The following is a 288358-nucleotide window of genomic DNA, read 5'->3' on the forward strand; positions in this document are numbered from 1 at the left end:
GGTCACAGAACAGAACACCCTGATATCAACTGAAATAGGGAAATCACAAAAACAAATTAAGATTAATTAAAAAAAAATGCTCAGAACAGGGAATCATGGAAGTCAATATGTAAAAGATCACAATAATCAAAAAGAGGGACTAAATACAGGTGGCATAGAACTGCAGTATGGAACTCTTATACACTGCTGGTGGGAATGTCAAATGGTACAACCACTTTGGAAATCTATCTGGCGTTATCTTAAACAGTTAGAAATAGAACTACCATACAACCCAGACATCCCACTCCTCAGAATATACCCTAGAGAAATAAGAGCCTTCACACAAACACATATATGCACACCCATGTTTATTGCAGCTCTGTTTACAATAGCAAAAAGCTGGAAGCAAACAAGATGTCCATCAACGGATGAATGGTTAAATAAATTGTGGTATATTCACACTATGGAATACTATGCATCGATAAAGAACAGTGACGAATCTGTGAAACATTTCATAACATGGAGGAACCTCGAAGGCATTATGCTGAGTGAAATTAGTCAGAGGCAAAAGGACAAATATTGTATAAGACCACTATTATAAGATCTTGAGAAATAGTATAAACTGAGAAGAACACATACTTTTGTGGTTACGAGGTTGGGAGGGAGGGTGGGAAAGGGTTTTTTACTGATTAGTTAGTAGATAAGAACTGCTTTAGGTGAAGGGAAGGACAATACTCAATACAGGGAAGGTCAGCTCAACTGGACTGGACCAAAAGCAAAGAAGTTTCTGGGATAAGCTGAATGCTTCAAAGGTCAGCGGAGCAAGGGTCGGGGTTTGGGGACCATGGTTTAAGGGGCCTTCTAAGTCAATTGGCAAAATAATTCTATTATGAAAACATTCTGCATCCCACTTTGAAATGTGGCGTCTGGGGTCTTAAATGCTAACAAGCGGCCATCTAGGATGCATCAATTGGTCTCAACCCACCTGGAGCAAAGGAGAATGAAGAACACCAAAGTCACACGACAACTAAGAGCCCAAGAGACAGAAAGGGCCACATGAACCAGAGACCTACATTATCCTGAGACCAGAAGAACTAGTTGGTGCCTGGCCACAATCGATGACTTCCCTGACAGGGAGCACAACAGAGAACCCCTGAAGGAGCGGGAGAACAGTGGGATGGAGACCCCAAATTCTCATAAAAAGACAAGACTTAATGGTCTAACTGAGACTAGAGGAATCCCGGCAGTCATGGTCCCCAAACCTTCTGTTGGCACAGGACAGGAACCATCCCCGAAGACAACTCATCAGATATGAAAGGGACTGGACAGTGGGTAGGTGAGAGATGCTGATGAAGAGTGAGCTAATTATATCAAGTGGTCACTTGAGACTGTGTTGGCATCTCCTGTCTGGAGGGGGGATGGGAGGATAGAGAGAGTTGGAAGCTGGCAAAATTGTCACGAAAGGAGAGACTGGAAGGGCTGACTCATTGGGGGAGAGCAAGTGGGAGTACGGAGTAAGGTGTATATAAAGTTATATGTGACAGTCTGACTTGATTTGTAAACGTTCACTTGAAGCTCAATAAAAGTTAATAAAAAAAATGAGTCAAGCAGAATGGTGGTGGGAGTATCTCTAATACAGGGCTTAGCTGCTACCAGTTAGGAAAGCAGACAGAAGTATATGATCTACAAGGAAAAATGGCAGGTTATTTCTGACTCCTACCCCAGCCCTCACCCTCACCTCCCACTTTGGCCTGCCTAGTGAGCAATAAACATAAGAAAAGGGGCTAGACATCTTTGGTCATCATGCAAACACAAATGCAAATATAAAGTGACAATATTATACTACCCCATACCAAACAGGATGGGTAAAATGAAAAAGATACTAAATCCCAAATTTTGAGTAGAATGGAGGAACTGGAACTCTAATCTACTGCAGGGGAGAGTATAAACTGGTACAACCATTTTAAACAATTATTTGAAACTATCTATAATTTATAATTCAGCAAATTTACTTCTAGACAAATACCCATCAAAAATGAAAATATATGTTCACCAAAATACATATACTTGTAAATAACCTCCAAGGCATGAATATATTCCATATAAATGCCTATGGCTTAGGGTGTTACTCCCTGTGGATAGTAAAGTTGATATACAGATTTATCTTCATATGGACAAAAATTCTAGAGCCCTTTGTAGAACAAAATAGCAAATCCCAGAGAAGCATGTTCTCATGGCTTAAGACATCCTTGTGGCTTCTATTTACACCTCTCCTGCTTTGAGGCTGGAACACACAGACCCAGTTATGAAATCAACCTTGCTTGTTAATTTTGCAAAATTCCGCACACCTCAAAATTTTTGTGAGTTTAATAGAGAAAAGATCACAGATGGATAAATGAAAAAAAGAGAAGGGGTATATTTTGCACCAAAGCAATATATTTAAAATGAAATGGTGAGAATGGTGGGCTTCCTTTTTCTGAAAATGCTTTTCAATTTGTTTGATGGTGGGGAGCAGAGGAACGAGATGTTTTATTCAAGAACTAGTTTTCTGGGCAATTTGGTAACTACCTAAACAATAACCTCTAAAAATAAATATTTTGATCCATTGACTTGCTGCTTACACCTAGTTATTTCCAGTTAGATCACATATTTAAATTTAAAATACAAAAAATAAAAAGTTTTTAAGAAATATGGCATTTTTGCTTAATTTTTTAATTGTTAAAGAGGAAGTGCATTCTAAAATACTCAAAGGCATAAAATAGAAAGGTGATAAGTTATGTGTAAGAAAAGATAACCAAATAGAGAAGTAGTAACTTTGGCGAAGGATAAAAGAGTACAAAATACTGGGGAAACCAGCAGAACTGTATAACTCAGGGTCATGATAGCTCCATAAACACATCCAAACTCCCTGAGGGACCAAATTACTGGTCTGAGGGACCTGGGGACCATGGTCTCAGGGAACATCCAGCTCAACTGGCATAACATAGCTTATAAAGAAAATATTCTACATTCTACTTTGGTGAGTATCATCTGGGGTCTTAAAAGCCTGTGAACAGCCATCTAAGATACTCCACTGGTCTCACCCCTCAGGAGCAAGGGAGAATGAAGAAAACCAAAGACACGAGGGGAAGATTGGTCCAAGGGACTAATGGATCACAACTACTATGGTCTCCACCAGACTGAGTCCAGCACAACTAGATGGTGCCAGGCTACCACCACTGACTGCTCTGACAGGGATCACAATAGAGGGCCCCAGACAGAGCTGGAGAAAAATGTAGGAAAAAATTCTAACTCACGAAAAAAGACCAGACTTACTGGCCTGACAGAGACTGGAGAAACTGCAAGAGTATGGTCCCCAGGCATCCTTTTAGTTCAGTAATGAAGTCACTCCTGAGGTGCGCCCTTCAGCCAGAGATTAGAGACTATGGCCCACAGACACTTGCTAACCCAGAACTGAAGATACTCCCAAAGTCTACCTTTCAGCCAAAGATTAGACAGGCTTATAAAACAAACAATAACACACGTGAAGAACATGCTTCTTAATTCAATCAAGTGTATGACACCAAATGGGCATCACCTGTTCAGGTCAACTGGAGGAATGGACACGGGAAACCTGAGGTGTAAAGGGAAAGTGGGAGCATGCTAATAGATAGTGGGGATTGAAACCAATGGCAACAAAACAATTTGTGTATAAATTTTTGAATGAGAAACTAATTTGTGCTGTAAACTTTCACCTAAAGTAAAATAAAAATGTATCACTCATAAAGGCAAACTTAAAGTTAAATAAACAGAAGCTATATATTTTTTTATACCTCAATCGGGGTTACTATAAAATCCCCAATTAATAAATGGGCAAGGTCAATGATTCCACTTTAAGACAGAAGATTGAATACACATACTTACCTCCTTTAATTCCTTAAAGTCCACTAAAATAGCCATAGAAAAATCATTTTTTAAAGGAATTAATATGCAAGTATAAGACTGGGAGAGGCAACCAAGAACATTGATTCCTGAGCTGTCAGTAGGGCATGAGACCTGATTTGTAGTGTAATTACTCAAAAAGGCTCAGCAAATAATGACACCTCATCCTACTTTTGAAGTGACAGTGAATGTGATGCGAAAAACAATATAGTTGAAAAAACTTAATGTAATGGCAAATGGCAGAGTAGAAAGCACCAAGTATTGGTCTTTCCAGCAAAACAGCATTAAGCTTGAAAAAAAAAGTCAGAATCATCCTTTTCAGTGGTCTGCAACCTAATCAGATACTTAGGGCAACCAGAGAACTACTCGATGAAGAGAATGGCTGCTGAGCTTTAGTAAGAGAGCAACATGGGGGAACCAGCTAACACCACCCATTCCTCAGCATGACCACAGACATGTGGGCAGTAGCTTTTATTCTTGGAGTGGCTAACTGATGCCACCATGGACTATAAGAACCTTGTCCTCCAAAAATTTGGAGTTGTACATTTTGGTGGGTCAGGGGGTTACCTGAGGGAACACTGAGGATGTTTTTGCCCTGTTTTAGCCCCTTCAGGATCCAGTGGCTGAAAGAGATATAAACAAAAAAACAAACATGCTGCCATAGAGTCATTTCCAACCAACAGCAACCCTATAGGACAGAGTAGAACTGCCTCATAAGATTTCCAAGGAGCAGCTGTTGCATTTGAACTGCCAACCTTTTGATTAGCAGCCGAGCTCTTAACCACGGTGCTAACAGGGCTTCTAAAGAGATATACACACCTTAAAAAAAAATCTCCATATTTAAGGAAATATCTGTAAGGTCACAAACTGACCACAGAGATAATGGAACAGATGCTTGACTGACCACTCACAGGTGAAATATAGACTTTACATACATAATTTAAAAATCCACTTTGCAAATGGATGGCTCAAGCCCTCAACAAGCAACAGCAGTAACCATGATGAGGGAGAGAATATAATTTCCAGAACTGCCACATTTTAATAGTCAAAATTTCCATTTCTCAACAAAAAATTCCAGAGCATACAAAAAAACAGAAAAATATGGCTCCTATAAAGTAAAGAAAAATATCTGACAGAAACAATCCCTGAGGGAGCCTAGACATTGGAATTACTGGTCAAAGACATTAAATCAAATATCTTAAATATACTCAATGAAATAAAGAAAGCCATGAATAAAGAGGTAAATCACAAGAACAATGTATGAACAAACAGAAAATGTCCACAATGGTATAAATCAAACCGGTTGCCATTCAGTTGAACCTGACTCATTGTGACCCTATAGGACAGAGGAGAACTGCCCCATATGGTGTCCAAGGAGAAGCTGGTGGATTCCAGCTGCCAAACTCTTAACCACTGCACCAGCAGGGCTCTAATAAAGATATAGAATTTTTTTTTCAGCTGTTGTGCTTTTCATCTTCATGATTTCCATTTGGTTCATTTTTATAGTTTCTATGATATAGTCTCACTCATGATGACATAGTTTCTATAATAAAGGAATAGAAACTATAAAAATGAACCAAATGGAAATTATGAAGCTGAAAACACAACGGCTGAAATAAAAATTCACTAGAGTGGCTCAATGACAGATTTGAACAGGCAGAACACAGAGTCATCAAATTTGAAGACAAGGCATTTGGAATTATCCAGTCTGAAGGGGGAAAAAAGAATAAGAAAAATGAACAGAACCTGAGGTTCCCGTGGGACATCAAACACACCAATAAACATATCACACCAAAACCAAACCCATTGCCGTTGAGTCGATCCCAACTCATAGCAACCTTGTAGGACAAAGTAGAACCACCCTCATAGGGTTTCCAAGGCTGTAAATCTTTATGGGAGCAAGCTGCCACATTTTTCTCCCAGAAACACATCATGGTCATCCCAAAAATAGAGGAGAGAGAGAAAGGTGCAGAAGCAAAAATAACAGCCGGACACTATCCAAATTTGATGAAAGACGTAAATCACTGGCCTTGGCTCAAACCCATGAGTTTCCAGGGTTTTAAGAGCAGCTATAGGGCAAGCCCCAAAGCCCAAGTCCTTTCAGTTCTCTTCTTCTATCAGGTTTGGTATTGGCCAATGGCCAAAGGTGTCATGAGTTCAGTTGCAATTCAAGAGGTTAACAGACTTCTGCTTTTGATGAAAGCAGCTTCCAGGTCATTTTCCAAAGGCATGGAAAACAAACAGGAAAAATATGTGGCCATACTGTATTCAGGTACAATAAAGAAAAGCGCTTGAGTGTTTTCTGAACTATGGCAAGGAATTTCTTGAGTACAAGAATCTCCCAGAGTAGGACGTAGTTCTGTTGTACATAGGGTCGCTATGAGTCGGAATCGACTCAATGGCACCTAAAGACAACAGCAACAGGGAGTAGGATATTCTACCAGGAATAGTGTCAAGAAAGGCTTCAACCAAGAAGTGATGCTTGAAACATTAAAAGGGCACAGGTACAGAGGCAGCAAGAATGAGTGGCCACTTTTACAATCAATCACAAGAAGCAAATAAAATCAAGTGTGTTCTGAGCTATGGCAAATTGTTTCTAAAACACAATGGAGTACACAGCAGGAAGTGAGGAGTTATACCAGTAGTAGGGTCAGAAAAGAGTTTACCAGGAAGTGATGCTGAACCAAATGTGGAAATATCAGTAGTTAAAAAGTAGGAAATGGCCCAATATATTCAGGAAACCCCAAGTATTCTCCTGAGGCCGCAGTGCAAGGTGATGGGTATCATGAACATAAAAATTCTGAGGAGACAGGGTGAAGCTATTGGGGCATTTTTGCTGCATTTCTGAGCAAGAAACATCTTCTTTTGTCCTTTTGTGTTTAGAGATGCTTGTCCCGGTTCTACCCTTTGCAGTCACACAAAACAATCCCCCTCTCTTCCTCATCTGAGAGCTTTCGTTTTCCTCCAAGTTATCAGATTCGCTTCTGTTCACCAACAAAACTTTCTAAAACCCCTTCTCAAATGGTTTCAACAATTTTACTGGTTACTTTTCTAAATAGCCCTCTAGAACAAAATCAAATGTGCAGCAAAGCAGAGAACAGTGGGCTTTTTCCTGAGGGCTCTGCTAGGCCTCCCACGTAGGTTGACCATGGAGGTCCTTATACTCATTGCTTTTCTGTGAGGCCATAATGCTAACCCTTTTCCAGAAGGCCCAAGAGAAAGCATGGGAAGGGGGTAAGTGTACCATATTCTGGGTCTCAGAGCCAGGAAGGTCAATGAATTTGGGTCAACAGCCTACCCATGAGTGATGGTGCCTTTAGGCACCACATCAAAGAGTTCTATTCTGCACTGATTTTCTGTAAAGGATGGGTCTTTTGGGGGACTCATCATTCATTGATCCAACTAATATATGTCAAGTATCTACTACATGTCAGATACTATCCTACTTTCTGGGACTACACATATAAGGCAGACCTTGTGTTTGCCCCTAAGTTGCTTATAATCCTTCTAAAGGAGATAGATTTTTAAATGAGGATCTCACGTGAACAGTTGAGTGGGGTGGGGAGGGGGAGTGTTATCATGTAGGGATTATAGACTGATCTGATATACTTAGAGCACGAATATCAAGTAGTTTAGGCAGACTTAGCAAGCTGTGACATGAAGTATAACAATGTTGTTGTTGTTGCTATGTTCTATCAACTCGATCCTAACTCCTACTGACCCCACGTGACAGAGTAGAACAGCCCCATGAGGTTTCCAAGGCTGTAATCTTTATGATAGCAGATAGCCAGCTCTTTCTGCTTTGAAGCCACTAATTGGGTTTGAACTGACATCCTTTTCCTTAGTAGCCAACACTTAACAATTGCACCACCAGGCCTTCTCTAACAGTGAGCATTCACACAATCTTAGTCTGTGGCAGTCATTGTTGTTAAAGGTGACATCCTCTCAACAACGGTATAAGAAAGATAGAGTTCTCTTAATCTGACAGGTGATGGGAGTGAGGCATAGAGAGGTTAAATGCCTCATCCAAGGTCATATGGCAGGTATATGGAGACACTGGGACTCAAGCCCAGGAGTTTGGTTGGGGTCTGCTGTCTTCACCATCATGGTTCACCACGGAGAAGAAGGGAGGGGAGAGAACATCTTCCATTCAAAGAGAACAGCCTATGTGAAGCCTCAGCTGCAAAGGAGGCCTGCGAGGGCTTCAGAGTGGACATGTGTTTCTAGGACTGGAGCAAAGTGGTTCAAACAGTGTCAGAGGAGTGGCTTGGGGAACAACGGCCGTTATACTGTTATCATTCCCTGGACTCTCAAGTCACCCCAATGGATATCAACCTGTTTAAGGGCAGGGGAAAGGTTCAATTCATTCTTTCTATATTATTTCCCTTAAAATAACTTCCTAACCCCTGCCAGAAGAGTTGCCACATTTTTCTTGTTGCCGTGTATGGATTCACAATGGGCCCTTGGAACTGAGAGATGTCAACAATGATGTCACACAGGAGTTACTGGAAGCCATGGTGTTCACTCAGATCCCAACGGCTCTTTGGAGAGGTTGTTGATCTGAGGTCTTCTGTGGGAGAGCGACTTAAGCTACCAGTTGCCAGACAGTGTTTCCTAAATCAAAGTCGTCCAGCTAGTGAGAGTTTGGGACATCTTCTCTAACTGGGAGGAGGGAGAAACCTCCTTCAGAAAACCATCCTTTTTGGCTCATCTTTACCCAGGGATGGAGCGGCGGGATGCAACGAAGAGGCCTTTCTCTAAGAATTGAGGTGGGAGGAAAATTCTTCCCAATCAATTAGAGCTGGCCGTGAGGGGTTGTATTTCCCCGAAAAAGAAGGCCACAAGGAGAGAAGATGAAGCCTTTGATGTAGGATGACAGGGTCACTAAGGTTTTTGTTGAGAAAGTACTTCCTGCCATTTAGTAGACAATTAAGCAAAGTCGGTAATGTGAAGGAATAAATTCGTTAATCATAAAATTCTACTGTAACCTGAGGGTTTTTCAGAGTAGGGAGGAGAAGACACTCAATATTTTAGGCCTATGGTATTCCTGCTTCTATCTCTGGGATTGAAGGAGGCAAGTGGTCACCTAGGGCAGTGGGTGAAGGGCCAGGAAGAACGGTGGTTATGGAGACTTGTACTTATTTTTAATATGTTCTAATGAGACCGAATTGATAAGTCATGTGATGAACTAAAAGAATTAAAGGTATTTGAGGAGTTTTGGGAGTGGGTGGTGTGAGAGAACACAGTACCCCACGCTGACCCAGAGTTCCCGGTCGCTGTGAGCCCCAACAGTTCCCAGCCTGGACTCAGGCAGCAGAAGGTCTGGGCATGACTTGCTGCCTGAGCTTCAGGGACTTGCCCTTTTCCTCCAAGTTCTAAAGTTCTATTTAGACTTGAAGTTTTAAAATTTTACCACACTGAACTTGAGCTTATGCTGTAAATCCTGGTGGCGCACCCTGATACTATAACCTCTTCCACCACCCACCCCTTTTTCTTCTCTGCTTTTCTCCTGTGCTTCCCTACAGTGGCTGAGCCCTGCTTTCTTCTCCCTCTTTGGTCTCTGTATCTCTCTAACATACTCCTGGGAGGTCCCTCCTCTCTATCCTGTGTCTCACCTTGGAGTTTTCTGTCCGTCCAACTCACACAACCTACCTCCATCTCTTTCTTCTCTCTGAGCTCTCCAGTCCTTCCCTCAGATACAGAAAAACCTACAGACCTTTAAGCTGACATGGACAACCCACCCAGACACACCCAGGTGAGGTAGTTGTATTTGACCACTGACATCTGTGGAATCAAGACTCTCAGATACGTAGTCATCTGTTTTCTGCCTGAGGACCTTGAAAGAGTTCATCTAAGATGGACCTGTAGAGGGGACGTCTGTTTACAGAAAGATTAGTTTAACCCTCTGTTGCTTGCTTAGGAAGGGTAGAAGGAAGAGGTATACATGTAAAACTTTTAACAAAGTATACAAATTTTCTTTCTCTTTAGGTACGGCACCTCTATAAAAAGTCGTCCCTTCAAAGAGAGTTAAAAGAGATGAGCATTTCTCCTGTTTGAAAGTTGACTTGTTAAATATGGTAAGAAAATCACCGGCGTAGAAGAAATCTTTAGGAGAAGTTTCAGACTGTTAAAAAGGTTCAGGGAAATGAGGACATTTACATGTTCCAAAGGAGGAAATTCACTTGGCATTCAACATATCAATGCCACGAAAAAATTAACTTGAAGATTCTTTGTTTACAAATATGAAACCCCACAATACTATTTTCAAAGGGCATGAACTTTTGTTACAAGGCACTACTATCACTAGGAGGGGACCTTTGGTGGCACAAACCGTTTGCTCTCTACAGATAAATGAAGGGTTAGTGGTTCCAACTCACACAGGTGCGTCCTGAAAGAGAGGCCTTGCTTCTGCTTTCATAATGATTACAGCCAAGAATACTCTATGGAGTGCAGCTTTCCTCTGTAACACATGGTGTAGCCATGAGTCAGAATCCACTGCTTGGAAATGGCTATTATCATTGGTACCATTTTGCAGAGATTTTATTGCTCACAGCAATGCCCCCAAAAATATGGTAGCTTCTGTGGAAAGAGAGAAGGGACGAGGTCTGCAGAGGTGGGGCATGCTGGTGATGGAGAGGCCTCCAGGGATTCCTGAGACCAGAGCCTTCGGCTCCTATCTGAAGATCAGGGCCATGAGAGCTCATATAAATTAACTATTCTCAGAGGTCTCTATCCAAAAGGAAAATGCCCAAGAATCCACAACATCTCAAGCAAAAAAACCCAAGCTCTAGGGCCGGGAAGACTCCACTACCATCAGAGAGGCCTTTTCCCTCAGCTTCCGCTGAGCAGACATCTCATTCATCCAGCTAAGGGGCTACCCCAGAGAAGCGATGGGTAAGGTGTGCATATTTCACCCAGGTGCGCACGGTCAAGTGGGTGGCTGTGGCCTGGCAGACCAAAACCTCCTTTGCCCCCGTGGAACAGATGCCCCAAGTCTTTGAGGCCGAGCTCTCTGAGTAGAGCACCGTCGCCGTGCCCCCAGTCTGGCCAACACTGAGTCCCTGGTAAGCACCCTGGGGCCTTGGAAGGAGGGGCCCCAGGCCCGCACCACCGAGCCCAGCGTCTGAGGAGAGGAGCATGGGGAAAGCCCCCACGCAGCCACCCCGGAGTGGCTAGTGACCCATGAGCACAGCTTCCGCTGCTTGGCCTGCTGCCTTGTGTTCAAGTCCCAGGAGGCCCTGGTGGCTCACGTGGAGCATGGAGTGCGCCAGGACTTCAGCTGCCAGGTCCTGTGTGAAGAGCTGCTGGAAAAGGAACTGCCACCCTCACCCCCACGCGAGCCCAGAGGCGGCCACCAGCTGGCCAAGGCCACTTGATGGCCTCCAAGAAGAGGAAGGTGTGGGAGAGGAGTGCCATCTGCAGGAGTTGGAGGGGCAGCTGGAGAAGCAGAGAGAGCAGCTGAGGAGGTTGAGGCACCAGCTGGTGAGGTTGCAGAGGGAGGAGGCCAGGCTACAGAGGGTGGGGGCACAGCAGAAGAGGAAGAGCCTGAAGACCTGCTAGCAACTTGGGACTGGGAGGAGCAGGGCATTTGTGCCGGGAAATGTGGGTTGTCTCATCAGCTGCTACCCAAAAGATATGTGGCCCACGGAAGAAAGGCCTGGCAATCTACTTCTGTACTATCACAGTCGTTGAAAACTCTGTGCAGTGCAGTTCTACTCTGAAACACCTGGGTTCACCATGCATTGAAATCAACAAGACAGTAGGTTTTTGTTCTGTTAAGGCCTCTGTTCAGGCTCCTTTAACCCACCTGCCCTGTAAGAACCTCTCCTCCCAGCCTGTGCCCCAACCCAACTACTCCAAGTGCATGGAGAGCTGCAATCCTAGGGGGACCTGGATGGAAGGAGCCCCAGGACACCTGACTGCAGACACCAGGTCTGCTCAGAGGTTCCCCTAGCCTAGGAGAGGAGAGGACAGGCCTGATCTGGATGGTGAGGTCTCAGAACCCTGAGAATGAGCACAGCATAAGGAGGGGGAGGAGAAATGGGATTTCAGTGGGACTTGGGAGGCTGAGGGGGACCCTGGAAAGACAGCTCCAAGGGAAGTGTGCTGGTGAACGGGGTGTCACTGAGTTTTTTGCATAGAAGGAACCAGAGAGACAGTAGGCTGTGGGGAGACCTGCCTGTAGGTGAGCAGTGGGCATAAGGCCCTAATCAAGGACTCTGGGTCACTTCTCATCATCCTCCAAGCATAGAAAGGAAGAGGTCCTGGTTGGGCAAAGAGGAGGAGGTGGTGAAATAAAGAGCTCACCGCATTCAAGTCTACTGCCCTCGCTGGGGGGATTTGGGTTTATTGCTGTGATTTAGTGTTGCCTCTTTGGAGGAAACCCTCATGGTGTATTGGTTAAGTGCCAGGGCTGCTAACCAAAGCGTCGGCAGTTCGAATCCACCAGGTACTCATTGGAAACTCTATGGGGCAGTTCTACTCTGTCCTGTAGGGTCACTATGAGTCGGAATCGACTTGGCGGCACTGGGTACTGGGCCTCTTTGGACTGGACTGGGAGATGGTTTAGAAAAACTCTCCTGGGTGTCACCCTTTTCTGCGTAACAGTTGATCTAGTAGTGTCTGCATAACTCATGCAAAGGATGAGTTCCTAGGATGTAAGGGAACTTTTTTTTTTCTTTTAAAAAAGATTTTTCTGTTTGATTTTGCACATATCAATGACACTAGCTTGTTCTTTCTTTTTTTCTGTGGTATAATTTGGCCAATCCTGAGGTCAGAGAACCGGAAGAAAAAGACTGGGCTGGAAGTATAGGAACAAAGGCAGACGAGGCCTCTTAACCCTGGGAGAACACAGATGGTTAGAGGTGAGGCCAGCAAGGGGCAGATTCAGGCCCAGACTGTATAATGAACAAAAAAGCCCAAGTCTTAGACACATCATCATGTCCCACGCCCTGGGAAGCCCTGCAGGTGCCAGGGGCATGTTGACCCTCCTGGGAGATAAGACCCCAAATGGCACAGGGAAGCCTTCAGGAGCAAGGAAGGGAGGGCAGGGCCTCCAGGACGGGCATCTCCATCCACAGGCTGCCCTGTGTATATTTCTCAGTGACAGTAATGGCTCCTGCGAGGGACGGGGTCAGAGGCAGACAGAAGCGAGAGCTTTGAGACAGGATTAATTCTGCCAGTACCAGAGGATGAAAAAGGAAAGCCTACGGTTCTCAGAGGTACAGAACTGCCAGGGGCCTGATGTTTACAAGGTGGGCAGAGGTGTCTGAAGAGGTCCACCTGTCTAAAGACTTATGGCCATAGTCTTCATTATCCTAAAGCAGCAATTTCCCAGTTAACTTCCTCTAAGTTTAAACCAAAGCCAAACCCATTGCCACTGAGTCCTGATAAAAGGCCTGGAGTGCTCAAGGGTGGGTTTTCCAGTAGAGCAATGAGGGGAGGAAGATGGTAATAGCATACCTGACAAGAAGACTCTTCTTTGTGCCTTGCGTTACCTACTCAATTGCACATGGTATTCAGCCCTCATCTTTGCGTATACATGTCTACATGCATTAAGAGTTACTGTATTGAGCCTCGCAGAATTCTTTTTGGTCCTTTCTAGGGATAGAGATCAGAAGAGGTCACTGGCTCCATATACCAAACATGAAATCTGCAGAGTCTGACTTTTGTACAGTCTGTGTTTGTGTTCTCTATCCAGGGATTAAAATCTCTGATCTGACATTAAAGATTGTTTTTTTTCCTACAAGAAAAAGAGGAAGACCCTCAACAAGATGGATTAACACAGTGGCTGCAACAATGGGATCAAACAGCAACAGGTGTGAGGATGGTGCAGGATGGGCTAGTATTTCCTACTGTTGTACATAAGGTCATTATGAGTCGGAACCAACTTGATGGCACCTAACAACAACAACAACATAAAAAAATAGTTTTAAAAACATATATGTCATATTTTACGACTTGCAAATATCTTATAATCTTATTATGACATACGTAACAGTACAAATTTGTAAAGAAGTTATAATACAAGCCATCCCTACATATGTATGATGCTCCTGCTCTCCCAAGGTGTCCAGTGTTCAAAGACACATGTGTGTCCTTCCTTACATTTCTCTTTTCTGGGACACATGTTACAGTTGTACGTATCCATGTAGATCTATTTGCATGTTTGCTGTTACAGAACCTTCAACACAGTCTACCCACATTGCTCCTTGCCCCTTTTTTCACTTGACATTTGATCATGGCTCCCCTGTAAGTCAGTAGATATGGAACTAATGCTGTTTGGTTCTTCTAATTTTTTAACTCGTATTTATACACAAAGAATGTAAATAAATGGGAACAATGACAATGTGCAACCTATACACTTTCATATAACTCTACAGAAATGAAAACACATAGCAGCTATGATCTTTAAAAAAATCTGCTGCCATTGAGTCGATTAAGCATAGTCTTTTCAGTATGTTCTAGCTCCCCACCCCTTGTCCCTTCCCATAACTGAATCTAAGATAGTTCATATCAACAATCAGGTAAGTGTTCTATCTTATTATTCTTGCTTAACTATCATACTCATACATGCAAATAACCACATCTACTCATTTATGGACATATATATATATACATATAAAAAAATTTTTTTATATGCTTATATAAATACATTTGGTTATTTGTTATTGTTTTACCCATAGGGGCTCACTTTATATATATACTTCTCTCTGTCTTGCTTTTTTTTCTTCAATGATACTTCACAGTGATTTCACTTACTAATCTTCTATAGCTCTGTTTCATTCTAATGACTACCATATATTATTATATGATATGGTTATTATATTATTATTCTAATATTACTGGAATATTTGAATATTATGTATTAAAATTTTATCATAATATCACATCATCAATGGGCAATAATTTTATTTTTCCTTTTTTGTCTTTAACAATAACCATCCTTTGCATATACTACATGGAGCCTTGGTGGCACAGTGGTTAAGAGCCCAGCTGCTAACCAAAAGGTTGGCAGTTCAAATCCACCAGCTGCTCCCTGGAAACTGTATGAGGCAGTTCTACTGTGTCCTGTAGGGTTACTATATACTCTAGGATTGTATCTGTGGGGTAGATTCTAATGAGTGACATTTCCAGTTCAAAGAATGTTTTAAAAAGTATAGAGCCATGTCTATGTCTTTCCCCTATGAGCCTGTAGTAACGCACCTGTCTTTGTCATCTAGTGCTGCTTTAACAAAAATACCACAAGTGGATAGCTTTAACAAAGAGAAATTTATTCTCTCACTGTCTAGTAGGCTGCAAATCCAAATGCAGGGTGCCTTTCTATCTCTGCTAGCTCTGGAGAAAGGTCCTTGTCATCACTCTTTCCTTGGTCTGGGAGCTTCTCAGTGTGGGAATCTCAGGTCAATTGCTTCCCTTTCCTTTTATCTCTTGTAAGGTAAAAGGTGGAGCAGGCCACACCCCAGGGAAACTCCATTTACACTGGATCATAGTAAGGGTGTTAAAATCCCACCCTAATCCTCTTTAACGTAAAATTACAATCAAAAGTGGAGGACAATTACACAATACTGGGAATCATGGCCCAGACAAATTGATATATACCTTTTGGAGGGGACATAATTCCATCCATGACAGCACCTTTCCAGCCATGTCTGAGGGCATCCTTCTTCCCACAGCCCACCCAGCCATAAGTGGTGTTGATTTTTAAATTGTGCCAGTTTCACTGGGATTTTGATTGACATTTTCTTAACTATCAGTGTTTTTGAAACTTTGATTATTTTTATTGGGGATTTGGATATTTTCTGAATGGTCGGTAATTGCTCATTACCAACAGTTCTGATGAGGGCCACGATACATAGATGCTGAAAAAGTGGGAGAAAAATGAAGAACAGAACTCAGGTTATTAAAAAGTCCAGACTTACTGGACCAGTTGAGACTAGAGGACTCCCTGAGATTATCACCCTGAGATACTCTTTAAACCTTGTACTGAAACTATTCCCTGAGTTCATCTTTTAGCGAAATAGCAGACTGGCACACAAAATAAAGGGTATTATCCATCAGTACGGCACTCCATTAAAAAGCCATTATATGCAGCCAAAATGTCAACCATTACTCTAAAGCAAAGACGAGATGATAAGGGGGCAGAGAAACTAGAGTACTGGAAATGGAACAACCAGAACACAATTAAAGACACTGTTGACACGCTGTGAAAGATCTGAATGATTTTTGTAGAAATTGTCAGACAGGAACCTAATTTGCTGCGTAAAGTTTCACCAAAAACATAATAAAATATTATTAAAAAAAAATCATTGCTCATTTTCCAAATGCCAAATTTTTGTGTCTCCTTCATCTAAAGTAGGAATAGTTATTAGTCCTTTGTCATCTACGTTTCAAATTTTTAAATCTTTTGCTTGTTTATCTTTTCTTTTTTCTTTTTTTTTTGCGAGTGATATTTTCCTCTCTTCAATAATTGAAATGTTTTATGCTCAATTACATCTACCTTTTCTCTTAGAATTTCTGGATTTCCTATATAGGTTAAGAAAATCTTACATGTAACTTCGTAATTTTCTGTTAGGATTGTTGTTGATTTATACATTAAATTTGTAAATCCATGTGGTATTTTGGCACACTTTTCTATAAGGACAATCAGTTGAGTCAGCACCATTTATTATGTAAATCATAATTTTGCCTAGTTGAAATATCAACTCTGTCTTCGTGGTTATTAGGATCTCCTTATGAATTTTCTATTTTGTTCCATTGGTGTATTTCTCAGTTCCTAGTATAAACCCTGGTGGCGCAGTGGTTAAGAGCTATGGCTGCTAACCAAAAAGTTGGCAGTTCAAGTCCACCAGGCGCTCCTTGGAAACTATGGGGCAGTTCTACCCTGTCCTATAGGGTCACTATGAGTCAGAATCGACTCGACAGCATGGGTTTGGTTTTTTGGTTTATTATAATGTATTAATATGTTCTATTATTCAATGAAACAAGGCTGCACTTACTATCCTTTTTCATATTTCAATTGTCTGTTCTTTGGTATAAGGAGCCCTGGCGGTGCAATGGTTAAGCACTTGGCTGCTAACCGAGAGGTTGGCGGGTCGAACGCACCCAGCAGCTCTACAGGAGAAAGACCTGGGAATCTGCTTCTGGAAAAATTACAGCCCCCTTCCTTCCCCCTCAGAAAAAAACCCTAAGTGGCAGTTCTACTCTGTATTCAGTTCAACAGACAACTATTTTGATATTCTAATGGGAATCACATTATATATATATCTTAGTTTTGAAACACTTGACTTATTTTACAAGTCTTCACGTTTGGGAGAACAGGCATATTTTTTTGCGTTCATTCGGGTTTTGTTTTATTTACTTCAGTAGATTATTTTCTTCATATAGGTTCCTTACCGTTTCTATCAAAACATTTCCCTAAGTATCTTATTGTTTTTGACACTATTTGGTACAATCAAATAGCAGAGAAAAAAGAATGGTCTATCCTTCCCATTTCCATTTTTTCGCGTGCTTATTTCTGGTCGAAAATATAGCATTGATTTTGGTATATATGTCCTATATCCTGCCACTTTATCAGCAATTTTATATTCGTCCTCTAGGTTTGCAATTATATCAGCATTAAAAAAGTTTTAAAATCTTTTAATAGTTACCCTCGTTATTTAAAATTTCTGGCTTATTCATTCACCGTCAAAACTATATTCTGGGATAGAAGTAATTATAGCTATCTTTGTTTAGTTGTGAATTTTATCAAAATGAATGGACTGTTTTGTAGTCTATCCCACATCTGTTAAGTTTTGGGATAATTCGTTGCGCACCAGTAGATAACAAACACATTGACCTTGCCGACCATGATTGCATTTAGCTTCGTGGGCAAGTTGGGGAGAGTTTCATCTTCATCTATTCTTTGATGGATCCTGTCTAAGACCAAAATTAACTGTTTGCATGCTTCATGAAATCTGAGAGCCAACCAGGCCTGTAATTTTCTTTGCAGAAAGATTTTTAACTCTAATCCATTTTCGACTCAACGGCAAGTAGCGACAACAACAATCCATTTTGCTTCATGGAATCTTCTGGCAATAATTTATTAGAGAAGTTTCCAATGTGTGCTCTAGGCTGCTAGAAACCCATCTTTAAAGATTATGTGGATATTCACTCTTTTCAGCCTTATCCAAACCCATTGATCAATCCCAGATTCTCCCCATTTCCACAAAGGTCCTTTCCTGCATCCACTCCTGGTACCAGTTCCCTCCTCTCAGACTTTGTATTTTCTGAAAAGAAATGAACAGTGTGCCACCCAAGCAGTGTCGTGCCCACAGGCTCCTGAGTCCAAAATAGGGAGGATACTGTCTTCAAATATTCTTTTATTTTCTATTTTTGTCTTTACTTAATTTCTTTTTCATACCGTATCGTAATTGTTTTAAAGTTGTGCTTTTATGTCTGGGTCTGAAACCCAGCTGAGATTCCCTTTGTGTGTGGTATGTTGTGGTGTCCAGCTGCATGTGGGCATCAAAAGGACACATTTTTCAGGAGGGTGGGGATGGGGAGGGTGCTGACACATTGCCGGGATTGCAACCAATGTCAGGGAACAATTTGTGTATGAATTGCTGAATGGCAAACTAATTTACTATGTAAATTTTCACCTAAAACACAAAAATGTTATACACACACACACACACACACACACACGCACATTGTGAAACTAAAAGGCAGGGAGAGGCAGTTGGGGCGGTTGGGCCAACCACAGTGGGTGCTGCGCGCGGGGAGAGGAGCACTCCAGGGCGTCACGGAGTCCTGCGCCCAGCAGGGCTGGCAGAGGACCTGAGCCTGGGTCCGGTGCCTCTGGCGAAGGGCCAGCTCCTCTCATACCTGCCTGCCAGCCAGGCTTCAGCCCCTGCCCTCATCCCTCTGGGTCTCCCCCACCAGTCTCCTCATTGCTACCACTAAAATTTAGGGGGAGGCCAATGCCACGGAGGGGGTGGCCCAGAACCTGGACTTCAGGAGCTCCGCGTGCACCGCCGGGCCCGCAGCACTTCCGCTGCGAATCAGTCAGCTGTTGGGTATCCCTAGGACGCTAGGCACGGGTGAGTGAGTTGCGATCACACATGGGCTTCTAAATCCATCCATAGGAAACCCCGGGGGGTGCACTTCCAGGAGGAAAAGGCCAGGCCAAAGAGGCCACACTGTCAGGTGGACCCTCTCTCCAGTCAGGACTCACCACCTGCACCGCACTGGGAAGAGTCCTCCCAAGGGATCACCCCTAGATTGAAGGCCACGATCAGACTGTGGGGATCCCCAGGCTCCCAGAGCTGCAGCACCGCACGGGGAGGGTGAAGTGGTGCTTACAGGCCAAGCCCTGGCAGCAGTTCCTCTTGCATGTGACCCCTTTGTCAGCCTGAATTTCTTGCACTGTTTTTCCACCAGCCTGGCATTCCGCAACAGAAGCTGCAGGGAGAGTTGCCTCATGAAGCTGCTTTGCACTGAGGTCCTGAGCCTGTGCACTCCCAGGACGAGGTCCCATGATTTTAGTTGGGTGGTTTCTTTCCAATGACATGTTTTCCTAGATTTTCTTCTCAGCCCTATCTAGTTCTTTCTTCTTTTCCTCCCACCTCCATTTTGTTGGCTCCTGTGACATCTATCAGTTCTTTTGCCCCCACCCTCCCATGACTCTGCCACTGTAGACCCCACCCTGGAAGACCCCCATGGAAGGTGCTAGAGAGTGGTTCATGGGCCCCTAGCTGCTCAGCAATTTGGGGAGGGGGTATCTAGGGATCTACACTTCTAAGAAGCTCTTCAGGCAATTCTGGTCCTGATACAATGGAAGGCTTTATTTTAGAGGTCAGCTGTGAGCAGGCCCCTACTGAGAATGGCTGTGGCAGGTTTCCCGCACACCCCTCTGCTTTGCTCAGTCTAGGGGAGACAGAAGAAGATAGCAGAGCTAAGCTGCAAGGATTTCCTGCAGCAAAGCCTGCCCTGGAGTGGGCTAGGGTATTTGTTTCCCCCATTCTCATCACTAGCTGTGAGCAGACTGTTCTCTGCTCAGACAGAGTTAACAAAATGAGCTCGAAACAATAAATGCCTGTTTGGAGCCCTAGTTGCTAAAAAAAAGGCGGGAGGGGGGGAATGAAACAAGAATCCAAAGGACGTGAAATGAGCCTCCTCTTTTGACACTCTGCCTGGTCCCTAACTTTCTCATCTTCCACCTCCCAAGACTGTACAAACTGAGTTCAGATCCTGGAATAAAGATCCCCAGGAATATTGCTGCTTTCGTCGCCCCGTGAGGGTTTCCCCAGTGCTGGCCAGAATAAGGTCTGAGAATCCTCCAGGGACTGCCCAGGCCTGTGTACTAGACATTCAACACACTGAGGTTCAGAACCACTTCAGTTTTCCAACACTCGGGCTTGATCCCAGGGACCTGACCCTGAGGAAGCTGAGATTTTCTGAAGTCAATACTCCCACCCACTCCTCGGGTTCTCCCCATCTGAGCCTCAGGATCAGTCAGGCCTCATGTCCTCTCAGCAGTGTTTCTGCTAAAGGACAACAAAGGGTACTGTAAGGAGCCCTGGTGGCACAGTGGTTAAAGTGCTCAGCGGCTAGCCAAAAGTTTGGTGGTTCAAACCTGCCAGCCACTCCACAGGAGAAGAGGTGGCAGTCTGCTTCTGTGAAGATTTACAGCCTTGGAAACCCTGTGGGGCAGTTCTACTGTGTTGTACAGGGTCTCTATGAGTTGGAATCGACTTGATGGCAGTAGGTTTGGGTTTTGAAGGACACTGTGGGTTTGTGCTCTATACCCTGAGCACCTGCCCACTCTGAAAGGTGCAAGGAGCTACTGAAAGGACACCATCATAACTGGCAGAAGCCACCGCCCATGGTGCTGAGGGAAAGCTGGGAGGGAGAGAGAGGTGGATGAGTTAGAAAGGCCCGGTTCTGCAGGCAGCCAGGGGCCAGGGTGACCTGAAGCCAGAAAGCTGACTGAAGACGAAAAGCTTCAAACCTGCCCCTCCTGAGTCCGTTTCTTCTTTCAAAGTCTTTTCAAAGTCTTTCGCTGCTCTTATTGGCTAGGCCTGAAAGGCCTTTGCTTTAACACGAAGGAGCCTCCAAAGCCTCTTGGGGCAAAGAATAGCCCAGGAGGCCCTGTCAACCACACTCCGTCCTTCCCGCAAGTCCGAGGGCCAGTAGTTTCAGCCTTCCAGCTCCTCCACCGATCTAATGACTTGAAACAGGGTTTCACTGAAGCTCAAACATGACATAGACTGGAAATACTCCTGGGTTCTCTTCTCACAGCAGCTGATCGCTTGGTTCCTAGTTTTATTAGAAAACTTAGATACGGGACGAGAAGAGGAGATTGTGGAATGCCTGACATCTTAGCGCCAGTTTTTTTTTTTTTCTTGAGGAGAAAAGAAGGCGGCATTTACTGTGTCCTTTTCCGTGAGTCTCACGAAATTCTCACAAAGACCCTCTCAGTTAAGGACTGGTGGGAAGTGCCTTGCTTTTCTTTTAAACTTTGTCCTGAGGTGCTTTGATTATGGAGCACATATGAAGAATTTTCCCCTCAGGGAAGCATTCTAATTCTTACCTAGACTGTAAGCAGAATGATGACATTTTAAGCACTAAGCTTGGTACATAAGTGAGTGGGGACCCCTCAAAGCAGGCCTGTGGAGAGGTTCATTCACGATTCCCTGGGAGGCACACCCGTTGCTCCAGACATCTTTGAAATGCCTCCCTGGGGAAGGCCTTCAGGCCTGGTTCCTGGCCACATGGGAATTCAGTCCCGTTTTTCTGTTAACACTGCTCATTTGGGGTCCAGAATGATATTGCCCAATGTCTCATTGCCAAGGCCTCTGCTGTGAGTGTGACTAAGAGACAATATGGGAATTCTTAGAAAATCCTGCAAGAAAGGCACTTTTTAAATTCAGTATTTTTCAAACCAATGAAGTTTTCATTCTTACTGAAAAAGGGGAAAAAATGCCACAAACTCGGGGGGGGGGTGGGTGGGGATATTTGCAATGAACATAACTACCTAAGGATAGGCATTCAGAATATGTTAAGATCTCTCTCAGTGAATAGAGAAAAAGCAAAAACCCAATGGAGAAGAGTCACCAGAAGGCAGATTATAGCAGAGGCACCTAAAATGGCCTATAAACCCGAGCTCCTCAGAAGTAATCAGGGATCATCACAGAGACCACACAGAATAGTCCTTCCCACACAGGGAGCAGTCCAGGGCCAGGCCCCTGAATGAACGTGTTATGAAGCTATCACTGAGAAAAGAGGATCAGTCCGTCTATACCACCACTGGGGCCCACTCGGCATCCTACATGCCTTTGACCAGAATACCTAGGTTCTGCTTCTGGTTAAGTAAAAAAACCAGGTGACCTTATAGAGGGGTTTGGAGAGCATTTCCCTTAGCCCAGCTTCTCAAAACGGGTGTCTGCTGCCCAAGAGGAGAAAATCAGAGGGAAAACCCATGCAGTGCGCAGATGGGGAGATGACCTATTTTCCTGGGGCCAGCCCTGAAATCCTATAGCCTATTTCAAGGTGGCACAGCATAGCCATATCGAGAGGGAAATCTCCATGGTTCCCTGAGATGAGCTCACAGCTCTGCCCATGTCCTGGCCCATTCCAGCACCACCTCTGGCCCCCAGAATCTAGGATTTAGATGTGACTAATTAGCTCACCATTTAAAATTCATTGCTCAAAATCCATTTCCTCATTAAGGGTTACCCTGACCACCCATTTAAAATTGCAACCAGGGAAACTCTTCCCTCCCATTCACACTCACATGCTCCCTAGCCCTGCCCTTTTTTATTACTAGCACTTATCACCTTTAACTGTCTTAGTCATCTAGTGCTGCTGTAACAGAAATACCACAAGCTGATGGCTTTAACAAAGAGAAATTTATTTTCTCATACCCTAGTAGGCTAAAAGTCCAAAATCAGAGCACCAGCTCCAGTGGAAGTCTTTCTCTCTCTGTCATCTCTGGAGGAAGGTCCTTGTTACCAATCTACCCCTGGACTAGGAGCTTCTCTGTGCAGGAACCCCAGCACTGCTTTCTTGGTGTTATGAGATCTCCAACTCTCTGCTTACTTCTCTTTCATTTTATCTCTTGAAAAGAAAAGGTGGTGTAGGCCATACCCCGGAGAAACTCCCTTTACATTGGATCAGGGATGTGACCTTAGTAAGGGGGTTACAATCCCACCCTAATCCTCTTTAACATAAAATTACAATCACAAAATGAAGGGCAAGCACACAATACTAGGAATTATGGCCTAACCAAGTTGACTCATATTTTGGGAAGACACAGTTTGATCCATGACATTCCACCCTTTGCCCCCCAACCAAATTCATGTCCTTGCTACATGTAAGATGTATTTACCCCATCATATGACAGCAAAAGTCTTAAATCAACTCCTAGTCTAAAATCCAAACATTCCTCTTCATCTGTGAAATCTAGAATATAAGTTTTCTGTTTTCAAATGCAGTGGCAGGACAAGTGCAAGCTGTACGTTTCCATTACAAATGGAGAAACTAGAAGAATAGAAGGGATAACAAGCACCAAGCAAGTTAACAGAACACATTACATTATCCCTAAAGGCTTTGCAAATAATCCTCTGTTCTCTGAGACCATTTACACAATGGCCCAGCCCTCTAGACTCTAGGTATTGGCCACACTCTCCAGATTCTGAGCGGAGGCCCCAGAGCCCTGGGGTTCAGCTCTGCCTTCCTGACCCACTTTGATGGCAACTCTGCTCCCTCGACTTTAGTCATACCATTCTCCTGGTCCATCTGAGTGGCGACTCCACCCTTAGAAACACCAGAAGTCATGGCTCCACTTTGAAATCCCAGAGGTCAAGGCTATACCTTTTGAGACTAAGGCAGCTCAGCTTACAGTGTTCCTTGTCTCTTTTAACCTCTGCTTTTTGGCTTCTTGGCCCTCTGGCCTTATGCCCACATCTGTCCTATTGGGGCAAGTGTTCCAAAGCTCAGTAGCTCCCCCGATAAGTGCCTGGAGGCACTCCACTCTGCCAGGAATCCTCCAGCACACAGGCACTCAGCTCTCTCGCTTCTTGGGTTGACTTCAGCACTGCCTGGCCCTGGTTTCCTGGGTGTGCTGCTCCTGGCTCCCTGCTGCTGCTGGTCCTCTGCTGCTGTTTCTCACCATCGGTACCTTCTCCGGTGTTACCAGTTCTCCTCACTTCCTTCTGAGTCTGTCCATTTACAGTTTCAAAACCACTTCCACATTTTAAGTATCTGTTAGAGCAGCACCCCATTCTCTCGGTACCAAATTCTGTCTTAGTCATCTAGTGCTGCTACAACAGAAATACCACAAGAGGATGGCTTTAACAAAGACAAATTTATTTTCTCACAGTCTAATAGGCTGGTGATCCAAATTCACGATGTCAGCTCCAGGGGAAGGCTTTCTCTATCAGTTTTGGAGGAAGTCTTTGTCACCTTCACTAATTGTGCCCTATTTTATTACTAGCACTTATCACCTCTAACATAATAAATATTTCCTAGTTTATTACATTTATTATCTATTGCCTCTCCACTGGACTATAAGCTTAGTGAGGACAGGAATTTTTGTGTGCTTTATGCATTGATATATCCCCCGATCATAGATAGAACACTTCCTAGTGTAGTATGTTTTAGGTAGTTCAATATTTGTGGAATGGATGCATGAATCCAAAGAAAGACAGCTCGAATAGGGAAACTCTCTGCTATCTCTTCTCCCAATAATGGAGGCACAACTGTCATATCTCTGGTGATTCCAGGGCTTTCCATGCCTCTCATTTGCAGCCAAAGCTGTAGACTGGGATTTCCTAACTACTCTTTATGCTGGAGACATGCACGTGAAATGCTCCATGTCCCCCTCCCACCACTGAGATTCAAGTTGACACCCCTCACCCAGGCCCAACCAACATCCCCTCTTTTTTGCTCTTTTGGGCACTCGCTGCATCTGATCTTGCGATGTCAGCAAGGGTCAGAAAGCCCCATGGAAAGAAAGAAAGGCCCCCCCGTGTCAAATCTGCGCCCCAAAACAGACACCAACCCCATCAGAAAATCCCAAGGCCACAGATCTTCTCATCAAGTTTGTCTCAGAGGTGTCTCCTATGGAAGAATTCTGAGCTGACCATAGGGTCATGGAGCCTCACCAGGTCTAGAAGGAGGGAGTCACAAGTTGGGCCTGCGTGTATTGAGGTCAACACTCACACCCGTGCTTATGATAGAAGTAGACTCGGCCACTTCTGACTTCACCAATCCGTATTACTCTCCTTTGTACCTTGGTGGGCTGAGCACAGGAAGGAGCTTTTGGGAACCCAGCCATGGCTCTGGCTACTGCTCTGATATCCCGGTTGGGTTTGGGAATGAAGGATGGTTGCTCTAGGCACTTTTGATCCCCACCCCTCTCAGAGGTATGGCCAGTTGAATTGATGTAGATGTTTCTTCTTTATTCCCTGAATCTTCTTGAATCTGAATTCTTCATTTGGATATTCTAGGACCTCTCTCCTCAGGCTGGGATCCAGGGACCAGCAGCACTGGTAGCACCTGGAACCTTGATGGAAATGTAGACTCTTGGGCCTCAACCCAGACCTCCTGACTCAGACTCATCATTTTAACACGATCCTTAGGTGATCTGGGTGCACAGTGAAGTTTGGGAAGCACCATGACTGACCTGGATCTCAGAGAAATCAAATATAATGCATGTGAGTTCTTGGGCCCATTACAAAAGGGATTGTCATCCCTGAGATCTGGTTTGGCCCCATCTTTCTGTCAGTAAGTGAGATCTCTTCGGTTCCTTCTCAGGAGATAAGCCTTCCCAGCTTCTAGTTGAGGTCTTAAAGAGAAGTACTTAGTACCAAAGGACATGAAAAATAAACTTGAAAGAAAAATGTGTTCATTTCGAGGAGAAAACCCAGTGCAAAGTGTTGCATTTATACTTGGTATATTTTCAATCTCAGAGGAATTCACAGTTTAAATAATTCTGTTAAAACATTTTTTGTTAATTGACTGCTGAATTAATGTCTACCACTGGGACATGGAAACAACACTGATTTCCTCAACCTTGATAATGTGAATTTATCGTATTATTTCAGGAAGAAAATGCACGTTTCTTCATGAACGTGTAATTTAAATAGGGAATCTGCAGAGTTTTATAACTGTTTAACGGTTTAAGCAAGGATAATGAGATAAACTTAACAGATTCTTAGTGTGAATTCCCTTGGATTCACTTGTCGGAAAAGACAGGCAGAGGAGAGTTAAAACATATAGAAACAGTATGCTTCAAAAGCATTGATGATATGTCTTTTCATTTCTGTAGAGTTGTATGTGACTGTTGACAGTGTGTACTGCCCTGGTGGCACAGTGGCTAAAAGCTCGCTTGCTAACCAAAAGATTGGTGGTTCAAATCCACCAGCCGCTCCTTAGAAATCCCATGGGCAGCTCTACTCTGTTCTATAGGGTTACTATGAGTCGGAATCAACTTGCTGGCAGTGAGTTCGGGTTTTTTGTTTTTTTGGTATGTTCCCGTTTATATATGAGTTAAAAATTAGAAGAACCAAAAAGATAGCGTTACTGCCATGGCTACTGACTTATGGGAACCAAGATAAATTGTCAAGTGAAGAATGGTGCAGAGAAACATGTGGGTAGAGTGTGACCTAATCTCCAGAAAAGCAAACAAACCATAAAGCTACGTGTGTACCTGTGACTATGCATATGTGTTCCAGCAAACAGGAATGTGTGAAGAGGTACACATGTGTCTTTGAACATGGACACCTTGGAGAAGCAGGTAAAATTTACACATGTGGGGATAGCTCTTATTATAATTCTTATAAAGATCTGTGTTGTTAAATGTGTTATAATAAGAATACAAGAGTTTTCAAAGTAAAAAAAAATCATAGAAATATATATATGTATATATTTAAAACAGTTTTATTGGCTGTTATTTTATATAGGCAAAACACTGTCATCAATACTGGATTCAGAGACTTTCACCACTGGGTGAAGAGCAAACTCAGAGATGGAACAAAGGTCTCAGCAAATTTCTTGCTTGTTCTTGGAGCTAATGACCTCTTCTGGTCTCTATACCTGGAAATGGCCAAAAAGAGTTCTGTCAGGATTAATGCAGTCATTGTTCAAACATCTACTGCATGTACATGTCTTCGGGGTAAGGAAGAATGCTGGACACCATGTGCAATTCATTAAGTAACAAGTGGACCATTAGACAGTTCTTTCTCTGATGTCCCACTACCACGTTCCTCCCCTTGTTGCTCTACTGGAAAACCCACGGTATACATTGTAGGCCTTTTTTCAGGACTCAACATAGAGGAAGTTAACTGGAAAGATACATCTTTTAAAGATAAAGAAGATTTTGTCCACAAGGTCTTTAGACAGGTGGACCTCCCAGGCAGCCTCTGCATAGGATGGGAATGCAAGACCCCTCTCACTCAGTATCTCTGAGCATTTCAGTCTTTCTGTTTCTTTATCAGGAGACTGCAGAATTTACCCACTTCAGAACCCTTGCTGCCATCAACCCCAACCAGTCCCATATAGGACCCCTCACTTCCACTCTGAGAAATAAAAGTAGGACAGCCTGCAGGTGGAGGTGCCTGACCTGGAGTCCCTGTCTATCCTTCCTTACCCCTGAGGGCTTCCCTGTGCCAACTGGGGTTTCATTTCCCAGGGTGGACATACCTCTGGCACTTCCAGGGCTTCCCAGGCCCTGGAGCTTGATATTGAGGATGGGACTTGGGCTTTTCTGGGCCTGCAGAGCCTGGGCCTCAAGCTGCCCCTTCCTACCCTCAACCTTTGGTTATCTGTACTCTGGCTGTCTTTACCAGGTTTAGGAGGCCTTGCCTTCTCTTTTGCTCCTTTCATCTCAGTCAGGCTTTTCTCTTCCAGTTCTCTGATCTCGGGGCAGTTCAGGCTAGACCATAGAAAAGAGAAAGACGAAACAAGTGTCACTGATTATGTGTGAAGACTGCTGGGAAAGGAATTGACTGTCATTGGCTTAGGGCTTTATGCCCACTGCTCACCTGCAGGCAGGTTTCCCCACAGCCTACTGTCTCATTGGCTCCTTCTGCCACAAAGAACTTGGTGATGCCCCCTTCACCATCACACTTCCCTTAGACCTGTCATTACAGAGGCTCCCTCTCAGTCTCCCAAGTCCCACTGAAATCCCATTTCACTTTCCCTACTAATGCTGTGCTCATCCTCAAGGCCTCAAGAGCTCACCATCCAGATGAGGCCTGTCCTTTCCTCTCCAAGAGAGCCTCTGAGCAGACCTGGTGTCTATGGTCAGCTGTCCTGAGGTTTCTTCCATCCAGTTCCCCCTCGGGCTGGAGCTCTCCATGCAGTTAAGGGGGTGGAGTGGGGTGGGGAGGAAGGCACATGTGAGGGTTTTACAGGTGCAGTGGGTGAAAGGAGCCTGAAAGGACGTCTTTCCAGAAGGGCCCACATTTTGAGGCCATGCCTGTACCCTCTGTAGCCAGGTCTCCCACATCTGCAGCAGCACCAGTAGGTGCTGTAGTCTCTCCAGCCCCTGTCTCTGCTCCTCTAGATGCTCCTGAAGGTGCCCGGCTCTTCTTGCCAGGACTCCAGGATGCTGACCGAGGCTTAGGTATTGTGTAGACTGGAAGCAGAGCCGATGGGGCTGTCTTTGAGAACTTGGCCTCAAGACTGGGGGCATCTTGCCTACGGAGGCAGGGGATGTTTTGGTCTGCCGGACCACGGCTACCCCCTTAACTGTACACACTTGGGTGAAGTACACATACTTGACTCATGGCTTCTCTGGAGTAGCTTGATGAGTGAGATATCTGTTCAGAGGAAGCTGAGAAAGAAGACCTCTCTGATTCTTAAGGAGTCTTCCTGGACCTGAAGCTTACGTTTTTTGCTTCCGATATTCTAGCTTGAGTGGCACTTTCCTCTTGGGTTGAGACTTCTGATAATAAAGAGTTAACTTACATGAACCCTCTGGGCACTGAGTTCTCAACTGTGACCCAAGACCCTGGTTTCAGGTGTCCCTGGGAGCCTCTCCATCATCACTGTCCTCCACCTCTGCAGGACCTGTGGTTTCTTCCTTTTTCCCTGGGGACCTTCCATCTTTGGGGAACATCACTGTGGGAGACCAAGTCTCCTCTGGGAAATCTTTTGTGATATTAGCACTTCATAACAGAAGTCTATAGTCTTTCAAAGGACTATAATACACTGATAATTTCTATTGCAAAGAGAGGGTCTCCACATTAATTTTTTTGGCATTTGTTGAATGCCAAATGAAATTGTTCCTTTGGAACTTGAAAATGACCTCATTTGCCTGATCTTTCATAATCACACATGACTTCTCTGAGAGACATTTTCTATGAAAGTGATTTTCATAACAGATTTAGAGTGTAAACAGTGAAACAGGAGAAATTGTCATCACTTTTTAAACTTTTTTCAGCCTTCTTTTAAGGGAAGGGTATTTATAGGAGGAAGCATACTTAGAAAAATTTGTATTTTATATGCATATAAAGCTTCTCCTTGTATCCTTAACCAACCCAGGGTAGAAGGTTAAAATTGCCCTTTTCTGAACAGAAGGTCCTTACCATGCTGCTATGAGAAGCACTCCTTCAGGGTGATGCAGAAACAGATGTCCATTTCTGAGAGTTTTGATGCCACAAACCTCAGGTGGGCAACATACAAGAACCTCACCTGAGTGTGTCTGGGTGTGCTGTAATGTCAGCCTAACGGTCTGTGCACATTTCTGAATATGAAGGAAGGATTGGTGAGTTAACGAAGAAATGAATGGAAGCAGTTTGGGAGGGGAGTGAAAGCTCCAGGGACAGACAGAAGATGGGATGGGGGACTTGTCAAGAGGGTGTCAGAAAACCAGGAAGGAGCAGGAAGCACGGCCAGGGGAGGGCAGCATAGGCTAGGGGGCAGCAGAGATAATGGTAGTGGGGAGAGCAACAAAACTGGCCTATGATACAGTGGGAAATTAGTAATCCTAGATGAAGCTCAGGTTAAGTCAAGTAGGAATGTAAAAAATTCTATCCTGTAGCTATCTTTGCTGTGAGGGATTTAGGTCCTTGGGGAGAGGTGGGGAGGAGACATAGGAGGAAAAGGCGCGTTCCTGGGTCTAGGGAAGGAGTGTGAAAGACCTTCTTCTGCCCTAACAGGCTGGGGCTGCATGGTTCACAATGATGTGGGCCCTGTGCTTCTTCACACCACCCACTCCTAGAACCTCCTGAAAATTTTCTTAGTTCTTCACATAGTATGTTCATTCCATTTCATTAGAAAATATAATAATGCAATACACTTTTCCCTCACCACCCTTTCCTCAGTCCTACATTCTCTGTCCCAGTTGTACACTGGCTTCCTTCCTTTCCATCAGGTTTAAAGGCCAGAACAATTGAGTATTATTTCTGCACTTATTCCAGAAATTTCTCAGAATCCTAAGTTTGATCATTGATTTATTCCTGCATTTCCCATGGACATTACAAACTTTGGTGAATTATCTACTAAATGACAGGAAATGCTTTCTTAGGTCAATCCTCCTTATGACCCTATCTGTTCACCTCAAATCCTTCATCTTCTCCTGTCATAGCTCTGATTTCTGTGGAAATCAGATCCCCTAGTTCCCTAGCTCTCACCCATCTGGGAGATTTTTCCTCTCACCCTTATTTAGAGTCTTAGAGAAAGGCCTCTTCTTTGTTTATCACTGATTCATCCTGTCTGGGTGAAGACATCCAAAAAATAATGGTACTCTGAAGGATCTCTATCCCTCCTCCCAGTTACTGATGATATCTGAATCTTTCATGACTTGGAGACTCTGATGTAGCCCTGAATTTCCTGGATTTGCTATCTAAAGACACTCTCCTGCAGGAGACCTCAGATCGACACCCTCTCCAAAGAGCAGTTGACATCTGAGCGAGCACCAAGACTTCCATAGCCCTTGTGTGACATCATTGTTGACACTGCTCGGTTCTATGGGCCCAGTTTGAAGCAAAGCTGGGCAGCAAGGAAAATATGGCAACTGTTGAAGTAGGGGCTTGGGGGCTGGGAGGAGGGAGATTATATATTAAAAATAAATTAAAACTTCTCTCTGCACTCAAAGAGGTTACCATCCCTTGGGAGGGAGAGAGAGCATACAGGGAATGAAAATAGTGTGAAGGGCAGTTGCTTCCACCAAATCCTCTCATTTAACTCAGTTTGAATCGTCTCTCCAGCCCTGGTCATACAACATCCACTCTGCACCCTTTTCAGGTCTCCTTAGCCTCTGAGGCTTCACACAGGCTCTTCACTCTGACTAGGAGATGTTGTCCCCCTTCCCATCTCCTGGCCTACTCTCCCTGGTGAAGTATGTGGTGAAGAGAACTGACCCTGTTGGAACAGGTTAGGCTTATGGCCTCACCAAAAAGCCCTAAGACTCAGGACTTTTATGCAGCCAGAATAGGAGGTTTAGGAGTTGACTTGGGAAAGCCCATGACCTCTGCTTCTTCCAGACTCTATTTTTGTTTTGGATGCCATTTAGAAAAAGATCCTGGAAATGGGGAGATCTATTATGGAAGAAATTAGGAAAGTTGGGGAGGTGACGAGAGAGGTGCTGACTTCTCGGTAGAAAATAGAAATTACAACACGAAGATGCTAGGGGCTCGTTTTGTGTGACTCCCAACTGTATAGGAGGGAGGACTGGTTGGAAAACAGAACAAAAGACGATCTGTGCCTGTTGACAAATGCTCCAGTGGCTTCACTCTGTCTCCTCAGAATGTTCTCATCAAGCCATCCCTCACCTCGTACTGAAGCCTCTAGAGAATTCTTGGGGTTTCCTGGATTCTGGGCCTTTGTCATCCCTTAACTATCCAACCATATTCCCAACTTGGTTCAGGCATCACTTCCTAGTTGAGATCTTCCCTGACCCTTTTCCTGGTAAATTTGTTCACTTCTTCCTCTGTACACCTTTGTATTTAAGATGCCCTTTACCACCACATAAAACACAATTACATTTACTTGCCACAGATGATTTTAGGAAGGTCGACACATTCTCCCTCTCTCTGTGTCCATGCCTTCTGTGAGACTCTGGAGCGCCTTTCCTCAGCAGCAGGAGTCTTTCTGCACCCTCATTTGAGGCTGACCTTACGGTTGCTTTGGCCATTAAGATAGTAGTGAACCGGATACAAGGTGAGAGTTGAAAGGACTTTGCATTGAGACTTGCCCTTTTGTTGCTCTTAAACCCTGAGAACCCATGGGAACGGACCCAGGCCAGCCTGCTGGATGGTGGGAGACCATTGGAGAGAGGATCCAGCAGTTTCACTGAGTTGATTTTAGACGAAATGGCTCCTAGCTGACCTGGAAGCGAACTGTAGACACATGAGGAAGGCCTGCTGCGAGTCACTGTGCTTGGCCCAGATAGGAAGATCCCCAAATTGACAACCAGAATAACTCTGAGCTTAGTAAGTGGTTGTTCTTTTAAGTGCTACATTTTGGGGTCATTTGTTACACAGCAATACACAACTGATACAACGGTTAACTTGGCTCTTTCTCTGATCAGGCAATGAGGGACCTTCTCTGAGTTATCTTATCATCAAGAGTACATGGCATAGGGTCTGACATGTAGTCAGTATACAGTAAATCTTTGTTGACTTAATGGATAAATGAATAATATGAATCATAAGTGTGAATCTGCATAAAATCCTGTGTGAAAAAAAGCATGATATTTCTTTAAATAAACTGAATTCCAGCTCAGAGCAGCCTGCTTACAAAATTGGGGGGCGGGGGGGGGGGACGGGGTGGTGGATTTTCACCTTACTTATTTTTAGGTTTCCTCCTCATCCAGATATGCAATAATTCCTGGGGTCTAATGAAGGACCAAGGTTTGGAGACAGGCTTCAAAACACCCATTGCCCCAGCCTACGTGGGTGATTTCTCTAGAAGTATTGGCTCTGCTCCTTCCATTCCTAGCTGGAGCAGGAGAACCTTGGCAGGGCTGCGAACACCATGATGGGGTTTGTGTACCTATGTGCCTGCATTATCCTTTGAGGTGCTGCCGTCTACCCCAGGGCACTGTCAAGAAGCAGGGCCAACCCCTTTCCTATTTCTAGGACTCTGCTATCCGACTCTCACTCCTCCCCTGGGCTTCAGTTCACGCAGTGTGATTACTCCAGTGAGCTGAGGCTTTTACAACAGGCTCTTCAGAGTCTCAAAGTTTCAGAGGTTCAACCCTGTGAGTCCAACTACCTCCTTGAAATGAGACAGGGAAGGAAGAAAAATATAGGAAAATTTTATTTTGAATTTAATGTTTCAATAAATTTTCTTGCCATGTGTTTTGAAAGCGTCCTGCCTAAAAATTCCCCCTGTTCTCTTGCAATTTGCAAGACAGTGAAAAGGGAATGTTTGATTGTGTCATAATCTGCAGAGGATGTAAAGCACACGTGGGGTCCATTCCTCCCGATGCTCACACTAGAGCACCCCACCCACTTGGAAATTTCTGCAAGTATTTCGGAGTCCCTCACACGTCCACAATGAACAGCTTTCAAATTCTCCTAAGCAGGAATTATTACTGTCACAGCCTGTGACCCAATAAGCAAGGTTATGCATGGGTCCAGTTGTGCCTTCCCACTAATCTACAGTGCACCATTTCACCTGTCAACCACCACATCAAAGACGTAGTGAAACCCATGTGAAATTGCTCGCCGTACATTGTTGCTGTTGTGTTGTTGTTGTTAGGTGGGTCTAATCAGTTCCAGCTCATACTGACCTTATGGACCACAGATGGAAACACTGCCCAGTCCTGCACCATCCTCACAGTTGTCACCATGTTGGAGACCACTGTTGCAGTCACTGTGTTAATCCATCTCATTGAGGAACTTCCTCTTTTTTGCTGAGCTTCTACTTTAACAAGCACGATGTCTTTGTCCAGGGACTGGTTCCTCCTGATAACATGTCCAAAGTACGTGAGACAGAGCCTCATCATCCTCGCTTCTAAGGAGCACTGTGGTCATACTTCTTCCAAAACAGATTTGTTTCTACTTCTGGTAACCCATGGTATATTCAATATTTTTTTGCCAACACCATAATTCGAAGGTGTCAGTACTTCTTCGGCCTTCCTTATTTATTGTCCCAGCTTTTGCATGCATGTAAAAAAAAAAAAATGCATATAAGGCGATGGAAAATACCATGGCTTGGGTCAGGCCCACCTTAGACCTCAGAGTGTCATCTTTGCTTTTGAACACTTTAAAGAACTCTTTTGCAGCTCAATCTGCCCAATACAATAAGACATTTGATTTTTTTGACAGCTGCTTTCCTGGGTGTTGATTGTGGATCCAAGCAAAATGAAATCCTCTACAACTTCAGTCTTTTCTCTGTTTATCATGATGCTGCTTATTGGTTCAGTTTTGATGATTTTTGTTTTCTCTGTTTTCACCATACTTATTCAATCTGTACGCTGACCAAGTAACCTGAGAAGCCAGACTGTATAGAAGAATTTGGCATCAGGATTAGAGGAAGACTCATTAACAACCTGTGATATGCAGATGACAAGACGATGCTTACTGAAAGTGAAGAGGACTTGAAGCACTTAGTGATAAAGATCAAAAACCACAGCCTTCATTATAGATTACACCTCAACATAAAGAGAACAGAAATCCTCACAACCAGACCACTAAGAAACGTCATGATAAAAGGAGAAAATATTGAACTTGTCAAGGATTTCATTTTACTTGGAGAGACAATCAAAGCAGCACTCAAGAAATCAAATGACGTGTTACTTTAGGCAAATCTGCTGCAAAAGACTTCCTTAAAGTGTTAAAAAGCAAAGATGTCACTTTAAGGACTACGGAGTGCCTGATCCAAGCCATGGTGTTCTCAACTGCCTTATATGTGTGTGAAAGCTGGACAAGGAGTAAGGAAGACCAAAGAAGAGTTGGTGCTTTTGAATAATGGTTTTAGTGAAGAATATTTAATGTACTGTGGACTGCCAAAAGGAGAAAAAAATCTGTCTTGGAAGAAGTACAGCAAGAATGTCCTACTGAGCAGTTACATCACTCTTATAGGGTTGCTGTAAGTTGGAATCAACTCAATAACAATGGGTTTCATTTGGTTTAAGTGGCGTTCAAGGCAAAAATGTTTTATATAAATATCGCCAAATACATTTCCTAAATATAAATTGATAATTTATATTTAGGAAATGTATAAATTTTGTTGCATTTTTGATTTTATAAGAAAATAAAATTTATAACTCTTCAGGGTTATACTTTATCTATATTAATGGGGTGCCAATTATACTTTCTGAGCATTCTTTTTAGTTTATATGATTTTTCAGTTGAGTCTAATAGTGTTTCAGGATGATTATATCATACATAAATACCATTCGTTTTTGCTAGCTTTTCAAAGGTAAGATATTTTTGGTTCCAGTGTTGATATCCAGATCTACGATTTCCAAGAAAAGTGTTGAGTATTTGATCCTTAATGTTTGATTCTAACATTGATGGAAAACATTAACAGTGTTTTATTTTCCATTTAAAATATGTATGCATTTTATCATATTACAGATTTTTTTCTGCCTCTTCTAGACTATTAAAAAAAATTAGTATGTTTGTATTTAGTGTTCTATGGGAATTTGTATTATTTTTTACCAAAAATGTTTCTCCTCCACTGATGTGATGTTGGGGTTTTTCTCTAATTTGGAGTATTCATTGACTTCTCTCTTTCTCTAACATCTTATATACAACACTTTCTGTTGGTTGTATCTTCAGAATAGATTCCATATCTGCCCACTTCTAAATTACTCCCTTGCCAACACCCTGGGCCTGGCTGCCATTACAGCTTGCTCAGACACTGTAAGGGCCTCCTAACTGCTCTCCCAACTTTCAATTTTTCCCTCTAGAGTCTAATCAGACAACAACCAGGGAGAAGTTCTTAAAACATTACTCAGGTGACATGTCTCTCTGATCAAATCTTTTCAAAGATTTTAGATAAATCCAAGTCCTTTAGGCTGCCATGATAATCTTTTGGACATATCTCTCACCTCACTACAGAGCACCCCTCTCTCCCTTGATTTCTGCTGTGCATCCTCCTTGTTTTGTTTCATTGCCTCCAGGCCTTTGTACTGGGGTTGGTTCTCTCTCCTAGTATTTTTTTTTTGTTTTTTTTTTGCATATTTTCCTGTTGGTTGTCTCTCCCCTTTCATTCAGATCTCTGCTCAGATACCACTCTTAAGAAAGGACTTTGCTGACCAACTAATTTAACCTATAAATTAACATTCTACTTCAATGCCTTGCTCATTTTGTAAGCATTAGCATTACTTTGAGTTTTACTGTATCTCTATTTGTATATGCATTTTTGTGTATTTCTACATTGGAATGTAAGTTTCTGATGGGTAGAGAATTTGTCTGATGGTTTACTTCCATTTCTATGGGACCTGAAACAGCAGTTGACAAACAATATGCACTTACTTAATATTTTTTAATGAATGGATGACTGTACTGGTCCTATTGTAGGACCATCTTAGGAATTTTGTAATTACAAATATATGTTTAAAATACAGTATCTTTTTATCTACTGATAGCACACATTTTCTGGGATTTTATTTATGGTGTTAAATAATATGCATAAGTGAGACTTGTCCAACTTTATATTTTTGTTCTCTTTGTTATCAAATGTTTCAGTGATAATGCCATAAATATTCATGATATATTGATAACAATTAAGTAGCAACTACAATATACCAAGCAGTGTTCTACACATTTTGTTTACAATAAGTCACTTAACTTTCACAGGGAGTCCCTAGTTGCACGAATTATTAAGCTCTCTTTGCTGTTAACCAAAATATTTGTGGTTTCAATCTGCCCAGAGGCACCTCAGAAGAAAGACCTAGTGATCTACCTCCAAAAGGTCACAGCAATTGAAAGCCCTACAGAGTACAGTTCTGCTCTGACACACATGGGTTTGCCATGAGATGAAATCAGTTGGATGGCAACTAGTTAATCCTCACAACGTCAAGACCTATTACTTCTATTGAATCTGTTACTGTTATTACTGCCATTGTACAGATGACAAAGTTGAGGCTCAGAGAGGTTAAGTAACTTGTTCTTGGTCATGCAACTAGAATTTGTATGATTATTATTAATCTCACGGTTTTGTTCTATTTTGTATTCTCCATTGTCTAAACAGAAGCATCGCAAAAGGGGGGCAGAGGAGGGCACGTGCGCCAGGGTCCAAGTCCAAGGGTGCAGCAGACAAGGTACAGAATGCTTTCAGGCGCCGCAAATATGAAAGCCAGACAAGAGGGGGAGACATTTCTGCTGACTCATCAACATCTATTCGTCTTGAAATTTGGGATAGGGAAAGGCTGAACTTAGAGATTGCCCCTGGAAATGCCTTACCCTCACTAGGCCCTGTGTCTGAAATATATTACAAAGTATAAGAATTGCAAGTTTCTTGATATTTTGATAAAAGTAACATAAAAATTATATGACAGTGATTTGCTTTGGATTTTACTAGTTCAGTAGCTTTCTAGTTTAGGTATTTTCTATTCAGTATTTTTTTGGTATTTTATTGATTATATTTTGTTAATGTATATCTGTGAACAGACTTACACGCGTGTATATGAACGCACACATGCATGCACACACTCCTACACTCGTGAACACACATATCCACTCAAGGATTTCATGGATAAAATTATAATATTGACATGAAGGTAGATCTCAATAATTCTTGAGATATAGAAAGTTAATGGTTAAGAAGACTAAATTCCACCAATACTGTTTATATATTCTATGCAAATCTAATAAAAATCACAACAAAATTTGTAAAGAAAATGACAAACTAATTCTAAAACTTACGTAGGTATGTAAAGGCCCAATAGTAGCTAGAGTAGTACTAAAAAATAAGTAACAGCCCCTACCAGATACCTGACATTTTGTAAGAAATGAACAGTGCTGTGTCCTTACTTAAATAAACAGACTTCTCATTTGACTAAATCTAGTTTATGTCATTGTTTAATTTCTATCTCTATGCTTACAACTACCAAATTTATATCTCCAAATAGAATCTCTTCCCTGAAATCTATGGTTGAATATCAACTTCCAAGTTAATATCTCCATGAGGATATATATTAAGTATTCAAAATTGACTTATTTGAAGTTTAAAGGTTGATTAGGCTCTCCAAGATATTTTCCTGCTCAATCTTCATCCTATCAATAAATGATGCCTTTATTCAACCAAAGCTTTAGTAGCATCCCTGACTCCACTGTTCTCTCAAAGAATGCATTATTCAGCATTTGCTCATTGTCTTCAGGATTTTGCTACTTTTGCTATTTTCCATACTTGATGGTTCAAGTCATCATACTTACTCACCTGTACTTTTGTAATATCTATCTAAATGGTCTTACTGTGCCCATCTTTGTACCATAAAGCACATGGAATAATCCATTTAAAGTATGTTAGATTTTATTAAGGTTCTATTCAATTTTACAAAAACCTGAGTTGAATGGAAAGCTTTTAAAACTAAACTCAAGGCCCAACTCCACCTGGCCTCCATTATTGTATGCTCCTCAATTCCTATTACATCACTGGGCTCTTTCATTGTATTACAGCTATATTTTGCTGAGGTTTCTTCTATTTTAGGGCTTTAGCCAGTTCATTTGCTTTGAGCAGTCTGCTTCTAGAAATGATAGAGAGACTTCATCCCTGAACCAGTTACTATCTTGTCCTTTTACCCTACTTTTTAAATTTTTCTTCAGATAGCAAGGCACCATCTAACTATATATATGTAATTATGTGTATCTATTTCTGTCTATCTACTACTAGAAAAAGAATTGATGCATGCAAACTCCAGCGTTGATGAAGAATGTTGAATATACCATAGACTCCCAATAGAATGAATGTTAACTCATTCAGTCGTAGAAGAAATACAACCAAAATGTACCTTAGAAATTAGGATGGTGTCTTAGTCATCTAATGCTGCTATATCAGAAATACCACAGGAGGATGGCTTTAACAAAGAAAAATTTATTCTGTCACTGTCTAGTAGGCTACAAGTCCAAATTCAGTCGTCAGCTCCAGGGGAAGGCTTTCTCTCTCTGTCTGCTCTGGAGGAATGCCCTTGTCATCAATCTTCCCTTGGTCTGGGAGCATCTCAGTGCAGGAATCTCAGACCCAAAGGACATGCTCTGCTCCAGCACTCCTTTCTTGGTGGTATGAGGCCCCCATGTCTCTCTTCTCACTTCTCTCTTTTGTATCTCAAAAGAGATTCACTTAAGACACTACCTGATCTTATACATTTCATCAACATAACTTCTGCTAATCCATCTTATTACATCATAGTGATAGGGTGTACAACACTTAGCGAAACCACATCAGATCGTAAAATGATAGGCAATCATAGAATCACACAAGGTAATCATGACCTAGGCAAGTTGACAGATATTTTGGGGGAGGGACACAATTCAATCCATGACAGATGGTGAGACTTCAAATTGCTTACTTTGAACATGTCATCAGGAAAAACCAATTGCTAGAAAAAGGTACCATGTTTGGTAAAGTAGAGAGCCAACCAAAATGGGGGAAACCCTCAGTGAGACGGATTAACCCAATAGCTGCAACAATGGACTCAAAATACCAAAGATCATGAAGATGTTACAGGACATGGCAATCTTTCATTTTATGATGCATAAAGTCACCGTAACTCGGAACCAACTTGATGGCAGCTAACAACAACTAGAATGCATATACTTTGACATCCTGCTTTGGTATCTGAAAAAAATATTTGTGTCCAGAAAGTATTTCTTGGATGAGTGAATGCAACTTGTGTAGATTAGATTATTAGTCACCAAATATTGACATTATTCCCCTGCTTGCCCCCCCCCCACAGACCTACACTGTCTCCATGGGAGGAGTATATTTCCTGACCCATTGACACTAGTCTTGGCCATGTTACTTGGTTAATGGAATGTGGATATGAGTGTGAGTGTGGTGTTTCCCAGCCTAGTCTGTAAGAGACTTCTCCTCTGAAAGCTTGAAGTTCTACCATGAGATGAACTTGCCTCAAGTGTCTGCCGCCCCTTCAACTTGTCCAAGGAAATTAAGAGATGCATGGAAACAACCTGAACTCAAAACCTAGCTGATCTGTAGAGTTGCATGAAATACTTTTTATTACTTGTCACTAAGATTTTGTGGTTGTCTTTTATGCATCATTATTGTAGTAAAATTCTGACTAATATCCCAACCCAGTGCCTTCGAGTCGATTCCATGACTAATATAGGAACATGATATGGAAGCCAAATACAGACCTAATGGTATATGAAGTATATGATTAATTCACTATACCTAGAAACAAGGGAAAGGGTTATCCTTGGTGCATCCTGAGTAGCGGGGTATTTCTCATCTCTTTCACGTCAGGATTTGCCATATGACTTGCTGGGCAAATGGAATATGAATGAAGTGAAAGATTCCACATTCAAACAGAAGAATTAAGTGCCATTTACCTGGTTCCATCCATATTCCTATGCATTTGCCATGATAGTGGCTAACATAAGAGCTGCTAACCAGAAATGAAATTAGAAAAGATGATAATACAGAGCAGATTTGCACTTGACTCACACCCAAGAGGTATTATAAATGAGAAATATCCCCACATTTTAAGTCAATGAAACTTGTGGATTGTCAATCAACTAGGATAGAGTTCAAGCCCAGTTCTAAGGATATAACCTAACCATTTCACCAATAACAGTAATCCCATTTGTCGTGGTTATTTCTGGAGCATGAATTAAACCAGATGTTGTCTAATTAGGTCAATTGTTTATTTATTCTAGAAGGGGTTCATGCACCTGTAATTATTATACAAGTTTGAACTCAGGTTTTTTTTTTTTTTTTTAACCCAGTTAACACAAATTTTAACTGATTTAGTGATAATGCAAAAAAAGTGCTTTTGCTGATGATAATGGTGATGATATACACCCGTCCCAACCCATATGTATTTTATATAATTAGTACTGACAGAAGCTTGGGTGAAACTTTGACTTGCTCTACAAACATGACTAGAAACCAGTGAGATATCACAGGTGTCTCCTATGAACAATAGGCATATTGGTTTTTACAGACCCTAAACCAAAGATGTCTCTATAATAGCTGACTTGAATATCATATTTTTAATACCATTAGGTGACCATTAATATATATATATTTTTATTAACTTTTATTGAGCTTCAAGTGAACGTTTACAAATCAAGTCAGTCTGTCACATATAAGTTTACATACATCTTACTCCGTACTCCCACTTGCTCTCCCCCTAATGAGTCAGTCCTTCCAGTCTCTCCTTTCGTGACAATTTTGCCAGCTTCCCTCTCTCTCTATCCTCCCATCTCCCCTCCAGACATGAGATGCCAACACAATCTCAAGTGTCCACCTGATATAATTAGCTCACTCTTCATCAGCATCTCTCTCCCCCTCACTGTCCAGTTCCTTTCATGTCTGATGAGTTGTCTTCGGGGATGGTTCCTGTCCTGTGCCAACAGAAGGTTTGGGGACCATGGCCGCCAGGATTCCTCTAGTCTCAATCAGACCATTAAGTATGGTCTTTTTATGAGAATTTGGGGTCTGCATCCCACTGATCTCCTGCTCCCTCAGGGGTTCTCTGTTGTGCTCCCTGTCAGGGCAGTCATCTATTGTGGCCGGGCACCAACTAATTCTTCTGGTCTCAGGATGATGTAGGTCTCTAGTTCATGTGGCCCTTTCTGTCTCTTGGGCTCTTAGTTGTCGTGTGACCTTGGTGTTCTTCATTTTCCTTTGCTCCAGGTGGGTTGAGACCAATTGATGCATCTTAGATGGCCGCTTGTTAGCATTTAAGTCCCCAGACGCCACATTTCAAAGTGGGATGCAGAATGTTTTCATAATAGAATTATTTTGCCTATTGACTTAGAAGTCCCCTTAAACCATGGTCCCCAAGCCCCCGCCCTTGCTCCGCTGACCTTTGAAGCATTCATTTTATCCCAGAAACTTCTTTGCTTTTGGTCCAGTCCAATTGAGCTGACCTTGCATGTATTGAGTGTTGTCATTCCCTTCACCTAAAGCAGTTCTTACCTACTAATTAATCAGTAAAAAAACACTCTCCCTCCCTCCCCCCCCCCGTGAAATATTTCATAGTTTGGAGGAATCTGGAGGGCATTATGTTGAGTGAAATTAGTCAGTTGCAAAAGGACAAATATTGTATGAGACCACTATTATAAGAACTCAAGAAATAGTTTAAACAGGGAAGAAAATATTCTTTGATGGTTATGAGGGTGGGGAGAAAGGGAGGGAGAAGGATATTCGCAAATTTAGATAGTAGACAAGAACTATTTTAGGTGAAGGGAAAGACAACATACAATAAAGGAGAGGTCAGCATAACTGGACTAAATGAAAGGCAGTTTCCTGAATAAACCAAATGCTCCAAAGGTCAGAGTAGCAGGGGCAGCAGTTGGGGGACCATGTTTTCAGAGGACATCTAGGTCAATTGACATAATAAAATCTATTAAGAAAACATTCTGCATCCCACTTTGGTGAGTGGCGTCTGCAGTCTTAAAAACACTATCAAGCGGCCATCTAAGATGCATCAATTGGTCTCAACCCACCTGGAGCAAAGGAGAATGAAGAACACCAAAGATACAAGGTAATTATGAGTCCAAAAGACAGAAATGGCCACGTAAATCCAAGACTACATCAGCCTGAGACCGGAAGAACTAGATGGTGCCCATCTACAACCGAAGACTGCCCCGACAGGGAATGAAACAGAGTATCCCTGACGGAGCACGAGAGCAGTGAGATGCAGACCTCAAAGTCCCATAAAAAAATCAGACTTAATGATCTGACTGAGACTAGAGGAACCCTGGAGGTCATGGTCCCCAGACCTTCTGTTGGCCCAAGACTGGAACCATTCCCAAAGCCAACTCTTCAGACAGGGATTGGACTGGATTATAGGATAGAAAAAATAGTGGTGAGGAGTGAGTTTCTGGTCTCAAGTGGACACATGAGACTATGTGGGCAGCTCCCGTTTGGAGGGGAGATGAGAAGGCAGAGGGGGACAGAAAGTGGCTGACTGGACACGGGGAATACAGCGTTGAGAGGAGTGTGCTGTCTCATTGGTGGGAGAGGAACTAGGAGTACATAGCAAGCTGTATACTAATTTTTGTATGAGAGACTGACTTGATTTGTAAAATTTCACTTAAAGCACACACACAAAAGATGGAAAGAATACACAGAGTCACAGTACCAAAAGAAATGGTCAATTTTCAGTCGTTTCATGAGGTGGCATATGATCAAGAACTGGTAGTAGTGAAGCAAGAAGTCCAAGCTACACTGAAGACACTGGCGAAAAACAAGGCTCCAGGAGCTGACAGAATACCCACTGAGTTGGTTCAACAAACAGATGCAGCACTGTAGATGCTCACTCCACTATGCAAAGAAATTTGGAAGCTAGCTACCTGGCCAACAGACTGCAGGAGACGCACGTTTGTGTCCATTCCAAAGAAAAGCGATCCAACAGAATGTGGAAGTTATCAAATGTAAATCATAGTATTAGTAAATATGGTAAACAAAGAAACTCTATCTATTCTACACTGAATATGACATTCTATCCCCAGGAGATCTAGTGAGTTTATGATGTTGTTGTTAGGTGCTGTTGGGTCAGTTCCAACTCATAGCAGCCCTATGTACAACAGAACGAAACAGTGCCCAGCCCTGGGCCTTTCTCATTGCTATGTCTGAGCCCACTGTTGCAGCCACCGTCTCAATCTGTCTCATTGAGGATCTTTGTCTTTTTCACTGACCCTCTACTTTACCAAGCACGATGTCTTTTTCCAGGGACTGATTCCTCCTGATAATATGTCCAGAGGACGTGAGACCAAGTCTTGCCACCCACCTTTCTAAGGAGCATTCTGGCTGTACTTCTTCCAAGACAGGTGTGTTCATTCTTCTAGCAGTCCATGGTATATTCATTATTCTTCACCAACAACATAATTCAAGTTTCAGTTCTTTTGTCTTCCTTATTCATTGTCCAGCTTTAGCATGCATATGAGGCGATTGAAAATATCATGGCTTGGTTCAGGCACACCTTAGTCCTCAAAGTGACATCTTCAATTTTTAACACTTTAAAGAGGTCTTTTGTAGCAGATTTGTCCAATAAAATATGTCATTTGATTTCTTGATGGCTGCTTCCATGGGTGTTGATTGTGGATCCAAGTAAAATGAAATCCTTGACAACTTCAGTATTTTCTGTTTATTGTTCCAGTTGTGAGGATTTTTGTTTTCTTTATGTTGAAGTGTAATCCATACTGAAGGCTGAAGTCTTTGATCCTCATCAGCAAGCGCTTCAAGTCTTCTTCATTTTCAGTAAGCAAGGTTGTGTCATCTGCATGTCTAGGCTGTTAATGAGTCTTCCTCTAATCCTGATGCCCCTTCTTCTTCATATAATCCAGCTTCTTGGACTGTATGGATTATATGTTTTTTTAAAGACACTGAGTTTTTGGTAATTTACTATGGCAGCCCTAGAAAATGAATACAGAGCCCTTCACCAAGAACAAGTCAAGTTAGCACCAAAAATGCTCCTGTAAGGGTAGCCACGTAACATGAGACATGGCAGTTTTAAAAAGTATGAAGTAAAACTCTCAGCTTTGACAGACAAAGAGCTCCTCTAAGACTAAGTTCACTGCTGTTGAGTCGATTCTATCTCATAGCGACCCTAAAGGACAGAGTAGAATTGACCCACAGGGCTTCCAAGGAGTGGCTGGTAGATTCGAACTGCTTGAATAAGTATTGTGAAAAAATACAACCCTGACACACAACTTTTCTGAGCTTAGTATTAAAACAAAACAAAACAAAGTCGCTATCGAGTGGATTCTGACTCATAGGGACCCTATAGGACAGAGTAGAGCTTCCCCACAGGGTTTCCAAGGAGCGACTGGTAGATTCAAACTGCAGACCTTTTGGTAGCACCCAAATGCATAATCATCGCACCACCAGTGGCTTTCAAATCAGCTATAGGCTGATGATCTCCAAATTCTTAGAACCTGGAAAACTACTCTACCTCAGAGTGGTATCCACAGCTGGGAACTGTTCTCCACACTTGGATGACCTCAGACATCCAAATCTAACATGTCCAGAAAAAATCTTTTGGTCATTTTCTCAAGTTTGTTCCTCCATGGTTTTCCACATGGTAGAGAATGGCTCTGGTGACCATGCTCTCATGGTAGCCTGAATTCTAGAAGTCACCTTTGATTCTCCATTCCCCTCATCCCGTACGTCTGATCCACCAGCAATTCTTGGCAGCTCAAGCTCCAAAGTACACCTCAAGCCTGCCCACTGTTCCCACCTGCACTACCACCATCACTCCTCACCCTGACCACTGCAGAAGCATCCTGACTGGTCCTCTGTATTTGCTGTCTTCAAGTTCTCCTGGGCTACAGTTAATTCCTGGGACACATTCTTTCTCAAGACCATTGAACAATAGAAGGAGAAGGGCATTTAGTTGTATGCTACCTCCTCCGCTTGAGCTGCACGCCCCTCAGAAATCACTTTTCACTGTCCACTCTATAATGTCTCTATTCCAATTTCCTGTCTTTGGCCGCACTGCTTTGATAGCGTGCATGGATGTGTGCTTCAGGGGTCATGTAGACAGCTGCTTGGAGGAATTTTTCTTAGTACAATCATGGTTGTGTGCCATCAAGAGATTCTGACTCATATCAACCCTGTACGACAGCTTAGAACTGCCTCACAAGGTTTCCTAGGTTGCAGTCTTTATGGCGCAGCCCTGGTGGCACCGTGGTTAAGAGCTCGGCTGCTAACCAAAGGGTGGGCAGTTCGAATCCACCAGTTGGTTCTTTGCAGAAAGACATGGCAGTCTGCTTCTGTAAAGACTTACAGTCTTAGAAACCCTATGGGGCAGTTCTGCTCTGCCCTATAGGGTCACTATGAGTCGGAATTGATTCAACAGCAACTGGTTTGGATTTTGTTTGGTTAGAATCTTTATGGGAGCCCATCTCCAGATCTTTTCAACTTCTGAGCTGGTGGGTTCCAACGGCCCACCTTTCAGTTAGCCAAGCACTTAACCGTTGCACCTCCAATACTTAACTCTGCGCCGGAGAGGGCCCTCTCCTGACGTCTCCTGTCTCCTCACCCCGTACACCTAGGCCTTGTCCTTGCTTCTAGACCCCACCCTCCCCTCTGGAGGCCCAACCCCCCCACGCCCGCCCCACACCCGGGCCGCTGGGCGGGGCCGGCAGCCATGTTCCTCGCCGTCCAGCCAGTTACTCCCGGAAGTGCTGGGACGGGTGGTGAGGGGCCCGGGCAGGTGGCGCGCCTTACAGCGGACGGTGTTCGTGCTGCTTTCTGTGCTGTATTTTCTGAAAGGTATGAAACTCCGGCAGCTGGGTGGAGGGACCCGCTCCCAGACTGAACAAGCCCGGCCCCTCGAAGGTGTGGAGGGAAGGCGCCAGGAGGGCGGGTCCCAGTCCCAGCAGTCCGTGGGCTCCAGAGGTTGGGGAGTCCGGACGTTGGGTTAGCAGCTGGCATCGCCCCCTCCGGGGTACCCCGTCCCGAGTGATCCCCAGGGGCGGATGCGGCGCGGGGGCGGGCGGACGCAGCCACTCTAGGGGCTGCAAGAGGGAGCCTCTGGCCCGGGAGACTCAGCTGGTCTGCGAATTTGCATCCCCGTGGATTTGCGGGGGGGGGGGTCTAGCCGCGGGATCCAGCTGCGGAGTGCCCTCGGGCCTGGGGGCTTGAAGGGCTTGGGGAGAAAGGCTGTGTCCAGGGCTGCGCCAAGGTCCCTACTCTGCCCGGGGAGGGTTTGCGGGCCAAGCTGGGGGATGGGCGCCTGTCCCCCCGCCCCCCACCTGCTCCCTGTGCCAGGGGGGAAACCAAGGCCCAGAGTTCGCCCGGGGGGGTGAGATTCCAGACTGAGGGCGGGGCACTCGCCCCCATTCGTCCTCCCACCTCCACCAGACTCCGTAGGGTGCCAGGGACAGGGGAGAGAGGGATCCCCCGCCCAAGGCCATGCTGCCCCTTATTGTTTTGGGTGCTGTGCCTGGGAGGCTGAGGCACCCCGCGCCCGCGCCCGCGCCGGCTGGTCTACTCTCCGGGCTGGGTCGTCGGCTTGGCCCCGGCCCCACCTGGAAAGGAAGGGGTCCTGGGAATCTGTGGAGCAGCGTGGGGATCCTACTCCTTGTGGATGCAGCAGCGATTCAGTGTCTGTTAACAGTGTGGATGCCGGGTCCCGCTCCCCCTCTGGGTGCCGGGGGTGGGGGTAGCAGGAAGGGGTCCTGAGCAACCAGGTCGTTTGTTAACTTAAACATTTGTGCGGCGCTGTGTACCGGTCGCTGTGGACGCGATCTCTGGTGCTGAGGGGATTTGAGGGTTCCTCACACTGGCGGGATTTGGAGCCTCTACCCTGGTGGCAGTGGGTTCAGTGGGTTACCCTGGTGGCGTAGTGGTTAAGTGCTAAGGCTGCTAGCCAAACGATTGGCAGTTCGAATCCACCAGGCGCTCCTTGGAAACTCTGTGGGGCAGTTCTACTCTGTCCTATTGGGTCGCTGTGAGTCAGAATTGACTCCACGGCAGCGTGTTTTTTTTTTTTTTTTTTTTTTTTACGTTGGAGGAGATTAGGTGTCTCTCGGGCTGACTTTTGAAGGTCTGGAGCTGGCCGTTTATGAGGGTTTATAAGGGTTTTAAGCGCTCCGGCCATGGGCACCAACCCGATCTTCCAGCCCCTGCGGACGGACTGCCCCCCCCCCGCCCCGGGGGGATTGGCTGCTCTGGGACCCCGATCCCAGAGGGCAGTGAGAAGCTGACAAACGTGAGTGATGCCCTGCAGGCTCCAGTCGGCGGGGCAGCCCTGCTCACACGGTCTCAATACGGGCAGTCGGCTTCGTGCTTGGGGGGTGGTTTCCGGATGTTCACTCGTGTCCCCCCACCCCGTGCAGGGCGACAACTCTGCTCTGGACGGGGACCTAGTAGAGGCCTGCAGGGCATCAGGGTGTGGAGGGGCAGAGCTTGGGCGGGGAGGGCGCGGCCCTGCAGGTTCCTGTACGTGACCACGGCAGGGGGATGCGGGTCCTGAAGGCTGGGCCTGGTCGAGGACCCACTAGGTCTCGCAGAAGGAGTGGGTTAGGATAATAACAGCATTAATGGGAGTATTGAGAGAGCGCCCTGGGGCGTTGGGTCCCTCGGGAAGAAAAGCTTCTGCTATCGCCACTGGAGCGGTACCCAGGTCGGTCCCGGCTTAGGTCCAGGAGGTTCCCATACTCAGAGGGCCTGGTGGGCAGAACAGAACCGGCGGTGCGCACGCCCTCTCGCGGCCTTGCACCGAATCGCTGAAGTTTAGTGACAGGCGATTCTAAGCCATGGTTTTGGAACTGAATAGTGAAGCAGAGCAAAGAAATGATGCAGTGCCTTGATGGAACCGGTGGAGACAACAAGAAGCAAAGCACAGCTCAAACTTCAAAATTCCACTGAGTGTTAGTACGATTTGGAGGGAGAAAATAGACGGAGAGTCGAGAGGCCCAGAGATGCAGAAGGGTTGGAGGATTAGGGTTAGGGGTTAGGGTTTGGTGCTAGGGGTCCAGGTTTGGGGGTTAGAGGTTTGGGAGTCAGGTTTAGGGGTATAGGTTTTAGGTGGTTGGGGGTTGGGGTTAGGGCTGGGGTTACTAGGCTAGGGCACAAGTGGTTTAGGGTTAGGGTTAGAGTGAGGCTGAGGTTGATTCCCAGTCTTGTGTACCGTCTCTTCCTTCACCAGAGTTACCACATATGTGTCGTTTAGTTGGAAACCCTGATGGCGTAGTGGTTAAGAGCCACCGGTGCTAACCAAAGGCCTGCAGTTCAAATCCACCAGGCGCTCCTTGGAAACTCTATGGGGCAGTTCTAATCTGTCCTATAGGGTCGCTATGAGCTGGAATCAACTCGACGGCGGTGGGTTTGGTTTTTTTGGTTATTGTTTAGTTGGCTTTTCTCTACCCACTCTTCGTCTCCCTAGTGAACATCAAAGATTGTTTCTGTGCGTAAATGTTTTCATGATAGTGGTCACTTACTCTATATGTCGTTTTGTGATTGACTTAGTGTGATGCGCTCCAGATTCATCCATGGTGTGAGATGTTTCGGAGATTCATCATTGGTCTTTACTGTCGTGTAGTGTTCCACTGTGTGTATGTACCGTAGTTTGTTTATCCGTTCCTCTGTGGATGAGCACTTAGGTTGTTCCCATCTTTTTGCTACTGTGAATAATGTTGCAGTGAACACGGGTGTGCATATGTCTATTCCTGTGACTGCTCATGGTAACCCTGGTGGCTAGTGGTTAAGTGCTATGGCTGCTAACAAAAAGGGTTAGGGTTTGGGCTTAGGGATGTTAGGGTTAGGGTTGTTAGAGTTAGAGTCCTTAGGGTTTGGTTTAGGGGTTGGGGTTTGGGGGTTAGAGTTTAGGGTTGGGTTTTTTGGTTAGGGTTTTTGGGTTGGGGTTAGGTGTTAGGTTTAGGGTTTGAGGTTAGAGTTTGGAGTTACAGGTTAGGTGTTAGGGGTTGCAGTTTGGGGTTTAGGGTTTTGGGGGTTTAGGGTTTTGTGGTTTAGTCATTAGGGTTTGGGTTAGGTTTTAGGGATTTAGGTTTAGGCTTGGGGTTGGGTTTGTTTGGGATTTGTGGGTTGGGGTTAGAGGGTGGGTGTTAGAGGGTTGGGGTTTAGAGTTTGGGGGTTAGAGATTGAGGGAGTCAGGGTGAGGGGTTAGAGGGTGAGGGGGTTAGAGGTTGAGAAGATTATAGAGTGAGGGAGTGAGAAGGTGAGGGTGTGAGGGGGTGAAGGTTAGGGTTTAGGGTTAGAGGGTTTAGGCTTAGGGTTCAGAGGCTTAGGGTTGGGGGTTAGGGTTTGGGGGTTCAGAGGTTGGGGTTGGTGTTGTGGTTAGGGTTAGAGGGTTAGGGTTAGAGGGTTAGGGGTATAGTTTAGAGGTTTAGGGTTACTGGTTAGGGCTAGGGTTTAGGGGTTCAGGTTTAGGGGTTTGGGATGGGTTTGGGGTAAAGTTTTAGGGTTTAGGGTTAGAGGGTTAGGTTTAGGGCTTAGGGCTTAGAGTTTAGGGTTTTAGGACTTAGGGTTTAGGGCTTAGGGCTTAGAGCCTAGGGTTTAGGCCTTAGGGTTTAGGGTTTAAGGCTTAGAGTGAGGGTTAGGGCTGGGGGCTGGGGTTAGGGTGTAGGTTTTAGGGTTTAGAGTTAGGGTATTAGGGTTAGATGACTTAGGCTTTAAGTTAGGGTTTAGGGGTTAGTGGTTGGGGTTAAGGGTGTTAGTGTTTAGGGTTTTGGCATTTAGGATGTTAGGGTTAAATGTGTTAGGGCTAAGGGTGTTAGGGTTTCGCGTGTTAGGGTTTTAAGTGTTATGGTTTAGGGTTTAGGGTTGTGTTAGGGTTAGGCTTAGGCTCATTCTTAGGTTTAGGGCTAGGGATTTGAGGTTTAGTGTTTGGGGTTGGGTTTGGGGGTTGGGGTTAGAGGGTTAGGGTTAGAGGGTTAGAGTTAGAGGGTTAGGGTTTTGGGTTAGGGTTTCAGGTTAGCATTAGAGGGTTAGGGTTCGAGGGTTAGGGCTAGAGTAGTTAGGGTTAGGGTCGTTAGGGTTAGGGTTGTTAGGGTTAGGGTGGTTAGGGTTTAGGGTTAGGTGTTAGGGTTTAGGGCTTACGGTTAGGTTTTGGGTTTCGGCTTTGGGGCTTGAGGTTTGGGTTTAGGGTTTCGGGCTTAGAGTATAGGGTTTAGTGTGTATGGTTTTTGTGTGTAGTGTTTTGGGGTGTAGGTGTTTAGATTGTAGGGTTTAGGGTATATGGTTACGGTTTGGGTTAGGGCTAGAGTTCAGGGTCTTGGTGGTTAGGACCTAAGGGCTTAGGGTCTTAGGGGCTTTGGGGCTCAGGGCTTAGGGGCTAGAGTTAGAGGGCTAAGGCCAGAGGGCCAGAGGGCCAGAGGGCCAGGGTTATGGTTTGATTCCTGGCTGGCAATTTTTTTCCTTCAATATTTTATATAAGTCATCCCATTGCCTTCTTGCCTCCATGATTTCTGCTGAGTAGTCCAAGTTTATTATTATTTACTTTCCTTTGTTGGTGACTTCTTTTATCCCTAGCCTCTCTTAAAATTCTCTTTATATTTGATTTTGGCAAGTTTGATTGTTATATGTCTTGGTCACTTTCTTTTGAGATCTACCGTATGTGGAATTCGATGAGCATCTTTCATGATATCAGGGAAGTTTTCTGCCAACAAATCTTCAACAGTTCCCTCTGTATTTTCTGTTAGCCCTCCCTGTTCTGGTACTCCAATCACTCATAGTTATTTCTCTTGATAAAGTCCCACATGATTCTTTGGATTTCTTCATTTTTTAATTTCTTTTCTCTGGTTTCTCTTCAAATATATTGGTCCCAAGTGCTTTATCTTCAATCTCAGTTATTCTGCCTTCCAGTTCTTCAATTGTGCTCTTCTTACTTTCTGCTGAGTTTTCTATCTCTGTAATTTTATTGTTTATCTTCTGAATCTCTGATTGCAGTCTCTGTATGGTTTCTTGCAGCCTATTAAATTTTTAATTATATTCTTGAGTAACCTTTTTAATTTCTTCAGCTGCTTTATCTGTGTGTTCCATGGCTTGTTCTGCATTTTGCCTCATTTCCTTCCTGATGTCTTTAAGAGTTCTGTATATTAATCTTTTGTATTCTGCATCTGGTAATTCCAGGATTGCACCTTCATCCAGAAGATTCCTTGAGTCTTTGTTCTGAGAGCTTGTTGAAGCAATCATGGGTCAGCTTTTTTTTTATTTCAATAATTTTTGTTGTGTTTTACGTGAAAGTTTACAAATCAAGCCAGTCTCTCACATGAAAACTTATACACAACTTCTTACATATTCCCAATTACTTTCCCCCCAATGGGAGAGCCCACTCCCTCCTTCCACTCTTTCTTTTTGTGGCCGTTTTGCCAGTTTCTAAGCCCCTCTATCCACCCATCTCCCTTCCAGGCAGGAGATACCAACATTGTCTCAAGTGTCCACCCAAACCAAGTAGCTCACGCCTCACCAGCATCCCTCTCCAACCCATTGTCTAGTCCAATCCATGTCTGATGAACTGGCTTTGGGGATGGTTCCCGTACTGGGTAAACGGAAGGTGTGGGGGCCATGATCACTAGAGTCCTTCCAGTCTCAGTCAGACCATTAAGTCTGGTCTTTTTATGAGAATTTGGGGTCTGCATCCCACTGTTCTCCTGGTCCCTCAAGGGATCTCTGTTATGTTCCCTGTCAGGGCAGTCATTGGTTGTGGCCCGGCACTATCTAGTTCTTCTGGTCTCAGGATGATGTAGTCTCTAGTTCATGTAGTCCTTTCTGTCTCTTGGGCTCGTTATTATCTTATGTTCTTGGTGTTCTGCATTCTCCCTTGATCCAGGTGGGTTGAGAATCATTGATGCATCTGAGATGGCCGCTTGTTAGCATTTAAGACCCGAGACGCCACATTTCAAAGTGGGATGCAGAATGTTTTCTTAGTAGATTTTATTATGCCAGTTGACTTAGATGTCCCCTGAAAACATGGTTCCCAAACATGTGCCCTTGCTTTGCTGACCTTTGAAGCGTTCAGTTTATTTAGGAAACTGCTTTGGTTTAGTCCAGTTGTGCTGACCTCCACTGTGTTGAGTGTTGTCCTTCCATTCACGCATAGTAGTTCTTGTCTATCTCTTTAGTAAATACCCCTCTCCTACTCCCCCTCCCTCCCCCCTCTCATAACAACAAAGGAATATGTTCTTCTCAGTTTAAACTATTTCTCAAGATCTTATAATAGTGGTCTTATACACTATTTGACCTTTTGCAACTAATTTCACTCAGCATAATGCCTTCCAGGTTTCTCCATGTTATGAAGTATTTCACAGATTCGTCACTGTTCTTTACCGATGTGTAGTATTCCATTGTGTGAATATACCATAATTTATTTATCCATTCATCCATTGATGGGCACCTTGGTTGGTTCCATCTTTTTGCTGTTGTAAACAGTGCTGCAGTAAACATAGATGTGCATATATCTATTTGTGTAAAGGCTCTTATTTCTCTAGGATATATTCCGAGGAGTGGGATTGCTGGGTTGTATGGTAGTTCTATTTCTAGCTTTTTAAGGAAGCACCAAATTGATTTCCAAAGTGGTTGTATACCATTTTACATTCCCACCAGCAGTGTATAAGTGTTCCAGTCTCTCCACAGCCTCTCCAACATTTATTATTTTCTGTGTTTTGGATTAATGCCAGCCTTGTTGGAGTGAGATGGAATCTCATTGTAGTTTTGATTTGCATTTCTCTAATGGCTAATGATTGAGAGCATTTCCTCATGTATCTGTTAGCTGCCTGAATGTCTTCTTTAGTGAAGTGCCTGTTCATATCCTTTGCCCATTTTTTAATTGGGTTGTTTGTCTTTTTGTGGTTGAGTTTTAGCAGAGTCATGTAGATTTTAGAGATCAGGTGCCGGGCGGAGATGTCTTAGCTGAAAACTTTTTCCCGGTCTGTAGGTGGTCTTTTTACTCTTTTGGTGAAGTCTTTAGATGAGCATAGGTGTTTGATTTTTAGGAGCTCCCAGTTATCTGGTTTCTCTTCGTCATTTTTAGTAATGTTTTGTATTCTGTTTATGCCATGTATTAGGTCTCCTAATGTTGTCCCTATTTTTTCTTCCATGATCTTTATCGTTTTAGATTTTATGTTTAGGTCTTTGATCCATTTGGAGTTAGTTTTTGTGCATGGTGTGTGGTATGGGTCCTGTTTCATTTTTTGCAGATGGATATACAGGTACGCCAGCACCTTTTGTTAAAAAGACTGTCTTCTCCCCAATTAACTGACACTGGGCCTTTGTCAAATATCAGCTGCTCATATGTGGATGGATTTATATCTGAATTCTCAATTCTGTTCCATTGGTCTATGTGTCTGTTGTTGTACCAGTATCAGGCTGTTTTGACTACTGTGGTGGTATAATTGGTTCTAATATCAGGCAGAGTGAGTCCTCTCACTTTGTTCTTTTTTAGTAATGCTTTACTTATCCACGACTTTTTTCCCTTCCATATGAAGTTGGTGATTTGTTTCTCCATCTTTTTAAAAAATGTCATTGGAATTTGGATCGGAAGTGCATTGTATCTATAGATGGCTTTTAGTAGAATGGACAATTTTACAATGTTGTCTTCCTATCCATGAGCAAGGTATGTTTTTCCAATTACGTAGGTTCCTTTTGTTTTTTTGCAGTAGTACCTTGCAGTTTTCTTGGTATAGCGGTTTTAGTTTTTGGTGAGGTTTATTCCTAAGTATTTTATCTTCTTGGGGGCTGCTCTGAATGGTATTCATTTGATGATTTCCTCTTCAATGTTCTTTTTGTTGATATAGAGGAATCAACTGATTTTGTACGTTTATACTGTAACCTGAAACTCTGCTGAACCCTTCTATTTTAATAATTTTCTTGAGGATTCCTTAGGATTTTCTGTGTATAAGATAATGTCGTTGGAAAATAGAAATAATTTTACTTTTTCCTTACCAATCTGGATGCCCTTTATTTCTTTGTCTAGCCCAGTTGCTCTGGCTAGGACCTCTAGCACAATGTTGAATAAGAGCGGTGATAAAGGGGATTCTGGTCTGTTTCCCCTTCTCAAGGGAAATGCTTTCAGGCTCTCCATTTAGGATGATGTTGGGTATTGGCTTTGTACTAATACCCTTTATTATGTTGAGGAATTTTCCTTCTATTCCTATTTTGCTGAGAGTTTTTATCATGAGTGGGTGTTGGACTTTGTCAAATGCCTTTTCTGTATCAATTGATAAAATTATTTGGTTCTTGTCTTTTTTTATGTGGTGGATTACATTAATTGTTTTTCTAATATTGAACCAACCTTGCATACCTGGTATAAATCCCACTTGGTAATGGTGGATTATTTTTTTGATACGTTGTTGAATTCTATTGGCTAGAATTTTGTTGAGGATTTTTGCATCTATGTTCATGAGGGATATAGGTCTGTAATTTTCTTTTTTTGTGTTGTCTTTAGCTGGTTTTGGTATCAGGGTTATGCTGGCTTCATAGAAGGAGTTAGGTAGTATTCCGTCCTTTTCCATGCTTTGAAATACCTTCAGTAGTAGTGGTAAGTCTTCCCTGAAAGTTTGGTAGAACTTTGCAGTGAAGCCGTCAGGTCCAGGGCTTTTTTTTGTTGGGAGTGTTTTGATTACCTTTTCAATCTCTTTTTTTGTTATGGGTCTATTTAGTTGTTCTACTTCAGTGTGTGTTAGTTTAGGTAGGCAGTGTGTTTCTAGGAATTCATCCATTTTTTCTAGGTTTTCAAATTTGTTAGAGTACAATTTTTTGTAGTAATTTGATATGATTGTTTTAATTTCAGTTGCATGTGTTGTGATATGGCCCATCCCATTTCTTATTCGGGTTATTGGTTTCTTTTCCTGTATTTCTTTAGTCAGTCTGGCCAGTGTTTTATCAATTTTGTTAATTTTTTTCAAAGAAGCAGTTTTTGGCCTTGTTAACTCTTTCAATTGTTTTTCTGTTCTCTAATTCATTTAATTTTGCTGTACTTTTTATTTTTTGCTTTCTTCTGGTGCCTGACAGTTTCTTTTGTTGCTCTCTTTCTCTTTGTTCAAGTTGTAGGAACGGTTCTTTCATTTTGGCTCTTCTTTAATATGTGTGCCTTTATTGATATAAATTGACCTCTGAGCACTGCTTTCACCGTGTCCCAAAGGTTTTCATAGGAAGCGTTTTCAGTCTCGTTGAATTCTGTGAATTTCTTTATTCCCTCCTTAAGGTCTTCCATAACCCAGTCTTTTTTGAGCAGGGTATTGTGCAGTTTCCAAGCATTTGATTTCTTTTCCCTGGTTTTTCTGTTATTGATTTTTACTTTTACGGTCTTTTGTTCAGAGAAGATGTTTTGTAATATTTCAGTGTTTTGCATTCTGCAAAGGCTTGTTTTATGACCTAATATGTGATCTATTCTAGAGAATGTTTCATGTGCACTAAAAAAAAAATTATACTTTGCAGCTGTTGGGTGGAGTGTTCTGTATAAGTCTATGAAGTGAAGTTGTTTAATTGTAACAATTAGATCTTCTGTGTCTCTATTGAGCTTCTGACTGCATTTCCTACCCTTCACCGAGAGTGTTGTGTTGAAGTCTCCTACCATAATTGTGGAGGTGTCTATCTCACTTTTTAATTCTGTTAACGTTTGTTTTATGAATGTTGCGGCTCTATCATTGGGTGCATAAATATTTAATATGGTTGTATCTTCCTGGTAAATTGTCCCTTTAATCATTACGTAGTGTCCTTCTTTATCCTTTGTGGTGGATTTAACTTTAAAGTCTGTTTTGTTGGAAATTAATATTGCCTCTCCTGCTCTTTTTTGATTGTTGTTTGCTTGATATATTTTTATCCGTCCTTTCAGTTTTAGTTTATTTGTGTCTCTAAGTCTAAGGTGTGTCTCTTTTATGCAGCATACAGACTGATCGTGTTTTTTTATCCAGTCTGCAACTTTCTGTCTCTTTATTGGTGAATTTAGTCCATTTACATTAAGTGTAATTATAGATAAGTATGAGTTTAGTGCTGTCATTTTGTTGCCTGTTTTTGACAATTTCATTTTTCCATTTACTTTTTTGTGTTGAGTTTTCTTTGTAGAATGTGTGTTACTCCCTTTTATAGTAGTTGAATTTATTTTGGTGAGTCGTTATGTTTATCTTGGTTTTTATTTTGAAGTATGGAATTGTTAGACCTCATTGTGGTTACCTTAATATTTACCCCAGTTTGACTAAGTAAAAACCTAACTTGTTTCACCCTATATCACCTTGGTTTCCTCTGCATATGTAAGATCTATGCCTCCTGTATTTAGTCCCTCTTTTTTGACTGTTGTAATCTTTTACGTAATGACATCAATGATTCCCTGTTTTGAGTAATTTTTTTTTAATTAATCTTATTTTGTTTTTGTGATTTCCCTATCTGAGTTGATATTAGGATGTTTTGTTCTGTGACCTTGTATTGGTATCTGATATTATTGATTTTCTGACCAAAGAATTTCCTTTAGTAATTCTTGCAGTTTTGGTTTGGTTTTTGCAAATTCTCTAAGCTTGCGTTTATCTGTAAATATCTTAATTTCACCTTCATGTTTTAGAGTTTTGCTGGATGTATGATTCTTGGCTGACAGTTTTTCCTCTTTGAGTGCTCTATATATGTTATCCCATTGCCTTCTTGGCTGCATGGTTTCTGCCGAGTAGTGCAAACTTATTGATTCTCCTTTGTAGGTAACTTTTCGTTTATCCTTGGGTGCTTTTAAAATTTTCTCTTTATCTTTGGCTTTGGCAGGTTTGATGATATGTCTTGGTGATTTTCTTTTGGGATCTATCTTGTATGAGGTTCGATGAGCATCTTGGGTAGATAGCTTTTCATCTTTCACGATGCCAGGGAATTTTTCTGCCATCAGATCTTCCACTATTCGCTCTGTATTTTCTGTTACCCCTCCCTGTCTGGAACTCCAGTCACACGCAAATTATTCTTGATAGAGTCCCCCGTGATTCTTAGGGTTTCTTCATAGTTTTAAATTCTATTATCTGATTTTTCTTCAACTATATTTGTGTCAATTGTCTTATCTTCCAGCTCCCCCACTCTGCATTCCAGTTCCTCGAGTCTGCTCCTCTGACTTCCTATTGAGTTGTCTGATTCTGTGACTTTATTGTTAATCTTTTGGATTTCTGAATGCTATCTCTCTATGGATTCTTACAGCTTATTAATTTTTTCACTATGTTCTTGAATGATCTTTTGGATTTCTTCAACTGCTTTATCCGTGTATACCTTGGTTTTTTTGTAGATTGCCTTATTTCATTTGTGAGGTCATTCCTGATGTCTTGAAGCATTCTGTATACAATTTTTTTTTTATTCTACATTTGGCAATTCTAGGAATGTATCTACATCCGGGAATGATTTTGATTCTTTGATTTGGGGCTTTGTAGAAGCAATCATGGTCAGCTTCTTCATGTGATTTGATGTCGACTGCTGTCTCTGAGCCATCTATAAGATTTTGTAATATTTTCTTTTATATTTGCTCACTGAGTCTTGTTGTTTTGTTTTGTTACAATACACCCACATGGGCTACTAGATTGTGGTATCGTGATTGCTGTAGCTTTTGAATCACTTACGTCCTATTACCAGCTTGCCTGAGCTGTTACCAGGTATATAAGTGTATGAGTCCATTCACTATTCTTGAATAGAATCAGCTCAGGTGTCCTGATAGCTGGTCACCTAGTGTGTGGTGTAGGCTCTCACCTATTATCTTAGAGGAGTAGTGGTGATGGTTGTATGTGCCAGTTTCTATTAGTGGCAGGGGGTCACATTTCGAGGAGGGCAGGATGCTGACAGCCTTCCTTCAAGTGTCAGTGAGGTAGGTGTGGCTCTATTCTCTAGAGTGCTCTGGTGGGTGAGCTCTGCAGCTGTATCTTAGGCACCCAATACTTGGGTAGACGTCACTATTCTCAGACCCCTCTAGCAGGTGGCTAGGTGGTGTGGGTGGAGTTTCAGCCTTCTTTTCGCTGGTGTGGACCAGTGAGGGCTCTGTTTAATAGGTACAGAGGTATCTGACCTCCAAAACTTGCCTTTCCATTGCTGAGCTAAAACAATTATGGTCAGATCTCTATCAGAATTGCCTCTGCATTATAATAGCCACCTAGTTACCTGTAGGGTGAAAGCCAAAGACTATGGGTCTCTTAATGCCTGGATGGAGCTGATTCTGTATTGTTAATTGCAGCTTAGGGAAGTCAGGGAAGGATTTTTTCTTTGATTGTTAAATGGTACTTTTCTCAGGCCAGGAGAATGGGTTAGAAAAGAAAGAAGAAAAAAAAAATCGAGCAGTGCACTTCACTCTCTGGCACAGGGAATTCCAGTCTTAATGAAGCTGGCTGGGGCAATGAGGGGTGGAATCAGATATATAGAAGAGAGTAGCCTGGCAAAATATACAAAGTTACTTATGTTGTTTGGTGAGGACTGTTTTTTCTGAGATTCCAGAGCGTTGTGTAGCTTGCGTGTGCTGGCTGTATCCCTGCTGAGACTGTCCCAGAGGGTTAGGGTTAGCGTCCATGCTCACACCATCTCAGGAAGCCACAATCAGCTCCCCTACACTTAGTCCAACACCCAGCACCAAGGTTTCCTTTCTGGGGCGCTGCACTCCAGGCTCCAAAACCAGTTGCTGCTTCCCCGTGGTTTTTCATTTCCCTGCCAGCCGCGTCTGTGTGGAGCCTGTGTGTGCTGCCTGGGTCCCCTCTGAGGTTGGTCCTGAGGTTAGGCCTACATCCGTGCTTCCCTGTCTCAGTAAGCCACAATCAGCCCCACCACTCTGACACCAGGAAACCGCGAGGGCTCAATGCTGTGGCGTGGGACTCTGGCTCCGGAAGCGGTCGCTGCTGCAGTGTGGCTTTTCACTCCCCTGTCACTCAGGTCAACTCCTTAGCTCTGTGTTTGATGGTCAGGGTTTGTAGATTGTCCTTTATGTAATTAATTCACTTGTTTTTTCAAGTCTTTGTTTCAAGAGGGATAAGCGGAAGCTTCTACCTAGTCAGCCATCTTGGTCCTGCCCCCGTGTCTGCCTCTTTATGTGATTTGATATTGACTGTTGTCTCTGAGCCATCTATAAGTTATTGTATTAGTTTGTTTTATGCTTGCTTTTTGTATCCTAGCTTCTTCCTTTGTTTAGTTTTGGTATACCCAGATAAGCTGCTTGAGTGCGTTAGGTTGATTATTTTCACCTTTGAAGCTCTAATGTACTATCACCAGATGGCTAGCACTGTTACCAGGTATAGGAGCCTAGGAGTTCATTTATTTTTCTTGTATGGATTCAACTCAGGTGCCCAGGTAGTTGGTCATAAAGTGTGTGGTACAGGCTCTGTCCTACAGTCTTAGAGGGGCAGGGGTTATTGGTGTAGGCAGAAGTATCTGGCTGCAGTAGGGGGTCAGGCTCTGATCAAGGCAGGGGTCTGACAGCTGTGCTCTGAGTGTCTGTGAGGAAAGTGCATCCCTGTTCTGTAGAGCACACGGGTGGGTTCTGCAGAAGGGCGGTGGGTACCCAATGCTTTTGGTTGTAAGTTCTGGGCGGTACTACTTACCCTTGGAGCCCTGTCACAGGTGGCCAGGTATTGTGGGTGGAGCCACCAGTCCTTAGGCCCCTGATGTGGGTAGGTGAAGACCCTGTTTAATAGGCAAAGCAGTGTCAAACATCAAACACCCATCTTTCCACCGTCCAGCTGAAACCATTGCAGTCTGGCAACAAGGGCCTATTCTCCTGAAATGGGCCCACGCAGGTCCATGCTGGGGTGAAAAATATTCAAAGCCCATGGACCGTTTGTGCCTGAACAAGAGCTACTTCTGTCCTGAGCTCCCCAGCTTAATTGAGCTGGCAGATTATCTTTCCCCCAGTTGTGAACTTATACCTTCTTCAAGGACGGAAGAATGGCTCAGAGTGCTACCGGGGCCTATCTCAGGCCCAGGGAAGTTGACGGCCACTGAAACCGGCTTGGGAGTTTGAGGAGTGGTAAAATAAACACAAGTAATTAGCTTTTGCCGAGAGTGCCATTCTTCTCTTGTTCTGGAGGTGTGAGTAGTCTGTGCAACTAGCTGTCTTTCCCTGAGTGAAGCGCCTCTGGAACGCTACTGCCAGCCTCACTGCAGTCGCTCCAGGGAATGGTGCCTGAGGGTTCCTGGCAATTCAGGTCCAGTAACTCCTCTCCCCTTCCAAATAGTCTCTCCCTCCCCCTGCCGTTGAGTCCATTTTCTAACTTTGCCTTTGATGTTCAGGGTTCCTAGCTTGTCATAAATATAATCGCTTCACTTGTTTTTTCGGGTCTTTTTTGTAAGAGGGATCACTGGCAGCATCTCCCTACTCTGCCATCTTGGCCTCGCCTCTCTAATATAATCAACAATTTTTTTTAAAAAGAAAGAAAAGAGTGAAACCTGTAGAAACAACAAATAACAGAATGAGATCCACAGAAAAACTAGATATTTGAACTATCAGACAAAGACAGTGAAATAACTCTATTATGTTCAAAGAAATAAAGGCAAGACTTAGAAATTTGGCAAAAAACTAGAAACTACGAAAAAGATCAACTTAGAAAGTCAACTGAAAACTATAGCTGAAGTTAAAATCTTAATGTATGTATATAACAGCAGATTACAAATGCTGAAGAGAGATTTAGTGAACTGGAAGACATGTTGGAAGAAAATACAGGCAAAGACAAAAGGAAAAATATATATAATATAAAAAGGAATAAGATACAGAGAATACAATGAGAATATCTAGCATAAAATACTTTAAGAAGGAAGAAAAAGAATGAGGCAGAAAAACTGAGATCATGGCTGAGAATTTTCCTCAAATGATTAAAGATATCAAGTCACAGATTCTAGAAGACTTACAAAACCCAAACCAAAAAAAAAAAAAAAAAAAAAGAACAAAGCCACTGCTGTCAAGTTGATTCTGACTCAAAGCGACCCTACAGGACAGAGTAGAACTGCCCCGTAGAGTTTCCAAGGAGCGCCTGGTGGATTCGAACTGCTGACCTTTTGCTTAGCAGCCGTAACGCTTAACCCCTACGCCACCAGGGTTTCCTCATAAGACCCATGTAGGGTAAATACAAAGAAATTCATAGTAGGACTGCTGAAGCTAAAGACAAAAAACCCCACAAAAAGCAAATAATTGAACACTACTAAAAGATTATCTTTAAAGGACAAACAAAGAAACTGACCGATGACTTCTGTACAGAAATAGTGAAAACCGTAAGACAATAAGATGGTATATTTAAATTACAGAGAGAAAATCCATGGCAACCCAGAACTCTATGCTGAGGAAAAACATCCTTCATGAACGAGCAAAGACCTTTTGTTTTCAGACAAACAAAACCTAGATAAGTTAACATCAGCATGCCCACATTAAAGAAAATTCCAAAGGTATTCTTCAAGCAGAAAGAAAATAGGGTAAAAGGCTTAAGATGCAAGAAGGAATGAAAGTTAATGAAATGGGTAAAAATAGAGGATTACTGACTGCATAACATAATAAGAATAGACTTTATTGGGTTTAAAATATGTAAGAAATTAAAATGTATGATAACGACAGCATTTTGACTTTTATGGCTTTATGGTCAGGAAACATGCTGTGTAATATTTTGATGTCTTGGATTCTGTTAATGCTTGCTTTGTGGCCTAATACGTGGTCTATTCTCAAGAATGCTCCATGAGCGTTAGAAAAGAAAGTTTACTTGACTACCGTTGGGTGAAGTGTTATGTTTAAGTCTATGAGATCAAGTTGGCTGATTGTGGTATTTAGGTCTTCCGTGTCTTTATTGAGCTTGTTTATGGATATCCTGTCTGTCATCAGAAGCGGTATGTTGAAGTCTTCGACTATTATTGTGGAGCTATTTCTCTTTTCAATGCTGTTTGAGTTTGTTTTATGTGTTTTGGAGCCCTGTCATTGGGTATGTAAGTATTTATTATGATTTTGTCTTCCTGGTATATTGACCCTTTAATCATTATATAGTGTATTTCCTTTTCCTTTGTGGCGGATTTTACTTTAAAGCCTGTTTTATCAGAGATTAATATTGCCACTCTTATTTTTTATTGTTGTCTGCTTGATATATATATATATATATATTTCCATTCTTTGAGATTTAGTTTGTTTATGTCTTTGAGTCTATGGTGTGTCTCTTGCAGTCTGCATACAGACGGATCATGTTTTTTAATCCATTCTGCTACTCTCTGTCTCCTTATTGGTGCAATTAAACCATTTACCTTTATCATAATTATTCATAGTTATGAGTTTAGTGCTGTCATTTTCTTCTTTTTTGTGAATGTCTTGTTGACATTTTCCTTATTCCACTTAATTTTCTCTGTTGAGTCATTGTTCTTTGTGCATTTTCTTTTCATCCTCTTCATTTTTGTTGCCTTTGTATTTACTGCTAATTAATTTTTTCTGTGCTGAATCGTTTTTCTTTTTAGTCTTTCATCTTTTTCCTTGTTGTTGCTTTTGTATTTGCCGAAAATTTATGTTTTCCTTGTTTTAATGTGTAGGATTGTTAGTTTCCTTTGGGTTACCTTAACATTTACCTCTGTTTTTCTAAATTTAAACCAATCTTTTATTTCTTTATATCGTCTTGACTTCCTCTCCATATGAAAGATCTATGACTACATTATTTAGTCCCTCTTTTTTCTCTTAATGTTGTCATCTTTTACAGATCGATGTCTCTGTTTCTACATTTTCAGTGTTTTAGCTTTGATTTATTTGTGACATCCCTACGTGGGTTGATATCTGGTTGTTCTGTCCCGTGTTCTAGTCTTGGGTTGTTAGCTGATGTTATTGATTTTCTAACTGGAGAACTCCCTTTATTATTTCTTGTCATATTGGTTAGGTTTTTAAAAATTCCCTAAACTTCTGCTTATCTGGAAATGTCCTAATTTTACTGTCACATTTGAGGGACAGTTTTGCTGGATATATAGTTCTTGGCAGGCAATTTTTTTTTTTTTTTCCTTCAGGGCTTTGTATATGTCCTTCTTGCCTGCATGGTTTCTGCTGAGTAGTCCGAGCTTAGTCTTACTGACCCTTCTTTATAGGTGACTTTTTGTTTATCCCTAGCTACTCTTAAAATTCTCTCTTTATATTTGGTTTTGGCAAGCAAGATTATTATATGTCCTGGTGACTTTATCTTGGCATCTACCTTGGGTGAGGTTCAGTAAGCATCTTGGATAGATATCTTCTTATCTTTCACAAGATCAGCGAAGTTTTTAGCCAAGAAGTCTTCAACAATTCTCACTGTGTTTTCTGTTATCCCTCCACCCCCTGCCCCGATTCTGGTGTTCCAATCACTCTCGATAGAATCCCGCATAATTCTTAGAGTTTCTTCAATTTAAAAAAATTACTTTATCTGATTTTTCCTCAAATAAGTTGGCATCAAGAGCTTTATCTTCAGTCTCACTAATTCTGACTTCCAGTGCCTCAATTCTGTTCCTCTCATTTTCTATTGGGTTGTCTAATTCTGAAACTTTATTGTTACTCTTTTGGATTTGCTTGCTGTCTTTCTATGGATTCTTGCAGCCTGTTACATTTGTCATTATACTCTTGTGTAACTTTCTTAAGTTCCTCTATTGTTTTATCTGTGTGTTCCTTGGCTTGTTCTTCGTTTTGCCTGATCTCCTCCTGGATCTCTTGAAGGGCTCGGTCTATTAATCTTTTAAATTCTACCTGCAGTAATTCCTGGAATTTTTTTTCATTTGGAAGTTTTCTTGATTTGTTGTTTTGGGAGCTTCCTGAATCCATCATGGTCTGCCTCTTTATGTTATTTGATATTTACACTTGTCTCTGAGCCATCAATGAGTTATTATATTCATTTATTTTATGTTTGCATACTGAGTCGGAACCTACTTGATGGCACTGGGTTTGGTTTTGTTGTTGTTGTATTGTGTCCTAGTTTCTTGTTTTATTTTAATATGCCCAAATAGGCTGCTTGGTTGAGCTAGTTTGATTATTGGCACCTTTGAAGCTCTTACATCCTGTCACCAGGTGATCAGAGCTGTTACTAGGTATGTGAGCCTAGGAGCCCTTTTACTTTTCTTGTATGGATTCAGCTCAGTTGTCCACATAGTCGGTCACCAAGTGTGTGGTTTAGGCTCTCACCTACAGTCCTGCATATAGACAGGGTTGATTGGTGTAGGTACAGGTGTCTGGCTACTATGGGGGGAATGACTGCCCCTGAGTGTCTGGGAGGAAAGCATGTCCCTGTTCCCTAGAGCACATAGGTGTGTGGGTTTTGCAGCCAGACCATGGTCACCCAATGCTGTTGGTTGTAAGGACTGGCATTCACCACTTATTCTTGGACTCCTGAATTGGGTGGCTAGGTGACGTGGGTGGAGCCACCAACCCTCAGGTCACTGATGTGGGTAGGTGAGGACCCTGTTTAATTGGCAGAACATTGTCAAATATCCCAAACCTGCCACTCCACTTTATAGCTGATACAGTTGAAAACAGGCTTCAGGTATATACCCTGTTGTAGTGTGCTAATGAGGGCTTATGCTGTTGAAATGGGCCCACACAGGTCTATGCAAGGGTGAAAGGCACTCAGAGTCTTTGGACCCCTTATGTCTGTGACTTCCCTGAGTTCCTGGCTTAGGGAAGCTGGCAGATTATTTTTTGTTGTTTGTTCCTGCTCCAGGGCATGTGATAGTTCCTACTTCTGGCCCAGGGGACCCAGAAATAGCTGAAGCTGGTCTAAGACTAAAAACAGAGAGGGAGGAAGCAGATAAATGGGAGAGATGTTCTTCCCAAAGGGGATGATTTTTGATTTGTGTGGCATTTTAAATGCATGTACTTATCTTTTGCCAACTTAGCACTGCTTTTCACTGGTTCTGGAGGCTTGTGTAGACTTTCTACCACTCGGTCTCTTCTGATGTGAAAAACATGTCCCGAGCGTCACTGCTTGCGTCACCGCACATGCTATTCAATCCAGCCTGCAGGGTGCTGGTTTCTGCCGGGTCAGATCTGTCCACCTCTCACTGCTTCTGAACCATATCCCCCTCCCCCTGCCACTAAGTCCAATTCTGTAACTTCACCTTTGATGTTCAGGGCTCCTAGATTGTCATATATAATCGATTTACTTCTCTGGGTCTTTGTTATAAGAGGGGCTACACAAAGCATCTGACTATTCTGCCATCTTGTCCCCACCCCTACAAGAGACATTTTTCATCACATTCCTGAATCTGACACTATCACAGAAACTTATCTCTGAGAAAATGAAATAGGGATGAGGCAGTAGGCAGAACAAACCTGTAGGGTTGGAGTCGATTGTGATGCATAATGACCCTATAGGTCAGAGTAGAACTGCCTCATCGGGTTTTCAAGGAGCGGCTGTTGCATTTGAACTACTGGGCCAGAGTATATTTGGAGCACTGGCAGTGCAGTGGTTAAGAACTCAGCTGCTAACCAAAAGCTTGGCAGTTTGAATACATTAGCTGCTCCATGGAAACCCTATGGGGGCAATTCTATTCTGTCCTATAGCGTTGCTATGTGCTGAAATCAATTCACCAGCAATGGGTTTGGTTTTTTGGTTTACACGCCTACATGAGTAAAATTTGTCTTGAATCTCTAAACTTAATTCTAATGTAAGAATGAAATTGTAGCACTTCTCCATAAAGCTTTATCTTAAGTCATCAGGATAAAAACCAAACCCACTGCCGTCGAGTCGATTCTGACTCATCCCGCCCCTAAAGGCAGAGTAGAACTGCCCGATAGAGTTTCCAAGGAGCGCCTGGTGGATTTGAACTGCTGTCCTCTTGGTTAGCATTCGTAGCACTTACCCACTGTGCCACCAGGGTTTCCTCGTCAGGATAAGCCTGTGCTGGTTTATTGGGTACCTTCAGGAATTCTTCATCAGTTATATTCACATTAAGAAGGAAAAAAATATCAGAAGGAACTTCATACATCTTCACCCTTCATTTCATGCAAGATTCAGGTGTGTCAGTGAGGATGGTTGTGTGAAATTGATCCCTGGCACTCAATACTTCTGGAGCATTTCTGTCATTTACTTGTTTCTTTTAATGCTTCTGCAACAATAAACTGCTTGATAATCAGTATTTGGCAGTATTTGTTTTATTGTGTTTTCAAAATATTCTCTTATGTAAATATCTTGTTAATAGCTGGTAGAGATCCATGCATGTCTATAAATTTACTTCTCAATCTTGGAGAATTGACTCATCAAATGAAAATGATGCAATATATTATTATACATAACAAACATAAATATATGGGCTGTGTTTCCATTTTGTTGGTGACGTTTTAAGCTTCTGTTCTGGTATCTCCTTTTTGTGACTGGTCTTCAGCAATATTCTCTGTGGCACCTAGAATCTGAGTGTGTGATTCCAGGATTGCACTCGTTGCTATAGCATGTGCTTCCCAGTGGGTATTAGAAAGACATTTTAATGCTGATCATTTCCTATGAAGAGGTCATCGGTGAATACAGATGGCAAAAAATTTGTAAAATATCTGAATAGAAGAAAAAATCATTTTTTTTACAAAAATCCATTGTGATACATCCTACAAAATTAAGTGAATATGCAGCACCTTGGTATGAAAATGGCATATTCATTACATTCCAGAATTTTCTGTTGCATGCCTTTATAATGCAGTGACGTAATGGCAGCATTGTCATAGGATTGGTCTCTGCACTTAGAAAAATCAATTTTGCAAACTTCACGTAATTAGTGAAACACTTGCTTTGCAATGTCTTTACCAGTATGATTTTTTAGATTTTTTAAGCTAGCAAACGTGATAAATCACCACACAGGTTTTCTATCTGTTGGAGATACGGATCTTTAAACAATACTTAGCTGGCCTGTATGAGAAGGCTCAGAAGTGGAATCCACAGACAAAATAAAATATCGAGCTATACTTATTTCACTGACAGTAGTTGATTGAACTTCATCACTTATCAAGATTATAATTTTTTTACACATTATTTTAGAATTATAGGATGGATTGCCCTTTCCTGTGTTACCATATTTTGAGATGTGACTTGCTAAAAATAGATCAAATGAGCAACAAGTTGAAGCCAACTTTAAAATTTTCCATTTCGTGGGGACCCAAAGACTTCATTTCTTTTTCACGAAGATAGTCCACATTCAGTGATTGTTAGGACAACAAAGACACATTACAAAATGGCTTTTCAATACTGATGTTCATTAATTTGTGATTCCAGTTCATAAATTAAGCCAGAACAATGTGTTTGGTTTAAATATGATAACATGATCTCTGTGAATTGAACTATTTTCATGTTTACCGATCCTATTCAATTTGCACCAATTGCTAAATTCATCTGTAACAATTCGAGAATTAAATGAGGATGAGGGGTTTGTTTGTTTGGTTAGTAGGTTTGCAAACAAAACAATACACAGAGCTGTCTGATGGAGATTGCAGTAGCCACTCCCTCTTATAATTTTCATCATTAACTTTGCACTCTAGAAAAAATTCTGGCTACAGAACTTTGTTTACCGTCCAGGAATTTTCAACACAAATTTACAAGTGGACAACTGTGATGTTGACAATCACTTGGGCCTCTTTTGATCCAGTAATTTACTTCATTGGAAGAAAATTATTCCACAAGGCAGGATCTGCATTTCTGTTATTTATGGGGTCTGCAGACGTGACAATTTAATATTCTTAGTTTCACTTTCTAGATCATTACTAATTTCTTTTTTTTTTACTACAGCAAGAAATAGTTGCAGAATTTGGAACAAATTCGGTTATATTTGTATTGCCATCGTTAATTTCAGCACTAGTGGTACTAGTAAGATGATTCCCACCCATTAAGCACGTACCTTTAATGCAAGAAGTCTCTGCTGATTTATTACATTCTAAAAACGAATTTTGGAATAGTCTTTAGGGATTCACAGATCATTTTCTTTTTATCTTCTGCAGGCTTCCTTTTTTGTACGGCACTTAGTTATTGCCGTTTCATTTTGCCTGGATTGAAAATTAATGTCACTTTTTAAATTTGATTCTGCCATAACAATAAATTTGAATAATAGAAAATAAATTTATAAAACCGGAAGTTTATAAAATAAAATTTACTTTAGAATTTAGACATAAACACAAAAAATTTATATTTGAAAATTAAATAACTCATTGCTGTGGATTAAATTTTAACTAACAGTGACCCTATTGGACAGAATAGAACTGCACAGCAGGGTTTCTAAGGAGAGGCTGGTTGAAACCTTTTAGTTTCAGCCAAGCTCTTAACCACTGTTCCACCAGGGCTACATTTGAAAATTAGTAAGTAAAAACGTTAATTTGGACCATGAGATTTTGTTCTTCAGGTCTTAGATAGTCCAAAGAAATAGTACATGATATCCTTCTCCATGGACTAATTCCTTCTGAAAACAGGTCCAAAGTACGTAGGATGTAGTCTAGCCAGCCATCTTTGCTTCTAGGCTAGGGTACATTCTGGTTATACTTCTTTCAGGATAGATTTTTTCCTTCTTTTGGCAGTTCATGGTATATTCAGAATTCTTCACCAACACAATTAAAAGGCATCAATTCTTCTACGGTCTTCCTTATTCATCAGCCAGCTTTCCCACACATACGAGGCCACTGAAAACACCTTGGCTTGGATCAGTTGCATCTTAGTTTTCAAGGTGATGTCTTTGCTTTTCAACACTTTGGAGGTCTTTTGCGCCGATTTGCCTGATGGCAGTGCATCTTTTGATTTCTTAACTGCTGTTTCCATGGGTGTCGATTGTGGATGCAAATAAAATGAAATCCTTGACAACTTCAGTCTTTTCTCCGTTGATCATGATGTTGCTCATTGGTCCAGTTGTGAGGATTTTTGTTTTCTTTATGTTGAGGTGCAATCTCTACTGAAGGCCGCGGTCTTTGATCTTCATCAGTAAGTGCTTCAAGCCCTCTTATCTTTTAGCAAGCAGGGTTGTGTCATCTGCAAAATGCAGGTTGTTAATGAGTCTTCCTCCAATCCTGATGTCGTGTTCTTGGTAAAGTCCAGCTTCTCAGATTATTTGCAGATTAAATAAGTATTGTAAAAGAATACAACCCTGACACACACCTTTCCTGACTTTAAACCACGCAGTATCACCTTTTTCTGTTTGAACATCTACCTCTTGATCAGGTTCCTTATCAGCACAATTAAGTGTTCTGGAATTCCCACTCTTCGCAATGTTATCCATAATTTGTTATTACCCAAGCAGTCAAATGCCTTTGCATAGTCAATAAAACACAGGTTTAAATATCTTTCTGGTATTCCCTGCTTTTGGCCAGAATCAATATGGCATCAGCTGTGATATCCCTCCTTCCATGTCCTCTTCTGAATCCTGCTTAAATTTCTGGCAGTTCCCTGTCAATGTACTGCTGCAGCTGCTTTTGCATGATTTTTAGCAGAATATTACTTGCATGTGATATTAATGATATTGTTTGATAATTTCCACATTTGGTTGGATCACCTTTCTTAGGAATAGGTGTAAATATGGATCCTTTCCAGTTCATAGGCCAGGTAGCTGTATTCCAAATTTCTTGGGATTAGACAAGTGAGTGATTCCAGTGCTGCATCCATTTGGTGAAACATCTCAGTTGGTATTCCGTCAATTCTCGGAGGCTTTTTTTTCTCACCAATTCCTTCAGTGCAGCATGGACTTCTTCCTTCAGTATCATCGGTTTCTGATCATATGCTACTTCCTGAAATGGTTGAAGGTCGACCAATTCTTTTTGGCATAGTGACTGTGGGTATTACTTTCATCTTCTTTTGATGCTTCCTGCGTCATTTAATATTATACCCGTAGAATCCTTCAGTATTGCAACTCAAGGGTTGAATTTTTTCTTCAGTTCTTTCAGCTTGAGAAATGCTGAGTGTGTTCTTCCGTTTTGGTTATCCATCTCCAGATCTTAACACATGTCATTATAATACTTTTTCTTCTCAAGCCACCCTTTGAAATCTTCTGTTCAGCTCTATTACTTCGTCATTTCTTCATTTCCCTTTAGCTACCCGACATTCAAGAGCAACGTTCAGAGTCTCTTCCGACATCCATTATGGTCTTTTCTTTCTTTCCTGTCTTTTAAAGGACCTCTTGCTTTCTTCATGTGTGATATCCTTGATGTCATTCCACAACTCACCTGGTCTTCAGTCATTAGTGTTTACCACATAAAATGTATTCTTGAGGTGGTCTCTAAATACAGGTGAGATATACTCAAGGTCATACTTTGGCCCTTTTTGACTTATTCTACTTTTCTTCCGTTTCAACTTGAACTCCCATATGAGCAATTGACAGTCTGTTTCACAATCGATCCCTGGCCTTGTTCTGACTGATGATATGAGTTTTCCCATCTTCTCTTTCCACAGGTGTAGTCAGTTTGATTCCCGTGTATTCCATCTGGTAAAGTCCACGTGTATAGCTGCCGTTTATGTTGTTGAAAAAAAATATTTGCAGTGGATGAGTCACTGGTCTTGCAAACTTCTGTCATGAGATTTCTGGCATCATTTCTATCAGCAATGCTGTATTTTTCAACTACTTTTCCTTCTTTGTTTCCAACTTTAACATTCTAATGACCAGTAATTATCAATGCATCTTGATTGCATGTTTGATCAATTTCAGGCTGCAGAAGTTGTTTAAAATCTTCAATTTCTTTGTCTTTGGCATTGGTGGTTGGTGCATAAATTTGAAGAGTCATATAAACTGGTCTTCCTTGTAAGTGTATGGATTTTAGCCTATCAGTGGCAACATTGTACTCCAGGCTAGATCTTGAAATGTTCTCTTTGATGATTAATGTAACGTCATTCTTTTGACTGTGGTGGAATATCCACGTTTGTAAGACTGCTCACAGACTGTTTCACCAGAGAGTTTTCTGGTACTGCAATATCTACCACTAATCTCTGTGATCCCTGTGAATTGGCAAAATAAGAATAGTGCTATAGATTTCTTCCAAATACAGAAAACATAATTATGAAAATGTTCTTGCCATTGATTATGTTCTTTACCAATCCGTTCCGATGGGATTTTTGATACTTCACTCGAAAAATGAGTCCAAGGTACTGTGATGTGATTGTTTACTTTGTGTGGCCTTCCTAGCCATGGTCTTATAACATCCACCCTGGTGCTTGGGCAGGACTGTGTGATAGGGTAATTGTGGCTCACCAAGGGGATTGTTTAGTTTTCCCTTCAAAGAGAACCAGTTCCAGAGCAAAGAGGAGGATTCAACTCCCATCAAGGAAGAACAGCCAGGAGCTGAGCATATATTATGGACCTGAGATCCCTGCACTGAGAAGCTCCTAGAAGCAGGAGACTGAGATAGAGAGAGGAAGCTGTAACCCTGAAGACGGTAAGATGCCATGGCAGGAGAGACCAAGCAACAGGGACCCGGCTATAGGAGATGCTGGCCCAGGGAGAAGGAAAGCTGAGTGCCTTTGGAGAGAGGCCCAAGGCCAGGCAGAGGCACACCTATGAGCACAGGAGGGAAGAGGCTGTCCTGATAGAAGAACTGTATCCTGAGTGTCTTTGAGCCCGAGTTATAACTGTTACTTCCCTAATAAACCCCATAATCATGAATATGGACTGTGAGCTCTGTGTGGCCGTTGCAATGAATTATTGAACCCAGCAGAGAAGTAGGGAGTGCTGTGTGAGGGACAGTTGGTGTCAGAGTTAGTGAAGATGGTGGAGAGAGGATAGTTTTTTCACCAATGCCTTCAATGCAGCTTCGATTTCTTCCTTTTATACCATCAGTTCTTGATCTTATGCTACCTCTTGAAATGGTTGAAAATTATCCAGTTCTACTGCAGTACTATATTAATATCAGACAAATTATACTTCAGAAAAAGGAGTATTATTGGGAATAGGTAGGGACATAACATAATAAAGGTTCACTTCTCCAAAAAGATACAACCATCCTAAATGTGTACATATTTAACAACAGGGCTCCAAAATACAAAAACTAATAAATCTGAAAGGGGAAATGGACAAATACGCATTTGTAATTGGTATCAGTACTTTTCTATCAATAATTAATAGAGCCCTGCTAGTCGAAGTCCAAAGCATCTGTATGAACCACTCATGGATGTCTATGTGTGTGTGTATGTATATAGTATAAAGACAAGTAATACAGAAATAAACATAGAGTCCTTGGGAGGTGCAAACGGTTAATGCATTCAGCTGCTAACCAAAATGTTGAAGGTTTGAGTCCACCCAGAGGCACTTCGGAAGAAAGGCTTGGCGATCTACTTTTGAAAAATTAGCCGTTGAACTGACACACTTGTGTGTCACTACTACTCTGACACACATGGGGCGAGGGGTCACCATGAGTCAGATCAGCTTGATAGCAATTGAATGATTTTTTTATTCATTCTGCCAGTGTTTGTCTTTTAATTGGTATCTTAGGCTGGGTTCTCTAGAGAAGCAAAACCAGTGATGTATATATATGTATGTATTTATATATAAATAGATTTATATCAAGGAAATGGCTCCCGAGGCTGTAGAGGCTGGTAAGTCTCAAGTCCATGGGTCAGCCTGGTGGCTTCTCCTGACTCACATAGATGCAGGGACTGCAGAACTGAAGATCTGCAGGTCATACAACAGGTCTGTGGCTCACAGGCTGCAAAGGCTGACAAATCTCAAGATCGGCAGGTAAGCTGGCAGCCCGTGGCTCACAGACTGCGGAGGCTGATGAATCCCAAAATTGGAAGGTAAGCTGAGAGTTCAAGTCCCAAAAACTTGAGATCAGATGAAGAGGAGCCAGCTGCAGGATTCAGAGTGAGCAAAAGCTCAAGAGCCTTGCCAGAAAGTCCACCTATATTGGATGCAGTCCACACCCCTGAGGAAACTCCCTTACATCTGATTGGCTACTCACAGCAGATCCCATCATGGAGGTAATCACGTTATATCACATCTCATCATGGAAGTGATTGCATCGTTTTACGACTGCTAAACTACATCATAACTGCCAAAGCACTGAGAATCATGGTCCAACAAAGTTAACACACAACTTTAATGATCCCAATTGTGAATTTAATCTATTTATATTTAAAGCAATTCATGATAAGGAAGGACTTATATCTTCTACTTTGTAATAGTAGGTCATATACGTATTTTGTTTCTCATTTTCTTCACTACTGTCCACTTTTGTGTTTGACTGATTTTTTTTCAAGTGTACAATTTTGATCCTCTCCTTGTTTCCTTTCCTTATATTTTTTAACTTCTTAGTGGTGAGCATGAGGATTACAATTAATATCTTATATTTATAACAATCTTCTTTTAATTAATACAAATTTAGCCTCAACAGTATACAAAATTCTGCTTTTATTCAGCTCAGTTACCTCCCCTACTTACGTTGCTGGTACAAAAATTGCATCTTTATACATTGTGTGTCCATTAAGAGAGATGTGTAAGTATTTTTATGCATTTGTGCTTTAAATCACATATGAAAAAAAGAGAGGCGTGATATAAAAATATTACTGACTTTGTTTTATCTAAGTAGTTACCTTTACGGAGTCTTTGTTTCTTTTTATGGCTTCCAGTTACTGTCTAGTGTCCTTCCATGCCAGCCAGAATGATTCCCTGTAGCATTTCTCATAAGGCAGTTCTGCTGCTAACACACTCCCTCAGGTTTTGTGTATCTGGGCATGTCTTAATTTCCCCTTCATTTTTGAAAGATAGTTTTGCTAGATACTGACATCTTGGTTCATAGTTTTGTTTCTGTATTTTTTTTCCAGTATCTTAAATACATCATCCCACTATTTTCTCATCTCAATGGTGTCTGATGAAAAATCAACAGTTAAACTTGTTGAGACTCTCTTCTTGTACATTAGGGGTCACTTATCTCTTGCTACTTTCAAGTTTCTGTCTTCGTCTTTTGACATTTTGATTATGTCTCTCTGTGGATATCTATGTATTTATTGTCCTTTGAGTTTATTGAGCTTCTTGGATATCTAGATGACATTTGGGAGACTTCCAGTCATTACGTTTTCAAATATTCTTTCTGTCCTTTCATCTTTCTTTCCTTTCTGGGACTCCTTAATGAGTATATTGGTATGCTTGATGTTGTCCCGCAGGTCCCTTAGGCTCTGTTCATTTTCTTCATTCTTTTTCCTTTACGCTCCTCAGTTAGAACAATTTCAGTTGTGCTTTTTCAAGTTTACATTTTCCTGCTTTCTTGCTCAAATCTGCTGTTGAGCTCCTCTAATGAAAATTTTATTTCAGCTATTCTACTTTTCAGCTCTATAATTTCTATTTGGTTCTTTTGTATAATATTTCTTTATTAATATTTTCTACTTGTTCATACATTCTTCTCTTGGTTTCTTTTTTTTTTTTTTTTGTCTATGGTTTCTTTAGCTCTTTGAGGAAATTTAAGACAATTGGTTTAAAATCTTTGTCTAGTAATCCCAATATCTGTGTTTCCTTAGGGATGCTTTGTGTTCATTCTCTTCTTTCTTTCTTCTTAACAAATGAACCATCCTTTTCTTTTTCCTTTTATGACTTAAAATAGTGTGTTGAAAACTGGATATCTTAAATATTATAATGTAACTCTGGAAATCAGAGTCCCTCCAGTCATTAGGGTTTGCTTTTTTTTTTTTTAATTGTTGAGGGCCAGTCATCCATTTGCTTAGTGATGTTTCCAAACTAGTTCTGCAAAGATTGTATGTCTTCTCATGTGTGGACACTGAAGTTCTGTTCTGTTATGACAGCAGTCAGTTCATGACCTGACAGTGATTTCTTTAAATGCTTGTAGCCAAAAAGAAAAAGTAACATTATCCCAGTCTTTGCAGATTGGCTCTGAACTGGGGTGTTCTTTCAGTGCTAAGCAAGAGCACCTAAAACTCTGCCTTAGCCTTCACTTCCTGCCCCCGTGGAGCCCAAAGATCAGCCAGAGGTGCAAGCCTAAAGCTTTGTCAGGATCTTTATGAGCATGTCTTCATCCTTAGGCAAGAATATTGCACTTCAGATTCTTCAGTATATGTGGTAGCCCTTCAAAGCCCTTAAACCACCAACCATTGTCCTCTCAGCCCCCTTTTTTCCAAGCTTTTGGATGTCTCTGCTGTTTTCTCTGTCCTTCATCCTTTGACCCTGGATGTAGGTTCAATTCTTATACCTTCGTACTGCTCAGTTTCCATCACATCATACATTTTTTCTTATGTGCTGTTGAGTCAATTCTGACTCATAGTGACTATAGGATGGAGTAGAACTTCTCCAAAGGGTTTCTAAGGCTGTAATATTTATGGAAGGAAACTGTCATATCTTTCTCCTGTGGAATAGTTGGTGGATCAAATCAAAAGGTTTAACAGCTGAGTGCTTAACCACTGCACTACTGGGGCTCCTTTTGACATCATGCATCATAATAGATTTTTAACACACCCCTCAGAAACATAGAAGTCCATAAATTGTCAAGGATACAGAAGATTTAACATGTATAAAAATACCAAATTGATATATGTGTATGTGTGTGCATTATCTAACCACTAAAGAATATACATTCATCTCATGCACATACATAGTGTTTATAAAAATTAACTGTATACTGTGTTATAAAGCAAGTCTCAACAAATTTCAAGAGTCTGCAATAATATAGAGGATACTGTGTAAGTACAGCATAATTAAAAAAAAAAAACCATCTTAGAAAAAGAAAATACAAAATCTCCATGTGCTTGGATATTTTAAAATACTAGGCATTAAAAAAGACATCATAATGAAAATTAGAATATATTTTGAAGTGAACAATTATGAACATAGTACATATAAAAATTGGTGCAGTACAGACAATATAATATAGGAAACTTATAGCCTTAAAAATATAATTGGAAAGAACAAATTTTGAAAAATAAGTGAGTTAAACATCCATTCAAAATGTTGGGAAAAAAACAGAAACAAACATTCATAGGAATTTTTGTTTCTATTAATGATTGGATACATGCAACAGACGATCAACGAAGACTAAAGTTAATTCTTAGAAAATGCTAGTAAAATTGACAAACTTTAGGCAAGATTGATCAAGTGAAAAAGAATGAAGGTATAAATAACGAATATCAGGAATTAGAAAGAAAATGACTGCAGATCTTGCAGAACTTAAAGATAATGTGAGAATGTTATGAACCATATTAGCTAATAAATTTGCAAATTTAGGTAAAGTAGGCAAACGTATCATACCATGTAAGTTAATAACAACGATTCAAGAAGAAACAGGAAGCAAAAGTAATTCCACAGTTGTTAATAGAATTGAATTGGAGCTCAAACTATTCTCAGAAAGAAAACTTCATGTCAGATGGCTTTTCCTGCAAATTCTGCCAAATATTCAAGAAATACTTCACAAATTCTTCAATATAAAATGAAATATATACCCAAACTCATTTTATAAAGCTTGTAGAATGAATATTGATACCACAACCTGACAAGAGCAGCACAAGATGGGAAAATTACAGGCCAATGTCACTGATGAACATAGATGCAAAATATAAAAATAAATAGGCAAAACAAATCCAGCAATACTCTAAAGAAGAATATATTATGACCAAGTTGGGTCTATCCCAAGAATTCAAGGTTAGTTTAACATTCAAAAATGAATCAGTATAATTTGCCATATGTACAGGAAAAATAAATGTGGTTATACTAATAGGTGTAATAAAATAAGTATTTGATAACCTCCAGCATCCACTCATGTTTTTTAAAAGAACATCTAGCATGCCATGAGACCAGAAGAACCAGAAGGTTCCCGGCTACTGTCGCTGAACATTTTGATCAAAGAGTCCATAGCAAAGCCCTGATCAAAAGGGGGAAAATGCAGAACAGAATTTCAGATTCTCATGAACCCTAGACTTTTTGGAGCCATTGAGGGTGAATGAACTCCTGAAACTATTGCCGTGAGATAATCTTTAAACATTACACCAAAAGCCTTCCCTTGAATCATCTTAAAACTGAAGTATAAAAAAGAAAACACCATACTGTTGCCATTGAGTTGATTCCGACTCAGAGACCCTGTAGGACAGAATAGCACTGCCGCATAGGGTTTCCAAGGTGCAGGTGGTGGATTCAAACTGCTCTTCTTTTGCTTGGCTACCGTATCACTTAACCACTGTGCCACGAGGGCTCCAGAACATTAGCTACTTAACTAATAAAAATGGTCTACCTTGAGCATATGCTCTTTTAAGAACTGTCTATATGGCATCAGATTGCCAACAGCTACTGAAAAGATTAGATAGGAACCTTAAGGAGCAGTGGGTTTATGCTAATGACAGAGGAACTACTCAGAAAAGGAGGGTAAGAATGGTTGCACAACTTGAATGTAACCGATGTCGTTAAATTGTACAGGTAGAAACTGTTGAGTTGGTGTATGTTTTGCTGCATATATTCTCAACCACAAAAAATACATTTACAGGTAATAATTAACAAAAAATGTCAAGGAGAGCTAAATATTTTGAAAATAAGACAGAGTTGCATGTGAGGGAATGAGTGGGGTGAGCTGTTTTAGATTAATAGTTAGTAAAGGCTTATGGGATCAGGATATTTGAGGAGATAACTGACCTATATCAAAGGAGAGAATAGCTGTATGAAGTTCTGGAGGGAGGATATTGCCAATAAAGGAAAGAGTTGTTTCTGAGGCCCTTTAATAACCAAGTGTTCTGGCATGTTTTGAGGAAGCTCAGGAAATAAGTCATGGCTAGTGTGGAGTGAACCGAGGGAAGACTGTTAGGAAATGAGGTTAGTATGGTGGGCAAGCCCCGCATCATGAAAGACCATGGGAAGGATTTGGGAATTTTTCCTAATTGCCATGAGAAGCCACTGAGGTGATGCTGTTATGTAGACTGTAAGAGGGAAGATCGGTGGCACGGAGTCCAGTTTTCACCAAGAGATGATGGTGGCTGTAAGGTGGAGGTAGTGAGAAGTGGATAGAGTCAGGATTTATTTTAAGGTAGCGCCAAGAGTCCAGAATATGTGTCAATGGATTGGATGCAAGATTTGAATAAAGGAGAGAAATCAAGGATGATTTCTAGGTTTTTGTCCTGAACAATCCAGAGGATAGTGAGAACATTTGCTGAGATAAGGAAGACTGGGAGGTAGATAAGACACTTGGACGAAGAATTTTATTTGAACCACATTAAGTTTCAGATGCCTAGTAGACATTCAAGGGGAGATGTGAGGTCAGCCATTGGTGAAGGAACAGGGCAGAGTATGTAAATGAGGGTATCCTAGGGCTCAGGTGGAATTGACTGCCATGAATTGGGTCAGATAACCTAGACAGTGAGAAGTGATGAGTGATGTTACTTAAACAGGGCATGGAAATCAATGAAAAAGGTGTGGGAGTGGCAGGGAGGCTAAGGTAGAGAAGTTTCTCTCTTCCTAAACCTGATTGGCTGGATTTGAAGACATCATAAGTTCCTGTATGAGAAATATCCAGCAAATTACCAGTTGATTTAATAAATTGATAACAAAGTCTACCTTTCAGCCAAAGATTGAAAAACAAACAAACCAATTGCCATCCAGTGAATTCTGACTCTTAGCAACCCTATAGGACGGAGTAGAACTACCCCATAGGATTTCTAAGGAGCAGCTGTTGGATTCAAACAGCAGACCTTTTGGTTAGCAGCTGAGCTCTTAACCACTGCACCACCAAGCTCAAACCAAGAATAACACACATGAGGAACTTACTCCTTAGTTCAATCAAGTATGTAGAAATTCAAATTTGTAATTTTGGAGATTCCCCCTCTTTTTTTTCAAAGTGGGGGGCATTGAGATGCAGGATTTTCCTATGCCCACCATCCTAAGGGATTTAATTAACCCATAGTTGAGACATTGTAAACATCTCAAGAAATTATTACCTTTGAGAAACTTGAGGGTGAGTAAGCATATCACCTGGCTCCTCTTAAACTCCTTTTAAAAACCTGACTTGAAGACTCACCTGCCTTTTTGAATAAGTGCCAGCTTGAATAGGCAGGGTTCAGGGAATTGCCAACCAAAGGTATGGTTTCTCCAGAGGCCTCCAAGGGGTGTAAAAGAAGAGCGGAGCCAGACCCCGTGCTTGGGACACACCCTTGGTAGGAAATATTTGAGTGTGTGTGTGGTGAGGGGAGCACTCGGTGTGGGAGAGTGGGGTGGGTGGGTAATAGGGAAATGCCTGTTTTTTTTTTTTTCTGGTTTTAAGAAACAGTTTTTTACTTTTTTTTTTTTTTTAATTACAACGAGCAGTTCAGTGGAGACATGTTCCTTGTCTGCAGGGGCTAGTGGAATTGCTGATAGCTGAGAATGTAGCCTGCTCCCCAAGTGCGAGTTGGCATTTTAGAGAGAAATCTTGATGTTTGGAGCACTGACTGGCCCTGCCTTTTCTAAATAATTAAGGGTGGTGGGGTGGGGGTGAGAGAAAGAGGATGGTCTGTGAACACTGACCCTGGAAAATTAACTCCCAAGTGTGTGGGTTGTGGATAGCAGGAAAAGAACATCACCCGCAAATGACAGCAGTGCCTTTATTTATTTATTTATGCTTCTTTTTAGTTCTGAGTTGTTTTTAAGCCACAAATTAATGGGGCCACCATGAGTTTTCAGAGAATGAGTTTTACAAAAATCTAAGTGTTTTAAATATTGCAAGGATTTACTTATATATGCTGTATATGAGAAAAGTCCTTACAGTTACAGGGAGGAGAAAGAAAGTATATTCAGGAATTAAATTTTCACAGTTCTCTGAATTCTTATATTTCTCTTGTTGTCCATTTTTCTTTTTTTGTCCTTCATCCACCCCTTCCACCTTTACCCACTGTCTTCATCATCTAGTGCTGCCGTAACAGAAATACCATGAGTGGATGGCTTTAACCAAGAGAAATTTAATACCTCGCATTAAAGTAGGCTAATAGTCCAAGGCATCAGCTCTAAGGGAAAGTTTTCTCTCTCTTTCGGCTCTGGAAGAAGGTCCTTGTCCTTATCCTTCCCATGGTCAAGGAGCTTCTCAGGTGCAGGGACCCTGGGTCCAGAGGACATGCTCTGCTCCTGGTGCTGCTTTCTTGATAGTCTGAGGACCCCAACTCTCCGCTTGCTTCCCTTTCCTTTTACCTCTTGCGAGATAAAAGGTGGTGCAGGCCACACCTCAGGGAAAGGTGACCTGAGTGAGGGTGGTGTTACAATCCCACCCTAATCCTCTTAAAGTAAAATTACAATCACAAAATGAAGGACAACTAGGCAATAGTGGGAATCATGGCCTAACTAAGTTGAAACACACGTTTTTTAGGGTCATAATTTAATCCAAACCAAATCAAACTTGTCACCATCAAGTTGATTCCAACCCGTACAGACCCTAGTTGATATTAACTCATAGAGACCCTATAGCATAGAGTAGAACTACCTCATAGAGTTTCCAAGGACTAGTTGGTGCATTCGAACTGCTGACCTTTTGGTTAGCAGCTGAGCTCTTAACCACTATGCCACCAGGCCTCCTCTTGATACACAGTCCACCCTAATTCACCACTGTGTTAGAAAAAGGTTTTGCTATTCTGAAATAAGAACTTTTTACTATACTTTTGTGTTCGTGGTTGCTTTGGGTATGTCTTTAAGCACTGAACAGTTAACTCATACCCATTAAAAACCCATTGCCACTGAGTCTATTCCAACTCATAGCGTCCCAATAGGGCAGAGCAGAACTGTGCCATAGACTTTCCAAGGAGCGCCTGGTGGATTTGAACTGATGACCTTTTGGTTAGCAGCCATAGCTCTTAAACACTACACCACCAGTGTGGGAGGGGTTTAATTGATAACATGATGTCTGGGCTCCAAGGGAGATGGAATGGATGTGCAGGAGAAGGGCATGCAGAGTCAGCCTGTATAGTCCCCTGAACTCTGTTCAAGATCATACCTCAGTAATCACTTGAATCTAAACATACAACTTTAACAGTTGATGTAAATGACTTTACACATGAATTTTGGAACGCAACTATTTCTCAATGGAAGTTTCTTCAACTAAGCTGTTTGTATTCCCTTGATAATTATGAAAGCTAACATTTATTGTGTTCATTCTGTGTGTAAGGCCTTTTTCTAAGTGCCTTGTGTGTTTTATTTAACCTGCGTAACAACCTTTTGAATAAGACTCATTTTAGAAATGGGAAACTGAGGCAGTGAGAGGTAAAGTAACGTTCCCAGATCAACCAGCTGATAGATTGAGTTAGGATTTAAACCCAGGCAGTTTGTTTCAGAATTTGCTTATGTAATCACTGTACATGACAGCAGTGAGCCCTAGTGGCTGTGTGGCTAAAGAACTTGGCTGCTAACTGAAAGGTCAGTGGTTCGAACCCACCAGCCTCTCTGCAGGAGACAGATGTGGCAGTCTGCTTCAGTGAAGACTTACAGCCTTGGAAACCCTATGTGGCAGTTTTACTCTGTCCTTTGGGGTCACTATGAGTTAGAATCGACTTGATGACAGTGGGTTTTGGCACATAATACTAATGTGCAGTGTATTCTGTATGCCGTGTATATGTTCAGAAACTAATTTTCCCAACATTTATGCCATATATAGATTACCAGTCCAGTTGCCGTTGAGGAGATTTTCACTCATGACGACCCCGTGAGTTTTCAGAGTAGGACTGCCCTCCATACGGTTTTCAATAGCTGTAACCATTTGGAGGTAGATTGCCAGGCCTTTCTTCCAAGGCAACTGAGTGGATTTAAACTGCCAACCTTTCAGTTAGTAGCTGAGCACTTAACTCTTTGTGCCACCTAATACATATATATACTAGGAGGTTTTCCTCCTTATTTGTACTTTAATGTTTTGTAGCCTCTTATGAATAGTTGTTCCTGGCAGTGAACTAGATGCTAAAGAACAGAATAGGCACATGTAACCCTCTCTCACCTTCTCCCTCCCCTCTTTCACAGAGATGAAATGAAAAGGAATTAATGAGGACAGATTATTGGATTAGGGCCCATACTCAGGGCTCTAACAGCATGGGGAGTTTCTCCTGTCACTTCAGTTCAGGAATTGGCACCTGCTTTTTGTGAATCACAAATACCAGTGCTTTATATCAAGCCATTTAGATTTGGGCTATGGAGCAGTGACTTAAAAAAATTAAATTTTATTTTCAGAGATTTTTTCTGTTAATTGTTTACATTTATTTTAATTGTATATTCTGAAACCGCTACAAAAAGGCATGAAATAATTGTTTAAATTTTAATTCGTATGGGTCAAAATGTATGTTAAACTACCTATTGTCGCCTTCACAGTCGTTGTTATGTTTGAGCTGGTTGTTGTGGCCACTTGTTACCAAGTATGACTTTCTTCTCCAGGGACTGATCTCTCCTGACAACATGTCCAAAATATGTGAGATGAAGCCTCGCCATTCTTGCTTCTAAGGAATATTCTGGCTGTACTTCTTTCAAGACAGATTTGTTCATTCTTTTGGCAGTCCGTGGTATATTCAATATTCTTTGCAAATACCGTAATTCAGTGCCTTCAATTTTTCTTTAGTCTTCCTTATTCATTGCCCACCTTTCGTGTGCGTATGAGGTGACTGAAAACACCATGGCTTGAGTCAGGCGCACATTAGTTTTCAAGGTGACATCTGTGCATTTGAACACTTTAAAGAGGTCTCTGGCAGCAGATTTGCCCAATGCAATGTGTCGTTTGATTTCTTGACTGCTGCTTCCGTGGGTGTTTATTGTGGATCCAAGTAAAATGAAGCCCTTAGTGATGTCAACATTTTCTCCGTTGTCATGATGTTGCTTATTGGTCCTGTTGTTAGGCTGTTGGTCTGTAGTCTTTGATTTTCTTCAGTAAATGCTTTACGGCCTCTTCACTTTCAACAAGCGAGATTGTATCATCTGCATATCTCAGGTTATTAATGAGTCTTCCTCCAATCCTGACGCCTTATTCTTCTTCAGACAGCCCAGCTTCTCGGATTATTTGCTCATCATACAGGTCAAATAGGTATGGTGAAAGGATACAATGGAGATGCACACCTGTCTTGACTTTAAACCATGCAGTATTCCTTGTTCTGTTTAGATGACTGCCTCTTTTTCTATGTACAGGTTTCTCATGAGAACAATTAAGTGTCCTGGAAATCTCATTCTTCCCCATGTTATCCATAATTTGTTATGAGCTGGAGTAGGTCTCAGAAAAAATGTGCCATTTCTTCCAGTTGGTCCTGCACGGCTGCCTACTTCCCTAGGCATGATTCTTCACACTGCTCCATCTTCTTTCCTGTGTGTGTCTCCTGCCCTCCTCAGTGGCTGGGGAAAATGATAGTAGTCCACTATGAGATTTATTCTTTTATTATACTTTATTTTATCATTTGTTTTTATAACATAGTTCCGTTAAAATCAAGGGTAATAAAAATGTTTGTGTGATGGAAGTGGATAATCCCACCCATTGTGTCCATCTAAAGTTTCATGAGAAAACTGTGCCCACAACAGAGGGCTCCCACTCCTCTGGCTCACTGTATTTTCTCCTTGTTTATTTGCTCTTCCCTCTTTCCTGATGCATGCATGGGACCACTGAGCTTCAGGACTCCACAATTCTCCTTTTCATACCAGTGTTACTGTAATCTTGGGTTCATGGGCTGCCTTGCCACAGATTTACTCATTCTGTTTCTGTTAATTATTTCATTACTTAAAAATCTCTCATGAATTTTTCCAGAAGTACATTCTATTCCTCAAAAACTTGGAAGCAATGGGAAAGTATGCAATAAATAACAAGAAAACATACGTAATGCATAGAATAAATTATTAACGTTCCGATATGTCTGTTATCTTACTTACATTGGCATGTATGCGTATTAGAGTCTCTGGTTGATGCAAATGGTTAATATCTTGAGCTGCTGACAGAAAGTTGGAGTTCAGGTCCACCCAGAATTGCTGTGAAAGAGAGGTCTGGCAGCCTACTTCCGAAAACTCAGCCATTGGAACCCCTATGGAGTACAGTTCTACTCTGGTACAGTGGTGTCATCATGAATCAGAACTGACTCAGTGGCAACTGGTTTCATGTGTGTATTAGCGCACACATTTATGTATATTAACACGGATATTATATCCTGATATTTTCATTCATCATTAGTCTTTTCTCATGATAAATTTTTTTTTTTAATGAGGGCATTAAATTACTTTATAATATTCTGTGTGCATGTAGTATATGTTTTTTAACGATTTGACTATAGTTGCAATAATAAATGTGCATGTTTCTAGTAATCTTCAACGTATACTTACATCTTTTTAACATACATCTCTGTCATTAAATCTCTTTGTTTAATTATTGTTTAACACTCTTTACGCCTAAGAGATGGTCTCAGAAGCAGCCCTGATCAGTTTTTCTCCCTCTTACTCATGAAGCCCCTTAATGTATCCCAAGGTATCAACTACGAAGGATTTTACGTACTTATCGTTTGTTTATTTTTCTTTCAGTCAGTATATTCCATGGGCCAGAAATAGTCTATGTTATGCAGATACAGTGGTGAAAGGTACACACTGTCCCTGTCGTCATGAAGGGGACAACCCAGTGCAGGTGGGAGGAGCACTGGGGAAATGCAGCTGAGAGCAAGGACAGACAACCCTCCAGGAACCACACTGGACTTCAGAGAGGCTTGTTGGCTGCTGTTCACCTGGCAGGCTTCTAGATACCCGAGTACCCTTGGGCTTGGTGCCTGCTCCTCTCTCTGTTGACACCCTCCCTCTAGGATGCCTCAGTGAGTTCACTGCTGTCTATTTGTAGCTAAGGACGTGAGGTTTATACCTCCATCCATTCAAACTCCTCCTGGGTCCAGACTCATATATTCAAATGTCAGCCTAACTCTCTGTATTGACCTCTTTATGCATTATAATGATACATTCCTCATATGGCCATCATGAAAGCAAACATGAAAGGAAAAGCACAGGAGTGCCTGGCACCAGTGTAGGTACTCAATGAACATTAGCTGTTGGTATTATCCTTGACATCTCCGTGTGGGGTGAAGTTTTATTACCTGACATCTCCATGTGAATATCTAACACCTACACCATGTTATCTAGGCTATGAAACAATTCTTGGTTCCAACCACCATTCTTTTCTTATCCATGAATTTCTCAAGGCTTTGGTGATGGGATTGTGTGTTTTTCCACACAATGGATGTGATTAGGAATGGTTGGCCAGGTCCTACACAATAAATTGCTCCAGCATTCCTTTGGGTGACCATTGAGACAAGTTTCAGCCAACAAATGTAGCAAAGAATTGGAACCACTCTCAGCTGTTCATGCGAGTACTCTCAATCCAGAATATCTGGTAAGTCGACTGTTAGGGATTGAATTGTGTCCCTCCAAAATGTATGTGGAAATCCTAACCCCTGTACCTGTAAATCTGACCTTGTTAGGAAAGAGGGGGCCTGCTTTTATTATGTGAATGAGGTCATACCAATGTAGGGTGGGTCCTAAGCCTAACTCTTCTTAGTTATAAAAGGAGCAGAATACACACAGACACAAACAGGTGAAAAGGAAGACAGACAAAGAAGACAGATGCTTCTAGAAGGCCAGGAACACAAATGATTGCTGGCATCTACTAGAAGCTGAGGTAGACAAGGAAGGACCTCCCACTACAGCCATGCCCTGAATTCGAACGACTACCTGCTAAACTGTGAGAAAATAAATTTCTGTTCTTTAAAGCCACCCAGTTGTGTTATTTTTTGTTATGGAGGGACTAGGTAGCTAACACACATACCCGTTCTTATAAGTTCAGCCCAGTGCAGAATAATTTTCTTCCCTCCTTGGTCTAGACCACCCAAACCTGCTCTTTCCCTATCAGTGTCCTTTGCTTTCACCTAAGAGCTATGACAGAGTCAGCTTGATGCTGATGCATTGAAATTTCAATTTATTTTTTATTTATGATTACTATTAATTCCATTATTTTCTACAGTTTTCAATGGAGACAGTCCTATAATCTATGAATAGCATTTATACTTTTTCTCTTTTTGTACTAGCTTACACTTCCGGTGTTCAATGTTTAATAAAAGTAATGATAGAAGCACCCTTATTTTATTGTTTATTAATTTTAAAGAGAATGTCCCACACGTCACCATGAACTATCATGCTAGTTGTAGTTTTCCACGTTCGGGAACTCCTTTTCTGTTCTATATTTGCTCCTAGTCCTTATCTCTCCGTGTGATTGGATTTTATCAACCTGCTTTGCCCCCATCTCTTGAGGTGAGCATATGTCTTCGCTTCTTTCACCTATGCATGTGGTGAGTGAAATTACTAAATCTTTAACGTTCACTCAAATTTGTATGCCTACAATAAACCGCCTTGATCATGGCATGTTACGTGGTTTATACTTTGCTGGATTTCCTTTGCTGGCATCTTACGTAGGGTTTTGCATTTCAGTTACTGAGTGTGCTTGTCCTCTAACTCTTCTTCTACCATCCTTCTCTAAAATTTGTTATCATTTTTAAACTAGGCTTAAGGATCAAGTTAGGGGAGTATCTCATGGTTTTCTAATCTCTGTTGACTATGTACAAGATTAAAATGACTGTTTCTTGCATGTTTGCTGGAACCTGACTGGAAACGATCTAGGTCTGCCATTTTCTTTGTAGGGAGATCTTGAACTACTGACCCATTTTATTTAGTGGTTAAAGGCATCTTCTGGTGCTAATTTACTTAGAAAAAATTCTGATGCATGTTCTAGGTTGCTCGAATCTCATCTTCAAATATTGATTATCAGGGCTTGTAGCCTCATGCAAGGCAATTCATCAATCCCAGATTTCCCCAAAGTCAGGCTCTGCAACTCTTCCCGGTACCAAATTCCCTCATTTAAGACTTATTTGCAAAGAGACAACAGTATGCTATCTATGCAGTTGTTTATCCGCAACCTTCTTGAGTCCATAATGTGAGGATACAGTCTTCTAATACTTTTTTTGTAATTGTTCTCTTTCTTATTTTTTTTTTCCTTTTTTCACTGCCAATACCCACCCCCCCCAGTCTAGTAGTTTTAAAGTTGTGCGTTTCAGGTTCAAGTCTGTAATCCAACTGAGCTTCTGTGTGTGCTGCATGTGTGCATCAAAAGAACGCGCTTCTAGAAGCAGAAAGCAGGCAGTGCGACTGTTGGGTGGTTGGTGGGGTAGGGGGAGGGGAGCTGCTGCCCAGAGAGGGCGCCCGAGGGAGGCAGGAGATGCCGGGCTGCCCACCGCAAGCCCACAGGCTCCAAGGAGGAGGAACCTGCGTGCGCCATGAGCCTTTTGAGACAGGCCCAAGCCCACCCAGCCGGGTGCTAACCTCGCATCCGCCAGGCTTGCAGGTTCCACCAGGACTAGGGGAAGCCTAAGGCCGAGGAGGGCAAGGTCTAGGGTCTGGACCTGAGAACTGGTTCTGCCACTTGTGATCGCAGCGCTTATGCTGGAAAGGAGGGCAGGAAGCATATCGCAACGTGTGTCCGGACGATGACCCAGAACGGGGGAGCTGTGGTCACCCACGGACTCTGGGTCTGCATATGGAGGCCCCCAGGGTGCAATTCCAGGAGCAGAAGGCAAAGCCACAGAGGCCAAAGTGCACCTCGCCGATGCTTCCCAGGGGCATTTCCCCAAATATGGGGAGCAGTCCCTCCTCTGGGCTAGGGACTTTGTTTCCTCCATTGTCATCACTGACTGTGAGCAGAATCTAGTCTATGCAGACTAATGAGGAGTTATCAAAATGAGCTCCAAACTCCGGATTTGAGTTAAGGATCATAAATTAACACAGAGAAATATGACTTTAGCAATAAGTGACTGTTTGAAGCCCAAGTTGCCTTAAAACACGGAATTTCAGTCTTTCAGCTCCTCTGCTAATCTAGTGACTAAGAACAGGATCTCACTGGAGCTCAAAGATGTGGGGCACTGGGAATACTCTGGGTCTGTCTGCTCACGGCTGATTGCCTGATCCCAGTTTTATTATACAGCTTAAATACAGACCAGAAGAGGAGTTTGGGGCTTGACACCTGACATCTTAACACCAGTTCCTGTTTCTTGAGGAAGGAAGAGGTAAAATAAATCAGCGTTTACTGTGTAGTTCTCCATCCCCAGAAGTCCTGATGAAGACCCTCTCAGGTAAGGATTGACAGGGAGTGGCTTGGTTTACTATTCAACTTTGTCCTTCAGTCACTTTGTTTATGTCCTGTATGTAAACTATTATGCATTGACAGAAGCATTCTAATTCTTATGCAGAATGACTAGACCTGCTGCAGAATGACTATATTGTGCCTCCCTTGGGCACCCCTGTCTGCGCAGCACCCCCCACCCCCAACTGCCCAACCGCCTCTCTCCTGGCATTCTGCTTCTAGAAGTATGTTCTTTTGATGCAGAGATGCAGCACACACAGAATCCCAGCTGGATTACAGACTTGAACCTGAAGACCTTATGCAGAATGACTATTTATGAACCCCTAAGCTTAGTACTAAAGCAGGTACTTACTCCTCAGAGAAGGCCCTGGGGGAGGTTGATACATGCATTCCCCAGTGCTCCTGCTGCTCTAGAAGTGCCTGAAATGCCTCTCTGGGAAAGGCCTTCAGAGTAGGCTCATGGCCCACGTGGGAATTCAGGCCTATTTTTCTGTTAGAACATCTCATTTCGCTCTGAAAATTTTATTATCCAGTTTATTCACCAGGCATGAGTACAGACATCTCATATTTTCAAAATAATCCCATTCTCTAATACTAATTTGCCACCAAGAGTATATTCCAAAGTGTTTCCAATAGGCTAGAAAGTCTTTCCAAAGAGGGGAGTCCTGCGCCATGTTGTGCAGTGACAGCAGGGTTGGCATAATATGTTTACCCAGATACCTACCACTTTTTAAAAATTTTTTATTGTGCTTTATTTGAAACTTTACAGAGCAAATTACTTTCTTGTTCAGCCATTTATACACAATTGTTTTGTGACATTGGTGGCAATATTCATGATGTGTCAGTATTCTCTTCTATGCTCCAGTTCCCCGTTTCCATCCGCCATGATTCCTGTTCCATCCTGCCCTCTTTTCTGTGCTTTTGGGCAGGTTTTGCACTTTTGGTCTCATACACACGATTGAACTAAGAAACACTTTCTTCACGTGTGTTATTGTTTGTTTTATAGACCTGTCTAATCTTTGGCTGAACGGCAAACTTCAGAAGGTACTTTCCACTTTGTTGCTTTCCATAATTCCTGAAATTCCAAGCCTGCCACCTGAAGAACTTCCTTAGTGTTTCATTTAGAACAAGTCTGGTGGCGATGAATTCTCTTAAGCGTCCTTCACCTGAGAATGTCAGTATTTTTCCTTTACTCATGAAGGAAATAACAGCCTATAGAACACTGGGTTAATGTTTCTTTTCTTTCAGTGTTGAAAAAATGTTGTTTTCACAGCCTTTTGGCCTCCATGGCTTCTGATGATGAATACAGAGTCATTCCAATTGTTTCTCCTGTGTGAGATGAGTTGTTTTCTCTCTAGCTTCTTTGAAGATATTTTCTTGGTCCTTGTTATTCCACAAATGACAGTGAGGCATTTGGGCGTAAAATTATGTGAGTTTAACTTGTTGGAGTTTGCATAGCTTGTTGAATCTGTAAGTTTATGTCTTTCAACAAATTGGGAAAGTGTTGAGCCAGTATTTCTTTAGATACTTTTTTCTACACCACATATTTTCTCTACACCTTATGGAATTCCAGTAAATAAATGTTAGATATTTTTGGATTTTTTTGAGGCTCTGTTCATTTTTTTTTTCAATATTTGTCCTCTGTTTTCAGATTGGATATTTTCAATTGAACTATTTTCATCTCATTGATCCTTTTGTCTGTCAACAGCATTCCGCTGATCAAGTGAATTTTTTATCTCTATTTTTCCTGTCTAAAATTTTCATTCGTGAATGGTTTCTATGTATTTTTCTATTTTTCTAAGGTGTGCCCGTTACTTCTTTGAGCGTGGTTAAAGTAGCTTTTTAAAGTTTTTGTCTATGATTCCAAGACTATGTCTTACTTCAATCTTACAGAAAATGTTGATGTTGTTTGTTTTAGCAATCACTTGACCCAGTTATGTTCAGGCTGCAGGTTCTTTCCCAACTTCTGGATGCTGTGGCTCAGATGTCAGTTCAGATTTTGAAGACTTTGCGATGATATTTGGTTGTAATCTATGGGAGTGTCACTCAGTCTGGGACCTTGTTGGTGTTCTAACCCATAATGCAGTTCTCAAAGGATTGATCTACTTCTTGGAGTCAGAGCAAAGCATATGCAACTATGGGAGTGGAGGGGGGTATGAAAAACAACTTTATGGTATCCCTCTCTTGAGCCACCTGGTCTCTGTCTCTCTGAGGCTCTCTGATGTCTGAGCAGCTACCTTCCTTGTCCACTGGCAAGAATGTTGGGGCTTTAATCTCTTCATTCTGCCGTGCAATTAAGTGACTGGGTCTGCCTATGAGGCCAAATATTGGTAAGATGGAGAAAATGTAACAGAGATTCCTCTATATTATTTGGTCCTTATATACTTAGGTCAGAGAGAAGGCACACTGTTTCTGGTGATACTTCCAAACAGGTGTGGAGAAAAAGGCATTAACAGGTGGATAGCTGCATACTAGGTGTTACGGATTAAACTCTGTCTTCCCAAAATGTATATATCAGCTTGACTAGGCCATGCTTCCCAGTATTGTGCGATTATCCACCATTTTGTCAGCTGGTGTGATTTTCCAATGTATTGTAAATCCTACCTCTAGGATGTTAATGAGCGAAGATTTGAAGCAGTTATGTTAAGGAGGCAGGGCTCAATCTACAAGATTAAGTTGTGTTTTAAGTCAGTCTCTTTTGAGATATAAAAGAGAAAAGAGCAGAGAGACAGGGGGACCTCAGTACCACCAAGAAAGAAGTGTCAGGAGCAGTGCATCCTTTGGACCTAGGATCCCTGTGCTGAGAACCTTCTTGTCCAGGGGAAGATTGGTGACAAAGACCTTCCCCTAGGAGTGACAGAGAGAAAGTCTTCCCCTGGAATTGGCACCCTGAATTTGGACTTATAGCCTCCTAGACTGTGAGGGAATAATTTTCTTTGTTAAAGTCATCCGTTTGTGGTATTTCTGTTACAGGAGCACTAGATATCTAAGACACTAGGTACCAGGAGATGTACATTTCCCAGCTCTTTCACTCCCAGGGCCACTATGACTAAGTAGCCATTGCCATAAATCCATGTGAGCAGACTATTCTGATTACTGCTTTGACTCTACTGTCTGTTATGGTAACCACACCCACCTTGTCTTTGTTGATTGAGTGCCACCACTTGGCTGCTACCACCACGGGGTCCAGTCAACTGCATTGTAGTTAGGTGTCTTAATTCAGTTAGGGCAGTTCTCACTGTGGACTCTTACTTACATAAAATAGCAACCACAGAAGTCTTCAATAATGCTGGGGCTTGCTGCACAAATTTGTACCTCACCGCTATGGTACAAAGAAAGCCCTCTGGGCACTCCGTGTGTGGGTCTGTGGGTCCAGCCTAATAAATCCATTCTAACCTGCCAGTTTCCCTCAGCCTTTGGTTACCTTCTCCTACAGTATACAATGGCAGATCTGCCATTTCCACTTGATTTATTGTAGGCCACCACTTAATCCATGCTTCAGTAAACCAACCAAATAAACTATGACGTCCTTTTCTAACCTCTCAAGCTGAAACACTGAATGAAGAATCTATGCTTCCTGGGTCTATATCAATAAACTCAGACTAATCCACCTTTATGTTGCTTGCACCATTATCCCACACCCATAATAGCCATTCCCACACATGTTCACCAGGTTTCTGTATGTATGTATGTATTAGAAAAATCAAGCAGTTCTTTTGGAGTTTAGCATACCTTCTCCTGGGTCACACTTCATAGTTCACCTTTTGGGGCTTGTTGGGACTGAAGTCTAGGTATAGGTCTAGAAGCAAAAATGGGCAGTGGCAGTGGGATGTTCAGCCGTGTCTTATAAGACATCTGCCTAAGGTGATGCCCCAGGCAATGCCCCAGATACCACCCCAGGAGATAACTCAAACAAGACACTTCAGGCACAGCTGAGGGTAATCTCATTAGATGGAGGTGGAAGGGATAATTGTTTTACTGGGAAGGGTGCCTTAGCAGGCAAAATTAGAGAATCTCTTCAGATGGGAGTAAGAGGTCTGGTTCTGTTAGGAAGAGCGATTCAACAGAAATTGGAGGTTCATTGTCCCCCGCTTCCTGACTGTCTGCCCATATGTCCTCATCCCAAGTTTCAGGATCCCATTTCTTCCCAATCAGTGCCCTCACTCTAACTTCAGACACCATTTGAGGCTGGATATTCAACTGGCGCTTTAATTCAGTCACTCTTATGATAAGAATCTGAGTTTATTTTTGGCAGCATTAGCCTTGTTACTATAAGAAATATGGTTTTCTTTCTGGGCACAAGTGGCAGCTTTCAGATCTTGTATGTGGTGCTTCAGCTTTGAGCCCATTTCTTTCATTCACCAGTGTGACTAGCAAAAGCAGGACTAACCAAGCAGCTTCCTTATTATTCTTATTCTGACAAAATTATAGAAAAGTATCAAATATGTAATCAGGCAGAGCCTTGTCTCTCACAAATATTTGATCCAGTGGTAGTAGTATTTTGCGTATTTCTATTGTCACCTCCCACCATGGATTAGCAATAGCCTGTTTACTACTGGAGACAGTCATCAGTGCCTTTAAGACTAGCCAGACTTGAGAATCAATTCAGAAAACTCATCCTTAAGATTTGGTTCCTCTAGAACCACAGTAGGTACCAAATGTCTTAGCTGGGATCTCTAGAGATGCAAAACTAGTGAAGAGAATATATATATATGGAAAACCTAGTCGCATAATGGTTAATAGCTATAGCTGCTAACCAAAAGGTTAGCAGTTCGAATCCACCAGGCGCTCCTTGGGAACTCTGTGGGGCAGTTCTACTTTGTCCTGTAGGGTCACTATGAGTTGGAACCGACTCGATGGCAATGGGTATATATATATACACACACACACATACACACATACATATATATATGCATACATATGTTAGTTGTGGCTGTTAGATGCCATCGATCCTGTGTAAAACAGAATGAAACACCGCCTGATCCTGAACCATCCTCACAATCATTGCTATGTTTGAGCCCATTCTTGCAGCCATTGTGTCAGTTCATGTTGTTGAGCGCCTTCCTCTTTTTTTCTGACCCTCAGCTTTTCCAAGCATGATGAGCCTCTCCTGGGACAGGTCCCTCCTGAAAATATGTCCAAGGCACGTGAGACGAAGTCTCGCCATCCTTGCTTCTAAGGTGCATTCTTGGTGTACTTCTTCCAAGATGGTTTTGTTTATTCTTCTGGCAGTCCATGGTATATTCAGTATTCTTTGCCAACACCATATTTTAAATGAATCAGTTCTTCGGTTTTCCGTATTCATTGTCTAACTTGCTCAAGCATGTGAGGTGATAGAAAATATCATGGCTTTGCTCAGGCACACCTTAGTCCTCAAAGTGACATCTTTCTTTCTCAACACTTCAAGGAGGTCTTTTGCAACAGATTTGCCCAATGCAATACATTGTTTGAATTCTTGACTGCTGCTTCTGTGGGCATTGATTATGGATTCAAGTTAAATGAAATGCTTGATGACTTCAGTATTTTCTCTGTTTATCATGGTGTTGCTTACTGGTCCAGTTGTGAGAATTTTTGTTTTCTTTATGTTGAGGTGTAATCCATACTGAAGGCTGTAGTGGTTGCTCTTCATCAGTAACTGCTTCAAGTCCTCTTTACTTTCAGCAAGCAAGGTCGTATCAGCTGCATATCATAGGTTGTTAGTGAATCTTTCTCCAAAACTAATGCCATGTTCTTGTTCTTCGAGACCAGCTTCTCAGAATGTTTGCTCAGCATACAGATTGAGTAAGTATGGTGAAAGGATACCACCATGACACATAACTTTCTGATTTTAAACCACACGGTATCCCCTTGCCCTACTCAAATGACTGCCTCTTGGTCTATGTAGATATTCCGCATGAATACAGTTAAGTGTTCTGGAATTCCCATTCTTTGCTAAGCTATCCATAATTTGTCGTGAGCCACACAGTTGAGTGTGCTTGTATAGGAAACAAAAATAGGTAAACATCTTACTGATATTCTCTACTTTCAGCCAAGATCCATCAGACATCAGAAATGATATCCCACGTTCCATGTCTTCCTCTGAATCCAGCTTGAATTTTTGGTAGTTGCCTGTCTGTGTACTGCTGCAACTGTTTTTAAATTATATTCAGCAAAATTTTTCTTGCGTGGGATGTTAATGACGTTGCTCGATAATTTCCGCATTGCGTTGGACCACCTCTCTTTGAAATGGGTACACATATAGATCTTTTCCAGTCATTTGGTCAGGTAGCTGTCTTCCAAATATATTGGAATAGTCAAGTGAGCGCCTCCAGCACTGCGTCCCTGTGTTGAAACATCTCATTTGGTACTCCATCAGTTCCTGGAGCCGTGTTTTTTGCCAATGCCTTCAGTGCAGGTTGGAGTTCTTCCTTCAGTACCATCAGCTCTTGATCCAATGCTACCTCCTGAAATGGTTGAACGTCGACCAATTCTTTTTGGCGTATTGAGTCTGTGTATTCCTTCCGTCTTCTTTTGATGTTTCCTGTGTTGTTCGATATTTTGCCCATAGAATCCTTCCTTCAGTATTGCACCTAGAGGCTTGAATATTTCCTTCAGTTCTTTCAGTTTGAGAAATGCCAGGTGTTTTCTTCCCTTTTGGTTTTCTAACTCCAGATCTGTTCACATTATTATTATCATACTTTGTCTTCTCCAGCTTCCCTTTCAGGTATTCTGTTGAGCTCTTTTACTTTATTTTTCCTTCCATTCTCTTTAGCTACTGTACATTCAAGAGCAAGATTCAGAGTCTCTTGTGACATCCTCTTTGGTCTTTGCTTTCTTTCCTGTCTTTCTAATGACTTTTTGTTTTTTTCATATATGATGTCCTTGCTATCATCCCACAACTAATCTGGTCTTCGATCATTAGTGTGCAGTGCATCAAATCTATTCTTGAGATGGTCTCTAAATTCAGGTTTGATATACTCAAGGGCATACTTTGACTCATGGACTTGTTTTAATTTTCTTCAGCTTCTACTTGAACGTGAATATGAGCAACTGATCATCTGTTCTGAAGTCAGCCCCTGGCCTGATTCTGACTCATGGTATTGACCTTCTCCATCATCACCTTCCACAAATTTGATTCCTATCTATTCTGCCTGGAATGGTTCACGAGTATAATCACCATTTATGTTCCTGACGAAAGGTATGTGCAATGAATAAGTCATTGGTCTTGCCAAATTCTATCATGTAAGCTTCATTGTCATTTCTATCATCAATACCTTATTTTCCAACTGCTGATTTGTCTGCTTTGTTTTCAACTTCGCATTCTAATTACGTAATTATCAGTACATCTTGATTGATGAATGCATCACGTTTGATCAGTTTCAAACTGCGGAACTTGGTAAAAACCTTCAACCTCTTCATCTTTCACATTCATAATTTGTGTGTAAATTTGAATAATAGTCTTATTAACTGGTCTTCCTGGTAGGCCTGTGAATATTATCCTATTGATCGTAGTGTTCTACTTCAGAAAAGATCTTGAAATGTTCTTTTTATCGATGAATATGATGCCGTTCTCTTCAGTATCTCAATCCTGGCATAGTAGAACATATCATTGTCTAGTTTAAAATGTCCAAAACCAAGCTATTTCAGCTCACTAATGCCTTGGATTACTGACCTTTATGCATTCCATTTCATTTTTGATGACTTCCAATTTCCCTAGATTCATACTTCCTTCATTTCACGTTCTGATTATTAAAGGATATTTGCATCAGTTTCTTCTCATTATGAGTTGTGCCCCATCAGGAAACGTCATTAAAGTGGGATCTACTTTGAGAAGGTAGCTCTTCCCCACTCATATTTTGAGTGCCTTCCAACCTAAGGGGTTATCCTCTGTCATTCAATCAGACAGTGTTCCAGTACTATTTGTAAGATTTCACTGGCCAGTTGTTTTTAGAAATAGGTCACTAGGTCCTTTTTCCTAGTCTGTCTAAATCCAGAGCTCCACTCAAACCAGTCTACCATGGGTGAACATGGTGGTATTTGAAATACCGGTGGCATAGCTTCTAACATCACAGCAACATGCAAGCCACCACAGTACAACAAACTGACAGAAGAGTGGTGGGAGTTAAAAATAGGAAGAACCAAAAAGAGTGCTTCTTCCATGTCTGCTGATTTAGAGGAACCATGAGAAATTGTCAAGTGAAGAGTGATTCAGAGAAAAACATGGGTAGAGTGTGACCTAATTTCCATAAAAACAAACAAATGAATGTACTTACATGTGTCCCGGCAAAAAGAAGTGTGTAAAAGGGTACATATGTATCTTTGGACACTGGACACTTTGGGGGAGCAGGTACAATATACTTATGTGGGGATGGCTCTTATTATAACTTCTGTATACAAATCTCTTGTTAAATGTGTTATAAGAATGTAAAACTTTTTAAAGTTTAATAACATCATAGGTGTATGTGTGTGTATTTGAAACCTTTTTTTTTTTTTGACTATTTGATATATGTGTTTTTTCGTTATCTAGTGTGGCTATAGCAGAGATTCCACAAGTGGATGCCTTTAACAAACAGAAACTTATTCTCTCACAGTTTAAGAAGCAAGAAGTTTGAAGTCAGGGCACCAGCTCTAGGAGAAAGCTTTCTCTCTTTGTGGCTCTGGGGGAAAGTCCTTGTCATCCATCTTCCCCTGGCCTAGGAAATTCTCAGCGCGTGGACGCTGGGTCAAAAGGACATGCTCCACTCCATGCACTTCTTCCTTGGTGGTATGAGGTCCCTCTCATTTCTGCTCACTTTTCTCTTTGTATCTCAAAAGAGACTGACTCAAGACTCACCCTTATCCTGTAGATTGTGTCCTCCCTCATTAACCTAACTGCCTCTAATCCCGCCTCATTAACATTACAGAGGTTAGAATTTACAACACATAAGTAATCACATCAGATCACAAAATGCAGGACAACCACACAATACTGGGAATCATGGCCTGGCCAGGTTGGCACACATTTTGGGGGACACTATTCAATCCATAACAATAGAGAAAACACTGTCTTCAATGCCAGATTCAGAGACTTTTATCCATCTATGAAGGGCAAACACAGAAATTGAACAAAATTCAGACCAGCGAATTATTGCTTGCTCTTGTAACTAATGACTTCTTCTGGTCTCTATGCCTCGAAATGGCCAAAAAGAATTCTGTGAGGATTAATGCAGTTATTGCTAAAACATCTACTGAATTTGCATGTCTACAGGTAAGGAAGAATACTTGATTCGTTAAGTAACACAGGGACCCTTAGACTATTGTTCTCCTTCTCTGATATGCCACTATCACCTTCTCCCCTTGTTGCTCTCCTGAAAAACCCACACTTGTATATTCTAGGCTTTTTTTCAGGATTGAATTTGCAGGAAGTTGAAGATATATCTTTGAAAGATAAAGAAGACTTTGGCCACATTGTCTTTAGACAGTCGAACTTCCCAGCCAACCTCTGTGCAGGATGGGAATTCACAATCCCTCCTACTCAGTACCTCTGAGCAGGACGGGATTTCTGTTTCATTATCAGGAGACTGTGGAATTCACCCCTCTTCAGAAAACTTACTTTCCTTTGCCTCAAACTGTCCCTCTCAGGATCTGTCACGGTCACTCTGAGAAATTCACATGGGCAGCCTGTATGGAAGTGCCCATCCTAGAGGCCCTGCCCTCCCTTCCTTGCTCCATAGGGATTCCTCTGACACTTGGGGTCACATCTCCCAGGGAGTACACACCTCTGGCACTTCCAGGGATTCCCAGGCCCTGGGATACTGTGGATGGGACTTGGAACTCAATCTGTTTCTTCCCATCCTCACCTTTGGTTATCTGTGTTCTGTCTTCACCAGATTTAGGAGGCCTTGTCTTCTCTTTGCTCGTTTCATCTCAGTCAGGCTTTTCTATTCCAACTCTCTGATCTCAGAACAGATCAGGTTAGACCACAGAAAAGAGAAAGACCAAGCAAACATCACTGATCTGTGCAGAAGCTGCTGGGAAGGGATTCGATTCTCATTGGTTTAGGGTTTTATGCCCGCTGCTCACCGGCAGGCAGGTTCCCCCCAGAGTCTGGCTTCTGTCTGGTACCTTGTACTACAAAGAACTCAGTGACCAGCCCACCTTCACAATCACACCTCCCTTAGAGCTATCTTTGCAGAGGCTCTTTCTCAGACTTCCATGTCCCACTGAAATCCCATTTCTCTTTCCTTACAAACATTATGCTCATTCTCAGGGCCCTGAGACCTCATCTGCAGGTGAGTCTTGTCCTCTTCTCTCCTTGGCGGGGGAAGCTTTTGAGTGGACCTCATGTCTTCGGACAGCTATCCTGGGGCTTCTTCCACCCTGGTGCCGTAGGGCTGCATCTCTCTTTGTACTAGAGGGGGCGTGGAAGGGGCACAAGGCTAAAAGAGGATGGATTTTCCAGGTGAGGTGGGTTTAAGAAGCCTGAATGAACTTCTTCCCTGAAGGGTGCATATTTTGCAGTCCAGACATCCTGCTTCTCTCAGTCTAAGAGTCCTAGCACGTCTTCAGGTGCTTTCTCCTTTGACCTTGAGGCCATGCCTGCAATCTCTGCAGCCAGGTCACCCACATGTGTAGCAGCACCAGTAGGTGTGGTAGCTTCTTCAGCCCCTGTCTCCTGCTCCAGATGCTCCTGGAGGTGCCTGGCTCTTCTTGCCAGGACTCCAGGATGCTGACCAGGGACTCAGTGTTGGTTAAAGGATGTCGGCCAGTGACCACGTGTCCTCATTTCCTTTGAAGGCTTAGGCTAGTTGCCTGGGCAGAAGACAGCCAAGGTCAGTCTGAGCCTAGACACCTAGTGACCGACCTGTGACACTGCAGCGAGTGATAGATGTTAATTTCCATACTCAGGTATCCGCAGGTGGCATAGAGAGATAGTATTGAGGTGAAGTGTAACTAGAGATCACACAATCATGAGGGCACGGGCCAAAGGTCAGGGAAAATAGCTGAGGTCGTGGAGCTCTAGCGGAGCCAGTCTAGGGCACAGGCCTCCCTCCTGTATGTGGCAAAGAGGCGATCCATATGCCGCCATGCGCAGACTCTGGACTGCTGGGGCCCTGGATGCCCGGATTTCGGCCTTGTCTTTGGAGAAGTGACGCGCATGCACTGTGCCACCGGGGGCTGTGCCCCAACAGAAGCAAAATCTTGACAATACGGGCTTCAGTTGACTTTGCCTGTGCTCTCCTTTGGCTGAGTGACTTCGTGTGTTTCCTAGCAGGTGAAGACATTCGTTGAGAGAGGCAATTTCCATGCGTGCAGGCAAAGTGTGTGCTGAGATGATGAGTTGCTGGAGACCAGGGTGGACTCTTCAGACCCAGAATAGGCCTCTGGCAGGTATGTGTCAATGTTTTCTGCCCATGGCACTCACCCGGGTATTTGCATAGAATGTTATCAGCGGAATTAGTAGTCTCCGGAGAGGCTGCCCCGTGTCAGCAAGCTTCACCTGGCCAGGGTCCACCCGTGATGTAGCTCCCCAATCAATGACTACTCTCTAGACCTTCCAGATAGACTAGCAGATCTTCTCTGCCCATGGGCAACCAGTAGAGCCAGAGGCCTTCTCCCTTTGCTCTTTCGTCTCTAGGCATTCTATCAGGCACTCCAAGCTGTGAAGTGCATGGGGGGAGAAAGAAGAGATTTCAGAGAATGAACACATACAGAGAGAGAGGCAAGAGATGGTGAGTGGGGATGTCTTGCATACTGATATCCTGAGGAAAGTGGGAAAATTGGACCCTGGCTTGCTCTGCCAATGCCGTGAAGCAGTCCGCACCAGGGGCTCCCTTGTGCCTGCATAGCCTTTCCCAGGGTGTGCTCAAATCCTTTGGCCACTAGGTGTCCTAGGTCACAATGGAGGACCCTGTGTCATCTGCCTGGTGGACTGGATCTCTGCCATTGGCTAAGTCTTGTCACCAGGCCCATCATAAGCTCTGCCCACTCTTCCGGTGGGGAGACTCTCTCCATGGTGATGGCAAAGAAACCTTAGTCCCGCCCACCTGGCCTTGACTTCACCTACCTGGCCTGCTGACCCTCACCCAGACCTCTGTGTGGATGAAAATGAATGTCCACCAGTGGCCCAGTGTCAGCGTCTGGTATAAAGGATTCGGGACGTTTCCTGAGGCAGAAGGCAGCCTACGTCTGCGGGTACCTGGAAGTCTAGTGACTTGTGATGCTGCTGCCAGTGAGAAATGGTGACTCCCACACTCACATATCCCCTGGTGGCAGAATGATAGTGATGGGTGGAGAAACATGGCTCCGGAGCACATGTTCAGTGGGGCACCGGCCAAATGTCAGGGCCAGGAGTGGACGTCGTGGAGCTGCATGGCGTGCCAGTGAAGGGCCCAAGGATTTCTCCAATGAGGCAAAATGCAGATCAAGCCAAGGAACACAAAGATAAAGCAGCTGAAGAAATTAAAAAGGTTACTCAAGAACATAGTTAAAAATTTAATAAGCTGCAAGAAACCATAGAGAGACTGCAATCAGAGATTCAGAAGATTAACAATAAAATTACAGAGTCAGAAAACTCAATAGAAAGTAATAAGAGCACAATTGAGGAATTGGAAGGCAGAATTACTGAGATGGAAGATCAAACTCTTGGGACTAATATATTTGAAGAGAAAGCAGATAAAAGAATTTTAAATGAAGAAATCCAAAGAATCATGTGGGACTTTATCAAGAGAAATAACTATGAGTGATTTCAGTACCAGAACAGGGAGGGCTAACAGAAAATACAGAGGGAACTGTTGAAGATTTGTTGGCAGAACTTCCCTGATATCATGAAAGATGCTCATCGAATTCCACATACGGTAGATCTCAAAAGAAAGTGACCGAGACACATAATAATCAAACTTGCCAAAATCAAATATAAAGAGAATTTTAAGAGAGGCTAGGGATAAAGGAAGTCACCAACAAAGGAGAGTAAATAATAAAAAACTTGGACTACTCAGCAGAAATCATGCAGGCAAGAAGGCAAAGGGATGACTTACACAAAATATTGAAGGAAAAAAATTGCCAGCCAGGAATCAAACCATAACCCTGGCCCTCTGGCCTTCGGGCCCTCTGGCCTTAGCCCTCTAACTCTAGCCCCTAAGCCCTGAGCCCCAAAGCCCCTAAGACCCTAAGCCCTTAGGTCCTAACCCCCAAGGCCCTAAACTCTAACCCTAACCCAAACCCTAACCCCTATTCCCTAAACTCTACAACCTAAACACCTACACCCCAAAACACTACACATCAAAACCCTACACACTAAACCCTATACTCTAAGCCTCAAACCCTAAACCCAAACCTCAAATCCCAAACCCCAAACCCTAAACCTAACCGTAAACCCTAAACCCTAACACCTAACCCTAACCCCTAACCACCCTAACCCTAATGACCCTAACCCTCGAACCCTAACCCTCTAACGCTAACATGAAACCCTAATCCGAAACCCTAACCCTCTAACTCTAACCTCTAACCCTAACCCTCTAACCCTAGCCCTAATCCTAACCCCAACCTCCAAACCTAACCCCAAACCCTAAACCTCAAATCCCTAGCCCTAAACCTAAGAATGAGCCTAAGCCTAACCCTATCACTTAACTCTAAACCCTAAACCATAACACTTAAAACCCTAACACCCTTAGCCCTAACACATTTAACCCTAACACCCTAAACGCCAAAACCCTAAACACTAACACCCTTAACTCCAACCCCTAACCCCTAAACCCTAAGCTTAAACACTAAACCGTCTAACCCTCTAACCCTAATACCCTAAACCCTAACCCCAGCCCCCAGCCTTAACGCTCACTCTAAGCCTTAAACCTTAAGCCCTAAACCCTAGGCTCTAAGCCCTAAGCCCTAAACTCTAAATCCTAAAACCCTAAACTCTAAGCCCTAAGCCTAACCCTCTAATCCTAAACCCTAAAACCTTACCCCAAACCCATCCCAAACCCCTAAACCTGAACCCCTAAGCCCTAGCCCTAACCCTAATCCTCTAAGCCTAACCCTCTAACCCTAACTCTCTAACCCTAACCACAACACCAACCCCAACCTCTGAACCCAAAAACCCTAACCCCCTAACCCCAAGCTTCTGAACCCTAAGCCTAAACCCTCTAACCCTAAATCCTAACCTTCACCCCCTCACACCCTCACCTTCTCACTCCCTCACTCTATAATCTTCTCAACTTCTAACCCCCTCACCCTCTAACCCCTCACCCTCTAACTCCCTCAATCTCTAACCCCCAACCCTCTAGACCCCAACCCTCTAACACCCACCCTCTAACCCCAAACCACATATCCCAAACAGACCCAACACCAACCCCAACCCTAAACCTAAACCCTGACCCCTAAAACCTAAACCAAACCCTAACGACTAAACCCCAAAACCCTAAACCCCAAACTGCAACCCCTAACACCTAACCTTAACTCCAAACTCTAACCTCAAACCCTAAACCTAACCCTAACACCTAACCCCAACCAAAAAACCCTAACCCTAAACTCTAACCCCAAACCCTAACGACCCTAACTCTAACAACCCTAACCTTAACATCCCTAAGCCCAAACCCTAACCCTTTTTGTTAGCAGCCATAGCACTTAACCACTAGCCACCAGGGTTTCCATGAGCAGTCACAGGAATAGACACATGCACACCCGTGTTCACTGCAACATTATTCACAGTTGCAAAAAGATGGAAACAACCTAAGTGCTCGTCCACAGAGGAATGGATAAACAAACTACGGTACATACACAGTGGAACACTACACGACAATAAAGACCAATGATGAATCTCCGAAACATCTCACACCATGGATGAATCTGGGGCGCATCACACTAAGTCAATCACAAAACGTCATATACAGTAAGAGACCACTATCATAAAAACTCATGAAAACATTTACGCACAGAAACAATCCTTGATGTTCACCAGGGAGACGAAGAGCGGGTAGAGAAAAGCCAACTAAACAATAACCAAAAAAACCAAACCCACTGCTGTCGAGTTGATTCCAGCTCATAGCGACCCTACAGGACAGATTAGAACTGCCCCCATAGAGTTTCCAAGGAGTGCTTGGTGGATTCGAACTGCAGACCTTTGGTTAGCACCGGTGGCTCTTAACCACTACGCCACCAGGGTTTCCAACCAAACAACAGATCGGTGGTAACTCTGGCGAAGGAAAGACGGTACACAAGACTGGGGAATCAATCTCAGCCTCACTCTAACCCTAACCCTAAACCACTTGTGCCCGAGCCTAGTAACCCCAGCCCTAACCCCAACCCCCAACCACCTAAAACCTGTACCCCTAAACCTAACTCCCAAACCTCTAACCCCCAAACCTGGACCCCTAACACCAAACCCTAACCCCTAACCCTAATCCTCTAACCCTTCTGCATCTCTGGGCCTCTCGACTCTCCGTCTATTTTCTTCCTCCAAATCCTACTAACACTCAGTGGAATTTTGAAGTTTGAGCTGTGCTTTGCTTCTTGTTGTCTCCACCGGTCCCATCAAGGCACTGCATCATTTGCTCTGCTTCACTATTCAGTTCCAAAACCATGGCTTAGAATCGCCTGACACTGGACTTCAGCGATTCGGTGCAAGGCCGCGAGAGGGCGCGCGCACCGCCGGTTCTGTTCTGCCCACCAGGCCCTCTGAGCATGGGAACCTCCTGGACCTAAGCCCGGACGACCTGGGTACCGCTCCAGTGGCGACAGCAGAAGCTTTTCTTCCCGAGGGACCCAACGCCCCAGGGCGCTCTCTCAATACTCCCGTTAATGCTATGATTATCCTAACCCACTCCTTCTGTGCGACCTAGTGGGTCCTCTACCAGGTCCAGCCTTCACGACCCGCACCCCCCTGCCGTGGTCATGTACAGGAACCTGCAGGGCCGCGCCCTCCCCGCCCAAGCTCTGCCCCTCCATACCCTGATGCCCTGCAGGCCTCTACTAGGTACCCGCCCAGGGGAGAGTTGTCGCCCCGCACGGGTCGGGGGACACGAGGGAACATTCGGAAACCACCCCCAGGCACGAAGCCGACTGCCGGATTGCCGGTATTGAGACCATGTGAGCAGGGCTGCCCCGCCAACTGGAGCCTGCAGGACATCACTCACGTTTGTCAGCTTCTCACCGCCCTCTGGGCTCCGGGTCCCAGAGCAGCCAATCCCCCGGGGGGGGAGGGGGGGCGGTCCGTCCGCAGGTGCTGGAAGATCGGGTTGGTGCCCATGGCCGGAGCGCTTAAAACCCTTAGAAACCCTCATAAACCGTCAGCTCCAGACTTTCAAATGTCAGCCTGAGAGACACCTAATCTCCAACCTAAAAAAAAAAAACAAAACACACCCGTTGCCATCGAGTCAATTCTGACTCATAGCGACGCTATAGGACAGAGTAGAACTGCCCCACAGTTTCCAGGGAGCGCCTGGTGGATTCAAACTGCCAACCTTTTGGCTAGCAGCCTTAGCACGTAACCACTACGCCACCAGGGTAACCCACTAAACCTACTGCCACCAGGGTAGAGGCTCCAAATCCCGCCAGTGTGAGGAACCCTCAAATCCCCTCAGCACCAGAGACCGCGTCCACAGCGACCGGTACACAGCGCCGCACAAACGTTTAAGTTAACAAACAACATGGTTGCTCAGGACCCCTTCCTGCTACCCCACCCCTGCCACGCAGAGGGGGAGCGGGACCCGGCATCCACACTGTTAACAGACACTGAATCGCTGCTGCATCCACAAGGAGTAGGATCCCCGCGCTGCTCCACAGATTCCCAGGACCCCTTCCTTTCCCGGTGGGGCCGCGCCGACGCCCCAGCCCCGAGAGTAGACCAGCCGGGCGCGGGCGCGGGCGCGGGCGCGGGCGCGGGCGCGGGCGCGGGCGCGGGCGCGGGCGCGGGCGCGGGCGCGGGCGCGGGGTGCCTCAGCCTCCCAGGCACAGTGCCCAAAACAGTAAGGGGCAGCAGAGCCTTGGGCAGGGGATCCCTCTCTCCCCTGTCCGTGGCACCCTACGGAGTCTGGTGGGGGTGGGAGGAGGAATGGGGGCGAGTGCCCCGCCCTCAGTCTGGAATCTCACCCCCCCCGGGCGAACTCTGGGCCTTGGTTTCCCCCCTGGCACAGGGAGCAGGTGGGGGGCGGGGTGGGCAGGCCCCCATCCCCCAGCTTGGCCCGCAAACCCGCCCCGGGCAGAGTAGGGACCTGGGCGCAGCCCTGGACACGGCCTTTCTCCCCAAGCCCTTCAAGCCCCCAGGCCCGAGGGCACTCCGCAGCTGGATCCCGCGGCTGGACCCCCACCCCCGCCCCCCGCAAATCCACGGGGCTGCAAATTTTGCAGACCAGCTGCGTCTCCCGGGCCAGAGGCTCCCTCTCGCAGACCCTAGAGTGGCTGCGTCCGCCCGCCCCCGTGCCGCGTCCGCCCCTGGGGATCACTCGGGACGGGGTACGCCTGAGGGGGCGATGCGAGCTGCTAACCCAACGTCCGGACTCTCCAACCTCTGGAGCCCCCGGGATGCTGGCACTGGGACCCTCCCTCCTGGCGCCTTCCCTCCACACCTTCGAGGGGCCGGGCTTGTTCAGTCTGGGAGCCGGTCCCTCCAGCCAGGTGTCGGAGTTTCATACCTTTCAGAGAACACGGCAGGGAACGCAGCATGAACAGTATCCTCTCTAAGGCGCGCCATCCGGCCCGGGCCCCTCACCACCCGTCCCAGCACTTCCGGGAGTAACTGGCTGGACGGCGAGGAACATGGCTGCCGGCCCCGCCCAGCGGCCCGGGTGTGGGGCGGGCGTGGGGGAGTTGGGTCTCCAGAGGGGAGGGTGGGGTCTAGAAGCAAGGACAAGGCCTAGGTGTACGGGGTGAGGAGACAGGAGACGTCAGGAGAGGGCCCTCTCCGGCGCAGAGTTAAGTATTGGAGGTGCAACGGTTAAGTGCTTGGCTAACTGAAAGGTGGGCCGTTGGAACCCACCAGCTCAGGGGTTGAAAAGATCTGGAGATGGGCTCCCGTAAAGATTCTAACCAAACAAAATCCAAACCAGTTGCTGTTGAATCAATTCCAACTCATAGTGACCCTATAGGGCAGAGCAGAACTGCCCCATAGGGTTTCTGAGGCTATAAGTCTTTACAGAAGCAGACTGCCATGTCTTTCCGCAAAGAACCAACTGGTGGATTCAAACTGTCCACCCTTTGGTTAGCAGCCGAGCTCTTAACCACGGTGCCACCAGGGCTGCGCCATAAAGACTGCAACCTAGGAAACCTTGTGAGGCAATTCTAAGTTGTCATACAAGGTTGATATGAGTCAGAATCTCTTGATGGCACACGACCATGATTGTACTAAGAAAAATTCCTCCAGGGCATCTGTCTACATGACCCCTGAAGCACATATGCATGCACGCTATCAAAGCAGTGCGGCCAAAGACAGGAAATTGGAATAGAGACATTATAGAGTGGACAGTGAAAAGTGATTTCTGAGGGGCATGCAGCTCAAGCGGAGGAGGTAGCATACAACTAAATGCCCTTCTCCTTCTATTGTTCAATGGTCTTGAGAAAGAATGTGTCCCAGGAATTAACTGTAGCCCAGGAGAACTTGAAGACAGCAAATACAGAGGACTGGTGAGGATGCTTCTGCAGTGGTCAGGGTGAGCAGTGATGGTGGCAGTGCAGGTGGGAACAGTGGGCAGGCTTCAGGTGAACTTTGGAGCTTGAGCTGCCAAGAATTGCTGGTGGATCAGATGTATGGGATGAGGGGAATGGAGAATCAAAGGTGACTTCTAGAATTCAGGCTACCATGAGCGCATGGTCACCAGAGCCATTCTCTACCATGTGGAAAACCATGGAGGAACAAACTTGAGAAAATGACCAAAAGATTTTTTTCCGGACAAGTTAGATTTGGATGTCTGAGGTCATCCAAGTGTGGAGAACAGTTCCCAGCTGTGGATACCACTGTGAGGTTTTCCAGGTTCTAAGAATTTGAAGATCATCAGCCTATAGCTGATTTGAAAGCCACTGGTGGTGCGATGATTATGCATTTGGCTGCTACCAAAAGGTCTGCAGTTTGAATCTACCAGTCCCTCCTTGGAAACCCTGTGGGGAGGCTCTACTCTGTCCTGTAGGGTCCCTATGAGTGAGAATCCACTCGATACCAACTTTTTTTTGTTTTGTTTTGTTTTAATACTAAGCTCAGAAAAGTTGTGTGTCAGGGTTGTATTTTTTCACAATACTTATCCAAGCAGTTCGAATCTACCAGCCACTCCTTGGAAACCCTATGGGTCAATTCTACTCTGTCCTTTAGGGTCGCTATGAGATAGAATTGACCCAACAGCAATGGACTTAGAACTTGGACTTAGAGGAGCCCTTTCTTTGTCAAAGCTGAAAGTTTTACTTCATACTTTTAAAAACTGCCATGTCTCATGCTACGTGGCTACCCTTAAAAAAAACATTTTTGGTGCTAACTTGACTTGTCCTTGGTGAAGGGCTCTGTATTCATTTTCAAGGGCTACCGTAGTAAATTACCAAAAACTCAGTGTCTTTAAAAAAACATATAATCCATACAGTCCAAGAAGCTGGACTCTATGAAGAAGAAGGGGCACCAGGATTGGAGGAAGACTCATTAACAGCCTAGACATGCAGATGACACAAACTTGCTTACTGAAAGTGAAGAGGATTTGAAGATGAGGATCAAAGACTTCAGCCTTCAGTATGGATTACACTTCAACATAAAGTAAACAAAAATCCTCACAACTGGAACAAGAAAAAAATCACGATAAACAGATAAAATACTGAAGTCGTCAAGGATTTCATTTTACTTGGATCCACAATCAATACCCATGGAAGCAGCCGTCAAGAAATCAAATGACATATTTTATTGGGCAAATCTGCTACAAAAGACCTCTTTAAAGTGTTAAAAATCGAAGATGTCCCTTTGAGGACTAAGGTGTGCCTGAACCAAGCCATCATATTTTCAGTCGCCTCATGTGCAGCTAAAGCTGGACAATGAATAAGGAAGGCAAAAGAACTGAAACTTGAATTATGTTGTTGGTGAAGAATAATGAATATGCCATGGACTGCTAGAAGAATGAACACACCTGTCTTGGAAGAAGTACAGCCAGAATGCTCCTTAGAAAGGTGGGTGGCAAGACTTGGTCTCACGTACTCTGGACATATTATCAGGAGGAATCAGCCCCTGGAAAAAGACATCGTGCTTGGTAAAGTAGAGGGTCAGTGAAAAAGACAAAGAGCCTCAATGAGACAGATTGACACTGTGGCTGCAACAGTGGGCTCAGACATAGCAATGAGAAAGGCCCAGGGCTGGGCACTGTTCCGTTCTGTTGTACACAGGGTCGCTATGAGTTGGAACTGACTCAACAGCACCTAACAAAAACATCATAAACTCACTAGATCTCCTGGGGATAGAATGTCATATTCACTGTAGAGTAGATAGAGTTTCTTTGTTTGTTTGTTTACCATATTTACTAATACTATGATTTACATTTGATAACTTCCACAATCTGTTGGATCGCTTTTCTTTGGAATGGACACAAACGTGCATCTCTTGCAGCCTGTTGGCCAGGTAGCTAGCTTCCAAATTTCTTTGCATGGTGGAGTGAGCATGTACAGTGCTGCATCTGTTTGTTGAACCAACTCAGTGGGTATTCTGTCAGCTCCTGGAGCCTTGTTTTTCACCAGTGCCTTCAGTGTAGCTTGGACTTCTTGCTTCACTACTACCAGTTCTTCATCATATGCCACCTCATGAAACGACTGAAAGTCGACCATTTCTTTTGGTACTGTGACTCTGTGTATTCTTTCCATCTTTTGTGTGTGTGTGCTTTAAGTGAAACTTTACAAATCAAGTCAGTCTCTCATACAAAAATTTGTATATGGCTTGCTATATACTCCTAGTTCCTCTCCCACTAATGAGACAGCACACTCCTTCTCTCAGCCCTGTATTCCCCGTGTCCATTCAGCCACTTTCTGTCCCCCTCTGCCTTCTCATCTCCAATCCAAACGGGAGCTGCCCACATAGTCTCATGTGTCCACTTGAGACAAGAAGGTCACTCCTCACCACTATCATTTTCTATCCTATAATCCAGTCCAATCCCTGTCTGAAGAGTTGGCTTTGGGAATGGTTCCAGTCTTGGGCCAACAGAAGGTCTGGGGACCGTGACCTCCAGGGTTCCTCTAGTCTCAGTCAGATTATTAAGTCTGATTTTTTTATGGGACTTTGAGGTCTGCAATCTCACTGCTCTCGTGCTCCATCAGGGATGCTCTGTTTCGTTCCCTGTCGGGGCAGTCTTCGGTTGTAGACGGGCATCATCTAGTTCTTCTGGTCTCAGGCTGATGTAGTCTCGGATTTACGGGGCCATTTCTGTCTTCTGGACTCATAATTACCTTGTATCTTTGGTGTTCTTCATTCTCCTTTGCTCCAGGTAGGTTGAGACCAATGGATGCATCTTAGATGGCCGCTTGATAGTGTTTTTAAGACTGCAGACGCCACTCACCAAAGTGGGATGCAGAATGTTTTCTTAATAGATTTTATTATGTCAATTGACCTAGATGTCCCCTGAAAACATGGTCCCCCAAATGCTGCCCCTGCTACTCTGGCCTTCGGAGCATTTGGTTTATTCAGGAAACTGCTTTTGATTTAGTCCAGTTATGCTGACCTCTCCTTTATTGTATGTTGTCTTTCCCTTCACCTAAAATAGTTCTTGTCTACTATCTAAATTTGCGAATATCCTTCTCCCTCCCTTTCTCCCCACCCTCGTACCCATCAAAGAATATTTTCTTCTCTGTTTAAACTATTTCTCAAGTTCTTACAATAGTGGTCTCATACAATATTCGTCCTTTTGCAACTGACTAATTTCACTCAGCCTAATGCCCTCCAGATTCCTCCAAGCTATGAAATATTTCATGGATTCATCATTGTTCTTGATCTATGTGAAGTATTCCATCGTGTGAATGTACCACAATTTATTTATCCATTCATCTGTTGATGGGCACCTTGGTTACTTCCATCTTTTTGCTATTGTAAACAGTGCTGCAGTGAACATCGTTGTGCATATATCTGTTCGTATAAAGGCTCTTATTTCTCTAAGATATATTCCAAGGAGTGGGATTGCCATATCCTATGGTAGTTCTATTTCTAGCTTTTTAAGGGAGTGCCAGATTGATTTCCAAAGTGGCTGTACCATTTTAAATTCCCACCAGTGGTGAATAAATGTTCCAGGCTCTCTACAACCTCTCCAACATTTATTATTTTGTGATTTGGGATTAATGGCAGCCTTTTTTTGCTGGAGTGACATGGTATCTCATTGTAGTTGTGATTTACATTTCTCTAATGGCATTTTTTTTTTAATGGCTAATGATTGTGAGCATTTCCTCTTGTATCTGTTACCTGCCTGAATGTCTTCTTCGTTGAAGTGCCTGTTCCTATCCTTTGCCCATTTTTAAAATGGGTTATTTGTCTTTTTGTTGTTGAGTTTTTGCATTATCATGTAGATTTTAGAGATCAGATGCTGATCGGAAATGTTATAGCTAAAAACTGTTTCCCAGTCTGTCGGTAATCAGTTTACTCTTCTGGGGAAGACTTTGGATGAGCATAAGTGTTTGATTATTAGGAGTTATCTCATTTTTCTTTGGGTGCTTGTACATTGTTAGTAATGTTTTTTGTACTGTTTATGCTATGTATTAGGGCTCCTAGTGTTGTCCCTGTTTTTTCTTCCATGATTTTTATCATTTTAGATTTCATATTTAGGTCTTTGATCCATTTCAGTTAGTTTTTGTGCATGGTGTGAGGTATGGATCTTGTTTCATTTTTTTGTGGAGGGATATCCAGTTATGCCAGCACCATTTGTTAAAGAGGCTGTCTTTCCCCCGTTTAACTGACTTTGAGCCTTTATCAAATATCAGCTAATAAGTGAATGGATTTATGTCTGGATTCTCAATTCTGTTCCATTGGTCTATGTGTCTGCTGCTGTACCGGTACCAGGCTGTTTTGACTACTATGGTGGTATAATAAGTTCTAAAATCCATAGAGAGATAGTATTCCACTTTGTTCTTCTTTTTCAGTAATGCTTCATTTATCTGGGGCCTCTTTCCCTTCCATATGAAGTTGGTGATTTGTTTCTCCATCACATTAAAAAATGTCCTTGGAATTTGGATTGGAATTGCAGCATATCTATAGATCGCTTTCAGTAGAAGAGACATTTTTACAATGTTCAGTGTTCCTATCTATGATCAAGGTATGTTTGTCCACTTACGTAAGTCTCTTTTGATTTCTTTTAGTAGTGTCTTGTAGTTTTGTTTGTATAGGTCTTTTATGTCTCTGGTTACAATATTATTCCTAGTATTTTATCTTCTTGGGGGCTACTGTAAATGGCATTGATTTGGTGATTTCTCTCTTTGATGTTCTTTTTGTTGGTGTAGAGGAATCCAACTGATTTTTGTATGTTTATCTTGTATCCTGATATTCTGCTGAACTCTTCTATTAGTTTCAGTAGTTTTCTTGAGGATTCTTTTGGGTTTTCTCTGTATAAGATCAAGTCATCTGCAAATAGAAATACTTTTATTTCTTCTTTACCAATCTGGATGCCCTTTATTTCTTTATCTGGCCCAATTGCTCTGGCTAGGAGCTCCAGCACACTGTTGAATAAGAGTCGTGATAAAGGGCATCCTTGTCTGGTTCCCCATCTCAAGGGAGTGCTTTCAGAGTCTCTCCATTTAGGGTGATGTTGGCTGTTGGCTTTATATAAATGCCCTTTATTGTGTTGAGGAATTTTCCTTCTATTCCTATTTTCTGAGAGTTTTTATCATGAATGGGTGTTGGACTTTGTCAAATGCCTTTTCTGCATCAATTGATAAGATCATGTGGTTCTTGTCCTTTGTTTTACCTATATGGTGGATTACTTCGATTGTTCTTCTAATGTTGAACCATCCCTGCATACCTAGTATGAATCCCATGTGGTCATGGTGAATTATTTTTTTGATATGTTATTGAATTCTATTGGGTAGAATTTTGTGGAGGTTTTTTGCATCTAAGTTCATGAGGAATATAGGTCTGTAATTTTGTGTGTGTGTGTGTGGTGTCTTTACCTGGTTTTGGTATCAGGGATATGCTGGCTTCATAGAATGAGTTTGGGAGTATTCCATCTTTTTCAATGCTCTAAAATACCTTTACTAGTAGTACTGTTAACTCTTCCCTGAAAGTTTGGTAGAACTCACCGGGGAAGCTGTCAGGGCCAGGGCTTTGTTGTTGTTGTTGTTGGGAGATTTTTAATTTTTTTAATTACCTTTTTCAACCTCTCCTTCTGTTATGGGTTTATTTAATTGTTCTACCTCTGTTTCTGTTAGTTTAGGTAGGCAATGTGTTTCTAGAAATTCATCCATTTCTTCTAGGTTTTCAAAGCTGTTAGAGTATGATTTTTCATACTAATCTGATATGATTCTTTTAATTTCAGTTGGGTCTGTTGTGATGTTGGGTAATTTGCTTCTTCTCCTTTTTTTCTTCTGTCAGTTTGGCCAATGTTTTAGCAATTTTGTTAATTTTTTCAAAGAACCAGCTTTTGGTCTTGTTAACTCTTTCAACTTTTTTTTCTGTTCTCTATTTCATTTAATTCTGCTCTACTTTTTATTATTTAATTTCTTCTGATGACTGAGGGTTTCTTTTGTTGCTCTCTTTTTATTTGTTCAAGTTGTAGGGATAATTCTTTGATTTTGGCCCTTTCTCCTTTTTGAATGTGTGCATGTATTGCTATAAATTGACCTCTGAGCATGCTTTACCTGTGTCTCAAAGGTTCTGGTAGGAAGTGTTTTCATTCTCATTGGATACTGTGAATTTCTTTATTCCATCCTTAATTTCTTCTATAACCCAGTCGTTTTTAAGCAAGGTATGCTCAGGTTCTGAGTGGTTGATTTCATTTCCCTGCTTTTTTTTTTTTGTTTTTGATTTCTACTTTTATAGCTTCCTGGTCAGAGAAGATGCTTTGCAATATTTTGATGTATTGGACTCTGTTAAGGTGTGCTTCATGGCCTAATATGTGGTCTCTCCCAGAGAATGTTCCATATGCATTGGAAAAGAAAGTATACTTGGCTGCTGTTGGGTGGAGTGTTCTGTATATGTATGTGAAGTCAAGTTGGTTGATTGTGGCATTTAGATTTTCCATGTCTTTACTGAGCTTCTTTCTGAATGTTCTGTTCTTCACCAAAGTGGTATGTCGAAGTCAGCTAATATTATTGTGGAGCTGTGTATCTCACTTTACAATGCTGTTAGAGTTTGTTTTATGTATCTTGAAGCCCTGTCATTGGGTGTGTATATATTTAATATGGTGATATCCTCCTGGTATGTTGTCTGTTTAATCATTATATAGTGTCCTTCCTTATCCTTTTTGGTGAATTTAACTTTAAAGTCTATTTTGTCAGAAATTGATATTGCCATTCTTGCTCTTTTTTGATTGTTGTTTGCTTGATATATATTTTTGCCATCCTTTGGTTTTAGTTTGTTTGTGTCTTTAAGGAGTGTCTCTTGTAGGCAGCATATAGATGGATCGTGTTTTTTAATCCATTCTTTCACTCTCTGTCTCTATTGGTGCATTTAGTCCATTTACATTCAGTGTAATTATGGTAGTTATGAGTTTTCTGCCATCATTTTGATATCTTTTTTTGTATGTTGTCGAGTTTCTTTTTTCTGCTTAATTTTTTGTACTGAGTAGTTATTCTTTGTATATTGTCTTTTCCTCTTATTCATTGTTGATTTTTTTTTTTTCCCGAGTTGTTATGTTTTTCTTGTATTTTATTTCGATGTGTAGGATTGTTAGTCTCCTTTTTGGTTACCTTAATATTTGCCATTATTTTTCTAAGTTTAAACCTAACTTTTACATCTTTCTATCCCCTTGACTATCTCTGTGTGTGAAAGATCTATGACTACATTTTTCACTCCCTCTTTATTATTTTAGTATTGTCATCCTTTACATAATAACATCACTGTTTCCCTGTTCTGAGCATTTTTTTATCTTGATTTATTTTTGTAATTTCCCTGCCTGGGTTGATATCTGGTTGCTCTGTCCTGCATTCTAATCTTGGGTTGATATCTGATATTGTTGATTTTCTATCAGAAAACCCTCTTTAGTACTTCTTGTAGGTTTTTTTTTTTTTTTAACAAATTCCTTAATCTTCTGTTTATCTGGAAATGTCCTAATTTCACCTTCATATTTGAGAGACGGTTTTGCTGGATATAATATGATGCTGGCTGGCAATTTTTTTCCTTCATCACTTTATATAAGTCATCCCATTGCCTTCTTCCCTGCATGGTTTCTCTCGAGTAGTCTGAGCTTATTCTTATTGAGTCTCCTTTGTAGGTGACTTTTCATTTATTCCTAGCCACTCTTAAAATTCTCTCTTTGTCTTTGGTTTTGGCAAGTTTCTTTATAATATGTCTGGGTGACTTTCTTTTGAGATCTACCTTATGTGGGGTTCAATGAGTCATCTTTCATGGTATCAAGGAAGTTTTCTGCCAACAAATCTTCAACAATTCTCTCTGTCTTTTCTGTTATCCCTCCCTAATCTGATACTTCAATCACTCATAGGTTATTTCTCTTGATAGAGCCCCACATGATTCTTAGGGTTTCTTCATGTTTTTTAAAAATAATTTTATCTGATTTTTCATCAAATATATTGGTGCCACGTTATTTATCTTCAATCTCACCAATTCTGCTTTCCATTTCGTCAATACTGTTCCTCTGTCTACTGAGTTGTCTAATTCTGTAATTTTATTGTTAATCTCCTGAATTCCTGATTGCTTTCTTTCTATGGATTGTTGCAGCCTATTAAATTTTTCTTTATGTTCTTGAGTAAACTTTTTAGTTTCTTCAGCTACTTTATCTGTGTGTTCTTTGGCTTGTTCTGCATTTTGCCTGATCTCCCTGATCTCTTGAAAGTTCTGTATATTAACCTTTTGTATTCTACATCTGGTAATTCCAGGAAAACACCTTCATCTGGAAGATTCCTTGATTCTTTGTTTTGAGAGATTGTTGAAGTGATCATGGTCTGCTTCTTTATGTGATTTGATATTGACTGCTGTCTCTGAGCCATCTATAAGTTATTTTATTTTATTTTTTTACTTTTGCCTACTGTATCCTAGCTTTTTGCTTTGTTTTGTTTTGATATGCCCAAATAGGCTGCTTGAGTGAGCTTGCTTGATCATTTGCAACTTTCAAGATTTAACATCCTGTCACCAGATGGCTCGACCTGTTACCAGGTATATGAGCCTAGGAGTCCATTCACTTTTCTTGTATAGATTCAGCTCAGGTGTCTAGGTAGTTGGTCATCAATTGTAGGTCCTCACGTCCTATAGTCTTATATGGGGAGGGGTGATTGTTGTAGACACAGGTATCTGCTTGCAGCAGGGGGTCACACTCTGAACAAAGACGGTTGCTGAGAACCATCTCCCAAGTATCTGTGAGGAAAGTGCACCTCTGTTTCTATAGTGCACAGGTAGGTGGGTTCTGCAGTCAGACCACAGGCACCCTACGCTTTTGTTTGTAAGGACTGGGAGGCACCTGTTATCCTTGGACCCCTGTTGTGGGTGTCTAGATGATGTGGGTGGAGCCACCAGTCCTCAGGCCCCCAACGTAGGTAGGTGAGGACCCTGTTTAATAGGCAGAGCAGTGTCAAACATCAAAAACACACCTCTCCACCAGAAGGTGAAACAGTTGAAGTTGGATACCCAGCACATACACCACTGCAGTAACAAGGGCCTAATCTACCGAAATGGGCCTACACAGGTCCATGCAGGGGTGAAAGGTATTCAAAGTCCATGGAGCATTTGTGCCTGGAAAGGAGCTTCTTCTGTCCTGAGCTTCCCAGCTTAGTGGAGCTGGCAGATTATCTTTTCCCCCAATTGTTAATTTATTCCTTCTCCAAGGCCAGGAGAATGGCTCAGGCTGCACAGCAACACCTATCTCAGGTGCAGGGAGATCTACAGCTACTGAAGCTGTCTTGGGGGCTGAGCGCACAGTAAAACGAATGCAAGTACTTAGCTTTTGCCAACAACACTGCTCTTCTCTGGTTCCGGAGTTGTGAGTAGACTGTGAGACTTGCTGTCTCCCCCGGAGGAAACTGCATCCTGACTGCTACTGCCAGCCCTGCCACTGTCCCTCCAGGGGACTGTGTCCAAGGGGTGCCCAAGAGACAGAAAGGGCTACATAAAGCAGAGACTCCATCAGCCTGAGACCAGAAGAACCAGATGGTGCCTGGCTACCACCAATGACTGCACTGAAAGGGAACATAGCAGAGAATCCCTGATGAAGCAGGAGGAAAGTGGGATGCAGACCTCAGATTCCAGTAAAAAGACCAGACATAACGGTCTGACTGAGATGGAGGTACCCCAGAGGTCATGACCCCCACACTGTCTGTCAAAACTAAAACCATTCTTGAAACCAACTCTTCAGACAAAGATTAGACTATAGGACATAAAATGATACTGGTGAGGAGTGTGATTCTTAGCTTAAGTAGACACATGAGACTATATGGACAGCTCCTATCTGGAGTCAAGGTGAGGAGGGAGAGGAGAACAGGAGCTGGTTCAATGGACACAGGGAACACAGGTGGAGAGAAGGAGTGTGCTGTCACATTGCAGTGAGAGCAACTAGGGTCACATAACAATGTGTACATAAGTTTTTGTATGAGAAACTGACGTGGATTGTAACTTTTCACTTAAAGCACAATAAAAAAAAATAAAAGAAAATCTAGTATATACTCACAAACAACTTTTATGACCTTCGGGAGATGATGCTTTTCTTCTAAACTTATATCCTAAGATTTGCTGAAGCAGTGCATCAGCTCCCGTTGAGGGGCTGTATTTCTTCCTTGGGTGTTCTGTGCACAATAATGCCAAAGCAAACTTTCCTGAAGTCAGGTATCATTACCTGGATCTTCTGCTCAGAAATCCATGATGAATTATCATTGCCAATTACTAGCTACACAAAGTTATTTTAATTCACATATATGTACATACATATATATCTTCAGTTTCTCTGCAATGCATTCCTTTCTACCCACTCACCCAATTTCCAAAGTTCTAGTTAACCAGCCCTTTTACTGGAGTGTCTATATGACATGGTCATTGTAGCTGCCATGACTCTCCTCAAGCTTTCCGCAAAGAAGAAGTGCATTCTGTCACTCTGGTTCCCTGATGCCTAGCTGACACAAAGTATTGCACAGTGGCACCTTCTCTTACTCATTTCTCTTTTTTTGAATTTAAAACTCAAGTTATATGGTGATTAAGTAATAGAAATGTTATAAATTTAAAAAGAAAAAGTATTGAGAGTATAAAGAGATTAAGAATGACAGCATGAGATGAGACAGTGAAAGATTTCAGACCCTTCCCGCCTCCCTGTCACAGCTGGCAACCCCCAATAATCTTCGGTTTCTATATATTTGCTTATTTCATACAAGTAAGATCATACAGTAGTTGTCCTTTTATGACTAACTTTCTTCAATCAGCATGATGTTTTCAAAGCCTAGCAAGAAAGAATTTTCAAATTCCAACTATAGCTAACCTCAGTTTCTGCTATCATTCCCAGTTCTCCATCCTTTCTCCAACTAGTGTACCACCTTTGTCTTTTCTGTTGCTGCCCCATTCTGCCCTTTGGTAGCTGAGCCCTGCTTCCTGCTCCCTCCTTGGTCTCTGTACCCCTCTAACACACTGCTGGCAGGTTCCGTTTCTGGATCTTGTCTTTGGAGCTTTCCCTCCATCCAACACACATGACCTAGCTCTATCTCTTTCTGGATCCTGAAGTCTACAGTCTTTCCCACATATTCACAAACATACACAGACCTTTAGGTTGACATAGGCAACCCACCCAGACACACCCAGTTAAGGTGGTTGTGTGCTGTCTGTCTGAGGTTTCTGGCATCAGGTTCTCAGATACGGATATCTCTTTCTGCCTCACGCTGAAGGAGTTCCTCTAATAAGGACAAGGGCTTCTATTCCGAGAAAAGCAACTTTAATCCCCTACTGTAGCTTGGTTAAGAAGGGTACAAGAAAGAGGTATACACGTAAGAGTCTTAACTAAATATACGCATTCTTCTCTTTAAGTATAACTTCTCCGTAAAACAGCCTTTCAGTAAAAGAGGTTGAAAAGAGGTGAGCATTGCTCTCCTTTGAGCGTTTACACCCCAAATTTACTAAGAAAATCACCCTCATAGAAAACTTCTTTCAATGACGTCACACATTTATTATGAAGTTTCAGGGGAATGAGGTCATTTCTAAGTTCCGAAGGAACAAATTCATTGGAATTCAATAAATGTGGAATTAAAGAAAAATAATTTCTTAAAAAATGAACTACCATAAACAGTGCCACTTTACAATGGAGACTTTGTCTTCCACAGCAGTGCCCCCAAAGGGTGGTGGGTCTCTGGGGAAGAAGAAAGAAACCATGGGGTCTGCAGAGGTGGAGGATATGGTGATGGAGAGGCCTCCAGGGGTCCCTATGACCAAAGCTTTGGGGTCACAGGTGAGGATAAGGACCCTGAAAGCTCAACTAAATCTACTATTCTCAGAGGTCTCTATCCAAGAGGAAAATGCCCAAGAATCAACAACATCCCAAGCAAAAAGCCCAAGTTCCAGGCCCAGGAAGATTCCAAAAGCATCAGAGAGCCCTTTTCCTTCATCTTCTACCGAGCAGACCTCTCACTCCTCCAGCTACAGGGCTACTTCAGAGAAACAATGGGTCAGGTGCGCATATTTCACCCAGATGCGCACAGTCAAGGGGGCGGCGGTCGCTTGGCAGACCAAAACCTCCTTTGCCCCCGTGGGCAAGATGCCCCAGGTCTTTGAGGCTGAGCTCTCTGAGGAGAGCACCATCGGCTCTGCCCCCAGTCTGGCCAACACTGAGTCCCTGGTCAGCACCCTGGAGCCCTGGCAGGAGGGGCCCCAGACCTGTACTTCGGACCCCACCGACCAAGGGGAGAAGCATGGGGAGAGCCCCCGCGCAGCCACCCCGGAGTGGCTGGTGACCCGTGAGCGCGGCTTCCGCTGCGTGGCCTGCGGCCGCCTGTTCCAGTCCCGGGAGGCCCTGGTTGCGCACGCGGCGCATGGTGTGAGCCAGAGCTTCAGCTGCCGGGTCTTCTTTCAAGAGCTGCTGGAGAGGCCGCTGCCAGGCTCAGTCCAGGGGAGGCCCCAACGCTGCCACCTGCTGGCCAGGCGTTACCTGATGGCCTCCAAGAAGAGGGAGGTGAGGGAGATGAGAGCAGTCTGCAGGCGCCTGGAGGAGCAGCTGGAGAAGCAGAGAGAAGAATTGAAGAGGCTGAGGCACCAGCTGGACAGGCTGCAGAGGCAGGCCAGGCCGCAGAAGGTGCAGCACCAAGGCCAGAGGGGGAAGGACCTAAAGACCTGCTAGCACCCTGGGACTAGGAGGAGCAGGGCCTTTGGGCTGGAAACGAGGGCCCTTCATGAGAGACCTCCATTCAGGTTCGTTTAACCCAGCTCCCCTGGAAGATCTTAGCCTCCTTCCCCTGTGACCACCAGCCTTCCACCCTAAGGGCACAAAGACCTCCAGCCCTAAGGAAGAAGCCCCAGATAGCTGAACACAGACACCAGGTCCCCTCAGAGGCTCCCCTGGCCCAGGAGAGGACAGGACAGGCCTCATCTTGATGGTGAGGTCTTGGGACCCCTAAGGATGAGCACAGAGTAAGTAGGGAAAGGGGAATGGGATTTCAGTGGGACTTGGGAGGCTAAGGGGGACCCTGGTGAGGTGTGATGGTGAAGGGGGTATCAGTGAGTTCTTTGGAGGAGAAAGAATCAGAGAGATGGCAGGGTGTCAGGAAACCTGCCTGCAGGTGAGCAGTGGGCATAAAGCCCTAAACCAAGGACTCTGGGTCCCTTCCCAGCAGCATACAGGCAGAGAAAGAGGTAAGGCTTGGCAGGAGGAGAGGAGGGCCCGGTGAAGGAAAATGAATTCACCCCAGCCATGTCTTCTGGTCTCCTAGGGTGAATTTGGGGTTCTGATTAGGATGCATTGTTGTTGCCTCATTAGGGGAATGTAAGTGGGAGGTGGTGTAGAAAAATCCCCCTGGGTGTTAACCATTTCTGGATAAGAGTTGATCCAGTGCTTACAGGGTATTTCTTGTAGAGTATGTCCTCGGGTAAGGGGTAGAGCTTTGGAACTTTTTCTTCTCCTTTAAATAAAGCTGTACATTCCAGTTCTTGACACGTCAATAAATCTCGTTAATTCCCCCCCCCCCTCCGTGGTCAAATCTGTTCTGTCCCGAGGTCAAAGAACTGGAAGAAAAAGGCCATCTGAGATGAAAGAAGCAAAAGAGAGGAGAGGGTTCTTAACCTGGGGAGAAGAGCGAGAACACAGGTATGGATGTGAAGAGGGAAATTCAGGCCCAGGCTCAACAGTGGACAAAAAAGACCAAGTCTCAGTCACAACATCAAATCCCAGGTGTGGGGAAGCCCTGGACATGACAGGGATGTATCCATCTCTCTGGGCGATGAGACCTCAGAGGGCAGAGGAAAGGAGGGCAGGACCTCTAGGATGGGCACCTCCATCCACAGTCTGTCCTGTGTGTATGCCTCAGAGTGACAGAGACAGCTCCTGTGAGGGAGAGGGCCACAGGCAGAGAAGAGCCAAGGTGTTCAGACCAGGTAAATTCTGCAGTCTCCTAAGGATCCAGAACAAAAAATCAGAGATTCTCAGAGGTATCAGGGTGGGAGGGGTTGGCATTCCCAGGCTGGGGAGAGGCTGGCTGGGGAGGTACTGCTTTCTGAAGTCTTTTGATCAACATCTTTCTTCTTAAAAGCTACTTTCCCGGTTGATGTCCTCTATGCTCTAGGCTCAGACCTGAAAAGGGCCTCGAATGCACAAAGGCGGGTTATACAGTGGGTCAAGGCAGGGAGGAGGTGGTACCAGCACATCCAGGAAAGAGAATTTTCCGGAGCCTCATGAGTTACCTAGTGAATCGCACATGGTGTCCAGCCTTCTACATTTAGCTGTAGACATGTGCTTGCAAACGTGTTTGAGGGGTAACTCTACTGACTTCCCAAAATTATTTTTGGTCATTTCCAGTTATAGAGACCAGAAGAGCTCACTGGTTCCAAGAACAAGAAGAAAGGCACTGGATCTGATTATTACTGTCTGTGGTGTGCTCTCCTTCCAGTGATTAAAATCTTTTGTCTGTCATTATAGAAAATTTTCACCTATTTAAAATATCTAACGAAACACATTAAAATATACATGTATCTATGATGTTTATCAACTTCCAAAGTTCTGAAATTGTTTTTTATTACATTTTCGAGATTACAGATTTGTATGACAAAAAAGTTATGTCAGGGTCCCACCCTCGTATGTAATTTGCTCCCACTCCCACAAGGTATCCAATGTTAATAGACACATATGTGTCCTTCCCTACACTTCTCTGCAGGGACACATATACACAGTCACAGGTACACAAGTACATCTGCTGGGATGTTTGCTTTTATGGAAACTTGGTCTCACTCTATCCACATTGCTCTTGCCCCTTCTTTCACTTGACATTCTACCTTGATTCTCTGTAAGTCATTAGATATGGCACTAACACTATATTTTTGGGTCTTTAACTTACATGAATAATTTAAATAGATGATATCAATTCAGTACACTTTATCTGGACTTGTACATGTTGTTGTTAGAAGCTATCAAGTCAGTTCTGACTCACAGTGACCCTAGGCACCACAGAACAAAACTCGGCCGGTCACTGCAATCCTAATAATCGTTGCTATATTTGAGCACACTGTTGCAGCCATTGTATCAATCTCATTGAGGGTCTTCCTCTTTTTCCCTGGACCTCTGCTTTACTAAGCATGATGTCCTTTTCCAGGGACTGGTCCCTCTTGATAAGATGTCCAAAGCCATCCTTACTTCTAAGGAATATTCTGGCTTTCTCTGCTCAAGACAGATTTATTTGTCCATACATAACACCACTAAAATGGAAACATTATCATCCATGCTTTTTAAGTCCACTCTTCCTGCATGTTCTAACTCTCCTCCCCCTGTTCTTTCCCACAAGTGAATCCAAGGTAATTCAGGTTAACAATGTGGTAAGTAGTCTCTCCTATCCTTGCTTAAACAAGCCCACACAGACTTGCATGTACCCTCGTCTTCTCATTTATACACACACATAAACATACACAGGTATTCAAGCATATTCAAACAATTGATATTGTTTAACCCAGATGTGCTCATTTTATATACACTTCTCTGCACCTTGATTGTTTCAGTAATACTTCCATAATACTTCATAGAGATTTCTCCCACTCAACTACTACAACTCTTTTTCATTCTAATGACTCCCTGTTTTATTGAGGATGTAGCTTTACCATAAGTTATCTATCATTCCACCATCAATGGACAGTCAAAGTTTCGTCATATTAATAATAACTATCCTTTGTGTACTACAGGATTTGTTTCTGTGGAATAGACTCCACAGAGTGAGATTTCCAATTCAAAGAATGTTAAAAGTACAGAGTCATGGCCATATCTTTCCCCTAGAGGCTGCCATAATGCACCTCTCCAGCCACCTCTCAGGGCATCCTTCTCCCCACAGCCCAGCCAGCTATAGGTGGTGCTGATTTTCAAATTGTGCCAGTTTCACTGGCAGTTTGATATTTTCTGAACTTGGACTATGTTTACTGGGCATGTGGATTTACTCTGAATGAACTGTTTGAATTCACTGCTCATTGTTCAAGTGCATAACTTTTATCCTTCTGTGTAAAATGGAAATTGTTATTAAGGCTTGTCATCTCCATTTCACATGATTTCCCAAATCTATGATTTGTGTATCACATTTTTGCAAGCTTTGTGCCCCAGAACGATCACTTGAGTCAGCACCATTTATTAAATAAATATAATTTTCTTGAAATACGACCTTTGTAAGTTATTGTGACTTCTTAACAGATTTTGTTTCATTGGTCGACTTGTCAGCTTCTATGCTATGTAATATCAATTTGTTCTGTTACCCGAAGAGGTAGACACCTGTCACTATCCTGCTTTTTCATGTTTTACTTTGGTAAAACCGCCCTGGTTTTGCAGCGATTAAGTGCTCAACTGCTAGTCCAAAGAAAGTGTGGCAGGTCGAACCCACCAGGTGTCCCCAAGGGAGAAAGACCTGGTGTTCTGCTCCCATAATGATTACAACCTAGAAAACCCTATGGGGCAGTCAAATGGGATGGCTTTGAGTCAAAAATTGCCTCCAAGTCTCGTAACAACAGGAATATTCTTTGTTATCTATTCTTTGTTATCTACTGTAGTATTTGTAGCATATGATTACTGTATACAGTTCAAAAACAACTATCTTAATATTCTGGCTAGAAATGCATTCCACTTATATATTAGTTTTAAGGACCTCCATTTAATCGACAAGACGTTCCATTTGAAAATATGGCATATTTTTGCATATATTCAGGTTTCATTTTATGTACTTTAATACACTGTTTTCCCTCATAGAGGTCCTTTGCTGCTCTGGTTAAAACAATGTTTTGCTAAATATTTTACAGTTTTGGACACAGTGTGGTACAGTCAAGTAGTAAGGGAAAGAGAACGGTCTGCCCTTCCCACCCTTGCCAATTTTAGACCCTTATTCTATACTGGAGAGAAACCATTGATTTTGATGCATTTGTCTTTTATGCAGGTATATAATTATATCATCATTATTTTAAATATCTCTTTTAATACTTGTACTAGTTATTTAAATTTTCTAGTTTATTCCTTCACCTAAAAACTATGTTGAGTGATAGCAAAATTTTTGTCTAGTTCCAAATTTATCGGAATGGGTTTAATATTTTTCCATTTATCTCACACCTGATAAGTTTGGGGAGAATTTGTTATGCACCAAGAGATAACTAATACTCTGAGCTACTGACCTTTATGGTAATCTACACACGACTTGTTTCTGACAGTTAAGTACTTCCACCTGGCCTCTGTTCAGCTGGGATTTACATTGCTACTAGGCAGCCCAGCTCCCACTAAAACCTGATCCTATAGAGAATTGTTCTTGTTAGCTGTCATCAAGTCATTTCTAACTCATGACAACCCCATGTGGGCATAGTACAAGTGTTCAATAGGGTTTTCAAGGCTGTGATCCTTTAAAAGCAGATCGTCAGGACTGTCTTCTGAGGTTCTTTTGGTTAGGTTCAAACCTCCAAACTTTCAGCTAGTATAGAACACTTAACTGTTTGTGGCACCCAGGGACCCCCTGCAAAGGATACATATTGGATAAGCTCCATGTTGCTGGTGCTCCCCTCATCTCCACGTTCCTTATTCTTTTGATGAAATGGGTGTCCTTCAGGACCTCCAAGAAATGCCCACATATTGGAGGCTTTTATTTCTTCTTCCAACACCCGACACAGTAGGTCTGGCATTTCGATTTCATAGAATTTGGGCCGTTGCCTTTTCCAACCTTCCAAAAGCAATCCCACAGCATATTAAACCCATTTCCAGAACCCTTGCTACGGCAATAAATCCTTGTCAACAAACTCTCCTTGACCCAACTTTATATTAAACTCCCCTTGACTCAGCACCTTCAGCACTCGTCCCTCAGCACACCCCCGTCCTGCTCACACAAGGCAGCCAGATCTTGCAGCTCCTTCAGTGTACAGTCCCTCCCCCTCAACCACAACCAGCACTTCCCCGGTGGCTATGCTGGTATCTGACAGCTAAGTATCTGGACAAATGCATGGGACTCTATCTGAGGATTCTGCAAGGGAAACTGTTGAAGGTGGATTGGGGAGGTGGCGGGAAACCAGAACAAAGAGTATGAACATTCCAGAGGTTGAAATTAAATGAGCCCAAATCCCAGAGCTGCACATCCGTTGTGGACAGAAATAGCTCCAAGAGAAGCCCTCTCTCATATAAATGGGATAGAGGGTCCATAAAGGAGAGAGACGGGCAGGTGGGCAGGTGGGCAGACACCTGAAACTCTGGCAGAGGAGAATCCTTCTCTCTGACCAGAGTATGGAAGAACCAAATATTGTAGAGAAAGCTCCATTACATTTTCTCTCTCTCTGCTGTTAACTGGCACCTAGTCAATTCTACCTCAAAGGCTGAGACTTTTCAAAAGCAGATCACCAGGCTTGTCTTTTGAGGTGCTTCTTGACAGGTTCCAACTGCCAGCCTTTTGGCTGGTTGTCCATCCAGTGCTTTGGCCCCATAGGTAGAACCAGTCACTTATGTGTACAACAGAATGAAGAGATTAAAGCCCCAGCATTCCTGCCAGTGGGCCAGGAAAGCACTCCTTCAGAACTCAGACAGCAGCAGAGAAATAAAGAGAGGAGACTGTGCAAGAAAGAGATTCTGCAGACTTGCTATGAAATCCTGGTTCACCCCCCAGATGCATCTGCATTGCCCTGACTCTAAGAAGCATTATCAAATCCTTTAAGAGGCGCCCTATGGGTTAGAACACCATCAAGGTTCCAGACTGAGTGGGGCTCACATAGATTAGATCTGAATACAGCTGCAAAGCCTTCAAAAATTGAACTTACATTTGAACCATAGAATACAGAAGATGGGACAGAACTTGGAGCCTGAACATAACTGGGTCAATAGACTGCTAAAAACAAAAAACAAAAAAGAAAAAAATTCTCATAAAATTAAGCCAGACTTGTAGTCTTGAAATCATAAGACACAGATTTTAAAATGCTATTCTAATCATTCTCCAAGAAATAACACGGACACTTTTTAAATAAATGGAAAGATAATAGGTGCTATTTGCAAAGGAAAATTTTACATGGTAAAAATACATGGTAGAAATAAAATTCATTTGATAGTTTCAAGAGCAGAATGGTGATGACTGAGAAAAAAAGATGAGTTTAAAATATTTACTCTGAAAAGAGAGAAAAAATATGGAAAAAAATGAACAGAGCCTCAAGAATTAGAGAAAAAGTCTGTTTATTTATTAGAACTCCAGAAGAAGTGGAGAAAATGTGTGCTGTAGGAAAACATATTTGATGAAATACTGGGCAAACACTTTCCAAATTTGATGAAAGACGTAAACTTACAGCTTCAGAAGGTCAGCAAACCCCAACAGGTTAATCCTAAAGAATTCTATGTGAAAATATATTTTTATGCAAATATTGTGTTACGTGTTTTTTGCAAATCACACGCTCCCCTCCCCCCAAACCGGCATATTTGCAAGTATGCTATGCTAGTTTTTTACACCAACATATAAAAAAAATAAATAAAATTAGGCACCATTCTCATAAGAGTACCCGGGAAGGGGAAGGCTCAGTTGGCAAAGAATATCTATAATGTGTGCATTATTTGCACAAAAATACAGTACATCATAATCAACTGCAGAATAACAAAGATCAACAAAATACCCAGGAAGAAGCTAGAGAGAAAACAATAGATTTCACATGGGAAAAATAATTTCACTGACTCTTTCTTCATTATCAGAAAACCACAGAGGCTGAAATGTTGTGAAAAAACATTTTTTCAACACTGAAAGATCAGAAACATTACCCCAGATTTCTATATCCAATCATTACCTTCAGGAGTAAAGAAAAAATAGTGCCATTCTTAGCGAAGGAAAACTGAGAGAATTCATCGCCACCAGACTTCTCCCAAACGAGACTCTAATGGAAGTGCTTCAGGAGGTAGACTTGGAATTTCACCCGTATTTCAGGAAAGCAGAAAACATGGGAACTATGTGGGTAAATATACTGTGTTAATACTGTAGTCACTGCACAACATGGCGCTGGACATGACTCTTTGGAAAGTTTTTCCAGTCTCTTGGAAATGCTTGGGAACATACTCTTGACAGAAAATCATTACTAGAGAATAGAATTAATTTTGACAATATCTGAAAGATGTCTGTAGTCAAGTCTGGTGAATAAAATGGAAACTAAATTTTGGGACCCAAAATAAGGTGTGGTAACAAAAAATGAGTCTCAATTCCGATGTGGCCATGAGCTGGCTCTGAAGGCCGGCCTTCCCCAGAGAGGCGTTTCAGGCACATTGGGAGCAATGGCTTGTTGTTCTTGTTGCTAGGTGCTATCGAGTGGATTTCTGAGTCATTGAGGCCCAGAGTGAAGGCAATACTGTCCCAACAGGGTTTCCTGAGTTTTAAGCTTAATGGGAGAGGATTGCCAGATGTTTACTCCTTTGAGCCTTTGGGTGGGTTCAAACCATTGACCTTTCGGTTAGCAGTCAAGCACTTAAACTTTGCACCACCAGGGCTCCTTGGAATAATGGCAGCACCGCAGAATTTGGTACAAACTTCCCCATGGGCCTTCCCTGAGAAGTAACCTCTTTGCTGAAGTACCAAGTTTAGTTTTCATACATAGTCATTCTGTACAAAGTCTACATAAGAATTAGAGTGTTTCCTTGAATAGACAACATTTTACATGCCCTCCATGAAGAAAATGCCTCAAGGGCAAATTTTAAGAGTAAACCAAGGCATTTCCCATCACTCCTTAACCTGAGAGGCTCTTCGTGAGGATTTCCTAAACACATGGAAAAGAACATAGTAGACACTGCCTTCTTTTACCTCTTCCCTCCTAAACAAACTGAAACCTTTGCTAAGATGTCAGGTGTCAAGCCCCAAACTCCTCTTCTTATCCTGTATGTAAGTTCTGTAATGAGACCAGGACCCAGGCAGTATTTCCCATCTTCCAAAGTTTCGAGGTCCAGTGAAATCCTGTTACAAGTCACTAGATCAGCCCAGGAGCTGGAAGACTGAAATTCCTGGTCCTCTGACAACTGGGAAGGGCAGGGTGGGATTGGGCAGAGCCTCCTTGACCATCACTTGCCCCAAGAGGCTCTGGAGGCTGCTTCATGTTATAAGTCAAAGGCCCTTCCAGCCCAGTCGCATAAGAGCAGGGAAAGGCTTTTGCCATTGAAAGAAGAAATGGGCTCAGGAGCAGCGGGTTTGAGGCCATTCAGCTTCTGTCAGCTTTGCGGCTTCGGACATCTTGGCCGCTGGTCGCCTTCACAACTGGGTCTTTATACCTCTCCACCTCTCTCTCCCTCCCAGTACCATGGGCTGTGGCTTCTGCTAGTTTTAATGATTTCAATGTTTCAGTAGCTCCTCGCCCCACTCAGAGGAGGCAGATTTGCAGGGTGTGAGGGACAAACCCATAGTTCTGCTTAGGTTTCCTTCAACAGAAACACTCCTGAGGTGACAAGCTGTCCTGACTGATCCTGAGACCAAGACAGAGAAACTCAGTGAGGGGGTCATTGGCTTCTGGAAGTGTCAGCACTCTCAGAGACATGTCCTGGGGTCATGCCCAATTGCAGGAAAAATGAAGTGGCTCTGAACCTCGGTGTGTTGATCGTCCAGTACACAGGACCCGGAAGCCTCTGGAGGATTCTCAGTCTTAGTCTAACCCAGCACTGGGGAAATCCTCACAGGGTGGGAGCAGTGATATTCCTGGGTATCTTTATTCTAAAAATCTCAGAGTAGTTGATACAGTCTTGGGAGGTGGGAAAAGAGAAAGATTGGGACCACAGGAGGGCGGCAAAAGAAGGAGGCTCCTATCACTCACTCCCTCTGGGATCTTGTTCAGGTTTTTTTGTTTTTTAATGCAACTTGGGCTCCAGGCAGGCACTTATTGCTAAAGTTGTATTTCTCTGTTTTAATTTATGATATCTAAGTCAAATCTGGAGTCTTGAGCTGATTTTGATAATTCGTCTTTCGTCTGTGCAGACAAGAGTCCGCTCACACCCATGATGAGAGCAAAGGAAATAAATTCCCTAGCCTAGACCAGGGCGGGCTCTCTTGCTCCTCAAACTAAGAGTACCACACATGGGGAGCTCTCCTAGGGCAGCGCAGGCGGTGAGTCCAGTCTGGGGCCCTGGGAAGGGGACAGGGTGGGTGCCAGGCAGTGTGGCCTCTGTGGCTTCACCTTCTCCTCCAGGAAGTGCATCTCGAAGGCCTCCACGTTCAGATCCTGACACTAACCACAAGTTCTCACCCTTCTGTGTCCACTGTCTGGACCCAAGTCCCCATATGCCTCCTCTGCCCTCCTATCCCATCATATGCGCTGTGATCAGGCTCAGGTATGTACCCTGGGTCTCGCCCTCTATGGCCTTAGGGTCCCCGAGTTCTGTTGGGACCTGCCAGTCTGGCCAGTCTTAGGTGTGGGTGGGGATGGGTGGGCTGGGACTGTCACAAAAGGCTCCTGAAGCCAGCTCTTTCCTGCTCCCCGCCAGCTTGTGGTAGGGCTGCCCAGGACCCCGCACCTCTCCCGGGTGCCCCTCTCTGAGCATCCCTGCCGCCCTCTCCCCTAGTTCTTGAAGCGCCTTCTCTTGATGCACAGATGCAACTGAGCACCTCACCACACTGAACCCGGAGTTGGCTCTCAGCTAGATTAAAGACCTGAACCTGAAATGCACAACCTTAAAAGCACTAGAACCAATAACTCATTGTTGTCTAATCCATTCCGACTCATAGGGACCATAAAGGACAGAGTAGAACTGCCCTATAGGGTTCCCAAGGAGCGCCCGGTGGACTTGAACTGCCAACCTTTTAGTTAGCAGCTGTAGCTTTTAACCACTACTCCACCAGGTTTCCTAAAACTGCTAGATAGGTGGGAAATGAAAAAAGAAAAAAAAGTAAATAAAAAAATTTTAAGAAAAAGAACAATTACGGAATATGTAAAAGAAAAAAAATAACAAAACAAAAAAACAACTACAAAAAAAATCACATAATATGAGACTGTAACCTCACATTATGGACTCAAGGCTGGGTTGTATCTTTCTTTGCAAATAAGTCTTAGATTAGGGAATTGGTACCAGGAGTAGATACACACTCTCACTTCAGGAAAACGGAAAATCTGGGATTAATTGACCTGGATAAGGCGGAAAACAGTGATAACCACATAATATTTAAAGATGAAATCCTAACAGCCTAAAACATGCAGTGAAAATTTTCTAAGTAAAGTAGCATCAGAAGAGGCCTTTAATCACTACACAAAATGGGTCAGTAGTTCAAGATCTCCCTACAAAGATGGAATCAACTCAATGGCCAACTGGTTTTGGGTTTGGTAGATCACTTTCAGGCAGGTTCCAGCAAACACGCAAAAAACAGATCATTTCAATCTTGTACACAGTCATTAAAGAAGAGAAAACTATGAGATGCTTCCCAACTTGTTCCCTAAGGCTACTTTAATATTTATACCAAATTAGAAAAGGAAGGTGTAAAAGGAGTTACAGGACAAGCATAGTAAGCAATTGAGATGCAAAAACCTACATAAAATGCTGGCAAAGAAATCCAGCAAGGTATAAAGCAGGTAATACGCCATGATCAAAGGGGTTTATTTAAAGGATGCAAGCTTGAGTGAACATTAAAGGTTTAACAATTTAATTCACCACATGTGTAGGTTAAGGAAGAAAAGACATAGGCTCACCTCAAGAGACGGTGAAAAGGCAGTGATAAAATCCAACCACACTGAGACATAAGAACTCTGAGCAAACATGGAACAGAAAAGGAGTTCCCGAATGTGGAAAACTACAACTAGCATGATAGTTCCTGGTGAAATATGGGACATTCTCTTTAATATTCATTAGCAATAAGGATGCTTTCTCTCATTATTTCTATTAAATATTTAACACTGGAGTACAAAAAGAAAACGTATAACTCTTATTATTCATAGATTATAGGAATGTCTCCACAGAAAAATTTAAAAACCATAGAAAATATTAGAATTAATATTAGTTAATCATAAATACAAAGTAAAAAATAAAGTTAATGTCTATGCAGCGGCATCAAGACAACTCTGTCACAGCTCTCAGTGAAAGCAGAGGACACTGACAGGGAAACAGCGGGATCCAGGTGGGTTAGACCACGGAGGGGAGAGCACTATTTTACACTGGGCTGGATTTATAAGCACAGGTATGTGTGTTAGTTACCTAGTGCTGCCGTAGGAAAAAAAAAGATAACACAGTTGGGTGGCTTTAGAGAATAAAAATTTATTTTCTCGCAGTTCAGGAGGCTACCTGCCTCAATTCAGGGTATGGCTCATGTCTACTCTAGCTTCTAGCAGCTTCCAGCCACCCTTTGTGTTCCTGGTCTTGTAGGTGCATCTGCTCCATTGTCTGTCTTCCTCTCCCACTGAGTGTGTCTGCGTCTATTCTGCTGTTTATATAACTCAGAAGGGACTAGGTTTAGGACCCACCCTACACTGGTATGGCCTCATTAATATAATTTTAAAATCCTCTATATCCAAATCAGGTCACATTTACGGGTACGGCGGTTAGGATTTCAACATACCTTTTGGGGTTATACAATTCAGTCCATAATAGTGCCCTCACCAGATATTCTGGACTGAGAATACTAGCATGAGCAGCTAGGAGTGGTTCTATTTTTTTCCCGCATTAGTTGGTTGTAACTTGTCTCAATGGCCACTCATATGAACTTTGGAGCAGCTTATTATGAAGACCCTGGCCAACCTTTCGCACCCATGTCCATTGTGTGGAAAAACACACAGACTCCCATCACTGAAGCCTTGGGAAATTCACTGATAAGTGTGGAATGGAGTTGGGACCAGAATTGTTTCGTGGCCTTGATAACATGGCATAGCTGTTAGATATCCACATGGAGATGTCAGGTAATAATACTAACAGCTAACACTTACTGAGTACATGCGCTGGTGCTGGGATTCTTGTAAGGGCTTCTCCTTTCCTAAGATATTTGTTCTGCATGATAGCCCTATGAGGAATGTACCATTATAATGCACATTTTATACATGAAGAGGCCGATACAGAGATTTAAGCTGATATTTGACTATAAGTCTGCACCCAGGAGGAGCTGAAATGGCTGGAGGTGTAAATCTAACGTCCTCAGCTACAGACCAATGGCTGTGGACACACTGAGGCATTCCAGACAGAGGGTGTCAATAGAGAGAGAGGACTAAACACCGAGCCCTAGGGCACCCTGACGCCTACAAGCTGGCCAGGTGAACCACAGCCAACAAAGCTCTCTGAAGGTCAGTGTGGTTCCTGGAAGGTGGTCTGTCCTTTCTCTAAGCCGAATTTCCCCACTGCCCCTCCCACCTGCACTGCCTTGTCCCCTTCGTAATAGCAGGGACAGTGTGTAACTTTCACCACTGCCCAAGATCCCAAGGTTACAATAACATTGGTATGGAAAGCAGAATGATGGAGTCAGGAAGCCTGGTGGTCATATGCAGCCAGTTGGAAACAGAAAAGAGCAAATAAACAAGGGGAGAAGACCATGAGTCAGAGGAGAGGGAGAAATGAATATTTCCTGAGTGCTAAGTAAGGCTGGGCGTCTGCTGGAGGCATGTAGTTCCTCATTTAAACTTCAGAGGGACACAATGGGTGGAATAGTCATTGCTGTCCACTTTCATCATGCAAACGTTTTATTTCCTTTGATTTTAACAGTAACTTCTTATAAAAACAAATGAGAAAATAGAGAAGAGTATAATAAAAGAATACATCTCATCAATTCAGTACTATCATTTTGCCTCAGCAGCTATACATTTTTGTTGTTGATGTAAATATAACACAAACCTTTGCCAAGTGAACGAGTTGTACAGGTGTACACACTATTAAAAGGAATTAATCGGTTGTGCAACCCTACCCTTAATCAGTGTGATTTTTCAATCATTGTAAACAGAAACTCAGTTTCCATATGCAATAACACCCCTTTATTCCCTCCCTCCTGCCCCTGGGAACCCTTATAAACTTTCGTCTCTATACATTTGCCTGTTTTTGTAAAAGGCATGCTTTTTAATTTGAAAGTTGATGACAAGCTACAAGGGTGAATTCATGTGGAAGCAGAAGTTATTTGCAATACATACATCCTACTACAAACTTGGTTCCAGAATATACAAAGGATGATTCATAAAGAAAAAAAAAGAAGAATTCAATAGAAAGCCAAGTAAATACTTGAACGCTCTATAAAAGATTTCTGTATGGCCAGCATACATATGGAAAGGGACTACATCAGTTATCAGAGGAATTCTAATAAAAACTCACAATGTGATCCTAACCCTGCACACCAGAATGGCTAAAATAAAAAAAAAAAAAATGGAAACACCAACTATTTGGTAGAACATGGAGCAACTGGAATTCTATTCTACTGCTAGTGAAAGTGTAATTTGGTACAACCACTTTAAAAATGCTTTGGCCATATCTACTACAGCTGTGAACATCCATATATTCTATGACCAAGCAATTCTACTTCTAGATACATACCCAGTAGAAATGGGTACATATGTTCACCAGAACACATAAGTCTAACTATTTCCTAGGGAATGAACACCCTCCTTCTGAATGCCTAACTTTTGTTTTTAACGGTTCTTTAGATGAAGGTTTACTGAGCAAAGTAGCTTCTCATTAAACAGTTAGGACATATATTGTTTTACGACATTGTTTACCAACTTCAAGATATGTCAATACCCTCTCTTCTTAAACTTGGGTTCCCTATTACCAGCTTTCCTGTCCTCTCCTGCCTTCTAGTCCTTCTTCCTGGGCTGGTATGCCCCAGGAGTCTCATTTTGTTTTATGGGCCTGTCTAATCTTTGGTTAAGGGTGAACCTCAGGAGTGACTTCATTATTGAGCTAAAAAAGGATGTCTGGGGGTCATATTCTCAGGGTTTCTCCAGTCTCTGTCAAGCTAGCAATTCTGGGTTTTGCTTTTTTTTTTTGAATTAGGATTTTGTTCTACATTTTTCTCCAGTCCTGTCCTGAATGCCTCACTTAAAAAGCACTATTCTCGTCTGTTCTAAGGTGATGGCCATATATAATGATAAGCTTATAAAGAAAAGTCTAGAGCTTTCTGTGAAATGCAGCAGCAAATCTCTAGAGGCTCATGTTCTTATAGCTTCTGTTCCCTCTGGAGCTACTGCTTCTGTCTGTCCTTCTGCTGGGCTGCACCACATGGAACCAGTTATAAAATTCAACTTCATCTTATAAATTCACAGGAGTCCTACTCACACAAAATTTTTATTGGCTATGAGAACAGCTGTGTAGAAAAGGTATCGAAGGGATTTCTATTCCAGCAAAGCAAAACCTTAAAATGAAATGGCTGGAAATGGCGGGCCTCCTTCTGTAAAAATGTTTTTCCATATGGAATATGGGAAAATGCAGTTAAGATATGGCTTATGCAAAAAGGCAAAAAGGAGTGCTTGCAGCAATTTGGTAATCATTTAGATCACCTGTAAAAATATTTTCATCCTTTTTCTCACAGCTTTCAGGAAACGAAATTCCAAAAGGATCACATATTCAAAAGTAAAATATGCCACCATAGAAATTTCAGAAGAAACTATGAGAGATTTTGTTTTGCTTTTTATTGGTAAAAGAGAAAGATTTTCTAAAAATCCCAAAGCTGTGAAGGTTAAAACTGGTAAGATACAGATATAGATGTTAGGCATATCAAAAACTATATGAAGAAAGCAAAAGTACAGGTAAAAATCTGAAGAAAAATTCATAGGCTAAGGATTTGAATAGACATTTCTCCAAAGAAGGTATAGAAATGGTCAATAATCACATGAAAAGAAGCTCAACCTCATTAGTCATTAGGGAAATGCGAATCAAAACCAAAACGCACTATTATTTCAAAACCACTAAGATGGCTCAAATCAATAGGATGGACAACACAAGTGGTGAGGATGTGGAGAAACTGGAACCCTCATACATTGCTGGTGGACATGTAACATGATCCAATCGCTTTGGAAAACAGTTAGGTACTTGCTCAGAAAGGTAAACATAGAGTTAGCATGCAAGATAGCAATCCCATTCCTAGGTATGCATCCAGGACAACTGAAGCACGTTCACATAATAACTTACAAAAGAATTTGCATAGTAGAATTATTTATAAATAGCCAAAACGTGGAGAGAATCCAAAAGTCATGAACTGATAGATAAACTGTGGTATACTCGTAAAACGGAATATTACTCAGCCATTAAAAGGCATCAGGTACTAATACATGGCACAATATGGACAGACCTTGAGAACGTTATGCTAGGTGAAAGAAGCCAAACAGAAATGACTGCGTGGTACATGATTCCATTTACATGAAATATCCAGGACAGACAAACCAACACAGACAGAATGTAGATTAGCAGTTGGTACGTCTTGAAGGAAAGGAGTAATGAGGATGACTACTAATATGCAGGGCGTTTATTTACAGGGTACTGAAAATATCCTGAAGCTAGACAGTGGTGATTGTTGCACAACTCTGTCCATATACTAGAAACCACAGAATTGTGCACATTATAAAAGGCAATGTTATGGCGGGTGAATTATATCTCAATAGAAATATTTGTGACTCCCGAAAGACTAACATTTCAATTAAATATATACAACCTATGAATCAGTAGGCGAAAACAACCCAATTTTACCACCTCTTTCTCCAGCCAAAGTGAAGGGGTACATTCTACTAATACATCTTATTTTTTTATCTCTTCATTAACAAGTTCTGTTTTCATTATACATAACTTTGAGTTATACGAGTCCTAGTCTCCATTTCCTTATGCCTGTTTTCACTATTGTAACTACATAAACAGAACTCTTCCATGGTTTTTATAAAAACCCACCCACTCATTCAATCAGACATATCATTTTTGGAAGCTTCTTAGGTGCCAGGAACCAGGATACTCTGACCAACACAGCAGAAAGGTCCTGCCTGCATGGGCCTTCTATTTTTGTGGAACAGTCAGATGATAAACCAGCCAAACAGTATGTAATGTTACCTAACATCAGGAGGGAGACGTATCATTTTGGAGGTGTCCCAAGCTGTGTCTCTCGCCTCTGAACCCAGTGGAAAGTAAACACTTTGAAGGAACTGTGAGGTCAGTAAGTGTGAAAAAGACATTTCATTTCAGTTTCATTTGGTTGGTTTTACCTGCTATGCTGTCAACATTTTTTTAAACTCTATCCTGCAGCTGACATCAACCAACCCCCCAAAAAGCAAAAACAAAACCTGATGCCATGCAGTCGATTCCGACTCACAGTGACCCTGTAGGACACAGTAGGGTCTCCAAGGAGTTCCTCGTCTTAGGACACAAATAATTCCTGCTTATGAGAATCTGAAAGTTGTTCACTGTGGATGTGTGAGGGACTCAGTAACACTTGCAGAGATTTCATGTGGGTGTGGTGCTCAAGTGTGAGCATCGGGGGGAATGGACCCCATGTGCACTTTGCATCCTGGAGATTATGACACAACAAACATTCCCTCTTCATTGTCCTGCATCTTGTAAGAGAACAGAGGGAATTGTTAGGCAGAACCATTTGAAAATGCATGGCAAGAAATTTTATTGAAACATTAAATTCAAAATAAAATCTTCCTATGTTTTTCAACCTTCCCTACCTCATTTCAAGAGGTAATTAGACACACAGTTAAAGCCCTGAAACTTCGAGACTCTGAAGAGTCTGTTGTAAGAGTCTCAGCTCATTGGAGTAATCACACTGAGTGAACTGGAACCCAGGGGAAGAGTGGGAGTCAGACAGCAGAGACCTACACATTGGGAAGGGGTGAGGCCTGCTTCTTGATAATGCCCTGGGGTAGGTGGCAGCACTTCAAAGGGTAATGCAGGCACACAAGTAGACAAACCACGTTATGGTGTTCCCAGCCCTGCCAAGGTTCTCATGCTCCATCTGAGAATGGAAGCAGCAGAGACAATGCTTCTAGAGAGATCACCCACATAGGCTGAGGCGATGGGTGTGTTAAAGATCTCCAAACCTTGGTCCTTCTTTAGACCCCGGGGTACCTAGAAAATAAACCAACACCAAATATACCCCTATAAAGAAGTAAGGTTAAAATTTTACCCCAATTTTGTAAGCCGAGAGCTCTGAGTCGGAATTCAGTTTATTTAAAGAAATATCAAGTTTTCTTGCACACATGAATTTGTGCTGATTCACTTACAATTCATATTATTCATTCATCCATGAAGTCAGCAAACATTTACACTATAACAGCTACATGTGAGACCCTATGGCAGTTGCTCTTGATGATGAAATGACTCAGAGAATTTCCCTCAATGCCTGGTGAGAGAAACAGCCAAGTTAACAGTTGTATCAGTCATGTATTGCTGTGTTACAAATGACCCCAAATTGTCGTGTCTTAAAAGAGCGACAATTTACCAGCTCACAATTTTTCAAGTTGTCAGTCTGGAGCTCTTCTGATCTGGGCCAGCCTCAGTGGCTCACAACACGGCTTCCTCATGTGTCTACAATTTGCTTCCAGGTAGCTGGGAGCCAGTTCATAACATCAAGTCAGTGAAACCGCTAGATCCTCCCTCCACTGGTCTTCCATCATCTAGCAGGCTGGCCTGAGGATGTTCCCATGAGTTCTCAGGGTTTAAGAGCAACAAAAGGGAAGTCTCAATGTAAAGTCTTCCAACTCTCTCATTTTATCAGGTTTTCTACCATCCCAATGTCCAAAACAATAATGTCAGCCCCAACTAAGGGATGGAGAAAGACTCCTACTGCTAATGAAAGGCGCTCCAGAGTCTCATAGAAGGCATGGGCACAGAGAGAGAATGAATGTGTAGACATTTCTTACATTAACCACAAAAAGTAAATGCAATTGTGTTTTATGCTGTGGTAAAGGGTTTTGCAGGTACAATGGAGTAGGGAGCAAGAAGTGAAGAAATCTACCAGGAGGATATTTAGGGAAGTGATGTCTGAACCAAGTTGAGAATATGATTGGATAGTTAAGGCGTGACAAAAGGCCCGGGTCCAGGAAGCCCCATGTCTTCTCCAGAGAGAAGTCTGAGGAGACAGGCTGAAGCCACTGAGGCATCTGAAACATTTGTGACCAGATGCAGATCATCTTTTGTTCTACTGTTTTCCAACCACTCGTCCCTATTTATAGTTTGGAGTCATACAAGAGTAGACCTTAGCATTTCCCTGTTGAAACTTTTATTTTCCTCTGAGAAGTCATCAGCACCCCAACGTTCTTAATTGCTTCCTCAAATGCTGTCTCCATTTACCAGCTCCTTTTCTAAATGGGCTCCAGAGTGAAAGCAGAGCCTGGAAGATGCAGAGGTCATGGACTTTCCCCAAGTCAACTCCTAAACCTCCCATTCTGGCTGACCACAAATTCCTGAGTCTTAGCATTTTATGGTGAGCTCATAAGCCCAATCTGTTCCAATGGGGTCAGTTCTCTTAACCACCATGCTTCACCAGAGAGTAGGCCATCAGATGGGATGGGAGAGAAAATCTAGTCATGGGGAAGAGCCTGTGTGAAGCCTCAGAGGCTAAGGAGACCTGAGAGGTGTTCAGAGCGGACATTGTATGACCAGGGCCGGAGAGACATGATTCCAAGAGAGTCAAATGAAAAGTTTTGGACAAATCAACTCCTGGTCACACTGTAACGATTCCCTGTACTCTCTCTCTCCCCACCAAGGGATAGTAACGAATGGAGTGCAGAGAAAAGTTGCAATTCCTTTTTTATATCTAAGCCCCCTTTTCCCAGTCTGGGACTGGCAGTATTCAAGCTCCTACTTGAACTGTTTCATATTTTTGTTTTTGCTGTGTTTCTATTTAAAGTGGGCTCATGGAACTGAGCAATGTCAGGAATGATGTCACACAGGGTTATGGAAGCCATGCCGTTCATGCTGATCTCACCTACTCTTTTGGAGAGGGTGTCGATCTGAGATCCTGTGGGAGAGCACCTGGAACTACTCTATCACAGAAATTCTGGACTAAACCGGGGTCCCCAAGTCATCAAACGGTCATGCATCATGAAGAACTGGGAAAAGGGATAAAGATCCTTCAGAACATCACTATGATTGGACATCTTCACCCAGAGAGGATGAAACAGTGATACACAAGGAAGAGGCCTTTCTCTAAGACTCTAGATAAGGGTGAGAGGAAAAATTGTCCCAGATTGATGTGTGTTACGGAACAAAGGGTCTGGTTTCCACCAGAAAAGAGAGCCGTGATAGGACAAGATGAAGGAATTGGGAATGGATAAGGTCATAAGGAGGAGCGCCCTGAGAAAGCATTTCCTGTCATTTGGTAGGCAATTAACCAAATTCTTATATCAATAAGAAATGTAGGAATAAGTGAGGGATCAAGCTACAGAATTCACTGGGAGTTCGAGAGCTTTCCAGGCACTCTGTTGTTTAGGCTCTGTACCTGGTGGAAAGGAAGGAAGCCAGTGGACAACTAGTGCAGAGAGTATACGATGGGGGAAAGGGTGGTTAGAGAGAAGCGTACTTATTATATTTTCTAATGACATGATATTAATGTACTATGTGAAGAATTAAGAAAATATTTCAGGAGGTTCTGGGAGTGAGAAGTTGAAGGAGCCCAGAGCCCACATCATTGAGGGCAGAAGATGGCTTGCAGACTCCTCCCCTAGATTCAGGAACTCCCCTTCTCCTCCTATGTCTTCTCCCCACATCTCCCGAAGGGCCTAAAAAACCCTCACAGCAAAGAGAGCTAAAGGATAGAATTTTTTTACATTCCTACTTTTCTTAACCTGAATTTTGTCTAGGATCTTTAATTTGCCACTCCTTTCAGGGCAGTTTTGTTGCCCTCTTCACTACCATTATTTTTGCTACCCCCCACCACTACTCTAGCGCTGCCCTCCACTGGCCCTATTTCCTTTTGCTTCCTAGGTTTCTAACTGGCCTCTAAAACCCTCTTGAGAGATCCCCTGCTGCAGCTTCTGTCACGGAGCTTGCACTCCACTCCCAAGATGCTTTCATATCTTTCTTCCTTAACTCGCCAATCCTACCTTCATACTCAGAAAAATACAGACCCTTATGTTGACATATACAACCCACACACACACACAGTTGATGTGATTGTGTCTTGGCTACTGAGATTTGTACCATCGGACTTTCAAATATGGACATCTCTTTCTGCCTCACACTGAAAGAGTATTTCTCATAATGACATGGTGAGAGCTTTCTGTTCAGGGAAAGGCAATCTTAAAGGAGAAGCTTTAAATTATACATAAATATACAAATTTTGCTCTAAGTATAATTCCTTGAATAACAGGTCTTCCCTTAATGGCCACATAAACCAGAGACGCCATCAGCCTGAAACCAGAAGAACTAGGTGGTGCGCAGCTACAGTCAATAACTGCCCTGACAGAGGATACTTGCAAGTTATAAAAATGATGGTACCCTCAAATACAGCCCTTATACTGAAAGAAAAGACCAATATGAATGTCAGAGATACTCTGAAACTTGCTCTTGAACGTAAAGTAGCTAAAGGAAATGAAAGAAATGATGAAGTAGAAGAGCTGAAGAGAAGATTTACAAAGGGCGGCTCGAGAAGACAAAGTATGATAATGACATGCGCAAAGACTTGGCGTTAGAAAAACAAAAGGGAAGAACATGCTTGGCATCTCTCAAGCTAAAGGAACTGAAGAAAAAATCCAAGCCTCGAGATGCAATAGTGAAGGATTGTACGGGCAAAATATTGAACAACACAGGAAGCATCAAAATAAGATGGAAAGAATACACAGGGTCACTGCACAGACACACACACACAAACACACACACACACACAAAAGCATGGGTCAATGTTCAACCATTTCAGGAGGTAGCATGTCATCAAGAACTGATGGTATTGAAGGAAGAAGTCCAAGCTTCACTGAAGGCATTGGCAAAAAACAAGACTCCAAGAACTGACAGGTACCAGTTGAGATGTTTCAACAAACAGATGCAGCACTGGAGGTGCTCAATCGTCTATGCCGAATAATTTAGCCATCCGATTGGACGAGATCCATGTTTGTGCACATTCCAAAGAAAGTGATTCAACAAAATTCAGAAACTATCAAACAATATCATTAATATCAAAACCCAGTAATATTTTGCTGAAGATCATTAAAAAGAAGTTGCAGTCAATTGGCAAAATAATTCTATTATGAAATCATTCTGCATCCCACTTTGAAATGTGGCGTCTGGGGTCTTAAATGCTAACAAGCGGCCATCTAAGATGCATCAGTTGGTCTCAACCCATCTGGAGCAAAGGAAAATGAAGAACACCAAGGCCACACGACAACTAAGAGCCCAAGAGACAGAAAGGGCCACATGAACCAGAGACCTACATCATCCTGAGACCAGAAGAACTAGTTGCTGCCCGGCCACAATCGATGACTGCCCTGACAGGGAGCACAGCAGAGGACCCCCGAGGGAGCAGGAGATCAGTGGGATACAGACCCCAAATTCTCATAAAAAGACCAAACTTAATGGTCTGACTGAGACTGGAGGAATCCCGGCGGCCATGCTCCCCAGACCTTCTGTTGACACAGGACAGGAACCATCCCTGAAGACAACTCATCAGAAATGAAAGGGACTGGTCAGTGGGTGGGAGAGAGACGCTGATGAAGAGTGAGCTAATTATATCAGGTGGACACTTGAGATTGTGTTGGCAACTCTTGTCTGGAGGGGGGATGGGAGGATAGAGAGAGAGGGAAGCAGGCAAAAATTGTCAAGAAAGGAGAGACTGAAAGGGCTGACTCAAGAGGGGGAGAGCAAGTGGGAGTAGGGAGTGAGATGTATGTAAACTTATATGTGACAGACTGATTGGATTTGTAAACGTTCACTTGAAGCTTAATAAAAGTTATTAAAAAAAAAAAAAGAAGTTGCAACAGAAATTCAAGTCAGATTCAGAAGAGGGTATGGAATGAGGAATATCATTGCTGATGTCTGATGGATCTGGGCTCAAAGCAGAGAATACCAGAATACCAGAAAGATGTTTCCATGTGTTTTATTGACTATGAAATGGCATTATACTGTGTGAATCATAACAAATTATGGATAACTCTTCAAAGAATGGAAATTCTAGAACACTTAAGTTTGCTCATTTGAAACCTGTACATAGACCACGAGGCAGTTTTTCAGAGAGAACAAGGGGCACTATGTGGTTTAAGATCAGGAATAGTTTGTGTCAGGGTTCTATCCTTTCATTACATTTATTCAATCTGTATGCTGAGCAAATAATCCAAAAAGCTGCACTCTATGAAGAAGAACGTGGCATTAGGCTTAGAGGAAGATTCATTAACAACCTACGATATGCAGATAACACAAACTTGGTGAAAGTGAAGAGGACCTGAAGCACTTAGTGGTGAATATCAAAGACTACAACCTTCAGTATGGGTTGCACCTCAACATAAAGAAAACAAAAATCTTCACAACTGGACCAATAAGCAACATCATGATAAATAGAGAAAAGATTGAAGTTATCAAGGATCTCATTTTATTTGGTTCCCCAGTCCACGCTCATGGAAGCAGCAATCAAGGAATCAAATGATGTATTGCAAATCTGCTGCAAAAGAACTCTTTAAGCTGGTGACAAGCACAGATGTCACTCTGAAGGCTAAGGTGTGCCTGACACAAGCCATGACATTTTCAAACGCCTCATACGCATGTGAAAGCTGGACAATGAATAAGGGAAACCGAAGAAGAAATGCTGCCTTTGAATTATGGTGTTGGTGAACAATATTGAATATACCACAGACTGCCAGAAGAACAAACAAATCTGTCTTGGAGGAAGTACAGCCAGAATATTCCTTACAAGCACAGATGGTGAGTGTTTGTCTCACACGCTTTGGACATGTTATCAGCGGTGACCAGGCCCTGGAGAAGGACATTATGCTTGATAAAGTAGACAGTGAAAAAGAGGAAGACCCTCAGTGAGATGGATTGACACAGTGGCTGCAACAATGGGCTCTAGCATAATAACAAGTGTGAGAATGGCACAAGACTGGCCAGTGTTTTGTTCTGCTGTATATAGGGTCACTATAAATTAGAACTGACCTGATGACACCTAACAACAACAATACCCTATTCGGCTTACTGCCTGTCTCTTAGTTTGCTGTACTGTGGTGGTTTGGATGTTGCTATGATGCTGGAAGCTAGGCCACCAGTATTTTAAACACCAACAGGGTTATCCATGGTGGACAGGTTTCAGTGGAGCTTCAAGACTAAGACACACTAGGAAGAAAGACCTGGAGATTTACTTCTGAAAATTAGCCAATTAAACCCTTACAGATCACAAGAGAATACTGTCCAATTCACTTGCTTTGGACATGTCATCAGGACAGATTAATCAGTCCTAGAGGAGAATATCATGGTTGGTGAAGAAGAAGGCCAACAAGGCCGTAGGAGACCCTTGGTGAGATGGACTGGCACATTAGCCATAATGATGGAATCTAAATTGCTGGCACTTGTGAGGATGACACAGGACCTGGCAAACTTTAGTTCTGTGTTACCTAAGTTCACCATTAGTCGGAGTCACCTCAATGGCAGCTAGCAAAAAATTACTGTTTGAGAGGAGAACTGAGATATGAACTTGATACAATATACCAAATATTAAAATGTTCAAAGATCTCATGTTTGCTATAAAAGAATAGGAATTGAAAATACAAGTTTCAAATCGCTAGAAGGAAAAAGAAAGTAAGAGAAATTTCACCATTCCAATAAAAAAAAAACAGGAAAGGCAGAATAATAATAATAAAAAAAAAGAACAGTGAATATGAAGTATAATATTGGAATTATGTCTAAATGTATGAGTAATAGCAAGAAAAAGGGATTAATACCTAAGGAAAAAACATGTACACTCAGCTTAGACTTGCAAATCCAGCCATATCTTATTTATAAAAGTTAAAACATAATGATAGAAACTTTTAAATTATGTAAATGAAGAAATTTCTACTGTCTAATGACCACATGAACAACCCTCTGCCAGATACTGTTGATACAGAAATGATTAAGAAAAGATTCCTTGCAGTCTGGTGAGAGAAACAGCCCAGTTAACAAATCAGTTATCAATTGCTGTATAACAAATGACCCAAAAATGAAGTGCCTTAAAAGAACAAGCAGTTACTTCACTCACAGTTTTGCAGGTTGGCAGTTTGGGGTTCTTCTGGTCTGGGGCAGACTCAGCCGCTCTCGGCTGGGCGCCCTCATGTATCTGGAATCAGCCACCATGTGAGCTGGCGGGCAGAGGGCCTGAAATCTTCTCAGCTGGATTCTCTCTCTAATGGTCTCTTGTCATTTATTAGGGTGGCCTGGGCTGTTCCCATGGGTTCTCAGTGTTTGAAGAGCAGCAAGAGGGCAAGGAGGAGCCCTGGTGGTGCAGTGGTTAAGGGCTCAGTTGCTAAAGGAAAGGTAATCAGTTTGTACCCACCAGCTGCTCTGCAGAAGAAAGACATGGCACTCTCCTTCTGTAAAGATTACAGCCTTGGAAACCCTATGGGGCAGTTCTACTCTGTCCTTCAGGGTCACTATGAGTTAGAATATACTTGAGAGTGATGGGTTTCATTTTTGGTAAGAGAGCAAGTCACGATGTGTCTAATTATATTCGGTCTCTGCTTCTATTGGTCTTTACACTGTCCCAAAGGCCAAAGGAATCATAGATCAGTCCAAATTCAAGGACTGGAGGAGGAATCTTGCTCTTCAGAAAGGGAGCTGTAGGTCATATAATATGTATGGATACATACATATTAGAACATGTGGCCATTTTTGCTATCCATCACAACATGTAAATGCAATCAAGTTTGTCCCTAGTTGTGGCACAAGCGTTTCTTAAATACAATAGAGTGTGGAGCACGGTTGGGAAATTCTACCAGGTGTAGGGTCGGAAAGGCTCCACCAGGAAGTGATGCTTGACCTAAATTTTGAAATACGAGTGGATGGTTAGGAGATTTTCTTTTTTTATATATTTCCAACCACTTGCCCACATTCTACCATCTGTCGTCACACAAAGCGAGCCCTCTGCTCCCATGTTGACATCTTTCATTTTCCTTCAAATCCTCAGGCTCTCCTCTACCTACCAAGCACAACTTCCCAAACCCTGCCTTAAAATGTTTCAACAATTTGCTTGTTCCTTTTCTAATTGCCCCCTGGACAAAAAAGGAGATCAAGCAGAGGACAGTGGACCTTTCCCCGAGGGCTCTCCTAAGCCTCCCAGGCAGGTTGACCATAGACGTCTGGAGTCTCAGTGCTTTTCTGTGATGATGTAATCCTACCCTTTTTAGTGGCTCCAAGGGAGAAGCGTGTGGACAGGCCAAGAGGCTTCACAGGGTTTAGAGTCAGGAGGTCAAGAGAGAGTGGCCTAGACACCACCACTGAGTGATGGTACCTCCAGGCAACAGACCAAAAACTCCATTGTACATGGATGGCTACGAAGGGTGAGTCTTTTGGAAGAGTTTTCTTTTATTTAATCAATAGATATATATTGGGTATCTCCTATGGGTGGGGTTCTGTCTCACTTTCTGGGACTGCCAAATATGAGGCAGACCTCATCTTTGTCCCCAAGTTATTTACAACACATTTGGAAGACACAAATTGGAAATTGAGCATCTCCTATCACTCAGTGCTATGATGGAGGATTACTAAAAGATTACTAGGTCCTCTGAATACATAAACCAGAAGCACAGACTGGGTACCTTGGAGGAGGAACCAGTCAACAGGAAGGGAGAGAACGTCTACTAGTCAGAGGGAACAGCCTGTGTGAAGCCTAAGTGGCAAAGGGGGCCTGAGAGGTGTTCAGAGTGGACATTGTGTTTCTAGGGCTGGAGAGATTTGATTCAGGGCCAGAGAAGAGGTTTGGGAGAAACAGCGACTCATTATACTCTTCTATTTCCTCAACTCACAGTTTCCTTCCTCTTAGATGTTGACTTCTTTAAGTGAACATTTCAATTCATTTTTAAGATATAATTTCCCTCCTCCCAGCCTCCTAGCCTCTCCCACAACAGTTGCCATATTTTTTCCTAGTGCGCTGTTTAGATTCAAACTGGGCCCTTGGAACTGAGCGATGTCAGCGATGATGTCACACAAGAGTTACTGGAAACCTTGGTGCTCACTCAGATCCCAACTGCTCTTTGGAGAGGTTGTGGGTCCGAGGTCTCCTGTGGGAGAGCGACTTTGGATACCAAATTACAAACGGTTCTGCCTACATCAAGGTCCCCAACTTGTGAGAGTTTGGGACATCATCTCTACGTGGGAGGAGGAGAAACATCTTGCCGGTGACCATCCTTCGTGGTTCATCTTCACCCAGCCAGAATGGAGCGGCAATACGTGAGGAAGAGGCCTTTCTCTAAGGCCCGAGGTAAGGGTGGGAGGAAAATTCAGTCTGTGCGATGGGTGCTGGGCAGCAAGGGGTTTGATTCACCCCGGAAACAAGGACCACAAGGTATCACCGAGGCTTTCACCTGAAAAAACTTCCTGTCCATTAGTAAACAGTAAGAAATTATACTGTGAATAAATAAATGAAGGAATAAATATGTGAGTGAAGTATAGAATTCTACTGTCATCTGAGGGGCTTTCCGTAACAGTAGCAGACAAGTCAGATTTGTGAACTCTCCTGCTTTGTTAGTGGAAAGAACGCAGGTGGGCAACTGGGGCAGTGGGTATAGAACCAGGGAGAAGGGTGGTTACAGAGTCTTGTACTTAATTTTTTCATGAGAATGAATTAATATATCATGCGAATTAAAAAAATATATCAAATTTATCAGGAGGTTTTGGGAGTGGGTGGTGTGATGGAGCACAGTACGACACATTCATTCAAGGTTCCCAGTCAATGTAAGCTGCCACAGTCCTCAGCCTGGACTCAGGCAGAAGAAGGTCCAGGAAGGCCCTGCCCCTCTAGCTCTAGGGATTTCCCTTCTCCAAGGTCTCCTGACCATCTTTACCTAAGGGTTTAACATTTCTTCTAGGTAAAGACAGCTATAGTATAGATCGTTTTTTTTTCTCTTGTAATTGAAAAGTTTTATTTTTTTAAATTGTCTTGAAAATATACATAAAACATAACTGAATAATTTCTAATGTATGAGTCAGTGATACTTATTACATTCTTCAAGTCATATAACCATTCTCAATATCCTTCTCCAAACTTTTCTACAACCATTAACATAACCTCAATGCCCCAGTGGAAAAACTTCCCCTTCCCCCTGCCCACACCTGGCAACGACCAATAATCCTTGCTTTCTATATATTTGCTTATTTCATGTAAGTCAGATCGTACAGTATTTGCCCTATACTTAGGGCAAATACTAACTTATTCCATTTAGCATTATATTTTCAAAGTCTAGCAGGAAAGAATTTTAAAATTCCAACTATAGCTAACCTCAGTTTCTGCTATCATTCTTAGTTATCCATTCTTTCTCCGACTAGTCTGCCCCCCCTTTGTCTTCTTGGTTGCTGCCCCATTCTGCCCTTCAGTGGCTGAGCCCTGCTTTCTGCTCCCTCCTTGATCTCTGTATCCTTCTAACACACTGCTGGCATGTTCCATCTCTGAATCTTGTCTCTCTCTCAGGCTTTCCCTCCATCCAATGCACCCGACCTAGCTCCATCTCTTTCTGCATCCTGAACTCTGCAGTCCTTCCCACAGATTCAGAAACATACACAGACCTTTAGGTTGACACAGACAACCCACTGAGACATACACAGCGGAGGAGGCTGTGTGTTCTCCATCTGAAGTTCTCGCATCAAGGTTCTCAGATATGGCCATCTCTTTCTGCCTCACTTCATCTACTAAGGACTGGGCTTCTATTCTGAGAAAAACAATTTTCATCTTCTACTGTGGCTGGTTAAGAAGGGTGCAAGGAAGAGGTATACATGTAAGAATCATAACTAAATATACACATTCTTCTCTTTACGTATAACTCCTCTATAAAAAGCCTTTCAGTAAAAAGAGGATGAAAAGAGGTGACCATTGCTCTGGAGTGTTTACCCTCCAAATTTACTAAGAATATCACCCGCATACAAAACATCAAGTCACACATTTATTTTGAAGCTTCATGGGAATGAGGTCATTTCTAAGTTCCAAAGGAACAAATTCATTGGAATTCAATAAATGTGGAATTAAAGAAAAATAACTTCTTAAAAAATGAACTACCATAAACAGTGCCACTTTACAATGCAGACTTTGTCTTCCACAGCAGTGCCCCCAAGGGTGGTGGGTCTCTGGGGAAGAAGAAAGAAACCATGGGGTCTGTAGAGGTGGAGGAGGTGGTAATGGAAAGGCCTCCAGGGGTCCCTATGACCAAAGATTTGGGGTCACAGGTGAGAATAAGGACCCTGAAAGCTCAAGTAAATTAACTCTCTATTCTCAGAGGTCTCTATCCAAGAGGAAAATGTGCAACAGTCAACAACATGCCATGAAAAAAGTCGAAGCTCCAGGCCCAGGAAGATTCCAAAACAATCTGAGAACTCTTTTCTGTCATCTTTCACCGAGCAGACCTCTCACTCCTCCAGCTACGGGGCTGCCCCAGGAAAGCGATGGGTCAGGTGTGCATATTTCACCAAGGTGCGCACGGTCAAGGGGGTGGCGGTCTCCTGGCAGACCAAAACCTCCTTTGCCCCCGTGGGCAAGATGCCCCAGGTCTTTGAAGCCGAGCTCTCTGAGGAGAGCACCATCGGCTCTGCCCCCAGTCTGGCCAGCACTGAGTCCCTGGTCAGCACCCTGGAGCCCTGGCAGGAGGGGCCCCAGACCTGTACCCAGGAGCCCACCGACCAAGGGGAGGAGCATGGGGAGAGCCCCCGCGCAACCACCCCGGAGTGGCTGGTGACCCGTGAGCGCGGCTTCCGCTGCATGGCCTGCTGCCGCGTGTTCGAGTCCGGGGAAGCCCTCGTGGCCCATGCGGAGCATGGTGTGACTCAGGGCTTCAGCTGCCGGGTCTTCTTTGAAGAGCTGCTGGAGAGGCGGCTGCCAGGCTCAGTGCAGCGCAGGCCCAGACGCTGCCACCAGCTGGCCAGGCGTTGCCTGATGGCGGCCAAGAAGAGGGAGGTGAGGGAGAAGAGAGCGGTCTGCAGACGCCTGGAGGAGCAGCTGGAGAAGCAGAGAGAAGAACTGAAGAGGCTGAGGCACTAGCTGGACAGGCTGAAGAGGCAGGAGACCAGGCTGCAGAAGGAGCAGGCACACCACCGAGGCCAGAGGGGGAAGCGCCTGAAGACGTTCTAGAACCCCAGGAATAGGAGGAGCAGGGCCTTTGGGCTGGAAACGTGGGCCCTTCAGGAGAGACCTCCATTCAGGTTCGTTTAACCCAGCCCCCCTGGAAGATCATACCCTCCTTCCACTGTGACCCCAACCCTCCCAACCTAAGTGCACAGAGGACTCCAGCCCTAAGGGGGATCTGGATGGAAGAAGCCCCAGATAGCTGACCACAGACACCAGGTCCCCTCAGAGGCTCCCCTGACCCAGGAGAGGACAGGACAGGCCTCATCTGGATGGTGAGATCTTGGGACCCTAAGGATGAGCGCAGCATAAATAGGGAAAGGGAAATGGGATTTCAGTGGGACTTGGGAGGATTGGGGGGGGCCCTGCTGAGGTGTGATGGTGAAGGGGGTGTCACTGAGTTCTTTGGAGGAGAAGGAATCAGAGAGATGTCAGGCTGGTGGGAAACATGTCTGCAGGTGAGCAGTGGACATAAAGCCCTAAACAAACAACTCTGGGTCCCTTCCCAGCAGTATAGAGGCAGAGAAAGAGGCAGGGATTGGTAGGAGGAGAGGAGGGCAGGTTGAAGGAAAATGAACTCACCCCAGCCATGTCTTCTGGTCTCCTACGGTGAATTTGGGTTTATGATTGGGATGCATCCTTTTTGCCACATTAGGGGAATGTAAGTGGGAGGTGGTGTAGAAAAATCCCCCTGGGTGTTAACCGTTTCTGGATAAGAGTTGATCCAGGGCTTGCAGGATATTTCCTGTAGAGCATGTCCTAGGGGAAGGGGTAGAGCTTTGGAACTTTTTCTTCGCCTAAATCAAGCTGTACATTCCGGTTCTTGACATGTCAAACAAACTTGCTAATTTTCTTTTTGTTTTCCTGTGGTCAAATCTGACCTGTCGCGAGGTCAAAGAACTGGAAGAAAAAGGCCCTCTGAGGTGAAAGAACCAAAAGAGAGGACAGGCTTCAAACCCAGGGAGAACAGCGAGAACACAGGTGATCAGAGGTAATGGTGGGAAGGGGCAGATTCAGGGCCAGACTCAACAGTGGACAACAAAGCCCCAGTCTCAGTCGCGACATCAAATCCCAAGTCTGGGGAAGCCCTGGACATGACAGGGGTGTATCCATCTCTCTGGGAAATGAGACCACAAGTATCACAGGGAACCCCCCAGGGGCAGAGGAATGGAGGGCAGGGCCTCTAGGATGGGCACCTCCATCCACAGTCTGTCCTGTGTGTATTCCTCAGAGTGACAGAGACGGCTCCTGCGAGGCAGAGGGTCAGAGGCAGAGAAGAACCAAGGTGTTCAGACCAGGTAAATTCTGCAGTCTCCTAAGGATCCAAAACGAAAAATCAGAGATTCTCAGAGGTATCAGGGTGGGAGGGGTTGGTATTCCCAGGCTGGGGAGAGGATGGCTGGGGAGGTGCTGCTTTCTGAAATCTTTTCATCAACATCTTTCTTCTTAAAAGCTACCTTCCCAGTTGATGTCCTCTATGATCTAGGCTCAGACCTGAATGGGGCCTAGAATGCACAAAGGCGGGTTATCCAGTGGGGCTAGGCAGGGAGGAGGTGGAAGCAGCATATCCGGGAAAGAGAATCTTCTAGAGGCGCATGAGTTACCTAGTGAATTGCACATGGCATCCAGCCTTCTGAATTTAGCTGTAGACGTGTGCTTGCAAGACGTGTTTGAGGGGTAACCCTACTGACTTCCCCAAATTATTTTTGGTCATTTCCAGTTATAGAGACCAGAAGAACTCACTGCCTCCAAGAACAACAAGAAATCCACTGGATCTGATTATTACTCTCTGTGGTGTGCTGTCCTTCCAGTGATTCAAATCTTTTGTCTGTCATTCTGGAGAATTTTCACCTATTTTAAATATCTAACAAAACACGTTAAAATATACATATATCTATGATGTTTATGAATTTCCAAAGCTCTGAAATTGCTTTTTATCACATTTGCAAGATCACAGATTTGTATGACAAAAAAATTTATGTCAGGGTCCCACCCTCATATGTAATTTGGTCCCGCTCCCACAAGGTATCCGATGGTAATAGACACACGTGTATCCTTCCCTACACCTCTCTGCAGGGACGCATACACACAGTCACAGGTACACAAGTACATCTGCTGGGGTGTTTACTTTTATGAAAGCCTGGTCACACTCCACCCACAATGCTCTCGCCCCTTATTTCACTTAATATTCTACCTTGATTCTCTTTAAGTCATTAGATATGGCACTAACACTATATTTTTTGATCTTTTAACTTACATGAATAATTTAAATAGATGATATCAATTCAGTACACTTTATCTGGACTTCTACATGTTGTTGTCAGAAGCTATCAAGTCAGTTCTGACTCACAGTGGCCCTTTGCACCACAGAACAAAACACCACCCGGTCATGTGCAATCCTAATAATCTTTGCTCTATTTGAGCACACTGTTGCAGCCACTGTATCAATCTCATTGAGGGTCTTCCTCTTTTTCACTGGACCTCTGCTTTACCAAGCATGATGTCCTTTTCCAGGGACTGGTCCCTCCCTCTTGATAACATGGCCAAAGCCATCCTTGCTTCTAAGGAACATTCTGGCTTTCTCCCTTTAAGACAGATTTGTTCATCCATACATAACACTACTAAGATGGAAACATTATCATCCATGCTTTTTAAGTCCACTCTTCCTGCGTGTTCTACCTCTCCTCCCTCTGTTCTTTCCTGCAAGTGAATCCAAGATAATTCAGGTTAACAATGTGGTAAGTACTCTCTCTTATCCTTGCTTAAACAAGCACACGGACTTATACACACTCATAAACATAAACAGGTATTCAAGCATATTCAAACAATTGATATTGTTTAACCCAGATGTGATCATTTTATATACACTTCTCTGCATGCACCTTGATTTTTTCAGTAATACTTCAATAATACTTCACAGAGATTTTTCCCACTCAACTACTACAACTCATTTATTGATGATGTAGCTTTACCATAAGTTATCTATCATTCAACTATCAATGTACAGTCAATGTTTGGTCAACACTAATAATAACTATCAGTTGTATACTACAGGATCTGTTTCTGTGGAATAGACTCCATAGAGTGAGATTTCCAGCTCAAAGTATGTTTTTAAAGTACAGAGCCATGGCCATGTCTTTCCCCTAGAGGCTGTCCTAAAGCACCTTTCCAGCCATGTCTCAGGGTATCCTTCTCCCCACAGCCCAGCCAGCCATAGATGGTGTTGATTTTTAAATTGTGCCAGTTTCACTGGGACTTTGATATTTTCTTAACTACCAGTGTTTTTGAGCAACTTGGACTATGTTTATTGGGCATGTGGATTTGCTGTGAACGATCTGTTTGAATTCACTGCTCATTTTTCAAGTGCTTAACTTTTATCCTTCTGTGTAAAATGGAAATTGTTATTAAGTCTTGTCATCTCCATTTCACATGATTTTCCAAATCTATCATTTGTGTATCACATTTTTGCAAGCTTTGTCCCCCAGAACGATCACTTGAGTCAGCACTGTTTATTAAATAAATATAATTTTCTCAAAATACCACCTTTGTATCAATGGTTATTGTGACTTCTTAGCAGATTTTGTTTCATTGGTCGACTTGTCAGTTTCTGTGCTATGTAATATCAATTTGTTCTGTTACCTGAAGAGGTAGACACCTGTCAGTATCCTGCTTTTTCATGTTTTTCTTCTCTATACCTTTTAAAGCAGCCGTAGTGTTGTAGTGATTAAGTGCTCATCTGCTAATCCAAAGAAGGTTTGGCAGGTCGAACCCACCAGGGGGCACTGAGGGGAAAGACCTGTTGTTCTGCTCCCATAATGATCACAGCCTAGAAAACCCTATGGGGCAGTGAAATGGGATCACTATGAGTCAGAAATGGACTCCAAGTCTCCTAACACCAGCAACATCCTCTGCTATCTACTGTACTATTTGTAGCATATGATTACTGTATACAATTCAAAAACAACTATCTTAATATTCCAACTGGAAATACATTCCACTTATATATTAGTTTTAGGGACCTCCATTTGATTGACAAGACTTCTCATTTGAAAATATGGCATATTTTTTGCATATATTCAGGTTTCATTTTATGTATTTTAGTACATTAGTTTTCATCATAGAAGTCCTTTGCTGCTCTGGTCAAAACAATGTTTTCCTAAATATTTTACAGTTTTGAACACAGTTTGATCCAGTCAAGTAGTAGGGGAAAGAGAACGGTCTGCCCTTCTCACCCTTGCCAATTTGAGACCCTCATGTCTATACTGGAGAGAAATCATTGATTGTGATGTATTTGTCTTTTATTCAGGTATGCAATTATATCATCATTCTTTGAAAAATCTCTTATTATACTTATACTAGTTATTTAAATTTTCTAGTTTATTCCTTCACCTTAAAACTGTGTTGAGTGATACCAAAATTTTTGTCTAGTTCCAAATTTATCAGAATGAGTTGAATATTAATTTTCCATTTATCTCACACCTGCTAAGTTTGGGGAGAATCTATTATGCCCCAATAGATAACTACTACTCTGACCTGCTGACCATTATTGGAATCACACACAACTTGTTTCTGACAGTTAAGTACTTCCACCTGGCCTCTGTTGAGCTGGGATCCCATGATTTGCATTGCTACTAGGCAGCCCAGCTCCCACTAACAACCTGAGCCTATAGACGATTGTTGCTGTTAGTTGTCATCAAGTCATTTCTGACTCATGACCACCCCATGTGGGCATAGTAGAACTAACTGTTCAAGAGTGTTTTTAAGGCTTTCATCCTTTAGTAGCAGATGGCCAGGACTGTCTTCCAAGGACCCTCTGAGTACGTTCAAACTGCCAAACTTTCGGATAACAGTCAAGCACTTAACTGTTTGTGGCATCCAGGGACTCCCTACAAAGTATACATATTGGTAAGCTCTATCTTGCTGGTGCTCCCCTCATCTCCGCATTCCTTATTCTTTTGATGAAATGGGTATCCTTCAGGACCTCCAAGAAATGGTCTTATAGAAGACTAACTCAGACATGCCCACATATTGGAGGCTTTTAATCCCTCTTCCAACATCTGACACAGCAGGTCTGGCATTTCGATTTCAGAGAATATGGGCCATTGCCTTTTCTAAGATTCCAAAAGCAATCCCACAGCATATTAAACCCATTTCCAGAACCCTTGCTACGGCAATAAATCCTTGTCAACAAACTCTCTTTGACCCAACTTTATATTAAACTCCCCTTGACTCAGCACCTTCAGCACCCACTCCTCAGCACACCCCCGTCCTGCTCACACAAGGCAGCCAGGTCTTGCAGCTCCTTCAGTGTACACTCCCTCCCCCGCAACCACAACAGCACTGCCCCCGATGGCTATGCTGGTATCTGACAACTAAGTATCTGGACAAATGCATGGGACACTATCTCAGGACTCTGCAAAGGAAAGTGTTGAAGGTGGATGGGGAAGGGGCGGAACCAGAACATAGAGTATGAACATTCCAGAGGCTGAAATTAAATGAGCCCAAATCTCAGAGCTGCACACCCGTTGTGGACAGAAATAGCTCCAAGAGAAGCCCTCTCTCATATAAATGGGATAGAAGGTCCGTAAAGGAGAGAGACAAGCAGCTGGGCAGGTGGGCAGACGCCTGAAACTCTGGCAGAGGAGAATCCTTTTCTCTGACCAGAGTATGGAAGAACCAAATATTGTAGAGAAAGCTCCATTACATTTTCTCTCTCTCTGCTGTTAACTGGCACCTAGTCAATTCTGCCTCAAAGGGTGAGACTTTTCAAAAGCAGATCACCGGGCTTGTCTTCTGAGGCGCTTCTTGACAGGTTCAAACTGCCAGCCTTTTGGCTGGTTGTCCAGTGCTTTGGCCCCATAGGTAGAACCAGTCACTTATGTGCACAACAGAATGAGGAGATTAAAGCCCCAGCATTTCCACCAGTGGGCCAGGAAAGCACTCCTTCAGAACTCAGAGAGCAGAAGAGAAAGAGAGAGAGGAGGCTGTGCAAGAAAGAGATTCTGCAGACTTGCTATGAACTCCTGATTCACCCCCCAGATGCATATGCATTGCCCTGACCCTAAGACGCATTATCAAATCCTTTAAGAGCCGTACTATGGGTTAGAACGCACTCCTTCAGAACTCAGAGAGGAGAAGAGAAAGACAGAGAGGAGGCTGTGCAAGAAAGAGATTCTGCAGACTTGCTATGAACTCCTGGTTCACCCCCGAGATGCATATGCATTGCCCTGACCCTAAGAAGCATTATAAAATCCTTTAAGAGCCGCACTATGGGTTAGAATGCCATCAAGGTTCCATACTGAGTGGCGCTCACATAGATTAGATCTGAATACAGCTGCAAAGCCTTCAAAAATTGAACTAACATTTGAACCACAGAATACAGAAGATGGGACAGAACTTGGAGCCTGAGCATAACTGGGTCAATTGACTGCTAAAAAAAAAAAATTCTGCATAAAATTTTTGAAGGACTTGTAGTCTCAAAATCATAAGACACAGATTTTAAAATGCTGTTCTAATCATTCTCCAAGAAATAACACAGACACTTTTTAAATAAATGGAAAGATAATAGGTGCTATTTGCAAATGAAAATTTTACATGTTAAAAGTACAATGGTAGAAATAAAAAATTCAGTTGATATTTTCACAATAGCAGAATGGCGATGACAGAGAAAAAACTAAATACTTGAAATAGATCAGTAGAAAATATCCATTCTGCAAACAGAGAGGAAAATATGGGAAAAAATGGACAGTGCCTCAATAACTAGACAAAAAGCTTATTTATTGGAACTCCAGAAGAAGTGGACAAAATGTGTGGTGAAGAAAATAGTATTTGAAAAAATACTGGCTGAACACTTTCCAAATGTGGTGAAAGACATAAACTTACAGATTCAAGAAGTTCAGCAAACCACAGCAAGTTAAAGAATTCTATGCCCCAATACCGTATTTGCACAAAAATATTCTGCGGGTTATGGGTTTTTTGCCAACCCAGTGGGCCTTACCCCACATCCCAAGTATATTTGTAAGTACATTACTCTAATTTTTTTTTTTTTTTTAACAGCAGCGTGTAAAAAGAAAAAAACAGTGTACTGTACTTACAGACATACCCGGGAGGGGAAAAACAGTTGACACACATATATATATATAGAACATGGGTTACTTGCATAAAAATACCATACATCATAATCAACTGCAGAATAACAAAGGTCAAGAAAATACTCAGGAAGGAGGTAGAGAGAAAACAACACATTTCACCTGAGAAAAACAATTTGAATGACTCTGTATTCACTATCAGAAGCCATGGAAGCCAAAAAAAAAAAAGATTGTGAAACAACATTTTTTCAACCCTGAAAGATGGAAATACTAACCCAGAATTCTATGTATCATGTATCTATGTATCATTACCTTCAGGAGTAAAGCTCAAATAATGCCATTCTTAGGGGAAGGAAAACTGAGAGAATTCATCACCACCAGACTTCTAAGTGAAACACGAAAGGAAGTACTTCAGGTGGTAGACTTGGAATTTCAGTTGTTATTTAAGGAAAGCAGAAAACGTGGAAACTATGTGGTTAATATACTACGTCAACACTGTAGTTACTGCACAACATGGCGCTGGACAAGCCTCTTTGGAAAGTTTTTCCAGTCTCTTGGAAACGCTTGGAAATACGTCCTGGCAAATCATTATTAGAGAATGGAATTAATTTTGAAAATACCTGAGAGATGTCTGCAGTCAAGTCTTATGAATAAACTGGAAAATAAATTTACTGACTGAAACTAAGGTGTGGTAACAAAACATGAGCCTCAGTTCCCGTGTGGCCATGAGCTGGCTCTGAAGGCCAACCTTCCCCAGAAAGGCATCTCAAGCACATTGGGGGCAATGGCTTCCTGTTGTTATTGCTAGGTGCCATCGAGTGGGTTTCTGAGTCATTGTGGCCCAGTGTAAAAGGAGAACTGCCCCGATAGGGTTTCCTGGTTTGTAATCTTAACGGAAGCAGTTCGCCAGGTCTTTACTCCTTAGAGCCTTTTGGTGGGTTCAAAAAACTAACCTTCGGTTAACAGCCGAGTGCTCAAACTTGGCACCACCTGGGATCCTTGGAGCAATGGCAGCACCACAGAATTTGGTAGAAACCTTCCCATAGGCCTTCTCTGAGAGGTAACCCCTTGCTTAAGGACCAAGTTTAGGTTTTATATATACTCATTCTACATAAAGTCTAGATAAGAACTACAGTGCTTCCTTGAGCGGACAATATGTATATGCCCTCCATAAACAAAATGTGTCAAGGGCAAAGTTTAATATTAAACCAAGGCATTTCCCGTCAGTCCTTACCTGAGAGGGTCTTCGTGAGAATTTCCTGAGACTCTTGGAAAAGGACTTAGTAGACACTGCTTTCTTTTTACCTCTTCGCTCCTGAACAGAAACCTCTGCTAAGAGGTCCTGCGTAAAGCTCCAAACGCCTCTTCTTATCCTGAATGTAGGCCGTGTAATAAGACCAGGAACTAGGCATTCAGCTGGGTGAAGAAACCCAGGAGTACTTCCTGTCTTCAACACCTTCCAGTTCCAGCGAAATCCTGTTACAAGTCACTAGATCAGCCCAGGAGCTGGAAGACTGAAATTCCTGGTCCTCTGACAACTGGGAAGGGCAGGGTGGGGTTAGGCAGAGCCTCCTTGACCATCACTTGCCCCAAGAGGCTCTGGAGGCTGCTTCATGTTCTAAGTCAAAGGCCCTTCCAGCCCAGGCACATAAGAGCAGGGGAAGACTTTGTCCATTGAAAGAAAAGATGGGCACAGGAGTGGCAGGTTTTAGGGCACTCAGCATTGGTCAGCTTTGCGACTTCCGGACATCCTGGCCCATGGTCGCCTTCACGACTGGGCCTTTATAGCCTCTTCACCTCTCCGTCCTTCCCAGTTTTCTCCCAGGACCATGAACTGTGGCTTCTGCTAGTTTCAGTGATTTCAGTATTTCAGTAGCTCCTCACCCCACTCAGGGGAGGCAGTTTTGCAGACTGCAGGACACAAATCCACAGTGCTGTTTACGTGTCCTTCAGCAGAAACACTTCCGAGGGTACAAGTTGGCCTCAGAGACTCTGAGACCCAGGCAGAGAGAAGCCCAGGGGGAGGGTCACTGGCTTCAGGAAGTGTCAGCACTCTCAAGGGTCATGTCCCTGGGGTCGTGCCCAACTGCAGGAAAAATGAAGTGGGCTCTGAGGCTCCCTGTGCTGACCGTCCAGTACACTGGCCCTGGAAGCCTTGGAAGGATTCTGTCTTAGTCTAACCCAGCACTGGGGAAATCCTCACAGGGTAACAGCAGTGATATGCCTGGGGATCTTTATTCTAAAAGTCTCAAAGCAGTTGATACAGTCTTGTGAGGTGGGAGATGAGAAAGCTTGGGACCACCGAGAGAGGGTGGCAAAAGAAGGAAAACTTTATCACTCCCTCTGTTCAAGTTTTTTTTTTTTTTAATTCCACCTGGGGCTCCAAACAGGTCTTTGTGTTAAAGTTGTATTTCTCTGTGTTAATTTATGATACTTAACTCAAATCTAGAGTTTCGAGCTCATTTTGATAATTCCTCTTTAGTCTGTGGAGACAGGAGTCTGCCTTCAGCCAGTGGTGAGAGTGGAAGAAATAAAGTCCCTAGTCCAGACTGGGGCAGGCTCTGCTGCTCCGCAAACTAGGGGTGCGGTCTCTGAAGAGCCCTTCTGAGGACAGCACAGGAGGGGCGTCTCGCCTGGAGAAAGAGCAGAGGGGGGTGGGGGATTGTTTGTGTGAGCAGTGTGGCCTCTGTGGCTTCGCCTTCTCCTCCTGGAAGTGCAACCTGTGGCCCTTCACGTGCGGAGCCAGAGTCCTAGGGTGACCACAACTCTCCCACCCTTTCTGGGTCACCCTCTGGACCCAAGTCCCCATACGCCTCCTCTGCCCTCCTATTCCAGCATAAGCACTGTGACTGGGCTCAAGGGTGTACCCTGGGACTTGACATCGGTAGCCTCAGGCTTCCCCTAGTTCTGGTGGGACCTGTGAGCCTAGAGGGTCTGAGTTCAGGGCAAGGCTGGGTGGGCTGGGACTCTCGCGAAAGGCTCCTGCAGCCAGCTCCTTCCTGATGCACGTGAGATTGTGGTGGGGCAGCCTCCGACCTGGCACCTCCCCTGGGCGCCCCTCTCCACACAGCCCTGCCCAGTTCCCTCCCCCACCCCCGCAACCGCCCAACCACCTCCTCCTGCCTCCTAGTTCTAGAGGAGTGCTCTTTTGATGCGCATTTGCAACTGGCACCCCATGGCCCTGCACAGAGTCAATCAAGCTAATGACCTCAACCTGAAGTGCACAACTTTGAAACTGCTAGATACGTGGGAAATGAACAAAAAAAAAAGAGGAGAAACACTTAACAACAGTTACAAAAAAAGTTATATGGGACTGTATTCTCACATCATGGACTCAAAGATGCTGGGTTGTATTTTTGTTTGCCAACAAGTCTTAGATAAGGGAATTGGTGCCAGGAATAGATGTAGAGTCTGACTTTGGAAAAATGAGGGAAAATCTGGGATTGATTAATTGATGTGGATGAGACTGAAAATAGTGATAACAACATAACATTTAAAGAGGAAATCCTAGCAGCCTAGAACATGCAGTGGAAATTTTTCTAAGTAGCACCAGAAAAGACCTTTAATCACTACACAAAATGGGTCAGTAGTTCAAGATCTCCCTAAGAAAACAGGAGGCCGAGACCACTCTCATTCAGGTTGCAGCAAACAGGCAAGAAAAAGAGCATTTTAATCTTGTGCAAAGTCAGAAAAGAAGAGAAAAAGATGAGATGCTCCTCTACTTCATCCCTAAGGCTACTTTAATATTGACACCAAATTAGACAAGGATGACAGAATAAGAGTTACAAGGCAAGCACACCAAGTAACTGGGATGCAAAAACCTACATAAAATACTGGCAAAGGAAATCCAGCAAAGTATAAACCATGTAACACGCCATCATCAAGGGGGTTTATCGTCAGCATGCAAGCTTGAGTGAACATTAAAGATTTAATAATTTAATTCATCACATGCATAGATGGAAGAAGAAAAGACATGCTCATCTCAAGAGATGGGGACAAAGCAGTGGATAAAATCCAATCACACTGAGAGATAAGGATGCTGAGCAATCATGGACCAGAAAAGGAGTTCCTTAAGTTGGAAAAATACAACTGGCATGATAGTTCATGGTGAAATGCGGGACATTCTCTTTAAAATTAATTAGCATTAAAATAAGGATGCTTTCCCAATTTGAAGAATGGCGTCTGGCATCTTAAACATTAGCAAGCAGCCATCTAAGATGCAACCATTGGTCTCAACCCACCTGGATCAAAGGAGAATGAAGAATACCAAGGACACGAGGTGATTACGAGCCCAAGAGACAGAAAGGGCCACGTGAATCAGCGACTACATCATCCTGAGACCAGAAGGACTAGTCGGTGTCCGGCTATAACCAATGACTGCCCTGACAGGGAACACAATAGAGAAACCCTGAGGGAGCAGGAGAACAGTGGGATGCAGACCCCAAATTCTCAAAAGACCATACTTAATGGTCTTACTGAGCCTGGAAGGATCCCGGTGGTCATGGCTCCCAGACCTTCCGTTGCCCCAGGACAGGAACCATTCCCGAAGCCAACTCTTCAGACATGGATTGGACTGGGCAATGGGTTGGAGAGGGATGCTGGTGAGGATTGAGCTTCTTGGATCAGGTGGACACTTGAGACTGTGTTGGCATCTCCTGCCTGGAAGGGAGATGAGAGGGTGGAGGGGGTTTAGAAGCTGTGAAAAGGACACGAAAAGAGAGAGTGGAGGGAGAGAGCAGGCTGTCTCATTAGGGGGAGAGTAATTGGGAGTGTGTAGCAAGGTGTATACGGGTTTTTGTGTGAGAGACTGACTTGATTTGAAAATTTTCACTTAAAGCACACAAAAAAATCATTAAAAACAGAAGGATGCTTTCTATCATTATTTATATTAAATATTTAACACTGGAGGTCCAAACAAAACGACAACAAAAAGAAGGAAAAGCTGCAACTGCTATTATTCATAGATTACAGAAATGCCTCCACAGAAAAATTTCCAAACCATTGAAATTAATGCTAGTCAATCCTAAATATAAACTAAAAAATAAACTGCATTTCTATACATCGGCAACAAGCCGACTCTGTTGTAGCTCTTAGTGAAAGCAGAGGACACTGATAGGGAAATAGCAGGATTTGGGTGGGCTAGACAATGAGGGGAGAACACTATTTTACACCAGGCTTCATGTATAACCATGGGTATGTGTTAGTCATCTAGGGCTGCCATAAGAAAAAAATAACACAATTGGGTGGCTTTAAAGAACAGATATTTATTTTCTCACAGTTCAGGAGGCTAGAAGTAGGAATTCAGGGCATGGCTCATGTCTACTTCAGCTTCTAGCAGCTTCCAGCCACCCTTTGCGTTCCTGGCCTTGTAGATTATCTTCCCCTTTGTCTGTCTCCCTCTTCCCCTGTTTGTGTCTGTGTCTATTCTGCTATTTTTATAACTCCGAAGGGATTAGGGTTAGGACCCACCCTAAACTGGTATGGTCTCATAAAAATAATTTAAAAAATCCCCTATTTCCAAATCAGGTCACATTTATAGGTACAGTAGTTAGAATTTCAACATACCTTTGGGGTTACACAATTCAGTCCATATAGTACCCTCACCAGATATTCTGGACTGAGAGTACAAACATGAGCAGCTGAGAGTTCTATTTTTTCTATATTAGTTGGCTATAACTTGTCTGATTCCACCCATATAAACTTTGGAGCAACTTATTATGAAGGACCAGGCCAAGCTTTATTAGCCATGTCCATTATACAGAAAAACGCACACATTCCCATCACTGAAGCCCTGAGAAATTCATCGATAAGGGTGGAATGGGGTTGGGACCAAGAATTGTTTCATGGCGTTGATAACATGGCATAGCTGTTAGACATCTACGTAGAGATGTCAGGTAATAATACTGACAGCTAACACTTACTGGTGCCAGGACTCTTGTGAGGGCTTCTCCTCTCTTAAGATACTTTCTCTGCATGATACCCATGTGAGGAATGTATCATTATACGGCACATTTTACAGATGAAGAACTCAGTACAGAGAGTTAGGCTGACATTTGAATATAAGTAGCGAACCAGGAGGAGTTGAAATGGATGGAGGTGTAAACATCGCATCCTCAGATACAGACAGCCACTGATTCACTGAGGCATCCTAGAGAGAGGGTGTCAATAGAGAGAGAGAGGACTAAGCACTGAGCCTGAGGGCACTCTGACATCTACAAGCCAGACAGATGAACGGCAGCCAACAAAGCTCTCTGAAGTCCAGTGTGGTTCCTGGAGCATGGTCTGTCCTTTCTCTGGACTGCATTTTACCAGTCCCCCTCCCACCCACACTGGGTTTCCCCTTTACAATGGCAGGGACAGTGGGTACCTTTCACCACTGTGTCCACATGATGTAGACTATTCCTGGCACATGGAATCTCTCTAAATATTGACTGATTGAAAAAACGAAAGATGAAAATGATGAATGAAATCATAGTTTGCTACCCCCACGTGTCTGTCAGTTTGTCGTACTGTGGGGGCTTGTGTGTTGCTGTGATGCTGGAAGCTATGCCACCGGTATTCAGATACCAGCAGGGTAACCCATGGAGGACAGGTTTCAGTTGAGCTTCCAGTCTAAGAGAGCCCAGGAAGAAGGACCTGGCAGTCTACTTCTGGAGAGCATTAGCCAGTGAAAACCTTATGAATAGCAATGGAACACTGTCTGATATATGGCTGGAAGATGACCTCCCCAGGTTGGAAGGCACTCACAAGATGACTGGGGAAGAGCTGCCTCCTCAAAGGAGAGTCAACCTTAATGACATGGATGGAGTAAAGCTTTTGGGATCTTCATCTGCTAATATGGCACTTCTCAAAATGAGAAGAAACAGCTGCAAACATCGATTTAATAATCGGAACCTGGAATGTACGAAGTATGAATCTTGGAAAATTGGAAATCATTAAAAATGAAATGGAATGCACAAACATCGATATCCGAGGCATTAGTGAATTAGGCAATACCAGCCCATTTTGAATCAGACAATCATCTAGTCTTCTATGCTGGGAATGACAACTCGAGGAGGAATGATGTTCCATTCATCATCAAAAAGAACATTTCAAGATCTATCGTGAAATACAATGCTGTCAATGGTAGGATAATAACCATACTCCTACAAGGAAGACCAGTTAATACGACTATTATTCAAATTTACACACCAACCACCAGGGCCAAAGATGAAGAAATAGAAGATTTTTTTCAGCTGCTGCAGTCCGAAATTGATCGAACGTGCTATCAAGATGCATTGCTAATTACTGGCTATTGGAATGCAAAAGTTGGAAACAAAGAAGGATCAGTAGTTGGAAAATACGGCCTTGGGGACAGAAATAATGCCGGAGATCAAATGATAGAATTTTGCAAGACCAATGACTTCTTCATTGCAAATACCTTCTTTCACCAACATAAACGGTGACTATACACATGGACCTCGCCAGACGGAACACACAGAAATCAAACTGACTACATCTGTGGAAAGAGACGATGGAAAAGCTCAATATCATCAGTCACAACACGGCCAGGGGCGGACTGTGGAACAGACCATCAATTGCTCATATTCAAGTGCAAGCTGAAATTGAAGAAAATGAGAGCAAGTCCACGAGAGCAAAAATATCCCACCTGAATTTAGAGACCATCTCAAGAATAAATTTGACACATTGAACACTAGTGACCGAAGACCAGACAAGTTTTCAAATGACATCAAGGACATCATCCATGAAGAAAGCAAGAGGTCACTGAAAAGACAGGAAAGAAAGAAAAAACCAAGGTGGGTGTCAGAGGAGACTCTGAAACTTGCTCTCGAACGTCGAGCAGCTAAAGCAAAAGGAAGAATTGATGAAGTAAAAGAACTGAAGATTTCAAAGGGCCTCTCAAGAAGACAAAGTAAAGTATTATAATGACATGTGCAAAGAGCTGGAGATGGAAAACCAAAAGGGAAGAACATGCTCGGTGTTTCTCAAGCTAAAAGAACTGAAGAAAAAAATCAAGCCTCGCATTGCGAAAGTGAAGGATTGCATGGGGAAAATATTAAACGATGCAGGAAGCATCAAAAGAAGATGGAAGGAATACACAGAATTATTATACCAAAAAGAATTGGTCAATATTCAACCATTTCAAGAGGTGGCCTATGATCAGGAACCAATGGTACTCAAGGAAGAAGTCCAAGCTGCTCTGAAGGCATTGGCGAAAAACAAGGCTCCAGGAATTGATGGAATATCAATAGAGATGTTTCAGCAAACAGATGCAGCGCTGGAGATGCTCACTCGTCTATGCCAGGAAATATGGAAGACAGCTTCCTGGCCAACTGACTGGAAGAGATCCATATTTATGCCTATTCCCAAGAAAGGTGATCCAAACGAATGTGGAAATTATAGAACAATATCATTAATATCACACGCAAGCAAAATTTTGCTGTAGATCTTTCAAAAACGGCTGCAGCAGTATATCGACAGGGTACTGCCAAAAATTCAGGCCGGTTTCAGAAGAGGACATGGAACCAGGGATATCCTTGCTGATGTCAGATGGATCCTGCCTGAAAGCAGAGAATACCAGAAGGATGTTTACCTGTGTTTTATTGACTATGCAAAGGCATTCGACTGTGTGGATCATAACAAACTATGGATAACACTGGGAAGAATGGGAATTCCAGGACACTTAATTGTGCTCATGAGGAACCTTTACATAGATTAAGAGGCAGTTGTTCAGACAGAACAAGGGGATACTGATTGGTTTAAAGTCAGGAAAGGTGTGCGTCAGGGTTGTATTCTTTCAGCATACCGATTTAATCTGTATGCTGAACAAATAATACGAGAATCTGGACTATATGAAGAAGAACGGGGCATCAGGATTGGAGGAAGGCTCATTAACAACCTTCATTATGCAGATGACACAACCCTGTTTGCTGAAAGTGAAGAGGACTTGAAGCACTTACTAATGAAGATCAAAGACCACAGCCTCCAGTATGGATTACGCCTCAACATAAAGAAAACAAAAATCCTCACAACTGGACCAACGTGCAACATCATGAGAAATGGAGAAAAGACTGACGTTGTCAAGGATTTCATTTTACTTGGATCCACAATCAACAGCCATGGAAGCAGCAGTCAAGAAATCAAAAGACACATTGCATTGGGCAAATCTGCTGCAAAGGACTTCTTCAAAGCACTGAAGAGCAAAGATCTCACCCTGAAGACTAAGGTGCACCTGGCCCAAGCCATGCTATTTTCAATCACATCATATGCACGTGAAAGCTGGACAATGAATAAGGAAGACGGAAGAAGAGTTGACGCCTTTGAATTGTGGTGTTGACGAAGAATATTGAATATACCATGGACTACCAAAAGAACGAACAAATCTGTTTTGGAAAAAGTGCGGCCAGAAAGCTCCTTAGAGGCAAGGATGGCGAGACTGCGTCTTAACATACTTTGGATATGTTGTCAGGAGGGATCAGTCCCTGGAGAAGGACATCATGCTTGGCAGAGTACAGGGTCAGTGGAAAAGAGGGTGACCCTCAATGAGGTGGATTGACACAGTAGCTGCAACAATGAGCTCAAGCATAACAATGATTGTAAGGATGGCGCAGGATCATGCAGTGTTTCGTTCTGTTGTGCGTAGGGTCCCTATGAGTCAGAACTGACTCGACGGCACCTAACAACAACAAGAACAATCTCTGAATACTTTAAGGGCCTTCGTGTGTAAGAGGGAGAAAATATGATCTGAGTTGATCCTGAGACTATCTCTTAGTGTTAAAGAATGCTGAATAACAATTAGATAAAAAGGTTCAATAGCAAAGATCTTTGTTAAAAGATTTAAGTATAGGTTGAAGATTACTAGAAACATGCACGTTTAATATTTCAACTATAGTCAAATTGCTAAAATGATATACTCCTTGCACACAGCAGAATATAATAAAACAATTTGATGCTGTCTGTAAAATAAACAAAACATGATCATGGAAAAGGCTAATATTGAGTGAAAGGAGCAGGATATAATATTTATGTGAATATACATAAATGTGTGTGACACACATATAAAACCCATTGCCATGGAGTCTATTCTTACTCATGGTGTTCCCATGTGTGTTGGGGTAGTCTCCAAATTTTCAATGACTAGAATATACTCCTATAAGCAGGACAAAATTAAAGGAGTATATTTAAATAATAACTTAACAGATGTGAAAGAATTAAACCTGCAGAGAGGCTGCCCAGGAACCCAAGACTACAATAACATTGGTATGGAAAGCAGAATGATGGTGTCGGGAAGCCTGGTGGTCACATGCTTCCAGCTCTAAAGAGAAGAGCAAATAAACCAGGGGAGAAGACAGTGAGCCAGAAGAGTGGGAGAAATGAAGCATTTCTCGAGTGGCAACTAAGGCTGAGCCTCTGCTGATGGCATGTAGTCCCTCATTTAAACCTTACAAGGATGTAATGGGTGGGATAGACCTTGTTATCCACTTTCATCATGCAACATTTTATTAATTTGAACAGTAGCATATTATAAAAACAAATTAGAAAATAGAGAAAAGTATAATAAAAGAATACGCCTCATCCGTTGAGTACTATTATGCTGCCTCAGCAGCTGCTCATTGTTGTTGTTGTAAACATACCACACAACCTTTGGTGACTGAACAACTGACAGTAATTAGCATTAATTGGCTGTGCAACCCTGCCCTTCATCAATGTGACTTTTCCACCACTCTTAACCAGAACTCAGTCTCCATATGCAGGAACACCACTTTATTTCCTCCCTCCTGCCCCTGGTAACCCCTAATAAACTTTTATGTCTACACATTTGCTTGTTTTTGTAAAAGACGGGTTTTTGAATCTGAAAGTTCATGACAAGCCACAAGGGTAAATTCATGTGGTAGAAGTTATTTGCAATACATATATCCTACTACTGACTTGGTTCTGAAATACATAAAGAACAATCCAAAAAGGAAAAAGGAAAAAGAAAGCAGACAGTTTGATAGAAAAATGAGCAAATACTTGAACACTGTATAAAAGATTTCTATATGGCCAAGAAACATATGAAAAGTGACAAACCTTCACTGGTTATCAGAGAAATTCTAATTAAAAGCCACAATGTGATACTATCCCCTACACGCCAGATTGGCTAAAACGGAAAAGATGGAAAATACCAACTATTGGGTATAACGTGGAGTAACTGGAGCTCTAATCTACCGCTAGTGGAAGTGTAATTTGGTACAACCACTTTAAAAATGTTTTGTCCGTATCTACAAAAGCTGTGAACATACATATATCCTAGGACCCAGCAATTCTACTTCAAGATACATACCCGGTAGAAATGGGTACATATCTTCACCAAAACACATACACTTCTCAGCATCCACTAAGGAATAAACACCTTCCTTAGGAATGTCTAACTTTTAAAGCATTATTCTCTGTCTGTTGTAAGGTGATGTCCATATATGATGATAAGTTTACACAGAAAAGTCTAGAGCTTTATGTGAAATTCAGCAGCAAATCTCTAGAGGCTCATGTTCTCATAGCTTCTGTCGCCTCTGCAGCCCCTGCTTCTGTCTGTCCATCTGCTGGGCTGCACCACATGGAACCAGTTATGAAATTCAAGCCCATCTTACACTCGCCAAGGTCCTATTCACACAAAATTTGTATTAGCTTAAAAGAAAAGATGTGTAGATAAGACACACAAGGGATTTAATTGCAGCAAAACAAACCTTAAAATGAAATGGCTGGGAATGGTGGCCTCCCTTTATAAAAAGGAGTCCTTGTACAGACTACGGGAAAATGCAGTTAAGATATGGGTCATGGGAAAAGGAGCGTTTGTAGCAATCTGGTAATCACTCAGACCACCTGTAAAAATGTTTTCATCCTTTTTCTCATACCTTACACAAAACAAAATTCCAGATGGATAGAATATTTAAAATTAAAATATGCAACCATAAAAATTTTAGAAGTTTTTATTTTCTTTTTATTGATAAAAGAGAAAGACTTTTTAAAAATCCCAAAATATGAAGGCTAAAACTGTTAAGATCTATAGATCTTTGGCATATCAAAAAGTATATGAAGAGAGTAAAAATACAGGCAAAAAGCTGAAAAAAAGTTTGCAGGCTAAGGATTTGAATAGAGATTTCTCGAAAGCAGATACAGAAACTCTCAACAAGCACAGGAAAAGAAGCGTAACCTCATTAGTCATCAGGGAAATGCAAATCTAAACTAAAGTGCACTATTATTTCAAAAGCAGTAAGATGGCTAAACTCAACAGGATGGACAACAAGTGTCGGCGACGATGTGGAGAAGCTGGAATACCGCTGGTGGAAATGTAAAATGATCCAATTGTTTTGGAAAATGGTTTGGCAATTCTGCAGAAAGTTAAACACAGAATTACCACACAACACTGCAATTGCACTCCTAGGTCTGCACCCGGAGAATCAAAAGCATGTTCACATACAAACTCACACAGAGGATTCCTAGTAGTGTTATTCATAACAGCCAAACTGTGGAGAGAACCCACATGTCATGACCTGATAGACAGGATGTGGTATATTCATAGACTGGAATATTACTCAGCCACAAAAAGGCACCAAGTACTGATACATGCCACAACATGGACGAACCTTGAGAACATTACGCTAAATGAAAGAAGCCAAACACAAATGACCGCATCGTGTACGATTCCATTTACATGAAATGTCCAGAACAAACCAACACAGACAGAAGTAGATTAGTCGTTGCTACGGCTTGGAGGAAAGGAGTAATGAGGATGACTGTTAATACGCCTTTATTAACAAGGGCCTTTATTTACGGGGCACTGAAAATATTCTGAAGCTAGACAGTGGTGACTGTTGTGCCAAGTCTGCCCATATACTAAAAGCCACGGTATTGTGCATATTTTCAAAGGCAGTGTTACGGCAGGTGAATTGTATCTCAATAGAAATATTTGTGATTCCTAAAAGACTAACTTTTCAATTAACATATAGAACCTATAAATCAGTAGGGAAAAAACAATCCAATTTTAAAATGTCTCCCTCCAAAGCAAAGGGAAGGGGGTACATTCCATCCGTACAGCTTATTTTTTTATCTCTTCATTATTCAAGTTCTATTCTCATCTTATGTAACTCTAAATTATACAAGTAATTGTCTCCATTTTCCTTATCCCTGTTTTCACTATTTAACTAAAGACAGCAACACAGTGTTTTTTATAAAAACCCACCCACATTCACTCAAATCATTTTTTTAGCACTTCTTAGGTGCCAGGTACCAGGATGCTCTGACAAACACAACAGACAAGTTCCTGCCTGCATGGGCCTTCTATTTTTGTGAAGCAGGCAGATGATAAACCAGCCAACCAGCTCTTAATGTAACCTAACATTAAGGAGGGAAACATGTAATTTTGGAGCTATCTCAAGCTGTGTCTCTCTCACAAAGATTTCTCCAAATCTAGTGAAAAGTAAACACCTCGAAGGAACTCTGTGGGGCCAATAAATGTGAAAAAGCCATTTCATTTCAGTTTTGTTTTGTTGCTTTCACCTGCTACCCTGTCATTATTTTTTAATAACATGATTATGGAGCTGACATCAAACTCTCACCACCCGCCTGAAAGAAAAAACCAAACCCGTAGCCATCGAGTCAATTCTGACTCAGAGACCCTATACGACAGAGTAGAACTGCCCCATAGGGTTTCCAGGGAGCAGCTGGTGTTAGGACACAATTCCCTCTTATAAGAATCTGAAAGCTGTTCACTGTGGATGTGTGAGGGACTCAGTAACACTTGCAGAGATTTCCACATGGGTGGGGTGCTCTAGTGTGAGCATCGGGGGAATGGACCCCATGTGCACTTTGCATCCTTCTGCAGATTATGACACAACAAACATTCACTCTTCATTGACCTACATCTTGTAAAAGAACAGAGGGAATTGTTAGACAGGACCCTTCAAAAATGCAGGGCAAGAAATTTTATTGCAACATTAAATGCCAAATAAAATCTTTCTACATTTTTCCCCCTTCCCTACCTCATTTCAAGGAGATAGCTGGATTCACAGTGTTGAAGCTCTGAAACTTCAAGACTCTGAAGAGTCTGTGGTAAAAGCCTCAGCTCACTGAGGTGATCACACTGAGGGAACTGGAGCCCAGGGGAAGAGTGACAGTCAGATAGTAGGGTCCTAGACATTGGGAAGGGGTAGGACCTCCTTCTTGATAATGCCCTGGAATAGGTTACAGCACCTCAAAGGCTGATGCAGGCACATAAGTAGACAAACCCTGTTATGCTGATGACAGCCCCAACAAGGTTCTCATGCTCCAGCTGAGAATGGAAACAGCAGAACGAATGCTTCTAGAGAGATCACCCACATAGGCTGAGGCAATGGGTGTGTTGAAGGTCTTCTCCAAACACTGGTCCTTCATTAGACCCTGGGAATTACTGCATATCTGGATGAGGGAGTACCCTAAAAGTAAGTGAGGTTAAAAACTCCCCTCAATTTTGTAAGCAGGTAGTTCTGAGCCTCAATTCATTTTATTTTTTAAAAAATCATGCTTTTTTTCTATACATGATTTTGTGTAGACTCACACTTACAATTCGTATTACTCATTCATGCATTAAGTCAACAAAGATTTCCTGTATTAATAGCTACATATCAGACCCGAGGCCAGATGCTCTCGGTGATGAAATGACTTAGAGAATTTGCCTCACTGACTGGTGAGAGAAACGGCCAAGTTAACAGGTGTATCAGTCACCTATTGCTGTGTAACAAATGACTCCAATAGGTAGTGTCTTAAAAAAACAACCATTTACTAAGCTCACAATTTTTCAGGTTGTCAATTTGGGGTTCTTCTGATCTGGGCCAGCCACAGTGGCTCGCAGCAGGGCTTATTCATCTGTCTACCATTTGCTTCCAGCTCACCAGCGAGCCAGTTTGCCTAAAATCAACTCAGTGAAACCACTGGATCATCTTTCCAATGGTCCCTCATCATTCAGCAGGCTGGCCTGGGGTCATTCCCACAGGTTCTCAGGGTTTAAGAGCAACAAAAGGGCAAGACTCAATGCAAAATCTTTTCAATTCTCTCCTTGTATCATCTCTGCTACTATGTCAATGGCTGAAGCAACCGTAAGGTCGGCCTTCAACTAACAGGTAGAGGAAGACTCCTACTGCTAATGAAAGGTGCTCTGGAGTCTCATAGAAGGCATGGGCACAGAGAGAGGAAGAATGTGTAGTAAATGCAATTGTGTTTTATGCTGTGGTAAAGGGTTTCCTGGGTACAATGGAGTACAGAGCAAGAAGTGGACTCATCTACCAGGAGAAGATTCAGGGATGACTACAACCAGGAAGTGATGCCTGAACCAAGTTGGGAATATGACTGAATAGTTAAGGGGTGAAAAAAGGCCGAGCATCCAGGAAGCCCCAGGTATTTTCCAGAGGCTTCAGTAAAAGGGGAAGGATGGCTTGATGAGAAAAGCCTGAGGAAACAGGCTGAAAACACTGGGGCATTTGTTGTATTTGTGAACAGGCACAGATTATCTTTTGTTCTATTGTTTCCCTACCATTCCTGCCTCTTCTGTCCTTTGGGGTCACACAAAACAAGCCCCTACCATCCCCATGTTGAAACTTTTATTTTCCTTGGGAGAAGTCTGCTCCTTCCTCATCACCACCCCAATCTTCTTAATTTCTTCCTCAAATGGTCTCCCCATTTGCTGATTTCTCCTCTAAATGGCATCTTAAACAAAGGCAGAGTCTGTCATGGGTTTTCCCCAAGTCAACTCCCAAACCTTCCATTCTGACTGACCACAAAACTCCTGAGTCTTAGGGCTTCTTGGTGAAGTCATGAGCCTAATCTTTCCAGTGGGGTCAGTTTTCTTCACCTTCACGCTTCACCAGGGAGAGTAGGCCAGCAGACGGGAAGGGAGAGAACATCTCCTAGTCAGAGAGCAGAGCCTGTGTGAAGACTCAGAGGCTAAGGAGACCTAAGAGGGGCTCAGAGTGGACATTTCATGCACAGAGCTGGAGAGACATGATTCCAACAGAGTCAAATGAGAGGATTGGGAGAAAGCAGCTGCCCATGATACTGTTATCATTCCCTGTGCTCTCTTTACCCACCAAAGGATAGTAACCCCTTTTACAGGGCACGGAAAAGTTGCAATTCATTTTTAGTATCTAATCTCCTTTTTCCTACATTGGTGCTAGCACTTCTCAAGCGCCTACCTGACAGTTTCATGTTCTTCTGGTTGCCGTGTTTAGCTTCAAACCGGGCCCATGGAACTCAGCAGTGTCAGCAATGATGTCACACAGGATTACGGAAGCCTTGGTGCTAACTCAGATCTCAGCTGCTTTTTGAAAAGAGTGTCGACCTCAGGTCTTGTGGGAGAGAAACTGTAGCTACTGAATCAAGGAAATTCATGAGCAAGCCAGAGTCCCCAGGTTATCAAAGGTTCCTGCTGGGAGAAGGGATAAAGGTCCTTCAGAAGACCATTATGTTCGGACATCTTCACCCAAGCAGGATGAAACAGTGACACACGAGGAAAAGGCCTTTCTCTAAGACTCTAGACAAAGGTGAGGAAAAATTGTCCCAGATTGATGAGTGCTACAGAACAAAAGGTCTGACTTCCACCAGAAAAGAGAGCCATGGTAGGACAAGATGAAGGATTTGGGGTGAATGGATAAGGTCATAAGGAAGATTCTCCTGAGAAAGCACTTTCTGTCATTTAGTAGATAATTAACCAAAGTTTATTTTCTCAATAAGAAATGTAGGAATAAATGAGGGATGAAATGAAAGAATCCAATTGTAAGTTTGAGAGCTTTCCAGAATAGGTGCAGACAAGGCACACTATTGTTCTGGATCTGAACATGATGGAAGGGAAGGAAGCCAGTGGGCAACTGGGGCAGAGAGTATAGGAGGGTGGAAAGGCTGGATAGGAAGAAGCATACATAATTATTATATTTTCTAATTAGATGGAATTAATATACCATGTGAAGAACTAAGGAAATTACTCAGGAGGTTCTGGGAGTGGTAGGTTGAAGAGCCCAGAACCGATATCATTGAGGGCAGAAGAAGGGCTGTAGACTCCTCCCTAGATCCAGGAACTCCCCTTCCCCTCCTGTGTCTCCTGCCCACCTCCCTCAAGAGCCTAACAACCCCTAACCACAAACATGGATATAGGATAGAATTTTTTATTTTCCTACTTTTCTTAACCTGAGCTACATCTAGGATCAGTCATGTATCACTCTTTTCAGGCCAGTTTTGTTGCCCTCCCCACTACTATTACCTCTGCTGTCCTCCTCCACCCAGTGTTGCCCTCCACTGGCCCTGCTTCCTGCTGCTTCCTGCTTTTCTGACTGGTCTCTAATACCCTTTGAGAGATCCCCCACCCCATCTTCTGTCTGTCACTGGAGCTTACACTCCCCTCCCAAACTCCTTCTCTTTCTTCCTTAACTCGCCAATTCTTCCCTCAAACTCAGAAAAATACTGACCCTTATGCTGACATATACAAGCCCTGCCCCCCCCAGGAGGCATGGTTGTGATTCGGCTACTAAAGTTTGTGCCATCAGACTCTCAAATGTGGACATCTGTTTCTGCCTCACCCTGAAGGACATGGTAATGGGCTTGTGTTCAGAGAAAGGCAATTTTAATCTCCTGGTGTAGGCTAGTTAAGGGTACGAGGAGAAGTTTTCAATTATACAGAAAAGTACAAATAACGCTGTCTCTTTAAGTATAATTCCTTCTATAAAAGCCTTCCCTTAAAAGTAGGATGAAAACAAGTTACAAAGAGGAGACCAATTCTCCTGTTTCAATGCTTACACTCTAAATTTACTAAAAAAAATAACTTTCATAGAAAACAGCTCTTAGAGAAACCATGTATTATCATGAAGGTGCAGAGAGAGAATGAGGTAATTTCCATATTCCACAGGAGCAAATTCACTTCCATCCAACAAATGCAAAAAAAAAAAAATTTTTTTTTTTAATGTGGCGATCCTCTGTTTATATTATAAACTATCACTGGATAAACCTTTGGCTGCTAACTAAAAGGTTGGCAGTTGGAATCCACCAGCCGCTCCTTGGAAACCCTGTGGGGAGTTCTACTCTGTCCTACAGAGTTGCTATGAATTGGAATCTACTGAAAGAAAACTGGGAGTTTTTTTTTTTTTTTAAATCAATGTATTATAATTTTTTGAAAAACGATAGACTTTTGCTATAAGGTAGTACCATCACCGAAATTTTCTGGAGGAGACTTTATTGCCCAGAGTAAATTCCCTAAAGTATGGTCGGTGCCTGGGGAAGAAGAAAGAAGCCATGGGGACTGTGGAGGTGGAGGATGGTGGTGATGGAGAGGCCTCCAGGGATCCCTAGACCAGAGACTTAGGTCACAGTTGAGAAACCAGAGCCCAGATGGCTCATGTAAATTAACTCTCCATTATTGCAAGCCTCAACCCAAGAGGAAAGTGTCACTCAGGGTAGAACATGAGAACAAAAAGCCCAGGTTCCAAGCCCAGGAAGATTCCCAAAGTATCAGCGAGGCCTTTTTCATCAGCTTCCACTAGGCAGAATTCTCACTCATCAAATTACTCCAGAGATCCATAGGTCAAGTATGAGTATTTTACTCAAGTGTGTAAGGTCAAGGGGTTAGCCATGGTCTGGCAGACCAGACCAAAACATCTCACACCCCTGTCGGCAAAAGGCCCCTGGTCTTGAGGCCGAGTTTTTGAAGAAAGTGAGTGCCATCAGGTCTGCCCTCAGTCTAACCAACACTGAGTTCCTGGTCAGCATCCTGGAGTCCTGGCAAGAAGAGCCAGGCACCTCCAGGAGCATCTGGAGGAGGAGACAGGGGCTGAAGAGGCTACCACACCTACTGGTGCTGCTACACATGTGGGAGACCTGGCTGCAGAGGGTGCAGGCATGGCCTCAAGGTCAAAGGAGAAAGCACCTGAAGACGTGCTAGGACTCTCAGACTGAGAGAAGCAGGATGTCTGGACTGCAAAATATGCACCCTTCAGGGAAGAACTTCATTCAGGCTTCTTAAACCCACCTCACCTGGAAGATCCATCCTTTTAGCCTTGTGCCCCTTCCACGCCCCCTCTAGTACATGGAGAGATCCAGCCCTATAGCACCAGGGTGGAAGAAGCCCCAGGATAGCTGTCCGAAGACATGAGGTCCACTCAAAAGCCAAGGAGAGAAGAGGACAAGACTCATCTGCAGATGAGGTCTCAGAGCCCTGAGAATGAGCACAATGTTTGTAAGGAAAGAGAAATGGGATTTCAGTGGGACATGGAAGTCTGAGAAAGAGCCTCTGCAAAGATAGCTCTAAGGGAGGTGTGATTGTGAAGGTGGGCTGGTCACTGAGTTCTTTGTAGTACAAGGTACCAGACAGAAGCCAGACTCTGGGGGGAACCTGCCTGCTGGTGAGCAGTGGGCATAAAACCCTAAACCAATGAGAATCGAGTCCCTTCCCAGCAGCATCTGCACAGATCAGTGATGTTTGCTTGGTCTTTCTCTTTTCTGTGGTCTAACCTGATCTGTCCTGAGATCAGAGAATTGGAATAGAAAAGCCTGACTGAGATGAAACGAGCAAAGAGAAGACAAGGCCTCCTAAATCTGGTGAAGACAGGACACAGATAACCAAAGGTGAGGATGTGAAGAAACAGGTTGAGTTCCAAGTCCCATCCACAGTATCCCAGGGCCTGGGAATCCCTGGAAGTGCCAGAGGTGTGTACTCCCTGGGAGATGTGACCCCAAGTGTCAGAGGATGCCCTATGGAGCAAGGAAGGGAGGGCAGGGCCTCTAGGATGGGCACTTCCATACAGGCTGCCCATGTGAATTTCTAAGAGTGACCATGACAGATCCTGAGAGGGACAGTTTGAGACAAAAGAAAGTAAGTTTTCTGAAGAGGGGTGAATTCCACAGTCTCTGATAATGAAACAGAAATCCCGTCCTGCTCAGAGGTACTGAGTAGGAGGGATTGTGAATTCCCATCCTGCACAGAGGTTGGCTGGGAAGTTCGACTGTCTAAAGACAATGTGGCCAAAGTCTTCTTTATCTTTCAAAGATATATCTTTAACTTCCTGCAAATTCAATTCCGGAAAAAGGCCTAGAATATACAAGCGTGGGTTTTTCAGGAGAGCAACAAGGGGAGAAGGTGATAGTGGCATATCAGAGAAGGAGAACAATAGTCTAATGGTCCCCGTGTTACTTAATGAATCACACATGGTGTCCAGCATTCTTCCTTACCTGTAGACATGTAAATGCAGTAGATGTTTTAGCAATAACTGAATTAATCCTCACAGAATTCTTTTTGGCCATTTCGAGGTATAGAGACCAGAAGAAGTCATTAGTTACAAGAGCAAGCAATAATTCGCTGGTCTGAATTTTGTTCAATTTCTGTGTTTGCCCTTCATAGATGGATAAAAGTCTCTGAATCTGGCATTGAAGACAGTGTTTTCTCTATTGTTATGGATTGAATAGTGTCCCCCAAAATGTGTGTCAACCTGGCCAGACCATGATTCCCAGTATTGTGTGGTTGTCCTGTATTTTGTGATCTGATGTGATTACTTATGTGTTGTAAATTCTAACCTCTGTGATGTTAATGAGGCGGGATTAGAGGCAGTTAGGTTAATGAGGGAGGACACAATCTACAGGATTAGGGTGAGTCTTGAGTCAGTCTCTTTTGAGATACAAAGAGAAAAGTGAGCAGAAATGAGAGGGACCTCATACCACCAAGGAAGAAGTGCCTGGAGTGGAGCACGTCTTTTTGACCCAGCGTCCACGCGCTGAGAATTTCCTAGGCCAGGGGAAGATAGATGACAAGGACCTTCCCCCAGAGCCACAAAGAGAGAAAGCTTTCTCCTAGAGCTGGTGCCCTGACTTCAAACTTCTTGCTTCTTAAACTGTGAGAGAATAAGCTTCTGTTTGTTAAAGCCATCCACTTGTGGTATCTCTGCTATAGCCACATTAGATAACTAAAAAACACATATATCAAATAGTCAAAAAAAAAAAAAGTTTCAAATACACACACATACACGTATGATGTTATTAAACTTTAAAAGGTTTTACATTCTTATAACACATTTAACAAGAGATTTGTATACAGAAGTTATAATAAGAGCCATCCCCACATAAGTATATTGTACCTGCTCCCCCAAAGTGTCCAGTGTCCAAAGATACATATGTACCCTTTTACACACTTCTTTTTGCCGGGACACATGTAAGTACATTCATTTGTTTGTTTTTATGGAAATTAGGTCACACTCTACCCATGTTTTTCTCTGAATCACTCTTCACTTGACAATTTCTCATGGTTCCTCTAAATCAGCAGACATGGAAGAAGCACTCTTTTTGGTTCTTCTAATTTTTAACTCCCACCACTCTTCTGTCAGTTTGTTGTACTGTGGTGGCTTGCATGTTGCTGTGATGTTGGAAGCTATGCCACTGGTATTTCAAATACCACCAGGTTCACCCATGGTAGACAGGTTTGAGTGGAGCTCTGGATTTAGACAGACTAGGAAAAAGGACCTAGTGATCTATTTCTAAAAAAAAAACTGGCCAGTGAAATCTTACGAATAGTACTGGAACACTGTCTGATTGAATGACAGAGGATAACCCCTTAGGTTGGAAGGCACTCAAAATACGAGTGGGGAAGAGCTACCTCCTCAAAGTAGATCCCACTTTAATGACATTTGCTGATGGGGCACAACTCAAAATGAGAAGAAACTGACACAAATATCCATTAATAACCAGAACGTGGAATGAAGGAATTATGAATCTAGGGAAATTGGAAGTCATCAAAAATGAAATGGAATGCATAAAGGTCAATAATCCTAGGCATTAGTGAGCTGAAATAGCTTGGTTTTGGAGATTTTAAACTAGACAATGGTATGTTCTACTATGCCAGGATTGAGATACTGAAGAGAACGGCATCATATTCATCGATAAAAAGAACATTTCAAGATCTGTTCTGAAGTACAACACTAGAGCAATAGGATAATATCCACAGGCCTACCAGGACGACCAGTTAATAAGACTATTATTCAAATTTACACACGAATCATGAATGTGAAAGATGAAGAAGTTGAAGGTTTTTACCAAGTTCTGCAGTTTGAAACTGATCAAACATGATGCATTGATGAATCAAGATGTACTGATAATTACGTGATTGGAATGCGAAGTTGAAAACAAAGCAAACAAATCAGCAGTTGGAAAATAAGGTATTGATGATAGAAATGACACTGAAGCTTACATGATAGAATTTGGCAAGACCAATGACTTATTCATTGCACATGCCTTTCATCAGGAACATAAACGGTGACTATACTTGTGAACCATTCCAGGCAGAATAGACAGGAATCAAATTTGTGGAAGGTGATGATGGAGAAGGTCAATATCATGAGTCAGAATCAGGCCAGAGGCTGACTGCAGAACAGATGATCAGTTGCTCATATTCACGTTCAAGTTGAAGCTGAAGAAAATTCAAACAAGTCCATGAGTCAAAGTATGCCCTTGAGTATATCAAACCTGAATTTAGAGAGCATCTCAAGAATAGATTTGATGCACTGCACACTAATGATCGAAGACAGATTAGTTGTGGGATGATAGCAAGGACATCATATATGAAAAAAACAAAAAGTCATTAGAAAGACAGGAAAGAAAGCAAAGACCAAAGAGGATGTCACAAGAGACTTTGAATCTTGCTCTTGAATGTACAGTAGCTAAAGAGAATGGAAGGAATAATAAAGTAAAAGAGCTCAATAGAATACCTGAAAGGGAAGCTGGAGAAGACAAAGTATGATAATACAATGTGAACAGATCTGGAGTTAGAAAACCAAAAGGGAAGAAAACACCTGGCATTTCTCAAGCTGAAAGAACTGAGGGAAATATTCAAGCCTCTAGGTGTAATACTCAAGGATTCTATGGGCAAAATATTGAACAACACAGGAAACATCAAAAGAAGACGGAAGGAATACACAGACTCAATACACCAAAAAGAACTGGTCAACATACAACCATTTCAGGAGGTAACATTGGATCAAGAGCTGATGGTACTGAAGGAAGAACTCCAAGCTGCACTGAAGGCATTGGCAAAAATAATGGCTCCAGGAATTGATGGCGTACCAAATGAGATGTTTCAACACAGGGACTCAGTGCTGGAGGCGCTCACTTGTCTATTCCAATATATTTGGAAGACAGCTACCTGACCAAATGACTGGAAAAGATCTATATGTGTGCCCATTCCAAAGAGAGGTGGTCCAACACAATGAGGAAATTATCGCGCAACATCATTAACAACACACACAAGAAAAACTTTGCTGAATATAATTTAAAAACAGTTGCAGCAGTACAGAGACAGGGAACTACCAAAAATTCAAGCTGGATTCAGAGGAAGACATGGAACGTGGGATATCATTTCTGATGTCTGATAGATCTTGGCTGAAAGTAGAGAATATCAGTAAGATGTTTACCTATTTTTGTTTACTATACAAGCACACTCAATGTGTGGCTCATGACAAATTATGGATAGCTTAGCAAAGAATGGGAATTCCAGAACACTTAACTGTATTCATGCGGAATATGTACGTAGACCAAGAGGCAGTTTTGAGTAGAACAAGGGGATGCTGTGTGGTTTAAAATCAGAAAGTTATGTGTCATGGTGGTATCCTTTCACCATACTTACTCAATCTGTATGCTGAGCAAATAATCTGAGAAGCTGGTCTGTAAGAAGAAGAACATGGCATCAGTTTTGGAGAAAGATTCACTAACAACCTATGATATGCAGCTGATACGACCTTGCTTGCTGAAAGTAAAGAGGACTTGAAGCAGTTACTGATGAAGAGCAACCACTACAGCCTTCAGTATGGATTACACCTCAACATAAAGAAAACAAAAATTCTCACAACTGGACCAGTAAGCAACACCATGATAAACAGAGAAAATACTGAAGTCATCGAGCAATTCTTTTTACTTGAATCCATAATCAATGCCCACAGAAGCAGCAGTCAAGAATTCAAACAATGTATTGCATTGGGCAAATCTATTGCAAAAGACCTCCTTAAAGTGTTGTGAAGGAAAGATGTCACTTTGAGGACTAAGGTGTGCCTGAGCAAAGCCATGATATTTTCTATCACCTCACATTCTTGAGAAAGTTAGACAATGAATATGGAAAACCGAAGAACTGATTCATTTAAAATATGGTGTTGGCAAAGAATACTGAATATACCATGGACTGCCAGAAGAATAAACCAATCCATCTTCGAAGAAGTACACCCAGAATGCACCTTAGCAGCAAGGATGGCGAGACTTTGTCTCACGTGCCTTGGACATATTTTCAGGAGGGACCTGTCCCAGGAGAGGGTCATCATGCTTGGAAAAGCTGAGGGTCAGAAAAAAAGAGGAAGGCGCTCAACAACATGAACTGACACAATGGCTGCAAGAATGGGCTCAAACATAGCAATGATTGTGCGGATGGTTCAGGATCAGGCGGTGTTTCATTCTGTTTTACACAGGATCGATGGCATCTACCAGCAACAACAACTAACATATACACGTATGCATATATGTGTGTGTGTGTGTGTGTGTGTGTATACCCATTGCCATCGAGTCGGTTCCAACTCATAGTGACCCTACAGGACAGAGTAGAACTGTCCCACAGAGTTCCCAAGGAGTGCCTGGTGGATTCGAACTGCTAACCTTTTGTTAGCAGCTATAGCTATTAACCATTATGCGAGTAGGGTTTCCATATATATATACACAACACACACACACACACACACACATATACACACACTCATATATATGTGTACATATATATATGTTCTCTTCACTAGTTTTGCATCTCTAGAGATCCCAGGCTAAGACATTTGGTACCTACAGTGGTTCTAGAGGAACCAAATCTTAAGGATGAGTTTTCTGAATTGATTCTCAAGTCTGGCTAGTCTTAAAGGCACTGATGACTGTCTCCAGTAGTAAACAGGCTATTGCTAATCCATGGTGGGAGGTGACAATAGAAATACGCAAAATACCACTACCACTGGATCAAATATTTGTGAGAGACAAGGCTCTGCCTGATTACATATTTGATACTTTTCTATAATTTTGTCAGAATAAGAATAATAAGGAAGCTGCTTGGTTGGTCCTGCTTTTGCTAGCCACACTGGTGAATGAAAGAAATGGACTCAAAGCTCAAGCACCACATAAAAGATCTGAAAGCTGCCACTTGTGCCCAGAAAGAAAACCATATTTCTTATAGTAACAAGGCTAATGCTGCCAAAAATAAACTCAGATTCTTATCTTAAGAGTGACTGAATTAAAGTGCCAGTTGAATATCCAGCCTCAAATGGTGTCTGAAGTTAAAGTGAGGGCACTGATTGGGAAGAAATGGGATCCTGAAACTTGGGATGAGGACATATGGGCAGACAGTCAGGAAGCGGGGGACAATGAACCTCCAATTTCTGTTGAATCGCTCTTCCTAACAGAACCAGACCTCTTACTCCCATCTGAAGAGATTCTCTAATTTTGCCTGCTAAGGCACCCTTCCCAGTAAAACAATTATCCCTTCCACCTCCATCTGATGAGATTATCCCAGCTGTGCCTGAAGTGTCTTGTTTGAGTTGTCTCCTGGGGTGGTATCTGGGGCATGGCCTGGGGCATCACCTTAGGCAGATGTCTTATAAGACACGGCTGAACATCCCACTGCCACTGCCCATTTTTGCTTCTAGACCTATACCTAGGCTTCAGTCCCAACAAGCCCCAAAAGCTGAACTATGAAGTGTGACCCAGGAGACGGTATGCTAAACTCCAAAAGAACTGCTTGATTTTTCTAATACATACATACAGAAACCTGGTGAATATGTGTGGGAATGGCTATTATGGGTGTGGGATAATGGTGCAAGCAACATAAAGGTGGAGCAGTCTGAGTTTATTGATATAGACCCAGGAAGCACAGATTCTTCACTCAGTGTTTCAGCTTGAGAGGTTAGGAAAGGATCTCATAGTTTATTTGGCTGGTTTACTGAAGCACGTATTAAGTGGTGGTCTACAATAAATCAAGTGGAAATGGCAGATCTGCCACTGTGTAATGTAGGAGAAGGTATCCAAAGGCTGAGGGAAATTGGCATGTTAGAATGGATTTATTAGGCTGGACCCACAGACCCACACACGGAGTGCCCAGAGGGCTCTCTTTTTACCATAGCGGTGAGGTACAAATTTGTGCAGCAAGCCCCAGCATTATTGAAGACTTCTGTGGTTGCTATTTAATGTAAGTAAGAGTCCACAGTGAGAACTGCCCTAACTGAATGAAGACACCGAACTACAATGCAGCTGACTGGACCCCATGATGGTAGCATCCAAGTGGTGGCACTCAATCAACAAAGACAAGGTGGGTGTGGTTACCATAACAGACAGTAGAGTCAAAGCAGTAATCAGAATAGTCTGCTCACATGGATTTATGGCATTGGCTACTTAGTCATAGTGTCCCTGGGAGTGAAAGAGTTGGGAAATGTACATCTCCTGGTACCTAGTGTCTTAGATATCTAGTGCTCCTGTAACAGAAATACCACAAATGGATGACTTTAACAAAGAAAATTATTCCCTCACAGTCTAGGAGGCTATAAGTCCAAATTCAGGGTGCCAACTCCAGGGGAAGGCTTTTTCTCTCTGTCACTCCTAGGGGAAGGTCTTTGTCACCAATCTTCCCCTGGACAAGAAGGTTCTCAGCACAGGGATCCAAGGTCCAAAGGATGCACTGCTCCTGACACTTCTTTCTTGGTGGTACTGAGGTCCCCCTGTCTCTCTGCTCTTTTCTCTTTTATATCTCAAAAGAGATTGACTTAAAACACAACTTAATCTTGTAGATTGAGCCCTGCCTCCTTAACATAACTGCTTCAAATCTTCGCTCATTAACATCCTAGAGGTAGGATTTACAATACATTGGAAAATCACATCAGCCGACAAAATGGTGGATAATCGCACAATACTGGGAAGCATGGCCTAGTCAAGCTGATATATACATTTTGGGAAGACAGAATTTAATCCGTAACACCTAGTATGCAGCTATCCACCTGTTAATGCCTTTTTTTCCATACCTGTTTCGAAGTATCACCAGAAACAGTGTGCCTTCTCTCTGACCAGAGTATATAAGGACCAAATAATATAGAGAAATCTGTTACGTTTTCTCCATCTTACCATTATTGGCCTCATAGGCAGACCCTATGAGTCTTAATTGCACAGCAGAATGAACAGATTAAAGCCCCAACATTCTTGCCAGTGGACCAGGAAGGTAGCTGCTCAGACATCAGAGAGCCTCAGAGAGACAGAGACCAGGCGGCTCAAGAGAGGGATACCATAAAGTTGTTTTTCATACCCCCCCCACTCCCACAATTGCATATGCTTTGCTCTGACCCTAAGAAGTAGATCAATCCTTTGAGAACTGCATTATGGGTTAGAACACCAACAAGGTCCCAGACTGAGTGACACTCCCATAGATTACATCCAAATGTCACTGCAAAGTCTTCAAAATCTGAACTGACATCTGAGCCACAGCACACAGAAGTTGGGAAAGAACCTGCCGCCTGAACATAACTGGGTCAAGTGATTCCTAAAACAAACAACATCGACATTTTCTGTAAGATTGAAGTAAGACACAGTCTTGGAATCATAGACAAAAACTTTAAAAAGCTACTTTAACCACGCTCAAAGAAGTAACAGGCACACCTTAGAAAAATAGAAAAATACATAGAAACCATTCACAAATGAAAATTTTAGACAGGAAAAATAGAAAAATAGAGATAAAAAATTCACTTGATCAGCTCTACAGCGGAATGCTGTTGACAGACAAAAGGATCAATGAGATGAAAATAGTTCAATTGAAAATATCCAATCTGAAAACAGAGAATATTGAAAAAAAAATGAACAGAGCCTCAAAAAAATCCAAAAATATCTAACATTTATTTATTGGAATTCCATAAGGTGTAGAGAAAATATGTGGTGTAGAAAAAAGTATTTGAAGAAATACTGGCTCAACACTTTCCCAATTTGTTGAAAGACATAAACTTACAGATTCAAGAAGCTATGCAAACTCCAACAAGTTAAACTCACATAATTTTACGCCCAAATGCCTCACTGCCAATTGTGGAATAACAAGGACCAACTCATTTCACACAGGAAAAACAATTGGAATGACTCTGTATTCATCATCAGAAGCCATGGAGGCCAAAAGGCTGTGAAAACATTTTTTCAACACTGAAAGAAAAGAAACATTAACCCAGCTTTCTATACCCTGTTATTTCTTGCATGAGTAAAGGAAAAATACTGACATTTTCAGGTGAAGGAAAGTTAAGAGAATTCATTGCCATCAGACTTGCTGTAAATGAAACGCTAAAGATGTTCTTCCGGTGGTAGACTTGGAATTTCAGGAATTATGGAAAGGAACAAAGTCGAAAGTACCTTCTTAAGTTCACCCTTCAGCCAAAGATTAGACAGGTCTGTAAAACAAACAATAACACACGTGAGGTAAGTGTGTCTTAGTTCAATCACAATCATGTGTATGAGACCAAAAGTGCAAAACCTGCCCAAAAGCACAGAAAAGAGGGCAGGATGGAACAGGAATCATGGCAGATGGAAATGGGGAACTGGAGCATAGGAGAGTGTTGACACATCATGAGGATTGCAACCAATGTCACAAAACAATTGTGTATAAATGGTTGAACGAGAAACTAACTTGCTCTGTAAAGTTTCAAGTAAAGCACAACAACAAAAAAAAGGGGTAGGTATCTGGGTAAACATATTATGCCATCCCTACTATCACTGCACAACACGGCACAGGAGTCTCCTCTTTGGAAAGATTTTCTAGCCTGTTGGGAACACTTTGGAATACACTCTTGGTGGCAAATTAGTATTAGAGAATGGGGTTAATTTTGAAAATACCTGAGATGTCTGTACTCAATATGGTGAATAAACTGGATAGTAATGTTTTCAAAGCTAAATGAGGTGTTCTAACAACAAAAAAAAATAGGCCTGAATTCCTATGTGGGCCATGAGCCTGCTCCAAAGGCCTTCTGCAGAGAGGCATTTCAGGCATGTCTAGAGAAGCAGGAGCACAGGGGAATGCATGTATCAACCTCCTCCAGGGCCTTCTCTGAGGGGGAAGTACCTGATTTAGTACTAAAGCTTAGTGGTTCATAAATAGTCATTCTGCATAAGGTCTTCAGGTTCAAGTCTGTAATCCAGCTGGGATTCTGTGTGTGCTACACCTCTGCATCAAAAGAACAAGCTTCTAGAAGCAGAATGCCAGGAGAGAGGCAGTTGGGCAGCTGGGGGCGGGGGGTGCTGTGCAGACAGGGGTGCCCGAGGGAGGCACAATATAGTCATTCTGCACGGGGTCTAGTCATTCTGCATAAGAATTAGAATGCTTCCATCAGTGCACAATATTTTACATGCAGGACATAAACAAAGTGACTCAAGGACAAAGTCGAACAGTAAACCAATCCATTCCCTGTCAGTCCTTACCTGAGAGGGTCGTCATGAGGATTTCCGGGGATGGAGAAGGACACAGTAAACGTTGAATTATTTTACCTCTTCCTTCCTCAAGAAATAGGTCTCAAGCCCCAAACTCCTCTTCTGGTCTGTATTTAAGCTGTATAATAAAACTGGGAACCAGGCAATCAGCCCTGAGCAGACAGACCCAGAAGTATTTCCAGTACCCCACACCTTTGAGTTCCAGTGAGATCCTGTTCCTAGTCACTAGATTAGCAGAGGAGCTAAAAGACTGAAATTCCTTGCTTTCAGGCAACTTGGGCTTGAACCAGGCACTTATTGCTAAAGTCGTATTTCTTTGTGTTAATTTATGATCCTAAACAAATCTGGAGTTTGGAGCTCATTTTGATAACTCCTCATTAGTCTGCACAGACTAGAGTCTGCTCACAGTCAGTGATGACAATGGAGGAAACAAAGTCCCTAGCCCAGAGGAAGGACTGCTCCCCAAATTTGGGGCAGTGCCCCTGGGGAGCATCGGTGAGGTGCACTGTGGCCTCTGTGGCTTTGCCTTGTGCTCCTGGAATTGCACCCTGGGGGCCTCCATATGCGGACCCAGAGTCCATGGGTGACCACAACTCCCGCCCTTCTGGGTCATCGTCCGGACGCACGTTGCGATACGCTTCCTGCCCTCCTTTCCAGCATAAGTGCTGAGATCACGCGTGGCAGAACCATTTCCCAAGTCCAGACCCTAGGCTTTACCATCCATGGCCTTAGGCTTCCCCTAGTCCTGGGGGAACCCACAAGCCTGGTGCGTGCGAGGTTAGCACCTGGCTGGGCGGGCTTGGGCCTGTCTCAGAAGGCTCATGGTGCAGGCGGGTTCCCCCTCCTTGGAGCCCGCGGGCTTGCGGCGGGCAGCCCAGCATCTCCTGCCTCCCTCGGGCGCCTCTCTGAGCAGCAGCTCCCCTCCCCCCCGCCCCACCAACCACCCAACAGTCGCACTGCCTGCTTTCTGCTTCTAGAAGCCTGTTCTTCTGATGCACAGATGCAGCACACACAGAATCCCAGCTGGATTACAGACTTGAACCTGAAACGCACAACTTTAAAACTACTAGATTGGGGGGGTGGGGGGTTGGCAATGAAAAAAGGAAAAAAATTTAAGAAAAGAACAATTACAAAAAAAGTATTAGAAGACTGTATCCTCACATTTTGGACTCAAGAAGGCTGCGGATACACAACTGTTTAGAGAGCATACTGTTGTATCTTTCTTTGCAAATAAGTCTTAGATGGGGGAATTGGTACCAGGAATAGTTGCAGAGCCTGACTTTGGGGAAATCTGGAATTGATGAATTGCCCTGCATGAGGCTACCAGCCCTGATAATCAATATTTAAAGATGAGATTTGAGCAACCTAGAACATGAATCAGAATTTTTTCTAAGTAAATTAGCACTAGAAGATGCCTTTAACCACTAAATAAAATGGGTCAGTAGTTCAAGATCTCCCTACAAAGAAAATGGCAGACCTAGATCGTTTCCAGTCAGGTTCCAGCAAACATGCAAGAAACAGTCATTTTAATCTTGTACATAGTCAACAGAGATTAGAAAACCATGAGATACTCCCCTAACTTGATCCTTAAGGCTAGTTTAAAAATGATAACAAATTAGAGAAGGCAGGTAGAAGAAGAGTTAGAGGACAAGCACACTCAGTAACTGAGATGCAAAACCCTACGTAAGATGCCAGCAAAGGAAATCCAGCAAAGTATAAACCACATAACATGCCATGATCAAGGCGGTTTATTGTAGGCATACAAATTTTAGTAATTTCATTCACCACATGCATAGGTGAAAGAAGAGAAGACATATGTTCACCTCAAGAGATGGGGGCAAAGCAGGTTGATAAAATCCAATCACACGGAGAGATAAGGACTAGGAGTAAACATGGAACAGAAAAGGAGTTCCCGAACGTGGAAAACTACAACTAGCATGATAGTTCATGGTGACGGGTGGGACATTCTCTTTAATATTAATAAACAATAAAATAAGGATGCTTCTATCATTTTTATTAAACATTTCACACTGGAAGTGTAAGCTAGTACAAAAAGAGAAAAAGTATAACTGCTATTCACAGATTATAGGACTGTCTCCATTGAAAACTGTAGAAAATATTGGAGTTAATAGTAATCATAAATAAAAAATAAATTGAAATTTCAATGCATCAGCATCAAGCAGACTCTGTCATAACTCTTAGGTGAAAGCAAAGGACACTGATAGGGAAAGAGCAGGTTCGGGTCGGCTAGACCAAGGAGGGAAGAAAATTATTCTGCACTGTGCTGAACTTATAAGCGCAGGTATGTGTTAGTTACCTAGTCCCTCCATAACAAAAAATAACACAACTGGATGGCTTTAAAGAACAGAAATTTATTTTCTCACAGTTTAGCAGGCAGTACTTCGAATTCAGGGCATGGCTGTAGTGGGAGGTCCTTCCTTGTCTACCTCAGCTTCTAGTAGACGCCAGCAATCATTTGTGTTCCTGGCCTTGTGGATGCATCTGTCTTCTTTGTCTGTCTTCCTCTTCCCCTGTTTGTGCCTGTGTGTATTCTGCTCCTTTTATAACTAAGAAGAGTTAGGCTTAGGACCCACCCTACATTGGTATGACCTCGTTCACATAATTAAAGGAGGCCCCCTATTTCCAAACAAGGTCAGATTTACAGCTACACGGGTTAGGATTTCCACATACATTTTGGAGGGACACAATTCAATCCCTAACAGTCGACTTACCAGATATTCTGGATTGAGAGTACTCGCATGAACAGCTGAGAGTGGTTCCAATTCTTTGCTACATTCGTTGGCTGAAACTTGTCTCAATGGTCACCCAAAGGAATGCTGGAGCAATTTATTGTGTAGGACCTAGACAACCATTCCTAATCACGTTCATTGTGTGGAAAAACACACACTCCCATCACTGAAGCCTTGAGGAATTCATCGATAAGAACAGAATGGTGGTTGGAACCAAGCATTGTTTCATAGCCTAGATAACATGGTGTAGCTGTTAGATATTCACATGGAGATGTCAGGTAATAAAACTTCACCCCACATGGGGATGTCAAGAATAATACCAACAGCTAATGTTCATTGAGTACCTACACTGGTGCCAGGCACTCCCGTGCTTTTTTTTTTCATGTTTGCTTTCATGATGGCCATATGAGGAATGTATCATTATAATACATAAAGAGGTCAATACCGAGAGTTAAGCTGACATTTGAATATATGAGTCTGGACCCAGGAGGAGTTTGAATGGATGGAGGTATAAACCTCACGTCCTTAGCTACAAATAGACAGCAGTGAACTCACTGAGGCATCCTAGAGGGAGGGTGTCAATAGAGAGAGGAGCAGGCACCAAGCCCAAGGGTACTCGGGTATCTAGAAGCCTGCCAGGTGAACAGCAGCCAACAAGCCTCTCTGAAGTCCAGTGTGGTTCCTGGAGGGTTGTCTGTCCTTGCTCTCAGCTGCATTTCCCCAGTGCTCCTCCCACCTGCACTGGGTTGTCCCCTTCATGAGGACAGGGACAGTGTGTACCTTTCACCACTGTATCTGCATAACATAGACTACTTCTGGCCCATGGAATATACTGACTGAATGAAAAATAAACAAACGATAAGTACGTAAAATCCTTCGTAGTTGATACCTTGGAATACATTAAGGGGCTTCATGAGTAAGAGGGAGAAAAACTGATCAGGGCTGCTTCTGAGACCATCTCTTAGGCGTAAAGAGTGTTAAACAATAATTAAACAAAGAGATTTAATGGCAGAGATGTATGTTAAAAAGATGTTTAAGTATAGGTTGAAGTTACTAGAAACATGCACATTTATTATTGCAACTATAGTCAAATCGTTAAAAAAACATATACTACATGCACACAGAATATTATGAATTTAATGCCCTCATTAAAAAAAAATTTTATGAGCAAAGACTAATGTTGAATGAAAATATCAGGATATAATATCCGTGTTAATATACATAAATGTGTGTGCTAATACACACATAAAATCAGTTGCCACTGAGTCAGTTCTGATTCATGATGACACCAGCGTGCCAGAGTAGAACTGTACTCCATAGGGGTTTCAGTGGCTGTGTTTTCGGAAGTAGACTGCCAGACCTCTCTTTCACAGCAATTCTGGGTGGACCTGAACTCCAACTTTCTGTCAGCAGCTCAAGATATTAACCATTTTGCACCAATCAGAGACTCTAATACACGTACATGCCAATATAAGTAAGATAACAGACATATCGGAACGTTAATAATTTATTCTATGCATTATGTATGTTTTCTTGTTATTTATTGCATACTTTCCCATTGCTTCCAAGTTTTTGAGGAATAGAATGTACTTCTGGAAAAATTCATGAGAGATTTTTAAGTAATGAAATAATTAACAGAAACAGAATGAGTAAATCTGTGGCAAAGCAGCCCATGAACCCAAGATTATAGTAACACTGGTATGAAAAGGAGAATTGTGGAGTCCTGTAGCTCAGTGGTCCCATGCATCCATCAGGAAAGAGGGAAGAGCAAATAAACAAGGAGAAAATACAGTGAGCCAGAGGAGTGGGAGCCCTCTGTTGTGGGCACAGTTTTCTCATGAAACTTTAGATGGGCACAATGGGTGGGATTATCCACTTCCATCATACAAACATTTTTATTACCCTTGATTTTAACGGAACTATGTTATAAAAACAAATGATAAAATAAAGTATAATAAAAGAATAAATCTCATCAGTGGACTACTATCATTTTCCCCGGCCACTGATTCTTTTACCGAGGAGGGCAGGAGACACATATGGGAAAGAAGATGGAGCAGTGTGAAGACTCATGCTAAGTGAGGACGGGAGTGTTTCTGAGACAGGCCTTAGCTGCTACCACCTAGGGTGCACGACCAGCTGTGCATGACCAACTGGAAGAAATGGCACATTATTTCTGAGACCTACTCTAGCTCATAACAAATTATGCATAACATGGGGAAGAATGAGAATTGCAGGACACTTAACTGTTCTCATGAGAAACCTATACATAGAACAAGAGGCAGTCATCTAAACGGAACAAGGAATATAGCATGGTTTAAAGTCAAGAAAGGTGTACATCAGCGTTGTATCCTTTCACCATATGTATTCAATCTGTATGCGGAGCAAATAATCCGAGAAGCTGGACTGTATGAGAAGAATAAGGCATCAGGATTGGAGGAAGACTCATTAATAACCTCAGATATGCAGATGATACAATCTTGCTTGCTGAGAGTGAAGAGGCCTTAAAGCATTTACTGATGAAGATCAAAGACTACAGACCAACAGCCTAACAACTGGACCAATAAGCAACATCATGATAAACAGAGAAAATGTTGACGTCATTAAGGGCCTCATTTTACTTTGATCCGCAATAAACACCCACGGAAGCAGCAGTCAAGAAATCAAACGACACACTGCACTGGACAAATCTGCTGCAAGAGACCTCTTTAAAGTGTTCAAAAGCACAGATGTCACCTTGAAAACTAATGTGCGCCTGACTCAAGCCATGGTGTTTTCAGTCGCCTCATACGCACATGAAAGGTGGGCAATGAATAAGGAAGACTAAAGAAAAACTGAAGGCAATGAATTAAGGGGTTGGCAAAGAATATTGAATATACCACGGACTGCCAAAAGAATGAACAAATCTGTCTTGAAAGAAGTACAGCCAGAATATTCCTGAGAAGCAAGAATGGCAAGGCTTCATCTCACATGTTTTGGACATGTTGTCAGGAGAGATCAGTCCCTGGAGAAGCAGGTCATACTTGGTAACAAGTGGCCACAACAATTGGCTCATACATAACAACGACCCTGAAGGTGACAATAGGTAGTTTAACATACAATTTGACCCATATGAATTAAAATTTAAACAATTATTTCATGCCTTTTTGTAGCAGCTTTAGAATATACAATTAAAATAAATGTAAATAATTATTAGAAAAAATCTCTGAACATAAAATTTAATTTTTTTAAGTCATTGCTCCATACCCCAAATCTAAATGGCTTGATATAAAGCACTGGTCTTTGTGATTCACAAAAAGCAGGTACCAATTCCTGAACAAGAACTGAAGTGACAGGAGAAACTCCTCATGCTGTTATAGCCCTGAGTATGGGCCCTAATCCAATAATCTGTCCTCATTAATTCCTTTTCATTTCATCTCTGTGAAAGAGGGGAGGGAGAAGGTGAGAGAGGGTTACATGTGCCTATTCTGTTCTTTAGCATCTAGTTCACTGCCAGGAACAAGTATTCAAAGAGTCTAAAAAACATTAAAGTACAAATAAGGAGGAAAACCTCCTAGTATATATATGTATTAGGTGGCACAAAGAGTTAAGTGCTCAGCTACTAACTGAAAGGTTGGCAGTTTAAATCCACTCAGAGTTGCCTTGGAAGAAAGGCCTGGCAATCCAGCTCCAAATGGTCACAGCTATTGAAAAACGTATGGAGGGCAGTCCTACTCTGAAAACTCATGGGGTCGTCATGAGTGAAAATCTACTCAATGGCAACTGGATTGGTAATCTATATATGGCATAAATGTTCAGAAAATTAGTTTCTGAACATATACACGGCATATAGAATACACTGTACATTTAGTATCATGTGCCAAAACCCACTGTCATCAAGTCGATTCTAACTCATAGTGACCCCAAAGGACAGAGTAAAACTGCCCCATAGGGTTTCCAAGGCTGTAAGTCTTCACTGAAGCAGACTGCCACATCTGTCTCCTGCAGAGAGGCTGGTGGGTTCGAACCACTGACCTTTCAGTTAGCAGCCAAGTGCTTTAACCACAGAGCCACTAGGGCTCACTGCTGTCATGTACAGTGATTACATAAGCAAATTCTGAAACAAACTGCCTGGGTTTAAATCCTAACTCAGTTTATCAGCTGGGTGATCTGGGCACGTTACTTTACCTCTCACTGCCTCAGTTTCCCATTTCTAAAATGGATCTTATTCAAAAGGTTGTTACGCAGGTTAAATAAAACACACAAGGCACTTAGGAAAAGGCCTTACACACAGAATGAACACAATAAATGTTAGCTTTCATAATTATTAAGGGAATACAAACAAACAGCTTAGTTGAAGAAACTTCCATTGAGAAATAGTTGCGTTCCAAAATTCATGTGTAAAGTCATTTACATCAACTGTTAAAGTTGTATGTTTAGATTCAAGTGATTACTGAGGTATGTTATGATCTTGAACAGAGTTCTGGGGACTATACAGGCTGACTCTGCATGCCCTTCTCCTGCACATCCATTCCATCTCCCTTGGAGCCCAGACATCATGTTATCAATTAAACCCCTCCCACACTGGTGGTGTACTGTTTAAAAGCTATGGCTGCTAACCAAAAGGTTATCAGTTCAAATCCACCAGGCGCTCCGTGGAAAGTCTATGGCACAGTTCCGCTCTGCCCTATTGGGCCGCTACGAGTTGGAATAGACTCAGTGGCAATGGGTTTTTAATGGGTATGAGTTAACTGTTCAGTGCTTAAGGACATACCAAAAGCAACCACTAACACAAAAGTATAGTAAAAGTTCTTATTTAAGAATAGCAAAACCTTTTTCTAACACAGTGGTGAATTAGGGTGGACTGTGGATCAAGAGGAGCTCTGGTGGCATAGTGGTTAAGAGCTCAGCTGCTAATCAAAAGGTCAGCAGTTCGAATCCATCAACTAGTCCTTGGAAACTCTATGGGGTAGTTCTACTCTATGCTATAGGGTCTCTCTGAGTTCAAATCAACTAGGGTCTCTACGAGTTGGAATCAACTTGATGGTGACAAGTTTGGTTTGGTGGGTGTCATGGATTGAATTATGACCCTAAAAAACGTGTGTTTCAACTTGGTTAGGCCATGATTCCCACTATTGTGTAGTTGACCTCCATTTTGTGATTGTAATTTTACTTTAAGAGGATTAGGGTGGGATTGTAACACCACCCTCACTCAGGCACCTTTCCCTGTGGTGTGGCCTGCACCACCTTTTATCTCTCCAGAGATAAAAGGAAAGGGAAGCAAGCGGAGAGTTGGGGGCCTCAGACTATCAAGAAAGCAGCACCAGGAGCAGAGCATGCCCTCTGGACCCAGGGTCCCTGCACCTGAGAAGCTCCTTGACCATGCGAAGGCTAAGGACAAGGACCTTCTTCCAGAGCCGAAAGAGAGAGAAAGCTTTCCCCTAGAGCTGATGCCTTGAATGTGGACTATTAGCCTACTTTAATGTGAGGTATTAAATTTCTCTCGGTTAAAGCCATCCACTCATGGTATTTCTGTTATGGCAGCACTAGATGATGAAGACAGTGGGTAAAGGTGGAAGGGGTGGATGAAGGACAAAAAAAGAAAAATGGACAACAAGAGAAATATAAGAATTCAGAGAACTGTGAAAAATTAATTCCTGAATATACTTTCTTTCTCCTCCCTATAACTGGAAGGACTTTTCTCATATACAGCATATATAAGTAAATCCTTGCAATATTTAAAACACTTAGATTTTTGTAAAACTCATTCTCTGAAAACTCATGGTGGCCCCATGAATTGGTGGCTTAAAAACAACTCAGAACTAAAAAGAAGCATAAATAAATAAATAAAGGCACTGCTGTCATTTGCGGGCGATGTTCTTTTCCTGCTATCCACAACCCACACACTCGGGTTAATTTTCCAGGGTCAGTGTTCATAGACCATCCTCTTTCTCTTACCACCACCCCACCACTCTTAATTATTTAGAAAAGGCAGGGCCAGTCAGTGCTCCAAACATCAAGTTTTCTCTCCAAAATGCCAACTCGCACTTGGGGAGCAGGCTACATTCTCAGCTATCAGCACTTCCACTAGCCCCTGCACATAAGGAATGTGTCTCCACTGAACTGTTCATTGTAATTAAAAAAGTAAAAAAAACTGTTTCTTAAAAAAAAAAAAACCAGGCATTTCCCTATTACCCACCCACCCCACTCTCCCATACCCACTGCTCCCCTCACCACACACACACTCAAATATTTCCTACCAAGGGTGTGTCCCAAGCACGGGGTCTGGCTCCGCTCTTCTTTTACACCCCTTGGAGGCCTCTGGAGAAACCATACCTTTGGTTGGCAATTCCCTGAACCCTGCCTATTCAAGCTGGCACTTATTCAAAAAGGCAGGTGAGTCTTCAAGTCAGGTTTTTAAAAGGAGTTTAAGAGGAGCCAGGTGATATGCCTACTCACCCTCAAGTTTCTCAAAGGTAATAATTTCTTGAGATGTTTACAATGTCTCAACTATGGGTTAATTAAATCCCTTAGGATGGTGGGCATAGGAAAATCCTCCATCTCAATGCCCCCCACTTTGAAAAAAAAGAGGGGGAATCTCCAAAATCACAAATTTGAATTTCTACATACTTGATTGAACTAAGGAGTAAGTTCCTCATCTGTGTTATTCTTGGTTTGAGCCTGGTGGTGCAGTGGTTAAGAGCTCAGCTGCTAACCAAAAGGTCTGCTGTTTGAATCCAACAGCTGCTCCTTAGAAACCGTACGGGGTAGTTCTACTCTGTCCTATAGGGTTGCTAAGAGTCAGAATTCACTGGATGGCAATTGGTTTGTTTGTTTTTCAATCTTTGGCTGAAAGGTAGACTTTGTTATCAATTTATTAAATCAACTGGTAATTTGCTGGATATTTCTCATACAGGAACTTATGATGTCTTCAAATCCAGCCAATCAGGTTTAGGAAGAGAGAAACTTCTCTACCTTAGCCTCCCTGCCACTCCCACACCTTTTTCATTGATTTCCATGCCCTGTTTAAGTAACATCATTCATCACTTCTCACTGTCTAGGTAATCTGAGCCAATTCATGGCAGTCAATTCCACCTGAGCCCTAGGATACCCTCATTTACATACTCTGCCCTGTTGTTCCTTCACCCATGGCTGACCTCACATCTCCCCTTGAATGTCTACTAGGCATCTGAAACTTAATGTGGTTCAAATAAAATTCTTCGTCCAAGTGTCTTATCTACCTCCCAGTCTTCCTTATCTCAGCAAATGTTCTCACTATCCTCTGGGTTGTTCAGGACAAAAACCTAGAAATCATCCTTGATTTCTCTCCTTTATTCAAATCTTGCATCCAATCCATTGACACATATTCTGGACTCTTGGCGCTACCTTAAAATAAATCCTGACTCTATCCACTTCTCACTACCTCCACCTTACAGCCACCATCATCTCTTGGTTAAAACTGGACTCCGTGCCACCGATCTTCCCTCTTACAGTCTACATAACAGCATCACCTTAGTGGCTTCTCATGGCAATTAGGAAAAATTCCCAAATGCTTCCCATGGTCTTTCATGATGCGGGGCTTGCCCACCACACTAACCTCATTTCCTAACAGTCTTCCCTCGGTTCACTCCACACTAGCCATGACTTATTTCCTGAGCTTCCTCAAAACATGCCAGAACACTTGGTTATTTAAGGGCCTCAGAAACAACTCTTTCCTTTATTGGCAATATCCTCCCTCCAGAACTTCATACAGCTATTCTCTCCTCCTCAAATATCCTGATCCCATAAGCTTTTACTATTAATCTAAAACAGCTCACCCCACTCATTCCCTCACATGCAACTCTGTCTTATTTTCAAAATATTTAGCTCTCCTTGACATTTTTTGTTAATTATTACCTGTAAATGTATTTTTTGTGGTTGAGAATGTATGCAGCAAAACATACACCAACTCAACAGTTTCTACCTGTACAATTTAATGACATCGGTTACATTCAAGTTGTGCAACCATTCTTACCCTCCTTTTCTGAGTAGTTCCTCTATCATTAGCATAAACCCACTGCTCCTTAAGGTTCCTATCTAATCTTTTCAGTAGCTGTTGTCAATTTGATGCCATATAGACAGTCCTTAAAAGAGCATATGCTCAAGGTAGACCATTTTTATTAGTTAAGTAGCTAATGTTCTGGAGCCCTCGTGGCACAGTGGTTAAGTGATACGGTAGCCAAGCAAAAGAAGAGCAGTTTGAATCCACCACCTGCACCTTGGAAACTCTATGGGGCAGTGCTATTTTGTCCTACAGGGTCTCTGAGTCGGAATCAACTCAACAGCAACAGTATGGTGTTTTCTTTTTTATACTTCAGTTTTAAGATGATTCAAGGGAAGGCTTTTGGTGTAATGTTTAAAGATTATCTCACGGCAATAGTTTCAGGAGTTCATTCACCCTCAATGGCTCCAAAAAGTCTAGGGTTCATGAGAATTTGAAATTCTGTTCTGCATTTTCCCCCTTTTGATCAGGGCTTTGCTATGGACTCTTTGATCAAAATGTTCAGCGACAGTAGCCGGGAACCTTCTGGTTCTTCTGGTCTCATGGCATGCTAGATGTTCTTTTAAAAAACATGAGTGGATGCTGAAGGTTATCAAATACTTATTTTATTACACCTATTAATGTAATCACATTTATTTTTCCTGTACATATGGCAAATTATACTGATTCATTTTTGAATGTTAAACTAACCTTGAATTCTTGGGATAGACCCAACTTGGTCATAATATATTCTTCTTTAGAGTATTGCTGGATTTGTTTTGCCTATTTATTTTCATATTTTGCATCTATGTTCATCAGTGACATTGGCCTGTAATTTTCCCATCTTGTGCTGCTCTTGTCAGGTTGTGGTATCAATATTCATTCTACAAGCTTTATAAAATGAGTTTGGGTATATATTTCATTTTATATTGAAGAATTTGTGAAATATTTCTTGAATATTTGGCAGAATTTGCAGGAAAAGCCATCTGACATGAAGTTTTCTTTTTGAGAATAGTTTGAGCTCCAATTCAATTCTATTAACAACTGTGGAATTACTTTTGCTTCCTGTTTCTTCTTGAATCATTGTTATTAACTTACATGGTATGATACGTTTGCCTACTTTACCTAAATTTGCAAATTTATTAGCTAATATGGTTCATAACATTCTCACATTATCTTTAAGTTCTGCAAGATCTGCAGTCATTTTCTTTCTAATTCCTGATATGCGTTATTTATACCTTCATTCTTTTTCACTTGATCAATCTTGCCTAAAGTTTGTCAATTTTACCAGCATTTTCTAAGAATCAACTTTAGTCTTCGTTGATCGTCTGTTCCATGTATCCAATCATTAATAGAAACAAAAATTCCTATGAATGTTTGTTTCTGTTTTTTTCCCAACATTTTGAATGGACGTTTAACTCACTTATTTTTCAAAATTTGTTCTTTCCAATTATATTTTTAAAGCTATAATTTTCCTATATTATATTGTCTGTACTGCACCAATTTTTATATGCACTATGTTCATAATTGTTCACTTCAAAATATATTCTAATTTTCATTATGATGTCTTTTTTAATGCATAGTATTTTAAAATATCCAAGCACATGGAGATTTTGTATTTTCTTTTTCTAAGATGGTTTTTTTTTTTAATTATGCTGTACTTACACAGTATCCTCTATATTATTGCAGACTCTTGAAATTTGTTGAGACTTGCTTTATAACACAGTATACAGTCAATTTTTATAAACACTATGTATGTGCATGAGATGAATGTATATTCTTTAGTGGTTAGATAATGCACACACATACGCATATATCAATTTGGTATTTTTATACATGTTAAATCTTCTGTACCCTTGACAATTTATGGACTTCTATGTTTCTGAGGGGTGTGTTAAAAATCTATTATGATGCATGATGTCAAAAGGAGCCCCAGTAGTGCAGTGGTTAAGCACTCAGCTGTTAAACCTTTTGATTTGATCCACCAACTATTCCACAGGAGAAAGATATGACAGTTTCCTTCCATAAATATTACAGCCTTAGAAACCCTTTGGAGAAGTTCTACTCCATCCTATAGTCACTATGAGTCAGAATTGACTCAACAGCACATAAGAAAAAATGTATGATGTGATGGAAACTGAGCAGTACGAAGGTATAATTGGTCCTACCTCCAGGGTCAAAGGATGAAGGACAGAGAAAACAGCAGAGACATCCAAAAGCTTGGAAAAAAGGGGGCTGAGAGGACAATGGTTGGTGGTTTAAGGGCTTTGAAGGGCTACCACATATACTGAAGAATCTGAAGTGCAATATTCTTGCCTAAGGATGAAGATATGCTCATAAATATCCTGACAAAGCTTTAGGCTTGCACCTCTGGCTGATCTTTGGGCCCCAGGGGGGCAGGAAGTGAAGGCTAAGGCAGAGTTTTAGACGCTCTTGCTTAGCACTGAAAGAACACCCCAGTTCAGAGCCAATCTGCAAAGACTGGGATAATGTTACTTTTTCTTTTTGGCTACAAGCATTTAAAGAAATCACTGTCAGATCATGAACTGACTGCTGACATAACAGAACAGAACTTCAGTGTCCACACATGAGAAGACATACAATCTTTGCAGAAATAGTTTGGAAACATCACTAAGCAAATGGATGACTGGCCCTCAACAATTAAAAAAAAAAGAGCAAACCCTAATGACTGGAGGGACTCTGATTTCCAGAGTTACATCATAATATTTAGGATAACCAGTTTTCAACACACTATTTTAAGTCATAAAAGGAAAAAGAAAAGGATGGTTCATTTGTTAAGAAGAAAGAAAGAAGAGAATGAACAGAAAGCATCCCTAAGGAAACACAGATATTGGGATTACTAGACAAAGATTTTAAACCAATTGTCTTAAATTTCCTCAAAGAGCTAAAGAAACCATAGACAAAAAAAAAAAAAAAGGAAACCAAGAGAAGAATGTATGAACAAGTAGAAAATATTAATAAAGAAATATTATACAAAAGAACCAAATAGAAATTATAGAGCTGAAAAGTAGAATAGCTGAAATAAAATTTTCATTAGAGGAGCTCAACAGCAGATTTGAGCAAGAAAGCAGGAAAATGTAAACTTGAAAAAGCACAACTGAAATTGTTCTAACTGAGGAGCGTAAAGGAAAAAGAATGAAGAAAATGAACAGAGCCTAAGGGACCTGCGGGACAACATCAAGCATACCAATATACTCATTAAGGAGTCCCAGAAAGGAAAGAAAGATGAAAGGACAGAAAGAATATTTGAAAACGTAATGACTGGAAGTCTCCCAAATGTCATCTAGATATCCAAGAAGCTCAATAAACTCAAAGGACAATAAATACATAGATATCCACAGAGAGACATAATCAAAATGTCAAAAGACGAAGACAGAAACTTGAAAGTAGCAAGAGATAAGTGACCCCTAATGTACAAGAAGAGAGTCTCAACAAGTTTAACTGTTGATTTTTCATCAGAAACCATTGAGATGAGAAAATAGTGGGATGATGTATTTAAGATACTGGAAAAAAAATACAGAAACAAAACTATGAACCAAGATGTCAATATCTAGCAAAACTATCTTTCAAAAATGAAGGGGAAATTAAGACATGCCCAGATACACAAAACCTGAGGGAGTATGTTAGCAGCAGAACTGCCTTATGAGAAATGCTACAGGGAATCTTCTGGCTGGCATGGAAGGACACTAGACAGTAACTGGAAGCCATAAAAAGAAACAAAGACTCCGTAAAGGTAACTACTTAGATAAAACAAAGTCAGTAATATTTTTATATCACGCCTCTCTTTTTTTCATATATGATTTAAAGCACGAATGCATAAAAATACTTACACATCTCTCTTAATGGACACACAATGTATAAAGATGCAATTTTTGTACCAGCAACGTAAGTAGGGGAGGTAACTGAGCTGAATAAAAGCAGAACTTTGTATACTGTTGAAGCTAAATTTGTATTAATTAAAAGAAGATTGTTATAAATATAAGATATTAATTGTAATCCTCATGCTCACCACTAAGAAGTTAAAAAATATAAGGAAAGGAAACAAGGAGAGGATCAAAATTGTACTCTTGAAAAAAAATCAGTCAAACACAAAAGTGGACAGTAGTGAAGAAAATGAGAAACAAAATACGTATATGACCTACTATTACAAAGTAGAAGATATAAGTCCTTCCTTATCATTAATCGCTTTAAATATAAATAGATTAAATTCACAATTGGGATCATTAAAGTTGTGTGTTAACTTTGTTGGACCATGATTCTCAGTGCTTTGGCAGTTATGATGTAGTTTAGCAGTCGTAAAACGATGCAATCACTTCCATGATGAGATGTGATATAACGTGATTACCTCCATGATGGGATCTGCTGTGAGTAGCCAATCAGATGTAAGGGAGTTTCCTCAGGGGTGTGGACTGCATCCAATATAGGTGGACTTTCTGGCAAGGCTCTTGAGCTTTTGCTCACTCTGAATCCTGCAGCTGGCTCCTCTTCATCTGATCTCAAGTTTTTGGGACTCGAACTCTCAGCTTACCTTCCAATTTTGGGATTCATCAGCCTCCGCAGTCTGTGAGCCACGGGCTGCCAGCTTACCTGCCGATCTTGAGATTTGTCAGCCTTTGCAGCCTGTGAGCCACAGACCTGTTGTATGACCTGCAGATCTTCAGTTCTGCAGTCCCTGCATCTATGTGAGTCAGGAGAAGCCACCAGGCTGACCCATGGACTTGAGACTTACCAGCCTCTACAGCCTCGGGAGCCATTTCCTTGATATAAATCTATTTATATATAAATACATACATATATATACATCACTGGTTTTGCTTCTCTAGAGAACCCAGCCTAAGATACCAATTAAAAGACAAACACTGGCAGAATGAATAAAAAAATCATTCAATTGCTATCAAGCTGATCTGACTCATGGTGACCCCTCGCCCCATGTGTGTCAGAGTAGTAGTGACACACAAGTGTGTCAGTTCAACGGCTAATTTTTCAAAAGTAGATCGCCAAGCCTTTCTTCCGAAGTGTCTCTGGGTGGACTCAAACCTTCAACATTTTGGTTAGCAGCTGAATGCATTAACCGTTTGCACCTCCCAAGGACTCTATGTTTATTTCTGTATTACTTGTCTTTATACTATATACATACACACACACATAGACATCCATGAGTGGTTCATACAGATGCTTTGGACTTCGACTAGCAGGGCTCTATTAATTATTGATAGAAAAGTACTGATACCAATTACAAATGCGTATTTGTCCATTTCCCCTTTCAGATTTATTAGTTTTTGTATTTTGGAGCCCTGTTGTTAAATATGTACACATTTAGGATGGTTGTATCTTTTTGGAGAAGTGATCCTTTATTATGTTATGTCCCTACCTATTCCCAATAATACTCCTTTTTCTGAAGTATAATTTGTCTGATATTAATATAGTACTGCAGTAGAACTGGATAATATTCAACCATTTCAAGAGGTAGCATAAGATCAAGAACTGATGGTATAAAAGGAAGAAATCGAAGCTGCATTGAAGGCATTGGTGAAAAAACTATCCTCTCTCCACCATCTTCACTAACTCTGACACCAACTGTCCCTCACACAGCACTCCCTACTTCTCTGCTGGGTTCAATAATTCATTGCAACGGCCACACAGAGCTCACAGTCCATATTCATGATTATGGGGTTTATTAGGGAAGTAACAGTTACAACTCAGGCTCAAAGACACTCAGAATACAGTTCTTCTATCAGGACAGCCTCTTCCCTCCTGTGCTCATAGGCGTGCCTCTGCCTGGCCTTGGGCCTCTCTCCAAAGGCACTCAGCTTTCCTTCTCCATGGGCCAGCATCTCCTATAGCCGGGTCCCTGTTGCTTGGTCTCTCCTGCCATGGCATCTTACCGTCTTCAGGGTTACAGCTTCCTCTCTCTATCTCAGTCTCCTGCTTCTAGGAGCTTCTCAGTGCAGGGATCGCAGGTCCATAATATATGCTCAGCTCCTGGCTGTTCTTCCTTGATGGGAGTTGAATCCTCCTCTTTGCTCTGGAACTGGATCTCTTTGAAGGGAGAACTAAACAATCCCCTTGGTGAGCCACAATTACCCTATCACACAGTCCTGCCCAAGCACCAGGGTGGATGATATAAGACCATGGCTAGAAAGGCCACACAAAGTAAACAATCACATCACAGTACCTTGGACTCATTTTTCAAGTGAAGTATCAAAAATCCCATACGAACAGATTGGTAAAGAACATAATCAATAGCAAGAACATTTTCATAATTATGTTTTCTGTATTTGGAAGAAATCTATAGCACTATTCTTATTTTGCCAATTCACAGGGATCACAGAGATTAGTGGTAGATATTGCAGTACCGGAAAACTCTCTGGTGAAACAGTCTGTGAGCAGTCTTACAAACGTGGATATTCCACCAGAGTCAAAAGAATGACGTTACATTAATCATCAAAGAGAACATTTCAAGATCTAGCCTGAAGTACAATGTTGTCACTGATAGGCTAAAATCCATACACTTACAAGGAAGACCAGTTTATATGACTCTTCAAATTTATGCACCAACCACCAATGCCAAAGACAAAGAAATTGAAGATTTTAAACAACTTCTGCAGCCTGAGATTGATCAAACATGCAATCAAGATGCATTGATAATTACTGGTCATTAGAATGTTAAAGTTGAAAACAAAGAAGGAAAAGTAGTTGGGAAATACAGCATCGCTGATAGAAATGATGCCAGAAATCTCATGAAAGAATTTTGCAAGACCAGTGACTCATCCACTGCAAATATTTTTTTTTGCCAACATAAACGGCAGCTATACACGTGGACTTTACCAGATGGAATACACAGGAATCAAACTGACTACACCTGTGGAAAGAGAAGATGGGAAAACTCATATCATCAGTCAGAGCAAGGCCAGGGATCGATTGTGAAACAGACTGTCAATTGCTCATATGGGAGTTCAAGTTGAAACGGAAGAAAATTAGAATAAGTCAAAAAGGGCCAAAGTACGACCTTGAGTATATCTCACCTGTATTTAGAGACCACCTCAAGAATACATTTTATGTGGTAAACACTAATGACTGAAGACCAGGTGAGTTGTGGAATGACATCAAGGACATCACACATGAAGAAAGCAAGAGGTCCTTTAACAGACAGGAAAGAAAGAAAAGACCATAATGGATGTCGGAAGAGACTCTGAACCTTGCTCTTGAATGTCGAGTAGCTAAAGGGAAAGGAAGAAATGACGAAGTAATAGAGCTGAACAGAAGATTTCAAAGGGTGGCTTGAGAAGAAAAAGTATTATAATGACATGTGTAAAGATCTGGAGATGGATAACCAAAACGGAAGAACACACTCAGCATTTCTCAAGCTGAAAGAACTGAAGAAAAAATTCAACCCTTGAGTTGCAATACTGAAAGATTCTACGGGTATAATATTAAATGACGCAGGAAGCATCAAAAGAAGATGAAAGTAATACCCACAGTTACTATGCCAAAAAGGATTGGTCGACCTTCAACCATTTCAGGAAGTAGCATATGATCAGAAACCGATGGTACTGAAGGAAGAAGTCCATGCTGCACTGAAGGAATTGGTGAGAAAAAAAAGCCTCCGAGAATTGACGGAATACCAACTGAGATGTTTCACCAAATGGATGCAGCACTGGAATCGCTCACTTGTCTAATCCCAAGAAATTTGGAATACAGCTACCTGGCCTATGAACTGGAAAGGATCCATATTTACACCTATTCCTAAGAAAGGTGATCCAACCAAATGTGGAAATTGTCAAACAATATCATTAATATCACATGCAAGTAATATTCTGCTAAAAATCATTCAAAAGCAGCTGCAGCAGTACATTGACAGGGAACTGCCAGAAATTTAAGCAGGATTCAGAAGAGACATGGAAGGAGGGATATCACAGCTGATGTCATTTCGATTCTGGCTGAAAGCAGAGAATACCAGAAAGATGTTTAAACCTGTGTTTTATTGACTATGCAAAGGCATTTGACTGCTTGGATCATAACAAATTATGGATAACATTGCGAAGAGTGAGAATTCCAGAACACTTCATTGTGCTGATGAGGAACCTGATCAAGAGGTAGACGTTCAAACAGAAAAAAGTGATACTGCGTGGTTTAAAGTCAGGAAAGGTGTGTGTCAGGGTTGTATCCTTTCACAATACTTACTTAATCTGCAAATAATCTGAGAAGCTGGACTATACAAAGAACACGACATCAGGATTGGAGGAAGACTCATTAACAACCTGCATTTTGCAGATGACAACCCTGCTTGCTAAAAGATAAGAGGACTTGAAGCACTTACTGATGAAGATCAAAGACCGCGGCCTTCAGTAGAGATTGCACCTCAACATAAAGAAAACAAAAATCCTCACAACTGGATCAATGAGCAACATCATGATTAACGGAGAAAAGATTGAAGTTGTCAAGGATTTCATTTTATTTGCATCCACAATCGACACCCATGGAAACAGCAGTGAAGAAATCAAAAGATGCACTGCCATCAGGCAAATCGGCGCAAAAGACCTCCAAAGTGTTGAAAAGCAAAGACATCACCTTGAAAACTAAGATGCAACTGATCCAAGCCAAGGTGTTTTCAGTGGCCTCGTATGTGTGGGAAAGCTGGCTGATGAATAAGGAAGACTGTAGAAGAATTGATGCCTTTTAATTGTGTTGGTGAAGAATTCTGAATATAACATGAACTGCCAAAAGAACGAAAAAATCTATCCTGAAAGAAGTATAACCAGAATGTACCCTAGCCTAGAAACAAAGATGGCTGGCTAGACTACATCCTACATACTTTGGACCTGTTTTCAGAAGGAATTAGTCCATGGAGAAGGATATCATGTACTATTTCTTTGGGCTATCTAAGACCTCAAGAACAAAATCTCATGGTCCAAATTAACATTTTTACTTACTAATTTTCAAATGTAGCCCTGGTGGAACAGTGGTTAAGAGCCTGGCTGAAACTAAAAGGTTTCAACCAGCCTCTCCTTAGAAACCCTGCTGTGCAGTTCTATTCTGTCCAATAGGGTCACTGTTAGTTAAAATTTAATCCACAGCAATGAGTTATTTAATTTTCAAATATAAATTTTTTTGTGTTAATGTCTAAATTCTAAAGTAAATTTTATTTTATAAACTTCTGGTTTTATAAATTTATTTTCTATTATTCAAATTTATTGTTATGGCAGAATCAAATTTAAAAAGTGACATAATTTTCAATCCAGGCAAAATGAAACGGCAATAACTAAGTGCAGTGCAAAAATGGAAGCCTGCAGAAGATAAAAAGAAAATGATTTGTGAATCCCTAAAGACTATTCCAAAATTCGTTTTTAGAACGTAATAAATCAGCAGAGACTTCTTCCATTAAAGGTACGTGCTTAATGGGTGGGAATCATCCTACTAGTACCACTAGTGCTGAAATTAACGATGGCAATACAAATATAACAGAATTTGTTCCAAATTCTGCAACTATTTCTTGCTGTAGTAAAAAAAAAAAGAAATTAGTAATGATCTAGAAAGTGAAACTAAGAATATTAAATTGTCACGTCTGCAGACCCCATAAATAACAGAAATGCAGATCCTGCCTTGTGCAATAATTTTCTTCCAATGAAGTAAATTAGTGGATCAAAAGAGGCCCAAGTGATTGTCAACATCACAGTTGTCCACTTGTAAATTTGTGTTGAAAATTCCTGGACGGTAAACAAAGTTCTGTAGCCAGAATTTTTTCTAGAGTGCAAAGTTAATGATGAAAATTATAAGAGGGAGTGGCTACTGCAATCTCCATCAGTCAGCTCCCTGTATTGTTTTGTTTGCAAACCTACTAACCAAACAAACAAACCCGTCATCCTCATTTAATTCTCGAATTGTTACAGATGAATTTAGCAACTGGTGCAAATTGAATAGGATCGGTAAACATGAAAATAGTTCAATTCACAGAGATCATGTTATCATATTTAAACCAAACACATTGTTCTGGCTTAATTTATGAACTGGAATCACAAATTAATGAACATCAGTATTGAAAAGCCATTTTGTAATGTGTCTTTGTTGTCCTAACAATCACTGAATGTGGACTATCTTCGTGAAAAAGAAATGAAGTCTTTGGGTCCCCACGAAATGGAAAATTTTAAAGTTGGCTTCAACTTGCTGCTCATTTGATCTATTTTTAGCAAGTCACATCTCAAAATATGGTAACACAGGAAAGGGCAATCCATCCCATAATTCTAAAATAATGTGTAAAAAATTTATAATCTTGATAAGTGATGAAGTTCAATCAACTACTGTCAGTGAAATAAGTATAGCTCGATATTTCATTTTGTCTGTGGATTCCACTTCTGAGCCTTCTCATACAGGCCAGCTAAGTATTGTTTAAAGATCCGTATCTCCAACAGACAGAAAACCTCTGTGGTGATTTATCACATTTACTAGCTTAAAAAATCTAAAAAATCATACTGGTAAAGACATTGCAAAGCAAGTGTTTCACTAATTACGTGAAGTTTGCAAAATTGATTTTTCTAAGTGCAGAGACCAATCCTATGACAATGCTGCCATTACGTCACTGCATTATAAAGGCATACAACAGAAAATTCTGGAATGAAATTAATATGCCCTTTTCATACCAAGGTGTTGCACATTCACTTAATTTTGTAGGATGTATCACAATAGATTTTTTTTTGTCCAAAAGCAATTGATGTTTTTTCTAATATTCAGTTACTTTACAAATTTTTTGCCACCTCTACTCACTGATGAGCTGTTCTTAAAACATATTCAGGCAATGATTGAGCATTAAAATGTCTAATACACATTGGGAAGCACATGCTATAGCAACAAGTACAATTCTAGGCGCCACACAGAATATTGCTGAAGACCAGATACAAAAAGGAAACACCAAAACAGAAGCTAAAATCATCGCTGCCTTAGTCATCTAGTGCTGCCATAACAGATACCATAAGTGGATGGCGTTAACAAAGAGAAATTTATTTTCTCACAGTCTAGTAGGTTACAAGTCCAAATTCAGGACGTCAGCTCCAGGGGAATTCTCTCTCTGTTGATTCTGGAAGAAGGTCCTTGTCCTCCATCTTCCCATGGTCAAGGAGCTTCTCAGGCGCAGGGACCCCGGGTCCAAAGGACATGCTCTGCTCTTGGTAGTATGAGGTCCCCAACTCTCTTTCCTTTCATCTCCTGAGAGATAAAAGGTGGTGCAGGCCACACCCTAGGGAAACTCCCTGTATCTCGGATCAGGGAGGTGTTAAAATCCCACCCTAATCCTCTCAACATAAAATTAACATCACAAAATGGAGGACAACCTCACATGGCCTATCCAAGTTGATACACACATTTTGGGGGGACATAATTCAATCCATGACATTCTACCCTTTGATCCCACCAAAATCACATTCTTGCAAATGGAAAACATATTCATCCCATCACAAACCAAAACCAAACCCACTGCCATGCAGTCGATTCTGACTCATAGCGACCCTATAGGACAGAGTAGAACTTCCCCATAGAGTTTCCAAGGAGTGCCTGGCAGATTCGAACTGCCGACCTTTCAGTTAGCAGCCATAGCACTTAACCACTATGCCACCAGGGTTTCCTCATCCCATCATAGCATAGAAAAAGTCTTAAATCAAGTCCAAGTCCAAAATTCAAAAACCCCTCTTCATCTGTGAAATCTAGGACACAAGTTATCTGCTTCCAAAGGTACAATGGCATAAAAGGAACAAGCTAGACATTTCCATTACAAACTGAAGAAACTTGAGAGAAAGAAGGCATAATATGCACCAAGCGAGTCAGGAGAACACATCGCATTAGCCCTCAAAGACATTGCAAACCAAGTGTTTCACTAATTAGATGAAGCTTGCAAAATTGATTTTTCTAAGTGCAGAGACCAATCCTATGACAATGCTGGGAAATGTCACTGCATTATAAAGGCATGCAACAGAAAATTCTGGAATGTAATGAATATGCCATTTTCATACCAAGGTGCTGCATATTCACTTAATTTTGCAGGATGTATCACAATGGATTTTTGTCAAAAAAAAAAAGATTTTTTTCTTCTATTCAGATATTTTACAAATTTTTTGCCATCTCTATTCACCGATGAGCTGTTCATAGGCAATGATCAGCATTAAAATGTCTTTTTAATACCCACTGGGAAGCACATGCTAGAGCAACGAGCTCAATCCTGGACTCACACACTCAGATTCTAGGTGCCATAGAGAATATTGCTGAAGACCAGTCACAAAAAGGAGATATCAGAACAGAAGCTTAAAACGTCGCCAACAAAATGGAAACACAGACCATGTATTTATGTTTGTTATGTATAATAATATATTGCATCATTTTCATTTGATGAGTCAATTCTTCGAGATTCAGAAGTAAATTTATAGACATGCATAGATCTCTACCAGCTATTAACAAGATATTTACATAAGAGACTATTTTGAAAACACAATAAAACAAATACTGCCAAATACTGATTATCAAGCAGTTTATTGTTGCAGAAGCATTAGAAGAAACAAGTAAATGACAGAAATGCTCCAGAAGTATTGAGTGCCAGGAATCAATTTTACATAACCACCATCACTGACACACTTGAATCTTGCATGAAATGAAGGGTAAGGATGTATGAAGTTCCTTCTGATATTTTTTTCCTTCTTAATGTGAATATAACTGATGAAGAATTCCTGAAGGTATCCAATAAATTAGCACAGGCTTATCCTGATGAGGAAACCCTGGTGGCATAGTGGGTAAGTGCTACGACTGCTAACCAAGAGAACGGCAGTTCAAATCCACCAGGCGCTCCTTGGAAACTCTATCGGGCAGTTCTACTCTGTCCTATAGGGTCGGGATGAGTCAGAATCGACTCGACGGTCGGGATGAGTCAGAATCGACTCGACGGCAGTGGGTTTGGATTTATCCTGATGACTTAAGACAAACCTTTACGGAGAAGTGCTGCAATATCATTCTTACGTTAGAATTAAGTTTAGAGATTCAAGTCAAATTTTACTCATGCAGGCATGTAAATCAAAAAACCAAACCCATTGCTGGTGAATTGATTTCAACACACAGCAACGCTATAGGACAGAGTAGAATTGCCCCCATAGGGTTTCCATGGAGCAGCTAATGTATTCGAACTGCCAAGCTTTTGGTTAGCAGCTGAGTTCTTAACCACTGCACCACCAGTGCTCCAAATATACTCTGGCCCAGTAGTTCAAATGCAACAGCTGCTCCTTGAAAACCCTATGAGGCAGTTCTACTCTGACCTATAGGGTCATTATGCATCAGAATTGACTCCAACCCAACGGGTTTGTTCTGCCTAGTGCCTCATCCCTATTTCATTTTCTCAAAGATAAGTTTCTGTGATAGTGTCAGATTCAGGAATGTGATGAAAAATGACTCTTGTAGGGGGTGGGGCCAAGATGGCAGAGTAGTCAGATGCTTTATGTAGCCCCTCTTATAACAAAGACCCAGAGAAGTAAATCGATTATATATGACAATCTAGGAGCCCTGAACATCAAAGGTGAAGTTACAGAATCGGATTTAGTGGCAGGGGGAGGGGAATATGGTTCAGAAGCAGTGAGAGTTTGACAGACCTGACCTGGCAGAAACCAGCACCCTGCAGGCTGGATTGGATGGCATGTGCGGTGACACAAGCAGTGACGCTCGGGACATGTTTTCCACATCTGAAGAGACCGAGTGGTGGAAAGCCTACACAAGCCTCCATAAGCAGTGAAAAGCAGTGCTAAGTTGGCAAAAGATAAGTACATGCATTTAAAATGCCACACAAATCAAAAATCATCCCCTTTGGGAAGAACATCTCTCCCATTTACCTGCTTCCTCCCTCTCTGTTTTTAGTCTTGGACCAGCTTCAGCTATTTCTGGGTCCCCTGGGCCAGAAGTAGGAACTATTACATGCCCTGGAGCAGGAACAAACAACAAAAAATAATCTGCCAGCTTCCCTAAGCCAGGAACTCTGGGAAGGCACAGACATAAGGGGTCCAAGGACTCTGAATGCCTTTCACCCTTGCATAGATCTGTGTGGGCCTATTTCGACAGCATAGGCTCTCATTAGCACACTACGACAGGGTATATACCTGAAGCCTATTTTCAACTGTATCAGCTATAAAATGGAGGGGCAGATTTCTGATATTTGACAACGTTCTGCCAATTAAGCAGGGTCCTCACCTACCCACATCAGTGACCTGAGGGTTGGTGGCTCCACCCATGCCACCTAGCCACCCAATTCAGGAGTCCAAGAGTTAAGTGGTGAATCCCAGTCCTTACAACCAACAGCATTGGGTGCCCACGGTCTGGCTGCAAAACCCACCCACCTATGTGCTCTAGGGAACAGGGACATGCTTTCCTCCCAGACACTCAAGGGCAGTCATTCCCCCCACAGTAGCCAGACACCTGTACCTACACCAATCAACCCTGTCTATGTAGGAGTGTAGGTAAAAGCCTACACCACACATTTGGTGACCGACTACCTGGACACCTGAGCTGAATCCATACAAGAATGTAAAAGGGCTCCTAGGCTCACATACCTAGTAACAGCTCTGATCACCTGGTGACAGGACGTAAGAGCTTCAAAAGGTGCCAATAATCAAACTAGCTCACCCAAGCAGCCTATTTGGGCATATCAAAATAAAACAAGAAGCTATGACACAGTACACCAAAAAAAGAAAAACAAAAACCAAGCCCAGTGCCGTCAAGTAGATTCCGACTCAGCAAGCAAACATAAAATAAATGAATATAATAACTCACTGATGGCTCAGAGACAAGTGTAAATATCAAATAACATAAAGAGGCAGAACATGATGGATTCAGGAAGTTCCCAAAACAACAAATCAAGAAATCTTCCAAATGAAGAGAAATTCCAGGAATTGCCGGAGGTAGAATTTAAAAGATTAAGAGACCGAGCTCTTCAAGAGATCCAGGAGGAGATCAGGCAAAACGAAGAACAAGCCAAGGAACACACAGATAAAACAATAGAGGAACTTAAGAAGGTTATGCAAGAGTATAATGACAAATGTAACAGGCTGCAAGAATCCATAGAAAGATAGCAAGCAAATCCAAAAGAGTAACAATAAAATTTCAGAATTAGACAACTCAATAGAAAACGAGAGGAGCAGAATTGAGGCACTGGAAGTCAGAATTAGTGAGACTGAAGATAAAGCAATTGACGCCAAGTTATTTGAGGAAAAATCAGATAAAATAATTTTTTAAAATTGAAGAAACTCTAAGAATTATGCGGGACTCTATCAAGAGTGATTGGAACACCAGAATCGGGGTGGGGGGTGGAGGATAACAGAAAACACAGTGAGAATTGTTGAAGACTTCCTGGCTAAAATCTTCACTGACCTTGTGAAAGATAAGAAGATATCTATCCAAGATGCTTACTGAACCCCACACAAGGTAGATGCCAAGATGAAGTCACCAGGACATATTATAATCTTGCTTGTCAAAACCAAATATAAAGAGAGAATTTTAAGAGTAGCTAGGGATAAACAAAAAGTCACCTATAAAGAAGGGTCAGTAAGACTAAGCTCGGACTGCTCAGCAGAAACCATGCAGGCAAGAAGGACATATACAAAGCCCTGAAGGAAAAAAAAAAATTGCCTGCCAAGAATTATATATCCAGCAAAACTGTCTCTCAAATATGATGGTGAAATTAGGACATTTCCAGACAAGCAGAAGTTTAAGGAATTTTTAAAAACCTAACCAATATGACAAGAAATAATAAAGGGAATTCTCCAGTTAGAAAATCAATAACATCAGCTAACAACCCAAGACTAGAACACGGGACAGAACTACCAGATATCAACCCACATAGGGACGTCACAAATAAATGAAAGCTAAAACTCTGAAAATATAGAAACAAAGACATTGATCTGCAAAAGATGACAACATTAACACAAAAAAGAGGGACTAAATAATGTAGTCATAGATTTTTCATATGGAGAGGAAGTGAAGACGATATAAAGAAATAAAAGATTGGTTTAAATTTAGAAAAACAGAGGTAAATGTTAAGGTAACCCAAAGGAAACTAACAATCCTACACATTAAAATTTAAAAAAACATAAATTTTCAGCATACAAAAGCAACAACAAGGAAGAAGATGAAAGACTAAAAAGAAAAACGATTCAGCACAGAAAAAAATAAATTAGCAGTAAATACAAAGGCAACAAAAATGAAGAGGATGGAAAGAAAATGCACAAAGAAAAACGACTTAACAGAGAAAATTAAATGGAATAAGGAAAATGCCAACAAGACATACACAAAAAAGATGAAAATGACAGCACTAAACTCATAAAAAAACTCGTTAACTATGAATAATTACGATAAATGTAAATGGTTTAATTGCACCCATAAGGAGACAGAGAGTAGCAGAATGGATTAGAAAACATGATCCGTCTGTATGCAGACTGCAAGAGACACACCATAGACTCAAAGACATAAACAAACTAAATCTCAAAGAATGAAAAAAATAATATATATATATATATACATACATGAAGCAGACAACAATAAAAAATAAGAGTGGCAATATTAATCTCTGATAAAACAGGCTTTAAAGTAAAATACACCACAAAGGAAAAGGAAATACACTATATAATGATTAAAGGGTCAATATACCAGGAGGTCAAAATCATAATCAATACTTATACACCCAATGACAGGGCTCCAAAATACATAAAACAAACTCAAACAGCATTGAAAAGAGAAATAGCTCCACAATAACAGTAGAAGACTTCAACATACCACTTCTGATGACAGACAGGATATCCATAAAGAAGCTCAATAAAGACACGGAAGATCTAAATACCACAATCAGGCAACTTGATCTCATAGACTTAAACATAACACTTCACCCAACGGTAGTCAAGTAAACTTTCTTTTCTAACGCTCGTGGAGCATTCTTGAGAATAGACCACGTATTAGGCCACAAAACAAGCATTAACAGAATCCAAAACATCAAAATATTACACAACATGTTTCCTGACCATAAAGCCATAAAAGTCAAAACGCTGTAGTTATCATACATTCTAATTTCTTACATATTTTAAACCCAATAAAGTCTATTCTTATTATGTTATGCAGTCAGTAATCCTCTATTTTTACCCATTTCATTAACTTTCATTCCTTCTTGCATCTTAAGCCTTTCTCCTTATTTTCTTTCTGCTTGAAGAATACCTTTGGAATTTTCTTTAATGTGGGCATGCTGATGTTAACTTATCCACGTTTTGTTTGTCTGAAAACAAAAGGTCTTTGCTCATTCATGATGTTTTTCCTCAGCATAGAGTTCTGGGTTGCCATGTATTTTCTCTCTATAATTTAAATATACCATCTTATTGTGTTAGGGTTGTCACTATTTCTGTAGAGAAGTCATCAGTCAGTTTTTTTGTTTGTCCTTTAAAGATAATCTCTTCCATTCTTTAAGTAGTTTTAAATTATTTGTTTTTTGTGGGGTTTTTTGTCTTTAGCTTCAGCAGTTCTACTATGATGTACCTAGATACGAATTTCTTTGTATTTACCCTACATGGGTCTTATAAGGAAACCCTGGTGGTGCAGCGGTTAAGTGTTATGGCTGCTAAGCAAAACGTCAGCAGTTCGAATCCACCAGGCGCTCCTTGGAAACTCTACGGAGCAGTTCTACTCTGTCCTGTAGGGTCGCTTTAAGTCAGAATCGACTCGACGGCAGTGGGTTTTTTGTTTTTTTTTTGGTTTGGGTTTTGTAAGTCTTCTAGGATCTGTGACTTGATATCATTAATCATTTGAAGAAAATTCTCAGCCATAATCTCAGTTTTTTGCCTCATTCTTTTTCTTCCTTCTTAATCTTATGCTAGATATTCTCATTGTATTCTCTATATCTTATTCCTTTTTATATTTTTTCTTTTGTCTATGCCTTTATTTTCTTCCAACATATCTTCCAGTTCACTAAATCTCTCTTCAGCATTTTTAATCTGCTGTTATATACATGCATTAAGATTTTAACTTCAGCTATAGTTTTCAGTTGACTTTCTAAGTTGATCTTTTTCTTAGTTTCTAGTTTTTTGCCAAATTTCTAAGTCTTGCCTTTATTTCTTTGAACATAATAGAGTTATTTCAGTGTCTTTGTCTGATAGCTCCAATATCTAGTTTTTCTGTGGATCTCATTCTGTTATTTGTTGTTTCTACAGGTTTCACTCTTTTTTTTCTTTTTAAAAAAAATTGTTGATTATATTAGAGAGGCGAGGCCAAGATGGCAGAGTAGTGAGACGCCGCCAGTCATCCCTCTTACAAAAAAGACCCGAAAAAACAAGCGAAGCAAGTATATTTATGACAAGCTAGGAGCCCTGAGCATCAAAGGCAAAGTTAGAAAACGGACTCAGTGGCAGGGGGAGGGAGAGACTATTCAGAAGTGGAGAGGAGTTACTGGACCTGAACAGCCAGGAACCCTCAGGCACCGTTCCCTGGAGCGACTGCAGTGGGCCTGGCAGTAGCATTCCAGAGGCGCTTCGCTCAGGGAAAGACAGCAAGTTGCACAGACTACTCACACCTCCAGAACAAGAGAAGAACGGCACTCTCGGCAAAAGCTAATTACTTGTGTTTATTTTACCACACCCCTAGCCCCCAAGCCGGCTTCAGTGGCTGTCAACTTCCCTGGGCCTGAGATAGGCCCTGGTACCACTCTGAGCCATTTTTCCATCCTTGAAGAAGGTATAAGTTCACAACTGGGGGAAAGATAATCTGCCAGCTCAATTAAGCTGGGGAGCTCAGGACAGAAGTAGCTCTTGTTCAGGCACAAATGGTCCATGGGCTTTGAATACCTTTCACCCCAGCATGGACCTGTGTGGGCCCATTTCAGGAGAATAGGCCCTTGTTGCCAGACTGCAACTGTTTCAGCTGGACAGTGGAAAGATGGGTGTTTGATGTTTGACACTGCTTTGCCTATTAAACAGGGTCTTCACCTACCCACATCAGGGGCCTAAGGACTGGTGGCTCCACCCACAATACCTGGCCACCTGTGACAGGGCTCCAAGGATAAGTAGTACCGCCCAGAACTTACAACCAAAAGCATTGGGTACCCACCCGTGTGCTCTACAGAACAGGGATGCACTTTCCTCACAGACACTCAGAGCACAGCTGTCAGACCCCTGCCTTGATCAGACTCTGACCCCCTACTGCAGCCAGATACTTCTGCCTACACCAATAACCCCTGCCCCTCTAAGACTGTAGGACAGAGTCTGTACCTTACACTTTATGACCAACTACCTGGGCACCTGAGTTGAATCCATACAAGAAAAGTAAATGAACTCCTAGGCTCATATACCTGGTAACAGTGCTAGCCATCTGGTGATAGTACATTAGAGCTTCAAAGGTGAAAATAATCAACCTAGCGCACTCAAGCAGCTTATTTGGGAATACCAAAACTAAACGAAGGAAGAAGCTAGGATACAAAAAGCAAGCATAAAATAAACTAATACAATAACTTATAGATTGCTCAGAGACAACAGTCAATATCAGATCACATAAAGAGGCAGACACGGGGGCAGGACCAAGATGGCTGACTAGGTAGAAGCTTCCGCTTATCCTTCTTGAAACAAAGACTTGAAAAAACAAGTGAACTGATTACATAAAGGACAATCTACAAACCCTGACCATCAAACACAGAACTAAGGAGTTGACCTGAGTGACGGGGGAGCGAAAGCCACGCTGCAGCAGGGACTGCTTCCAGAGCCAGTGTCCCACGCCGCAGCCTTGAGCCCTACCGGTTTCCTGGTGTCAGAGTGGTGGGGCTGATTGTGGTTTACTGAGACAGGGAAGAACAGATATAGGCCTAACCCTCAGGACCAACCTCAGAGGGGACCCAGGCAGCACACGCAGGCTCCACACAGATGCGGCTGACAGGGAAACGAAAAACTATAGGGAAGCAGCGACTGGTTTTGGAGCCTGGAGTGCAGTGTCCCAGAAAGGAAACCTTGGTGCTGGGCTTTGGACTAAGTGTGGGGGAGCCGATTGTGGCTTCCTGAGACGGTGTGAGCATGGATGCAGCCCTAACCCTCTGGGACAGTCTCAGCAGGGATCCAGCCAGCACACACGAGCAACACAATGCTCTGGAATCTCAGAAAAAACAGTTCTCACCAAACAACATAAGTAACTTTGTATATTTTGCCAGGCTACTCTCTTCTATATATCTGATTCCACCCCTCATTGCCCCACCCAGCTTCATTAACATTGGAATCCTCTGTGCCAGAGAGTGAAGTGCACTGCTGAATTTTTTTTTTTCTTTCTTTTCTAACCCATTCTCCTGGCCTGAGAAACGCAGCATTTAACCATCAAAGAAAAAATCCTTCCCTGACTTCCCTAAACTGAAATAACAGTACAGAATCAGCTCCATCCAGGCATTAACAGACCCATAGTCTTTGGCTTTCACCCTACAGGTAACTAGGTGGCTATTACAATGCAAAGGCAATTCTGATAGAGATCTGACCATAATTGTTTTAGCTCAGCAGTGGAAAGGCAAGTTTTGGAGGTCAGATACCTCTCTACCTATTAAACAGAGCCCTCGCTGATCCGCACCAGCGAACTGAGGGCTGAGACTCCACCCACATCACCTAGCCACCTGCTAGAGGGGTCTGAGAATAGTGACGCCTACCCAAGCATTGGGTGCCTAAGATACAGCTGCAAAGCCCACCCACCAGAGTGCTCTAGAGAATAGAGCCACACCTACCTCACTGACACTTGAAGGAAGGCTGTCAGCATCCTGCCCTCCTCGAAATGTGACCCCATGCCACTAATAGAAACTGGTGCATACAACCATCACCACTACTCCTCTAAGATAATAGGTGAGAGCCTACACCACACACTAGGTGACCAGCTATCAGAACACCTGAGCTGATTCTATTCAAGAATAGTGAATGGACTCATACACTTATATACCTGGTAACAGCTCAGGGAAGCTGGTAACAGGACGTAAGTGATTCAAAAGCTACATCAATCACGATACCACAATCTAGTAGCCCATCTGGGTGTATTGTAACAAAACAAAATAAGAAGATAAGACTCAGTGAGCAAATATAAAAGAAAATATTACAATATCTTATAGATGGCTCAGAGACAGCAGTCGACATCAAATCACATGAAGAAGCAGACCATGATTCCTTCTACAAACCCCCAAATCAAAGAATCAAAATCATTCCCAGATGTAGATACATTCCTAGAATTGCCAAATGTAGAATATAAAAAAATTTTATACAGAATCCTTCAAGACATCAGGAATGACCTCACAAATGAAATAAGGCAATCTACAGAAAACACCAAGGAATACGCGGATAAAGCAGTTGAAGATATCCAAAAGATTATTCAACAACATAGTGAAAAAATTAATAAGCTGTAAGAATCCATAGAGAGACAGCATTCAGAAATCCAAAAGATTAACAATAAAGTCACAGATTCAGACAACTCAATAGGAAGTCACAGGAGCAGAATCGAGGAACTGGAATGCAGAGTGGGGGAGCTGGAGGATAAGGCAATGGACACAAATATAGCTGAAGAAAAATCAAATAGAATTTAAAACTATGAAGAAACCCTAAGAATCACGGGGGACTCTATCAAGAATAATTTGCGTGTGATTCGAGTTCCAGAACAGGGAGGGATAACAGAAAATACAGAGAGAACAGTGGAAGATCTGATGGCAGAAAAATTCCCTGGCATTGTGAAAGATGAAAAGATATCTACCCAAGATGCTCATCGAACCTCATACAAAATAGATCCCAAAAGAAAATCACCAAGACATATCATCAAACCTGCCAAAACCAAAGATAAAGAGAAATTTCAAAAGCACCCAAGGATAAACGAAAAGTTACCTACAAAGGAGAATCAATAAGTTTGCACTACTCAGCAGAAACCATGCAGGCAAGAAGACAATGGGATAACATATATAGAGCACTGAAAGAGGAAAAACTGTCAGCGAACAATCATATATCCAGCAAAATTCTAAAACATGAAGGTGAAATTAAGATATTTACAGATAAACGCAAGCTTAGAGAATTTGCAAAAACCAAACCAAAACTGCAAGAATTACTGAAGGAAATTCTTTGGTCAGAAAATCAATAATATCAGATACCAACACAACACAAGGTCACAGAATAAAACATCCTGATATCAACCCAGATAGGGAAATCACAAAAACAAAATAAGATTAATTAAAAAATTGCTCAAAACAGGGAATCATTGATGTGATTATATAAAAGATTACGATAGTGAAAAAAGAGGGACTAAATACAGGAGGCTTAGAAATTACATATGGAGAGGAAACCAAGGCGATACAGGGCGAAACAACTTAGGTTTTTACTTAGTCAAACCAGGGTAAATATTAAGGTAACCACAACAAGGTCTAACAATTCCATACTTCAAAATAAAAACCAAGATAAACATAACGACTCACCAAAATAAATTCAACTACTATAAAAAGGAGGAACACACATTCTACAAAGAAAAACTCAGCACAAAAAAGTAAATGGAAAATGAAATTGTCAAAAACAGGCATCAAAATGACAGCACTAAACTCATACTTGTCTATAATTACACTTAATGTAAATGGACTAAATTCACCAATAAAGAGACAGAAACTTGCAGACTGGATAAAAAAACACGATCAGCCTGTATGCTTCCTAAAAGAGACAGGCTTTAGAGTTAAGAGACACAAATAAACCAAAACTGAAAGGATGGATAAAAATATATCAAGCAAACAACAATCAAAAAAGAGCAGGAGAGGCAATATTAATTTCCAACAAAATAGAGTTTCAAATTAAATCCACCACAAAGGATAAAGAAGGACACTACATAAAGATTAAAGGGACAATTTACCAGGTACATATAACCGTATTAAATATTTATGCACCCAACGATAGGGCCGCAACATTCATAAAACAAATGTTAACAGAATTAAAAAGTGAGATAGACACCTCCACAATTATAGCAGGAGACTTCAACACAACACTCTCGGTGAAGGATAGGAAATGCAGTAAGAAGCTCAATAGAGACACGGAAGATCTAAGTGCTACAATTAAACAACTTCACTTCATAGACTTATACAGAACACTCCACACAACAGCTGCAAACTATAATTTCTTTTCTAGTGCACATGAAACATTCTCTAGAATAGATCACATATTAGGTCATAAAACAAGCCTTTGCAGAACCCAAAACATTGAAATATTACAAAACATCTTCTCTGAATGAAAGACCATAAAAGTAAAAATCAATAACAGAAAAACCAGGGAAAAGAAATCAAATGCTTGGAAACTGCACAATACCCTGCTCAAAAAAGACTGGGTTATGGAAGACCTTAAGGAGGGAATAAAGAAATTCACAGAATTCAACAAGACTGAAAACACTTCCTATGAAAACCTTTGGGACACGGTGAAAGCAGTGCTCAGAGGTCAATTTATATCAATAAAGGCACACATATTAAAGAAGAGCCAAAATGAAAGAACTCTCCCTACAACTTGAACAAACAGAAAGAGAGCAACAAAAGGAACTGTCAGGCACCAAAAGAAAGCAAAAAATAAAAACTACAGCAAAATTAAATGAATTAGAGAATAGAAAAACAATTGAAAGAGTTAACAAGGCCAAAAACTGCTTCTTTGAAAAAATTAACAAAATTGATAAACCATTGGCCAGACTGACTACAGAAATACAGGAAAAGAAACCAATAATCCGAATAAGAAATGGGATGGGCCATATCACAACAGATCCAACTGAAATTAAAACAATCATATCAGATTACTACAAAAAATTGTATTCTAACAAATTTGAAAACCTAGAAAAAATGGATGAATTCCTAGAAACACACTACCTACCTAAACTAACACAAACTGAAGTACAACAACTAAATAGACCCATAACAAAAAAAGAGATTGAAAAGGTAATCAAAACACTCCCAACAAAAAAAAGCCCTGGCCCTGATGGCTTCTCTGCAAAGTTCTACCAAACTTTCAGGGAAGACTTACCACTACTACTGAAGGTATTTCAAAGCATAGAAAAGGACAGAATATGACCTAACTCCTTCTATGAAGCCAGCATAACCCTGATACCAAAACCAGCTAAAGACAACACAAAAAAAGAAAATTACAGACCTATATCCCTCATGAACATAGATGCAAAAATCCTCAACAAAATTCGAGCCAGTAGAATTCAACAACATATCAAAAAAATAATCCACCATAACCAAGTAGGATTTATACCAGGTATACAAGGTTGGTTCAATATTAGAAAAACAATTAATGTAATCCACCACATAAAAAAAGGACAAGAACCACATAATTTTATCAATTGATACAGAAAAGGCATTTGACAAAGTCCAACACCCACTCATGATAAAAACTCTCAGCAAAATAGGAATAGAAGGAAAATTCCTCAACATAATAAAGGGTATTGATACAAAGCCAATACCCAGCATCATCCTAAATGGAGAGAGCCTGAAAGCATTTCCCTTGAGAACGGGAAACAGACAAGGATCCCCTTTATCACTGCTCTTATTCAGCATTGTGCTAGAGGTCCTAGCCAGAGCAACTGGGCTAGACAAAGAAATAAAGGGCATCCAGATTGGTAAGGAAGAAATAAAATTATCTCTATTTCCAAAGACATTATCTTATACACAGAAAACCCTGAGGAATCCTCAAGAAAACTAATAGAAGGGTTCAGCAAAGTTTCAGATTACAATACAAACACACAAAATCAGTTGGATTCCTCTATATCAACAAAAAGAACATTGAAGAGGAAATCATCAAATGAATACCATTCACAGCAGCCCCCAAGAAGATAAAATACTTAGGAATAAACCTTACCAAAAATGTAAAAGAGCTATACCAAGAAAACTACAAGGTACTACTGCAAAAAAAACAAAAGGGACCTACGTAATTGGAAAAACATATCTTGCTCGTGGATAGGAAGACAACATTGTAAAATTGTCCATTCTATCAAAAGCCATCTATAGATACAATGCACTTCCGATCCAAATTCCAATGACACTTTTTAAACAGATGGAGAAACAAATCACCAACTTCATATGGAAGGGAAAGAAGTCGCGGAGAAGTAAAGCATTACTAAAAAAGAACAAAGTGGGAGGACTCACTCTGCCTGATATTAGAACAAATTATACTGTCACAGTAGTCAAAACAGCCTGGTACTGGTACAGCAACAGACACATAGACCAATGGAACAATATTGAGAATCCAGATATAAATCCATCCACATATGAGCAGCTGATATTTGCCAAAGGCCCAGTGTCAGTTAATTGGGGAGAAGATAGTCTTTTTAACAAAAGGTGCTGGCGTAACTGTATAGCCACCTCCAAAAAATGAAACAGGACCCCTACCACACACCATGCACAAAAACTAACTCCAAATGGATCAAAGACCTAAACATAAAATCTAAAACGATAAAGATCATGGAAGAAAAAATAGGGACATTAGGAGACCTAATACATGGCATAAACAGAATACAAAACATTACCAAAAATGATGAAGAGAAACCAGATAACTGGGAGCTCCTAAAAATCAAACACCTATGCTCATCTAAAGACTTCACCAAAAGAGTAAAAAGACCACCTACAGACTGGGAAAAAGTTTTCAGCTAAGACATCTCTACCCGGTGCCTGATCTCTAAAACCTACATGACTCTGCTAAAATTCAACCACAAAAAGACAAACACCCCAATTAAAAAATGGGCAAAGGATATGAACAGACACTTCACTAAAGAAGACATTCAGGCAGCTAACAGATACATAAGGAAATGCTCTCGATCATTAGCCATTAGAGAAATGCAAATCAAAACTACAATGAGATTCCATCTCACTCCAACAAGGCTGGCATTAATCCAAAACACACAAAATAATAAATGTTGGAGAGGCTGTGGAGAGACTGGAACACTTATACTCTGCTGGTGGGAATGTAAAATGGTATACAACCACGTTGGAAATCAATTTGGTGCTTCCTTAAAAAGCTAGAAATAGAACTACCATACAACCCAGCAATCCCACTCCTCGGAATATATCCTAGAGAAATAAGAGCCTTTACACAAATAGATATATGCACATCTATGTTTACTGCAGCACTGTTTACAACAGCAAAAAGATGGAACCAACCAAGGTGCCCATCAATGGATGAATGGATAAATAAATTATGGTATATTCACACAATGGAACACTGCACATCAACAAAGAACAGTGACGAATCTGTGAAACACTTCATAACATGGAGAAACCTGGAAGGCATTATGCTGAGTGAAATTAGTAGCAAAAGGTCAAATATTGTATAAGACCACTATTATAAGATCTTGAGAAATAGTTTAAACTGAGAAGAACATATTCCTTTGTTGTTATGAGCGGAGAAGGGAGGGAGGGTAGGAGAGGGGTATTTACTAAAGAGATAGACAAGAACTACTTTCGGTGAATGGAAGAACAACACTCAACACAGTGGAGGTCAGCACAACTGGACTAAACTAAAGCAAAGAAGTTTCCTGAATAAACTGAATGCTTTGAAGGTCAGCAAAGCAGGTGCAGGGGTTTGGGGACCATGGTTTTAGGGGACATCTAAGTCAACTGGCATAATAAAATCTATTAAGAAAACATTCCGCATCCCACTTTGAAGAGTGGCATCTGGGATCTTAAATGCTAGCAAGCAGCCATCTCAGATGCATCAATGATTCTCAACCCACCTGGATCGAGGGAGAATGCAGAACACCAAGAACATAAGATAATAACGAGCCCAAGAGACAGAAAGGACTACATGAACTAGAGACTACATCATCCTGAGATCAGAAGAACTAGACAGTGCCGGGCCACAACCAATGACTGCCCTGACGGGGAACATAACAGAGATCCCTTGAGGGAGCAGAACAGTGGGATGCAGACCCCAAATTCTCATAAAAAGACCAGACTTAATGGTCTGACTGAGACTGGAAGGACCCCAGTGATCATGGCCCCCACACCTTCCGTTTACCCAGTACGGGAACCATCCCCAAAGCCAGTTCATCAGACATGGGTTGGACTAGACAATGGGTTGGAGAGGGATGCTGGTGAGGCGTGAGCTACTTGGTTTGGGTGGACACTTGAGACTATGTTGGCATCTCCTGCCTGGAAGGGAGGTGGGTGGGTAGAGGGGCTTAGAAACTGGCAAAATGGTCACGGAAAGAAAGAGTGGAAGGAGGGAGTGGGCTGTCCCATTGGGGGGAAAGTAATTGGGAATATGTAACAAGTTGTGTATAAGTTTTTATGTGAGAGACTGGCTTGATTTGTAAACTTTCACTTAAAACACAATAAAAATTATTAAAATAAAAAAAAAAGAAGGTGACCCATGATTGCTTCAACAAGCTCTCAGAACTAAGACTCAAGGAATCTTCTCGATGAAGGTGCAATTCTGGAATTACCGGATACAGAATACAAAAGATTAATATACAGAACTCTCAAAGATATCAGGAAGGAAATGAGGCAAAATACAGAACAAGCCAAGGAACACAAAGATAAAGCAGCTGAAGAAATTAAAAAGGTTACTCAAGCACATAATTAAAAATTTAATAAGCTGCAAGAAACCATAGAGACTGCAATCAGAAATTCAGAAGATTAACAATAAAATTACAGAGTTAGAAAACTCGATAGAAAGTAAGAAGAGCACAATTGAAGAACTGGAAGGCAGAATTACTGAGATAGAAGATAAAACTCTTGGGACCAATATATTTGAAAAGAAACCAGATAAAAGAATTTTAAATGAAGAAATCCAAAGAATCATGTGGGACTTTATCAAGAGAAATAACTATGAGTGATTGCAGTACCAGAACAGGGAGGCTTAACAGAAAATACACAGGGAACTGTTGAAGATTTGTTGGCAGAAAACTTCCCTGATATCATGAAAGATGCTCATCAAATTCCACATAAGGTGATCTCAAAAGAAAGTGACCGAGACATATAATAATCAAACTTGCCAAAATCAAACATAAAGAGAATTTTAAGAGAGGCTAGGGATAAAGGAAGTCACCAAAAAAGGAGAGTAAATAATAATAAACTTGGACTACTCAGCAGAAATCATGGAGGCAAGAAGGCAATGGGATGACTTACACAAAATATTGAAGGAAAAAAATTGCCAACCAGGAATCAAACCATAACCCTGGCCCTCTGGCCTTAGCCCTCTAACTCTAGCCCCTAAGCCCTAAGTCCCAAAGCCCCTAAGACCCTAAGCCCTTAGGTCCTAACTCCCAAGGCCCTAAACTCTAACCCTAACCCAAACTCTAACCCCTATACCCTAAACCCTAAACCCTAACACCTAACTCCTAACCACCCTAACCTTAACGACCCTAACCCTAACACTCGAACCCTAACCCTCTAACGCTAACCTGAAACCCTAACCCTCTAACTCTAACCCTCTAACCCTAGCCCTCTATTCCTAGCCCTAAACCTAACCCCAACCCCCAAACCCAACGCCAAACCCTAAACCTCAAATCCCTAGCCCTAAACCTAAGAATGAGTCTAAGCCTAACCCTAAACTGTAAACCCTAACACTTAAAACCCTAACACACAAAACCCTAACACCCTTAGCCCTAACACATTCAACCCTAACACCCTAAATGCCAAAACCCTAAACACTAACACCCTTAACCCCAACCCCTAAACCCTAAACTTAAACGCTAAACCATCTAACCCTCTAACCCTAATACCCTAACACTAAACCCTAAACCCTAACCCCAGCCCCCAGCCCTAACCCTCACTTTAAGCCTTAAACCCTAAACCTTAAGTCCTAAACCCTAGGCTCTAAGCCCTAAGCCCTAAACCCTAAGTCCTAAAACCCTAAACTCTAAGCCTTAAGCCCTAAACATAACCCTCTAACCCTAAACCCTAAAACCTTACCCCAGACCCATCCCACACCCCTAAACCTGAACCCCTAAACCCTAGCCCTAACCCCTAACCCTAAACCTCTAAACCATACCCCTAATCTTCTAACCCTAAACCTCCAACCCTAACCCTCTAACCCTAACTCTCTAACCCTAACCACAACACCAACCCCAACCTCTGAACTCTGAAACCCTAACCCCCTAACCCTAAGCCTCTGAACCCTAAGCCTAAACCCTCTAACCCTAAACCCTAACCTTCACCCCCTCACACCCTCACCTTCTCACTCCCTCACTCTATAATCTTCTCAACCTCTAACCCCTTCACCCTCTAACCCCTCTCTCTAACTCCCTCAATCTCTAACCCCCAAACCTCTAACATCCACCCTCTTACCCCAAACCATATATCCCAAACAAACCCAACACCAACTCCAACCCTAAACCTAAATCCTGACCCCTAAAACCTAACTCAAACCCTAATGACTAAACCCCAAAACCATAAACCCCCAAAACTGTAAACCCCAAACTGCAACCCCTAACACCTAACCTGTAAATCCAAACTCTAACCTCAAACCCTAAACCTAAGCCTAACACCTAACCCCAACAGAAAAACCCTAACCCAAACCCTAACAACCCTAACCCTAACAACCCTAACCCTAACATCCCTAACCCCAAAACCCTAACCCCAACCCCTAACCCCAAACCCTAACAACCAGAACTCTAACAACCCTAACCCTAACATCCCGAACCTCAAACCCTAACCCTTTTTGTTAGCAGCCGTAGCACTTAACCACTAGCCACCAGGGTTTCCATGAGCAGTCACAGGAATAGACATATGCACACCCGTGTTCACTGCGACATTATTCACAGTAGCAAAAAGATGGAAACAACCTCAGTGCTCGTCCACAGAGGAATGGATAAACAAACTACGGTACATACACACAGTGGAACACTACACGACAATGAAGACCAATGATGAATCTCCGAAACATCTCACACCATGGATGAATCTGGAGCGCATCATGCTGACTAAGTCAATCACAAAACGACATATACACTAAGAGACCACTATCATAAAAACTCATGAAAACATTTACACACAGAAACAATCCTTGATGTTCACCAGGCAGACGGAGAGTGGGTAGAGAAAAGCTAACTAAACAATAACCAAAAAAAACAAACCCACCGCCGTCGAGTCGACTCCAGCTCATAGAGACCCTATAGGACAGATTAGAACTGCCCCATAGAGTTTCCAAGGAGCGCTTGGTGGATTCGAACTGCAGACCTTTGGTTAGCACTGGTGGGTCTTAACCACTATGCCATCAGGGTTTCCAACCAAACGACAGATATGTGGTAACTCTGGTGAAGGAAGAGACGGTACACAAGACTGGGAATCAACCTCAGCCTCACTCTAACCCTAACCATAACCCTAAACCACTTGTGCCCTAGCCTAGTAACCCCAGCCCTAACCCCAGCCCCCAGCCACCTAAAACCTATACCCCTAAACCTAACTCCCAAACCTCTAACCCCCCAACCTGAACCCCTAACACCAAACCCTAACCCCTAATCCTCTAACCCTTCTGCATCTCTGGGCCTCTCGACTCTCCGTCTATTTTCTCCCTCCAAATCCTACTAACACTCAGTGGAATTTTGAAGTTTCAGCTGTGCTTTGCTTCTTGTTGTCTCCACCGGTCCCATCAAGGCACTGCATCATTTATTTGCTCTGCTTCACTATTGAGTTCCAAAACCATGGCTTAGAATCACCTGACACTGAACCTCAGCGATTCAGCGCAAGGCCGCGAGAGGGCGTGCGCACCGCCGGTTCTGTTCTGCCCACCAGACCCTCCGAGCATGGGAACCTCCTGGACCTAAGACGGGACGAACTGGGTACCCCTCCAGTGGCGACAGCAGAAGCTTTTCTTCCCGAGGGACCCAACGCCCCAGGGCGCTCTCTCAATACTCCCATTAATGCTATGATTATCCTAACCCACTCCTTCTGCGAGACCTAGTGGGTCCTCGACCAGGCCCAGCCTTCAGGACCCGCACCCCCCTGCTGTGGTCATGTACAGGAACCTGCAGGGCCGCTCCCTCCCCGCCCAAGCTCTGCCCCTCCACACCCTGATGCCCTGCAGGCCTCTACTAGGTCCCCGCCCAGGGGAGAGTTGTCGCCCCGCACGGGGGGGGGGGGCACGAGGAAACATTCGGAAACCACCCCCCAGGCACGAAGCCGACTGCCCGTATTGAGACCGTGTGAGCAGGGCTGCCCCGCCGACTGGAGCCTGCAGGGCATCACTCACATTTGTCAGCTTCTCACTGCCCTCTGGGCTCAGGGTCCCAGAACAGCCAATCCCCTCCCCGGGGCGGGGGGGCGGTCCGTCCGCAGGGGCTGGAAGATCGGGTTGGTGCCCATGGCCGGAGCACTTAAAACCCTTAGAAACCCTCATAAACCGTCAGCTCCAGACCTTCAAATGTCAGCCCGAGAGACACCTAATCTCCAACCTAAAAAAAAAACCACACCTGTTGCCATCGAGTCAATTCTGACTCATAGCGACCCTATACGACAGAGTAGAACTGCCCCACAGAGTTTCCAAGGAGCGCCTGGTGGATTCAAACTGCCGACCTTTTGGCTAGCAGCCTTAGCATGTAACCACTACGCCACCAGGGTAACCCACTGAACCCACTGCCACCAGGGTAGAGGCTCCAAATCCCACCAGTTTGAGGAACCCTCAAATCCCCTCAGCACCAGAGACCGCGTCCACAGCTACCGCTACACAGCGCCGCACAAACGTTTAAGTTAACAAACAATATGGGCGCTCAGGACCCCTTCCTGCTACCCCCACCCCCGCCACCCAGAGGGGGAGCGGGACCCGGCATCCACACTGTTAACAGACACTGAATCGCTGCTGCTTCCACAAGGAGTAGGATCCCCGCGCTGCTCCACAGATTCCCAGGACCCCTTCCTTTGCAGATGGGGCCGGGGCCGCGCCGACGCCCCAGCCCCGAGAGTAGACCAGCCGGGCGTGGGTGCGGGCGCGGGGTGCCTCAGCCTCCCAGGCACAGCGCCCAAAACAGTAAGGGGCAGCGGGGCCTTGGGCGGGGGATCCCTCTCTCCCCGCCCCTGGCACCCTACGGAGTCTGGTGGGGGTGGGACGACGAACGGGGGCGAGTGCCCCGTCCTCAGTCTGGAGTCTCACCCCCCCCCGGGCGAACTCTGGGCCTTGGTTTCCCCCCCTGGCAGAGGGAGCAGGTGGGGGGCGGGGGGGCAGGCGCCCATCACCCAGCTTGGCCCGCAAACCCGCCCCGGGCAGAGGAGGGACCTGGGCGCAGCCCTGGACACGGCCTTTCTCCCCAGGCCCTTCAAGCCCCCAGGCCCGAGGGCACTCCGCAGCTGGATCCTGCGGCTGGACCCCGCCCCCGCAAATCCATGGGGATGCAAATTTCGGAGACCAGCTGCGTCTCCCGGGCCAGAGGCTCCCTCTCGCAGCCCTTAGAGTGGCTGCGTCCGCCCGCCCCCGCGCCGCGTCCGCCCCAGGGGATCACTCGGGACGGGGTACGCCGGAGGGGGCGATGCCAGCTGCTAACCCAACGTCCGGACTCTCCAACCTCTGGAGCCCACGGGGTGCTGGGACTGGGAACCGCCCTCCTGGCGCCTTCCCTCCACACCTTCGAGGGGCCGGGCTTCTTCAGTCTGGGAGCGGGTCCCTCCACCCACCTGCCGGAGTTTCCTACCTTTCAGAAACCACGGCACGGAAAGCAGCACGAACACCGTCCGCTCTAAGGCGCGCCATTCCGCCCGGGCCCCTCACCACCCGTCCCGGCGCTTCCGGGAGTAACTGGCTGGACGGTGAGGAACATGGCTGCCGGCCCCGCCCAGCGGCCCGGGTGTGGGGCGGGCGTGGGGGGGTTGGGCCTCCAGAGGGGAGGGTGGGGTCTAGAAGCAAGGACAATGCCAAGGTGTGTGGGGTGAGGAGACGGGAGAGGTCAGGAGAGGGCCCTCTTGCGTGCAGAGTTAAGTATTGGAGGTGCAACGGTTAAGTGCTTGGCTAACTGAAAGGTGGGCCGTTGGAACCCCCAGCTCAGGGGTTGAAAAGATCTGAAGATGGGCTCCCGTAAAGATTCTAACCAAACAAAATCCGAACCAGTTGCTATTGAATCAATTCCGACTCATAGTGACCCTATAGGGCAGAGTAGAACTGCCCCATAGGGTTTCTAAGACTATAAGTCTTTACAGAAGCAGACTGCCATGTCTTTCTGCAAATAACTAACTGGTGGATTCGAACTGCCCACCCTTTTGTTAGCAGCCGAGCTCTTAACCACGGTGCCACCAGGGCTGCGCCATAAAGACTGCAACCTAGGAAACCTTGTGAGGCAGTTCTAAGTTGTCATACAGGGTTGATATGAGTCAGAATCTCCTGATGGCACACAACCATGATTGTACTAAGAAAAATTCCTCCAAGCATCTGCCTACATGACCCCTGAAGCACATATGCATGCACGCTATCAAAGCAGTGCGGCCAAAGACAGGAAATTGGGATAGAGACATTATAGAGTGGACAGTGAAAAGTGATTTCTGAGGGGCGTGCAGCTCAAGCGGAGGAGGTAGCATACAACTAAATGCCCTTCTCCTTCTATTGTTCAATGGTCTTCAGAAAGAATGTGTCCCAGGAATTAACTGTAGCCCAGGAGAACTTGAAGACAGCAAATACAGAGGACCAGTCAGGATGCTTCTGCAGTGGTCAGGGTGAGCAGTGATGGTGGTAGTGCAGCTGGGAACAGTGGGCAGGCTTGAGGTGTACTTTGGAGCTTGAGCTGCCAAGAATTGCTGGTCAATCAGACGTATGGGATGAGGGGAATGGAGAATCAAAGGAGACTTCTAGCATTCAGGCTACCATGAGCCCATGGTCACCAGAGCCATTCTCTACCATGTGGAAAACCATGGAGGAACAAGCTTGAGAAAATGACCAAAAGATTTTTTTCTGTACATGTTAGATTTGGATGTCTGAGGTCATCCAAGTGTGGAGAACAGTTCCCAGCTGTGGATACCACTCTGAGGTAGAGTAGTTTTCTGGGTTCTAAGAATTTGAAGATCATCAGCCTATAGCTGATTTGAAAGCCACTGGTGGTGCAGTGGTTATGCATTTGGCTGCTACCAAAAGGTCTGCAGTTTGAATCTACCAGTCGCTCCTTGGAAACCCTGTGGGGAAGCTCTACTCTGTCCTATAGGGTCCCTATGAGTGAGAATCCACTCAATAGCGACTTTTGTTTTGTTTTGTTTTAATACTAAGCTCAGAAAAGTTGTGTGTCAGGGTTGTATTTTTTCACAATACTTATTCAAGCAGTTCGAATCTACCAGCCACTCCTTGGAAACCCTATGGGTCAATTCTACTCTGTCGTTTAGGGTCGCTATGAGATAGAACTGACCCAACAGCAATGGACTTAGAACTTGGACTTAGAGGAGCCCTTTCTTTGTCAAAGCTGAAAGTTTTACTTCATACTTTTTAAAAACTGCCATGTTTCATGCTACGTGGCTACACTTACAGGAGCATTTTTGGTGCTAACTTGACTTGTTCTTGGTGAAGGGCTCTGTATTCATTTTCTAGGGCTGCCATAGTAAATTACCAAAAACTCAGTGTCTTTAAAAAAACATATAATCCATACAGTCCAAGAAGCTGGATCATATGAAGTAGAAGGGGCACGAGGATTGGAGGAAGACTCATTAACAGCCTAGACATGCAGATGACACAACCTTGCTTACTGAAAGTGAAGAGGACTTGAAGCACTTACTGATGAGGATCAAAGACTTCAGCCTTCAGTATGGATTACACTTCAACATAAAGAAAACAAAAATCCTCACAACTGGAACAATAAAAAAATCACAAGAAAGAGAGAAAATACTGAAGTCACCAAGGATTTCATTTTACTTGGATCCACAATCAACACCCATGGAAGCAGACTTTGAGAAATCAAATGACATATTTTATTGGGCAAATCTGCTACAAAAGACCTCAAAGTGTTAAAAATCGAAGATGTCACTTTGAGGACTAAGGTGTGCCTGAACCAAGCCATGATATTTTCAGTCGCCTCATGTGCAGCTAAAGCTGGACAATGAATAAAGGAGACAAAAGAACTGAAACTTGAATTATGTTGTTGGTGAAGAATAATGAATATACCAAGGACTGCTAGAAGAATGAACACACCTGTCTTGGAAGAAGTACAGCCAGAATGCTCCTTAGAAAGGTGGGTGGCAAGACTTGGTCTCACGTCCTCTGGACATATTATCAGGAGGAATCAGTCCCTGGAAAAAGACATCGTGCTTGGTAAAGTAGAGGGTCAGTGAAAAAGACAAAGATCCTCAATGAGACAGATTGAGACAGTGGCTGCACCAGTGGGCTCAGACATAGCAATGAGAAAGGCCCAGGGCTGGGCACTGTTCCGTTCTGTTGTACACAGGGTCGCTATGAGTTGGAACTGACCCAACAGCACCTAACAACAACATCATAAACTCACTAGATCTCCTGGGGATAGAATGTCACATTCACTGTAGAATAGATAGAGTTTCTTTGTTTGTTTGTTTACCATATTTACTAATACTATGATTTACATTTGATAACTTCCACAATCAGTTGGATCGCTTTTCTTTGGAATGGACACAAACATGCATCTCTTGCAGTCTGTTGGCCAGGTACCTAGCTTACAAATTTCTTTGCATAGTGGAGTCGGCATGTACAGGGCTGCATCTGTTTGTTGAAACAACTCAGTGAGTATTCTGTCAGCTCCTGGAGCCTTGTTTTTCGCCAGTGTCTTCAGTGTAGCTTGGACTTCTTGCTTCACTACTACCAGTTCTTCATCATGTGCCACCTCATGAAACGACTGAAAGTTGACCATTTCTTTTGGTACTGTGACTCTGTGTATTCTTTGCATCTTTTGTGTGTGTGCTTTAAGTGAAACTTTACAAATCAAGTCAATCTCTCATACAAAAATTTGTATACAGCTTGCTATGTGCTCCTAGTTCCTCTCCCACTAATGAGACAGCACACTCCTTCTCTCAGCCCTGTATTCCCCGTGTCCATTCAGCCACTTTCTGTCCCTCTCTTCCTTCTCATCTCCCCTCCAAACGGGAGCTGCCCACATAGTCTTATGTGTCCACTTGAGACCAGAAGGTCACTCCTCACCACTATCATTTTCTATCCTATAATCCAGTCCAATCCCTGTCTGAAGAGTTGGCTTTGGGAATGGTTCCAGTCTTGGGCCAACAGAAGGTCTGGGGACCATGACCTCCAGGGTTCCTCTAGTCTCAGTCAGATCATTAAGTCTGATTTTTTTATGAGACTTTGAGGTCTGCATCTCACTGTTCTCGTGCTCCGTCAGGGATGCTCTGTTTCGTTCCCTGTCGGGGCAGTCTTCGGTTGTAGACGGGCACCATCTAGTTCTTCCGGTCTCAGGCTGATGTAGTCTTGGATTTACGTGGCCATTTCTGTCTTTTGGACTCATAATTACCTTGTATCTTTGGTGTTCTTCATTCTCCTTTGCTCCAGGTAGGTTGAGACCAATTGATGCATCTTAGATGGCCGCTTGATAGTGTTTTTAAGACTGCAGATGCCACTCACCAAAGTGGGATGCAGAATGTTTTCTTAATAGATTTTATTATGCCAATTGACCTAGATGTCCCCTGAAAACATGGTCCCCCAACTGCTGCCCCTGCTACTCTGGCCTTTGGAGCATTTGGTTTATTCAGGAAACTGCTTTTGGTTTAGTCCAGTTATGCTGACCTCTCCTTTATTGTATGTTGTCTTTCGCTTCACCTAAAATAGTTCTTGTCTACTATCTAATTTGCAAATATCCTTCTCCCTCCCTTTCTCCCCACCCTCATAACCATCAAAGAATATTTTCTTCTCTGTTTAAACTATTTCTTGAGTTCTTATAATAGTGGTCTCATACAATATTCGTCCTTTTGCAACTGACTAATTTCACTTAGCATAATGCCCTCCAGATTCCTCCAAGCTATGAAATATTTCACGGATTCATCATTGTTCTTGATCTGTGTGAAGTATTCCATCGTGTGAATGTACCACAATTTATTTATCCATTCATCTGTTGATGGGCACCTTGGTTACTTCCATCTTTCTGCTATTGTAAACAGTGCTGCAATGAACATGGTTTTGCATATATCTGTTCATATAAAGGCTCTTATTTCTCTAAGATATATTCCAAGGAGTGGGATTGCCATATCCTATGGTAGTTCTATTTCTACCTTTTTAAGGAAGTGCCAGATTGATTTTCAAAGTGGCTGCACCATTTTAAATTCCCACCAGCAGTGAATAAGTGTTCCAGTCTCTCCACAACCTCTCCAACATTTATTATTTTGTGATTTGGGATTAATGGCAGCCTTGTTGGAGTGAGATGGTATCTCATTGTAGTTTTGATTTACATTTCTCTAACGGCTAATGATTATGAGCATTTCCTCATGTATCTGTTACCTGCCTGAATGTCTTCTTCGTTGAAGCACCTGTTCCTATCCTTTGCCCATTTTTAAAATGGATTATTTGTCTTTTTGTTATTGAGTTTTTGCAATATCATGTAGATTTTAGAGATCAGATGCTGATCGGAAATGTTATAGCTAAAAACTGTTTCCCAGTCTGTAGGTAATCAGTTTACTCTTCTGGTGAAGACTTTGGATGAGCATAAGTGTTTGACTTTTAGGAGTTATCTAATTTCTCTTTGGGTACTTGTACATTGTTAGTAATGTTTTTGTTACAATCCCACCCTAATCCTCTTTAACATAAAATTACAATCACAAAATGGAGGACAGCTACAGAACACTGGGAATCAGGGCCTAACCAACTTGGTACACACATTTTGGGGGGGACATAATACAATCCATGACATCCACCTTTTAGTATATTTTGGGGACTGGCTCTTTTAGTCAGAAATAGGTTGAATAAAAGTGCTTACTTACCAGCAGTTTCCCAACAGTGTTGGTGACGGATCCCCAGTTGGATACACACAATCACACTGACGTCATTTGCGGTGCCTCAGCAAGTCCCACTTGCCTTCATAACACTGATCTCTAGAACAAAACACAGCTCTGTAAGCAAGTCAGTTAAAAATAAAGGCATTGGATATTGAACATCACTAAAGACATAAGTGCATATTGGTTCTGTGTTGGTTGCCGGAATCTAATTCTCTTGATTAATTCATATTTTTTGTAGATATTTTTCTTGCTCCATATACCCAGAGCTCTGTGTACATATAATGAACATTCTACACGTAGGTTTCTCACAAATATTACCCAATATCATTCATTTTTTTGACCATTCACTCAATGTTCAAGAATAAATTGAAGTATAGGAAATATTCTTACGGTTATTTAACTCTAAGGATGAAGAAATTGCATAGCGGGTCTTGGCTCCCTTTAGAAATTCTCTACCTGATGCAGTTCCACACAGCAACACGGGCCTTCATCTCAGCACAGGAAGAAAGACAGCTTTGTCTCAATATTTGCCACTGCTCTTCACCTTCTACTAAGGTAAAAACTCTTCAGCCTACCAAGAGCATTGTTCAAGAATTGGCTCCAAATCTCTCCTTGAAAATTACAGTGAAAAATCTTATAAAAATGTTAAGTTTTATTATTAGGCAAACCACTATTTCATCAAATCATCGTCTCTATATAAATTTTTCACCACTATGTTTTTTTTTTATGTGGCTTAAGACAACAATCAGGTGTGTAATAATGTGTATATCATTACATTTCAAATTATAAAGTGATGTTCCAATGGTTTAAAGAGTTGGAGGGACTATTGTGGCTAGGGAATACTGAATCAAAAAATATTTTGACATGAAAGTTTCAACAACAAATATGTTCCATAACTATAGGTGTACTTGTAGGTAAATGTTTAATGTAATAATTCAGATGGTTAAAAAAGACAAAAACAAATAAAAACACATTAAACAGCAGAATAAGTCGATAGATATCTATTGTCATGACAGATACAAACAGAAAACAAAGAATAAAAAATAAGTGCAGCAGAGGTTACCAGCGTTATGTAAAAGAGAGGAGCGTCTTGACACCGAAATAAAATAGCTAGATGCTTCAAAATGTGCATCCAGCAGCTTTTCCCTTTAGCAGGTGTTGCAATTTCTGATTTATTGGAATTAAACTAGTTGTCCATGTCATTCAAGTATTATTTTAATGCAATAAATCATTTTACAAGTCCCATGCTGTAGAAAAAATGCTTAAATCATTACATAAACATAGCTTTGCTCACAACTCTTCCCATTCTGAATGCATTACTTTTCCCTTTACCACTTCCTAAATAGCTGTGAAAATCTTCACAGTGCTGTAAACCCAAGTTCTAGTCCCACCACCATTTTATGTGATACTGATCACTGTGTGTCCCTGTGAAGTCTTTTTTTTTTTTAACATCCTATATATATATATATTTTTTATAGCACTATGGTCACTATTGTCGATTCAACATGTTTACTGCCTTATTGCGCTCTTTACCTGTTGTTGAAGCCTTGTTATTTACTTTTAAATGTCTTTCTTATTTCTCTACCTTAACACTTAAAACAGTGTTTCATTTTATTTGCTGTTGTTTTTTTCTTTTATTATATTCTCGTCCACTCAGAGTTCAGGCATGATTAAAAAGTAATTACATTTTTGTGGAGACAGAATGGGATTTAGAATCAAGTTTCAATTACCTGGGTTTTACTTCCTTCATTGACTAGCTGTATATCGGCAATACTTACTGACTATAAAACTTAATTTCAACATTTGTAAAACAGGTTACAATCTATCTATGCTTTTTTTAGATATATACATTTCTTTTTAATTTCAAAATATAAATTCACCAAAAATGATGTTAACATTTAGATTTTTCTTGTGTTAAAAAAAACTAAACCAAACCTGTTGTCATCAAGTTGATTCCAACTCATACCGACTCTATAGGACAGAGGAGAGCTGCCCCATAAGGGCTTCCAAGGAGTGGCTGGTGGATTTGAACTGTAGGCCTTTTGGTTAGCAGCCAGGTTGGAATCCGCTACATCACCAGGATTCCTTTCTTGTAATAAGTAAGATAAATTGATAAGCTTATATTCCAGCTATGTATTTAGTGCATGAAATATGTCAAAGAGAATTATGTAATGTTTAAAATTTTAAATGTAAATTGATCAAAAATTATAATAAATTCCAAATAAGTAAGATAAAATGATTAGCTCCAGTTCTCAGTAGGGGTTTAAATGCCTTTGAGACCAGTTGGTTCTCCTGTTTTCACCCATTCTCAATGGCACAAACTCAGCATCAGTCTCTGAATAGTGATTATGATACTAACACAGTAGACAGTCAGGAGTGGTTGGGCTACTATTTTCACATGTTTTGCTTGCTAATAGATTTAAATTATCTTTACTGTCTAATATTTCTTATCTTTTACTTTTGGAGAACGAAGTCAATTGTTCATGTCGTATTATGTATGGTACAGCCCAGAGTGTTTGTAGTGTTCAATACTTTAAATTTCTCACCACTTTCATCATTACTTTTTTGTATAGGAAACTCAGGAATCAAATAGGTATTTTATACTGTCCAGCAATGCTTACATTGTAAGTATAAAGTGGGAGCCATTATAACGTTAAGGGAAATATCATTGATACAATGTTGGCTTTTTAATTACGCAGATTTGTATTTGTAATCCCACTCTGCCCTTAATTGGCTGATGACTTTAAGTATGCTTCTTTACTTTCCATAGCCTTGATTTACTCACCCACAAAATGGGATGATGACCCTCATCTGGAAAGAATATACATATATATATACATATATATATATATACACACACATACGTATGAAACTTACTTCTGACAATGGATGAAACAAAGCCAATACTAACAAATATTGCTATTTCTTCTATCTGCCTTCTTTACTCACTCCAAGCTTCTAGACAGTTTGCTCAGATACATTTCCTTCCTTCCCGTCTTCTTTCTTTCTATGCTACCTCTTTTTGTTTCCCTTTCAGTTTCATTGTGAATTCACAAAAACTACGTTGAATTTCAGTGTTTATATGCTATTGGGGGTATGCATCTAAGTAAGCAATTTACCTTCCTGAAATTAAAATATAGATAATTCCTGCACTGCCTGCCTCACATGGCATGCGAAAGTTATTTAAAATACTAAGAAAATATAAATATGTTACTTATTATCTATTGAATCCATACATCAGGCTAGATAATTTAACTGTCATGTTGAAGTGATAAATTTATAAATATAGATATTAATATTTTGTTATTAATGTAAGAAGAGTAAGTTAGAAACCTAATATGAAGAGCAGGTGAGGATTTCAAAAGGATTGGTTCTCAGAAGGGTAGGACTAGAACAGTAATAATCAAACAAAATGTAAAATATGTTCATAGCAGGAACATACAGAAGGTTGCTTCTACAATGGTGTTTAAAATAGAATAATGTATATTTGATTAGACAATCATTTATGGGAATAAAAAGATTAAGAAAATTTATCCTTACCTGCAAAATCTTAGAACCAAAAAACCAAACCAAACCCAGTGCCGTCGAGGTGATTCCTACTCATGGCGACCCTATAGGACAGAGTAGAACTGCCCCATAGAGTTTCCAAGGAGCGCCTGGCAGATTCAAACTGCTGACCCTTTGGTTAGCAGCCGTAGCACTTAACCACTATGTCACCAGAGTTTCCACAAAATCTTAGAAGCAACAACATATTCATCATATTTCATCCAGAACATTCCTGATGTCCTGCAGTCATGCATTTGAACTCATTTGTGCAGAAACATTCATTTTTATAGCTACTTACCTTCCTGGTGGTTACATCATTGGCTCCTAAAGACCAGAAAAAGAACCAAATGCAATCTGGCTGTCTTGACTGGGTCCCAAAGAAGACTCTTAAAGTTAAACAAATGAACAGAAATATCTTAAACAAGCAATATCTTCTAGGTGCAACTGCTTGTGTGTGGCACGAGGAAAATAAACACTAATCAAGGTAACTTAATTCTCAGTGAAATGAAACCTCATATGGAAACATGGGAATTTTACTCTTCCTTGATAATTATATCATCTAGAATCATCTCATGTGAGATTTTTATCATAAAGGAAGGGTTCATGGAAAGGAGATGCCTGACTGGAGCCAGCTGTGGATTATTCTTAATTGCCTCTCCACTCTCACATTCCCAAAAGGAAGGAGGATATCAGGGCTTAATATGACTCAAGTAAAGCATGAGAAAATGGAATATGTTTACAAATGTCAACACAACTATTTGTAAAATAATTCGATATTTATTAAATCTTTTTGTGAGAAATGAAGTGGCTCTAATCAGACTTAAATAAATGGGTTGACTAATTTTTTTTTTGTTAATATTTGAATGTACCATGCAACTAGGTTGATGGAAGTTGTATATAAAAGTTATCCAAATCACTCAGTAGGATGATTTCGAAGAATCTGAAAAAAGTTAGGAAAATAAATTTGAAATACTGTGGCACTATGAGTCAACCAGAATTACAGAGCGTTCAGTAAATTGGAGTAAAAAAGAACTGAAGGTATCATTTTCAAATTGATTGTTGTTGTTAGGTGCCATCAAGTCTGTTCTGACTCATAGCCAACCTATGTATCACAGAACAAAACACTGCCTGGTCCTGTACCATTCTTAAAATCGTTACTATCCTGGAGCCCATTGTCGCACCCACTGTGTCAATCTCTCTCTTTGAGGGTCTTCCTTTTTTTCCGCTGATCCTGTACTTTACCAAGCATGATGTCCTTCTCCAGGAACTGATCTTTCCTGACAACATGTCCAAAGTATGTAAGACACAGTCTCGCCATCCTTGCTTCTAAGGAGCATTCTGGTTGTACTTCTTCCAAGACAGATTTGTTCCTTCTCTTGGCAGTGCATTCAATATTCCTTGCCAACGCCACGATTCAAAGGTGTCAATTCTTTTTTGGTCTTCCTTATTCATTGTCCAGTTTTCACATGCATATTGGGCGATTGAAAACACAATGCCTTGGGTCAGGCACACCTTAGTCTTCAAGGTGACATATTTGCTTTTCAACACTTTAAAGAAGTCCTTTGCAGCAGATTTGCCCAATGCAATGCGTCTTTTGATTTCTTTCTTTTTTTTTTTTTAATTTTTGTTGTGCTTTAAGCGAAAGTTTACAAATCAAGTCAGTCTCTCACACAAAAACTTATATACACCTTGTTACATACTCCCAATTGCTCTTCCCCTAATGAGACAGCCTACTCCCTCCCTCCACTCTCTCTTTTCATGTCCATTCCTCCAGCTTCTAACCCTCTCTACCCTCTCCTCTTCCCTCCAGACAGGAGATGCCAACACAGTCTCAAGTGTCCACCTGATCCAAGAAGCTCACTCCTCACCAGCATCCCTCTCCAACCTATTGTCCAGTCCAATCCCTGTCTGAAGAGTTGGTTCCTGTCCTGGGCCAACAGAAGGTCTGGGGGCCATGACCACCAGGGTCCTTCTAGTCTCAGTCAGACCATTAAGTCTGGTCTTTATACGAGAATTTGGAGTCTGCATCCCACTGCTCTCCTGCTCCCTCAGGGGTTCTCTGTGTTCCCTGTCAGGGCAGTCATCAGTTGTAGCTGGGCACCATCTAGTTCTTCTGGTCTCAGGCTGATGTAGTCTCTGGTTTATGTGGCCCTTTCTGTCTCTTGGGCTCTTAATGACCTTGTGTCCTTGGTGTTCTACATTCTCCTTTGATCCAGGTGGACTGAGACCAATTGATGCATCTTAGATGGCCGCTTGCTAGGGCCGAAGACTCCAGATGCCAGTCTCCGAAGTGGGATGCAGAATGTTTTCTTAATAGATTTTATTATGCCTATTGACTTAGATGTCCCTTGAAACCATGGTCCCCAAACCCCTGCCCCGGCTACTCTGGCTTTCGAAGCGTTCAGTTTATTCAGGAAACTTCTTTGCTTTTGGTTTAGTCCAGTTGTGCTGACCTCCCCTGTATTGTGTGCTGACCTCCCCTGTATTGTGTGTTGTCTTTCCCATCACCTAAAGTAGTTCTTATCTACTACCTAATTAGTGAATATCCCTCTCCTTCCCTCCCTCCCTCCTTCCCTCCCTCCCATCTCTCTTAACCATCAAAGAATATTTTCTTCTCTGTTTAAACTATTTCTTAGTTCTTATAGTAGTGGTCTTATACAATACTTATTCTGTTGTAACTAATTTCACTCAACATAATGCCTTCCAGGTTCCTCCATGTTATGAAATGTTTCACAGATTCATCACTGTTCTTTATCAATGCGCAGTATTCTGTCATGTGAATATACCATAGTTTATTTATTCATTCATTCATTGATGGGCACCTTGGTTGCTTCCATCTTTTTGCTATTCTAAACAGTGCTGCAATGAACATAAGGGTGCATATATCTGTTCCTGTAAAAGTTCTTATTTCTCTAGGATATATTCCAAGGAGTGGGATTGCTGGATCTTATGGTAGTTCTATTTGTAGCTTTTTAAGGAAGCGCCAAATTTATTTCAAAAGTGGTTGTACCATTTTACATTCCCACCAACTGTGTGTAAGTGTTCCAATCTCTCCACAACTTCCCCAACATTTCTTGTTTTGTGTTTTTTGGATTAATGCCAGCCTTGATGGAGTGAGATGAAATGTCATTGTAGTTTTGATCTGCATTTCTCTAATGGCTAACGACCATGGATATTTCCTCATGTATCTGTTAGCTACCTGAATGTCTTCTTTAGTGAGGTGTCTGTTCATATCTTTTGACAATTTTTTAATTGTGTTATTTGTCTTTTTGTAGTTGAATTTTTGCAGTATCATGTAGATTCTAGGGATCAGGCACTGATTGGAAATGTCATACCTAAAAACTTTTCCTCAGTCTAGGTAATCTTTTAACTCTTTTGGTGAAGTCTTTGGATGAGCATAGGTGTTTGATTTTTAGGAGCTCCCAGTTACCTGGTTTTTCTTCTGCATTATTAATAATGTTTCATATACTCTTTATGCCATGTATTAGGGCTCCGAACAGTGTCCCTATTTTTTCTTCCATGATCTTTATCATTTTAGATTTTATATTTAGGTCTTTGATCCATTTTGAGTTTGTTTTTGTGCATGGGGTGAGGTATGGGTCTTGTTTGATTTTTTTGCAGATGGATATCCAGTTATGCCAGCATCATTTGTTAAAAAAAAACTGTCTTTTCCCTATTTAACTGTTTTGGTGCCTTAGTCAAATATCAACTGCTCATATGTGGATGGATTTATGTCTGGATTCTCAAATCTGTTCCAGTGGTCTATGAATCTGTTGTTGTAGGAGTACCAGGCTGTTTTGACTACTGTGGCAGTATAATATGTTCTAAAATCAGGTAGAGTGAGGCCTCCCACTTTATTCTTCTTTTCCAGTAATGCTTTACTTATCATTAAAAAATGTCATTGGACTCATTAGACATGGATTGGACGGGACAATGGATTGGAGAGAGAGATGATGAGGAGTGAGCTACTTGTATCAGGTGGACACCTGAGACTATGTTGGCATCTCCTGTTTGGAGGGAAGATGGGACGGTTAGAAGCTTACAAAATGGTCACCAAAAAAGAGACTGGAAGGAGGGAGCGGGCTGTCTCATTGTGTAGTAAGGCGTATATTATAAGTTTATATGTGAGAGACTGACTTGATTTGTAAACTTTCACTTAAAGCACAATACAAATTATTTTTAAAAAGTTGGAATTTGGCTCGGAATTGCATTAAATCTATAGATTGCCTTTGGTAGAATAGACATTTTTATAATGTTAAGTCTTCCTATCCATGAGCAACGTATGTTTTTCCACATAGGTAGGTCTCTTTGGGTTTCTTGCAGTAGTGTCTTCTAGTTTTCTATGTTTAGGTATTTTACATCTCTGGTAAGATGTATTCCTAAGTATTTTATCTTCTTCGGGGCTATTGTAAATGGTATTGATTTGGTGATTTCCTCTTCGATGTTCTTTTTGTTGGTGTAGAGGAATCCAACTGATTTTTGTATGTTTGTCTTGTATCCTGATACTCTGCTGAACTCTTCTATTAGTTTCAGTAGTTTTCTGGAGGATTCCTTAGGGTTTTCTGTGTATAAGATCATGTCATCTGCAAATAGAGATACTTTTACTTTTTCCTTGCCAATCTGGATGCCCTTTATGTCTTTATCTAGCCTAATTGCTATGGGTAGGACCTCCAGCACAGTGTTCAATAAGAGTGGTGATAAAGGGCATCCTTGTCTGGTTCCCTATCTCAAGGGGAATACTTTCAGGCTCTCTCCATTTAGGATGATGTTGGCTATCGGTTTTGTATCAATGCCCTTTATTATGTTGAGGAATTTTCCTTGTATTCCTATTTTGCTGAGAGTTTTGTCATGAATGGTGTTGAACTTTGTCAAATGCCTTTTCTGCATCAATTGATGAAATCATGTGATTCTTGTCTTTTGTTTTATTTATATGATGGATTACATTAATGGTTTTTCTAATGTTGAAACATTCCTGTATACGTGGTATGAATCCCACTTGGTCATGGTGAATTTTTTTTTTTTGATATGTTGTTGAACTCTATTGGCTAGAGTTTTGTTGAGGATTTTGGCATCTAAGTTCATGAGGGATATAGGTCTGTAATTTTTTTTGTGTGTGTGATGTCTTTACGTGGTTTTGGTATCAGGGATATGGTGGCTTCATAGAATGAGTTTGGGAGTATTCTGTCCTTTTCTGTTCTCTGAAATACCTGTAGTAGTAGTGGTGTTATCCCTTCTCTGAAAGTTTGGTAGAACTCTTCAGTGAAACTGTCCGGGCCAGAGCTTTTTAGGGGGGGGGCAGTTTTTTGATTACCCTTTTCGCTTCGTCTTTTGTTATGGCTCTATTTAGTTGTACTACCTCTGTTTGTGTTAGTTTAAGTAGGTAATGTGTTTCTAGGAATTCATCCATTTCTTCTAGGTTTTCAAATTGTTAGAGTACAATTTTTCAGAGTAATCTGATATGATTCTTTTAATTTCAGTTGGGTGTGTTGTAATATCGCCCATCTCATTTCTTATTCGGGTTATTTGGTTCCTCTCCTGTTTTTCTTTTGTCAGTTTGGCCAGTAGTTTATCAATTTTGTTGATTTTTTTCAAAAAAACTAGCTTTTGGTCTTATTAATTCTTTCAATTGTTTTTCTGTTTTCTATTTCATTTAGTTCTGCTCTAATTTTTATTATTTGTTTTCTTCTAGTGTCTGTGAGTTTTTTGTTGTTGTTGTTGTTGCTCTGTTTCTATTTCTTCAAGTTGTAGAGATAATTCTTTCATTTTGGCCATTTTTTCTTTTTGTATGTGTGCATTTATTGATATAAATTGGCCTCTGAGCACCGCTTTTGCTGTGTCCCAAAGGTTCTGTTAGGAAGTGTTTTCATCTTATTGGATTCTATGAATTTCTTTATTCCATCCTTATTTTTTTTTTTTAATGTCTTCTATAATCCAATCTTTTTTGAGCAGGGTATTGTTTAGTTAGTGTTTGATTTCTTTTTCCTGCTTTTCCTGTTATTGATTTCCACTTTTATGGCCTTCTGGTCAGAGAAAATGCTTTGTAATATTTCAGTGTTTTGGATTGTGCTAAGGCTTGCTTTATGACCTAATATGTGGTCTATTCTAGAGAATGTTCCATGTGCACTAGAAAAGAAAGTTTAGTTGGTTGCTGTTGGGTGGAGTGTTCTGTATATGTCTATGAGGTCATGTTAGTTGATTGTGGCATTTAGATCTTCCGTGTCTTTACTGAGCTTCTTTCTGGATATCCTGTTCTTCAGCGAAAGTGGTGTGTTGAAGTATCCCAGTATTATTGTGGAGCTATCTATCTCACTATTCAATGCTGATAGAGTTTGTTTTATGTATCTTGCAGCCCTGTCATTGGGTGTGTAAATATTTAATATGGTTATAGCTTCTTGGTGTATTGTCCCTTTAATCATTATATAGTGTCTTTCCTTATCTTTTCTGATGGATTTAACTTTAAAGCCTATTTTGTCAGAAATTAATATTGCTACTCCTGCTCTTTTTTGCTTATTGTTTGCTTGATATATTTTTTTCCATCCTTTGAGTTTTAGTTTGTGTCTCTAAGTCTAAGGTGTGTCTCTTGTAGGCAGCATATAGACAGATCGTGTTTCTTTATCCAGTCTGAGACTCTCTGACTCTTTATTGGTGCATTTAGTCCATTTACATTCAGAGTAATTATGGATAGGTGTGAATTTAGTGCTATCATTTTGATGTCTTTTTTTGTGTATTGACAGTTTCTTTTTCCCACTTGATTTTATGTGCTGAGTAGATTTTCTTTATATATTGTCCTTTCCTCATATCTGTTGTTGTTGATTTTGTTTCTGCTGAGTCTCTATTTTTTTTTTTTTTTAATGAGTAGGGTAGCTTGTCTCCTTTGTGGTTACCTTATTATTTACCCCTATTTTTCTAAATTTAAATGTAACTTTTATTTCTTTGTATTGCCGTATTTTCCACTCCATATGGAAGGTGTATGATAACATTTCTTACTCCCTCTTTATTATTCTAATGTTGTCTTCTTTTCTATGATAACATTGCTGTTACCCTGTTTTGAGGGTTTTTTTTTTTTTTTTTTAAATAATCTTGCTTTGTTTTTTTGGATTTCCCTATCTGGGTTGACTTCTGGTTGCTCTGCCCAGTGTTCTAGTCTTGGGTTGATACCTGATATTATCGATTTTCTAGCCAAAGAACTCCCTTTAGTGTTTCTTGTAGTTTTGCGTTGGCTTTTATGAATTCTCTAAACTTCTGTTTACCTGGAAATGTCTTAATTTCACCTTTATATTTGAGAGACATTTTTGCTGTATATATGATTCTTGGCTGGCAATTTTTTCCTTCAACTTTTGATATGTCATCCCATTGCCTTCTTGCCTGTGTGGTTTCTGCCTAGTAGTCCAAGCTTATTCTTATTGGCTCTCCTTTCTAGGTGACTTTTCCTTTATCCCTAGCTGCTCTTAAAATTCTTTCTTTATCTTTGGTTTTGGCAAGTTCAAGTATAATCTGTCTTGGAGACTTTCTTTTGACATCTGCCTCATGTTCAGTTAGACGAGTATCTTGGATAGATATCTTCTCCTCTTTCATGATATCAGGGAAGTTTTCTGCTAAAAAATCTTCAACAATTTTCTCTGTATTTTGTGTTATCCCTCCCTGTTCTGATACTCCAATCATTCGTAGGTTATTTCCCTTGATACAGTCTGCCATGATTCTTAAGCTTTCTTCATTTTTTAAAAATTCTTTTGTCTGATTTTTCTTCAAACATATGACTGCCAAGTGCTTTATCTTCAAGTTCAGAAATTCTGCCTTCCATTTGCTCAAATCTGCTTCTCTGGCTTTCTATTGAGTTGTCTATTTCTTTATTTTTATTGTTAATTTTCTGAATTTCTGATTGCTGTCTGTCTATGGATTTTTCCAGCTTATGAAATTTTTCATTATGTTCCTGAATAATCTTTTTAATTTTTTCAGTTGCTTCATCTGTATGTTCCTTGGCTTGTTCTGCGCATTGCCTTATTTCCTTCTTGATGTCTTGAAAGGTTCTGCATATTAATGTTTTGTTTTCTGCCTCTGGTAATTCCAGAAATGCACTTTCATCTAGAAGATCCCTTGATTCTTTGTTTTGAGAGTTTGTTGAGGTAATTATGGTCTGTTTCTTTATGTGACTTGAAATTGTTTTTTTTTTGAGCCATCTATAAGTTATTGCATTAGTTTATTTTATGTTTGCTTACTGTGTCATAGCTTCTTGCTTTGTTTTGTTTTGATATGCCCAGATGGTTGCTTGAGTGAGCTAACTTGATTATTTTCACTTTTGGAGCTCAGATGTCCTCTCACCAGATGGTTAGAGCTGTTATCAGGTAGATCAGTCTAGGAGTGCATTCAGTTTTCTTGTGTGAATTCAGCTCAGGTGTCTAGGTAGCTGATCATCAAGTGTGTGGTGCAGGCTGTGTCCCACACCCTTAGAGGGGCAGGGGTGATTGGTGCAGGTACCTGTATCTGGTTGTAGCAGATGGTCATACTCTGAACAAGGCAGGGGGCTGAGAATCATCCCCCAAGTGTCTCTGAGGAAAGTGTGCCCCTATTCCCTAGAGTGTACAGTTGGGTGGGTTCTTCAGACGGACCATGGGCACCCAATATTTTTGGTTGTAAGGACTGAGAAGTACCAGTTATCCTCAGACCTCTTTTGCGGGTGGCTGGGTGACCTGAGTGGAGCCATCTGTCTTTAGGCCCCTGATATGGGTAGGTGAGGACCCTGTTTAATAGGCAAAGCAATGTCAAACATCAAACACCCACGTCTCCACCACACAGCTGAAATAGTTGGTGTTTGCCAACAGGGGCCTATTCTCCTGAAATAGGCCCAGACAGGTCCATGCAGAGGGGAAAGGTTGTCAAAGTCCACAGACCGTTTATGTCTGATCAGGAGCTGCTTCTGTCCTGAGCTTCCCCAGTTAATGGAGCTGGTAAATTATGTTTTTCCCCAATTGCAAATTTATTCCTTCTCAAAGCCCGTGAGGATAGGTCTAGGCTCTCAACAGGACCTATCTCAGGCCCAGGGAAGTCAGCCACTGAAGCCATCTTGGGATGGGGGGGCGGGGGGGCAGAGTGGGGGGTGCAGTGAAATATATGCAGGTAATTAGCTTTTGCTGAGAGCGCCATTCTTCTCTGGTTCCAGAGGTCTGAGTAGGCTGTATGGCTGGCTGCTTCTCCCTGAGGAAACTGTGGCCGAACACTAGTACCAACCCGCCACTGCAGCTCCTGGGAATGGGGCCTAAGGGCTCCCCATGATTCAGGTCTGGTAACTCCTCTCCACTTCTGAACCATCTCTTCCTCCCCCTGCCCCTCAGTTCTTTTTCTAAGCTTGCCTTTGATACTCAGGGCTCCTAGCTTGTCATAAATATACTTGTTTCACTTGTTTTTTTCAGGTGTTTGTTGTAAAGAGAGCTTGCTGGAAGCGCCTGTCTATTCTGCCACCTTGGCTCTGCCTCTGGAAATAGCATCTTTTGATTTCTTGATTGCTGCTGCTATGGTATTGATTATGGATCCAAGTAAAATGAAATCCTTGACAACTTCAATCTTTTCTCTGTTTATCGTGGTTTGGCTTATTGGTCCAGTTGTGAGGATTTTTGTTTTTTTGTGTTGAAGTGTAATCCATAATGAAGGCTGTAGTCTTTGATTTCCTCAGTGAATGCTTCAAATCCTCTTCACTTTCAGCAAGGAAGGTTGTGTCATCTGCATAATGCAGGCTGTAATGAGTCTTCCTCCAATTCTGATACCTCATTCTTCTTCATACAGTCCAGTTCCTCAGATTATTTGCTCAGCATAGAGATTGAATAGGTATGGTGAAAGGACACAACCCTGACATTCACCTTTCTTCACGGTAAACTACTCAGTCTCCCCATGTTTTGTCTGAACAATTGCCTCTTGATCCATGTACAGATTCCTGATAACACAATTATGTGTTCTGGAATTCCCATTCTTCACAATGTTATCCATAATTTGTTATGATCCACACATAGTCGAATGCCTTTGCATAGCCAGTAAAACACAAGTAAACATCCTTCTGGTATTCTCTGCTTTCAGCCAGGATCCATCTGACATCAGCAATGATATCCCTGGTTCCACTCCCTCTTCTGAATCTGGCTTGAATTTTTTGCAGTTCTCTGTTGTTATACTGATATTCAAATCTATTAATGTCCCGTTTATCTTACCATTAGTAAGGACCAGTTATAAAAATATATAAATGGTCACCTAATGGTATTAAAAATATGATATTCAAGTCAGCTATTATAGGGACATCTTTGGTTTAGGGTCTGTCAAAACCAATATGCCTATTGTTCATAGGAGACACCTGTGATATCTCACTGGTTTCTAGTCATGCTTGTAGAGCAAGTCAAAATTTCACCCAAGCTTCTGTCAGTATTAATTATATAAAATACATATGGGTTGGGATGGGTGTATATCATCGCCATTATCATCAGCAGCAGCACTTTTTTTGCATTATCACTAAATCAGTTAAAATTTGTGTTAACTGGGTTAAAAAAAAAAAAAACCTGAGTTCAAACTTGTATAATAATTACAGGTGCATGAACCCCTTCTAGAATAAATAAACAGTTGACCTAATTAGACAACATCTGGTTTAATTCATGCTCCAGAAATAATCACGACAAATGGGATTACTGTTATTGGTGAAATGGTTGGGTTATATCCTTGGAACTGGGCTTGAACTCTATCCTAGTTGATTGACAATCCACAAGTTTCATTGACTTAAAATGTGGGGATATTTCTCATTTATAATACCTCTTGGGTGTGAGTCAAGTGCAAATCTGCTCTGTATTATCATCTTTTCTAATTTCATTTCTGGTTAGCAGCTCTTATGTTAGTCACTATCATGGCAAATGCATAGGAATATGGATGGAACCAGGTAAATGGCACTTAATTCTTCTGTTTGAATGTGGAATCTTTCACTTCATTCATATTCCATTTGCCCAGCAAGTCATATGGCAAATCCTGACGTGGAAGAGATGAGAAATACCCCGCTACTCAGGATGCACCAAGGATAACCCTCTCCCTTGTTTCTAGGTATAGTGAATTAATCATATACTTCATATACCATTAGGTCTGTATTTGGCTTCCATATCATGTTCCTATATTAGTCATGGAATCGACTCGAAGGCACTGGGTTGGGATATTAGTCAGAATTTTACTACAATAATGATGCATAAAAGACAACCACAAAATCTTAGTGACATGTAATAAAAAGTATTTCATGCAACTCTACAAATCAGCTAGGTTTTGAGTTCAGGTTGTTTCCATGCATCTCTTAATTTCCTTGGACAAGTTGAAGGGGCGGCAGACACTTGAGGCAAGTTCATCTCATGGTAGAACTTCAAGCTTTCAGAGGAGAAGTCTCTTACAGACTAGGCTGGGAAACACCACACTCACACTCATATCCACATTCCATTAACCAAGTAACATGGCCAAGACTAGTGACAATGGGTCAGGAAATATACTCCTCCCATGGAAACAGTGTAGGTCTGTGGGGAGGGGGGCAAGCAGGGGAATAATGTCAATATTTGGTGACTAATAATCTAATCTACACAAGTTGCATTCACTCATCCAAGAAATACTTTCTGGACACAAATATGTTTTTCAGATACCAAAGCAGAATTCAAAGTATATGCATTCTAGTTGTTGTTAGCTGCCATCAAGTTGGTTCCGAGTTACGGTGACTTTATGCATCATAAAATGAAAGATTGCCATGTCCTGTAACATCTTCATGATCTTTGGTATTTTGAGTCCATTGTTGCAGCTATTGGGTTATTCCGTCTCACTGAGGGTTTCCCCCATTTTGGTTGGCTCTCTACTTTACCAAACATGGTACCTTTTCCTAGCAATTGGTTTTTCCTGATGACACGTCCAAAGTAAGCAATTTGAAGTCTCACCAGCTGTCATGGATTGAATTGTGTCCCCCCCCAAAATATCTGTCAACTTGCCTAGGTCATGATTCCCTTGTCCGATTCTATGATTGCCTATCATTTTACGATCTGATGTGGTTTCGCTAAGTGTTGTACACCCTATCACTATGATGTAATAAAATGTATTAGCAGAAGTTATGTTGATGAAATCTATAAGATCAGGTAGTGTCTTAAGTGGATCTCTTTTGAGATACAAAAGAGAGAAGTGAGAAGAGAGACATGGGGGCCTCATACCACCAAGAAAGGAGTGCTGGAGCAGAGCATGTCCTTTGGATCTGAGATTCCTGCACTGAAATGCTCCCAGACCAAGGGAAGATTGATGACAAGGGCATTCCTCCAGAGCAGACAGAGAGAGAAAGCCTTCCCCTGGAGCCGACGACCTGAATTTGGACTTGTAGCCTACTAGACAGTGACAGAATAAATTTTTCTTTGTTAAAGCCATCCTCCTGTGGTATTTCTGATATAGCAGCATTAGATGACTAAAACACCGTCCTAATTTCTAAGGTACATTTTGGCTGTATTTCTTCTAAGACTGCATGAGTAAACATTCATTCTATTGGGAGTCTATGGTATATTCAATATTCTTCATCAACACTGGAGTTTGCATGCATCAATTTTTTTTCTAGTAGTAGACAGAAATAGATACACATAATTACATATATAGTTAGATGGTGCCTTGCTCTCTGAAGAAAAATTAAAAAAGTAGGGTAAAGGACAAGATAGTAACTGGTTCAGGGATGAAGTCTCTCTATCATTTCTAGAAGCAGACTGCTCAAAGCGAATGAACTGGCTAAAGCCCTGAAATAAGAGATGAGTTAGTATCCAAAGAAGAAACCTCAGCAAAATATAGCTGTAATACAATGAAAGAGCCCAGTGATGTAATAGGAATTGAGGAGCACACAACAATGGAGGCCAGGTGGAGTTGGGCCTTGAGTTTAATTTTAAAAGCTTTCCATTCAACTCAGGTTTTTGTAAAATTGAATAGAACAGTAATAAAATCTAACATACTTTAAATGGATTATTCCATGTGCTTTATGGTACAAAGATGGGCACAGTAAGACAATTTAGATAGATATTACAAAAGTACAGGTGAGTAAGTATGATGACTTGAACCATCAAGTATGGAAAATAGCAAAAGTAGCAAAATCCTGAAGACAATGAGCAAATGCTGAACAATGCATTCTTTGAGAGAACAGTGGAGTCAGGGATGCTACTAAAGCTTTGGTTGAATAAAGGCATCATTTATTGATAGGATGAAGATTGAGCAGAAAAATATCTTGGAGAGCCTAATCAACCTTTAAACTTCAAGTACGTCAACTTTGAATACTTAACATATATCCTCATGGAGAGATTAACTTGGAAGTTGATATTCAACCATAGATTTCAGGGAAGAGATTCTATTTGGAGATATAAATTTGGTAGTTGTAAACATAGAGATAGAAATTAAACAATGACAAACGATTTAGTCAAATGAGAAGTCTTTATTTAAATAAGGACACAGCACTGTTCATTTATTACAAAATGTCAGGTATCTGGTAGGGGCTGTTACTTATTTTTTAGTACTACTCTAGCTACTATTGGGCCTTTACATACCTACGTAAGTTTTAGAATTAGTTTGTCATTTTCTTTACAAATTTTGTTGTGATTTTTATTAGATTTGCATAGAATATATAAACAGTATTGATGGAATTTAGTCTTCTTAACCATTAACTTTCTATATCTCAAGAATCATTGAGATCTACCTTCATGTCAATATTATAATTTTATCTGTGAAATCCTTGAGTGGATATGTGTGTTCATGAGTGTAGGAGTGTGTGCATGCATGTGTGTGTTCATATACACCCGTGTAAGTCTGTTCACAGATATACATTAACAAAATATAATCAATAAAATACCAAAAAAACAATGAATAGAAAATACCTAAACTAGAAAGCTACTGAGCCATTAAAATCCAAAGCAAATCACTGTCATGTAATTTTTATGTTACTTTTATCAAAATAGCAAGAAACTTGCAATTCTTATACTTTGTAATATATTGCAGACACAGGGCATAGTGAGGGTAAGGAGTTTCCAGGGGCAATCTCTAAGTTCAGCCTTTCCCTATCCCAAATTTCAAGATGAATAGATGTTGATGAGTCAGCAGAAATGTCTTCCCCCTCTTGTCTGGCTTTCATATTTGTGGTGCCTAAAAGTATTCTGTACCTTGTCTGCTGCACCCTTGGACTTGGACCCTGGGGCATGTGCCCTCCTCTGCCCCCCTTTTGCGATGCTTCTGTTTAGACAATGGAGAATATAAAATAGAACAAAACCATGTGATTAATAATAATCATACGAATTCTAGTTGCATGACCAAGAACAAGTTACTTAACCTCTCTGAGCCTCAACTTTGTCATCTGTACAATGGCAGTAACAACAGTAACAGATTCAATAGAAGTAATAGGTTTTGATGTTGTGAGGATTAACTAGTTGCCATCCAACTGATTTCATCTCATGGCAAACCCATACTCTGTAGGGCTTTCAATTGCTGTGACCTTTTGGAGGTAGATCACTAGGTCTTTCTTCTGAGGTGCCTCTGGGCAGACTGAAGCCACAAATATTTTGGTTAACAGCAAAAAAAAAAAAAAAATTTTTTTTTTTTTTTTTTTTAGTGCAACTAGGGACTCCCTGTGAAAGTTAAGTGACTTATTATAAACAAAATGTGTAGAACACTGCTTGGTATATTGTAGTTGCTACTTAATTGTTATCAGAAATTGTTATCAATATATCATGAATATTTATGGCATTATCACTGAAACATTTGATAAAAAGAACAAAAATATAAAGTTGGACAAGCCTCACTTATGCATATTATTTAATACCATAAATCAAATCCCAGAAAATGAATGCTGTCAGTAGATAAAAAAGATACTGCATTTTAAACGTATATTTGTAATTACAAAATTCCTAAGATGGCCCTACAATAGGACCAGTACAATAATCCATTCATTAAAAAATATTAAGTAAGTGCATATTGTTTGTCAACTGCTGTTTCAGGTCCCATAGAAACAGAAGTAAACCATCAGACAAATCTCTGCCCATCAGAAACTTACATTCCAATGTAGAAATACACAAAAAATGCATATACAAATAGAGATACAGTAAAATTCAAAGTAATGCTAATGCTTACAAAATGAGCAAGGCATTGAAGTAGAATGTTAATTTATAGGTTAAATTAGTTGGTCAGCAAGTCCTTTCTTAAGAGTGGTATCTGAGCAGAGATCTGAAAGAAAGGGGAGAGACAACCAACAGGAAAATATGCAAAAAAAAGAAAAAAATGCTAGGAGAGAGAACCAACCCCAGTCCAAAGGCCTGGAGGCAATGAAACAAAACAAGGAGGATGCACAACAGAAATCAAGGGAGAGAGGGGTGCTCTGTAGTGAGGTGAGAGATATGTCCAAAAGACTATCATGGCAGCCTAAAGGACTTGGATTTATTTAAAATCTTTGAAAAGATTTGATCAGAGAGACATGTCACCTGAGTAATGTTTTAAGAACTTCCCCCTGGTTGTTGTCTGATTAGACTCTAGAGGGAAAAATTGAAGGTTGGGAGAGCAGTTAGGAGGCCCTTGCAGTGTCTGAGCAAGCTGTAATGGCAGCCAGGCCCAGGGTGTTGGCAAGGGAGTAATTTAGAAGTGGGCAGATATGGAATCTATTCTGAAGATACAACCAACAGAAAGTGTTGTATATAAGATGTTAGAGAAAGAGAGAAGTCAATGAATACTCCAAATTAGAGAAAAACCCTGACATCACATAAGTGGGGGATAAACATTTTTGGTAAAAAATAATACAAATTCCCATAGAACACTAAATACAAACATACTAATTTTTTTTGATAGTCTAGAAGAGGCAGAAAAAAATCTGTAATATGATAAAATGCATACATAGTTTAAATGGAAAATAAAACACTGTTAATGTTTTCCATCAATGTTACAATCAAACATTAAGGATCAAATACTCAACATTTTTCTTGGAAATTGTAGACCTGGATATCATGGCAAACAACACTGGAACCAAAAATATCTTACCTTTGAAAAGCTAGCAAAAACGAATGGTATTTACGTATGATATAATCAACCTGAAACACTATTAGACTCAACTGAAAAATCATATGAACTAAAAAGAATGCTCAGAAAGTATAATTGGCACCCCATTAATATAGATAAAGTATAACCCTGAAGAGTTACAAATTTTATTTTCTCATAAATAAAAAATGCAACAAAATTTATACATTTCCTAAATATAAATTATCAATTTAGATTTAGGAAATGTATTTTGTGATATTTATATAAAACATTTTTTCCTTGAACTCCACTTAAACCAAATGAAACCCATTGTTATTGAGTTGATTCCAACTTACAGCAACCCTATAAGAGAGATGTAACTGCTCAGTAGGATATTCTTGCTGTACTTCTTCCAAGACAGATTTTTTTTCTCCTTTTGGCAGTCCACGGTACATTAAATATTCTTCACTAAAACCATTATTCAAAGGCACCAACTCTTCTTTGGTCTTCCTTACTCCTTGTCCAGCTTTCACACACATATAAGGCAGTTGAGAACACCATGGCTTGGATCAGGCACTCCGTAGTCCTTAAAGTGACATCTTTGCTTTTTAACACTTTAAGGAAGTCTTTTGCAGCAGATTTGCCTAAAGTAACACGTCATTTGATTTCTTGAGTGCTGCTTTGATTGTCTCTCCAAGTAAAATGAAATCCTTGACAAGTTCAATATTTTCTCCTTTTATCATGACGTTTCTTAGTGGTCTGGTTGTGAGGGTTTCTGTTCTCTTTATGTTGAGGTGTAATCTATAATGAAGGCTGTGGTTTTTGATCTTTATCACTAAGTACTTCAAGTCCTCTTCACTTTCAGTAAGCATCGTCTTGTCATCTGCATATCACAGGTTGTTAATGAGTCTTCCTCTAATCCTGATGCCAAATTCTTCTATACAGTCTGGCTTCTCAGGTTACTTGGTCAGCGTACAGATTGAATAAGTATGGTGAAAAGATACAAACCTGATGCACATCTTTCTTAACTTTAAACCATGAAGTATCCCCTTGTTCTGTTGGAACGATTGCCTCTTGATCTATGTCCAAGTTTCTCATGAGCAAAATTAAGTGCTCTAAATTCCCATTCTTTGCTATGTTATCCGTAATTGGTTATGATCCACACAGTCGAATGTCTTTGCATAGTCAATAAAACACAGGTAAACATCTTTCTGGTATTCTCTGCTTTCAGCCAGGATCCATCTGACATCAGCAATGATATCCTTCATTCCATATCCTCTCCTGAATTCATCTTGAACTTCTGGCAGTTCCCTGTCAATACACTGCTACAGCCACTTTTGAATGATCTTTAGCAAAATTTTGCTTGTATGTGATATTAATGATATTGTTCAAGAATTTCTGCATTTGATTGGACCTCCTTTCTTGGGAATAGGCATATATATTGGCTCTCTTCCAGTTGGTTGGCCAGGTAGCTCTTTTCCAAATTTCTTGGCATAGACAAGTGAGCACTTCCAGTGCTGCATTTGTTTGTTGAAACATCTCAGTTGGTATTCTATCAGTTCCTGGACCCTTGTTTTTTGCCATTCCTTTCAGCATAGCATGGACTTCTTCCTGCAGTACCATTGGATCTTGATCATATGCTACATCCTGAAATGTTGAACATTGGCCAATTAGTTTTGGTATAATGACTCTGCGTATTCCTTCCATCTTTCTCTCGATGTTTCCTGAGCTGTTCAATATTTTGCCCATAGAATCCTTCAATATTGCAACTTGCAGCTTGAATTTTTCTTCAGTTCTTTTGGCTTGAGAAATACTGACAGTTTTCTTCCCTTTTGATTTTCTAGCTCCAGATCTTTGCACAGTTCATTATAATATTTTATTTTGTCTTTCAAGCTGCCCTTTGAATCTTCTGTTCAGCTCTTCTACTTCTTAATTTCTTCTATTCCCATTAGCTACCGGGTATTTTAGAGAAAGTTTCGAAGTCTCTTTTGACATCCATTTTGGTCTCTTCTTTCCTTCCTGTCTTTATGATACATATAAACCAAAACCTATTGTCATTGAGTCAATTTTGACAGAGTGGAACTGCCCCATAGGGTTTCCAAGGAGCACCTGGTGGATTCAAACTGCCGACCTTTTGACTGGCAGTCATAGCTCTTAACCACTATGCCACCAGGGTTTCCTATAGCACTCCTCAAATCAACATAAAAGTATAAAAATGAGCAAAATATATGTCAGGAGAGTCCAGTAGAAGATAAGAAGGCACTAATATATTCATGGAAATTTATCTAATTTCACTAAAAAATAAATTTAAATTAAAATGGCAGCTGGAATTCATCATTTTTCCAAATGGTTTATCAGCTATTGGAAGACTTAAAAATGGTAATAGAAATGGTCCAAGGGAAAGCAGGTGCCCTCAACCATTGTTGCAAATATGGATTGTGAAACTTTGTGATGATATATTTGCAGTTGTTTTCAATATTTATATTTATGCTAGAAATAATCCAAGTTAGGAACTCATAAAATGCAAATAAACAATTTTACATACTTTTCTTCATTACATTTTATAAGAGGATTTTTTGAATCAAAAAAAAAGGAAAGAATTCCCATGACTGTGAATTTCCATCAGTCAGGCATGAGAACATAATGTCTACTTTGAAAGCATGAGGAAAACTTATGTTCTAACCTAGAAAAGTATCTATCAAATATAGCTAGACAAGAATGCATCAGATGCAGGCAGGGCCAAGATAGTGGAGTGGTCAGATGCTTCTGATAGTCCCTCTTACAACAAAGACCTGAAAAAACAAGTAAATTGATTATATATATGACAATCTAGGAGCCCTGAACATCAAAGGCAAAGTTAAGAAATTGGACTTAGCAACAGAGGGAGGGAGATACGGTTCAGAAGCAGCAAGAAGTTGCTGGACCTAACTCAGTGGGAACCAGCGCCCCTCATCCCTGATCTGCTGGTGTGACTACAGAAGGGCTGGCAGTAGCTTTCTGTACACGGTTTCCCTAGCCACAGAGAGCCAGTGGCACAGAGTCTACTCATGCCTCCAGAATCAGAGAAGAACAGCGCTCTCGGCATAAGTGCTAGCATTTAATTCACTGCACAGATCAAATACCTCCCCTTTCAAAAGAACTCTCTCCCATTTATCTGATCCCTCACCCTCTATCCCAGGCCCCCAAGCTGGCTTCAGTGACATTCGATTTCCCTGGGCCTGAGATAGGTCCTGGCATGCAACCAGAGCCATTGGAGAAGGAGCAAATTAACAAACAGGGAAAAAATAATCTGATGGCTCCTCTAAGCTGGAAACTCAGGGCAGAAGCAGCTTCTGTCCAGGCACAAGTGGACCATAGACTTTGAATGGCTTTCACCCCTGCATAGAACTGTGTGGCCCATTTCAGGAGCTGGGTTCTTGTTACAGTGCAAGGGTGTGTGGCCTAAGGTCTGACTTTAACAGTTTCAGCTGTGCAGTGGCGAGGTGGGTTCTTGATGCTTGACACTGCTCTAATAAGCAGGGTCCTCACCTACCCAAATCAGGGGCCTGAGGACTGGTGGCTCCACCTGCACCACCTAGCCACCCATGTCAGGGGTACAAGGATAAGTGGTGTCTCCCAGTCCTTACAGTTGAAAGTATCAGGTGTCAATGGTATGGCTGCAGAGCCCACCCACTTGTGCACTCTAGAGAACAGGGACATGTCTTCCTCACAAACACTCAGGGAAAGGTTGTCAACCCCCTACCTTGCTCAGAGTGTGACCACCTGATGCAACAAGAGACCTGTGCATACACCAATCACCACTGCTCCTCAAAGACAGTAGGTGAGAGCCTACACCACACACTTGGTGACTAACTACCTGGAAATCTGAGCTGAATCCTTACAAGAAAACTGAATGGACTTCTAGGCTCATATACCTGATAACAGCTCTAGCCATCTGGTGACAGGACGTTAGAGCTTCAAAGGCTCCATTAATCAAACCAACTAATTTGAGCAGCCTATTAAGTATTTCAAAACAAAACAAAGCAAGAAGCTAGGACACAGTATGCAAACATACAGAGACAACAGTCAATATCAAATCACATAAAGAAGCAGACGATGATCATGTCAGCAAGCTTCCAAAGCAAAGAATTGAGGAATCTTCCAGATGAAGATATATTCCTAGAATTACCAGAGATAGAATACAAAATAATAATATACAGAACTCTTCAAGATATCAGGAAAGAAAAAAAAGAGCTCAGGCAAAATGCAGAACAAGCCAAGGAACACACAGATAAAGCAGTTGAGGGAATTAAGAAGGTTATTCAAGAGAATAACGAAAAATTTAATAGGCTTCAAGAATCCTTAGAGACACAGCAGTCAGAAACTCAGAAGATCAACAATAAAATTTCAGAATTAGACAACTCAGTAGAAAGTCAAAGGAGCAGAATTCAGGAAAGTGAAGTTAGAATTAGTGAGACTGAAAATAAAATACTTGGCACCAATATATTCAAAGAAAAATCAGATAAAAGAATTTTAAGAAATGGAGAAACCCTAAGAATCATGTGGGACTCTATCAAGAGAAATAGCCTACAAGTAATCATAGTACCAGAACAGGGAGGAAAAACAGAAAATACAAAGAAAATTGTGGAAAATTTGTTGGCAGAAAACCTCCCAGATATCATGAAAGACGAGATATCTTTCCAAGATGCTCATCTAACCCCACAGAAGGTAGATCTCAAGAGAAAGATATCAAGACATATTATAGTCAATCTTGCCAAAACCAAAGATAAAGAGAATTTTAAGAGCAGCTAGGGATAAACAAAAAGTCACCTGTGAAGGACAGTCAGTAAGACTAATCTCGGACTACTCAGCAGAAACCATGCAGGCAAGAAGGCAATGGGAGGACATATATAAAGACTTAAAGGGAAAATAATTGCCAGCCGAGAATTATATATCCAGCAAAACTGTCTCAGATATGAAGGTGAATTATGGCATTTCCAGATAAACAGAAGTTGAGGGACATTGCCAAAACCAAACCAAAATTACAAGAAATTCTAAAGGAAATCCTCCAGTTAGAAACTCAATAACATCAGATAACAATCCAAGACAAGAACAGAGGACAGGGAAACCAGATATCACTCAAGACAGAGAAATCACAAAACTAAATCAAAGCTAAAATGCTCAGAACAGGGAAACAGACATCATGAAGTAAAAGATGACAACATTAACTCAACAAGAAGAACTAAAAGATATAGTCATAGATCTTTCATATGGAGTATGAAAATAGGGGTAAATTTATCAAGGTAATCACAAAGGAAAATAACAATCCTGCACATCAAAATAATAATAAAAAAGAAAAACATGAAGACAGCAAAAACAAAAGCAACAACACTGGAAAAGAGGAAAAGATAATACATAAAGAGAAATTACTCAGCACAGAAAATTCAGTGGAAAAAAGAAACTGTCAACAACCAAAAAAAAAGGCATCAAAATGACAGCACTAAACTCATACCTAGACATAATTACGCTGAATGTAAATGTACTAAATGCACCAATAAAGAGACAGAGAGTGGCAGAATGGATTAAAAAAACAAGATCTGCCTATATGTTGCCTACAAGAGACATACCTTAGACATAAAGACACAAACAAACTAAAACTCAAAGGATGGAAAAGAGATACCAAACAAACAACAACCAAAAAAAGAAGAGTGGCAATATTAATTTCTAACAAAATAGACTTTAAAGTAAAATCTACCACAAAGGATAAGGAAGGACCCTTTTGTGCAGCCAATGACAGGGCTCCAAAATACATAAAATGAACTCTAAAAGCACTGAAAACAGAGATGGGCAGCTCTACAATAATAGTAGGAGGCTCCAACACACTACTTTTGGTGAAGGACAGAACATCCAGAAAGAAGCTAAATGAAGACAGTGAAAGTCTAAATGCCGCAGTCAACCAACTTGATCTCATAGGCACATACAGAACACCCCACCCAACGGCAGACAAGCATATTTTCTTTTCCAATGCACATGGAACGTTCTCCAGAATAGACCACATATTAGGTCATAAAGCAAGTCTTAACAGAATCCAAAACATCAAAATATTTCAAAGCATCTTTTCTGACCATAAAGCCATAAAAGTAGAAGCCAATAACATAAAGCAAGTGAAAAAAAAATCAAACACACAGAAACTGAACAACACCTTGCTGAAATACTACTGGGTTATAGAAGAAATTAAGGGTGGAATAAAGAAATTCGTAGAATCAAATGAGAATGAAAACACTTCCTACCAGGACTTGTGGGACACAGCAAAACAGTGCTCAGAGGTCAATTTATAGCAATAAATGCACACATCCAAAAGGAGAAAAGGCCAAAATCAAAGAATTATCCCTACAACTCAAAGAAATAGAAAGAAAGCAGCAAAAGAAGTCCTAGGGTACCAGTAGAAACAAAATAATAAAAATTAGAGCAGAATTAAATGAAATAGAGAAAAGAAAAACAATTGAAAGAGTTAACAAGACCAACAGCTGGTTCTATGAAAAGATCAACAAAATCGATAAACCATTGGCCAAATGGACAAAAGAAAAATAGGAGAGAAAGCAAATAACCCGAATAAGAAATGAGATCGGCAATATTACAACAGACCCAACTGAAATTAAAAGAATCATAACAGAATATTATGAAAAATTGTACTCCAACAAATTTGAAAACCTAGAAGAATTGGATAAATTTCTAGAAACACACTACCTACCTAATCTAACACAAACAGATGTAGAACAGCTAAATAAACCTATAACAAAAGAAGAAATTGAAAAGATAATTAAAAATTCCCAATAAATAAAAGCCCTGGCCCTGATGACTTCACTGGAGAATTCTACCAAACTTTCAGAGAAGTGTTAACACCACTACTACTAAAGGTATTTCAGAACATACAAAAGGATGGAATACTCCCAATCTCATTCTATGAAGCCAGCATAACCGTCATAACAAATCCAGGTGAAGACACCACAAAAAAAGAAAATTACAGACCAATATTCCCCATGAACTTAGACACAAAAACCCTCAGCAAAATTCTAGCCAACAACATATTGAAAAAGTAATTCACCTTGACCAAGTAGGATTCATACTAGGTATGCTGGGATGATTTAACATTTGAAAAACAATCAATGTAATCCATCATATAAATAAAAGACAAGAACCACATGGTCTTATGGGTTGATGCAGAAAAGGCATTTGACAAAGTCCAACATCCATTCATGATAAAGACTCTCAGCAAAATAGGAGTAGAAGGAAAAATCCTCTACATAATAAAGGACATTTATGTAAAGCCAACAGCCAACAGCACCGTAAATGGAGTGAGTCTGAAATCATTCCCCTTGAGAACGGGAACCAGACAAGGATGCCCTTTATCATCACTTTTATTCAACATTGTTCTGGAGGTCCTAGCCAGAGCAATTAGTCTAGGGGGAAAAAAAAAAAAAAGCATCCAAATTGGTAAGGAAGAAATAAACTATCTCTATTTGCAGATGATATGATTTTATACACGGAAAACCCTAAAGAATCCACAAGAAAACTACTGGAACTAATAGAAGATTTCAGCAAAGCATCAGGATACAAGATAAACATGCAAAAACCAGTTGGATTCCTCTATATGAACAAAGAGAAAGTCGAAGAGGAAATCATGAAATGAATACCATTTACAATAGCCCCAAGAAGATTAAATACTTAGGAACATATCTAACCAGAGACATAAAAGACCTATACAAAGAAAACTATGAGACACTACTGCAAGAAACCGAAAGAGACCTACGTAAGTGAAAAAACATACCTTGTTCTTCAGTGGGAAGACTCAAGATTGTGAAAATGTCTATTCTACTCCAAGCAATCTATAGATAAATGCAAGCCTGATCCAAACTCCAATGGCATTTTTTAATGAGATGGAGAAACAAATCACCAAGTTCATATGGAAAGGGAAGAGGCCCTAAATAAGTAAAACAGTACTGAAAAATTAGAACAAAGTGGGAGGCCTCACACTACCTGATTTTAGTGCGTATTACAACACCAGGGTAGTCAAAACAGCCTGGTACTGGCACAACAGCAGGTACATAGACCAATGGAACAGAATTGAGAATTCAGATATAAATTCATCCACGTATGAGCAGCTTGTATTTAACAAAGGCCCAAAGTCCATTAAATGGAGAAAAGACAGTCTCTTTAACAAATGGTGCTGGAATAACTGGATACCCATCTGCAAAAAAATGAAACAAGACCCATACCTCTCACACCATGCAGAAAAACTAACTCAAAATGGATCAAAGACCTAAATATAAAATCTAAAATGATAAAGATCATGGAAGAAAAAATAGGAAGAACTCTAGTAGCCCTATATAAACAGTATACAAAACATTGCCAGCAATGCACAAACACTGGAAGGTGAAGTCGATAACTGGGAGCTTCTAAAAATGAAACACTTATCCTCATCCAAAGGCCTCACCAAAAGAGTAAAAAGACTACCTATAGACTGGGGAAAAAAATTTGGCTACAACAAATCCGATCAGTGTCTAAATCTTTAAAATCTACAAGATACTGCCAAACTTCAACAACAAAAAGACAAATAAACCAATTAAAAAATGGGCAAAGGGTATGAACAGAAACTTCACCAAATAAGACGTTCAGGCGGCTAACAGCTACGTTAGGAAACGCTCATGATCAATAGCCTTTAGAGAAATGCAAATCAAAACTACAATCAGATACCATCTTACCACAACGAAGCTGGCTCTAATCTAAAAAACACAAAATAATAAATGTTGGAGAGGTTGTGGAGAGACTGGAACACTTATACATTGCTGGTGGGAATGTAAAATGGCACAACCACTTAGGAAATCGATTTGGCGTTTCCTTAAAAAGATAGGAGTACCATACGATCCAGCAATCCCAGTCCTTGGAATATACTGTAGAGAAATAAGAGCCCTACAAGAGTAGATATATGCACACCCATGTTCACTGCAGCACTGTTACAATAGCAAAGAGATGGAAACAATCAAGGTGCCCACCAATGGATAAATGGATAAACAAATTATGGTATATTCACACAATGGAATACGATGCAACAATAGAGAAAAACAATGAATCCATGAAACATCTCATAATGTGTAGGAATCTGGAAGGCATTATGCTGATTGAAATTAGTCAGTCGCAGGACAAATATTGCTTGAGACCACTATTATAAGAACTCAGGAAAAGGTTTAAACACAGAAGAAAACATTCTTTGATGATTACGAGAATGGGGAAGGAGGAAGAGGGATATTCACTAATTACAGAGTAGACAAGAATCATTTTAGGTGAAGGGAAGGACAGCACACAATACAGGGGAAGTCAGCACAACTGGACTAATCCAAAAGCTAAGCAGTTTCCTGAATACAACGAAACACTTCGAGGGACAGAGTAGCAAGAGTGGGGGTCTGGGGACCATGGTTCAGGGGACATCTAGGTCAACTGACGTAACAAATCGTATTAAGAAAGTATTCCACATCCCACTTTGATGAGTGGTGTCTGGGGTCTTGAAAGTTAGCAAGCGGCCATGTAAGATGCATCAATTGATCTCAATCCGCCTGGAGCAAAGGAGAATGAAGAACACCAAGGACTCAAGGAAATATGAGCCCAAGAGACAGAAAGTGCCACTTAAACCAGAGACTCTAACAGCCTGAGACTGGAAGAACTAGATGGTGCCCGGTTACCACCAATGACTGCACTCTAAGGGAACACAACAGAGAATCTCTGATGGAGCAGGAGAAAAGTGGAATGCAGACCTCAAATTCTAGTAAAAGAGACCAGGCTAAATGGTCTGACTGAACACTGGAAGGGCTCCAGAGGTCATGGCCCTTGGACTCTCTGTTAGCCCAAAACTAAAACCATTCCGAAGCCACTTCTGCAGACAAAGATTAGACTGGACTATAAGACATAAAATGAAACTGGTGAGGATTGTGCTTCTCAGCTCAAGTAGACACATTGTGACTGTGTGGGTAAAGCCTCTCTGGAGGCGAGATGAGAAGGCAGAGGGGGACAGGAACTGGATGAATGGACACAGGAAATATACAGGGGAGAAAGAAGGAGAGTGCTGTCACATTGTAGGGAGAGCAACTAGGATCACCTTAACCATGTCTGTATAAGTTTTTGTATGAGAAACTTACTAGAATTGTAAACTTTCACTTAAAGCACAATAAAAAGAATACTTAATATTAAAAAAAAGAATTGTTATCCATACACATTTGCTAAATATTTACTTCTGAAAAGCTTCCATATACCATAACTTCCCCATTACCCTCATTCTGTTTATGATTTTTAAAATAAGCTTAAAAATTTCGATTTAGAACAATTTTATATCTTGCTATTATGATTTCACTTAAAGTAAATTTATTGCCAATCATAGCTTTTATAACAAAATATTAATTCTTTTTCCCTTGCAAATAATTCATTTGATTGGACTATATATATATATATATACATTTTTTCTCAATGAGTCCATGTTTAAATTTCTTGTTTATAATTTCTTTTCTTATCCACTTCAAGCCTGTAAATACAATTTACAGAATGTAGTAGCAAGTTTTGATATAAGACCGTGGATTCACTTTGGAAACCCTGGTAACATAGCGGTTAAGAGCTACAGCTGCAAACCAAAAGGTTAGCAGTTCAAATCCAACAGGTACTCCTTGGAAACCCTATGGCGCAGTTCTACTCTGTCGTATAGGGTTGGTCGGAGTCAGAACCCACTCGATGGCAACGGGTTTTAGGGAACTTACTTTATGCTACATAAAAAAAGAAAATATAGCCATCAATTTACATATTATTTAGGTCAACAATTAGGTTATCAAACACTTATCATTTATTAGTCACCGTGCAGGTCATGGTGCCATGAATAGTGATGTTTATGGTCTCCAGATACCAAAAGAAAAATGAGTATTGATGGTGAACATTTAGAAATTTATTTCATCTAATAAAAAGGAAATACTTTTTTTCTGATTTTTGATGCTCTACCCACTTTTTTTTTTTTTTTTACCCACTATCATCTGATGCCTACAGCCACGTTTTCTTAGCATTAGAAATATTTGTTTGTTTTTCTGTGAAAGTAATTTACAAGTGAGAACAACTTTCGTGAGGAAAGGGGTCATGTGCACCCTCTGAGGGAGGCTGAGGAATATACTCAGCATTGCATAATCCAGTATATCAGCTGATGCCTTATTGTTTTCCTTGGCAATTTTATTGCATACTCCCAGAAATAAAACAAATTAAGAGAACAGTTTATTGTGATACACTCAGTGATTATTTTTGAAAGCTGGAAGGATATATTTATTTTTACCTTTCAAATATTTTTGATATGAAAATAAAATGGCAGAAATCTTAATGAAAAGTATAATTTCTGAGATTATTCTATAAAATATGAGAAGAACAAAAGAATTTATTTTGTATTCTCCTATGTAATTTCCATCTATCCTATATCAGTATTTTTGAAGATTGGGTTACTTCAGAGTCTATGTCTTATTTTGTTAGAAAAAAATTTTAAAAACTACCAAATTATTTTAACATTGGTCTTTACCACTTACACAAATCTAATTCCCCTTCAACACTGAAATTTTACCCTCTGTGTACTTAGCTACATTCCCAAATTTCTCACTGGAATGACAAGATTTTGTTAATTTTAGATGAGTGGAATCACAAACATGAATTTTTGTCTAGAATGTGGGCAATTAGTTATAATATTCTAGTTTATGCTGTAGTATAACACCAGTGATTAAAAAAAAATCTCTATCATAAAACCACAATAGTGGATTTCTGGATCACGCTGCATGTTATCTTGGGATTTGTCCTCCCTCAGGGACACAGGCTGATGGTGCTTCCCTCATTGTGAAGCAACAGCAATTTATGGAAGATGGAAAGAACATGGAATTTCACTCGCTGGCTCTAAATTCTTGCCATGGGTTACGCATGTCACTTGCACTAATGTTTCACAGTCCACACCTAACTTCAGAGAAAAGGGAAGTGCAATCCAAACTTGAGCCAGGAAGGATGAAGACCAGATGATTAACCAACATTCCTAATCAAGTAGTTCACTCTTCTGGGTCCCAACTCCTCTCCAAAGGAGACAACCAAATGTCCCGTTCAGTCATGGAATAAGCTCAAAGCCCATGATCTCTTGGTGATAAGCAGTCACCAATAAGGTCCATCTTTTATCTGATGACCTGTGAATTATCTAAATTTCCCAGTTATCCAAATATCCAGCATGTCTTGGTTGGACAGGGACAGGATAATGGAAATAAACACTGGTATTAGGAAAGAAAGAATGAGATATCCACAGGAATCGTGGGTCCCCAGAAATTCTGAAATTCCATTAGGCAGACATTTAAAGGCCCACTATATTTCTGATGAGGAATAGTCACTGATAAGGCCACTTTCTGCCTCCTTGGAGTAGTTTTCACATTCATTTTTTTTGATAGCATAGCCCCTGGATCTTCTCTCTGAGATATGCTTTTTAAAAGATTCATATTGCCTTATCTGCCATGATGCAAAACCCCAAAAAACCCACTGCTGTTGAGTCGATTCTGCCTCATAGCGACCCTATAGGACAGAGTACAACTGCCCCATAGAGTTTCCAAGGAGCGCCTGGTGGACTCGAACTGCCAACCTTTTGGTTAACAGCCATAGCACTTAACCACTACGCCACCAGGGTTTCCTATCTGCCATGATAATTGTGGAATATACTCTTATCGTTGCTAAAGAGTTTTTTCAACTAACTTTCTGCCCATGGTGTTTGGAGTCTGTGATAAAGAGACTATCATTTGACAAGTATTTACTGCCTTCTGCTGATCACATGAGGAGCACACTTCTTCACTCCATCACGCGTTAACCTAGTGATTTGATAAACTTTGCTCAATAGCATGTGGCTGAAAGTGTCTGTATACCACTTCCAAGCCTAGAGTTTCAGCGATATTATATTTTCATATTTCTCTATTGTTTCTTCCATCATCATGAGAAGAAAATGTCTCCAGTAGGTTGTCTCTTTCAAAAACTTTCTTCTAAGCCTAATTTCCTCATCTAAAAATCAGTTATCAGGAGAGAGATCACTAGCTATTTCAAAAGAGAGAACAGAATTCAGATAAGTACTTCAATAGGAGATGAAGGAATCAAGGAACCAAACAAGGGAAGCTGAATCAACTTAGAGACTCCCATCAGTATGTTGCTCCCAACACCCAGAAAACTGTCAAACAGCAGGACAAGATGGCTTCCAGGACCCCATGGGTGGGGCCCTCATGCAGAACCCAGAACCAAGGTGAGGACCAGCAGACAATATTTGAAACCATGAAGAGAGTGGCTATTTATTCAAAGTGAAATCATGGCGAGCCACGGTTACTTCCAGGAACTATAGTTGAAGTGGGGAAAGAGAGAAGGAGAAATTTGCTGACTTCTGTCCTATAGCCTTTCTAATCTTCTGACAGTCTTACATTGTGATTTCCTACAAGAAATATGCTGGCAAAGGATCTTGGGAAATGTAGTTCTCCTTGGTATAGAGTCAAATAAAGTCAGTGAAAGTATCTGAAAACCAAGGAGCATTACAAAACATGCTGGCTAATATGAAAAAATAAAAACCAATCATGTTGAGTCAATTACAACTCATAGCAACCCTATAGGGCGAAGCAGAACTGCCTTGTAGGGTTTTCAAGGAGCAGCTGGTGGATTTGAACTGCCAACCTTTTGATAAGTGTCAGCTCAGCTTTTAACCACTGCACCACCAGGACTCCAAGCTAATAATCCAAAAAAAAATAGAGCCTGTCTTATATGGTGTGTGTGAGCATCTTCATATCTAGAGTTTTTTTTTCTTAAAATCTGCTTTGTTTAATATTTTATAGCTAAACCATATTTCCTTTTAATTAATATTTGTCTTAGGTATCTTTTTGACCTTTTAAATTTCATGTATTCTTTGTCTTTATATTTAAATATGCCTCCTTAAAATTTCACTCAGGTAAAATTTTGCTGAAGATAATTAAAAAATGGCTGCAGCAGTACATCAACAGGAAACTGCCAGAAATTCAAGCCGATTCAGAAAAGGATGTGGAAACTAATGGGCCGCAACTACCACAGCCTCCACCAGACTGAGTCCAGCATAACTAGATGGTGCCCAGCTACCACCAACGACTGCTCTGACAAGGATCACAATAGAGGGTCCAGGACAGAACTGGAGAAAAATGCAGAACAAAACTATAACTTACAAAAAAAGACCATACTTACTGGTCTGACAGAGACTGGAGAAACCTCGAGAGTATGGCCCCTAAGTGTCCTTTTAAATCAGTACTGAAGTCACTCCGAAGGTTAACCCTTCAGCCAAAATTTAGACAGACCCGTAAAACAAATCAAGACTAAATGGGCACACCAACCCAGGGGCAAGGATGAGAAGGTTGGAGGGAACAGGAAAGCTGATAATGGGGAACCCAAGGTTGACAAGGGTAGAATGTTGACATGGTGTAGGGTTGGCAACCAATGTCACAAAACAGTATGTGTATTTATTGCCTAATGAGATATTAATTTGCTCTGTAAATCTTCATCTAAAGCATAATTAAAAAAAAAGAGAGAAAAATCAAAATATCTACCTGATAACATTTGGGAATTACTGTTATTTCCATCATTGCTATCACATAATAACAATTATAACATGTGCATTGTTAATTATAATTACAACATTTATTGTGCACTGTCAGGAACAGTACCAAGTACTTTTCATACATTGCTCATTCCATGCCCGTATTAACCCCATGAAGTAGGTGCTATTATCACATCCAGAGTCCTGTGGATAGTAATGGGTAGGAATGTAAACCTAGGTTGAAATTCTTAACCACTGTTACATTAACTTCAGTTCTACTTCTGGCCACGGTGGTTCTGTTTTTATATATTAATTGATTAAATGTATTGAGGAAGACTGAGACTATAAACCTAGAGAGATAAATTTGAATATGTAAGTATATAGCCAGTGGAAGGATTTCAAAGGATAATGGAATCAGGGTATTATAATGAAGAAAGATCTGGATCATTGGGATGGCAGACCAAAGAGTAAGAAACACTAACTCTTCAGATGAACTATGTGAGCACTACCCAACTGGCACAATGGTAAGTTCCATCACTTGTCTTGTCAAAGAAGATATGACATACTGAAGCCATATACAGCTGTATTTCTGTATGACTTGATTCTGATCCATTGGGCAGACAACCATGTATAATGACTCTGATCTACAAGAAACATGTGCTCTGTGTGCTAGGCTTTGGGTACACAGATATATGTTCCCTTTCTTTTCTTTTCTTTTTTAAAAATAAGTTGTGGTTAAATAAATATTAAAATAGAAAAATCCTGATTTGAAAGAAAAAAAATAAAGAAAATGACACGGAAGGAGGGATATAATTGCTGATGTCCAGTGGATCTTGGCTAAAAGCTGAGAATACCAGAAAGATGTTTATTGTTGTCGTTATTAGGTGCAGTGGAGTCGCTTCCGACTCATAGCGATCCTATGTACCACAGAAAGAAACACTGTCCGGCCCCGTGCCATACTTACAATCGTTGTTATGCTTGAGCCCGTTGTTGCAGACACTGTGTCGATCCATCTCATTGAGGGTCTTCCTCTTTTAAGCTGACCCTGTACTTTACCAGGCATGATGTCCTTCTCCAGGGACTGATCTCTTCTGACAACATGGCCAAAGTATGTTAGATGCAGTATCACCATCCTGGCTTCTAAGGAGCATTCTGGCTGTACTACTTCCAAGACAGATTTGTTTGTTCTTTTGGTATATTAAATATTCTTTGCCAACACCACAATTCAAAAGCATCTATTCTTCTTCAGTCTTCCTTATTCATTGTCCATCTTTCACATGCATATGAGGCAATTGAAAATACCACTAATGCTTGGAACCTGAAATATACGAAGTATGAATCTAGGAAAATTGGAAATCTTCAAAAACGAAATGGAACACATAAGCATCGATATCCTAGGCATTAGTGAGCTGAAATGGACTGGTATTGGCCATTTTGAATTGGACAACACATAGCCTACTACGCCAGAAATGACAACTTGAAGAGGAATGGTGTTACATTTATCGTCAAAAAGAACAATTCGAGGTCTATCCTGAAGTACAGTGCTGTCAGTGATAGGATAATATCCATAGGCCTATAAGGAAGACCAGTTAATATGACTATCATTCAAATTTACGCAGCAACCACTAAGAACAAAGTTGAAGAAATTGAAGATTTTTTTCAGCTTCTGTAGTCTGAAATTGATTGAACATGCAATCAGGATGCATTGGTAATTACTGGTGATTAGAATGTGAAAGTTGGAAACAAAGAAGAACAATTGGTAGTCGGAAAATATGGCCTTGGTGATAGAAACAATGCCGGAGATTGAATGATAGAGTTTTGCGAGACCAATGACTTCTTCATTGCAAATACCTTTTTTTCACCAACATAAACGGCAACTATGCACATGGCCCTCGCCAGATGGAATACACAGAAGTCAAAACGACTACATCTATGGAAAGAGACAAAGGAAAAGCTCAATATCATCAGTCAGAACAAGGCCAGGGGCTGACTGTGGAACAGAAAGATCTTTCTGTGTTAATTATTGACTATTCAAAGGCATTTGACTGAGTAGATCATAACAAATTTTGGATAACATTGCAAAGAGTGGGAATTCCAGGACACTTAATTTTGCTCATGCGGATTCTCTACATAGACCAAGAGGCAGTAACTGGAACACAACAATGGGACACTGCTTAGTTTGAAATCAGAAAAGATGTGCGTCAGGATTGTATCCTTTCACCATACTTATTCAATTTGTATGCTCAGCAAATGATCTGAGATGGACTATATGAAGAAGGCAGCATCAGGATTAGAGAAAAACTCATTAACAACCTGCAATATGCAGAACACACAGCCTTGCCTGTTGAAAGTAAAGAGGACTTGAAGCACTTGCTGATGAAGATCAAAGACGTCAGCCTTCAGTATGAATTACACCTCAAAATAAAGAAAACAAAAATCCTCAAAACTGGACCAGTAACCAACATCGTGATAAATGGAGAAAATACTGACGTTGTCAAGGATTTAATTTTACTTTGATCTACAATTAACTCCAATGGAAGCAGAGGTCAAAAAATCAAAGGATGTATTGCATTTGGCAAATTGGCTGCAAAAGCCCTCTTTAAAGTGTTAAAAAGCAAAAACGTCGCTTTGAGGACTAAGGTGCACCTGACCCAAGCCATTGTATTTTCAGTTGCCTTTTGCCACTTCTGCATGTGAAAGATGGACAATGAGTAAGGAAGACCAAAGAAGAATCGATGCCTTAGAATCACGGTGTTGGTGGAAAATATTGAATATAAAATGGACTGTCAAAAGAATGGTCAAATTTGTCTTGGAAGAAGTACAGCAAGAATGCTCCTTAGAAGTGAGGATGGCGAGATTTCGTCCCATGTAATTTGGACATATTATAAGGAGGAACCAGTCCCTGGAGAAGGACATCATGCTTGGTGAAGTAGAGGGTCAGCAAAAATGAGGGATTAACACAGTGGCCGCAATAATGGGCTCAAACATAGAAATGATAGTTAGGTTGGGGCAAAATGGGGCAGTGTTTCATTATGATGCACATAGGGTCGCACTGAGTAGGAACCCACATGAAGGAACCTAACAACAACAATTAAAATACAAAAAGGTTTTCTCCAGTCTAGATTCTTTGCTCGGAACATTTAGTCTATTTACATTTGCTGAAAAACTTATGTTTTTCAGCTTATTAGTTTTTTTATTTTAAATTAAAAAAAACTGATATTATTCAATGTAGTGATTTTTAGTTACTTATCTTCTCTGTGTCCCCCCTTCATCTCATTCCTGTCTTCTTTGGATTGATTATTTTTTTGCATTTCACGATTTCTTTGTGTCATTTAAGACAATATGCACTTTACTTCTTTATGTTTAGTGATAATCTAGGACAATGTACCATACACTTAATTAATCAAAAACTAATTTTATTACAACTTCATCTACTCAAACAATAAAAGGTATTATATATTTTAACTCATATCTTCACAGCTATTGCTGTCTAACAAAACACCACAAAACTTGGCAGTTTAAAACAATAAGTTATTATCTCCCCAGGATTCTGGGTTGAGTGGGTTGGTTCCCTGCTAGAATGTCTGTTTTGAAGTTGCAATCAGATACTGGCTGGAGTCATCTGAAAACCTATTGGGCTGGATGTCCAAGAATACTTCTTCACTCCCATGTCTAGTGCCGCAATGCTGCTCCATGGGACCTCTCTCTCCAGCAGACAATTATGGGCTTTTTATGTGACCTACAAGTTCTTGACCGAGTTCTCAGCCACTCTACTTGGTGCCATTCACTGAGAAAGAATTTTCTGCAGAGTTCCTGGACCTACTTGAGGAGCTGGGAGGTTAATTTCTAGCTAACTCAGTCGGAATTGTGTTGTCCCTTACATTCCCCGGTTTATTCAGAGTTCTTCTGAATCCTCACCTTTAGGGGCCTTGTAGTTTATCTCCTGTTGTCTATGAAACACAGAGCCATGAAAGTTGATACAGCATTGTTTTTTTATTTCCTTTGACTAATATTCTGGTAAAGAAGCTACTTCCTTCTGCCTTATTTTTCTAATTACTGTTTTTGTTTGTGTATGTGTGTGTCTGTGGTATATATATGCAGTTCTTTAATGCATGAAAGAAAAACTTAGATCCACATGCCTATAATCTGTTTCCAAGTCTGTCTATCTATCTGTTCAACTAGCTCTGTGTGTTGGGTATGATACCTCATCTGCCATGTTTCCAGGCACTGAAGTCTCTGTCATGTTCTTTTCACATTACTAACTTAAATCTAATCTTGATTGTATATATATTTTTAATTTTAGGAATGCTGTTTTTATAGACAGAATAGCTGTATATCAGAGAAGCTAACTTACCCAAGGTACATGTTCTTAGTTGACTGATCCCAGACGGCAACCCCTGGCCCTCTCACGGAAAAATCTAAGTGGTTTTCCTCAACCACATTGTTTTTGATTTTTCACTTCTAGAACATCTTAAAACTTTAATCAAAGCCGAAGTGGTAAGACTTCTCTGTAATATAAAATAATTCTAAACAGATAAAAATATTATTTTCAGAACAATGGTTCCAGATTATATGAAGTAGGGAAAGAGAATTATAACCCCTTTTATTCAAATGTAGTTCATACCTTTATTATGGGTTTTAGGTAACACATATATTCACCTGAGCACTATTCCAGTGTGTGCGTGTGTGTGTGTATCCACAAAGCACAGCAGTTTAAAACAACAATTATTTATTTTGCAAATGAATTTGCAATTTCAGCAGGTTTCATCAGGGACAGCTCATCTCCGCTCCATGCAACATCAGTGGAAGTGGCTCAACTGGGAGCTGAAAGATACACTTGCATGATGTGCCACCAAGGACTGAAAAAAATGGCTTTGAATTTGGCTGGGCTCTCAGCTGGGGATGTGCACCAGAAGTCTTGGTTTCTCTCTTTGTCACAGCATGGGGATTATATAATTGCACCAACACAATTACTCTTAAGACATTTCTTAAAATAGGGAATGGGGTAGCATACAGTCACTTGCAATTCTAAAATTCTGGTAGAAATTGTTGCCAGCTCCTTAACTAAGATTCAGTGTGATTCTCTGGGAATTATTCTACATGATTTTTGCCTCTGCTTTCTGAGTCACCCTTGCTCTACCATAAGAAAACTGAGTAGTCACCTCAATCAGCTTACTCAGACCAAACTAGTGGTATTTCTGTCAGAAAAACATGCTTGCAAACATTGCGAGTTTTCCGTGAATCTTACTGGAATTTACTCCATTAGGCATAACCCACAACTACCAACCTTGGGCTTCCTGTGACTCTGCTGCACTACAGTGCCCTAAAACATTTTAGTAGTCCTATTTATTTTTAACAAAAGAGAACCTACAAGACTCTCAAGATTTATAGAAGGTCTTTTGTCTCTTTGGATGTTTATTTAAGGTACAGTGTCTTAAATCGTCCTGAAGCCTTAATAAATGATTTTAGAGTCACAACTTGTGTTGGATCTTTGGCCTGAGGCCCTTTCTTAATTTGAGACTTCTTTGCTGAAAGAAAGTTTTATTTTTGAATCCACTGTGTACTGACTCCTTTGTACACAATATATTTTTTTCTTCAGCTCATCTCTCTACTCTTACGTTTTAACATAGGTCATGAAAAGCCAATTAGCATTTTTATATTCTGTCTGGAAGTTTCTTTAACAAATCTTCCCACAGCAACATTTTGCAAATATTTCTTGATGTCTTCTTACGTATTTTATGTTTGATGGTCACATTGGGTCCTTATTTCATTTGAATTTATTTTATCTTCATTATGTGATTTAGGATCTACATTTAGTTTTCAAAAGGTATTATCCCCATCAAAATTAATGATTTCCATTATTTATCAAAAAATACAAATTATGCACGTATCATATGCCATTTAGAAACTCAATCACTCATACTTATTGCCAGAGCCCTAATTTCAGAGCAAAAACACCACTGCAAGTTATGACAGGAGGACAAATATAATTTTTAATTAGTTTACCATATATAAAAACAATCACATAGGAACAATGGAGCCAGATTGGCAAAGTAAGAGCAAAATAACTTGATAACACAAAAAGAAGAATTTAAATGGGATGAACAAAATAGCAAAACAATATTTTAGAAATGTAACCTGTATCCAGTTTGGTTGCTGCCCTTTTGGCAAATTATGCTCAGCATTGATATCACATAAAATGTCTCTCCAGCCACCTCCTCAAGGCACCCTTGACTTCTTTATTTCTCACACTGTATATAAGGGGGTTCAAGACAGGTGTGAAGATGGTATAAAAAGCTGAGACCACCTTATCATGGTCCTCTGAATCGTTAGATTTGGGCCTCATGTAGATGAACATGATGGTGCCATAGAAGAGTCCCACAACCACCAGGTGAGAGGAGCAGGTCTTAAAGGCTTTTTTCTGCGCTCCAGCTGACCGCATGTGGAGCGCTGCAGCCAGGATAAGGCTGTATGAGGCCAAAATGAGAGACAAAGGGATCAAGAGCATCAGAATGCAGCAGACATACATGAAAAACTCAAAAATCGTGGTGTCAGCACAGGCAAGGCGTACCAGTGATGGTGCTTCACAGAAAAAGTGATTGATTTCCTGTGAGTGACAGTAAGGGAAGCTCAAAGTGGCACCAGCCTGCATCAGCCCATCGATCCCTCCCAGGAGCCAGGAACCTGACGTCACGAGTAAACAGAGCTTCTGACTCATGAGAATGGGGTAGCACAGTGGGTGACATATGGCCACATAGCGGTCATAGGACATGGCCGTTAAGAGGAAGCATTCACTCCCTCCCAGAGTGAGAAGCAGGAAGATCTGGACTCCACAGCCAGTGGGAGAGATAGACCTAGTGTCCATCAGGTAGTTGGCTGCCATTTTGGGAACGATGGTGGAGACCAGCATCATGTCCATGAAAGAAAGCTGGCTAAGCAGGAAGTACATGGGCATGTGGAGTTGAGGGTCCACATGAATGAGAATGATCATAAGGGTGTTGCCCATCAGTGAGGTGATGAAGATCATAAGCACCATGGCAAACAGGAATAGGTGGATCTGTGTGTGGTTAAAGGCCCTAGAAGAATGAAGTTTATTCCTGTGGTGCCGTTTGCATTGACCATGGCTCTACTGGTGCCTGAAAGATGTAAAATGATGCAGAAATAAGATTTGTTTAAAAGGAAAAAAAAAAAAAAATTTTTTTTTTTTTTTTTTAAAGGAAGCTTGTACATATCTTTATGAAAACTTGATCAAATGACTTGGGAAATCTCAGACTTGGAGGGCTAATTGCTACTTTAATCTTTCACTTACAAACAAGATTTTTGCCATAGCATAGTACTATCCATCTCTGCTGTTACTATACATTATTTTTTATTCACACAAAATTAGATAACATACATGTACAGTACTACAACTTACACCTCTATTGTTTTTTAATAATTTGTCAGTATGCCACATGTAATTTACTCATGGTGTTAAGAAATATTACTTATGCAATCCGAGTTCTTTACACTCTGGGTATTTCTATATTGAAGGAAATTCAGATTTATGCACTTTAGTAGGTATTGAGGTGATATGCCTATAGTTATTACTTTTGCATGTGTTTTAGATATTTGCTTAATGGATTCTCACATGATTTTCTTCAATATCAAGACAAATAAATTACAACTGATAAAACTAAGTTTGATGGGGAAAAAACAAAAGCAAAAATTCTCTATTCCACACTTACATGCAGCCTGTGCTCTAAACACACTAGGCTTTCAGCCACCACAGATACTACTGTACCCATCGCCATATCATTTATATTATCATGACTTGCTTTCCTGATCATGGTGCCTACATCTCATTAAGTTTAGAACCCCCTCAACATTTAAACTTTTATGTATTATGTTCTCAAACAATGCTGCTGATTTTAATTTAATATATAATATATCCATTCTAAGGGAGCCCTGGTGGCACAGTGGTTAAGTTTTCGGCAGCTAACCAAAAGGTTGGCAGTTCAAACTCACCACCACTCCTTGGAAACTCAATGAGGCAGGTCTACTCTGTCCTATAGGATCAGAATTGACTTGACAGCACAGGTGTTTGGGTTTTATCCATTCAAAAAAGTTAATAATTTCATAAATGAACATAATTTGTATTGCATGCAATTTTCACATAAATTTGGACATCAATAATCTTATACTTCTAAAAGTAGAAGACAAAAACTAATCCATTGATTATGACTTATCCAAATGATATTCTCATATAATGAACCTGAGGTCCAACATCTCCCACAGGTAAAATATACAGGTACTCATTCACTTTCAGAATAGCTCCTCTTTTCACTAGAACCTATAACTTCCGTTTCTTTTACGTCTAAGTATTTTTGGTGGTAGGAATGGATGCACATGTAAATGGATTCACCTATTATACTTAGGTAGGTGGTGTCTTTTGCTCACAAATTCAAATTGTCAGAGAGAGCTGTGAATTCAGGATTACCAACAGTATTATGTTTGGACTTCATTCATAATCTGTGGTGTAGTAAATCCTTTTTTAGTTTTTCTGTAATTTATTTGGAAAACATTGCAAATTTTGTGAATGGTCTATGATCTTCACACCTTTAATACATATTAAAATTTTTTGATTCTTAGTATATACCAACATTGACTTTCATATCAATAAAATATGTAGATGTTCCATTTTTCAAAATTGATATAAATATGCTATAATAGTGAGCATATCATTCTTTTATGCTTTGTTCCCTCAAATATATATGTTTTGAGTGAAATATATATTCAGTTTAATATATTTTTAACTACTGCCAAATTTTATTACATCATATATATGCAATTTATATATATAAATATAGATGTATATATATATAATGTTTATTTAAGAATACTTAGCTTCTTTCCAATCTTTTGTTAATATAACCCATATCCTTGTGCATGTGGCAATATTTTCTCAAGTAAATATTTTACTAGAATATTTTGGGTTTAAGATAATTGCATCTCCACCTTTTATACTCCAGTCAACTGTCAATTTGTGTGATAATTCCTCCACATATTTTACTGTTAGATGCGATAATTAACAGCAATCATGTAAGTGTGAAAATAAATTTAAATTGCATGTCACTTAAGTTACATGGCAGAAACTCTTTTAATCTATTCATCGACCTCTTGGATTTCTTCTGCAAACTGTGAATATCTCTAATTCATGGTTTCTAGATTGTTTGGCTTTTTCTTAATAATTTAAAGAATTTCCCATGTATTTTGTAATTTATATATTTAATTATATATTTAATTTATATATCTTTATAACTTGTTATTTATATGCATTGTGAATATCTTCTCCAGTTGATTTTATATATTTGACATTTTTGTTATTTTGGACTGAAGTTTTGCGTTTTATATTACATATATTTGGGATACTTATATGATATTAATAATTTAATATTAATGTTCTGCATTTCATTAATAGGCTACCATTTTAAACAATTTCAATGTTATTTGGATCAAACAACTTGTTATTGGTATATAAGTTGTTTGAATCTATGATCATTGTTGATTTAATATTACATTGTACTGTCTTTGCATGCATGAATATTAAACATATTAAACTCACAAAATGTATTGCTATAGTTCATCTTTTAATTTGTAGTCTCTGATTTTTTTTTTTTTAAACAAAAGAGGGATAATCAGTGTTCTTAAAGGCCACTAAAACACAGGTGTAAAGTAGTCTGTGTCTGTAGATTTTTTTTTTTTAAATAATGTATTCACTTTCCCATTAGTTTCAGGTAAGCTGTGTTTTCCTATTACTTTTTAAATTCATATGACTTTCTATTTTTAAGGAAACATTTTCCTTTTCTAATCTATTTTCTTTGTTAGCGTTTCTCACTGCATTGGGTGGATGGACAGGTCTGTGTCTCTGGCTGCCGCTGAACTGGAGGTCGTGACATGCAAAATTCATTCACTTAAGCCTGCCCTGGGTCAGGGCACACTGGGTATAGACATACGAGTTACGAGTTGATTAAATAACACGAAGACTAGGAGTCAGAACTCTAAAGACCTGTCCATATTTTGTTCACAAATACGTGTTATATTTGGGGAAGGTCACTTACTTTCCTATGAGCCACTCTCCTTGTTTCTAGACTGGGAAAATTCGCAGACTTTGGTAGACAGCTGTACTGGAGCACTGTTTTCAATTGTTTCCATCTGGCTCATTCTCTGCTTTGGCGATTTGATAACCACCTGCTAAGGCCCTGAGCTTAAGGGCAGCTTTCCAATGTTTCTCAGATGCCAAGATTCAATGAATATGATTTTGAAAGTCTTCTGTAGATTTAAATTTAAGATGAAATTATTTTAAATTAACTGTATTTGAAAATATTATCATATCAGGCATTCTATTCGCTGGACAAACAGTTCATATAATGTGAAATATATGTATATTTCACATTTAATCAGTATAAATTACGAAGTTCAGAAAAGTTACATGACTAATCTAATAATAAACATTTAAACTGGTAGCTGTATTCATCTGAAGGTTGTCTGAACATAGAAGTACATATTTAATGGCCAGGTTTCTGGAGTTTGAATACCTATGCCACTGTTTAGTAGCTGGATAAATTTGAGCAATATGCTTAAACCTCAGTTTCATTATGTGCAAAATGAGATGACATAATAGTATCTACTATAGGATTATTTGATAACTACAAAATAAAATGTATATAAGTACATTGGAGAATGCATGCACAAGAAGATAGCTCTAAAAAGTTATTAATTATTATCATTATTATATTGTTATTGGCCATACATAGATGTTTCCTACCAAAATATTTTGAAAGTAAAATTAGTATTTTCCCATAACTCACATGTAATGTAATGTTACTTATTTCATACCAAAGAACAAAAATATCATTACATATCAGTCTTCATTTTTCAGCATAAGTGACATGTTTTCTGTGTTCCTTGAGATTTTTCTGTCTGCCCTCTGTCTGTCTACCTTCTATGAATTTATTTTGAACATAGAGGAAACACTCATGACCATGGTAAATTTAATTATTCCAAGGCTATTAGGTTACTTGATTATTAATTTTACAATGTGTTCTCATGCCTTTAATATTCAATGTGTTATAAGAATTGTAATAGATACCATGAAACTTGCCACAAATTCAATAATGTCTCAAAATTCAATCAAAATTTCTTAAAATAGCAGGTAAAAAGAGAAAATATTATCCGTATTTCACATCAAAAAGGCAGTTGTTCCCAAGTGATTTCAATTCTGTGTAATTCCACACTACCAAAGTAGAAGAGGGTATGTAGGTCAGATAAACTTCTAGTTGTCCATAATATTTCTGTACAATTTAAAAGAGGATAAAAATGTATTCCCATTTATTTTCTAGTTGTATAAAGTGGGTAATTGCAGAGAGCTCAGAGTACTTTTAGATTCATTGTCACATTTTTCTGTCTACCTCAATGTGGAGTTCCCAGAATTAGCAAAGCTTCCCCTTTCTCAAAGGTACACTCTGTGTTACATACCCACCTGTCCAATATTCTGGCCTGGCACTAGTATGTTCATTTCTTCAATTCAATCCAAAACAATTCCAAGACAAAATGACTCTCTTACTTCACATCTGCATGATATAGATGGAGTAACTCAGACATAACAAGGATTTTTATAACTGTAGCAAACAATGTCCCAAGTACTATGTTAACCCTGGATATGCATTGCCTCATGCAATGTCACAACAACTAAATGAGGTAAACTGTCACTGTTTCAGATTTGCAGATGAAGGACTGGAGGGTTAGATTAACTTATTTTTCCCTGGTCTCAAAAGTAGGAAGCATGGGTCCAAAATCCTGGTCATGAAAGTAAACTCCCCACAGTTATTTTGGGCTTGCCAGCCAGTTTTTTGTTCCAATTATTATCTTAATAATGACAAAACTTTTTGAATAAAACAGACAACATAAATAAAGAAAAAAAACTTTTTGAATAAAACAAACAGCATAAATGAAGAATGGACCCTCAAACACATCGCTGTTGTTAGATGCCATTAAGTCACCTAACACACGGCTACCCCGGGCAAAATGCTGCCCAGTCCTGCACCATTCCCATAATCGGTTGTTGATCGGACTATTGCCATCCATCGGGTTCACTTTGGCTGACTTTTCAGAAGTAGATCGCTCGCCTTTTCTTCCTAGTGCATCTCAGTCTGGAAAATCTGCTGGAGCTCACTGGAGCAACTGTGAGTTCTGTGAAGTTAGGCACCTCTCTTATAAACTGTGTGTCTCAGGTTAGTGTATTTAAAATGGGTAACTGTCTTACTTTGTAAAAATGAAAAAAGATAGTGCATGTAGAATGTTTAATTAAATTATTTATATTTAGTATGTTATCAAACATAAATTTTATCTCTACACAAACTTTTTCCCAAAGAGAAATTCATGAACAGAGAATTTAATAGAATCAGATACATGCATCCATTTACCTTAGAGTCAGAGTGTTAACTAAGACTCAACTTTCCTAAAAGCTTAGTACAGATTGTCCCCGACTTAAGACATATTTGAGTTACAACGAACTGCCCTATGACTATCCTTTTTTTTATCTTTGTACATCTTATTATTAGTAATATGTACTACATATAACGTTGTAGCACGTAATTTGTTGATGTTATCATTCTCTTGCCAATCCCAAAGACAAATAAAGATTGGATTTATAAAGATACTGTTAATAGGAGACAAAAATAATGAATATTTAAAAAAAATTAGATATTCTACTTATATCAGAGCTGACTTATGACAGAGTCTTCAGAATGGAACCCTGTCTTACACTGGGAAATACCTGTAATATTATTTTCATAATTACAATTTGATAAAGATACATTAGTGCAATATAATCATGAAAGGATGTTTTTTCTCACTGGACATTAATACATAGTTTAAACCAAATTTTTATAATTTCTATGCATTCAAACATTATACACTCAATGTCTCTTTATGATATTCATTACCAGTAGGAATGCAATGAAGATTAACCTCAGGGTAAAAGTGAAAAATCCTTTATTAGTCAATTTGGCAATATGGAGTGAGAGCCAGAGAGCTAGTCTTGTCCCTTGAAGCATTGCCATACCTTGTGGATATCGTTCTAAAATATGACTAAAAAAGAAGGGATGGGAGGAGACCCTGTAAACACAAAGGGCTTATTTTGCAAGGTTTTCCACAATGTGCATCCTGAACTATTATAGAACTAATATATTTCCCATAGAACACAATATAACAGCTGGAACACTCTTAGATATCATGCTAATTGTATAAACAATATTTTTCAAATTGTAAAAAATATATATGGAAGAATATAAAAGGAATAGTTATGATGTTACCAAGTGCAATCCAGGTGCTTTAATTTCTGTGCTTTCCAAATAGTATGATTGTGATATAGTTTTTAAAATTACAGAAATTAAGTGCGCCACAGTGAAAGCATTAGCGCATACCATCCCCGGTTGTAAGCACTCAGTCTAGGAGTCGTAGCACTAACCTGCATCAGAGGAGCCACCGTGCAGGAGGTGTGGAATACTCTAAGCCTCTGGTTCCCAGATCACCGTTTGGATGCCCACCAATGCCTCTGTTGCCGGTATAAAATACAAGGCACCTGGCTAAAGCCTTAGGGATTCCTGAGCTTCAGGCTGCAGAAATGCTCGTGGGAAAGCATTTGGAAGAATACAGATGACCACATACTCTCCTCATTTATCACCTCCATACAGGATTATTTTAAAATTTCAGGATATTTGATCTCTGAAGATAATGGCCTGTTTTATCAACATGCTAAAGTCAGGATGGGATTATTTTGAATATGATGCTTGCCTTATAATATTATTAGTATTAAATGAGATACGATGCATAAAGCACTTAACTCAAACCTAGAAAATATACTTAGTCCACAATCCTGTTAACCTAAAATTTCACAATAACTAATGTGTCAAGAAAGAGCTGGTAATGATGTGGGGAATAGAGTGGACTTCTAGACATGTCTTACCCAACAAAAGGCCATGACCGAATTGAACTTTTCCAGTCTTGAAACTTTCTAGCTATATATTTTGGGCCTGTTATATAACCTCTCTGAGCGTCAGTTTAATCATCTGTAAAAGGGGCATAATAATGCCTCTTCCATAGGATTATTTTTAGGGGCTACTGTATAGAATAAGGAGCCCTGGTAGTGCAGTCGTTAAGAGCTCAGCTGCTGACCAAAACGCCAGCAGTTCAAATTCACCAGAAGCTCCTTGGAAACTCCATGGGGCAGTTCTACTCTGTCCTACTGGGTCGCTATGAGTTGGAATAGACTTGATGACAATGGGTTTGGTTTTGGTTTCAGGTATGGAATAAATATAAAGCACCAGATCTATCAAATAAGTATAATTTCATTATCTCTTTTCTTCTCTGCTTTAGCAGGATATGTTGACTTATGAACTGACGTACAGTAATGAGAGTTTTTTTTTTAATGTCTTTTTCTTGCAACAGAAAACACTAAAAATCAGTTGCCATTGAGTTATGTCTGACTCATGGCAACCCTGTGTGTGTCAGAGTGGAACTGTGCTCTGTAGAGTTTTTAATGGGTGATTTTTCAGAAGTAGATCACCAGGTCTTTCTTCCGAGGTGCCTTTGGGTGGACTTGAACCTCCGTCTTTTCAGTTAGCATCTGAACATGTTAACTGTACCACCCAGGGGCTCTGCTCCAGGAGATTATACAGTATAACTGTTTGCACCACTCAGGAGCTCCAATATGGGAGGTTATAAGATGCTGTGCTACATAATCAAAATATAATAAGCATTAACTAATTGATTTGTTACAGCTCTGCTTATGAACTGGTTAAGGGTTAAGAAAATGGGCTGAATTATTGCCGTGCAATGAATCACTTTTATATGGCTTTTCTAGCCCTGGTCTTGTAATTTCACAAAATGATTGTCTGGGCCAAAATTTTGCAAGGTATTAGTAGATTTACTACAAAACTAGTGGATTGAAAATTCACTTAATGGGATTGTGCCCTTTGTGGTCCAACTAGGAGATTGGTCGCTGTTCCTATTCTGTTAGGCTTATATAAGGGCCAAATCCACAGAGGTTCTGGGGCCCCTCACTACCATCAAAAAGAGCGTAGAGTGGAGTGCATCCTTTGGACCCAGGGTCCCTGCATTGAGAACTCCCTATATTAAGAAGAGAGAGTTGTAACAGTGAAGACAGGGATGGTGGGCTTGCTGGTCCATAGAGAGAGAACTGAGTGTCTTTGTGCAGGGTTGTGCCTCCTACTAAAGTACTGCAACAGTTGTACCTGCGGGACAGAGACCTGAGTGTGGCTGGTGTAATTTGCTTCCTTCCCCCTTTGGGCATCGTGGTGGGAACAATACATTCCCTCATGCAGGGTAGGACTTGGTATCACGGCAGCAAGACAGAGAACCACTCTGGCCTGGGTAGCATGGTAGGAGGCAGCAGCATAGGTCAAGAAGGGCCCAGTGGCAGAGGCTCAGGAGATCCTGTGCAGGGGTCTTTCCATTAGTGAAGCAAGGCCCAGTGAGGCCCAGGGGCAGAGCAGAAGCCTCGGAAGCCATGCAGGTGTCCCGGGTAACATGGTGGCAGCCAGAGGCAGTGGTGACATGAAGACAACATTTGACCAGAAACACAATGTGCCAGTACAGTGATATTAGAAAGAATATGAGTAGTTTGGAGAAGAATAAGCAGATCTGCTTTGAGAATTTGTTTTACTGTTTACTGTTTGCTTTCTGGAAATAATAATAGTGGCTTTCACTTTGCCAATATTGTGTAAATGTCTTGATCACAGATGGCCGTAGCACTCATGGAATGGTTGATGCCAGTGGTTGTACATGCCTCATTCCTAGTTGTCTGGTAGTCTGAGGCACATCCTGTTTGCATGTGCAATGTGGTTAGATAGACAAACCACACAATTATATAATTATACTAGGATTGTCAAACCAATCTATGAAGGGATATTTGAATTTTATTTTCAAACAGGCATATACCTATGGATATAGTCAATAATATGAGAAAAAAGAAAGTGAAAGTAGAAATATAAGTCAAATTCTGGTAACCCTGAATAAATTAATTAAAAGAGAAAATAATAATATTAAAATCAATAACAAAAATCAGGACAGTTAATATTTATTGAGTTATTAATTTCTGACAAAACAAAAATAGTAGGAGACTTCAACACACCACTTTTGGTGAAGGACAGGACATCCAGAAAGAAGCTCAATAAAGATACGGAAGACCTAAATGCCACAATCAACGAACTTGACCTCATAGACATATACAGAACACTCCGACCGACAGCAGCCAAGTATACTTTCTTTTCTAGTGCACATGGACATTCTCTAGAAGACCACATATTACGGCATAAAGTAAGCCTTAGCAGAATCCAAAACATTCAAATATTACAAAGCATCTTCTCTGACCATAAGGGCATGAAGGTGGAAATCAATAACAGGAAAAGCAGGGAAAAGAAATCAGACACTTGGAAACTGAACAAAACAAAAGACTGCATTATAGAAGTCATTAAGGATGGAACAAAGAAATTCCAATGAGAATGAAAACACTTCCTGTAAAAACGCTGGGATACAGTGAAAGAAATGCTCAGAAGTCAATTTATATCAATAAATGCACACATCCAAAACGAAGAAGGGGCCAAAATCAAAGAATTATCCCCACAACTTGAACAAATAGAAAGAGAGCAACAAAAGAAACTCACAGGCACCAGAAAAAAAAAAAAAACTAAAAATTAGAGCTGAACTAAAAGAAATAGAAAACAATGAAAAGAATTAACAAGACCAAAAGCTGTTTTTTTTTGAAAAAACTAACAAAATTGATAAACCACTAGCCAAACTGACAAAAGAAAAACAGGAGAGGAACCAAATAACCTGAATAAGAAATGAGATGGGTGATATTACAACATACCCAACTAAAATTAAAAGAATCATATCAGATTTCTGTGAAAAATTTTACTCTGACAAATGTGAAAACCTAGAAGAAATGGGTGAATTCCTAGAAACACACTGCCTACCTAAACTAACACAAAAAGAGGTAGAACAGCTAAATAGACCCATAACAAAAGAAGAGATGGAAAAGGCAATCAAACCCCCCCCACCCCAAAAAAGCCCTGGTCCGGACAGCTTCACTGCAGAGTTCTACCAAACTTTCAGAGAAGAGTTAACGCTACTACTACTAAAGGTACTTCAGAGCATAGAAAGGACAGAATACTACCAAACTCATTCTATGAAGCCACCATATCCCTCATACCAAAACCAGGTAAAGACACCACAAGAAAAGAAAATTATAGACCTATATCCCTCAGGAATTTAGATACAAAAATCCTCAACAAAATTCTCGCCAATAGAATTCAACAACATATCAAAAAAATAATTCACCATGACCAAGTGGGATTCATACCAGGTATGCAGGGATAGTTCAACATTAGAAAAACAATTAATGTAATCCATGACATAAATAAAACAAAAGACAAGAATCACATGATTTTATCAATTGATGCAGAAAAGGCATTTGACAAAGTCCAACACCTATTCATAATAAAAACTTGAGCAAAACAGGAATAGAAGGCAAATTTCTCAACATAATAAAGGGCATTTATATAAAGCCAACAGCAAACATCACCCTAAATGGAGAGAGCCTGAAAGCATTCCCACTGAGACTGGGAACCAGACAAGGATGCCCTTTATCACCGCTCTTACTCAACATTGTGTTGGAGGTCCTAGCCAGAGAAATTAGGCTAGATAAAGAAATAAAGGGCATCTAGATTGGCAAGGAAGAAGTAAAAGTATCTCCATTTGCAGGTGACATGATCTTATACACAGAAAACCCTAAGGAATCCTTCAGAAAACTACTGAAACTAATAGAAGAGTTCAGCAGAGTATCAGGATACGAGATAAGCATACAAAAATCAGTTGGATTCCTCTACACGAACAAAAAGAACATTGAAGAGGACGTCACCAAATCAATGCCATTTACAGTAGCCCCCAAAAGATAAAATAATTAGGAATAAATCTTACCAAAGATGTAAAAGACTTATACAAAAAAACTGCAAAACACTTCTGCAAGAAACCAAAAGAGACTTACATAAGTGGAAAAACATACCTTGCTCATCGATAGGAAGACTTAACATTACAAAAATGTCTATTCTGCCAAAAGGGATCTATACATTTAATGCAATTCCGGTCCAAATCCCAATGGCATTCTTGATGAGATGGAGAAACAAATCACCAACTTCATATGGAAGGGAAAGAAGCCCCAGATAAATAAGATATTACTGAAAAATAAAAACAAAGTGGGAGGCCTTACTTTCCCTGATTTTAGAACCTACTATACCACCACAGTAGTCAAAACAGCCTGGTACTGGGACAACAACAGATACATGGACCAATGGAACAGAATTGAGAATCCAGATATAAATCCATCCACATATGAGCAGTTGATTTTTGACAAAGGCCCCAAAACAGTTAAATGGGGGGAGAAGACAGTTTTTTTTAACAAATAGTGCTGGCATAACTGGATATCCATCTGCAAAAAAGTGAAACAAGACCCATACCTCACTCCATGCAAAAAAATGAGCTCAAAATGTATCAAACACCTAAATATAAAATCTAAAAAAAAGGTAAAGGTCATGGAAGAAAAAATAGGGACACTGTTTGGAGCCCTAATACATGGCATAAATAGTATAGAAAACATTATTAAAAATACAAAACAAAAACTAGATAACTGGGAGCTCCTAAAAATAAAAAACCTATGCTCATCCAAAGACTTTACCAAAAGAGTAAAAAGACTACTTACAGACTGGGAAAAAGTTTTCAACTATGACATTTCCAATCAGCGCCTGATCTCTAAAATCTACATGATACTGCAAAAACTCAACTGCAAAAAGACAAATAACCCAATTTAAAAATGGGCAAAAGATATGAATAGACACATCACTAAAGAAGACATTCAGGTAGCTAACAGATACATGAGGAAATGTTCACGATTATCAGCCATTAAAGAAATGCAGACCGAAACTACAATGAGACTTCATCTCATTCCAACAAGGCTGGCGTTAATCCAAAAAAGACAAAATAGTAAATGTTGGAGAGGCTGTGGAGAGATTGGAACACTTATACACTGCTGGTGGGAATGTAAAATGGTACAAGCACTTTGGAAATCAATTTGGGTCTTCCTTAAAAACCTAGAAATAGAACTACCATAGGATCCAGCAATCCCATTCCTTGGAACATATCCTAGAAGAATAAGAGCCTTTACACAAACAGGTATATGCACACCCATGTTTATGCAGCACTGTTTACAATAGCAAAAAGATGGAAGCAACCAAGACACCCTAAGAACTTGAGAAATAGTTTAAACTGAGAAGAAAACATTCTTTTGTCATTACCAGAGCGGGGAGCGAGGGAGGGCGGGAAAGGGGTTTAGATAGTAATAGGAACTATTTTAGGTGAAGGGAAAGACAGCACACAATACAGGGGAGGTCAGCACAATTGGACTAAACCAAAAGCAAAGAAGTTTCCTGAATAAACTGAATACTTCAAAGGCCAGCGTAGCAGGGGCAGGGGTCTGGGGACCATGGTTTCAGGCGACATCTAAGTCAATTGGTACAATAAAATCTATTAAGAAAACATTCTGTATCCCACTTCGAAGAGTGGCATCTGGGGTCTTAAACGCTAGCAAGCAGCCATATAAGATGCATCGATTGGTCTCAACCCACCTGGATCAAAGGAGAATGAAGAACACCAAGGACACAAGGTGATTA

General features: G+C 41.3%; 2 long non-coding RNA genes across 2 annotated transcripts; one reads left to right on the plus strand and one right to left on the minus strand.

Moving 5' to 3' along the window:
* Positions 1–26285: 26285 nt before the first annotated feature.
* On the minus strand, positions 26286–229283 carry LOC135229722 (uncharacterized). Its single transcript, XR_010320398.1, has 3 exons — positions 229177–229283; positions 157532–158930; positions 26286–27817 (listed from the first exon to the last, which is right to left on the minus strand). It is a non-coding gene; the product is annotated as an uncharacterized LOC135229722 (long non-coding RNA).
* Positions 46142–103362, plus strand: LOC135229723 (uncharacterized). The gene is made up of 5 exons (XR_010320399.1): positions 46142–46251; positions 88235–88382; positions 95396–95570; positions 99624–99742; positions 99990–103362. It is a non-coding gene; the product is annotated as an uncharacterized LOC135229723 (long non-coding RNA).
* Positions 229284–288358: the final 59075 nt, after the last annotated feature.

Source organism: Loxodonta africana, unplaced genomic scaffold (genome assembly GCF_030014295.1).
Source record: "Loxodonta africana isolate mLoxAfr1 unplaced genomic scaffold, mLoxAfr1.hap2 scaffold_48, whole genome shotgun sequence".
Classification (NCBI taxonomy): Eukaryota; Metazoa; Chordata; class Mammalia; order Proboscidea; family Elephantidae; genus Loxodonta; species Loxodonta africana.